This window comes from Mytilus californianus, unplaced genomic scaffold, assembly GCF_021869535.1.
Source record: "Mytilus californianus isolate M0D057914Y unplaced genomic scaffold, xbMytCali1.0.p SCAF_6, whole genome shotgun sequence".
In the NCBI taxonomy this organism is placed as follows: Eukaryota; Metazoa; Mollusca; class Bivalvia; order Mytilida; family Mytilidae; genus Mytilus; species Mytilus californianus.
Window position 1 is genome coordinate 59,379,226 of NW_026262712.1, and position 288,358 is coordinate 59,667,583.

Sequence of the window (288,358 nt, forward strand, 5' to 3'; positions counted from 1 at the left end):
TTCTCTTATTTTTTTTCAAGTCCCCACCTTAAAGAAGGAAAATAAAACCAAGACCCCACCCTTCCAAATACATAAAAATTTCACTACTCCTAAGGGAGCTACCATTTGATTTTTATGAGGGGCTAGGATGAAATTTGAAAAAAATATGCAGGACAGGAGTTTTGAGTAAAAAAAAAAGGCAGGATTAGACACTTGCAAAAAAAAAGTCAGGATGACAATTTAGGTAAAAAAAGGTAAGGATAAACTTTCAATGAAAGGCAGGCCCGAATAGAGTGAAAAATAAAAAGGCAGGACAGAGATTACAACAAAAAAAAATGCAGGACAAAATTTTTCATCTTAGCCCCCAATAAAAAACAAATGGTAGCTCCCTAACACCTCTCAATACTTTAATTCTTTATATCAAAAATAAATGCATACATTTTCTATTTATTTTAATATTATCGTTCAATAGAATATTGCATTAGTAATAGATCGAGAGCTTAAAGTAGGGGAAGTTGTTTGTGACTTCAGGGAACTTCATTTGGATATTATATACTATATAAAAATAAAATTCTCTGTAAGGCGCAACTTTGATACGACCACAGAAGTTAAACCCTGAAAAGCTGGGGTACAACATTCAAGATAAATACAGCTCAGATGCCCAGAACTTGGATTCGTGAATAAGTATTTGACACATTATAGATTTTTAACATATACATAGAATGAATATGGTCTAAGAACTTGCCTATTATGATCCGATATCCGAAACTAAGCAAATCTTTGAAATCAAACAATGTCTAATTTTGATCTCCGATTTGTTCAACTTGAAAATTGGCCCAAAATAAAAAAGAAAAAAAAGGTTTAGATTCAGCATATTAAAAAAACCCCAAGAATTCATTTTTTGTTAAAATAAAACAAAAATTAATTTTGGACCCTTTGGTCTTTAGTGTCGACCAATTTGAAAACGGAGCCAAAATTAAAAAAATCTAAATAAACGGTTAGATTCATCATATCAAATAATCCCCATAATTCAAGTTTTGATTAAATCACACAAAGTTTAATTTTGGACCCTTAAACTTAATCTAAATCTTCCTTTTTTTTTTTTTTTTTGGTATGGAACTTTGTGATACAATTTCATAGAGATCCATAGACCTACTCAAGTTATTGTTCGGAAACCAGAAAATTCTTGTTTTGTGGCTCTTCATTCCTAAACGGTTTGGCCGGTTCTGGAGGAACATGTTGAAACTAACTATTTGAATCTTAACAATTGAGTCGATCGGAGCGAGGCGAAAAACAAAAATTGTATGGGGAAAAAGTGGGTATAGATCGTCAATATTTTTCGATGCCCCCCCCCCCCCCCCTCTTCATATCTGAAGTATTTAGAAATTGGACACCCCTTTCCATGCCCAAAATTTTCGAGGCCTTTCTTATTTTCCTCCCATTCTTTTCAGTTTACAACTGACCAGTCCCTAGTATCATAAAAAAGAAATGATAAGGGGTATCTATCCATGAGACACAATCAGTACATTTAAAGCAAAAACACAGAAAGCGACGGAACACAGCTTTTATAACTATTCTTTATCTCAAAGTCACAGTGAGGCCTTCAACACAGAGCACACAAACTCTCACCTCACTGCAAGTTTGTGACAGCCCCAAGCACCGGGTTCATCTATATATATATTTTTTTTTAAACTGCCGATCACGCCACAACGAGAAATTGAATAACAAAGCCATGAAGTAATAAACTTTACATATCAGATCAGAACTATCTAACTGGATAACTACAAAGAAAGTTTATTGTTTAAATAAACTTTACTTAAATGAAGACTTTTAATAATCGTTTATTAAATAAATAAAATTTATTGTGAAATAAATGAGAACCTTGTAGAACCACCACCTCCCTCCTTTTTCCCCCAAACCCTAATAAAAAACAAAACAAAAGAACAACACACCAGACTAACAAGAAACAAAAACAGAACAACCAAAAATAATGCTAAAAACATAAAAGTAAAAAATGAAAACAACACGTTAAAACTTTTATGCGTCCAAAGCTCCTTTATGGATTTACCTTCATCAGGAACGCTCAAAGCCGAATATTTGAAAGCCAAGGATGTTTGAGGTCTGAAATTGTTGAAGACCTTTAATCTAAAAAGAACCTTAAAAAATAGCCAAATCCATCCAAGGCCAACTTTTCCTGAGAGAGTACAGTACGCAAGAACAAACAAACAACAAACAAAGGGAGAAAGAAAGAAAATAAGGTAAAATTAACAATCAGGTCTATATGAATATGTGTTCAAAAAGATGGCATAATGAAACCAAAACATCACTATTATACACTAGCTTACATTTATTCCTTCCATTGCAGCATAAAAGGAAACAATCTGTTTAAAATGAGTTTGGTTCTATTTGTCTTAGTAGTTGCAGAGATCACGAAATTGTTATTTCTCGTAGGGGGGGACCAGTACGGCATCATTGTCATCAAGAGTGTCGACAAATCAGTTTACAATAATTCACTTCAAGAAAAAAGTAACCCAATGTGCGTCAAAAACAAACAATCATTATGTTTTGTATAAAACTGTGTGCCCCATCCTTCTTTTATAAACATATTGCATTGGAAAGTTGTAAGCACAGTATAAAACTATTTCAATTCTTATAGAAGTACTCAGTATTGGTCATGTTGTAGAGCACAAACTGTGTTTTTTACACCAAAGCTTGCATTCTCGAATCAATATTTCCAAAGTATCAAAGTAAGAATAAGATTCTTATAACAAACACAAAATGAAAACAACACTTTATAAATTGCATTTAAGCCAATGATATTTAAGAGCCGATACAGTTGAAGAGCTATTGAAAAAAAAAGCCCAATTCATCCTATGTCAATTTTATCTGGTGAAGTTGAAACCTTAATTTCTAAAATAAAAAAACAGAGAATGTAAGAAACTTTTGATATAAAGAGTGCTGATTACTGACCTACTGATGTTCTCGATGATTTATTATCCACCTACAGCAGTATCGACCCAGTGCTTAAAAAGTAAAAACAATACTTTATAAATGTCATGTGTCCAAAGCGTATTTCATTTTTGGATTTACCTCCATCTGGAACGCTCAAAGCCGAATATTGGAAAGCCAAAAATGTATAAAAATTGTGTATTGCATGATATATGATTGTCTATGTTTAGATTGATGAAAAGTAATGTCTGTAACAAAACTATGACTCGGAAGCATAGTAGTGACTACACAAGTATGAGGAATATGGCATCTGCCTTGTGGGTAGGAAATTGAAGAAAAAAAACTCATCATTCAAATCTACAAATAACTATCTGCCATTCTTTTAACTGGTAAACATGAGTTATTACTTTTTAATAAGTTAAAAGTTTCTGTAATCGATTGCATTATAATTTCCTTTCTGTCTCCTGTAATGAAAAGGAATAAAATCGATACTTTACTTTTACGCCAATTGGCATTTCATTTGCGCCAGAACTTTTCATTAGCACTAAAATACATCTGTGACATAACTCTTTTGTTCAAACTCTCTATTTTGTTTTAGGAATGGAGAGTTATTTTGTATTGCTCATCTTCGTCATCCGGACATTTTGCAATTTGGAAATTTCCTTGTACACTTTCTTAAAAAGTCTTCTCATATGGAAATAATTCTAAAGGACGTTACACGATATTGAATGAAGTTGACGTAGTTATACATAGTTGAAGAAAGATGTTCCTTAGCTTCTTATAACATTGGGAAACTAGTGTTCACAATACAACAATTTATTCAAAATAACTCAAATCGATGTTACATCCTTATTCTAATATGTCTAAAGAATGACAAAATGACAAGCAATATAAACACGTGCATAACAAAATAAATATTTGTCCACATTCTTATCGTGTAAATCCGAATTCCAAAGTCATGTGTTTCATATCAAAATAGGTTGAAATAGTGATACTAATTTTTATACTTTTGACTAGGTGACTGGTCATATTCTTTCATTGGGGGGGATGGGAGGAATCTGGAAAATTCCCCACCTTAAAGAAGGAACATAAATTCAAGATCCCTCCCTTCCAAAGACATAAAAATTTCACTACTCCTAAGGGAGCTACCATTTGATTTTAAGGAAAAAAAGCAAGGATAAACTTTAAATGAAAGGCAGGCCCGAATAGAGTGAAAAATAAAAAGGCAGGACAGAGATTACAACAAAAAAAACTGCAGGACAAAATTTTTCATCCTAGCCCCCAATAAAAAACAAATGGTAGCTCCCTAACACCTCTCAATACTTTAATTCTTTATATCAAAAATAAATGCATGCATTTTCTATTTATTTTAATATTATCGTTCAATAGAATATTGCATTAGTAATGGATCTAGTGCTTAGAGTAGGGGAAGTTGTTTGTGACTTCAGGGAACTTCATTTGGATATTATATACTATATAAAAATAATATGCTCTGTAGGGCGCAACTTTGATACGACCACAGAAGTTAAACCCTGAAAAGCTGGGGTACAACATTCAAGATTAATACAGCTCAGATGATACAGCTCAGATGCCTAGAACTTGGATTCGTGAATAAGTATTTGACACATTATAGGTTTTTAACATAGAATGAATATGGTCTAAGAACTGCCATTCTTTTAACTGGTAAACATGAGTTATTACTTTTTAATAAGTTAAAAGTTTCTGTAATCGATTGCATTATAATTTCCTTTCTGTCTCCTGTAATGAAAAGGAATAAAATCGATACTTTACTTTTACGCCAATTGGCATTTCATTTGCGCCAGAACTTTTCATTAGCACTAAAATACATCTGTGACATAACTCTTTTGTTCAAACTCTCTATTTTGTTTTAGGAATGGAGAGTTATTTTGTATTGCTCATCTTCGTCATCCGGACATTTTGCAATTTGGAAATTTCCTTGTACACTTTCGTAAAAAGTCTTCTCATGTGGAAATAATTCTAAAGGACGTTACACGATATTGAATGAAGTTGACGTAGTTATGCATAGTTGAATAAAGATGTTCCTTAGCTTCTTATAACATTGGGAAACTAGTGTTCACAATACAACAATTTATTCAAAATAACTCAAATCGATGTTACATCCTTATTCTAATATGTCTTAAGAATGACAAAATGACAAGCAATACAAACACGTGTATAACAAAATAAATATTTGTCCACATTCTTATCGTGTAAATCCGAATTCCAAAGTCATGTGTTTCATATCAAAATAGGTTGAAATAGTGATACTAATTTTTATACTTTTGACTAGGTGACTGGTCATATTCTTTCATTGGGGGGGATGGGAGGAATCTGGAAAATTCCCCACCTTAAAGAAGGAACATAAATTCAAGATCCCTCCCTTCCAAAGACATAAAAATTTCACTACTCCTAAGGGAGCTACCATTTGATTTTAAGGAAAAAAAGCAAGGATAAACTTTAAATGAAAGGCAGGCCCGAATAGAGTGAAAAATAAAAAGGCAGGACAGAGATTACAACAAAAAAAACTGCAGGACAAAATTTTTCATCCTAGCCCCCAATAAAAAACAAATGGTAGCTCCCTAACACCTCTCAATACTTTAATTCTTTATATCAAAAATAAATGCATGCATTTTCTATTTATTTTAATATTATCGTTCAATAGAATATTGCATTAGGAATGGATCTAGTGCTTAGAGTAGGGGAAGTTGTTTGTGACTTCAGGGAACTTCATTTGGATATTATATACTATATAAAAATAATATGCTCTGTAGGGCGCAACTTTGATACGACCACAGAAGTTAAACCCTGAAAAGCTGGGGTACAACATTCAAGATTAATACAGCTCAGATGATACAGCTCAGATGCCCAGAACTTGGATTCGTGAATAAGTATTTGACACATTATAGGTTTTTAACATAGAATGAATATGGTCTAAGAACTTGCCTATTTTGATCCGATATCCGAAACTAAGCAAATCTTTGAAATCAAACAATGTCTAATTTTGATCTCCAATTTGTTCAACTTGAAAATTGGCCCAAAATAAAAATTTAAAAAAAAGTTTAGATTCAGCATATTAAAAAAAAACCCAAGAATTCAATTTTTATTAAAATTAAACAAAAATTAATTTTGGACTCTTTGGTCCTTAGTGTCGACGAATTTGAAAACGGAGCCAAAATTAAAAAAATCTAAATAAACGGTTAGATTTATCATATCAAATAATCCCCATAATTCAAATTTTGATTAAATCACACAAAGTTTAATTTTGGACCCTTAAACTTAATCTAAATCTTCTTTTTTTTTTCTATGTATGGAACTTTGTGATACAATTGCATAGAGATCCATAGACCTACTCAAGTTATTGTTCGGAAACCAGAAAATTCTTGTTTTGTGGCTCTTCATTCCTAAACGGTTTGGCCGGTTCTGGAGGAACATGTTGAAACTAACTATTTGAATCTTAACAATGAGTCGATCGGAGCGAGGCGAAAAACAAAAATGATGTGCCAAATTGTTTATTGTATGGGGAAAAAGTGGGTATAGATCGTCAATATTTTTCGATGCCCCCCCCCCCCCCCCCCCCCCAATTCTTCATATCTGAAGTATTTAGAAATTGGACACCCCTTTCCATGCCCAAAATTTTCGAGGCTTTTCTTATTTTCCTCTCATCCTTTTCAGTTTACAACTGACCAGTCCCTAGTATCATAAATCAGAAATGATAAGGGGTATCTATCTATGAGACACAATCAGTACATTTAAAGCAAAAACACAAAAAGCGACGGAACACAGCTTTTATAACTATTCTTTATCTCAAAGTCACAGTGAGGCCTTCAACACAGAGCACACAAACTCTCACCTCACTGCAAGTTTAAGACAGCCCCAAGCACCGGGTCCATCTATATATTTTTTTTCAAACTGCCGATCACGCCACAACAAGAAATTGAATAACAAAGCCATGAAGTAATAAACTTTACATATCAGATCAGAACCATCTAACTGGATAACTACAAAGAAAGTTTATTGTTTAAATAAACTTTACTTAAATAAAGACTTTTAATAATCGTTTATTAAATAAATAAAATTTATTGTGAAATAAATGAGAACCTTGTAGAACCTTTTTTCCCCAAACCCTAATAAAAAACAAAACAAAACAAAAGAACAACACACCAGACTAACAAGAAACAAAAACAGAACAACCAAAAATAATGCTAAAAACATAAAAGTAAAAAATGAAAACAACACGTTAAAACTTTTATGCGTCCAAAGCTCCTTTATGGATTTACCTTCATCAGGAACGCTCAAAGCCGAATATTTGAAAGCCAAGGATGTTTGAGGTCTGAAATTGTTGAAGACCTATAAACCAAAAAGGACCTAAAAAAATAGCCAAATCCATCTAAGGCCAACTTTTCCTGAGAGAGTACAGTACGCAAGAACAAACAAACAACTAACAAAAGAAGAAAGAAAGAAAATAAGGTAAAATTAACAATCAGGTCTATATGAATATGTGAATTCAAAAAGATGGCATAATGAAACCAAAACATCACTATTATACACTAGCTTACATTTATTCCTTCCATTGCAGCATAAAAGGAAACAATCTGTTTAAAATGAGTTTGGTTCTATTTGTCTTAGTAGTTGCAGAGATCACGAAGTTGTTATTTCTCGTAGGGGGGGACCAGTACGGCATCATTGTCATCAAGAGTGTCGACAAATCAGTTTACAATAATTCACTTCAAGAAAAAAGTAACCCAATGTGCATCAAAAACAAACAATCATTATGTTTTGTATAAAATTGTGTGCTCCATCCTTCTTTTATAAACATATTGCATTGGAAAGTTGTAAGCACAGTATAAAACTATTTCAATTCTTATAGAAGTACTCAGTATTGTTCATGTTTTAGAGCACAAACTGTTTTTTACACCAAAGCTTGCATTCTCGAATCAATATTTCCAAAGTATCAAAGTAAGAATAAGATTCTTATAACAAACATAAAATGAAAACAACACTTTATACATTGCATTTAAGCCAATGATATTTAAGAGCCGATACAGTTGAAGAGCTTTTGAAAAAAAAAGCCCAATTCATCCTACGTCAATTTTATCTGGTGAAGTTGAAACCTTAATTTCTAAAATAAAAAAACAGAGAATGTAAGAAACTTTTGATATAAAGAGTGCTGATTACTGACCTACTGATGTTCTCGATGATTTATTATCCACCTGCAGCAGTATCGACCCAGTGCTTAAAAATTAAAAACAATACTTTATAAATGTCATGTGTCCAAAGCGTATTACATTTTTGGATTTACCTCCATCTGGAACGCTCAAAGCCGAATATTGGGAAGCCAAAAATGTATAAAAATTGTGTATTGCATGATATATGATTGTCTATGTTTAGATTGATGAAAAGTAATGTCTGTAACAAAATTATGACTCGGAAGCATAGTAGTGACACCACAAGTACGAGGAATATGGCATCTGCCTTGTTGGTAGGAAATTGAAAAAAAAAACTCATCATTCAAATCTACAAATAACTATCTGCCATTCTTTTAACTGGTAAACATGAGTTATTACTTTTTAATAAGTTAAAAGTTTCTGTAATTGATTGCATTATAATTTCCTTTCTGTCTCCTGTAATGAAAAGGAATAAAATCGATACTTTACTTTTACGCCAATTGGCATTTCATTTGCGCTAAAAAATATTTCATGCTCGCCAATATTTTTATTCAATTACAAAGTGTATACTAGATATGTATTCATCATATATAGTAGCTGTATTCACGTTTCTATTCAAAACTGAAATCCAACTGTGCTTTTAATTGACTTGTGCAAACAAGTTACACACAGTTAAATAATCATAAGGCTGGTTTTTATTCTAACTACTTTTAAAATCTAATTCTTATAAAAACATATGGAGGCTTTGACAAAATCCAATCAAAATACAGAGAAACTAGAGCAATTGGGAGTTGGGAGACATCCTAGAAATCTATGATTAGAAGTAATTAGTGTTATTTGATATTAACATACGCATTGGAAGCAGGACTTTTCTGATGCGCCACTAATTCATCTTTATATTCCAAAGGGTTATTAAAGTTAAAGAGCGGACGCAATATTTATACATATGCATAGGGATGACTAAGTCTAACTTAGCTTTTGCCACAGACTTGGGATAAACGATTTTCTTCCATGCACCGAAATAATGTTTACCTTAAGCAGTGATGAATTATTGTTCCAAGTTTTATTACGCCATTCTCATTAGGTTGGAAGTGAAAGAGAGGAACGATGTGTGTACATATGCATAGGGGTGACTTTGTTGATCTAAGTTTTTGACCATGATTGTCGATGTACATTTTGCTTGCATGTACGCGACATACTTTATAGTAGTTAATTATCATGACATCTCCAAACTCCAATAGGTTTGAAATTGAACAGTGGAAACTTATTTTAACCATGACTTCCCTTGTATGGCTTTAGTCCTTGTACATTACAAACCGGTAGTAGGGGTGAATAATCATGTAATGTTTCATAAACCAACCCTACGATTTTTAAAAGCTAAAAAAGCAGAAACAATGCTTATGCAATGGAACAATTTGTTACTTTAACCTTCATGACAGGGTTTTTGTCTTTGATTGTGACACACCTTCATAATCGTGGCAAGTGTAATCATCAAATTCTTAGGGTTTTGAAAGTTACAAAGCGGGAACGTGGGACGAACTGACGAACGGACGCAGTTGCCGATAACTATGGGGTTTCCGCCGATCAATCGACCACACCCTTATTATTATCACTGTAATGCTATATTATAAGGCAAAGGAAATCTTTAAAAAAGAGTAAAAATACGTTACATTGAAATATTTCTATTTCAGGTCAACCATAATTACTAGGATATATTGTTCTTAGTTATAAATACAATAAAATAGTTTTACTTTCAGAAATAAGAAATTTGCAAATCATTAACCAATTCACATAATATTATAAATACATTTTTATGGTGCAATTTCTACCGTTAATAATCCTACATTTACATATTTAAAAGAATATAGGATTTTTTACAGCTGTTGTCAGTGTTTATAAATACCCGATTAAAGTTTTATTAAAAACAAAACGTCAAATAAAGATTATTATAAGCCTACGGCATGTGTTGTTATAATATGCATTTTCTTCGTATTTTTATGACCGTGTAGATCTAAGGTATTTATTATTGGTCAACTCGACATATTACATACACTACGAAAAGAATTGAAAAGCTGAAAACTACTTTTTGTCGTTTATCAGGTTTATTGCTTTTGTTATAGTTCATTGCGTTTTTGTAAGCGCCATCGATTGTTACGATAATCAGTGAATTTTAACTTTGAAATCTAAAGTGTTAAATGTCAATCTTTTAGTTTTCTTCTGATAATGTGTAAACAGTTGCATTTATCATCCATAAATTATACATACAAGCAGCATGCACGGCCCTGCTTCTTTATCTTGCTGCAGGAACTAAATTTTGTTTTACACAAATGTTGTTTTCCGATTAGACATTAGAACAAAATCGTGTTTTCCTTGTTTTCAGGTGACAAATCAAACAAAAAAATATTTCAAAAAATCTATTGAATCTTATTGGAAATAACTTGTAAAAAGTCAAATTACAAAAATACCGAAATCCAAAGAAAATTCAAAACGGAAAGTCCATTAAAAAGTGGCAAAATCAAAAGCTCAACAACATTAAACGAATGGAAAGCAACTGTCATATTCCTGACTTGGTTAAGACATTTCCTTATGTAGAAAATGTGTATTAAACCTGGTTTTATAGCTAGCTAAACCTTTCACTTGTATGACAGTCATATAGCATTCTATTATATTGACAACAATGTGGGTACATTTCAACTTTAGTTATCTGTTTGTCCTTAATCATTATGTGTTTGTTTCCATTTAAACATTACATACTGATATGTAGTTTAGTACATACATCCTGAAACACGATTAATTTGTATGTTTAAAATCGACGACAAACGGTATATGTATATTAAATTGAGTTCCGGCGGGAACCACAGACCTTCGGAAGGAAAACCGCCAATTCTTATCACATGATAGACCATTCATATTTGATCTACTGTATTTAAGTATCCTCGCATTTTAATAGTAAGTATAAAAAGATTATCTGCCCTTTATTGGAATCCATTCAGGTTGAATATTTTAATTAAATCTACTTTAATGTATTCATGCAGCAGTATTTAAAATTTGAAATGCTATTACAGTACAAGATCAACCAGATTTGCTGCAAAATATGAGGCCCTGCCTGCGCGGTATAATTTAAAATAAGTGCATGATTTAATTTTTAAATTCAAAAATTTTAGAATATAAGTGTGTCTGATGAGTTTTTTATATATGGTATGTTTTTTGGCAAAAACAGTTATAAATTACAACATCAGCCAAAAGAATCATTATATTGACGGACCGGTTATTCTCTGTCTATGATGTCTGCTATCTTTACGAAACCTGACACTTCCACGGTTGAGAACCTTGGCAGAATCTTCAGTCTGCACTAGTGTTAAAAGTTTTCCTTATATTGAAACATTTTTTTTCATATTTTCTGTACATTTGTTTATGATAAGTTCTTATATTTGTATGAGGTTTCCACCCCGTTTGATTTCCTTTATTATTGTCGAGACTTTTCTGTTGTTTAAAAGAGGGACGAAAGATACCAGAGGGACATTCAAACTCATAGATCGAAAACAAACTGACAACGCCATGGCCAAAAATAAAAAGACAAACAGACAAATAATAGTACAGATGACACAACATAGAAAACTATAGACTAAGCAACACGAACCCCATCAAATACTGGGGGTAATCTCAGGTGCTCCGGAAGGGTAAGGTAAGCAGATCCTGCTCCACATGTGGCACCCGTCGTGTTGCTTATGTTATTACAAATCCGGTAAATAGTCTAATTCGGTAAGTCACGAATAAATGTTACGAATAACACAATACATGTAATACTGATGATTATTGGGAACTTTCTTTGATTTGACCATATTTGGTTTGCTAATGTAGTCTCATTCATGCATCTTAGCTAGGAGTAATTTGTAAGGCACTGCACTTTTGTTGACATTTTCCTTCTTTTTTAATTTCTCAAGGTGTCTGATAATAATAGTGTAACATTGTGCTAGTGGCCTTATACAATAGTAATGGAGTCTGAAAATGACATACGGGACGAAAAGTGAAGCTTGAGCCCCATATTGTATTTACTGACATAATATATATCGTATTAGGTCACTAGCACACTGTGTAACGATCTATTTTACCAACTATCTTGATAGTACAGAACTTTCAATTGCTTACAGTGAGAACGTTAGCGTCACTATGACATTTTGTCTAAAAGCGTGAAAAATTATAATTCCGTATATTAACAATGTATGTTAATTTGAGAAAAACACCTTTCTGTAACACACGTTACCCTACTACTAACCGTGTTTTTTAAAATAAACCACGCCCACTTACCATGTATTTATAATAAAACGCACTCAATGACCTAATATAAGATGTACACTGTTCCCACGTGTTTGCTTTTAACCGATGATATACCTAGAAGAATATTGGAAGTAACAGAAGGTTATTTTTAAGCCTTGTGGGTAATAATGTTTGTCAACTGCACAATCATCTGAACGTCTCCTTCAGGCAGAATATAGGGACTGTTCTTTGAATTTGAAGTCGATTAGATTTTAAAATTTAAGTTTTCAGACAGAGCACATATTTGCTTTATATTATGTGACATCCACTTTCAAATGCATGTGGTAATATTCCAAACAATCAAATCGTCAGTTCTTTTTATTCTCTCGAGAGCAATGAAAACATATTTCTCTTTGTTTCTTTGATTCTGCATAGTAATTGTTTTGTATTGTGATTTTCAGTAACAAACATGTATGATTTCAGTTTATTTTCCTTGTCTTTTGTTAGAATTGATGCACTTTAGGCTGTCTAAAAAACTGCACTGGTGATGCAGGGGATTAAACTAACATTTACTTGATATATATAATTGAGCTGGATGTATCGGAAAAATTCATTCACTTATGTCTTGCATAATATCTATCCTGTCAATGCTAATTTAAGTGGATTTGCATCTATTTTCTTTTGTAATGCTCTCATGAGATTTGAAATTCCGAAGTATAGAAATGACAAGATTTTATAGCTGGCTATTCTTTAAGTTTCTCATATTTCTGAGCTGTGTCACTATAAGCTGTATATACATTAATTAAGTTTAGTTCGAATAATTATAAAAATAGGAATATGTGGTATGATTGCAAGTGAGGCAACTCTGCACCAGAGACTAAACGACATAGAGGTTAACAACTAAAGGTCACTGTAAGATCTTTAACACTGCGTTTAACCCGTATAGTAACAATATAAGACCCTGAAATGGAAAGTTTAAAACAATTTAAATGAGAACACTAACATCCTGATTTATGTACAATACAATAAACGAAAAACGAATATGAAATACAGCATCAACAACAACCATTGAATTGCAGACGCTGAACTTGGGACATGCACATACAGATTGCGACTTGCTTAAACATGGTTGCTTGCGCTAATAGCTCCCTAACAGAGGATGGACAGTATGTACCAATATTGTTTCAAACAAAAATCATATCTCATCTGAGAAAAAGTCAAATAACAAAAATATCGAACTCCATGGAACATTCAAAATGGAAAGTCCCTTATCAAATGACAAAATCAAAAGTTAAAACACTTGAAACGAATGGAAAACAACTGACATATTCCTGACTTGGTACAGCCATTTCCTTATGTAGAAAATGGTAGATTAAACCTGGTGTTATTGCCAGCTAAACCTCTCACTTGTTTGACAGTCGCATTTAATTCCGAATATTGACAATGTATTTACGTTATTTTTCGTTATATAGTTCTTACAATTATTCACTTATTTATATTCACCTGATCCCAAATTAAGGCTATGCTACACATGTACACCTGGGGAATTTCAATTGATATTGAAAAGGATTGTCGCGTCTATCATAAGTTCATGTTTGAAGTCGTCCTGCTTTGCCAATATCCATTAAAAGATCCAAACAACCTTATAGTGTTTTTAATATATTAAGATGTACAAGAAGAATCTTAAAGAAATAGGGGTTAATGAGTTTATTGAAGGCTGTTTTTGTTTTGTTGTATAATTATTGCAAAATAATAAACAAATATGTTGTCGATGAACAAAGTTGTATTCAATCTTTCAGTGTATTTGTTGATAGAATTATATAGTTCTTTACACAGATAATTCGTATACTAACACAAAACTTGTATCTGCAATTATATATATTGAGAAGATTTTCACAAAGTTTTTATTGTTGTTTTCAATGTTATTTATCTTCAATTTTTATTTTACCTCTGTACTTTTTTTATTCTTGCGCCACTTATGATTATAAGCCTGGCATATATAATTAACATTTTTTTGTATTTAATTCAACATAAAACATGTTGTTAATTCATGAGAAATGATAAACAGACTTAGAGAGGATATGTCCACTAATCATAGGAAAACTAACATGTGTGTAAAAAAGAATTTACAAAATACCGAACTTAAAGGTAAATTAAAAAAGGGAAGTTCAAAGAAACTGACAAAAGGCTATCATATGATGCTTTGCAATATTTAAAGCCGTATGATGATTTACGCTTGCTGTTTTGGTTGTCTTTGTTGCTGTCTCATTGACGTGTATCTTTGTGCCGGTGTTGACATTAGCAGCATAATCCTGCTATTTACCTTTCGATATCCAAGTTCTGTCTTCTAGAGTTACTTCACTTACAACGATAGTTTACTGTGATCTCTTTGATAATTTTGATATATATATATATAAGTTATATATATTATGAAGCAGTGTATGTTTTTTTTTTTTAATTCCCTCTGTTTAATTTCTTGTTGCAGTGTCTTCAATGAATTATTATTATAATAATAATAATAAATTAATTGTTGAATTTTTCGAAATACTAAGGATTTCCTACCCTAAGAATAGAATACCCTAGTTGTATTTTGCAAAATGTTTAGGAATTATAGGGCCTCAATGCTCTTCAACTTCGTATTTCATTTGTTTTTTTTTAACTTTTTATTCGTACGTCACTGATGATTCTTTTGTAGACAAAACGAGCTTCTGGCGTACAAAATTTCGATCCTTTTATCTATGATGAGTTTATTCAAATTGAATTACGACGTGTTGGGACTTCCAAAAACAACCAAAAAAAAAACATAAACTGAAGAGTCTTATCGTTCTAGTATCAATTGTGTACTTGTGTAATCAGTTTACTACCTTCAACTTTAAAATATGTTTACCCATTCCTGTACGTGATTATCAAAGTAACGCATATAAACAAAAGCAAACAGTGCTTCAAAAGAAAATATGGTTCAATCTCATTTTATCGAATAATCATTTTTTCAAGTCCTATTTTTAATAGATGATAATTCTTCGGTACAGTTGGACTGCTATGATTGGTAAAAACATGGATAACTGAACTCACAAGCCCCTTATGAGTCTGCAGCATGCTTTAACGCAGCAACTCAACTACAGCACGGAATGCCAGGATGGCATGGTCTATTATGACACCTGCCTCTTTTTACAAGCCTGATACAGAACACTATCTAGAATAAATTCATTCGATGAAAGATCTTTAATCACATATTTTGTTAATTGGTGACTTCAGTGTATATCTGTACATATTACTTGAGGTATGCATCAATATTGCAGAGTTTGGTAGATTAACGCGTAATGTACAAGTAATGATAAACAATGTCTACTCTTTAATTCGAATAACTATAAAAGTTTAAGAGATTACATACTGATGGAGGCGTATATTATTCAGTTGTAAAGACGCCTACATGTACATATGTAATTTGACTTAACTTCTTCAGGAACGCTGAAATCTAACTTTCTGAAAGTATGATTACCAAAATACATAAATAGCTATATGTTGAAAAGTGACCTGACAACAATAGCCGATCTGTTTTACAAATGTATGTCAATTTTGCCGTATTTGGAAGTTTCTTCATAATTTCTAATTCATAAACATTTTAATAATCAAAGTAACCGATGGATACATCTTTAACTTCACATACAATTAACTGTATTTAAACCGAAAAATTGAACCATTAACATACTCTTTCTGACATAAACTCGATTACTCGAAAATTGAAGCATACGACTCAATTGACTCATGAATAAGGCTATTGTCTTCAAGCATTTCTCAATTTGCCATGTTGACTGGAAGTAAAGTATTGTTAATATTAAATACCGTGATTTGGTTCTATATTAAAGGAATAACAGTACTGTATTTGAAGAGTTGTCGCCGTCAATTGGGGATTTTACAGTCACAAATACAGTTTTACTGTTATTCCTATTTTATTGCAATTATCTTTAAATGATTGAAATTAAACATTTCAAATATCCCGTAAACGTCAGGTGCGATAGTGCATTGTTGCTAATGACTCCGACCGTAAACCAAAGAATTGATGGCGGACGTCATCCAATCAAAATGGTCGTTACATGCCAAATTGCATGGTAATTTTCGTTATACACCAAGAAAATGTCGATATTGAATTGACTTCGGCAATGAGAAAAACCTATACCATGTAGTCGGCTATAAATGGCCCAGACATGAAAAATATGAAATAATTCAATTGAGAAAACTAACGGCCTAATTTTATAACTAAACCATTTAAGAAAAACAAATATGACGGACAAGAATCAACGACAAACACTGAACTACAGGCTCCTGACTTGGGACAGACACATGAGGAATGTGGCAGGGTGAATCATGTTTGTGAGCGCTCAACCCTCCCATAACCTGGGACAGTAGTGTAACTGCACAACATACAAACTATAAAAATCAGTTAAAAATAGCTTAACTCGTTAAATCGGTACAACGCAGAAAACATCAAACAAAACAAATACCGGGCGTGACATGTTTATCTTGTTTTTATTTCTGCGTTTGTAACTGTCTCATTTACGAATTACCTATAATCACCTTATTGAATTTTTTGTTTTGTATTGACATCGACGACACTTACAACACTAAAATTGATAAATAGGCATTTCAGAGGAACAAGATGTATTGACCTTTTCATAAACGGTGACAACAAGAAATGACAATATAGAAAAGTAATGCATTAGTTTTCAACGGTTGATAAGGATCTATTCAAGGAGGAATAACACATTAAGTATGAAGCATGGAATTTCGTTTTGCTTAATGATATGCACCGACATTTATTTTGTTATTACTTACATGACTTTAAATTTACAAAATATGCCATTAATTTTACAATCAATATGATTTAAAATATACTTTCATGACAAAATGAAAACTCAGCTGTTTTTCAATTTGTATACACGACTATGACGCAATGAAATTATATATTGCAAACCACAATTTGAAGAATACATTATGTATCTTGCTTTGCGGCTAAAGGTCATTTAATGGGTAATGTCCCAATACACGAGTCATAAATTTTAATGAGTAGAACATGCACGTCTCATTATGTATATCCTGGTTTGATTACAAAATCCAATCTTAACAATCATATGTGTTATGTAACATGTCCAGATACAATTAAAAACTACATAAATAATGAGATTGTCAAAGGTAAAAACGATTTGCAACTGCAAATATTTTGTAAATATTTATCACCGAGACGCAAGATAAAGGTATACACTTAAGAGGGGAAAAAGTATGGACATAGAGGCGATACAAGCATTCTTTGTCTTTTAATTTTAAAAGATAATGTAAGTATACAGCCGGCAAACATTGTATCATTTTATCTCGATATTAAAAATTCCAAATGTGTTTCCACCAGCTGATAGCTGACGTAAAACCCTACTGGATAACTTTATGTATTAGTTACTCATTTTTAGGGAGGTTTATTTAAAATTTTATGACGTCATTTCAGCTGCTGATTTTTTTCTTTTTTAATTTCAGTATATTTAGCACGTGTAACCACAGACCAGATGAACATTACTTGTTCAGATGTACCGAGTTAAAAACAAGGAGCGTCATATGAACGCAAAAGATGTCGATAACCTGGTTCCGTTGAAGATAGTTCATTATAAGCTATTATAGTGAATCTGTTCATATTGAATACGTTTCGCTTGTTGATTTTCAATTATCGAAGATACATGTACATTTCAATGTTCTCTTAAAAGTTTCTTTTGTGTTGTATTTCAGAATGTGAGTTTTTTTTTTTTACTGTAATTTTAAATTCATATTGATTTTATAGTATTATTTTTTATTTATGAGTTCCTTTTCTTAAAAGTGTTGACTTGGCTTCTTAATGGTGTCGTTCAGACACAATATATACACATAATGGCGATGACATAAAACAAAGTATGGTAATTAAAAACGATTAGTAAAAATTCTTTACCTGATCAGCAGTATATATAAATGTATAGAAATAATTTTTGTCAGGAAAAAAGCTACGTTTGTCTTTTAAAGAATAAAACAATGATTTCATTTCAATTATAGCATGTATTTATTATCTTGTTATTCCTATTGTAGAATGTTCGTAAGTGCTTCAGTCCATAGAAAATTTCAGATTCAAGAATTTTAAAATGTACTTGGTTCTTATTTATATTTTAGCATTGATCATGACATTTCACCTTTTTTTAATTCAAAATACAATTTAATCAGTCAGAAGTTGAACAACCGCATATAATAGCTTAACCCAAACGATAGGCCAGAGTCCAAAATAAGTACGATTTCTTCAATGTAACAGATATCGAAATCCTGGGTCCTTTTTTACATGGCAACATGATACGACCAAATTTCTCATTAGGCACGCAAATTGATGATGTTAGATTGGGTAGTTAATGAAGATCATTGGCGTATTGCGTTTTATGTCCATATTTTTTTAATAACGTTTCTTTTGATTAACAAACGTCCTGTCCACGGCAGGTCCAGCAATTAAACAGTCAACTCCGACCGGTTTACTGGTCAGTATACTTAGATCAGATGAATGTTTCATCAGCAATTGACAATACATAATCACATGTAAAAGAGTCACTTAGTAATCGCAAAACTGCAAACTTCAAAATGTAAATTAAGAAAACCGTTAACGTCGGTGCTATGACATAGTTATGAAAATGTAATTTAAGGTTTATGTTTGACTTAAAATACATTTTTTTTTATTGGTTGAGAAGATAACAATCCTGGTTAATCTCCATATATTGTTGATTCATTTTTATTCGTGGTATATCAATTTCCCTGGATTTCGTGGGTATCAGCAAACCACGAATTTAAGAGTTCCACGAAGAATAATCCCGAAACGTGTGTATTGAGTGGGATGTCTATTTCCAGTTATATTGTGTAATTCTAGTATGGTGCTGACTTGCGATGAACATGGTAACATTAAACGTGTTTCTGAAATAAAATATAAAAGTATTTTGATTAAGTGAATAATAAAATCTTTAGAATATTAATGAGAAATTACTTTTTTGAATTGATTAAAATTGTTCATGGGAAATATACGCAAGTTGTTAATTACCGTGTCATAATTTAGTGATTACAAATCAAAAGAATCGGTCATTGCCTGTAGGTAATATTGTTTATGACAGGTCCATCAAATTTCACACCTATGACTTTTAAAAAATTTTTAAAAATAAGGTAGCTCAAGTAGGACACTCATTGCCTTAGAAATAAAATTTTGGATAAATTGCTGTTAAAGCATTTTTGTTTACCTTATTCTTGCAAAACGACATTTTTTCGTAAAATGAGACTGGAGGACAAAAATTGCATTTCAAATGATATTCCGATAAATTGTCTTTTTAAGAAAAACTCTATCTTTTTTCGAAATACAATTTTCTTTAGAAAATGTTGAAACGTGGAGCTTGGAGAAAACAAATCGATTCTCAGATCATAATTCAGTTTACTTTCGTTGAAGTATGTTTGTTTCTTTATCCGGGACAACAACGACATTGGGCTGTAAACATCAAATAGTGTTTCTTACTTCTGATTATTTGCTATTTTCTTCTTATTATATCGTGATTAAGGACACTAACTTTCAATCAGTTGAACATCAAGGAGATTGTGATACCTTTTAAAATTCCGACTAGAAATTATAAATTGTAAAACAAACTGAAATAATAAGCTGCCTTTGTCCACGCTTGTATCGAAGTTATAGATGAACACTTTACTCTAGAATGATGACGAGAGGATTTTGACAGTTTAAAACATTTTCAATGAGTTTCTATCTTTTGTTTTATTATTATTACAACGGCGATCCCCTAATTTTGCGAATCTGAAACATTTATTCTTCATTTTTGAAACAGCTATCCACCAAATAATATATCCTACGAAATGTCTTTTTTTCACAATCCACCAAAATCGATATCCACGAAAATAATTGAATCCACTGTAATTAAAAATAACCCCCGCAAAAAGTTTCTGAAAAGACAAAATTAGCTTTAACAATTAGACCAAAGGTCCTAGACCCATGGTTTGTTTAGCAAGGACACCGGGGACCAATGACCTTGACAAAGTTCATAAGGTCAAAGGTCAATGTCATGTCCTAGAATATGAATTAATGTTTTTGACCATATTTTTAGGGTTGTATGTGTGTTTAATGCTTTTCAATGCATTTGACATCTATTTAAACATATTTTTAACATTACAAAAAGGAAAGACCTCATAATTGTTCACGAACAATTCACATTTTAATTTTTTAAGTAGTTTCAAATTGTATCAGGACATGTTACAAAGCACTTATTTGTTGTTGAAATTAAATTTAGTAAACACTACAAAAGATTGCATTTACTGATCACTAAAATTTCTAAATCGTGTATTGGTCATCAAATATGGCTTTCTTTAGTCGAGTAATGCCTTTCCTCGTCGGCGTTATCTAGGCTTGTAACACAGTTTATGATGTATAGTGGCAAGTAGATGGTACACCTTGCAGGCAAGCTGTTATTTTTTTTCTCTCTGTCATATAGGATGATAATTTTACTTACCATGCCGTCACATCACATTTTTATTTTATTATATACGTCTTATTATACAATTTTACGACAGACGTTCTCCATTAGGATAATCTGTGGTGTTACAGTGCTAACACCATAACGCATATATACTTCGTCTCAGATTAAGCCCAACAATGTTAGATCTGTACATTTGCTAATCACATTTTTGTTCTACACTCAGCGGGGTTCGAACCCCTGCATCCGAAACATCCTGACAACACTTCCGTTTGTCGAGTAATGCCTTTCCCTCAGCTGTATATTTATTATATGCAATACAATATAAAAATAATAAAAGACAAACAAGAGTATACCACATCCAACATAAACTTATCCATTATAAACGGGCTCTCCATCGATAAAAGGTTATGGTGAATTATCTTCAACTGACCCAGGGTGTCGATATTTGATGAATTCACGTGACGTTTCATATATTTAATTCGGTATATAAGTAATGCTCTGGTGGTCTGTAGTTTCACGTTAAAAATATACTGTTATTCGGGAGAGAGACAAAAAAAAACACAAGCTGTAATAACGTCATCAAGGTTAAAATAAACACCAAAATAAAACGTCACTAGTACAAACTTTTTCAAAATTTTCCATAGGCGGTTAAACTCAGCTGGCAGATGCAAATATGCAATTTTAAAATAATAATCCCCTTATGTGCGTTCCACTGGCATGCGTCTCAGTGATACATAGGTACGAAATGCTGTTGTAAACTTGTGTTAACTTTTATTCATGCGATAGCAAAGTAAGTGTTGTAGCTTTTTTTTAGCATAACGAGATTCCGCACTATATGTATTATGTACAATGCCATTAGCATTTAGCATTATTTCTAATTGTAAAATAAATTAACATACCATTTTTTAATAATATTCATGATAACGAGAAATTATCGATGTTTTGGTTATTTTAAAATCAATTCTAAGATGCATTTCAAACCTTAAAGAAAGAGCGATCTGCAAAGACCACTAGAATTTAAAAGTCAAATTTGCTTAGCAGAATTGCAATGACCGTAATTGCTGCCCTAGTAGAAACTGCAATTTATTCACTTATTTAGTGATGAGGCACGTGCTACAAGTACTTATCGAATATTATGCTTTTGAGCTTTGTCCGCCTGCAAAAGTATCGATATTTGACATTATATAGAGTGCTTATGAAATATTAAGGAATTGAATTTCCTATTTGAAATATCTCGCATTGATACACGTCAGCCTTATTTAACCTAATTTTGACTTGACTTACTTTTATCAATGTACGGTATGTTTTAATATAAAATATGTTAAAGCAGCTCGGAAAGAAACCAACTAAAACAGTCAGCTTGATTTCGTAGATTTGATATACAAATGAGATTTACAGTTATTTGCTTTCAAGGAATTCAATTAATGTATATAATGCAAAAAAATTGTAGATTGAAAAATATGGACATTTTAAGACTGATGCAAACTACAAAAATATTATAAAAAAGAAATTAGGACGTACGGTAAACGCGGACAGACGATAAAAAATTAGTCGCGGTACCCTTTCAGAAGCCACAGTTATGACAAAGAAGTAATTAGTTGTATTTATACAAGGGTCTTACAATTACTAATTACACTCGTTTAGCATTGTCATCTTGATTTTAAAAACTCATTACCTTGTTTTCAAATAACAAAATATCAGTGACAACATATCTTAGAAATGTGTATATCTATTGTAGAGAACTGAAAAGAAGAATGAAAGTTTTCCTTTATCTAGTTGTTTGTCTGTTGTTAGTGTCCATGGGAGGTAAGAAAATCAAAACCTTTTTTTAAATTTAACATTTGATTGTAATTTGTAAATGTGTTTTTCTCTCTCGGAAATATCCTTATACACAGTAAAAAAAAACAGATTGAATATAACATATATAAATGGCTGCTGGTGATTTTTTTTAGTATTCCACTGACAGGAATAAAGTTCTGTATTGACATTTTTTTGTCTTCTTTTGTTTTTACATTTGAATTCTATACCGTATGTTTTTTTCTGATATGTATGTCAAAATTTTAATTTGTTATTATTTTTTTTCGTCGATTTCTACAGGAATAATTTTGAATATGAATGAAATATACAATGGGTAATAAGCATATGTAACAGCAATCAAACCAAACAATAGAACAACATCCAGTGATAAATGTGACCATGCTAATGTTTATTCTGTTAAAATCATTCTCAACGTTGTAATTTAAAGCATAATTATTCATTGTATCTTCCTGTATGTACCTTTGCAAGTCCATTGATCGCTAGTACAAGGGGTCGGTTAAAATGAAAACAAAAGTCAAGTTCAACCCCTCCTCTTGGTTTGTCTGTTCCTAGTCACGAACTCACAGTGGTTATCACATCTAATTTTTTTATAAACTGAAGACAATTGAGAGCTTCACAGATTGTGAAGAAATCTATCTACTTTTGGAGATTGTATGCTTAGTTCTAGAGGTCATTATATGCTCTTGTGTCATCGGGATGATGTATTATTGACGCATAGACAACACATTCTTCCACGTATGTCTTTCTTTTGATTTTATTTTTTCAAGTAAAGGGATACGAGGATGAGGGGGTGGGAATGAATGAAACCAATACAAAAGGGGGACTGTTCCCTCTTACCTTCTAACCAAAAATAGAATAAGATAAGACCATTACACTACACATGTTTGTTTAAAAAAAGCTCACGATAGTGAGTTAGCTTTTATAAATTATCTTTTTTTAAGTCAGAAACTTCTAATGGTCTTTTTAACAAAACGCGTAAAATTGATAAAGTAGCAAAACATAATTCTTAAATAAAATAAAAACTATAGGATTATACCAACATGATCAAAAAACAAAAACATACTTTAAACGAACTAGTTTTTTGCGAAAAATTTATTTTCGAGACTCTGGCGAGTAGACAAATAATGCAAACATAAGATGTCGCTAATATGTAAAACTTGGATCTTTCCATCAGGTAAATTTCAAAATCGCTAAACTAAATCGTCGCAATGTGTGTTCGAAAGGGATAAACGCTAAATAAAATGTCCGCGAAAATAAATTGGATTACAGTTTATTGAAAAACTGGTGTACAATTATATAGTTAGGCTTCGCGAGTATATTAAGCTCCGTAGTAAGTGTTTTGGGACTGTCATGATTTATAGCATTCCTTAATCTAATGCATCGTTGATAAATGTATAAACATCTGCTGGAAAAGTTGACCTTTTGAGAACCTGTTTGAACATATAGCTCATCAAGTATTCAAGTGTGTTTATTTAAATATTTATCATTTGTCGGTTTGACCGTTCACTAGTAACTCGAATTTAGCTTGAACGGACAAAAACGCCTTAACGGCATTTTAAAAAGATTAATGAAAATTGAATAAAGATTGACAAAAATTATAAATTATTTTTAATGCATTTCAATCCATATCAAATCATTTTAATACCAGTCAAATAGATTTCCTTGCGGTCATTCAAGTTAATTTGAGATGTGGTTAAACTGCGTCAAACTAATTAGCCACGCCCCCGTTAAACGGAATCAAACTGATGTTAAGTCCTTTTAAACTTTAAAGTGTCCGCCGTTTTGTAAGGTAAATCACTCAAGCGGTACAGCATCCGCGTGTATCTATCGTTTAACCGTTCCGAGCGTTATCGATTTTAGTCAGAAAAGTAAAAATGTACCTCTTACAAATAATCACATTAAAATTAAATAATGACAAATACATATGTAAATAAGTTTTTTATAGTTAATGATGCCAGATTTTTAAAATGCAGCGAAAAGTATAATTAGTTTGTAAACACGCAGCAGCTCTTGAGATAAAAAAAAGTGACTGTGATAAAAAAAAAATATTTGGCTTGAAATAAAACGAGAATACTGGTAGTTATTTAATAGCCAATAAAGGGACCAAAATGAGCATGTTTGATGAATGCCAATGGATATTGTACGCAAACATTAATCTATATGAAGGTATCGTCTGATCAAAAATGTAATTTCGTCGAGAATATGCAATAATATTTGCCACGGTACGTTAAGCAAATTTAATTGAACCAATTCCGTCCCGAACTTTTAAAAATTCACATTAAAACATATCTTTTTTTTTTTGGTCTAATTCGCCTGGAAAATTAAAATTTCGTTTAGCTTAAACAGTTATAAATGCGCCCCGTACTCGTATACCGGATACCAAATATACATGAACACTGTTTGTCTTGAGTCTGATAGTGCTCTGCTAGTCATTACTAAATTCATACGTGTAAAACTATACAATTTTACTCATCTGCCTTCAACACATAGTCTTGGCTAACACCGAACAGCAAGCTATACGGTGCCCCAAAACGACCAGTGTAGAACCATTCAAACGGAAAAACTAATGGACTATATATTCGACTTTTGAAAAACATAATCAAACAACAACCACTAAACAGCAGGTTAGGGCAGATGCAAACAAATGCAGCGGAGTTCAAAAGCCCAAATACACGAATAATTCTCGAGACTTAAGTGACATTGTTTTAATAAGATCAGAACCTTATATGTGTTAATTTTAAAGCAAAAGATATAAGTTTGTAAGAAAAATATTGACGTACCAATTCTAATAGCTAAGAAAATTTCCTTTTGCTAAACGATGATAACATTTTAACATTTTGGAATACCTTATAATTCATAATCTATTTCTGAAACGACTTCTCGCCTTGAACATGGACGTTAAACAACCATTAATCAATCATTCAAATTGTGCTTTAAAAATGAATTAAGCCGCAAGTGTATCCATCAATGAGTGATGTTGTTTGTTTGTCCATTTAACATATACTGAATTCGTTTTTGTTCAGAATTATATTCCTTAGAAGAGTTCAAGTATGTAAATAAATTTATAGGGTATCATGTGCTAGTTGAAATTTTTCAGTGAAATCAGTATTGTGTGTCCAACGTTCTTTCATGCATATCAAATGTTGTATCCACTTTTTGCTGTTCGTAGTCTGTTAGTCCTCGGTCTCCAAACTTTAGCACACACTTATGTAATGACCAATCTCGAAAGGGGGAACATTTTTTTTTATTAAAAAAAAAACTAAAACAATTTCTATATTCTATTATTCAATTAACCGATGTACACCTAAGATTTTCAACTATAGATGTTGAATTAAAAAAAACAATATTAAGTCCCAATGTATTTTTATGGCAAACATATCTAAAGGGTTATTTTCTCATGCAAAATAATTATTTTTTCATTTTTTCAAGATAATAGTGTTACCAGATATGTTCTTTGACACGTGTCTTACGGGTCACCGATTTTCGGCAAAATCAAAGAAAATCAGCAAGTGCCTAAACATTAGTTTTAAGAATGTTGATGCTGTATTAATATATGGAACATGTCTTCATACCAAAATATAGTACTCACATTTAATTTTCTTGTAAATGAAATTGGGAATGAATATGGGGATAATGGACGTCATACTCAACTCCGAAATATATAAAAGAAACTAAACTTAAAAGTATACAAGACTAACAAAGGCCAGAGGCTCCTGAATTGTGACAGGCGCAAAAATGCGGCGAGGTTAAACATATTCATTTTTTTTTTCGAATTGTCTTTTTTTGTGAAATTATTCAGCAACAAATTAATCTATTTATTTTTAATACAATGAAACAAGATTTTTTTTAACGAAATGAAGTATGTTTTCGTCCCTTATATTTAAAGGAAATAAACAATTTGTCAAAAAAAAAAAAAAAAAAAACTCCGCCCATCCTTCTCTTCACCCCCCCCCCCCTCCCTTCACCCCCCCCCCCCCCCCCTCCCCTTAAATCCAGAAAAGAATGAATTGACATTTTATTAACAATAAATGTAAAATCATAGATAAACTGCTATTTTATTCTTATTAAGATCTACATTTTAACAGATTCGGGGACTAATATTTCTCTAAAAGCCCATGCATACACTAATATTTGTGTGTTTTTTGTTTCAAGTTGTTTCAATTATCATTTACATGTATGAGGCTATAAATGGGACCACCATTTATAAGTATATGACTTGGGTTTACAGATTTGAGAATTATGGGGAAACTAAGTTAATAAGAAGCGAGGCAAAAAAACCACTAGATAACAGAATATAGAGGTGGTGTAACCCGAATAATTCAGTCGTTATATTCCGCTGATCTACGATTACTATATAAATTCACAATTTTATGAATGTTGACATTGATAGAAATAGTTTTTATACGCCCGTCAATTTTTGACAGGACGTTTTATGGTATACAAACGTCCGGTGTCCGTCCGTCCGTCCGTCCGTCTGTCTGTCCGGCATATACATGTCGCACCGTAACATCAGAACGACTTATCCAAATTTTATGAAACTTAACATAGTTGTTTCTTATGATGGTCAAACGATCTGTATACTTTTTGGTGAAAATAAGATTAAAACTTTTTGAGTTACGGGACTTAGTAACTTAAACAGGTGTGTGTTTTTTTTTTTTCATATGTCGCGCCGTATCTCAAAACAGTTTATGATTATTGCTTAAAACTTTACACACTTCTTAGTTATATTAATATTAAGATCTGTAGACTTTTTGGTGATGATTCAAAATTTTATTTTTGAGTTATTGAGTATTTTGTAAAAAAAAAAGGGGGAGGGGTTTTTCACATGTCGAGCCGTATCTCATAAACGATTTATGATTATTGCTTAAAATTTTACACACTTCTTAGTTATATTAATCTAAAGATCTGTATACTTTTTGGTTTTGATTCAAAAGTTTATTTTTGAGATATTGATTTATTTTCCTTTTAAAGGGGGGTTTTCACATGTCGCGCCGTATCTCAAAAACGATTTATGATTATTGCTTAAAATTTTACACACTTCTTAGTTATATTAATCTAAAGATCTGTATACTTTTTGGTTTTGATTCAAATGTTTATTTTTGAGATATTGATTTATTTTCCTTTTAAAGGGGGGTTTTCACATGTCGCGCCGTATCTCAAAAACGATTTATGATTATTGCTTAAAATTTTACACACTTCTTAGTTATATTAATCTAAAGATCTGTATACTTTTTGGTTTTGATTCAAAAGTTTATTTTTGAGATATTGATTTATTTTCCTTTTAAGGGGGGTTTTCACATGTCGCGCCGTATCTCAAAAACGATTTATGATTATTGCTTAAAATTTTACACACTTCTTAGTTATATTAATCTATAGATCTGTATACTTTTTGGTTTTGATTCAAAATTTTATTTTAGAGATATTGAGTTTTTTGTAAAAAAAGGGGGTTTTCGCATGTCAGGCCGTATGTCAGAAACTATTTATGATTATTGAATAACAATTCACACACAAGACGACGGGCGTATCATGCGCTCATGGCGTAGCTATTTATTTGAAAATATTTTATCGAACTTTAATATCGTAATCTGTAAAGTTCAACGAGACTTTTTGTACCTTTGTGCATGAACTGTCTCGGATATAACGATAACGCAAATCACGTGTATTAAACATGGTATAGGCCCAGGAGGATATCATTTCATTGTCACTTCCTAATATCCAATCCACAGACACGAGTCACACGACATCCCCGTATCTTCTAATTTTACTAGTATACGAATTACCAACAAATTTGGCAATTACCAGTTGTTGACGCTAGTAAGAAAATGAATAGTTAAGTTCGAATTATTATTATTTCAAATGTCAAAAACACTTTAAGTATTATAACAAATCATCTAAAAATCAAACTAAATAAGAAGTATCACAGCTCAGATCGGCCAATGTCACTCATTAGGACTTATAACTAATTGAAATACTGACACATTGCTTATAGTTTGCCTAACGCTAATTCGAATCGTAAGATATTACTGATTTAAAAACTTGTAGTATCAAAATTGAATTGCATAAATTAAAAAGAAATACATTGTGTATCTAAAGTATTTTCATCAGCTTTCCGGATGACCCTAATAATATTTACCTTTCAAATGATTTTTTTACAGAAGGTTATATATCTTCTCTCTGGTCAGTAAATTGCCCTAAAGCTAAAAGTCACCGTCAGATGTATAGTAGAAGACAAAAAACGCTTAGTTGTTAATTTCTGTGTTATTTGGTCTCTTGACGAGAGATTATACCACATCTCCTTATTTTTTTAGATTTGTTTGTGTTCAATGTGCAAACAATGCGAAAACATATTATATAGTATCTTTAAAATGAAACGGTGTGTAGAAATACCGCAAAGGACTTCTTAGTGCACTAAGGACACAAAAACGGTGTTTAAAGATCTCAAAGAACATGGATATAAGTATATAACTCATAAATATAAAGTTTGGTACATGTATCAATAGATATTGTAATTTTGAAGTAAAATGACTTTTTAATCAGCGCGTGCCACTCGGCACGTGACCAACGGCTTATTGCAAATTCCCAATCATCAAGTTCAATCAACCATATCCAAATAACAATCGTCTTTTGATCGTTACTAATTGATTAATTAATGATAGTTGTTGAATAAACCTAACGGTTTAGGATGTTATAATTTCAAGCTGATGAAAGAAAAATTAAAAACTGAATTTTATGTTTACTTTGCCTTTGTTTTATTTTGTTTTGAAGGAAATTGCTTTAGTAAACTTTTTTTTTTTTTAAAGAAACCTGTTTTGAGATAGAAATTGAGAAAAAAAAATGCTTCTGAGATTTCATTTCCACATTTACAACTCTATAGTTTACATACAATCATTATACCTTGAAAGACATTTGAGAGTAAAACATATTCTTCAAAACCCGATTATAGAAGTGATATAGAAAGACTTCAAGAGGTTAATATTATTTTCAAAAAGAGAATAATCATATTAAATTGTCTTCTATGAAAGTTACCTTTATTACGGATGTCATTGTTTTTTTTTTATTGTCATTCTCCGCCATATGTGTATTTTGTATAATTATAAAATTCAATTATGTTATTAATATAACACTGATGCATTTAAAAAATAATGTAAACCATATATTCTTGCTCCTAAATAAAACTCTTATAATCTTATCCTTAGTAAATCTAGTATGTGTACCCATTAAAAGTATTTCGGTTGAACAAAATTATCGTTCTATAACTAACATTTGGCCCAGTGATTTCAGAGGAGAAGATTTTTTGTAAAAGCTAACGACGACGGACGCAAGATGAGCTAAAAATAAGAGTAGAAAATACGATATTACATAGAAGTAAAAAATATAACAGACAGAAATACAAAAAGCACCATATAACTGCATTTATCATGTTTATAAAATATTTCAGGTCTGCAAAAACATCACTATCAATCAAGCATATAAAAAAACAATTTCTTCTACTTAGAATATTACAGCAGGTCTTGTCAACCACACCAAAAACAGTACTTTTAAAAAGATGTATAAACTTATCATCATCAGATAGAATATTAAAATCACCATTACTTCTTTTAACTTCATAAAATAAATTTTCACGTAAATCTTCATATAAAGAACAGTCTAATATAATATGTTTCTCATCTTCAATTTTACATGTTTAATCAGTATACAAAGTGGATTCTAAACGGTCAAGGTTTTTCGAATTTCGGGATGTCGAGATTTAACATTTTTTAAATTCGGGACTTCGGGATTTCATGTTTTTAAGCCCGGGATTTCGGGATCAGGACCCCTCCAATAATGTATTTTTACAAAGTCTATTTCTATATGCCATGTCCTTTGTGAAAGTTGTATCATTCCATCAGGTCCTTAGTGCACATTTTTCTTCTTAGTGTACGAAGGAGGTCCTTTGCGGTATTTCTACGAATGTGCTGCCTTGGAGCCTTTATATCAGGAGACTGAATTAACGAGAGCTTCTAAACACCACCTAGGCCGCCTTTGTGCACTAAGCTCCTTTAAATGGGCCAAGCCCATGATGGGATAGTTTTATGAATAAAAAAAAAAAACGTACCGTCAAATGTAGTTTTTCCACAAGATATTATATTATCTGATGTTGTTTGTCAAACAAATCAATCAACAAAGAAGCATGGAAATTGAGCACTTGTATAACACTTGTACATAAGTTTAATAATGACAACTATCCATTTTGTTATAAAAAACAAATGCAGATTTTTTAATTTGAGGTTTCATATGACTTTAAGATCAATACCTTTTGATCTCTTCTAATTACGAAAACACAAGAATTATTTTTTTTTAGTTTGAAGTTATTTCTTAAAGGTTTATTGGTTCAATTAACAAGGTGATTAGACATTACACAAGAAGAGCGCGTGCCACATTAAAATAATAACATATTTTTAAATTTTAAATAAGGAATCGTTTTGAAACTAATTTTTTATTAAGTTTTTGAAAAAGGTCATATTAATAGAAATTAGTTAAAAAGTCAAAGTTCAAAGTCATAAAGAAGTGTTCCGTGTAGAAATGTTTTCGAAAGTCTAGTTTGTTCATAATTTCTCTATGTAAAACGGTTTTGTAAACTTCTTTAAATAAATTCGGATCTTCCCTCATCTGATCACCAGCATGGCTGAAGAAATTGTTCCCAGATGTAGTGTGAGGTGACACGTCCAGGTATTCAAGCGATTTCCTGTCGGACTTTAAAACTCTTATTACAAAATTACATAAAGCAAGTTGGTGCATCACTTGACCTCTGAGGGTATTGATCAGTGTACACGGCCGATAACTTGTAACTTTCCATTTTGAAAATATTAGGTGTAATATACATCTTTGTCTTGCGTGTCCGATAGTGATATACTATAGTCATTACTTATACGCTTGTTTATAAATAACGTTTCTGGTGTTAAGAATGATATTTATGAAAATCTTAATAATTCTCCAAAAAAGATCTGATAAAGATAAAAATCTTTTTACATATTTTCCAAGGGTATATACTCTTTGTCAATAGATATGGACATTTGAAACATACACATTATAAATGATTTCACAAAATGTACGCACTTGTCGATCATTGGTTTATACGCCTTGAAAGAATGTTATGGAACTATAATAATAATAGATAGTCTCAATTTAGAATATATACATGTATATACATATTGAATATACGAGAGAAACATTCAAAACCAATCTGATTTAAAAACAGGTCGAAGTATTACTCGCTTTAATTTGGTTCGTCGAAGTTATGGACAAAGTAAAATTACAGGTTTATCTTTCGGTTAGATTATTTCGCAGAGTTTAAGAAATTCGTCATCATCACAATTGTTGGGTATAATCAGAGACATATGTCTAATGTATAATAATGTGAACATGGTTCTAATAGTACCTTATGTCAATTTTCCTGTTCCGACATGCATGTTATATATATGCCACTGGACGTACATTAATGATCCCCAAAAAGAATTTCTGAATAATATGATTTATGATAGTTTGTATGAGTGTAACCATTGTAACCAATGTAACCATTATGTCAATGGGGGTTACAAAACAAGGTAACTCAATTATGGTGCAAATTTTGTGCCTTATATACCTTTTCTGCTCTCTGGTCGGATTGTTGTCGGACACATTTTCTATTTCCATTCTCCATTTTATTCAATTGGTTGCATGCATTTTTGTTTTATCTCTCTCTGATGTTTTCGCAGAATTAATCTAAATATTTTAAAGAAGACATTTAACTCTTTCTTCTAAAACTTTAAGCATTAAAACCTAATTGCATGAAATTGAATTAGTATGTTATTATCAGTTTTATCACTTTTTCGGATGAACTTTATAATATTGACCCAGGAAATGATTTTTGACAGAATTTTATAAATTGTAGAATCGTTCTTTTTATCGACACATTAATTGATTATTTGCTTCCGTAAAATACTATTTTTCGCGACGTCAAACTGTGAAATATCGGGAAAAAATGCATCTTTTCGAGATTTAACCATTAGCTTAAAAACGAGAACATGGACCCCCTCATTTTAAAAATGGCGTTCGGCATGATACTGTATGAAGACAGAGACATATAATACAATTCGGCGTTTTACGTTTCCGCATTTTGGCACTACGTTTCCGCATTAAAATTCTTACGTTTCCGCATTTTTATAGTACTCTTTTCCGCATTGTTTTTACATTGATTTTATTAAAGGTTATTTACGTTTCCGCATTTAAATTTTTAATGTATCCCCCCCACCCCCCCCCCCCCCACCCCCCCCCCCCCCCCCCTTTACTCACCAACTGGGTGGAAGTAGGACTTCGAGCAGGATAAGTCTTTATGACTTAAATTAAACTACAAATGTATCAACTTAAAATGATAAAAATCACACATGGTCATATATCAATTAAAAGTCAATGTTCAGCACTAAAAGTTTATATATATTTTAAGCGTCAGTATACTATTATACAGTACATGTAGCACAGTTTAAAGCGGTAAACTTGTAGCAAACTGACTTTATAAAGTCTAACCTCGCATTCTATTCTCTACCATCCTTGACAAACTGTTCGGATACGAATTCAGCACGTTTGCGATCATTTTTACGAACTGATGCTATTGCTGATAAAGACCGAATTTTGATGTAAGTTGTTGTTTGGATCTTCTGCAAAACGTCCATAAAAATAAATATAATTGTGTGACATGGATAGAACTGGGAGAAACGATTCCGGCCCAGTTGTGGTTCTTTTGGTATCTGTGTCGGGAGGAGATGACCATATTTGATAATAAAGTCTCATACCGATATATCATTATTACCATTTTTTACAGGTGAAATACAGGTAAAAATGCTGAAAAGTGTACTTTCCGAAAATCTATTTATTTCGGAAAAGTAATGCACGAAAATGTGGAAACGTGAACTGGATTTTTGCTAAAAATGCGGAAACGATATACACCCATACAATTACTATATATGTCTCTGATGAAGATTATTCGTTCCAACTTTTATGAAGAAATAACCGACTTTTTTCAACTAGATAAATAAACAACAAAAATGCCGGGTTTTTTTTCTTCTAAAATCAATTTCTTTCTTTAACAAAAAGGATTTTTGATAAGGATTGTTACACAAATGTAGAGCCCAATTTTGTAACGAAGATATTCCTTATCTCTTTACCGAAAGCCGCATATGTTTATCTTTTGAAACAAAATTTAAGGAGACAGAAATGTTTAAGAAACCGAAATTTTTAGTAAATGTCGAAAACTTCAAACCCGCTTATCTTTAAAATTCAACACATGAAGATATAGATATAGTTTTTATTTCATATTCAAGTTGATTTTGTAAAAATTAGCTTGTATGTGAACTTTCATAAAAAAAAACACTGTGTTGTTGGTCGTTTGCCCATAATTGCCCTAAAGCTAAATGTCATCGTCAGATTGTGAGGGTCTGAATCGGGATTCATTATTTCTGTATTCTATCATTTTAGGCAATTTTTTCTATTCGTTATACCTTTTGCCGATCATTCTTTATTCCATGTATTCTAGAACCTCATCATTTTCTTTTCTATGTATTTGTCTGGTTATTTTCTGTTTTCTTTATTCTTTTGTCAATAATTTTCATCCACAACGTCATGTATAATGGAAGACGATAAACATTTTAGTATACATACCACCCGTTGTCAATTCTCCCCTGATATACAAACCACATGTAGTTATTTCTCACTTGGACACAGGACTTATATATATATATATATATATATACAACTCGCCTAAACATCAACCCAACAATGTTAGATCTATAAATTTGCTTTCGCAAATTTTTTGTTCTTCCCTCGCCGGGATTCGAACCCATGCTACTGAGATATCGTGATATATATTTTACGTAATAGTAACGAATGTAATTTTATCGCACTGGCTTGTTAAATATATATTGATCTGACAACAAGAATACATTTGTTTATCATAATTTTTTACTTTATCTAAAATTAAGAATGGAAACGGGGAATATGTAATTGTAAAAGAGACAACAACATGAAAACAGAAGGCCACCAATTATATTTGATCATGTTTTAGTTTCGAAAAAGGCATCAACCATCGTATTTTCAAAAAATCTCTACAAGGATGATCAAAGTTTTAACTACCTTTAATACAGACTGAGCCCTCGCACGGTCGGTCTCTAAAATTTGCCGAATTTAAGAAACTTTATCAAGAGATAGGCTTTACCTAGCTTTAGGCCCCGGGTTTTAAAAAATATCCATTTAGGAACCAAAGTGTGGCTTCTTTATATTTAATGTTGTCGATGAGAACAATTACACAAAGTGCAACATGCGAGAAGAGGTTTCATTTTCGCTTACATTTTTTTTATTGAAGTGACTAATCTTTTGAGGTTACGTCACGGAAATATATTTCAAATGAAAAGGTGCAATTGGATGCATCCCTAAAAAAAAATAAAAAAAATATATATAGAGATAAAATTGCGGCTATTCGTCAATCAGACAGCAATCCTACATAAAAACAAGTAGGTTATCTGACATATAGAATAAAAGGTTAACTTTAAGCATAACCCGCGCTGATATCAACTTTCTAAGTTCTGAGTAAAATTCAACATACATGTAGGACTCTGAAACGTAAAATCTACGAAAGTTGTTTTTTTTTACGTACGATACACGGAGAGTGCCATTCCCTAAATACATACGGGTCCACAAACTATTATAATGTAAGGGTAAATGAGGATCTCATTAGAGGAACAAAGTAAAGATGCATGCTGAAGGAAGAATAATTTCCACACGAAGAACATCAAAAAGGACGATCTCTCAATTAGTATGCAACTGTAACTAATACATCCATATACATTAACACTAGTTAATGCTTTATATACTGACATTGAAACAAATACACTGCTCATATAAAATTTGGCATTACTTTCCCGGGAAAAAGAATACGTTTCCACAATTAAAGTCTACGCTTCCGGAAATAAATACCTTACTTTTCCGAGAAAATAGTACAATTCCGGTATGTTCAGGCAAAAGTAGTAATATCTTTTAAAGTCAAATCCTAAGGAAAGGATGCACACAAGAGCTAACTGTACACATTCTGGTATGTTGTGTGGTTGAGTTGCTGTCTCTTTTACGTCTTTATCACATCTTCTCTTCGTATATGTACGCGACTTTGATATCGTCATGCATGGACACAATACTTCACTACATTTCCATTTTCGTATTTTGACATGATTAATATACAAATAAGAAGATGTGGTATAATTGACAAATTCGAGTATTTATACTACATAACATAGGTGATGTCATGATCACAAAACTTCCAATAATTTTGACATTGATCATTAGTTATATTTTACTATTTTGTAAATTTGAGTTATTGACAAACAATCGCAGGTCTTTATTTGTAGCACGTTCCTTCGTTCACGTTGCCGCAAAAAGAAAAAGAGTTTTCTTCTCGCACTTTAACAGCCCTTTCTCGCAATTATTTTCAAGACAATTTCATATAACACATGATGAAATCCCGACCAATGAAATTTTTTTGAATATTAAACGTGGCCTACGAGAGCACCTAGATTAAACTTGGGAAGTTAGAATAGCCAATTATTTTTTTATCTAGTAATTACCGCTAAAATATGCATTACCGCTAAAATATGCCTTACACAATTATATGACAGAAACATTTTATCCGACGTGCTTTACAATGTTTAAGTTACCTTTTGGTCTTAAAAAAGTTTTTGAATGCCGCAAATATAAAAATAAGGTTTTTTTCAAATTTTCCTTTTGGGCCAGGGCCGACCGTGCGAGGGCTTAATAGCCAGTCCAGTTCGTCAAATGTTCATTTCTTGCAAGAATTATTTTACATACGGACATAACGATAATCCCTTCGTAAACCCACTTCAAATTTCATTTGTCGTTTGCTGCTTTTACACAAATAACACACATTTTTAACCAGTGACCGGTATTACAATTTTACACAGGTTTAAAAGTTCATTGAGCTGTTACTTTAATTACAAGTTTTAGCAAGATGAAACTGTTTACTAAATGAATTCAACAAATGTCAAGCTCATCTAGATTAATTTTATTATTTAACAAAAAAATGTTTTTAATTACAAGCTATTTTAAATGTCAGTATAAATGTTAATGTTTTTTTCTTACCGAAAATATAATATGCATCTATTAAAACTTATTGTCTGTTGATTAAAAAAAACATCTTTCACTTCTAGGTTTGTAATGAGCACAATAACGACCTTCTTATTATCTGGTTTTTATTTTTTCGCAGATATATTTAAAAGACCACACCTTACTTACATGCCTCGAGTTTTCATATTAGTAAGCAATATTGAAAACGAATAATTTGATATAAAGAGCTATTTTATTTTTAACAGATTAACACTTTGTACTTTTTAAATCGTGCATCAATATTTATAAATTTAGTTATATATCTATTGTTCATTTTTTTATCTTAATTGTGAAGCATATTTATATATTCAGATTCAATTTTTTTTATTAAAGTCTCACCACTTGTATAACATTATACATTCCAATATACATATAAAACATTACGTATAACATAAATATTGGAAAACATATATAAAACTAACAACAGTAAAATACCTTAAATCGATAACGCTCGGAGCGGATTAATGATAGATACACGAGGATGCTGTTCTGCTTGAGTGATTTACCTTACAAAAAGGCGGACACTTTAAAGTTTAAAAGGACTTAACATCAGTTTGATTCCGTTTAACGGGGGCGTGGCTAATTAGTTTGACGCAGTTTAACCACATCTCAAATAAACTTGAATGACCGCAAGGGAAACTATTTGACTGGTATTAAAATTATTTGATATGGATTGAAATGCATTAAAAATAATTTTTAATTTTTGTCAATCTTTATTCAATTTTCATTAATCTTTTTTAAATGCCGTTAATGCGTTTTTGTCCGTTCAAGCTAAATTCGAGTTACTAGTGGTTCCTAAGTTATATAGATACAATGGATAAGCGTGGATTCTTGAAAAAGAAACCATGAGCCCGGAGGGCGAATGGTTTGTTTTTCATGAATCTACGCTTATCCATTGTATCTATAACTTAAACTATTGTGTTAATTTCTTTTCAAAATTAAAGCCTTTTCTTAATTAGAAGGTATTGTAAGTGAGTTTAAATAACCATGTTATCATGTCCAACGATGCATTGATAAATCTTAGATCACAATCAATTAGTTAACAAAATACAAATATAACACAACGCTTCTACATTTAAAGATCTTTATATTATTTAGAGTATAGCAAAGTGCTCTCGACCAATGAAAGTGTAGAATTTGGTGTTCGTTAATTGTGAAGAATGAATGTAAATCATGTTCTTAGTAAGGGATTATCCTTTTGTTTAGGCCTATTTACGGTTCAAAACAAAGAATTTGTAAAAATGAGTTACAACTGCCGGAAGCACATTTATTAGGATTATTGATTTAAAGTTGAATTTTGAAACCAACAAAAATTATCAAAATAAGTTTGAAGTTTACTTGTGCAGTACAATTGATACCGTTTGTGTTATCATGTGAATACTTAGAACTTTCAAATAACAAAAAAATAAGCAATATCAAGAAGAAAAAGAAAAAAACTTTTAAAATCAAATATAACCTAAATCTTTAGCTACATGTATTACGCTTATCAAAAGTCAGATAACTGTATTCGCAGTTAGTAAGAATAGTCATTTCCAAAATACCGGTACATACAGGAAATTGAATTTATTTTTAATTTCCTATAAAAAGCAATTCCTTTCAAAATTTAAAATTTAGTTTATTAAGTAGTATTTAATGGAAAGAGCTGGAATAAAATTAGCTGTGGAATACAATTTAGTTGTAACTCTGATTTTGAATTTATCTAATTGAACTGTAGATAAACAAAAAGATAATTCCTCACTAAAATATTACATAATTTACACTCATACTCACAATTAGGAAACTTATACAATTTCTACAATTTCATTGTAACGTTGTGTCATCTAATGTCTAAAACACAATTTATTAAAATTTCCCAAACTAAAAGTAAGTCCTTACATCACTAAGACCAATACATAAATGAAATGCCTAAAGGGAAGTCATCCATTAATTATAAACATTTCACGGACAATGAAACACATTCTGGAATAAAACCAATCAAGAGATCATTTTAGCCTTGAGCACTTTACAATATTCTAAGTTTGTAAGAGAATGATAATCCCTTTCATCATGTTAAGTACTCGCTAACGCTCGTACTTAATCATGAAGAAAGGGATTATCATTCTCTTACATATACCAGGAATCTGAATATTATCTGTTTTTATAAAATAAGACATATCTAATAAAATTGAGGATGGAAATGGGGAATGTGTCAAAGAGACAATAACTCGACCAAAGAGCATATATAAAGTATACATAATGAGTATGTTACCGAAATTTCTAGCAAGAAGCCCTAATTTTAGGCACATCACGATTTTCTCGCATAGGAATTTGCTAACAAACATTTGTAAAATTATATAGTAAAACAGATGAAATCATACTATATTTATAAAACAAAAATGGACAAATAGAATGTAATCATTTTCTTTTCAAATATGTGAAACAGCCAATAAAAGTCCACAAATAAACGGTAAAACTCGCTAGTGTTACAAAAATATCCACAATAACATACAAAACAAGAAGAAAAAAAACAACCGGAAAACTAAAGAATAGGGACAACAAAGAAAATAGAGGGATTCGAACCTAAACCGACAAGTCCCTATCTTTAACTCATTGATCTTAACCATGCTAACCTCGCGGCTACCAACTTACACTATACAATTGCCTATTATTTATATATAAAGGTACAAGCCCTGTGTGTCCGTTGTACCCGATGTGTATGACATGTTCATTTATATATACAAAATAGACATCTAAATTGTAACCCATTGGTAGCCGAGAGGTTTCATCGATATGTTGATGACAGTCAGACATAACAGATTTTAAGGACGCGTTCGATTCCCAGTGTAGGCATATAGAAATTACAAAAATTGAAGGTAAGTTTTTAAATTAATTCCATTAGGGGATAGAAATCAGTAAATTAGCCAATTCAAACTTAATGAAATTAGGCACACAAAGGAAACAATTCAATATAATTTGGTGAGTCCATTTCAGCGACAGATTAAGGAAGCGTTGATTCTAGAAAAACAATCCACGGTAAATGAATAGGCTGACGTCACGACAATGGTTTAACAAATGTTAACCAAGAAAGCGCTTTAGGTGAATCAAAGTTATGAAGTATTATTTTCATTTTAGACTTGGTATATCCTCTGTCTGACAGTTTATTTCGTAACCTTAACATAACGGAGGGATGTCTTTTCATTTTTTGGCGTATGACAAAAAATATATAACCCGGTCACGTTATTTAATATTAACATTACTTTACTTCCAGTCAGCTTGGCAAACGAAGAAATGTAAGTAGAGCCGTTTCGTTTGATTATTCGAGTTAAAGTAGTGTAGGTCTGAAAGACTCGGTTTGTATACAGTAAATGTTATTGCAAACTATTAAAAATCAAAGAACTTGTCCCTTTGAAATATATGCACCGGAATCATAGAAGTAACATGCATATTGTCTTGTTAGATTTATTGTATTATAGAATATAATATCTTTCTTAACATTACAAAAGCGTGATTCATCAATATTCTTAGTTGAACATTTATTTTCAACAAATCAAATCAGGAATGCAACGCTAACATATATTTTAGAAATATTCCTTGCGACGTATAGATAAATAGCAAAATTGCAATAATTAAAATATTCTACAATTTTGCGTTAAACTAAGTATGACAATAAATGTAACAAAGCGACGAACTCGTAAAGCAACATACACCACGATGCTGAAGAAAAGACAAAAATAACAGTCCTTAAGAATTTACACAGGAGCAAAACATTACCCACAAAAACTGGTGATGAACTAATGTGCTTCGGATGGGTAGAATGCTAATAGGTCGCAAGGCACTTATCGTCTTTCTAATTGCAATTTTATTATCAAAAGTCATTTAATAAGTGCATGTAACATATTGCTTTGGTGATTTCGAAAAAAGCAAATGTGCCAATAAGACAGCCACAAACAAACAAAAATCACACAAACAAGACAAGCTCTAAATCGATTGTAGAAAAGTTGTTGCTAAAATCAAATAAGAGGATTAAAGATCTGCTATGCGAATTTAAACTTCAAACAAAAACAAACAAACATCAAAAGATTACACAAAAAGACGATTTTCCTGACCCTTGAAGAGTATTTTTGTTACGGTTTTATTAGTTTCTTTTCAATCGATCACTTGATTTGTTTTCAAGCATTTGAATTTTAGCGTTTCTGAAAAAAGTAAACTACGAAAAAACGCGTCGGACGCATTAGATATATATATAATTGTTTTTATCCAACGCAATCATAGGTTTGAACGTTGTTTTCAATTTAGACTTGTTTATATTTTTTCGTTTGGGCTTGTATTATATTTGCCTTCGGGTTTATATGATCCGTTCATCCTATTTCGACTCTTCAAAATCCAAGAGTCTATCCTAAATTAAGGTAAATTATATGGCCTTCCAAATACCGTTTCGATTCCTAACATCACTGAAGAGAAATTAATTGTCGAAATCCGGATATGGTGTACTAATTTTGGCACCTTTTGTTTGCGGTATACATCCTTTCCGCAAGTTTTTTCTTTTCTGTTTTGTATTAAATTAATAGTTAAGATCCATTTTGTAACATTTTGTGATCCGTTTATTTGGCAATCGCAAATGGAAGTCAGCAGCGTTTAAGAACACCCATTGTTCGACCTGCTAGTCAAATGCGATTTGTTAAAATATACTTTTTCACTTTTTTGGTCTTTTGGAAAATGTTGTTTGTGCTATATTTAGACCCCTCTACCAAGAAATTTGTTTTGCATGCACACGTATAAAAATTGCGGTTTTTATTCAACGCAATCATAGGTTTGAACATTGTTTTCATTTTAGACTTGTTTATATTTTTTCGTTTGGGCTTGTATTATATTTGCCTACGGGTTTATATGATCCGTTCATCCTATTTCGACTCTTCAAAATCCAAGAGTCTATCCTAAATTGAGGTAAATTATATGGCCTTCCAAATACCGTTTCGATTCCTAACATCACTGAAGAGACATTAATTGTTGAAATCCGGATATGGTGTACTAATTTTTGCACCTTTTGTTTGCGGTATACCATCCTTGCCGCAAGTTTATTGTTTTCTGTTTGGTATTACATTAATAATAAGATCCATTTTTTACATCTTGTGATCCGTTTAATTGGCAATCGCCAATGGCAGTCAGCAGGGTTTAAGAACATCCGTTGTTCGACCTGCTAGTCAAATGCGTTTTGTTAAAATATACTTTTTCACTTTTTTGGTCTTTTGTAAAATGTTGTTTGTGCTGTATTTAGACCCCTCTACTAATAAATTTGTTTTGCATGCACACGTATAAAAACTGCGGATTTTATCCAACGCAAACATAGGTTTGAACGTTGTTTTCAATTTAGACTTGTTTATATATATATATATATATATATATATATATATTGCTATTTGTGTAATCAGCAACGATTTCAATCAAGTGTTATTTGTATAAAACTGGATTGAAATCGTTGCTGGTCGACTATACGTCCACGAGGACATCATAAGCTCAGTATTCAGTACTTTTCTACTTGTGTTATTTATAATATACCTTTCTAAAATTCATTTATGCATCCCTCACTTACTTTCACAATTAAATGTTCATAAATCAAAAATCATTACGAAATTTAGTTTCAAACTCCGGCAAAGCAGGTTTCTTTTCAACATTAAGATATTCATGTATTCATACTTTCAGATAGTTTTATATAAGCGTTCCTAAATAAGATAACTCAAGTTACATTTGTCTCTTTTCAACTAAATGATATACATCTCCTTCAGAATGTAGTCTCTAAAATATTGACAGTTATTCAAATCAACTAGTACATATTGCTATTAGTACTATTGCGGTCCTGTAACAAACGATGCAATATGTATGCCAACCTTCAGTAATATGCACAGATATACACTGATGTCACCATATTCAACGTATTTATTCTAGTCATTGTTTTGTTGTAGGCTTGTTAAAAGACAGGGATGTAACAAACCATGCAAGAGTATATATAACCATCAGTGCTGTGAGGGTTGGTATTGCCATCACCGTATATGTGCGCTAATACGTAGCTAGTGAGTTCGGGTATATCCGTTATTTACAGGTCCTAGCAATATTAACAGAACCAATGAAATATCATCTGTTTAAATCTGAGACCTGCAAAATTGAATATCAGACAAACTGTGACCAAAATCTGTAATTTTTTTCTGAAGAACTTTGTTATTGTATTTTATTTTATTTTTTTTTTTTTTTTTTTTTCTTGGAATACAATGATTTCACTTTCAGGAATGGGAGAAGGTATTTTCATGTTGAAAGTATGTAACGGATTACCCATACACACAGTTCATATTATAATAATAAGGTTCTGGGCTGATATGCATAAAACCGCTTAAGTTAAGATATCCAATCGTAGTATTAATCTATCGTACGACATGCAGAAAAATCCGTCCGTTCGCAACAAATCTTCACTTAAGTAGTTTTATGCATATCAGCCCTGCTGCATATGCATTTGTATTTGTTTTAAGCCTTTAAATGAATACCCAGTTAAAGGCTTTTAAAATAAGGAATTGAGAAGAGGGAACTGAAAGTTACTATACACTGCTTTTCACCATCTATAAATGATTAGAAGTTATAAATGAGATCCAAATGAACTGACGTAATAAGCAAAGTAGCTCAAGAAAATAAAACTTTGATATCAATAGGTAGATTGCACAGTTCTGTTTAAACGCTCATGGGAAGGATAGGATATACGGCAAATACATTTATCCTGCTGAACTGACTTTAAATAAAGCTAATACTAACAATAAACACTGTCCTTTCCTAGATCTTGATATCTATATCTTTAACGGGAAAGTTAATACCAAAATTTATGATTAAACAGATCATTTTCCATTACCTATTGTTAATTACCCATTTTTAGATGGTGACATTCCATTGTCACTATCTTATGGTGTTTATATATTTCAACTTGTTCAGTTCGCTCGTGTATGTAACAACGTAATTGATTTTAACGAAAGAAATCTCTATATTACTGAAAAATTTTTACACCAGGGTTTTCGATATCACAAACTAGTCACAACATTTACTAAATTTTATCGTTGATACAAGGACATCATTCGTAAATATAAATCAACATGCAGACGTTCAGGTATTTCACATCCAGTCTTTTATGGTAATATTCTATACAAAGCACAAAAATGTCGGCCCTCACCTCAAAAGCTAACCAAACCTTTAAACAGACTTATTCCGAAGGGATATAGCTACGATACTGTTGTCCGGTCATTAAAGATGGCATATTTTGGTAATAATATTGATTCACTCATAGGGTCTTAGCATCGGAAATAAACACATTTATTTTAAAACCAGTTGTTGGCATGATACGGGTTATGTTCTTCTCATATATTTTATGATGGTATGAAACTAAACCCCTAACGGGAGGGATTTTGCTTGATTTTCATATGATGAAGACATAATCTTTCAATCAGTTTAATGAGGTCTGGAGCTGGCATGTCAGTAACTGCTAGTAGTCCTTTGTTAATGTGTGTACCATTGTCATTTTGATTAGTTTCTTTTGTTACCTTTTTTGACATCGGACTCTGACTTCTTTTAAACTGAGTTTTACTGTGCGTATTGCTGTGTCTAAGTTGTTGATAGCCGAACTCATAATCTCCCACATCTCATGTTAAAGCAGATATAACACGCACAGCAATGACCGTTATGACGGTATGGTCTTCCATTACATCCCTGTCTTTTAGCAAGCCTAAAACAAAATAATAACTTAAAAAAAACGTTCGATTAAAATCTATACTCACATATTTTGTTTATTGGATAGTGCATATTACTCCTGGTAGGAATCTTTATTGCAGTGTGTGTTGCAGTTACGCGTAGTGTACAAGCACGGATAGCAATATCAGTTCTTAATTCGAAAAAAGTATAAAAGTTTATATTCTGATGAAGCTGTTTATATCATCAAGTTGTAAAGTCAACTACATTTACAAATGTAACAGGATCTGCCTTGTTCATGACCGCTCAAATCCAGATATTTAAAAGGTAAAAAAAACGGAGACAAAAACACCACAGGGATATTCAAACTCATATGTCGAAAATAATCTGACAACGCCATGACAAAAAGACAAACACCAAAAGACAAATAACTTTACACAAAACACAACATATATAAAAATGTATAAAGATTAAGCTACACGAACCCCACCTGAACCTCAGGGTGATACCAGGTGCCGCTAAAGGGTAAGCAGATGTGGCACCCGTCGTATTGCTCATGTAAGTACAAAACTGGTGATAAGTCGTCTTCGGTAGGTCGTATTCCAGGAAGAAGACCGCATTGAGGGTATGACAATTGGAACATAATCGTCGTAATCTGAAAAACAGAATTCCAGAACAGCCAATCAGTTCGCAATGGGTCTGTGACATTAGCAAACGGGATGATTCTAATTTCACGACTTGGAACTTTTGATTTAATACCCTCCTTGCGAGCCTCAACCCTCTATCAAGGAAATCATGATAGGAATTACAAGCCCTAGAATATCGTATCAACTTGGAGAAATATACACCATATACGGGCGCAGCTTGAATGTTGCTACATTGAAATTGAAAGTTAACAATTGGGAAGCTGAGAACCTCATTGTCAATTTAAATATGTAAGTCAAGATATTAGGCAGGTTTAACTGTATCAGTTGTATCCTTCATCTCGAGTTCGGTGAGATAGAGGTGTTCAACTTAGTCACCAAATTTTGAATTATTTAATCGGAGAACATATTCTATATATCGGAAAGTGGCGTTAAAGGATAATGTTAACTTATTTTCTTTCTACCTAAGACGTTTCTGTTTGAAGTCAGCCTCATCTGAATAAAGAAACAAGTCAGCCAGAAGAGGTGAACATTTGGTTACAATTAGAATGCTGATTGTTTGTTGAATAACACACCCTTTAAACGTAACAAATATGTTGTCAATCGAAAAATCAAGAATCTTGATGATGTCAATTCAAGATGATTTTTTGTTTGAATCAGAGTGATTATTTACAAAATGATGGCATGGGAATACTTGTGTAAAGTGTGAAAAGGAAACAAGTTTTGTATTTACAATTGCAAAATGAAAGAGTCTTAGATTGTATAAACTCTAAAAGATCTATAGAATCTTTTAGTATCCACATCTGATTCACGCCACCTCTAGAATATGTTGTTTCACAGGACGGTGTGAAAACCAAAATACGTGAATAGCTGTATGACGATAAATAGACCTTAGAGTAATAGCAAAACAAATCTAAGTCTTCTTTGCCAGAGGGGGTTTAATTTTGTTTTGAGAGGATTTGTCATTATGATCAGCAATTTAGATCAAGAGTGGTACATAATCCTACAAGATCGTGGCCTTCTACTGATGGCGTTTTATGGTAAACTGTTATATAGTTTCAAAACAGCAAATATATTAAGTAACGTGCTATATTGTACATTTACAGTTAGCAAATGGGGAATCAGAAAGTAACAAAATTCAACAGACAAGTGTAAGTAATCGAACATGCTGGGATTATAACTTTAAGGGTGCTTATTATCGATAGTTTTTGTTATCATTCCTGTTTGAAATGCAGATTGACACACCCTTTCGCTTTCTGTCCTAAACAAGTAAATACCAAAGAAAATTATCCTCGCTTCCCAAATGCAAACATTGGAACATATCAAAATACAATGAGACGTTTTTCATATTTTGCACTTAGGACTCAATATATTTTCAAAGAACAGATAACTCAACACAAGGATTTTCAACCCGAGGAAGCTTATTCCATGACAAAGAATGGCTGCACCCCAAATATTTAACTATTTCTAAATTTGATATTTTTCCGAATCTTCCATTTATCAGTTGGACGTATCTTGTATAGTATCTTCGTTTCGATAATGTTTTAGAACTCATTTATAGCAAAAATAATACTTCAAGTGAAAGCCGCTGGTCTGCAAATTACAAATATCAGTTTGGGTGGCTATAGATAACCAGATGACAATTATCAAGCTGCCAATGGAGTTGGTTCACTATTTCATAGTTTTGGCCATAAAAATCTAAGAAAAATAAACAGTCATAATGTTGTAAAGATTTGAAATATGTGTTTGAAAGTCAAATTCTTTCTATTAAAGAAGATTTCCATCGATTGCGTCAGTAGTGGTGTACGTTTGATGTCATAAATGTAGGTAAATTTCGTTTAAATCTGAGTTTATGGCATAACTTCTTGGCAAAATGCATTAAAGTTTTCTGAAGGATTAGCGCTATCAATCCATCACAAGCCCATACTTTTTTACTATTCATCCAAACATATCAAGGGGCAAGGGTTGGCTCCACAAATGACCATATGAAAAGAGGACTAAAGAGTGAAAAAATTCCAGAAATATGGGTTGACTGAAATGTATTCCTATTTCAACCTCATATATTCATACTATATGAAGCAGATATTTGATTTTTTATATCATACATTTAACAACACAAACACATTAAATTTACTCAAACAATTGATGTTAAAATTGTTAAGAGTCGTTTTGGGGGTTACTGTCTCTACTCCGTGTATACGTAATATGCATTCTATGCATTAGAAACAATTATAACGTACTAACAATAATGTATTCGATGATGTATGATTTGGATGTTGTTTATGAAGATCTCTGGCATACTGCCTTTAATGATCCATTTTAGTTATTCATATAATTAACTTATTGGTGCAGTTTTTTCGTCAGGAGAACATCATATAAAAAGTACGTTTACTGTTAACTTATCTATATATATTTGAAAACGCTGCACGACTAGGCAGAGGGTATGGTACAGCTGGGAAAATGGGAGTTGGTATTGAGTGAGATTGTCACGTTTATCATAAATCCTTGTTTGATGTCGCCGGCCTTAGCCTATATCAAGTGAAGATCTACAACTTGAGACCGCCTTATAGTATATGTAATATCTTATATTTCAAGGTCGCTACGACACTTTTAAATGCACTTGCTGCAATGTGTGTTTTGGCTGACAGAATTTTACAAAAGATATATCTGCATGTGAAATTAAAAAACTTGGCAAGATTTGTTATATACGTTTGATTCCTTTAGATATGTTTTGTATGATGTTAGTTTAGAATGAGTACAATACAAAAACAAAACACCAGTATTTTGATAATATCCTTTTCGGCGTATTCGATGATGGAATCAAGTATTTCTTTACAATGTTAGATTTTGCGTGAACTAAAACACTTAACTGTATCTACCACTATGTGGAATGAGAAGATGTTATGAATATTTATTTCAACATGAAGAGTATAAATTTATAGTGTAAAGATGTTTAAGAAAAATGATATTATTGCAAACTTGTTATGCTTTTTATTGATATATTTTGGAGTAGATTTATTTAATTTTCGAGAAACCGAATATGATTGGCACCGCCAGTTAAGTATACATCATGACAATATTTTAACTTCAAAATAATGATGTCAATCGTTTACCAATCTGTTTTCACAATAGGCCTATTTAGACTAAGCCAGTGTTTGGACAGTGTTCTGCAGTTTTGTGGTTTTCGATGCTCTTCAGCTTCGTTATTTTATTTGGCCTCCGTACTGTTTTGAATCAAGCATGATGAATCCACATTGATATTATTCACAAGATTGAACAAAAACACTTGTACATCATAGAGTTAAAATTAAAAATGTTCTAAAAATACCTTCATGTTGTTAATATGTAACCGTTGAACTACAACATGTCATGATTTATTTTATTTATTTTTATGCCCAAAACCGAGATCTTTCAGTGACATCTTAAGATTAGTCATATCATATCACGTGGATTTATACAAAAAAGACATTAAAAGGAGACTAGATAGGAGTACTCTAATAGTGCTACCTGATTCCTGTATTGTGAAGATATTTGCTTGATAATTAGTCCTTAGTTGTTTGCACTTATAACTACATTTGTGGTGTACATATGTGGTGATGCAAGTCAGATATGTTATTGCCGTATTAGTTAAATCACGAGGCTATCATATGGTGCTTTGTTAAATTCAATCTCAACTTTGTAATTTTAAGCATAATTGTTCATGTTGAGCTTTGTTGTATCTTTTTATGTACCTCCTCTGCAAGTCCATTGGTCGCTAGTATAAGGAGTCGGTTGAAATGGAAAAAAAAAAGAGTCAAGTTCCACTCTGCCTCTTAATTTGTCTGTCCCTAGGCAGAGGCTACCAAACTTTGTCATATCTAAATGTTTTATTTTTGTTTTTGTTTGTATGTTTTTTTATTTGGAGAATTCCATATTGAACGTAGAACTGTGCTTTTTTCGGTTAGAATCATTCACCACATGTATGAACTGCAGACAATTTACAGCTTCTCAAATTGTGAAGAAATATCTGTAAGGGGACCGTAGAAAAAGCGAAAACTAATTGAATAGTATTTACAATATCTCTTTTGGTTCGAACTTCTTTTTCTGAAATGAGCTTTATTTGTTCATTAAGTATATTACAGACTCAGATTAAACCCAATTGCCACAGCAGTTTTTTAAAAGGCTAAGGACGAAGTTGTAAATAATTGTGTGTCACCGTGCGACATTCAACATGGAGTAAAATGTCCGAATAGACAAAATGTGTGACAATTACAAATCCCTTATAGCTTTCTGTATAATACAACAATAAACGATTAACAACTATGGCAGTCAACAACCGAAGATAACCGTCTTTTGTTCTAGAACAAGCATTAAAGGTATTTAAAACACACACACTATCTCTACAGTGGTGATTTAATTGAAAGTTCGAACAAACACAGTGAGAATCAGTGGGACAGTGAGCTAGAACTATAGAAAATTCAAGAAGTGCAATGCCTGTTTATCTTTTAATTACATTTTTAGTGACCAGGTTTTGGCTATACATTCTATTACGGATACTTGTATTCGTACTTTCACATGTATCCGTCTAACGTAACACACAAACATTAAGGGAATCGCTTGTACTTCAAAAAGAAAGAGTGACCGGATGTATGCGTCCACAAGTTCTGATCTTTAAAATGTCGCCCTCGGAAATAGGACACAACCGATATAATATCATCTAAGGGATACATTTTTATATAATGATCACATCTCAATTTATGTAAAAGTAAAGTGCCATATTTGTTTGTAAAAAGATTTCTAAAGCTATAACAAAATTTTTGAACCAAATTTTTGCTTCAATGAATTAATTTGGTGATGGTGAAATCGCTGATTAGATAATTTTCAATGTATACATAGCATGCATAGATAACATTTATATTCTAATAAGAAACTGCCGCGAGAGTGTATTTACCGCAAAAATTCATAAACAAAACATTTGGATTTTTGGAGAATTTTTGTCAGGGTAATTCAATAACTTAAACATTGTCTTGATAATTTATCAGTAAATAAAGGCAACAGTAGTATACCGCTGTCCAATAGTCATAATTCGATTAAGCAAACCAAATCCGGGTAACAAACTAAAATCGAGAGAAACACATCAACTATAAGAGGAAAACTACGGAACAGCAGAAACACTGAACTAAATCAAAAGCAAACGCCATCATACATAGAAACGGAATGTCTGATAACAACTGCCATATTCCTGACTTGGTACAGGACATTTTGCGATAAATGATGGGTTGAAAATGGTTTTATGGCTAGCCAAACTTTCTGCTTATATGGCAATGTTTAAAAATGACAACACTACGTGACATGAATACAGTACAGACAAACACAAGAACACTCAGCACAGAGAAATACATAAATAAATAATATAATAGTACATTACAACATGTAAACAGCAGAATAACAACGGACACCTCTCATGAATTTACGACAGCACACCAGGACATCACAAACGAAATATAAACTGTGCGTCACATGAATGGATACAACGTCACAAAAAGTTAAGTATTTTTTGTGACGTTTATATTATCACAGGTAAAACATAGATAACGTTCGCTAAAATCTAAAACTCACTACAGACACGATCATTATTTTCTTTATCTTTCTATATATATTGTAATATTCTCCTTTTTAGACACTGTTATTTAAAAATCCTCGACTATGTTTTCAACATTGCTTTGCGATACATACACACACAAATCTTTCAATTTTGCCATAAATATATTTCATCATGATATAAATTGAAGAAATTGTAATGACATTAGTTTTGCAACTGATCTTTTACTGGTTTTTCGATGAATCTATATCAACGGACTTGTCTCCGTTATTTTATTGCTTCATTCAATTGAGATATACTCAAATATTGAAATTAATTTACTTCAAACAAGTGTATATGGCAAAGTGACAGCAAACAAAAGTTAGATAAAATGCACATCAGTCTACGGACTTCAATTATGGAAAAACTGCATCGGAATCTCGTGCTCGTCTTGTGTTCATGGTGTCTTTGGTTCGATCCTCAGAAAAAGATAAGCCAAAGAATTCAACATCGGTATGTGTTTCTTTTGGCTATCTGAGCAAATAATGGACGGCTTTGACATGTTTGAGTAAAAATCCGAACATAGCGACATTTCTGTTTTTTTCAAACGCAACTGTCAGATAGACTTTGTCATCCATAATTAGTAGAAATCTTACGAATAATCTTTGAGTTATGTCCAACATTTTAATTTCAAGACTCGGTAGTTTTTGAACTTTTACACGGTAAACGTGCATTGGTTTTATAAATTATATAGTCTATTTCATATCCATGTATTTGTTGAAGGACTCAGCAGTAGAAATGCATAAAATGAGTCAAAATAATATTTTGTTGTGATGACATTTGTAATAGAGAGAGTATAATGATAAAAAAAGTTGTCATTATTAATATTAATATTTTATATGTTTACAATAATCGTATTCAAGTTTTATCATTATTATTTTATGTATTTGTATGATATGTTTAAGAATACTTTTTAAAATCATTTTCCTTATTTATTTGGATAAATGGCTAAATGTATTTATTTGAATAAAATTACCAATTATTATTATGGTACAACATGTACTGCACCAGGTGCATAATTCGACAATAAATGTATGTTCAACGATCCTCGATGCCTATACGTCAGTATATAGATGACATAACATTGTACCTAGGCTGGAAAATTAAATGTCTTGCATATTTTCATGTAGGTTGAGATCCGTAATGAGTATAATGCTTATATATTTACCTTTTAAATTCGTATATAACAATATTGTCCATCAAATTAAAATGGTTATCGTACAATAAATTCAATCTATTTGATCATCAAAAAATAGTTGTATTGGTATATACGCATGAACCATGTACTTTGACATGTTAAAAGGAAACAATTTAAAATTTCCAATAAGCATTCAGTCACAGTTCCTCACCTACTATAGTCTGAATTCTGTTCAGGAATATTTTTTTTTTCGGAATTTAATAAAAACAATTACATCATGGATACCAGTAAATAGACTTCCTACCTTTTTAAATCTACTATTGTTTGTCTTTTTGTTTTCGTTTCCCTTTATTTTTAAGAGAGTACCCAACACTAAAATAGATTTGTTTCGTTAACTTTCGTAAAATGTTTGACTTTGACCTGTTGACAAAAATGTACAAATTTCAAGAAATTTGAACCATGCAATTTACAGGAATAAATTTGTTGGATACATAAGAATTTGACAAACACTAATTTTGATCACTGGGATTTTTTTTTTCTTTACACATAGTATCTGATTTAAAAGTTTAGTTGATTTTTAAAGATGTGTAGGTGTACTGTACCCCCTTAAGTCATGACATGTGAGTCGTTTTTAAATTCATTAAACTTACCTTATGAAAGCTCCCAACTGTTTATTACAATATGGTTTTCTTAACTTAAACAATATGTATTATTAGAAAGTAAACATAACAGGAAATTTTAGACGAAATAAATACCTTTTAACTTCATAAATAATATGACATTATATCCAATGCTAGAAATGTCAGGAGCTGTAAAATAACTTTTACTTATTTGAGGTAAGTAACAGACGTATAATGAATTTGTCATTGACGATGGAAAATTATTCAATTGTGATTGTCTCCCATTTAACAAAATTTTTTTTTTTTATTGAAATGCATACGTATGTATGGTATGTGAAATGGATCATATACTAAAGTAAAGATTGAAATATCTTGCAATCCGGACTTCTCTAGTGGATTATCAACTGACTATTAAAAACAGAAAGCGAGTTATGATGTTTTTATTCTGGTTATAAGGAAGAAAACTTCGAATTCAATGGAAACAGATTTAGAGAAACAGGTTGTGAAACTGAATTAGTGCGATGGTTATATTGTTGACTGAACTGTCAGCTTAGGTAAATTCCCTTACCTGGAGACATTTTCTAATACAATACTATTTGTTGGTTTCTGATATGTATGTTTACCAGGAAGTTATTTCAATATTTTCATTTTTCTTGTTATTGAGAATAATTTTGATTATCATATGTAAATTGCCACATCCTTACTTTTTTATCATATACTTGCATTCAACATGTTCAAAATAAAAGAAAAGTAGAGCAAGCATTTCCAAGAGATATTGAAAATCAAAAATACTGAAGACATACTATATTCTTTTTACTAATATAACATAATTTGCGTTCCTGAAAAAGGATTTAGTCACTATTATGCTGACTATTTATAGAATGTTAGTGTTTTCTATATCATATACGGTCGTCATACGGATCGTAATCGATAGCATGGGTCCGGAATGTTTGAATCTTTTGTTGGATTCATCATTTTACACGGTAGCTACACTAACAATTAAAAATTAAACAACAAACAATCTCAAATACGTTTGATGTAGTTAAGTCCTCCGGAAGGGATATTTGTTCCTTCACCATTAGTTATCAATTGATACACATTTCTGGGGTTAATTCAATTGTTTTTCTTTTTCTTTTTTTTTTATACTCTGTTATTTGTTATTTTGATAATTTTCTTTTAGTAATAATCAAAATAATAAACATGTATATAAATACCCTATACCTCCATCATATTGACATATTACACATTATAAAAGGATTAAACTGATGTTTTAAATAATAGTTCTACATTTATTCCGTTTGATGAACCACGTTTTAAAATGTCTTAATTAATGTTTCGCGATTACATATCTTTACCCCTACTTGTATAATGGGTGGCTGGGCTTGCGAAATAGTTTATATTTTAGTTAAGTATCTGAGTTATCCTATAAACACAGTGGAATATCTTTTGACAAAGAACTACCGACCTTGCATATACTAACAAATGAAACTCATTAGTATTCGGCACTTTCTTTGTATGGATCATATTCGATTGTCAGTTTGCCAGTTTACATTCTATGAAAAAGTAAAAATGAAACTAGTTAAATAGATGAAAATAACGTTTACTGACTTATCAAGAAATTGTCCCAGCTTCACCGGTTTTCACACTATACATATGATTAATTTTGAATGCTTCTCGTTTAAATCATTTTTTCTTGCAAACTGGAGATATTCCAATTTGAATAATGTTCCTTTTCCAATTACAAATGATTTATACATTTCTGATATGTATTAGGTAGTATTCCAAAAGTTTTGACAGCTAAGTATGTCTATCAAACAAGAGTCGAAAGATACCATATGGATATTCACACTCATAAGTAAAAAACAAACTTATAATGCCACCACGAAAATTCGTTAATTTTGCTTAAGTCCAGTGTAAATGCTATGTTTATAGCTTTTCTTTCAATGAATGTCGGTCTTGAAAATTCAGAGGGCATAAATATATAAATAAGAAGATGTGGTATGACTGCAATTGAGACAGCTTTCCACAAGAGACCAAACGACACAGAAATTAACAACTATAGGTCACCGTACGACCTTCAACAATTAGCAAAACCCATACGCATACTCAGCTACACATGGCCCCGAAATGACAAATGTAAAACAAATTAAACGAGAAAATAAACGGCCTAATTCATGTACAAAATAATGAACGAAAATCAAATATGATACACAGCAACAAATGACAACCACTGAATTACAGGCTCCTGACTTGGGACAGGCACATACAGAATGTGGCGGGGTTAAACTAGTTTGAAGACGCCAACCCTCTGCTAACCATTCTTGCTACGAAGATTTATTTTCAAACAGAAATGTATCATACTTCGAGAAAGTCTGTCATACATTTCGTGATATTACGTATGTACAATGTATATTATATAATGAGACTTTAAGTTACGTAGAAAATGAATAAAACGTGCCACAAAGTGAGAAATTTTTGAATTTCTGAATCAATAATGAAACTAATAGACAGGCTATAAATTTCTGTTGAACCAGGGTTATGTCAAAGAAGTCTCGTCCTTTTTCTAAAAAACGTTAATCAGAAGAAAAAAAGACCTTGTTGCTAAATATTGCGTATCAACTTCATAAATAATACACGATGGTCTTGAAGTATAGATTCTAGTGACTGACGTTGTTTATCATCTTCATTACGTGTTATATTGTTCTTTTATTTGTCATTGTAAATTATTAACCTTTACTGTTTAGTTCATTTTTTGGTAATATCATTTTGGCGTGGTTCGGTACTTTTACATCCCGCCATTGTGTTATTGTGATATGGTATTTTTTTGGTATTCTTGTCTTTAATTTTTGCTTATGTGACATATTTGTATGTTTTTATAGTGAATAAGATTATAACACAACGTTGACTGCTCTTCTCCTATTTTTGAACAGTTTTACCTATTATGTCTGTTTGTTTTGTTCACACATTGTTGTCAATATAATGGAATTTTATGCGACTTTCATACAAGTGAGATGTTTAGCTAGCTATAAAACCAGGTTTAATCCACCATTTTCTACATAAGGAAATGCCTGTACGAAGTCATTAATGTGTTTAAGCTTTAGATTTTGCCGTTTAATAAGGCACTTTCCGTTTTGGATTTTCCTTGGAGTTTGGTATTTTTGTTATATTACTTTTTTCTACCGAATGTAGCATCTCGATTTATCCTCATACAATAAATACTGCTTTTAACTGGCCCTAAGTGGTTTAAGTGAATATAAATTTCGAGGCCTAAGTTCATCTCTGGTTTCCGTAGCTTTCGTGTTGCTAAGTATTTAGTTTTCTATTATATTTTGGAAATTGATTTTTGTCCTCTCATTGTTATTTTGGTTATGATATTGACAATTTTTATAGGACTTTCAAATATTTCATTTGTACTTTGTCTTGTATTACAATAAAAAATAAGACACCTATGTAAATATTCAAATCAGACGACTCTTATGGAAGCTTACTACTTTAGATTGTGATAACATCACTCTTTTGAGTTGAAACAAAGTTATATTGTAACTGTCAGCAATTAGCGAAGGTGACTGTAGAATTATTAAAACTTCGATTTTAGTCGTTCGTCTACATAATCATGTTGTGATAATACTGTTGGCGCCACTTTTGTCAGAAGATCACCCCTGTTAGGAAAATCCGTATGATATTAACATCCACACTCGTAACGTACCTATTGAGATATTTAACGCTATACAAAGGGACAGAGGTTATGCTACAGCTACGAGAGGTGAAGGTGATAATGGAAAGATCGTCATGTTTGTAATAGATTCTTGTATGAAGTTTTCCGTCTCTGAAAATATCAAGATCCAAAAATAGCGAGAATTTCTAGTGTCTGTGAATCTTAAATGACAAAATACCTTCAATATATGCGCGGGGTATGAGAAACAGATCACCAACATTGATCAATTTATCTGCAATTATAATGCAATATTAATTTTCTGGTAACATGTTTGTTTATTCTCAGTTGACCATGTGCACATGGTAATAAAGTCGCGAGTCGTCATATCGTCACATTGAATTGCTAGATTCAAAAAACATCGATTAATACAATATAATCGCATATGAAACAACACATACCTCAATAAATCGTTCTAATGACATATTACCAAATATATTTCGTACAGATAACAGAATGACCTTGAGTTTCAAGGTTTTTATTGTATGACATCATGTAATATCTCATTGTTAGTAATGAATTAAAATGACTAACAGTACTGTAGCTGACGTGTTGCTGCATATTCTTTAAATGATTTGAAACAAAACTAAGCTAAGTTTGTATGAATTATGTTTCATATGCGCACAAAAACAAGGCATTAAGTAGGGGTGTACGATAAGTAATCATTGAAATACAAACTCTTTGTTGATAATTAATTAAACCAGGTTCAACCCACCATTTTTTCTTAAAATATCCTATACCAAGTCAGGATTATGGCAGTTGTTATCAAATAGTTCATTTCTATGTGTGTTGGCGTTTGTTTTTGTTGCACTTCGGTGTTCCTGGTGTTCATTTGTATTTCCTCTTATAGTTGATGTGTTTCCCTCGGTTTTGGTTTGTAGCTTGGATTTGTTTTCTCTCAATCGATTTATGACTTTTGAACACCGGTATACTACTGTTGCCTTCATTGAAATATAGTTCAACAAACCCAACAATAATGTTGTCGATAAAAACAAATCCAACATTTTGATAATATCTTTTTTGCTGTATTTGTTGATTAAATCAGTGTTTACTCTTCTGTTTAATGAGAAAATGCTTCTGATATTCCAATTAAACTATGAGAATAGTAGTGTAAAGCGTTGGGAAAAATTTAATTGTATGATTGCAAAATTATAGTGATTATTGATTTTGATTTAAGATTTTTCAGCAGATCAGTTTTTAGGAATTCAATTGACATCGCTGGTTTAATATACCTTAACAGAATATTCTAGGTTGTATACAATCGTTTTATTCCCCGAGACAGAATTGCTGAAACCAGGTGTGCACAGCGTGTTGGGAGATGTTAGGTTTCAATGCTTTTAAACCTCGTGCAGTATTTGAACTTCATACTATTTTAATTTATGATGCAACGCGCTTAACGTAAAAAGCCACGTATCCTAAATGCTTTCTTGAAACTTTTTTTAACATGAAGCATGGTGTTTGCAGGAAAATGAAAAACAGAAAAGAGAGGAAATATTCATTAATTATATAAAGAGGAACATCAAGAACACTTTGCATGTATGTTGTATGTCAGGAGTTAGTACTAATTACAGTTATTCGTAGGATTAAACAATAAAAGCTTGTTGTTTGAAAATATAAACTCATCAAACTATATCTTCATTTGGATGATATGTAGCCCTTCAAATACTATCTGTCATGATTTACACATTTTGATTTTCAAACAGACGTCAAGTCCATAAGAACACATAAGGGCAATTACATAAAGACTGGATAAGAGTTCTCTAGTAGTGCTCCTAGATCCATGAATTGTTAATATATTGTTTGGTGTAAAAAAAAATGATTTGCTTGTACTTGCAACTGCATCATATGGTGGACATATGTGGCTTGACAATGATTATGCAAATTAAATCTGGTATTGCCGTATCCAGTATCACAACATGTGTAGACGCGGAACAACATGAAAGCTATCACACGGTACTTTTTCATGTTTAAGCCCATTTGGTTATAAAATATGTCTGTTTTGGTTGCCCTATTCTGCTGTCTCACTGACTTTATCTTTGAAAAAGTGTTTATACTGATAGCATTACTGTGCAATCCTAATTTCTATCTTCTGGAGCTACTTCACTTATAAGACAGTTTACTAGCACTTCTTTTTTAATTTGAAATCAGTTAATAGATATCAAAAAGCAGCATATAGAACGTTGAAATAAATTTCTTCTTCTTAGTTAAAAGAAAACACTCACCTGGGTTTAAGTTCGGGGCTTAAGCATAAGTAGAACAGTCTTTTTGTCTTAGTATTATATGTGTGCCTTGGTAATCTGTTAACTACTTTCAACTTGAAAATACTTTCACCCATTACTGTAACGTCACAGTACCCAAATTACACCGAGTACCCAAATTGAACCTAATTAACAATTATAGCTACGTAAATCTTACAAGTTTTCTCTGAGACTAAACAATTTGTAATTTTATGATTTTACATTATACACGTCTTTCAACATAAGTAAATATATTTAAATATACATAAAACGTTCACAGTATATATCAACAAATGAAGCATTCACTGGAAAAAGTAAAATCTACGGAAACGTCGCCATACGACGTTCACAAAAAGTTATCTTTTAAAAATCAGCAAATAAAATATGTTACAAGCATTCATTTCTTACAAAATGAATAGTAAGCATGGACTAATGTGAAATTGTTCTAAGTATTTGAAGAAATAAAACAAAACATATGTTATTCGATTTTTAAGGATGTGAATTTAAGCATGGATGCAATTTGGGTACTCCTCATTACAGAACCATGGATCGTTTGGAGGTCAGTTCAAGCCCATTTTTCTATGATTCACTATGGATTCAAAATTGGTGTAACTATATAGTAAGTACAGATACCTCTACAAAACAAACACAGAATGGAAAATTTTGTCTGGATCATAAAAAAAAAACGTAGGTGTAAAAACTGTCAACATAGGTGCAATTTGGGTACCCTCACGTTAAGTGATTATCATTGTATTGCATGTAAATGCAATTAAAAAAATACAGCAAAGACAAATGACAGATTTTTATTTCAGTTTATGTGGTGTTCCATTTTTACAAGCCCTATATTTAAATATATAATATTTCCATGGATTTGTTAGGATTGCAAGGACCTGTAAATAATGGGCAGTTGAACTAACTATGCGGTAAAAGCTTGCATATCTTGTCGTCAGGACAGTAATAATCCGGACAGTATTCAGGGTGCGTATTGCATGGTCTTATAGGACAGTCATGTCTTTTAAAAAGTTTAAAACAAAACGTTCACGAGAATAAATTCATTCGATAAAGAAATATCAATTCAAATACTTTGTTGTTTTAGATAACAGTGTATCATGTGTATATCTGTGCATACAAACTGTACTACTTGAGGCATGAAACCATTCGTTTTTAAGACTTAATTCCATTAAATGTAAACGTTGTACACTAGTAAACCAATATAGGTCTGAAACGGCCATTTTGATCTTAACAGCTCTCAAAAGACTAAAAAAATAATTGTAAAGTCCTGTTTATATAAAAAAGAAGATGTGGTATGAGTGCCAATGAGACAACTATCCATCCAAGTCACAATGTGTAGAAAGTAAACAATTATAGGTCAAAGTTCGGCCTTCAACACGGGACCTTTGCTCACACCGAACAGCAAGCTATAAAGGGCCATAAAAAGACTAGTGTAAAACAATTCAAACAGGAAAATCAACGGTCTAATCTATATAAAAAAACGATAAACGAGTAACACTTATGAACCACACCAACAAACGACAACCACTGAAAACAGGCTCCTGACTTAGGATATGTGCATAAAACTGAAGCGGTTTTAAACGTTTTAACAGGCGCCAATCATCACCCTAACCTGAAACAGTGGTGTAACATTACAACATAAAAAGACACACAATAACATATCTATCGAAACGGTTTTACTTGATCAAAAAGACAATACACAAAAACAAGTAAATATTTAGTCTTTTAGTCAATTTAAGACTTATCAACTGCGGTAACTTTAACAGTGTTCAGGAAATTCGCTTGCAGTCAACTAAGAAATATTTATTCTATGTTCAGACTGTTCAGTAGTTGCAATTTACTTGTAGACTTCAACGTCATACCCAATTATCTGAATATATACCGAACTGTATCGAATTGATTTAAAGCGAATTCACTGAAAAGTACTGAATTTAACGCAGCAGATACGTCAGAAAATTGACTGAAAGACTGAAAATGATAAATCAACTAATTGTTCAGGCTTTTCAGATGATGTTAAGTTCAACATGATCGCTAACATGGCTAAGGACTAAAATTAATAGTGTTTTATTTTCTGATGGAGGTGAAAATCAGTTAGTTGCAACATTTCGGATAATTTATTTCGTACTTTCACATGTATACGTCTAACGTAACACACAACAATTAAGGGAATCGCATGTACTTCAAAAAGAAAGAGTGACCGGATGTATGCATCCACGTCCGATCTGCAAAATGTCGCCCTCGGAAATAGGACACAATCGATATAAGATATTATTTAAAGATAAATTTTTAAGAAATGTTGCGCCAAAAGTAAATTGCCATATTTGTTTGTAAAAAGATTTCTAAAGTTATAGCAAACGTTTTGAACCAAATGTTTGTACCAATGAATAAATTTGCTGATTGTTTTAAAGTTTTTAATGAAATTGCTGAATAGATTATTTTCCATTTATACAAAGCATGCATAGATAACATTTATATTCTAATAAGAAACTGCAATCAAGAGTGTACATTTGTAGCTCCTTTGACATGGAATAAAAAAAAAAATTCTAAATTAGTTCTAAAACTATGTAATTAAGACCGCCTTAAACAAAAGCATCTTTACGTGATATCAAATTTGGTTTAAGATTTGTATCGCACAACTTCATATTAAACAAAACCTTTGGATTTTTAGAGAATTTTTTTCAGGGTAATTCAGTCACTAATTCATTGTCTTGATATTTTATCAGTAAAACATATATAACCTTCGCTAAAATCTAAAACGTCACTCAAACACGATCATTATTTAATTTATCTTTCCGTATTGTAATATTCTCCTTTTTTAGACATTGTTACTTTTAAATCCTCGACCAGGTAGCGCGTCTGTATAAATTTCTCTTTTTATTCTTGATTTTCAACAATGTCTTGCGATGCAGACACACACAAACCTTTCAAATTTGCCATAAATATATTTCATCATGATATAAATTGTTGAAGTTGTTATGACATAAGATTTGCAATTGATCTTTTACCGGTTTTTCGATGAATCTAGATCAACGGACTTGTCTCCGTTATTTTATTGCTTCGTTCAATTGAGATATACTCAGATGTTGAAATTACTTTACTTCAAGCAAGTTTATACGGCAAAGTGACAGCAAACTAAAGTTAAATAAAATGCACATCAGTCTACGGACTTAAAGTATGGAAAATTGCATCGAAATCTCGTCTCGCCTTGTGTTCATGGTGTCTTAGATGCGATCCTCAGAAAAAGCTAAAACAAAGAATTCAACATGGGTATGTGTTTCTTTCGGATATTTGAGCAAAGAATGAGTGGCTTTGACATGTTTGAGTAAAATAATGCGTCCGAAAATGGCGACATTTCTGCTTTTTAATGGGGTTTGTTTTACTCCATGGAAATTTTTGTTAAAAATGCTGTTTGTCCTTTTCTCTTTTCTTTATCATTGTGGTATACTTCGAGTTTTGGTTTGTATGGTCATTTTCTATCTTCGAGTCATGATATTCGTTTTACTGTAAAAAGGAATATCCCCGCAATACCTTTTGGCTTTGGATTTTTGAATCTATTTGTTTGAAATTTATTTTCGCAGAAAATTATGATTGGTCATGACTTTTGCATTGTTAGGACAGCTATTATAATCTACAACACACTAAATGTGATTATGAAATATGTTGTTACTTTTATTAATACAGGTGCAGCTTTTTTCCATTGTGCATATTCTTTTGATTTCTAATAGTTTGTAATAAATTTGATGTATTCAAACCGACTAGTTCATCCATTAACAGACTGTTTCAGACCTAAACGCGACTCATTCGAACATGTCGAATAATCAAACTATACGAGCCAACTTACTTATGAATAAGGCCTTTGTCTTCAAGCATTTCTGCATGTGCCATGCTGACTGAAAGTAAAATACTGTTTATATTAGATATCGTGACCAGGTTATATATTTTTCTCATGCACCACGAACATGTCGAAATTTAATAGCATTTCCCCGTTAAGAAAAGGTTGCGAAATACACTGTCATGCAATTTGGATTATCCTTCATAAGTAACGATCAAATCGAAACCAAATTAAAGCTAATGATGTAAAAAACCAACAACTTGAATACGTGTTGATCTGTGTAATTAAAAACGGGACCTAAAAGGACTAACCAAATAGTCATTAGGTCAATCTATCCTCCCGATGTTGGCACTTTAGGTTCTTAAAGTTTGAAAATTTATCAACGAGGCAGTAAAGAAATATATTTCATAAATTGCGTCAGTACTAAAGCACTGACTACTGAGTTAATACTACCTGCGGGGACTAGCAGATACTCAGTAGCGGTACCAACCAAGTGTTAGAAAATTGAAGTAGCACTTTATACTTTTGATGAGTCCCGAATTTAAAATCAAATCAGTAGTATTCTCTCCACTCATGCACGCACATACACATACACCTAAACAGTTTTAACAGTAATTCATAATGAACAAAATATATTTCGCTTGTGTGTTCGTTTGTTATATATAATTGTTTGCCAGCTCTCAATGTGAATCAGATGTGGATACTAAAAAAAAATCCAAAGATCTTTTAGAGATCATACAATCTAAGACTCTTTCATCTTGCAAAAGTATTAAAACATTTAACTTTTCTGCACTTTACACATGTATTTCCCATTCCAAACAAAAAGACGTATTGAAATAGTAGGTCCTACTTTGTTTCATAAAAAAGAGTTGCCAAAGTAGATACAAGTATCTTGTCTTAGGGAGGGATAATTCGTACTTTATAAAACATATCACTCTAATTCAAACACAAAACTTTGATTGTCCCTTTGGTATCTTTCTCTTCTCTTTGGATATAACTATTTCTGTACATTGGAATACGTTCTTCTCCATAAAATATGATGAATATAATCCACCTCATATGTTGTTTGAATATTTTTAAGGGAGTCCATACTTTATATTATTGGAATTTATTCGTCGAAATTGGCTGTATTTGATTGTTAAATGATATTAGAATATTTTATTAGAATTTTCTAATGGCGATAAACACCGTTTCAAACACTCACAGGGTTTGATAAAAAAATGTTTTTACATTTAGCCAATCGGAATTCTTTAAATATAGATGTTCTCTGCACATTTCACTTCTCTTGTGCTATGAATTGTGAATTTTTGCTGAATGAACAAAATGAAATGTCAGACTTCGGCACTTGAAGGATTTGTATTTTTCCGTTGTGTTATCTGAATTAAATGAAACGAAAATTTCGTAAAAGTTCAACATGTGACGTACAAGAGTTCAATCAGTCAGAAAGGTCAATCCGTCAGATCAGTCCGATTAGTAAAAAGATTCTCACTGTAAGTCTGACGAATTCGTGAAGTGAGTTTGACATGAACTTGACAGATCGCTGACTGATCACTCAATTAGTAACGCGTACGGTTGCAAGTATTTTATTCCTTTAGAATGTTCTATGGCCTACAACGTTGAGATAAATTTAACATAATTGCTATTAATATACTTACTAATATTAAACACTTCATGTTTATCTGGTCTTATTGTTTGGTTTGGTTGCTGTCTCGTTTATGTATTACAAAGTATCGCATTCATTCTTATTAAAATTGTTTATATTTGAATTGGCAATACTTACAAAAACTCCAAATTTATAAAGTAGCTTACACTTACACAGTTAGAGAAAAACGGTAAAAAATTCAACGGTGACACCAAGACAGGCAAAAACTTGTCAATACAGAAACTGTTTTCCTGTCAGTAGAATAATAAATAAATTTCATCAGCTATCCATATGCAATAAAATTGAGAATGAAAATACAAGCATTTTTTTTGTAACTGAACACAAAGATCATTCCAAGAGGAAAAAGAAAAAAAAACAAATTGGCAAATTATAATCAAACGTTTAATTTTAAAGAGATTCATATGTTTGCTTACCTCCCACGAGCACGAACAACAGGTTGACGACTAAACAAACAGGAATCTTCATTCTTCTTTATAGATCTCTACAACAAATAATAACATTTGTTTCGATGATGTGTCGTTTTATAAAACGAAGGGAATAACTGTTTAAAATGACAATTGGAGACGACTGCAAAACAGCAATTGTAAGACATTCGTATGTGTACAATCAAAATCTCCTTCTTCTTTACTATGATTTCACACAGGTTGTCGGAACTATATATGTTTTGTCCCAAGTTAACGTATGTCTTAATTTCTTCTCTTTTTTTCATTTGAAGTTCAATTTGCATTATTCTTAGAATATCAATATCATCTAATTTACATATTGCTTTGAGTTTATAAATTAACCTAATTCCATGAGAGCAAATTCCTCAAAAGATCATTTCAAATACAAAGAAAAAAAAGTGACTGTTTTAGTTGGATTCATTCCACTGCTTTTAGTCAGGACTGATTTCACCTGTTTTCAATTGAAAGATACATTGAACATTGGTAAAGGTAAGTAAGGTAAGTTGTTAAATATGGCTGATGACTACCAATTAGCGATATTTCAAAAAAGTTAGTTTTGTTTTTATCTATCATTTGCATTTTGTAAAGTGTCAATGTCTTGGAGTTCGGTATTTTTGTTATACTTTTTTCCGATACCTGTGCAAGCGGACCACCTTATAATCAAACAGGTACATGTCATGAGTGCTTCATCATTAAATGTAAATGTACTTTCTGTTACAGCAAGTGTTAAAAATGTATCACATTGTTTCGTGCATCAGACTTTCATATCGTACAGATGTCATTAGTAGAAATTAACAATAACCGTCGGATTCTAAGTACGAGTAGGAATAAGAATAAAAATCATTCAGGTAAGCTATAGGGGCGATCTCGCAATGTGTAAATGTAATGCACAGTCAAAATAATGTGTAAGCAAATTAATTTTACCGTGCCCCATCTTTGCGTTTCTATCGAAAAAAAAACATTTATCAAATAATTGATGGATCCTAATTTATTTTTTTTTTATTATTATTTTGTTCTACAGAAAGAGTAGATAAGAGCCTTTTCGTTTATGCTCGCTAATTGATATTTTCAGAATTTTAACTATACTTTCACAACAACAATTTGTTGCTCCAATTTAACATGTTCAATGTATCTGATTTTGTTTTTTATTCGTTTACATTAAAAAAGAAACTTTTAAGGTTAATTGGCCCTTTCACAACTGACGAATTATTAAAAGGGGATTAGAAAAAAATATGAATAGGTCAGGTTTTTTTAATTTTATTTTTGTTTTGAGTTTATTTTTTCACTGTGTATAGTATTGTCACATTCTTTATGTGCATGTCACAAGTCAGAGCATGAAGTACAGTTGTGGTCGTTGGCTCGTGTCTGTCATATTGTTTTTCGTAAATTATTTTGTTATGAATTAGATCGCTAGTTTTCTAATGTGAATTGATTCACCTTTTCATGTCGATGGCCTTTAATAGACGACTATACGGTAATGGGTTTTTGAATGTTGAATGCCGTACGGTGGCCTATAATTGCTAACTACCCCTTCATTTTTACTCTGATGGATAGTCTCATTGGTAATCATACCACATCTACTCAGTTTTATAGTCTTAAGCTTGGATGATAGGATAAACATGATAAAAAATAACAATATTTTAACTTGTCTTCTTATGATTCGTAGTCAGACTGGTGTCAGAGTCATACACTTATTGTAAATCTCTACTAGAACGGATGTGCCTCTAACATCACAACTGAAAGCAAATCAATGCAAGGTGAAATCAATGAAAACAAATGACAATTTATCATCAAAAAATATGTTAATTCATGTTTATAATAAATAAATTAGGTATGCTAGTTATAGAGAAAGTCCAAATAACTGTCCATTCCTGGGAAATAATGGAGCGGAGTGCCGGAGGGCCGACGCCCATTATTTCACAGGAATGGACAGTTATTTGGACTTTCGCTAACTTAAAATACACCTTAAATATTAAAAACGAATCTTCAAATTATAATATTATAAAGAATTTTATTTAATTTTGTAATGGTTTTCTTTTCATTTTCCCTGTCCTGTACCCAACAATACGCAGGCAAAATTTAAGATCAAGCTGACCATCTACTCACTTAACGAAGTATTTATGAACAGTAGAATAATAACTTTAAAAAGATCTTGAATAAAATTCATTCAGATTTATGTTTAAACTCATTTGATACGCCCATCTTTCTTGTAGTGGGATTTAAAGGATATTTATTTGTGTCTTTAAGTGGTATTTCGGGAGAGTAACAAAATAGTATTTATGCATATATGTTAATGGTTTATGTGTGTTTTTCGTTTGATAAATATCGGATGTAGAATCGTCTGAGAAAAGTGAAATGGTACAACTAGAATGAATTTCCAGGTATGTAACACTCTAGTATAGGTTATTTAACTAATAACGGTGTGCTCGATTTTAAGTCATATCAAAAACAAAATGTTATTCTATATTACAAACCATTTTATTCGATGAAATACAATGAAACAAGAAAACAGTACTTCATGCACAACCCAACATTTTGTCTTTCCTTTTGCTAATTACAACGAACAAAACTCTTATGCATTATATTTTTTTAATAGCAATACAAGTAAACTGAAAGTATTTTTCATTCTTCCCTATTATCAGAAAGGAAACAAAAAAGTTTTAGAAACAAAAATGTTTAAAAGCATTTCTGGATTCCGTTTTGTATGTATTTAACTTAAGTGGACAACTAACTTTTAATTTCATTTAAACATTTATTTCAAGATTAACGCCGTTTATTTGCACTGCCGATATAACTGTTATATTTGCCACTGGACATATAACAGAAGTGAATTTATTCGATCATGTTACGTGTTTCTGTTGAAAATTGAATAAAAAACCCGCCAAATATTTAACACAAGCCTTATTCAAATGTTATCCATACCCTTCAAATTTTAATCATTAGTACTATATTTAAGTTATAACAACGAACAATCAAATAAAATACCCGATTTTTTAAACGTTCAACGGTGACAACAAGAAAATACATAAACGTGTCAATAAGGAATCAATATTCCAATATGTAGAATAATAAACATTTACAAATAACAATATAATGTAAAATTTATACGTCCACTCTTTGTTTCTGTTAGATGTATGTCTACTTTGTATCCATCTGATAAATTAAGCCCTTTTCAACAGATTTTTATAGTTTGTTCTTATGTTGTACTGTTATACCACTGTCCCAGGTTAGGGGAGGGTTGGCGCCTTCAAACTAGTTTAACCCTGCCACATTTTGTATGTGCCTGTCCCAAATCTGCAGGAGCCTGTAATTCAGTGGTTGTCGTTTTTTGCCGAATATGATATTTGTTTTTCGTTCATAATTTTGTACATAAATCAAGCCGTTAGATTTCTCGTTTGAATTGTTTTATATTTGTCATCTAGCGGCCTTTTATAGCTGACTATGCGGTATAGGTTTTACTCATTGTTGAAGGCCGTACGATGACCTATAATTGTTATTTTTCTGTGTCATTTGGTCCTTTGTGGAGAGTTGTCTCATTGGCAATCATAACACATCTTCTTATCTTAATATTTACAAATTACAATATAATGTTAAATTTAAATTGAGATCTTATTTTTATTACCTCCCTCGGAGACCAACAACAATCAAACGATTAAACAAAGACAAACCTTCATTCTTCTGCTTTGTTCTCTACAACAAGTACACACATTTTTAAATATATGTTTTCTTTTGTAATTCGCCATTTGAATCCAAGGAAACTAGATTTTAAAATAAAGATGTCAATTGCAAACGATTGTACATGGAAAAAGCAACACCTTCGTATACGTGCAAATATATACTTCTTTGTCTTGAAAGTGATTTTTAAACGGTGTCATAACTGTTTTTTTGTTTTTTTGTTTTTTTCATTTTCTTTCTTTTTTGTTTTTTTTTTTTTGAAGATAAGTGTGTCTTTCCATGTTCATATATTTTTATCTTAAGATTTCTGGCACGCTTAACATTAACCGAATCCCTTAAAAGAAAATCAATTTCTCCCATCTTGTATAATAGTTCAAAGAAAACAAGTCAATTCCTTTAGTCAATTGTATTACATGATTTTAAGGTGGGGCTGTTACATGTGCTACATATTTTCTTTTGACAGATATCATGCAATGCTCCAAGTAAGTCCAGTTAACTGTACAAAATATTGTGTTCTTAACTTTTAATCAACAGAGAAAAAGCTCCAAATAACAGCTAACATCCAGTTAAAATTTGCTCCTAGAACTTACAGATTCAGTTAAATAGTAAAGCAGTCCCAGTATTGAACATAATAAAATTGAGAATGGAAATGGGGAATGTGTCAAAGAGACAACAACCCGACCATAGAACAGACAACAGCAGAAGGTCACCAACAGGTCTTCAATGTAGCGAGAAATTCTCGCACCCGGAGGCGTCCTTCAGCTGGCCCCTAAACAAGTATATATACTAGTTCAGTGATAATGAACGCCATACTAAACTCCAAATTGTACACAAGAAACTAAAATTAAAAATAATACAAGACTAACAAAGGCTAGAGGCTCCTGACTTTGGACAGGCGCAAAAATGCGGCGGGGTTAAACATGTTTATGAGATCTCAACCCTCCCCCTATACCTCTAGCCAATGTAGAAAAGTAAACGCATAACAATACGCACATTAAAATTCAGTTCAAGAGAAGTCCGAGTCTGATGTCAGAAGATGTAACCAAAGAAAATAAACAAAATGACAATAATACATAAATAACAACAGACTACTAGCAGTTAACTGACATGCCAGCTCCAGACTTCAATTAAACTGATTGAAAGATTATGTCTTCATCATATGAATATCAGGCACAATCCTTCCCGTTAGGGGTTTAGTATCATACCATCATAACATATATAACAATTAAAGATAAATTAAGTTCTGTAAAAATATATATAAATATAATATGTTTGGAATCCCCCAAACTTAATAGTATTCGTGTTCTAACATCATCATATTCAGCCATGAAAACTTTTTAAAACGTTGTTTAACTCAGAACTATGATTTGTTGCCGTTGCAATTCAAAGTTGCTGACAAGTTTTCCTAAAATAATCTTGATTGGTCTTATACCGCAAAACATATCAACTTATTTTGCTAGACAAAACTTGTGTTAGGTGCTAGACAAAACTTGTGGTAGACCCCTGCAGTGCTGTCTTGATAATAAGATGAATATTGTCTCGCGTATCCACAAATATGTTCTGTAATCTTCTTATATGTAGTATGGGACATTATTTTCAGCATAACCAGTTGTTCTTGTCCTTGGATTTCGTGCAAACTTTTGTATGCGCTGTATCAGATATCAGTCGTTTGGAATACATTTAAGATATTAAAAGCCGTTCCAAGCTAGGTTGCGCAAAATGAATCACAAGAATTCCTGTGATTATATATTCTAGTATTCATCATGTTTTTCATTGTACTCATTTACATATGGAATAATTACATTTTGATTTCGCTGAACATGATATCAAAACGTTCGCTATTTTCTAACAGACCATACGGGCATAGTAGTATAACATTAAAGTGGCAGTGTGAAACTAAATTTGAAATTAATCAATTCATTTTCTTTTGTATAAATGATTAGACAAGCAAAACATCATTAGAAAATGAAAATACAAATGTCCAACTGATTGCAAAAGAGTAAAAAAATTAATTAAAGCAAGCCAAATGTTCGTACTCTATCTCTTACTATTTGATATCGACATCTGCACTTCTAAACATATATGCATCCTGCAAAGACATTAAAAGTTAAATGAAAGGAACACACAATGATCTTATCAATAGGACCCACTTCTTATCATATTGATATGCAATCATAACAGCCAAATATAACACAGTTCTACATGTGGTTGTTCCAAATTAATTATCATTATATTCTATCTAAACCATCAGTCTCGTATTAGTACAATTTAAACAGTCAATGACATTTGGTTTCCTGTTAGAAAAATTGCACTTTAAGAATTCAAAGTATTATAATCTAAAATTTGATTTAGTATCATTTACATATTATAAGATGATAAAAAAAAATAGAATGAGTACATTGACTAAGTTAGGCATCATTTAATCAAATATATTCTATTTCATTTTAATTTAACATAATAACTAGGCTTCAAAATTTGAGAAGGCTAACATAGAAAATGAATTATCATTTTAGGAGCTGAAATGTATAAGAATAAGTAAATTGAATGGTTTTCTATTCTCTGCATTATCTGAACGAGATATAGTTGATATTGTCAAACTTTCTCGCAGAACGTGTGCCATTTTCTATTGATTTTTTTGCAAACAAATTTACATTATTACAGATACAATCCAATTCATGTTCGCTTACGATACCCCAGAGAAACCGTAAAAAATTTCCTACAACGGAAAGAATCGATCGTTTTGATTTTCTTAAAAGAGATCGATATTCCTCGAGCATTTCACTTCAGTTATCATAAATTGACTCTGTAAAGAGATACTTGCTGTACTTATTCCAAATTGGTTTCAATTTAGAAATGTCATTAATGTTTTGTTTGTTCCTTTTTCATATTTAAATCTTCATTTTGAAAGGACCCTTTATTTGATACTCATATGTATTGTCGTTTATATCTAGATGTACAGTTTCCTGATTTATTGTACTGGCATCATTTCTGTGGGGAGGCAATGTAGAAAGATCGGCACTATAATTCATCTCCGCTGTATTCTATCTATCTTTTGTAACAAAACATTCCTAAATACCACAATGAGAACAGTTGACCACTTTGTTTGGGATGTTCACAATCTATGTGCATAAGTTTTGCAGCTGCATTGTGTTCTTCAGTTTTTTGTGTTAAACATCAGTATCAGTGTACAAAATGCATGGAAAACAAAGGACAGATTGAGATTTGGATATGCTAGCAAAGGTCAAATTATTCTTTAAGTATTTAAAGGATTTAATACAATCATCCAATCGATTTCTGCATATCATATTCTGTCGTTAAATTCACCAAAGGTTCCGCTATTTTAGAAGCATTTAGAATAATCTTCTTTAGTAACCATGGCAACAACACATACCAATAAACCCTCTGATTTCTTTTACTGTTTTAAATATTGACCTATCGAATACTTGTTGAATTTGAAATAAATCGTCATATAAAGTTTCAGAGAATATAAAAAATGTCTGCAAGCTACGCGACTTTAAATTTGTTCAACCCTGCATAGCAATTGAATTTATTTGACTTAAAATACTAGGTGCATAACAATTCTTAAAAGCACAACATTAAATTAAGCAGACCTTTGTCATCATTGAATGCAGTTGGGTTTTATTTCATTTTCACTTTCCTTCATATGCACCTACTAATAGCTATTTGCAATATCAACGGATGTATAATAATTTGCTTTATCCAATAGTGCTAACAAGTCGTCTTCTAAAGTTAATGGATATGAAATGACTGTCGTTATACGTTGAATTAACAACAATTATTACAAAACTGTTTAGAGCCAACTTTTTTTATCTACTACAACAATAAAAAATAAAAATGGTGATTTAGACCATCGTGTTATATTTGCTTCTAACATTTCATCAATTGCTTTGTCAACTATTGGCATTTTATGTCTGGAATGTCTATATGGTTTTATTTTATCAGTGACTTGCCTGTATCTATTTTTATCATCACTTTGTCACTTTCTGCTTATTCTTGGTCACTATCAGCGAATATGTCCTGATTTGAACTAACAAGAGAACGAATTCCAAAAACTCTGGAGGAATATCAGTTTTCTGATTTGATGAATAGATTAACTTTTCATTTTAACATTGTCTTGTTACACTAGAAACACCCCGTGCACTTACCGTATTGGTCCTACCTACAACACATCCTCTGTTCAAACAAATATTTGTACTTGTATGTTTTAACATCAAGCAGGTATCCCATTAGACATAAATACTTTAGCAACCAAGTTATGTACTAGTAAACCTTCTTTATATAGTAATCCACGGCATTACACTTTGAGGTTTTAAAATTGTCTTGATAGCCACTCTCACTACATATATGGATGTCATTTTCGAGGCTTTCGTAAACTTTTCCACTTCGGATCAAAATACATGCGAAAATCTTGCTGCTGAAGGAATTCTCTCCCTAATATCACATATCCATTCTTGTCGGAAACTACATGAAATACATCATTATTTTTTTGTACCATTAATATTAAATGAGAAGTCGGCACTACCGTCTACTGATAAAGAATCGAGATTTACTGCTTGGAAAAAAAATTACCTTTATATAGTTTCGGATGATTTTTTATTGCTTAAACATTCTTTAATGTAAGAAAGAGCAACTTGCGCCGGAGTCAATTAAAAGCTATATATTTATTCTTTTCAATTTTAATCAGACACAAATTTGGAATATTTGTTAAATTTGTTGAATTTATTTCAAATTTTTTCTTTCATTTACAATTTCTATTTTTGTTATCAAACGTTTTACTTTGATATTTACTCTCTTCCTCGGCTTCATGATGAACGGAATGCCCTAGTTTCACTGTCTTTGAACGGGTGGTATTTTCTGGAGACGATATCTTTGTTAATGTCATTTACCTTTACAGGAATGAGTTAAATCCCCTTGTTTACCAAAATAAGCTTCTTCTACTAAAGCCATTAATCTTTTGTCAAAAACTTGAACTGTCTCACCAGTTTTATGTCTTATGTTATTAAATAAATAAAACAAAGGTTGTGGATCAGTAACTTCCAAAAATCTTGTAATTAACTTTGCCTTACAATCCACCCGTGTAATGTAGCTCTATCATTATTGGACATATATATATTTTTGTTAATAATGACTAACAATGCCCTAACAAGATTAATATGCAATTAATTTCAATCTTTCTTCGCTCGCATTTGTAAGGACGGCATACTTTTTTTCTGCTTTAGTCTATTCTTGGAACTACTTCGGCCGACAGGTGCTACTTGAGTGCTCACTGAACATGCCAAACATTAAAGGTGCTCGATCTGTTGGAAAAGATCCTGTTTTGTTTGCTACTGACTATCAATAGAGGTCGATAGTTGATAATGGTATAGACCGTTGGTTTTTCTGTTTGAATGGTTTTACACTAGTAATTTTTTGGGGCCCTTTATAGCTTGCTGTTCGGTGTGAACCAATGCTCCGTGTTGAAGGCCGTACCTTGACCTATAATGGTTTCCTTTTATAAATTGTAACTTGGATGGAGAGTTGTCTCATTGGCACTCACACCACATCTTCCTATATCTATTTGCCAACGCCTGAAAAACCTACCCTAACGTCTTTGTTAGCCATTTAACCCAAATGAACTATAGCATGGCTTACATACTGTTAGTTCTCACAGTGGACGTCGCTGACAATCCTTTTGACATGTTAACACTAAACAATTCGAAGAATTTTGATTATAGTAAAGTTAGAACTTCGGTTGTAACTAGTTCAGTATAGCTTTTCAGCCGTCTATCTCTGTCTGATCCGATTGAAAATAAATCCGTTTTATATATCAAAACTGTTTGATAACTTCTGCTTCTTACTAATGGTATCATATTACATTGTTATAAAAGTAAAAAAGAAAGTTCTCGTTGTTCGAATAACAGGAAGTTTAAGGCCACCACCTAAGACAGTTAATATCTATAACCGGTATTGTCCATTGACAAATGCTCTGGAACATTGATAATTTACTAAGTAGAGTTGTACAGATATAACATATCACAGAGGTCATATTGACATCTTAATCGTAATCATCAATCTGTTACATAATGACGATAGTAACTTTGTTTAAGAAGTATTCCTTCATTTATTATTTTCTAGTTTGACGTGGAAATGATTTAATTATTCGACTTCGATTACATGAAACAGCCGTACAATTCATACATATAGTGCTCCGTTTAAACTATTATACCATGTATACCTGTACCTTAACTTTCACGATAACACTAATTAACTTAACTTAATGCCATCGTTTTGTCTTGTACTTTACTAATAGCTACGTTAAGGAAGTAATTCTTTACATATTATTTGACATTAACATTTGAAATAGAAATGCTTTATGGTTAACGGCTTTTTTTAAAAACTACGTATCAGTACAAAAAACATTCAGTTTCATGTTAAAACTATTACAATTTGAACGTTCACAATATAATAATCACAAAACAGAAAAACCTTCGATTTTTTTCTGTAATTTGCTTATAACTATATTAAGGAATTATGACTTAAAAGATGTTTTACCTCTACATTTTGATATCACGATCCTCTTCATCGCGTTTGTATTGACAAATGAAATAAAGTGTAATCAAAGATGTTATAATGTTTAACATGAAAATATACCAAGTTGATTTGACCTTTACTTTGCTTTTGAATGTAAATTACATATATTCGTCTGTTACAAATGTATTCTATATCTCCGATACGTATTGTTAAGTATAAAATATGGATGAGTTATACCACGAGTACCTACATCTCTACTGATTATCATAAGTCTGTTTATCAGTTGGATACCACAATTATACCATAACTTTGCTATACTGCCATGTACATACTGTATTTTAATCGTTTTCAGATGTAGTACGGTCTTGGAAATTCAAAACAAATGCGTGATACAATTGAGCAGTACCAAACAGAAACAATATCATAGAAATGCTGTTACATGTTTTGTTGTAACACATACATTTTCTATATATCATGTAAATTGAGGCAGCACATTTTGTAGCAAATGTGTACAAAATGTATCGAAGTGGGAATTGTTTTATTTATCAGTTATTGATTTTTCTATTTAATAAGCAGTGTCACCGTGTATCTTCACACAAGATTCAAAAGATGTGTGGCACTAAATGTTTTGTGCATCTGAAAAGTAATACAAATGTTCTTTGCCATGCGCGTTTTTGACACTTTCAGAACCATTCCTCATATACCCTTGAATCCAGTATTTAAGTTTATTACTGAAATTATTACATAAAAAGATGCGTTTGCAATATCAAGGTGTTTAGTCGACAATCAATGAAATTAGTTACCTAATCGTCATTATTTTATTTCTTATTACTATGAGAACATGGATGATGAAGCCATACTCCAGACGTAACCTAACAGACGGAGAGCGCATATTCAATTACAGGTTAGTAATAACAAAATTATGAATTAACATAACCAATTAAAATTAGTTATAAAACATCATAACCCTAACATATATAAACCGCCACGAAAGTCTCGTGGTAGCGTGTTCGCCTCCAGTGCGAGAGGTCGTTGGTTCAAATTAAAGACTTTAAAATTGGTATTTGCTGCTTCTCCGCTAAACACGCGGCATTAATGACTAAGATTTGTCGGCTCGGAGTCCAAATAATGTGTCCGGGTAAGGTGACATGTCCTCCTGCGAATTGTTACCTTGTGAACTGGTACGTTAAAAATCCTGCTCAGCGTATCGGTCTAGTACATAGTACAAATCAGGGCTTATATTAATATAACAGTAAGATTTTCTCGTACGGAATATGCATATAAGTTTGCCTCTAGACGCTAAGCAGTCATTCATCATCATCACCTTACGTATTTATTTTGCTGTTTAAGGGTATCAATTTTTAATTTTTTCGAAACAATTTTTTATATATGGTTTCCCTTTGAACAACATTTGTATAACACAATCGCATTGTATGTTTTTACTTTCCAGACTTTCTCGTGCAAGGCGAGTGGTGGAAAACGCGTTTGGTATCCTTGCCATGCGGTTTCAATGCCTGCTTGGCTGCTTGAATCAGTCTCCAGAGACCATCGATTCCATCATTCTTGCATGTATTACACTGCACAATCTTCTCAGAATTAGGAATCCTTCTTATTGCACGCCAGACCATCGACCATGAGGATGCATACAATCAACAACAACCTGGTGAATGGCGTCAGGGAAGGCAAATGACAGATGGTGGTCATACCCATGGAAGAAATGCTGTGGCATCCGCTGGGGTCCGTCAAAGAGACTATCTTAAGCACTATTTCAATTCACCAGCAGGTTCAGTTGATTGGCAAGAGAATATGATATAGTTCAGCAGTGTAATTATACAGATACTTGTAGTTTCACCGTAAAACCGCAGATGTATTTGTTCATGTATGAAATCTGTTCTCATTATTTTAAAAATGTAAAAATTGTTTCATAATAAAGGTTTTTTATATATGTTTTGTTTTGTGTAAAGTTGAACTTTAGCTTTGGTATATGAATTGCTTTTTTTCTGCGTTTTACAAAATGTAGTTTCTTGGTTCCACGTTGATAAGGAGATCCTTAGAGTTAATAAAATCTCTAAAATAATGATAATAATAATGATAATTTGAATCGTTTGTATTTACTTATTAATAAAATTTACTGCTCTTATCTTGAAAAAAACACCACCAACTGAGACTTGCTACTGCATTGGTACCTATGTTAAGCAATACGACAAATGCTACGTGTAATGCAGGATCTGCTCACCCATCCGTAGCACATGAGATAACCCTATTTTTTTGTTGAGTTTCAGGTTCCTAAGTTTTTAGTTTTCTATGTTGCGTTGTGTGGATTGCTGTTTGTCTTATCGTGGCTGTGTCGGTTTGTTTTCAACCTATGCATTTGATTGTTTCTTTTGTATCTTTCTCCTCTTTTTATACCTTTAACCCTCATTGAGAAAGTACAGCCACTATTTTCTGCGCAGTAAATCGTTTGTACAGTTTAAAAAAACCCATTGACAATACGTTTTCGCGGAATCAAATGGGCACCAGAAACGTTTGGAAGACCATGTACATGATGTAGATAAACTCAAAGTTGAAACAATGCACCAAAACTTCCAGAAAAGTAGCCAAATCGAACTAAGGATATAACACTATTTTTCCATATACCCGCTGGTTTCTTTTAAAATTAGGATAGTATGATACAAAAAATTAACATCAAATATCAAAAACTTTATAAAACAATGCAAAATACAAATCAAAGTTCACAATTCAAAGATCACATCGAGTTACTGAATGTACTGAGATCGAGATCAGTCAGATTTCATACCTTCTTTTGAGACTTGGAAATGTTTCGGTTATTGATCTTAGACGACAGTTACTGTAATACGTCAAGTGTGTCTTCAAACGACCCCTGACTAAGGTTAACGGGACTGTAAGGTGTGGAGATAACATCCATAGAACAGCAGATGAAAGATGAAGTGTTGGCATCAGAAGAACTGCCAGCTGACTGTTGTAGAAACATAGGCTGGACATTAGGTGGCTGTAGATGGGTTTAAGTATGACACTTGTGGAGTGACATGTGCTGGTGGCGCAGCTTTCAGCTATGTTGTTGGCTACCTGAAAATCCTGCTGAATTTGTTGTTGCCTGGACTGTTGCTGCTGCATTGCTGAACCAGTAGCTGCCGATGGTTGAAACTGTCTTCTATTTGTTGTTGATGTTAATTTAGGAAGGGTAGGCATAGCAAATAATGGAACTACTGTCTGCTTAGCTGCTTGTTGGGCTGCCAGACGTCGCTTTTCTTCTTGGCTCTTATCCACAAGGTCTAGAACAAGCCTTGTGGAACGTGTGACGAATAGGTTCATCACTTGCTAGCCCATTTGGCGCATCAAGTACACCAAAAATTGTCCAGTCTGTGCAGGTGAATCCTGTGCACCTGTGATGGCACCACGCACGGACTCTAACTCGGACGTCAGTGAAGAGAGATCCCGAGCTGCTTTTGGATTATATCCAGGTGCAGTTGCGGTTGAGGATACTGACAAGTCAGAAGAGCGGCATCAATATCATCAGTGTCCTCTGAGGTAAGTTCCTTCCTCTTATCAGCAAACTGTACAAATAAGAGAAGAAATCAAATACAGTAAATTACACAGTTTTCTTGGTTACTTTGAAGTAGTCCAATATGGAAAATTCAAGGACAACTATGTTTGAAATGAAGTTTTGTAATTACTATGGATCATTCTAAGTTATGTTTGAAAATAGAAAATTACAGAAGATTTTTTTTAATTTAAAGCAGTGCAATCTGTAAATTACAAAAATAACTGCTAAATATCAAATTTTGTATTACTTACTTTGGATACTCTTTGGTTGCGCAGCTGCACAAGGTAAGGACGCAGGAAACTAAAGCTATCCATAAGCAACTGCTGCCTTGCTGTGTGTTCTGCTACACCAGACCCTGACTTGCTGAATAACTTCACCAGCTTTGAGAACTGTGTCCTCATATAAGAATACCATATTGATGACAGGTCACCAGCTTTAAGACCCAGCTATTCCTCCTTAGCTGCCCATTATTTGTTCTTCTTCTCCTTTAACTTAAAATCAGCTGAGGATTTATCATAGAGGAATGTGTTCTCTCTAAGCCATACAACCAAATCTTCCTCCTCCTCATTATTGAGTGTACGACATACGGACTTCCTGGGCTTAGAAACAATCTGAAATATGAGAAAGCAACATTCATATATCATATGTAAAACTCAACATTTAAATGTATGCCAAAATAGAAACGTTACATTCCAAAAAAAAATATGTGCATTCATAAAAATATTACATAGACTGCATATAAAATTATAAATCGTTAATAAATCATCATATTTATAAAAGAGATACCTCTTTCTCAAGTTCGTGCTTTCGGAGCCTGGTATGATGGGAAGGAGAATCAATAACGGGCGTAGTAGGTGTAGGAAGTGCTGGTTCCTTATTAATTGTCTTTGTCTTCTTAGCCCTTTACGGGGATGCAGTTGGTGTGGTTGTAGTATCATATTCAATTGATACAACTGGAGGGGTGACCTTCTTTCCTTTTCAAGGCATCCTAGATGTTGGACTAAATAGTAGACAGATAAGATCTCTTCGTGAGTTTAGCTAATGATGAGATTTAATCAGATCTGCACACCTCTTTATGTAATCTCATAGCAGTCATGTGTACTCGTGTATGACCGCGTAGAGATCGAAAAGTGGTCGACTTTGGTCGAGTAGAGAACTGGGTATTGGTCGAGTTGGTCTGGGATAAAAAATAATAGTAGTCGCAGTGATCGGAAAGCGATCGGGAATAGGTCGATTTAATCTGGATCACAGATCAAACAAGACGGCGTTGATCGAGAAACGATCGGGTATAAGTCGAGCAAAGGTCGAAATGATCGAGTACTGATCGGTAAAATATTTGTATTCCGACCAAACTCGATCTCTACACGATCCTTTCTCGATCAATTCGATCGCTACACGACGAATTCCCTATCTCTTCTCGAGTGACTGGCTTCTCGATCCTTACTCGATTTTTTTTGACATGTCAAAAGTTCTCTGATAGAAAGTCAGATCGATGACGAGCAAAGTAGACCACCCCGAACATTCTTGTCGATCGAGTCAAACCAGTTTCCCGATCGCTTAATCTGTCTTGATCGGGATTGATCGAGTTGGTCTGATCGGCAGTGTGAACCTAGCTTAACGTATCTATATGACACCTCACGATTGAGAAGACATAATGGTAGAGCTGGGAAAATGGAAGTTGGTATTGAAAAAAATTATGACGTCTTTCGTAAATCCTTATTTAAAGTCGCCCAGCTAAGCCAATTTCAAGTCAAAATCCACGAATTGAGATCGCCTTATAAAGCAAGGTTCACACAGCCGATCAGATCTACTCGATGATCCCGATTGACCACATTTCCACGACCAAGCGTTACCAAATTCTTGATCGGGTTTGTTTACGACTTCTATCCGACCGTACACGACTCCGACTCGACTATTTACGGCTCCTTTACAACTTCTTCACGACTTCACCCCAACCGCTAATTGAATATCTATTCGATGATCCCGACCAGTTCACAATCTTTACTCGACTAGCTAGACTAAATCAACTATACTCGATCTCAACTTGACCAGATCGACCTGATTGCATAGGGGTCGTAGGAATAGTCGGGAATCAGTCGGATATGTACATTTTCAGTATTAAAACGTCTGATTTGTATGCCCCCGTGTCACATGGACATATTCTCTAATCATTGTCATTATCATTCAATAGACAACAGAATTTCAGAGTAAAATCGTACATTTAAAATATCTACAATGAGATAGAGCAGTTGCATTTGTGGGGAAGATGTTTAGAGCTTCAGAGAGACAGGTTCATAACTGTGACAGAACTTGAATAGAAGCGTGGAAAACGGACAAGAAGGCGTAGACAGCAACGGCGCATATAACTCTAGGTGAGGCAGTGGCTGACACGGTGACCACTGTACAGGCTGTATAAGAGACTGGTGCGGGAGCTCAACAGGAAGAACCCTAATCTCACACAGAATAGAAAAAAACCAGAACACCAATTTTAGGTAAGTTGACATGTTTATGCATTGATAATTTCATCCGAATGAAACACTATGATATCATTGCAGGAATGGCATTTATCAATTTTTCAACTTTTTTTATATTTCAGAGAAGCCTTAGAGCCTGGACTGAAATTGGCTGTCATCCTTCGCCATCTAGCAACTTGCGCTTTTTATGAAGAGCTCATGTAATCATTATGAGTGACTAAAACACAATTTGCTGGTTCGTTCAGGAAGTTTTGGAAGCTGTAATACACGAGTACTCAGAAGAGGTGATGCCAGCCGTCTTCACACCCATACAGTGGCAACAGATTGTGATGACTTTCAAGCCAAGTGGGAATTTTCCTAATGCATGTGGGCCACTGGATAGCACTCACAGGAGGATAAAATGCCCAAAGGACTGTGGTACACTGTACTACAACAACAAAGGATCGTTCTCAATGATACTACTGGGCCTCATCGACGCAGACTACAAGTTCATATGTGTCAGTGTTGTTGCTAATGGAAGTGCGTCCGACGCCCAGCTGTTCAACCAGTCTGAATTAAGGACTTTGATTGAGGAAAATAACCGCGGAATGCCGCGCCGTCACCTGACCCACTGTCCGGCGATGACAAAAACACACCTAAAATTTCCTGATTTGAGATGATACATTCAACTGAGAACCTGGATGATGAAGCCATACTCCAGACGTAACCTTACCGACATAGAGCCCATATTTAGCATGTTTAATGGCAGGTAAGTCTTTAATACCAAAGTTAGGAACTGCCTTTAGCAAAATTAAATCAGTTATAAAATATCATAAACCTTACGTATATCTTTTGCTCTTTGAGGGTATCAATTTTTCTTTCTTTTTTCAAAACAATTGTTCATCATGGTATTTCGTTTTTAGTTTCTACCGGTACTAATGAAATGCATAAGAAAAGGAATTCTGTTGATTAAATATAACAACGGTATATCAATTGTTTTATTGCTATTTTTTGGCGAAATAAACAACAAAGTTATTAATAACGTATGATAAAAGTCTTGCATTTCAATACATTTTGTATATTTACACATTGTTTATTTTTACTTTAGAGACTTTCCCGTGCAAGGAGAGTGGTGTAAAACGCATTTGGTATCCTTGCCATGCGGTTTCAAGGCCTGCTTGGCTGCTTGACTTAGTCTCCTGAGACCATTGCTTCCACCATTCGTGCATGCATTAATCTTCACAGAAATTGGAATCCTTCTATCGTACGCCAGGCCATCGACCAAGATATAAGTGATTGTCATACATCAAGACGAGTCGTTACTGAATAGATATTCCTCCGTTATGTTATTCTTAAGAGAAAAAAAAACACTGTCATGGGGAGGATATATCACATTGCAACAGGGAAATAACAATTTGTAAATTTAGTTCGTCCAAAACGTTTTTTTTTTCTGGATTCTGATTTACATACTCTTACACATCTGTTCAGTTGTTACATTAATTTAAAAAGAAAGAAAATATTATTTCTTTTTTCTGTTCGTTTGTTATATATAGGTGTTTGTCTAATTTACGAAAATTTCATAAACCTAGAATTTTTCTTTGATATCAACATTTACTTTTCACTATGTATCAGAATTGTGGTTTAGCTACTTTATTGATTTAGGTCAAAGGTTTGTAAAAAGGCCGAAAAAAGTTTATGATAACGTAGATACAAGCTAATGTTTAATTATAAAAGCTAATTCACTACCATTATCTATTCTAAAAAAAAACATTATTGTGTGTAATGTGCTTCTTCTCTTATTCTAATTTTGGTTGGAAAGTAAGTAAATGAGAACAGTTTCCCATTCCATTTCTCCACTCATTCCCATCCCCTTAACCCAAAACCCACCATTCAATTAAAAGAAAAACGAGAGTAAATAAATGTATAAATATATATTGACTATACGTCAATAGTACATCCTCCCAATGATATAAGAGCGTGATGACCTCTAGAGACATCAACAGTAGATATATGCTTTTACAATATGTGAAGCTCTAGCTATCTATAAAAGCTGTGCATGAATTTAACGGAAACTACCTTCAACACTGAATTTTCCGTATAACAAAAAAAAACATTTAGATATGAGCTGCGTCGGATAGATATCGACCTTATGCAAGTGCACGTTAACATGTACATTTAAAAGACTTTTATTGATTTTGGAACATTCAAATACTAAATAAGACAAATTTCGGTTTTTTTTTCTTGTAGGGTTCTTATGATAATTCAATTTATAAGTTCCAGACTTTCCATAGAGATTTGTTCAACCCGAAATTAGTTATCAGATAATTGATATTCATTTGCATAAGGTCGATTTCTATTCGATGCAGCTCATATGATAATACCACAAAGCTCCTGACAAGAAACACATACATGGATATTTAGTAATGTTAAACTTGTCTTGTTTAAATCTTAACCACCCCCCTTGCAATCGCTATTAGTGGCCTAGCAAAGGGTACGTAAAATAAGATACAAGAAAAAGTTCTACAAAAACTGTTATGCTTAAAAATTGCGCTGCTTCTTAATGACATTTAGATTACATTTAACATAAAAAAAATAAACATATTGATCACAGCATGTTTATATAGTTCAATTGTTAAGCTTGTTTGCCCTCTCACGTATCACCCATTATCGCAATATTGAAAACAAATATTGTATTGAAATCGACGAAACTAACAACAACTAGACAGTTAACATGTAGGCTTAAATTTCCGAGGAACAGTCGATATTTATTTTTAAAGCGTTCAACGGTGACATCAAAAAACAAATATCAAAGTGTCAAAACAAAAACTGTAGTGGAATAATAAAAGAATTTATCTAATCATTCATATGCAATCATTTGTTATGTTACTGTATACAGGGATCTTCCTTCGGAAGAAAAAGTCATTGACAAATAACATTCAAACGTTTTATTTAACAGAGGATCTTATGGTGTCTTACCTCCATCGGACACTAACAACAGACAGACGACTAAACAAACAGAAACCTGCATTCTTCTTTTTGTTTTCTACAACAAATACACACATTTTTTGTATACTTTTTCTCCATAGTTCACTAGTTTGATCCAAGGGAAGCACATTTTTGTTAATCAAAATAGCAATTGCAAACGACTGTAAATAGAATAAAGCAAATTATTCGTATACGTACACTTAAATACTGTTTTGTCTTTATTGTGGTTTTTTAAACGAAATCGCTGTGGTTCGTCCCTTGTAAACGTGCGTTTTAATTAAACTTTTTTCCATTTTCGTTAAAAAATCAATTAGAATTCTTCTCATCGTGTCCATGTATTTTGGTTTTAAGATGTCTGGTAGTTTTCAAAGAGAGGGGAAAGATACCAAAAGGAGGTCAAACACATAAGTCGAAAACAAACTGACAATGCCAAGGCAAAAAATTTAAAAAAACGACGAAAAGACAAATATCAGTATGCAAAACTCAACATTTAAAATTAAAAAGCAACTCGAACCCCACCAAAAGCTATGGTGATCTCCGGTGCTCCTGAAGGGTAAGCATATCCCTTATCAAATCACACTAAATCTCATTTTGTATACCAGTTCAAAGAAAACAAGCTGACTCTTTTATTCCGATTCATTTCATTGTTTATATGCAAAGCTATTCAAAAATACCGTACATTGGTAAAGGAATGTCAATTAAAAAGTCAAATAAGGTTAACCGGTATAATTAGAAAAAATTTAGATAGGAAAATGTATTCTTTTATTTCGTTAGAATGATGTATAATGTGAAATGTCGATTCCTGTGCAGGTGATCTAAGTTTAAAACCCACAAGTAAATGTCATGAGTGCCTCATCGCTATATCAGTTGTGGTTTCTAGAGCAACTCTCGCAATTCTGTTAAGCCGATCAAACTTTAGTGTTCCATTCAATTTTCTTATGTTTTAGGGATTTAAATGTTTCTGCCAAATTGATTTCATTGATATTAGTATACGGAAACTCTGTATTTTCATTAGTTGGTGCCTAAAATGTGTCATGTAATTTTGCAGCAGACTTTTATATCTTTAGACAATTGTCATTATTTGGGCTCATGTGCCGTCAGTAATACATAGTATCTAAAGGTTCATATAAGCAAGTTGAAATTAATGAAAAAAATGAAATTTTTTTCAATTATTATTAGGAAATTTTATGTTAATTCACGTTTATCATAAACACGATGAACATGAGAATGAATGCATTTGACATTCCACCTTATACATGAAGCACGGAACATCGTCTTGGTTAAACATATGATACGTCACTTCTTTTCTTACAAGTTGAAACATACAAAGAATGCTTTTAATTCTACACTTAATTTGACTGCAATTGTACTTACATGCGACATGCCGTCAGTGTATGAAAGTCTATGAAACACTCTGCTGTGATCCACCTGTTATACACGACTATAACGCAATGAACTTGTACAGCACCAAATAAATTTACTGAAGTATCCTGCTTTGCGGCTACAATTTCATTTATTTGAAAATGCATGTTTCCTTCGGTACATCCTTGTTTGTTAACAAATCTAAATTTTAATAATAAACTAATGTTATGTAACATGTCAAGATACATTCAAAACAACATAAATAATGAGATTTTCTAAGGCAAAACCAATTAATAACTGGTATTATTCTGTAACAATTTATATCACTGAGATTCAGGACAATGGCACGCAAATAAGGAGAAAAGGAAAAAATAACGATATGTCCATAGAGCCGATAAAAAACGATCTTTACCTTTTATTGAAAGCATTAATTTAAGTATACAACCGGCTAGTACTATAATCCTTTATTTATTTATGAACAGTTTCATACGTGCTCCCGATAATGATAATAGGTGCATTCGACTCCAACCTGAGTTGACTATGATTGTCAGTTTTCCTGCTGAAGGTCTATATTTCCCTATGGGCATTCCGTCTTCCTCAACGAATAAAAACTGACCGCCACCAAATCTCCAATAGTGCCGACTGTGGCGTTGAACACTAAATAATCAATCAATCAACTTAACCTCGATGTACACCTTTAGCTTGAGTTTGTACAACTTGAGTATATTCCTCGCGTGCTACCACAGACCAGCTGAGAATTACTTATCATCACCAGTTTTTGTTGGGTTTTGTGTTGCTCAGTCTTTAGTTTTTCTATGTTGTGTTTTGTGTACTATTGTTTGTCTGTTGGTCTTTTTTTTCTTTTTTAGCCACGGCGTTGTCAGTTCATTTTTGACTTATGAGTTTGAATGTCCCTTTGGTATCTTACGCCTCTCTTTTATCCAGATGAACCGAGCAAAAAAATAAGTAGAGTCACATGAATTTATCAGATATCGCTACACTGTGGTCCTTAAAAGATACACCATAAACTGTTATGTTGTGCCGCTTTTATTGAGTAAGTTTAGCTCATTGATGTTTTATTAACGAAAATATATAATCATTTAAGTGTATTTGTTTTTGTTTTTTTTTTTTTTTTTGCTATATCATTCACATTATGTATATATAGTTCTTACAGAAAATCATTTATTTTCTTTTTTCCTGTTTCCATGTTTTGACTTCGAGCACTATGTAATCCTGTAAGTGAGAGACATTATATAGCTATGAACATAAACACGATGACATAAAACAAGTTAAGGTCATAAAAACGATTAGTAAAAGTCTAATACCTGATAAGCTGTCGATAAATGTATAGACATAAAGTTAGTAAGGACACATGTTGTTTTTTTTTCTTGTAATTAAAACAAAAACAAATTGCATAAAATAACAAAAAACGGGTTTGTACTAACATGAGCAACATAACGGATGCCACGTGTGGAGCAGGATATGCTTGTTATTCCGGAGCACCTGAGAACACCTCCGGTTTTTCGGTAGCAGTCGTGTCAAATATGTGTTGCGTTTTTAAAGTCATTCAACATATTTGAAGATATTCATAAGTGCTTCACCATGCATAACATTTTCAATACAGTTTGTGGTTTTGATGTGTATTTTAACATTGATTATGACATTTTACTTTTTCATTCCAAAATAAACCATAATCAGTCCAAAGACTAACAACAGCAGATCATAGGATAAACATATTGGACAGATCAGGGTCCAAATAAGTACAGCACTTAAAAATGTTAAATGTGACAAATATCGGTACCCTGGTTTCGTCGCAAATAATTCACTAAAAACTATAACTGAGAGTACGTTTATATTGAGTAAGTTTAGTTCGTATATTTATAACAATAGGAATATGTGGTATGATTGCAAATGACACAACTATCCAACAGAGACCAAATGACATAGAAGTTAACAACTATAGGTCACCGTACGGTCTTCAACAATGAGTAAAACCCAAACCGCATAGTAATCAATAAAAGGCCCCCGAAATAACAAATGTAAAAAAGATTAAATTATGTACAAAACAATAAACGAAAATCGAATATGACGTAAAGCAACAAAACACGTATCAATATTATTTGAAAAAAGAAATTATATCTCATCTGAGAAAATTGTTTTTGGTTGAATAGTTTTTACAGCTATTCATAATATATCTTTATCTTTTCCCAACTTTAGCTTGTGAGTGTGCATAAATCATATAACTGATAGTCAACTATGTAGTTATAAACAAAATCACAAATAAACTGTCTTAGTCTTATTGAGTGAAATTTGAATTCACCATGTTTTAAAAAGAAATAGTTTTTGATCATGTTGATACACTTTTAGTTTTAAATCCATTTTTGTTGTGTAACTTTGGACAGTTTTTTCCGATCAGTAGTTTATGCACACACCCTCTTTTAACGAGACAATCAAATTTCGACTCAATTGCAGCAACTATAATAATCTGTAAGATGATGACATACCTTGATTGATCATATCGCTTTTATGTTCATAGAAATATATTGTCACTTGGTGACAAGAGACAAGCGCTCAAAGTCAAAAGAAAAAGGAATTATGACTAAATGAATCACTGTAAAAACTACTTAATAAAAATTTGGTAAAACATACCAGTAAACAACTAATTCTTAAATAAAATATTATAGAATCTCTTAACAGAACCTTAATATTTATCTTCGATATGTAAAAATCAACGAGCTAAATTATTCAATATAAATGGACTCACCACAATACTTTATGGTGATTTATCCTCAACAGACCCAAAGTGACGCCACTTATTTTTAACTCAGTACATCTCAATAAGTAATGATCAGCTGTTCTGTGGTTACACGTGATGCATATAATGTAATTAAAATAAAAACACAAGCCGCAATGTCGTCATCATGGTGAAAATAAACATCCAAACTAAACAGTAATTAATACAAAACCTTAGCAGGCGGATGCACAAATGGAAATTGTCAAATATAAATGAATAATTTAATTTTTGCCGATCGTATACTTAGCTTGTCGTTTTAAATTAAAAGAAAAGGGTATTTTTTTATCACCTTTGTGTCTATACCGATGTATTTTGTATCACTTTATGTGCATACCCTTGTCAAGCATCTCGGTGATAAATAGTAACAAAATACAGTTGAAAATATGGTTTTAGCCTTGACCACCTCATTATGTATGTATTTTTAAATTGTATCTAGACAATGTTACAAAACATTAGTTAATTGTTTAGATATGTTAGACTTAATCGTGTAAAGATACAAGGATATATAGATAAAAAAAGTGCATATTCTGAACATTAAAATGCATTAAACGTGTGTAGGGACATTAATCACATAGCCTCAAAGCAGGATACCTCTATAAATTTCTTTTGCCGTTATATGATTTCCTTATGTCATAGTCGTGTATAAAAGCTGGAAAACCTTAAAAAATAATGAAGGTTCTGAAAAGAACACTTGACTATAAATAAGAAGATGTGGTATAAGTGCTAATGAAACACCTCTTCATCAAGGTCACAATGTGTCAAAAGTAACAAAAAAAATTATAGGTCAAAGTACGGCCTTCAACACGGAGTATTGGCTCACACCAAACAGCAAACTATCAATGGTCCCAAAACGACTAGTGTAAAACAATTCAAACAGGAAAACCAACGGTCTAATCTCTATACAAAAATGAGAAACGAGAAACACTTATAAACCACACCAACAAACGACAACCACTGAACAACAGGCTCCTGACTTAGGACATGCATACTTGAAGTTTACTGAAGTAAAAGTCAAATTTGCGTAACGATGTTGCAGTGATTGTAATTGTTGCCGTAGTAGAAATTTATTTAGTGATTGTATTTTGCTACAAGTTCTTGTTGGATAAATTGTTTTAGCCTTATCCGCTTGCACTAGTATCGAAAGTCAACATGATATAATATGCTTATGAAATATTAAGAACATAATTTTCCTATTTAAAATACCTTTCATTTGATACCCGTCAACCTTATATTATTAACATTTGATTTGACTTTTTTTATCAATGTACAGTATTGTTTTTTAGACAAAATGTAAAAGAAGCACTGAAACCAACTTAAACAATCAGCTCGTTTTCTTTGAGTGATTTGCTTTCAAGGAATTCAGTTAAATGATATAATACAAACAATTTGTAGATCGATATTTATGGACATTCTAAGACTAATGCTAATTGAAATTCTACCAAATAGAAAAAAAAGAAATTTAGAAGTATAGTAAACGCAGACGAGAACACATAGTAGCTTTGCCCTTTCGGAGTAGGGACAAAGAAGTATTTAATTGTACTCATACGAAGGTCTTAAAATTACTATTGACAGTCGTTTACAATTTTCATCATGATTTTGAAAAAAATATTACATAGATTTCAAATAACGAATCAGGGACAAATTATTATTGAAGATGTGTATATTTATTCATATTATTGTAGAGAACTGAAAAGAAGAAAAACGTTTTCGTTGTTTATTCGTGTGTCTGTTGTTAATGTCCGTGGTTGGTAAGAAAAATTAAAGCCTCTATTAAATTTATCGCTTGGTTGTAATTTGATAATATGAATGGCTGATGATTTTTTTTTTTTTTTTGTCATTCCACTTACAGTTCTGTATTGACCGGTATTTTGTCTTCTCTTGTTGTTACATTTGAAATATATACCGTATGTTTTTCTGATATTATTGCCCACATTATAATTTTCTTACAATGCAAGGTAACATTGGGACCACGTGATATTATAACAATCCCCCGAAATCATCAGTATGACCTTTGACCCTGAATTTCTTCAGCAACAAAATATTACGTGTTAGTTTAAATCCTTTTTTATCTGGAATATATATATTCATCTTACGTTATTTTTGGATTATTTTTGATAACTGTCTGTTGTGGAATACTTTATTCGTTTTTATATTACCGTTTTTCGACTTCGTTTTTGTGTTATTACGATTTTTGTGATGGCGTCTAGATCAGGAGACGCGGACAATGCGGCCATGTTTGTGGGCTACATCGATGAAGAAGACAGTAACAATGTTGATTCCTGTCAGCAGGAAATTGTTACACTAGAACCACTGGCATCAACTTCTCGTCAGCGAGACGATGCTTTTAAGTGTGTTAACATTCGCATCCACAACCACGACGCAGATCGTGTGGATGATATTTCTAGCCAAGAAGGACTAGGTCAAAAACTTATCAGTAGTATTGACAAAACGCTTGATAAACGTACGGAGTATGTATCAGCAGATACATTTGATGCTTTCATGGAAAAACATGACAATCAGTTGAGTTTAATAACTGCTAGTCTGCAAAGTTTGAGCGAAGGTTTGAGTTATTACGAGGAGGAGTGCGATTATGAAGAAGAGTTCGAGTCTAACGTTACATCGGCGGATGCACTTAAACACTACGCAGATAGACAGGTCAGTCCGGTTTTAGCTTTAAGACACCGCGTATTGATCAGATTGATTCATCTATTACTCGATCCGAGACTGCGCGTGGAAGTACAGTTGAGGCATCACGTGGGTCTGACAGTAACAATTGCGCGATCCCACAATGCAGTACTGATGACGTACCGAATGTAAAAAAAGATGGCAGCGCCCAGCAAACGCCTTTAGTTGGTTTAAATGTTTCCGACAACCTTGGTATGTTTGTTAACTCGTTACTTACAACTCAAATGAATCTTACTAAAAGAAATGAACTTTTCGACAAGTACTTCAGACCAGAGAACTGTCAGTTGAATTTTCCTTCAGGTAACGATGCTATTTATGAACAGACAGTGTATTGGTAGTTTTGGACTTTTTAATGACGTGAAACTACATACAATTCAACGAGTGTTATTGATTTGATTGATTTTTGGTGTTTTAACGCCACTTTTAAACACCGCATTTAGACTATTTCGTGGCGGCCAGTTTTTATTCGCGGAGGAAGCCGGAGTGCCCGGAGAAAACCACCGATCTTCGAAAGGAAAACTGACAATCCTAATCAATTAAGATTGGAGTCGAGTGCACCCGCAAGAGCAGGGTTCGAACTCACAACCTCAGTGTTGACTGGCTAGTGATTACAGTAGTAACTACTTAGACCACTCGGTCACCGAGGCCCCTGGAGTGTTATTGAAGAGCTTAACACCTTTGGTGATTTTAGATAACAAACTAGTAAGTGGTACAGAGGTACCAGACAAGAAAGAATTATCACAAACCATGTTAGACTCTATAGTTTTGCTAGCTTCTAGCAGTTACAGTCTTTCTCAATATCGGCGAACAAACCTTAAACAGTACTTGAAAGATGATTATCAGTCACTTTGTACACCAAAAACTAAATTAACTGACCAGTTGTTTGGTGATGATGTAGTAATTAAATTAAAAGCCTTACAGAAGGAAAAAGATGGCTGTTATGGTAGCACAAAAGCCACAATTTTCCACACGAGGTTTTGGTGGTTTTGGAGGATTAAGAGGTTTTAGCCGTGGTCGTGGAGGCACTTCCAGGAGAGGAGGCAGACGTCTTCGGGGTCAGGTGAAACAGTCCCAGGAGGAAAAAGTAGTCCAGGTTAGTGATAGGACTAATAAGCCAATTGCTGGGAGAACTAAACATTTTCTAAAAAATTGGGAACTTTTGACTCGTGATAATACTGTTAGAAATTATAATTTAGAACTCACAATGCTACCTTTGCAACAAAGTTATAAGCAAACTAGACTTAACATTAGTGATTCTGCTGATTAGACATCGAAATTTCAAAGCTTTTAGAAAAAGCAGTTCTGGAAAAAACCTATCACTCTTATGGAGAATTTATTTCAACTGTGTTTTTACGTCCGAAAAAAGATGGTGGTAAACGAATGATTTTAAATTTAAGTAATTTAAATGAATATATTGAATATAACCATTTTAAAATGGAAAGATTAGAATCTGCCATGAGCTCATGACTCATGATTGTTTTATGGGGTCTATTGACATCCGCGATGCTTATTACTCTTTTAGTGTAGCTCCCGAATCAAGAAAATTTTAACGTTTTATCTGGAGAGATACCTTATATCAGTTTACTGCTTTACCAAACGGATATGCAGCTGCTCCAAGAGTATTTACAAAGTTACTTAGACCTATTTATGCTAAGCTCCGAGCTGAAGGTTTTATTTCGGTTGCTTATATTGAGGATTCTTACTTGCAAGGCTCTACTTTTGAGGAGTGTCTGGATAATATTAATAGTACAAACTAATTTATTTTCTGACTTAGGATTTATTGTACATCCTGATAAATCTGTTTTAATTTCTAAACAACAAATAGTGTTTCTATGATTTTTATTAAACTCTGTGGATATGACAATATCTTTAACGAAAGATAAAATAGCAAAATGTTATAATTCTGTGAAAAAAATTCAATCAGGACATACGTATACTATCAGAAATGTAGCAGAATTGGTTGAATTTGTAAATTCTGTTTGTGTTGCAGCCTACTAAGGAGGTTATTCACTAAACTTATTGCGATAAATAAGGCTTCAGCTTAAAATTTAAATAAAGGGTGATTTTAATGCAGTTATGCGTTTTTCATCTGCAGCTTTAGGGGACATTGATTAATGGTGTGTAAATATAAGTAATATTTCTGCACCTGTACAAAGAGGAACTCCTTCTATTACTTTAACAACAAATTCTTCTTTAGTTGGATGGGGGCAGAATGCCTAGATTTATCTACCGGTGGACAATGGTCAGAGGAGGAGTTAAATTTTAGTAAAAATATTAACTATTTGGAATAACAAGCTGTTTTTTTTGGGAATGAAAAGTGTTTTGAATAACTTGGCCGGACATTATGTGAAAATTTTATCAGACAATTCTACAACTGTAGCTTACATAAATAATATGGGTGGAACTAAATCAGAAATTTGTAATTTTGAAGGAAGGGAAATTTGGTTATTAGCAGATAAGAATAACATCTGGCTATTTTCAGTTCATATTCCCGGTGTTGACAATATTTTTGCAGACAAAGAAAGTAGGCTGAAAAGAGATGAAACTGAATGAATGCTTAATAGAAATACATTTCATAAAATTTTAAAACTAGGATATACTATTGATATAGATCTATTTATGTGCATCAAGACTTAACAATCAGGTTGATACTTTTGTCAGTTGGAAGGCTGACCCTTTAGCTACTCATAAATATGCTTTTTCTTTATCATGAGCCAAATTTCATTTTTATGCTTTTCCACCTTTCAGTATATTAGACAAAGTGTGTCAGAAGTGTTAGCGGACAAAGCAGAGGGAGTAGTTATAGCGCCTCACTGGACCTCACAGAGTTAATTTCCACAGCTCATGAGACTGTGTGTAGTTCCACCGTTATTGATAAAACCTGCAAAAACTCTATTACAATTACCACACAACCTTCAATTACATCATCCATTACAACGATGTCTGTCACTCCTGGTTTGCAGGGTATCCGGAAAGGTTTTGACGACCAAGGGCTTTCCGAAAGAGCCATTTCAATTATTATAAACTCCTGGTGAGATTCTACAGCTAAGCAATATACACCACATATCGTGCGTTGATTTAATTTTGCTAAAGATAAGGATATTGATCCATTTCAACCTACGTTTCCTTATGTTTTGGATTTTTTGGCAGTATATTTTCAAAATGCAGGATATAGTGCTCTTAATGCCGATCGTTCTGCTTTGTCAAGTTTTATATCTGTAAATAATGTTCTTGTAGGAAAACATGCTTTAGTTATTCGTTTTATGAAGAGAGCTTTCAATATGAAGCCTTCTTTACCAAGTTATATTATAACTTTGGATGTAAATATTGTGCTAAAATTTTTGAAAACTTACCTAGTTTAGATACTATTAGTTTAAAGTTTTTGACTTATAAGCTGGTTATGTTAACTGCTTTAGTGACTGGGCAACGCTGCCAAACTCTTAAATTTTTAGATTTGAATTATTATGATGTGGTTGGTGATAACGTTTGTTTTCGAATAATAAATTTGTTGAAACAATCTAGGCCTGGAGTACATCTTATTGCTGTAGATCTAACAAAAATACAGAGATTCAGATTTATGTGTTGTTAGAACTCTTGAAGTCTACATTCACAGAACTGCTCATGTAAGGGGTGATCATACCCAATTATTTATAACTCATTCTAAACCATTCAAACCAGTAGCTTGTGCAACCATTGCAAGATTGATTAAAACAGTTCCCAAGTTAGCTGGTATACATATGGACATGTTTAAAGCGCACAGTACAAGGGCAGCTGCAACTAGTGCAGTTTTCTCGGCTGGTATGCCTATTAATGATATTCTAAAAGCAGCAGGCTGGAGAAATGAAAGTGTGTTTGGGAGATTTTACCAGAAAAAAGATAGCACCTTCCACTTAATTGAGAAATACTATATAACAGTAGATAGAGGTAAACTATGCAATTTTTGTTAATTCTATTTAGTTGCTGAGTTAAGTTAAGTGCTCTGTATTTTACTTCCAACACCTCACGTTGTCCCACTGTCACCATGCATTGTTAGGAAATTGTTAGTTAACGGATACTTACCTGTAAGTTGAAGGTTGACTTAGATTTCCTGAAATGCAAGGTGACATTAAGTGGTACCAAGTGCCCTCCCTACCCTATCTCTTTGGTTTTAAAAATCCATTGCACTCTTTCAGGGGATTGGTTATAATCTCACTTGGTCATACCATAAGCAGCAACCACGTTTTAACACGCGATAAATATACTGTAATTTCAGGAAACACAAGCTGAAATGTCGTCATCAATGTTAAAGAAAATATCCAAAATGAATAGTCTTTGTACAAAGTTTTCCAGAAGGGATTTAACTCAACTAACATCTATCGCCTCTATTTCTATGTCTACTATTGTAAGTTTCGTATCCCCTTAAATGCGTGCCATTGTCATCCTTATAAGTGATAAATAGATACCAAATAACTACAGCTGCAAATTGCATTTGCCTTTGTGTATCTAATTATGTATGAAGTTTTAAATTGTAATTAGATATGTTACAACACTTTAATTTATTGTTAAAATAAAATTTTATAAATACACAAGGATATACATTAAATCATTAGGATTTATGGATCGTGTATATGAACATTTACCATGAATAGACCAAAAGCCACAAAGCAGGATACTTCAGTAAATTATTTTTGCCGTTATATAATTTCAGTGCGTCATAGTCGTATATAAAAGGTAGAAAATAGCCGAATATTTTAAAGCCTTTCGTACACTGGCTGTATTTTGTCATGTAAGTACATTTAAAGTAATATTTAGTGAAGAATTAAATGCATTTTTAAGCGATAGCAAAATAATATTTCGTGATTCATGCATAATGTACAACGTCAACGCAAAAGTATCGAAATTTGACATTATATCAAATGTTTATTGAAGATCAGAACAAAATTTTCCTAATTGTAATGTTTCTCATTGGTACCAGTCAACCTTATTTTACAGTTCATCTTACCTACTTTTGTTAGGTATCATATAATAGAAAATATGTAAAACAAGCCCTGGATTAAAACAACGGAACCAACTAAAACAGTCATATTGCTTTATTTGATCTGGTATACACATTAATATTATGTGTGTGTGTGTGTGTGTGTGTGTGTGTGTGTGTGTGTGTGTGTGTGTGTGTGTGTGTGTGTGTGTGTGTGTGTGTGTGTGTGTGTGTGTGTGTGTGTGTGTGTGTGTGTGTGTGTGTGCGTGCGGGGATGGAACTGCTAATACGATTTTATATAACCAACCAAAATTAAAGAGTGTTTATTTTAATGTTTTAATACTTGGTAAATACCGCTACTGGTGGTCTGATAGTGGGTAGTATCCTCTAAGTAATCAGTGCTTCAGTACTGACATGATATAAAACATATCTTTCTTTAGTCTCATTAGTCAATTTTGAAATTTTAAGTTCATCGAGTTTAAATCATATTGAGTCTCTTAATGGTTGATTTAGTCGGTTTGAATACAGTTTATTTCATTCGAAATAATTGAATATCAAAAGGACATGCACATTGGAAAACATCTGCACCGTTAAAGTAGAAGTAACAAACATAGTTTCTAGTCACATTAATTGTATTGTAGATTATCATATCTTTCTCAACAATCCAAAAGACGTGATCAATAGATAATTTCATGTAAAAATATATTTAAGGCGATAAAATTCAGAAATAAAACGCTGTAATATTGTAGGAATATTATTGCACCGTATAATGAATTTCTTGAATCGAAGATGGCAAGTGACCACACAAACCAAAACTGGAAATACACCACAATGGTAAAGAAAAGACAAACGGAAAAAAAATCTACTTATAGCAAAGTGTTGGATAAAATCAATTAAGGAAATTAAAGATCTGCTAACATCATCAAATTTCACCCGAAAACAAACACTCATAAATGAACTACAACATGTACAAATAAAGATGATTTTCTTGACTCTTGGTGTGTACAGGTGTTCAGTTTTTTAGCAATCTACCACTTTAAAAGCTTTATAGCATGTGGATTTGAGCGATCCTAAAGAATGAAAATCAAGAAAAGCTCTTTTGACGCATTAAATTTTCTAAGTATTATCTTCATTTTTAAAGCACTCGTTCCAATACCGCTGCTGGTTGACTATTAGTTCACGACGATTTCATTAGCTCAGTGGTCCGGGTTTTTTGTACTGACATGATTTAACTTGAAATTGTTCGTGTAAATATATAGAAATTATTTAGAAACTACGGTTCCAACTCTTACCGGTAAAGTATACTTTAGAGTTTTATGTGTCTTTTCATCAGATAGCTATTCATTTATGTTGGTATGCATACCTAATTGGCTTTTAAATTTGAAGCTTTTTAGCAAAAAATTGAAAACATTATAATTGTTCGAATTAAATAGAAAAATATGTAATCAGTTCTTGTACATTACGCATTCCTTTAATAACCAATCCAATATAATTTCATAGATTCTCAAGTGATAAGCACAGTAACAAATGAATACACTGATATCACAAATAGACGAAATATGTGATTGTAGATTGTTTTCTAAAGAAATGAAAATGAAACATTGTATTCTATTTAATGTTTTATTTTAGGCTGGTAAAAAGAAGTTCATGTAGAGGAAGACTATGCGTTAACAAACACAACTGCTGTAATGGTTGGATTTGCCTTCACGGGAAATGCTTACTCTGGGGTGGCTAATGAGTTCGCTTATCCATTATTTACAGGTCCTATCAATCCTAACAGAACCAAGAAATTATTATCTTTTTAACTATAAGACTTGAGAAAAAATTAATATCAGATGAAAAGAAATAAAAATCCGTAATTTTTTTCTGAAGGTGTTTTTAAATTTACTTATATGCGATACACTGAAAATCGCTTTCAGAAATTGGTAAAGGTATTTACAAGTTGAAAGTAGTAAACAAATTACCCAGGCACACGGTTGATATTAGAACGACAAGACTGTTACAGGTTTTATGATTTGCTTTTTTTCGGTTTAGAAACCCCGAAATGTAAAGCCAGTTACTATATATTACTGATTAGAAATTAACAAAAATAGATTGCAGTGAACTGTCGTAATTGGTAAAATAGCTCTAAAAGATAGAACTTGCATATCGAAATTAGATTGCACGATTATGCTATAAATATCAACACTGACTAAAAGATGAACGTCAGTGAGACAGCAGTTAAGACAACAAAAAAAAGTCATCGTTTATCACCATATGACTTAAGACATTGCAAAATTCTATATGATAGTCTCTTAATCGTCCCCATTCTATGTTTTATCAAATGGATTCGGAAATAACATATTTACGTTGCAAGCGAACAACAAAAAATATATTAACTAAACAATAATCAAGAAGCACTATCCAGTCTTCTTACAATGTACTTTATGTATAGATGTAGGTACTATTCTTATGAATAGTCTTAAGGTGTCAATAAATGACCTCAACCTACAATGCACACATCCAGACATATAATAATCCAATGTTTAAAAAGGAACACAATAAAGTTATCATTTGAAGATATCAAGTTTTCATTTCATTAACATGTGCTTCTTGTTAAATCCTATGAATAATCTTAATATGAGTATCACACATACATCCACACATCCGAATACCCCAGCCCCTTCCCACACAAACACACACATTTCTGTCCCAATAACTTTTGGATTTTATCCCATCTTGGTTTGTTTGTCAATTATCATCAATTAGAAACAAGTCTTTATTATATATTCAACAACAAATAATAAACCAGGCTTATACTGTAATATGTCAGACGCGCGTTTCGTCTACATCAGTTTCAAGGTTGGAGCTCGAATCAAAACAGCATGGAGGCCAAATAAAAAGAAGAGAAGATGATCTGAACAACATTGGCAAATGAAACGTTAAGGCTTATATGCATTTGATAAAAAGAGATTGGTTTACGACTGTATTAATTACTTGCATGTTCCAATGATGTGATATGGTAGATAGACTCAAACAGAGATGGCAATCGAATGTGGATTCTAAAAATTCTGAAGAGCGACACCAAAATATTCAATGCAAATGAATACAATTTTTCAAAAATATCCTTTCTTTCAAATATCTGTACGCTCAACACTACTATTCGTCATGTGCAATTGAAATACAAACTACATCGATCTCCTAATTCAGCCATAATTGATAATACAAGAACTATAAAATAGAGTTTTGTCTTAAACAGTCATTATGATCTGAACACCATCTGAAAAGTCTAAACAAGTTACTATTCAGTCATGTTCAGTCTATCAGTCCATTATCAGACTTATCCACTGCGGTAAATTCAGTACTCAGTAGCTTTTTAAACAATGCTGATACATAAGAAAAAAATTAAATGTTTTTTTGACGTAATATTGGTGCACCTTCATATAAACAATTATAATTTTGACTATTTGTTTGCCTAAATATTAATAGTTTTTGTTTAAAACGCCATTGGCCTCATGCAAGACACACCATGATATTCATTGGATGTGTATCTGACCTTTATGCACCATTCTATAACAATTTTATATTGTCCAAGGGTGTGGCCAATGTTTATCAGAAGGAACTGTACCTACGGAATGTATAAAAAAAAACATGCAATTTGGCTAAAAACTTGTAAAATATCATACTTTTGAATCTGTCAACACTGTTAAAATGTACAGTAAAGAATGTATTACAATGTTTAATTTTAAGTTGAAACCTTAGCTTCTATATAATTTCATAATTTATAAAGGGGAAATTTTAGAAAGGTTTCTTATACATGTTATAATTATAAATTTTCAATAATGTCTCATAATAAATACGTCAAAATTGCTAGCTTTGTCAAAATATTATAAACAAAAGTTTACAAATTATTCCATATTGATATTATCTTTGTAAATTTTTTCTATATGAATTGGATTTTGGAAAGAAGAAAAAATCCAGCAAATTTACAATATGAACTAAACAATTTCTATCTTTTGTTTCGGTAAATATGGGGTTATAATGTCTTTTGAAAACTAACATTCCGTTTACAGTCGGGTTCAGTGAATGTCTGTTTACCAAAAGTCACTAAAACCACACATTTACTCGTCTAAAGACAGTACATATATAGTAGTATAAACACGGGAAAAAATATCGTACCACCCCTTTTTTTCTCACACACCAAAATAGTATAACACATAATACTATTTATGGCTCTAAAAGTATTTAATTTATGCAGTTTTGTTATTTACAAGACAAGTGACATTGATACGATAATAAATTAGTAGAAATATTTTATCACACAAATGGGAGGTTTGGGTACTCAAAATTGTAAATGTTTATTCATTGATGCTTTCAGGTGAAAATGTTCATTAGCGCAATTCCCTTTTTGGAAAACGAGAATAAGTTGCAGTGGTAACAATACACGCAACAATTTTCAATACCGAGTGAAACCATCGTTCGCACGAATTGCCGATGCTAACCTTTTACTAATTCCAAGTCCAAAAGATGAATTTGTTGTTGTAGTCTTAGCCATTCCTGCTCGTTGTGGTACGTGTAAGAATACAGCTTTTTCAGAATTATCCCAAGCTTTGCAACAGGAATGGCAAAGGCTACCACAACAATTGTATATATTATAGTTACATTCATATACAAAAACATAAAAAAACAGCAGTGCACAGTTCAACGACAATATTTGTTTATATTTGGGACTGGCGGATGTATTGTTATCTCTAGATTAGAATAGCACATCATCATTGTTATCCTTCTTAAACTTTGGATAACGATTTACCAGGTCTGCATGAATATGTGTCTACTTTTTTCACTATATTTTCTTTATCCACATTTAAGGGCGACGGCAAACATTTTCCATCAAATACCAGGCTGTCTGCCAAATCCAGAATTGTTAATACCTAGTTATTGTTACTTGTGCATATTATGGATCAAGGAGTAGAGAGGCTATGTATAATATTTATAGATAAAATATTCCCTATATATGTTGTTTTTAAGAATGTGTGCTTGATAAATAATTGTTCTGTGTTTTGTTTAACGAGAATGACAGTTTATAATGCTTTATAAGTCCACATACAAAAGAGAATTTCATGCAAAAAATTCTGCATCCTTTACAGTGCATCAACCTTCAGTACTTTATGCATTTATTTTATTGAAAAACAATTAATAATAGGTCACCGAATTTATTTTACTGTTTCAATCATGCATGCAAGAAACGTAGAAATAAAGAAGATAATCAGATGTTGATCCACAATGCAATCAAAACGGCACGCTATTTGTTTTCCCCTTTTCGATATTTATATATCCAATGCAGTGTAAAAAGATTACGATTTGGTGCAACGGTAGAATATAAGTATGAACAAGGTGAAAGACCATAAGCGTTTATTAAATGTGCAGTCTGGTCATGCATATTCAGAACAAGACGATAATTATCAAACCGACGTTGTACTAGATAGACATCTTAATCCAAATTTTTAAAGTTGTAATTTCAGAGGATAACCGTCCGTAAGAGGATATTTCACCCTTACCGGATATATTCCGACTCTGGATCGACCAATCTTTGCTTTTATTCCTACGTATCGACTGTTTGCATCACAATTTTGATTTGAACTGACCAAGGATCGAACCCAAAACCTCTTGCATTTGAGAAAAGCACGCCACAACAATACAACCAAGGCGGTTATAAATATTAAATATTAAAGATACACATACACGTATATGTATATCTAAACATTTGAAACAGGGATATGTGGTCATGTTGTATAATGTCAATTTTTTATTCCTGTGCAGGTAGGCCAAGCTATATTCCAAGAAGTGCATGTCATGAGTGCCTCATCGTTCATTCAATTCATTTAAGCAAATCTAACTTTATTAAATTTGAAATGTTCTGTTCATATTATTCATGTTTTAAGAATTCATTGTTTCTACAAATTGTTAAGTTTTTAATAGAACTGATTGATTTCAATGATATAAGTAGGTAGATGCTCTGCATTTTATGTTATATTGGCTAAAATGTGACATGTGGTTTTGCAACAGACTTTCATATAATTAGACAATTGTCATTATTTGGACACACGTGCCGTCAGTGATACAAAGTAACTAAAGTTTGATGAAATTAATAAAAACAAAAGACCATTTTTCATTATTTTTAGACATTGTATGATTGTTTACGTTTATCATAGATAAAAATGAATGATAGGGAAATTTAATATTTTACATAAAGCACAGTATAGCGTCCTACTTACCTTAAATTGCTCTGTCGCTTCCTTTCTTATCACTTTAAACTCACAAAAATGCGTTTAGTTCTACACTAAATATGACTGCAAATCTACTTATATTTTATAATACCGTCAGTTTATAATGAACGTCTTTGAAACACTCTGAAATTTTCCACCTTTAAAACACGACTGTGACCAAATAAAATTATGTAGCCGTTGGCGGTTGTATGTCCTTTTATGGTTAATGTTCCAATACACGATTCGTAACTTCTATTTCTTAGAATATACACTTTTCCTTCTCCTTCTGTATATCCTTGTTTGTTCACAAAAACAATCTTAATAATAAATGAATTTTATGTAACATGTCCAGATACAATTTAAAACTACATAAGTAATGAGATAATCAAAGGTTAAACAATTTGCAGCTGCAATTATTTTGTACCGATTTATCACGGATATGCATGACAATGGCTTGCACTTAAGGAGAAAAGAAATAAACACCGGTATGGACAAAGAGACGATAATTAGTAATTAAAGATGGTAACTGTTTCTCTACTATTTAAAATAAATATAAAAACTTAGTACAAAAGAGTGCCAATCTCTATTAATCAATATTCAACATAGCAGTAAAAGATAATAGACACGGATTTAAGCATCGAATATAATTGGATACCATTGTTGAATTATTAAAAGTAAAATAACAAAATTACAGAACTCCAAAGAATATAATAAAAGGAAAATCCCTCAACAAATGGCAAAATCAAAAACCCAAACACATCAAACGAAAAGAAAATAACTGTCACAATCCTGACGTGTTACAGGCATTTCCTTATGCAGAAAATGATAAATTAGACCTTGTTTTATAGCTAGCTTAAAAGCTCACGTGTATGACAGTCGCATCAATTCCATTATATTAACATCAATGTATGAGGAAAACATAATTAAATGGTCCATTAATATTATTAAATTAAATCAACTTTTAACTGAGCAGTGTTCGAGTTTTTGTCATTTAAATAGGAAAATAAATGAATTCATAATACTTAGTATTATTATGATAATTTTTATTTAATGTAAAATAAATATTCGTAATAATATCTACGTTTTTAATATCTATCTTTATGTTCGCTTAACAAACATAAGGCCTAAATTGACTATCGACTGCGTGTACTGAAAACTTGTTTTAAACTACATGTACACCTTGGTTGTTATTGATGGTATCGTAATTGAATTTTGTTTAAGTGTTGGGTACGCTTACACAAAAGCAAATGTAGCTCAATGTGATCACGTCTTAAGATCCCTATTGTGTTTATCTGTATTAGCAATGATACATACGTATCTTTTAAATTTTGAAATTCCTGTGATAAATTTAGCGCACACTTAGTGAACCTTCGATACCCTTATTTCAAAGAAAAAAAAAATTGTGTTACATAAAAAAAGTAGAAAAAGAGAGAGAATAAACCGATTTCATTAAGGTTCACAATTAGGAGGAATACCTTGGCTAACAAAGTTTGATCAATGAAAATGCAAACAATATTTCAAAAAACAATAAAACCACCAAAACAACTCAGATGTATCGAAAGGGGAAACACATTTTCTATGGCTGTTTCGGTGTTTCTATAAAAAAAACTGAGTGTATTGAAGTGGCATAAAAAATTAACCAAGTCCGATATTTCAAAGAAAAGTTCATGCATTAAGTGAATAAGACCACTTTTATTATGGAACAGGAGCCAAGGGGGGAACACCTACAACTATTGAAACATATTTTTTTGTAACAGGTCTCCGTACTATGCCTTTCAGTATGTGTGGTTTATTTTGTTTTTTTTTATCAAAAAGTGATTGTTACTGGTTTGCAAAAAGCCCGTGATGTCGTTCACCTATCGATTAAAAAGTTTTAAGTTTAATGTAAACCTTTGAAAAATATTAAATTGTATAATGCTCTTAAGCCCTTGAGTTAGTGGTTCACTTTATGTACTGCCCAGTGTTGTGATTGACAAGTCACTCTCTCGAATGCGATTATGGCATGTTTTTGTAACATATCACGCATTGCAGGATCATATAAGGCAGTATGCCAAAGTCTTCAACTACATCTTCCAAATTATATATCATCATCCTGAGTGCCTTACAAAATCGTTATGTGTATAAATTTGCCATGTATATACCAAAAATACTCAAATATTGACAAACTTTCATATGGGATCTCAATTTAACCCAGAATACTTTCTGAATTTTTGTATGTACATAATTCAGTGACATAAAATTAAAACAATATAAACAGAACAGCAGTGCACTGGGTGAACGACATTAGTTGTTTAAGTGTGGAACGTGTGGATACGTTAATATCTCTAACTGAGAGCAGCACACCGTCATTTTTATCCGTGTTAAAGTTTTGAGGGCGACTAGCCAAGTCTGCAAAAAAGTATGATACGACAAATCAGATATTTGCTTCGTATATTATAAATATATGTGTCTGAAATGGGAAACAATATTGTATAAACAGTAAAAAATATGGTATTTAGAGAAAGTTTAACACAAGCATTTGCTTGTGATGTGTTTGCACCGCTATTTCTCAGAAAAGTGAAAGAAATTTTTCAAAACTATGCAAAAAACTCAGATTTAAACAAAATCGACTTACATTTATGAAGTCAACACACCATCACTATTGATGTAATCGTTAAAAACTTTCTTGAAATTTAAAGGAAACAATTTGACAGTTAAGCGTATGTTTTCATAAAATCTTTACATGATTATCACTTTCAACATTTTTTAGATTTTTAGAGCCAAAACTATGAGTTAGTGAACCACTCTATTGACAGCTGGGTTATTGTCACCTGTTAATTAGATGCAACCCAAACTGATGTTTGTAATTGGCATACCAGCACTTGTCAATTCAATTAATTTCCTCACAGTAAATGATATGTTTGTGTGTTGTGTCGTTGACACAGGGTATGGATATCTGTAACTTTTTACTAACTGTTCTTATTTTGAACACAGGCCTCTCCCTTCCGTAATGCTATGGTCTGCAGGTGTTCGCCTTCCGTCTATTTACATTGTATTTTTGATAAAACAAGGCGAATTGTCATTATTAATGTTGAAATATACATCAGAACAAATACCTAGCATTTAATTCAAAATTGTAAGAGGATGAAGCACTTATGAATATCTTTAGACTTGAATTAAACGATTCGAAAGGCATATTGTGATTGTGTGAAATCATAGGCTTTTCCTTCATAAAACGATATACATAGCATATTTCCTGACCAAAAGAACGTTGCCAGTTGTTTACTTAAATTATGGTTTAAAAAAAAAGACAAAGATAGTTTTTTGTCGCCTCTATGTCCATACAGTTGTATATTTCTTATTCCCTTAAGTGCAAACCATTGTCATGAATCTCAGTGATAAATAGTTACAAAAGAATTGCAGTTGCTAGTTAGTTTTACCGATGATCATCTCATTATTTTTTCTAGTTTGGAATTGTACCTAGACAGGTTACAAAACATTTATTTATTGTTCGAATTAAATTGTGTAAACAAACAAGAATATACATAAGGAAACGTACAGTTACTAATCATTAAAATGTATGAATCGTGTATTGGTACATTAACCATTGACAGACCTATAGCCGCAAAACAGGATAATTCAGTAAAAGTAATGGCCATTATTTAACTTCATTGCGTCTTAATCGTGTATATATGCTGGAAAAAGCAAAGTATTTAAAAGTCGTGTAAACACCGACGATTATAAGTTATAAGTTTTAGAAGCAATACAAACTTAAAAAATGAATTATCTGAAGAGTATACTTTAAATAATGAGAAATTACATTAAATGTACTATACGGAATTGCAACTGTAGCCCTAGAATAATTTTTTTTTGTTTAGTGATTATGCCCTCACTATACGCTTTTCGTAGGGTATAATGCTTGGTTTGCATACGCAAGTTTTGTCATTATACAAAATGCTTATGAAAGATAAGAACATAATTTTCATATTGAAATATGTCACATTGGTACCGTCAACCTTATTTTACAGTTAACATGGCTTTCTATGTATGTTGGCGTTTGTTTTTGTAGCAGTTCAGTGTTTCTGTTGTTCCGTTCTTAACCTCTTCTAGTTGATGTTTTTCCCTCGGTTTTGGTTTGTTACTCGGATTTGTTTTCGCTTAATCGATTTATGACTATTGAACAGCGGTATACTACTATTGCCTTTATTTACTTAAATCAATGTATGCTATCTTACAATAGAAAAAATGTGAAAGCAGCCATGCCTAGAAAAACAATCGTAGGTAACCAACTGAAGCAGTCAGATTGTCTTCTTTTTACTGATATTCCAATGAGATTAAGAGATATTTGCTTTCAAGGAATTCAGTTAATTTTTAAGCCTCCAACAACCAAACAATAGTACTAACTACATGGACATTGTAAGAATATAACGAAACGAAAAACGAATAAGGAAATTAAGACGTACGATAACCGGCCTGGACGAAACAAATAGTCGCGATACCTTTTCAGAAGCCACAGTAAAGACAAAAAGGTAATTTAGTTGTACTCATAGGAATGTCTTACAATTTCTATTTACTGTCGTTTGTCATTGTCATTTTCATTTAAAAAAGCTAAATCCCTTTGATATCCTTTAATGAATTATTATGGAAGATCTATCTAGATATGTGTTTATTTGTTGCAGAAAAGAAAAACAAATAAAGGTTTATGTTTTTTAGGTGTCTGGCTGTTTTTAGTGTCAGTGGGAGGTAAGAAAAACTAACAATGGGATTTAAATATAAAGTTTGACTGTTATATATATGTGTTTGTATTTCTGTCTGAAATATCATTACATCCAGTAGGAGATAAAATGTTTGCATGTAAATGGCTGGTGAACTTTTTGGGTATTCCTCCGACAGGATTAAAGCTCTGTATTGACAGATTTATGTCTATTCTTGTTGTCACCTTTGATGCATGTACCGTTTGTTCTTCAAATATGCAAGCCAACATCATTAATTAGTATTTTTGGTTTTGTCAGAATCATCAAAAATAATTTTGGTTTTAAATGAGATATATAACGGGAAATACGCAAACGAAGTAGTTACCACCAAAAACAATAAAATTCGTTAGGGTTCCACGTGTCTCGCTACTTTTGCTGTTAGTCGCAGGCTCAACAAAAATGGGAAAAATTTATTAAAAATGTTCTTCTAGATATTATCTTTTGATTGTAAGAAACGTCTGTCCAAGTTTGGTAAAAATCCAGAATGGTTTATGAATCTAATAAATGTTTTAAAAACTTTAACTGCAGACTGTATGTAATGTTATATTAACTGTAAGAAAAACTAAGTCCAATTATAAGTAATATACGGAAATACAGGAAATAAATATTTACAAAATTTCCTTCTAGATACTAGCTTTTGGTCATAAACAAGCTTCTGTCCAAGTTTAATACAAATCCAGGATAGTTTAAGAAAGTTATTAGAATTCTAAAAACTGTAATGACAGAGTGATTGTATGGTGTTAACTGTCAGAAAAAGTAAGTCCATTTATAAGTAAAATACGGATAAACAGGGTTTTTTTTTACAAAATTTCCTTCTGGATATTATCTTATGACCATTAACAAGCTTCTGTCCATGCATGGTAGACATCCAGGATATTTTGAGAAAGTTATTAAAATTTCAAAAACTTTAACCACAGAGTGAATATTTGTGGACGCCACCGCCGCCGCCGCCGACGACGACGACGACGGTATGTAAGATCGCTGTGTCTCGCTTTGGCGACAAAAGTAAAAGGCTCGACAAAAACCAGATAAACATGCAGTGAAAAATATATTCATTTTAATGTTTATTCTGTTAACTTGTGTTGTATATTCTATTATTTACCTTTGCAAGTTCTCTGATCGCAAGTTCAAGGGGTGGTTGAAATAAAAAAAAATATCAAGTTTAACCCCGTCATTTTTCCATTTGTCTGTCCTGAGTCATGGAACTGCAGTGATTGTCGTATCTAAATACTTGGTATTTTATTTTGTGTGTGCTTTGCTTAGTTGAAAGTAAGTTTACGGTTGATTCGGTTAAATTCATTCGCACTCTTTATAAATTGTAGACAGATTAGAGTTTCACAAACTGTCACGATAATGTATGGTGACCTTAGAGGTCATTTATAGTATTGTATCATTGGAATGATACAATATTGACATAAAGACAACATCTACGTGTACCTTACTTTTGTTGTAATTGGTTCTTTTTCAAGGAAAGTATTGGTTTCAACCTCGTACATTCTTGGGCCTGTTTAACTATTTGATTCGGGAATAACTAACGAATCGCTTGTACACTAACCGCTCGTCTGGTGTACAATTTTATAATCCTGATATATATATATATGAGTTTATTATTCCTCAGTTATAATTTTCATTTAAAATAATTACACAGTAGTTTGACTATTTTTCAAATTGCATTTGTTGAACTATTTGACCGGTCATAGGTGTTCAACTATTTGGCCTCGATGAAACTATTTGACCGCAAGTTTCATTACATTTTACGGAATTTCAACTGCAGATACGGGATTGGTTTTTTGAAAATGTCGCAGGAGTAACGACGTCACGTGTTACCTTTTTTATCTAGGGTTCACGTCAGTGCAGGACGTAGCCTTAGTATTTTAGAATATTTATGAAGTAAACGTTTATCAGTATGGTTAGGTTTCTGCGTTATATATTACGATAGTTGATTTATCCCCGCCATTTATTGTCTGTTGTCTTTTTCAATATAAATAAACACTTACTGACTGGATATTCTTGGATTAGTAAGTGTATTGACCCCTCAGATACAACTATTGCCGTCGGCTTACTTTATCTGTTTACAAAACTTCTAGTTTTTCGCAATACTAAGGATTTTCTTCCTTCGGAATAGATTATAATTACTCTAGCTGTATTTTGCAGAATCTTTTAGGAACTTTGGGTCCTCAATGCTCTTCAACTTCTTATTTTATTTGTTCTTTTTAACTTTTTTTATTCGAGCGTCACTGGTGCGTCTTTTGTGAACGAAACGCGCGTCCTGTGTACAAAAGATCGGTCCTTGTACCTATGATGAGTTTTTTCAACTGGATTTACGACTTCAATACCAAAATAAAATACAACATTAGAGTCTTATCGTTCTAGTATCAATTGTGTGCCTGTGTAATCCGTTAACTACTTTCAGCTTGAAAATACGTCAATCCATTCTTAAAAGTGATAATCAATGTATCCTCTATAGATAAAAATAAACAGTGCATCAGAAATAAAATACTGGTTTTAATCTCAATTTTTCGGATATTTATTTTTACTAGTCATATATTTAAAAAGATAATAATTCCTCGGTTATCTGAGGATTTCTATGACCTGTATATAACGGATAGCTGAATTCACTAGCCCATGCAAGGCGTATCGCGGCAGTCGATATGAGGCTGACAACACGGATTGTCGCATGGTCTTACAGCACACTTATCTCTTTTAACAAGCATAAAACAAAACATTTATTAGAATGAATACATCATTCGATAAAAGATTTATAATCACAGTTTTCATTTATTGGTGACATCATTGTATATCTGTGCATATTACTGTAATTTACAATGAAATAAATGAAACTAAAACATTACATGTAACTTTTATCATTACGATTTACTGGAATAGTTGACTCGACTGTACTTACTTATGAATGAGGCTATTGGCTTGAAGCATTTTTGTATTCGCCATGTTGACTGGAAATAAATATGTGTTAATATAATAATAATAAAGTTACTGGAAAAATCATATTTAATTTATATAAGGAATAACAGTACTATTATGCATGAACGTGTGCTGCCTTTAAAAAGTTTTGATTAGATTTAACAGATTAACTTTTACAAGTTGATATTCAAATTGATATTGCATATTTATCTTTTTTTTGTTGTTTGATTTGGTTGTTACCTCATTTACCATAGAAAAATAATTTTATTGAAATTGACAAAGATAACAAAAACTAAAAATATGATAATGAGGCTTGCATATTAGAGAAAAAATTATATTTATCTTTTAATTAACGATTAAAATAGGATAAAAAACTAGAAACGTTATTACAGTCAAAAGGAAAAAATAAAAGAATTTCACTAGCAATTTGCTTGCAAGCATTTGTTTTTTTAATGTTTTTATAGAACTATCCAAGAGAGAATTGTAGTTGAAAATAATAATCATTCGTAAAATCTAAAAGAAGTTCTTATATTTTCTTACCTCCAATGGACACTAACAAGAGACATACGAATAAACAAATAGAAACTTTCATTCTTCTTTTTCGTTCTCTATAACATATAAACAAATCTTGTTCATGTATATGTTCATGATAAATCGTTATTTAAATTCAGAAAGACAGTTACAAACGAATGTAAATAGTATTATTAAAGACTTTAGAACATGCATGTATGCGTACAATTAAATACTTCTGTGTCTTCAATGCAGTTTCTGAAACGTAATCGCGACTATACGTCTTTTCTTTTTATTTTTGCAAGAAGTTTATATATATATATATATATGAGTTTATTATTCCTCAGTTATAATTTTCATATAAAATAATTACACAGTAGTTTGACTATTTTTCAAATTGCATTTGTTGAACTATTTGACCGGTCATAAGTGTTCAACTATTTGGCCTCGATGAAACTATTTGACCGCAAGTTTCATTACATTTTACGGAATTTCAACTGCAGATAAGGGATTGGAGGATTTTGAAAATGTCGCAGGAGTAACGACGTGTTACCTTTTTTATCTAGGGTTCACGTCAGTGCAGGACGTAGCCTTAGTATTTTAGAATATTTATGAAGTAAACGTTTATCAGTATGGTTAGGTTTCTGCGTTATATATTACGATAGTTGATTTATCCCCGCCATTTATTGTCTGTTGTCTTTTTCAATATAAATAAACACTTACTGACTGGATATTCTTGGAATAGTAAGTGTATTGTCCCCTCAGATACAACTTTTGCCTTCGGTTTACTTTATCTGTTTACAAAACTTCGAATTTTTCGCAATACTAAGGATTTTCTGCCTTCGGAATAGATTATAATTACTCTGTATTTTGCAGAATCTTTTAGGAATTTTGGGTCCTCAATGCTCTTCAACTTCTTATTCTATTTGTTCTTTTTAACTTTTTTTATTTGAGCGTCACTGATGCGTCTTTTGTGGACGAAAAGCACGTCCTGCGTACAAAAGATCAGTCCTTGTACCTATGATGAGTTTTTTTAACTGGATTTACGACTTCAATACCAAAATAAATACAAAAACATTAGCGTCTTATCGTTCTAGTATCAATTGTGTGCCTGTGTAATCCGTTAACTACCTTCAGCTTGAAAATACGTCAACCCATTTTTAAAAGTGATAATCAATGTATCCTCTATAAATAAAAATAAACAGTGCATCAGAAATAAAATACTGGTTTTAATCGCAATTTTTCGGATATTTATTTTTACAAGTCATATATTTAAAAAGATAACAATTCCTCGGTTATCTGAGGATTTCTATGACCTGTATATAACGGATAGCTGAATTCACTAGCCCATGCAAGGCGTATCGCGGCAGTCGATATGAGGCTGACAACACGGATTGTCGCATGGTCTTACAGCACACTTATCTTTTTTAACAAGCATAAAACAAAACATTAATTAGAATGAATACATCATTCGATAAAAGATTTATAATCACAGTTTTCATTTATTGGTGACATCATTGTATATCTGTGCATATTACTGGAGGCATGACTATATATTGCAAGATTTTTTACAGGAACGTGTGGTGTACAAGTACTGATAACAATGTCTATTACTTAATGTGAATAACTATAAAATATATATATACTGTATATGTAGTATATATATCTCCCAGTTGATACGATGTTCAACAGCTTGCATTTCCTATCATGATTTCCTTAATAGACTGAACTTGAAGTTATCCCGTTGTCATTTTAAGGACGCCATCTAAAATTGGTTAACTTTTTTAGAATATACGTTTCACAAATGACAACACATATGTTCGTAACCACCGAATTTGTACTAACACAAGCAATACGACGTATGACACATCTAGAGCAGGCTCTTCTTTCGACCCCTGAGATCACCCCTGGTTTCTGGTGAGGTTCGTGTTGCTCAATCTTTAGTTTCTATGTTGTGTTTTGTATACTGTTCTTTGTCCCTTAGTCCATTTTACCCCCTATTTTGTTTGTGGTATTTCGAAACTATTTATGAAAAGCAATTCTCTCATTGAATTTTAACCATTTCGATCTAACTTTTAATGTTTCCTCAATAAGGAAAAAACAAGTTTCATCTTTATAACCCAAACAAAATAACTGTGATATCGTTAATTTCAACGTATTCGAACGAAAAAAAAGGTCCGTGACCAACAGTTTTTATTTCGGAATTTCGGTATGACCACTCGCTATCTTCGTCTCTATTTTACATCAACTTTTTTATTTGCAAAATTGCTAGCTGAAATCTAGAAATTTTGGAATTAATTTTACGCTGCAACATATGCAAGAGACTATCCAACAAGTACGTTAGCGTTGCATTTCTGATTGCCACATAGAGAGCAGGGTCTGATTCTAATTAATTTGAAATAATTTTTTAGATTATGATTGATCACTTCTCTTTTATTGTTAATAAAGATGTTGTAATTTACAATGAAATAAATAAAACTAAAACATTACATATGTTACTTTTATCATTACGATTTACTGGAATAGTTGACTCGACTGTACTTACTTATGAATGAGGCTATTGGCTTGAAGCATTTTTGTATTCGCCATGTTGACTGGAAATAAATATGTGTTAATATAATAATAATAAAGTTACTGGAAAAATCATATTCAATTTATATAAGGAATAACAGTACTATTATGCATGAACATGTGCTGCCTTTAAAAAGTTTTGATTAGATTTAACAGATTAACTTTTACAAGATGATATTCAAATTAATATTGCATATTTATCTTTTTCTGTTGTTTGATTTGGTTGTTACCTCATTTACCATAGAAAAATCATTTTATTGAAATTGACAAAGATAACAAAAACTAAAAATATGATAATGAGGCTTGCATATTAGAGAAAAAGTGATGTTTATCTTTTAATTAACGATTAAAATAGGATAAAAAAAAACTAGAAACGTTATTACAGTCAAAAGGAAAATATAAAAGAATTTCACTAGCTTTTTGCTTGCAAGCATTTGTTTTTTTAATGTTTTTATAGAACTATCCAAGAGAGAATTGTAGTTGAAAATAATAATCATTCGTAAAATCTAAAAGAAGTTCTTATATTTTCTTACCTCTAATGGACACTAACAAGAGACATACGAATAAACAAATAGAAACTTTCATTCTTCTTTTTCGTTCTCTATAACAAATAAACAAATCTTGTTCATGTATATGTTCATGATAAATCGTTATTTAAATTCAGAAAGAATTACAAACGAATGTAAATAGTATTATTAAAGACTTTCGAACATGCATGTATGTGTACAATTAAATACTTCTGTGTCTTCAATGCAGTTTCTGAAACGTAATCGCGACTATACGTCTTTTCTTTTTATTTTTGCAAGAAGTTTAATTTGTAGCTACTTCATTTGATGTCCTTAAATTGGGAACTACAGACTTTGGTAGCCTAAAAACTAGCTGAATTCCTTAAAATCAAATCACTCTTAATATCATTTATATACTCGTTCGTGGAAAACCAAACTGTTTCAGTTGGTATCATTCCATTGTTTTTATGCAGCGCTGGTATTAAATATCTTATATTGTAGGATACCAGTACACTACTAATGAAGGACAAAAACTCTTAGATAAAGTTGACGGTATCAATGAGAGACATTTCAAACAGGCAATTTGATGTAATGTCAAATTTCGATACTTTTTAAGGCGAACAATGCCCAAAAAAAGCAATTTGTTCGACAAGAACTTGTAGGGAGTGCCAAATCACCAAGTCAGGTGTAGTTTATACTAAGGCAATACTTGTTATCCGATCAAACACATTCAACTTTTACTCTAGTTAATTTGAAGTGTTCTTTTCAGATACTTTGTTTTTTAGGTTTAAAATGCTTAGGAAAATTGTTTAAAAAAGTTATGAAAACAATGACAATTTCTCATTGTTATTTACAAAATTGTATGTTAAGTTTTGTTTATAATTAAGAAAATGATTAATGGTGGTGACGTTGTTCATTACACATAAGGAGAAAATCTCGTTTTGCTTGATAAATTGCTACAACATTTACTTTGTTATCTCTTAAAATATACAGAAAATGCATTTAATTTTATACTTAATTTGACCTAAAACGTACTTACAGGACAAAATACAGTCAGTGTATGGAAGGCTTTTAAATAACCCGCTGTTGTCCAGATTTTATAAACGACTTTAACGCAATAAAATTATTCAGCGGCAAAAAACAATTCACTGAAGTATCCGGTTTGGCGGTTCTATGTACCTTTATTTTAAATGTCCCATTACACGATTCATGACTTTTATTTTTTAGACTGATACTAGATAACTAATATCATTTTAACATGTCGCGTACTTTTTGGGGAAATGTCGTTAAAGTTTGGCGGAAAGAATAATAATAATAATTAAAATGTCAATTGTTCTTGAACGATTGAGAGGTCTTTCCTTTTCGTAATGTAAAATATATGTTTCAATAGGCCTAGAATGCATTGAAAAACTCTAAAACACACATAAAACCCTGAAAATATGAAAAGAAACACATAATCTGATATTTGGGACATGACCTTGACTTTTGACCTTATGACCTCTGTCAAGGTCATTAGTCCACGATGTCATTACAAAAGACCCCATGGTCTAGGACTTTGGTTCAAGAGTTAAAGCTTGTCTTTTCAGAAACAGTTAACGGGGGTTATGCCCTTACGGATAGGTCAAATCTCTTCGATCAAAATGTAAAAAAAAAGTTGCGTCTTTATGACCCAAACATTTTTCACTATTAACGATTTCTGTACGATTTACCGTTTTTGAGATATCCAATAAAAAGTTGTAAGGTCAAAGGTCAATGTCAACCTTAAAAAGCTTTAAAACACACTAAAATCCTTTAAATAAGGTCAAAAACACATAATTCGCTATCTAGGACATGACCTTGACCTTTGACCTTTTGACCTTTGTCAAGGTCATTAGTCCTCAATGTTTTTGCTGAAGACCCCATGGGTCTAGGACCTTTGGTTATATAGTAAAAGCTGATTTTTGTCTTGTCAGAAACCTAAAACAGGGTTTATGCCCCTAACAGAAACGTCAAATCTCTTCAATCAAAATGTAACAAAGTTGCGCCTTAATGACCCAAACATTTACCACTATTCAAAACTTCTGTAAGTATAATTGTTTCTGAGATTATCCCATAATAATTTGTAAGGTCAAAGGTCAATGTCAACATACAAATTTGACCTTGAGGCTTTTTCAACGTCATATGAATTGATGATCATTGGTGAAGATTCTAGGTGGCTACGACTTACGGTTTCTGAGTTTTAGTGGCCAACCGACATCGGTTAATTTTCAAAGGGGTATAACCCTACCAATGAGTCGTTGAATCTTTTCAATCCAAATGTAATGAAGAACCAGGGTCTGGTCCTGATCAAATTTCACCTTTCGGTTTTTTTCTACTTATTACGGTTACAGTGTTTGAATGATAACAAGGTTTTTAGGATTCGGGCAGATAACTCCGGACCAACAACATTTTACGACTCAGTGTGAGTTCCTGATAGGTATTTGTGACACCGATACAAAGTGTGAACCTGAAAGCGACATGGCTTAGGGTTACGGAGGGAAATTTCGTCAAAGTTTGGCGGAACATAATAAAATAATAATCAGAAGAAATACTGTAAGGTCTTTCCCTTTAGCAAAAGTGCATCCTCGGTCAATATACCTTCAACAGGTCGAAAAAATACATGTCGACCTCATCAACACGCTATAGTTGTGCAGTATAACTTAGAATAACATTGATAAATGAAGAAAAAAAACACGTTATAAGTTCTATGCGTTCGAAGCGCTTTTCAGATTTTACCTTCACCAGGAACTCAACAGGAATGATTTTTTTTGGTTTAAAGCATTTAAACGTATACGCGGTTGTAAGCTTTTAAAAAAAGGATTAAAAAGAGGGAACCACTGAAAATTATTAGACACTGCTTTTCAACATCTATAACTGATTAGAAGTTAACAATGAGCTCCGAGTAAACTGTCGTAATAGGCAAAGTATCTCAAGAAAATAAAACTTGGATATCAACAGGTAGATCAAAATTGAAAATGGAAATGGGGTATATGTCAAAGAGACAACAACCCGACAAAAGAGCAGACAACAGCCGAAGTCCACCAATGGGTCATCAACGCAGCGAGAAAATCCCGCACCCGGAAGTGGTCCTCAGCTGGCCCCTAAATAAAATAGTGTACTAGTTCAGTGAAAATGGACGCCACACTAAACTCAAAAACATATAAATGAACTAAAATTAAAAAACATACAAGACTAACAAAGGTCAGAGGCTCCTGACTTGGGACAGGCGCAAAAATGCGGCGGGGTTAAACATGATTTGTGAGATCTTAACCCTCCCCTATACCTCTAGCCAATGTAGAATAAAGAAACACATAGCAATACGCACAGTAAAACTCAGTTCAAAAGATGTCCGAGTCCGATGTCAGAATAGGTAACAAAAGAAAACTAAGCAAAATGACAATGATACATAAATGAACAAAGGACTACTAGCAGTTACTGACATGCCAGCTCCAGACCTCAATTAAACTGATTGAAAGATTATGTTTCATCATATGAAAATCAAGTACAATCCCTCCCGTAAGGGGTTTAGTATCATACCATCATAAAATATATGAGAAGAACATAACCAGTATCATGCCAATAACTGGTTTTAGAATTAATGTGTTTATTTCCGATGCAAAGACCCTATGATTGAATCAATATTAATACCAAAATATGCAATCATTAATGACTTGACAACAGTATCGTAACTATATCCTTTCCGAATAAGTCTGTTTAAAGATTTGGTTAGCTTTTGAGGTGAAAGCCGACATTTTTGTGCTTTTTAAGGAATAGTACCATAACATATTGGATGTGAAATACCCGAACGTATAAGATGTCTACATGTTGATTTATGATTACGAATGATGTCCTTGTACCGATGATAAAATTTAGTAAATGTTTTGACTCGTTTGTGATATCGAAAACCCTGGTGTAATAATTTTACATTGATACAGAGATTTCTTTCTTTGAAATCAAATACGTTGTTACATACACGAGCGAATCGAACAAGTTGAGATATATAAACACCATAAGATGGTGACAAAGGAACGTCACAATCTAAAAATGGATAATTAATAATAGGAAATGAAAAATCATCTCTTTTATCATAAATTTTGGTATTAAGCTTCCCGTTAAAGATATAGATATTAAGCTCCAGGAAAGGGCAGTGTTCATTGTTAGTATTAGCTTTATTTAAAGTCAGTTCAGCAGGATAAATCTCTTTAGTGAACATACTGAAGTCGGCATTATTGAGAGCCATTATATCATCTTAATATCTAAAAGTATTATTAAATTTTCGAATCAGATGTTGTTTCGATGGGTCTTTGCTGATCTTAGTCATAAATTGTAACTCATACCACTACAGAAACAGGTCCGCATTAAGTGGCGCACAGTTAGTCCCCATGGGAATTCCGATAACCTGACGATATACGGAATCTCCATAGCGAACACAAATGTTACCTAGTAAAAATTCAAGGGCATTTATAGTATCAAAGCAGGTCAAATTGACATAGTTCTTTTGTTTGTTGTTACTAAAGAATGACTAAAAGAGTTTGAACATATATATTCGCATTCCGACTTTTTAAATGCCCATTTAATCAGGTGTGTGAATTTTTTCTTAATAAGATTATGAGGCAAAGTGGTATATAGGGTAGAAAAATCAAAACTTTGAACTGATTCGAAATTACCAATATAAGCATGCAATTTATCAAGTACTTCCAACGAATTTTTGACACTCCAAAAGTAATTAATTCCACTATTTTCAAAGGCCATATTTGAACAATTTATTACCAGGTTTTATATTGTACCAAGTGTACTAGTAAGTATAATAGATAGTTTAGTAGTGGAACGATGGCTTGAAGACGAAATAAATCTATATTTGTAAGGAGTTTTGTGCAGCTTCGGAAGCTAGTACATAGTTGGAACTTTCATTTTATTTGGTTCTGCTTATAAAGAGGTAGCTAAAAGTTTATGTTTGTTACAGATGTCATTTTCCGAAAATGGAGTCAGTTGGAATGTTGGTGAATTCGTGATTTCCCTTTGTAGAACTTCAATGTAAAATTTACGTCAAACAATAATGATATAGTTAGCAGCCTTTTCAGCCGGGACATAAACATATTCCTTGGCGAGTCTTTATCCTTTTATTCTAGATTGCACAGTACTGCTTTAACACTCACCGAAAGGATAGGATACGGGAATTACTAATCTTACTGGTATCCATAACCATTGTTAAGCCACATATGAACGCCACAAATTACAGATCTGAGCGCTAGCAATCCTAATGATTAATTATCAAACAAATATATTCATAATACAGGAATCTAGTTATCTAGTAGCACTATTAGAGTACTTTTCTCCATTCTTTTTTATTGTCTTGTATGCATGGATTTACGTAACCTTCTTTTTGATAGCCGTAATGTGTTCCTAAATGACCTCGGTTTGGACATAAAAATGCATTAATCATGACGTATAGTAGTTCTACGATTAGATATTAATAAAATGAAGGTATTTTTAAACCATATTAAATTCTTATTCTTTGGGGAACAAGTGTTTTATTTTTTGTTTTTTTTTCCAATCCTATAAATAATGTCAATGTGGTATTCATTACACCTGAATCAAAACAGTACATGGGTCGAATACGGAAACGAACAAGAAGGGCATCGAAAACCACAAAATCGCAGATTGGTATACAATTGATATCATAATGTGTATGTTAAAATATTGTGATGATATATACTCAACATGATCAACCAGCGGTGTCAATCGCATTCGCACTCTCCAAAACTCAAAAAAAATCTACTATAAAAATATTGAATCGAAATCATTACAAGTTTCCAATAATATCATTTTTAATTATTTCTGTACACTCTACACTTCTTTTCTTTATGTTCATTTGAAATATTAATAACATCTTTTCATTTAACATAGTAGAAGATACAAGTTTGTTGTTTTAGTTCACGCAAAATACAACTTTGCAAAGAACTACACTGATACAATTATCAAATACCCGCAAAAGATAGTATCAAAATACTGGTGCTTTCTTATCGACAACATTTCTTAAATCTAATGAGTTCTACTAATGCACCCTACTGAATACCTTACTTTTCACTCATGTTGAAATAATTCAAATACGAAACATATTCAAAGGAATAAAAAACGATAAAAAAAACAGCTTGTCTTCTATATTTCTAGATTCACGTACAGTTATAAATTTGGCTGTCTCAATTGGTGGATCATTTCTTGATATTGGCTTAGCTGGATGACTTCAAACAAGGATTTATGATATACGTGACAATCTTTTTTAATATCAACTTCCCTCTTTGCAGCTATACAATACCCTGTTCCCAATTGTGCGTCGCTTATAAATCTATATAGATACGTTAACAGCAGTAAACGGACTTTCTTAACGGTGTTCTCCTGACGTGAAAAAGTGAACCAACATGTTAATAGTACGAACAACTCAAATGGAGACTTCGAAATTGTAGTGGTCACCACCAGGAATAAATCGACCAATACGAGGTGTCTGTGTTTCAACTGACAAGAGGAATGCTGTCAAAGGAGTTCATGTAATTGCATCAACTTTATTTTATCTAGAGTTTGTTTATTGTTAAGCCATTCAGTGCCAGGTTAATGCAATTAATGTTAAGTGTTTCTTATGGCTTTTGACAAGGACAAGGTGTGCTGGTTTTTTCTCTCAGATGACACTTTTAGTGGGATTGCAGACAATTTAAGGGCACCCTAATATAGAGGACTACACTTGCATCGCACATTTATATAAAAGTACTGTTGTTGATAGTGAGTTATTTCATATTAACTGTTACATAAAAAATGTACATTATGTAATCAATTTCATTCTTTCTAGACTTCGATAATATAAAATTGATTGTGCAATCGCCTCCTTTAGATAAATGACTTCAGTTATAAAGTTTAAAAATACTGGATCCCAGGGTATCTAAGGAATGTTTCTGAGAGTGGCAAGACGTGCATGACAAAGACCATATTTATAACTTTTGAAATGCACAAAATAATTAGTGCCAAACACCTTTTGAATCTTGTGTGGAGATACACCGTGACACCGCTTATTTAAGAAATAAAATACTCAATAACTGATAAACAAAACAATTCCCATTTCGAGACATTGTTTACTCTTTTGCTACAAAATTAACTGCCTCAATATATAGAAAACATTTGTGTTACCGCAAAATATGTTACGAAAATCATTAAAATATACCATTTACATTGCAGTATGGCACAGTTAATGTTCAATTGTGGTATCCAATTGATAAAAAGACTTCTTCCTTATTGGTTAAGTGTGTATTTGTCCTTTGATCTTTTTCGTGATAATTTGTCATGCTATTCGACAGTATTTAAGGCCCGTTAGCAACAGTGTATTGTTGTTCATTCGAGAGTATAGATTACAAGATAATGTATGACGGGAGTTCCATAGAAAAACAGCGATAAACAGATTATCAATGGTCTTTAAAACTCGAGAATGTTTCTCGTCTATATCTTATCTCACGGTTGTCGCCCTTGGATGAGATTGTAACTGAGGAACAACCCCGCGGTTGGAAGACCATCGATAATCAATAAACAATATAATACTTAGCAGTTAGTGTCGGAGATGTATAATACATATGCAACAGAAAAAAATAAAATAACAAAAATACCGAAATCAAACGAATAGAAAACAACTGTCATATACCTGACTTGGTAGAGGCATTTCCTTATGTAGAACATGGTGGATAAAAACTGGTTTTATAGCTAGTTAAACCACTCACTTGTATGACAGTCGCAAAAAATTCCATTATATTGACAACAATAATGTGTGAACAAAACAAACAGACATAAAACATGTGTGATAGGTAAACATTTCAAAAATAGGGGTACATCAGACAACATTGTGTTATAATCTTAATTACTATAAAAACAAACAAATCTGTCAACAAAGAAAAACAAAATGGCATATGGACAAAGCAAATAAGAAAAAATGAAAGAAAAGAATACAAAAATGACAACAGCACAAAAAAACATTAGCGAGATGCATAAGTACATAGCCACGCCAAAAGGATATTTACAGAAAAGGACTCAACAGTAACGGTTAACAATTTGCAAAGACAAATAATAGAACACTATAACACGTAATTAAGATGAAGGCAAAGCCATATGATTCAAATGGGTTATCTTCCATTTGCCACAATAAATCTCAATACAAAATTATTCAATTGAGAAATGTCACAAATGAATAATAAACACAGTGGTAAAACAATGAAGCGAGAGCAATACCTTGATTGTGTTGGTTACCATAATAAGAAAAAGTTGTTTTGAAATAATGTTGATTTAGATTTTTTCGATTATCTGTAAAACTTATTGATTGTAACAAACACATACATCAGATCTTTCTGTCATTTTCTAACGTGAAAAGCGCATTGGAAAATGTTTTACATGTTTGCTGCATATTAATGCAAAGGTTGGAAAATATCATGTACAAGTTGGTGGTTCAACTACTTATTAAACCAGGTCTAACCTAGTTTTTTTTTTTTCGGAAAATGCCTGTACCAAGTCAGGAATATGGAAGTTGTTATTCACTTAGTTGTTCCGTTGATTGAAAGCGTTTGATTTTATCAGTTTTTATTTACTTTCCCTATTTGAATTTTCCTTGGAGCTCGATATTTTTTTTTCATACTTCAGTAAAAACACAATGTAAAGCTCTTTCTATAAATTAAATTTTCAGAATGTTCCACACTGTTCGTAGTAACACATTTTTCCCAAAATCTTTCTATTTTCAACAACTACGTATCGAGGATACCAGTCGGCTCATTAACCTGGAAATGTTCAATAAAAATTGTATGCTGTTAACATAAGGTTGAACATTCTGTCAGTCAATGCAATTTTCAATGCAAAAAAACCCATTGACTTAAAAAAAATCGATCGATGAAAATGGAAACAATAGTTCACAAAACACTAAGCAAATAACTTCACAAAAACAACTCAGATGTACTGGGGGGTGGGGGGATCATCCGTCGTATTGTTAATTACAAGTCCCAATTTCTGGACCAGCCCTATTCATGTAAGCAGCAACCCTCGATCATTTGAATTGTGATACGCAGGTTTTTAATGTCGCTTCAAGAAAGAGATACATATTCCATATGCAAGCGCTACTCGAATTATTTCTTGTTCACCATCAATGCCTATTTCTAAATGTAAGTCAAGTAATGAAGTAGAATTAACTGTGTCTGTGGTATGCTTTATATTCAGTCGATGAGATAGATGCTTTTAACATGGTCACCAACCTTAAACTATTACAGCCGAACGTGAAGTTAAACGATATTGCTAGTTTTTTTTCATTCTTTGGTGAAACTCCTGTATGAAGTCTGCCTCATGCGAATAACGATACAAGTTAGAAAGGTGGGGATATATACAAATTTCAATTTTATCTTGTGGTTGGCGAGAAAGTTATTAAAGTCATTGTCTACATGTTTTATGAAGATTTTTGCCAAGTTCACGTTTTGAAAGGAAAGATTATATTTAAAGCAAGTTGAACCAGTTTACATTATAGAACAGGAGTCAAATCAAAACAACTACAAAAATCAAAACATGTATTTGTAACAGGTCTTCGAACTATGCCTTTCAAAATTTTAGTAGTTATGTAAAAAGTTACCATTGTTACTGGTTTTCGGGAAGTTCGTGATCTTGGTCACCTGTCAATTGATATAGTTTACAGTTTGATGTAAACATTTGAATTAACTTGAATTTCAGAATGGTGTTAAGCCTCAGAGATGGCAGTTCACTTTGTTACCTTGATAGATTTTCTAGTGGTGTCATTAACAAGTCATTCTTTTATATGTGGTCACGGCATGTTTTTGTTTTTGTTTTTTTTTTTTCACATATCGCGCATTACAGGATCATAAAAGCAGTATGCAAAGATCTTCATAAACAACTTCAAAATTCCACATCAGCATGCGCAGTGCTTTACCAAATCGTTAGGCGAATGAATTTACCATGAAAATGCTTTGACATTGACATGCAATCATATGCGTACTTAACTATATCCAAGATACATTCTAAAGTTGGTGATGTACATAGTACAGTGACATAAAATAACAATAACAAAAACATAAACAAACAGCACACTGATTAACGACATTAGTTGTTTAAGTTTAGGACTAGCGGATATATTAACATTTCTAGTTTTGAACAGCACATCATCATTGTTATCCTCGTTAAATTTTAGAGAACGACTTTATAGATCTGCATGACTATACGCCTACTTTTTCGTTATATTAGCTTGATCCACATTTAAAACCGACGGCAAACATTTTTGAACAAATAATTGGCCCTCTTGTTTCAAAACGTTTCTTTAATTTACAATTTCTATTTTTGGTACCAAACGATTGACTTTGATATTTACTCTCATCCTTGGTTTCATAATGAAATGAGTGCCCTAGTTTCACTGTCTTTGAAAATATGATACTTTTTGGAGACAATATCATTGGAAATGACATTTGCCTTTATAACAGGAGTATCATATAGCTTCAGACATATTTTTTGTCGAACAGCCTTTATACGATGGGTGTTTAGAGCTTGTCTATGATCGCGATTATTCCTACAATCTTTTGCGTAATGACCATGTTTCCACATTTATAACATGTCTTAGCCGACCGGTAGTGGTCAAACTCAATAGGGCCAACACATATCTGTTCTTCTGTAATAAGCCGTTTTTCGGATTTATTCGCACTTGATCCGAATCTTCTCATCAGGTTTTGCTCAGTCGTTGTGAGATTTATTGCGGCTTCGAGTTTCGTGGGTTATCGCACCTCTTTTTAATTTTTATTGTGTCAGGGATAAGACCATCGACAAAAATTCCTATTATTTGAAGTTCAATGAGTTGAATCCCCTTGTTTGTCTAATATAAGTTTCGTCCACTAGAGCCATTAATCTTAATCTTAATTAAAACTTGAACTTTCATACCAGTTTTTTGCCTTACGTTATTTAATAAACAAAATGGCAGGTAGTGGATCAGTAATCAGCGACAATTTTGTAATTAACTAATTGTCATACAGTCAATCGATGTAATGTAGCTCTATCATAATGAGACATACACATTTATTTTTAAATAATGGCTAACAGTGCCCTTACAAGACTGATATGTAATAATTTCAATCTGTCTTGTTTGCAGATTTTTCTTCTGCCCTAATCCATTCTTGGAACTCTTTCTGCTTCCCCCCGACAGGTGCTATAAATTGAGTGCTCACTGAACATTAACGGTGCTCGATCTAGATCTTTTAAAAGAGATCCTGTTGTGTATGCCCTTGACTAGAAATAGGGGTCGAAACTGTCTAGATGCGTGTGTGTAGCATTTTAAATTTTTCTATTTTAAAATAACATTGCATTTATGGTCGCCTATGTTTTTCCGGATGTTTTGTTTGGGAGAATGTATTTACGTCATCAAAGTTCACGTGACGTTACATACAGTAATCAAAGGGAAACAACTCGTATGAAAGACCCTGACTTTGACTTGAAACCAGCTGATTGTCTAACAACAGAGAAAAGAAAAACTAAATCTGAGAGAAGAAATGAGTGTAAAACAAGTAAAATCATTTGAGGTAAACCATACAAATTCTCAAAAATAAAAAATGGGTTCTTCTGGTATTGATTTCTATGTTCGTTAACAGATTGGAATCTACGGTTTTGAGATAAAACAAAATTGCAGTAATCTTCGGCAGATCTGTAAAAATCGCGACATTCATACAGAAGGACTCATTTGCAGCTTATGACCCATGCCTATTTCTTGTATTCTCTTCTGAAATTTACACAATAAGCACCCGACCCTTTCAAATCCAAGCACTTCAACACAGATATATAAAATGATCAAGCCGATGTGAATGTTTTTTGTTTCTCAAAAAAACGAGAGAAAAAACTACACGTTCTTATAAAATCTCAAACTGGGGGAGATGGAAAGACTGTATACTTATTCCAAAAGGGAACTCTACAATATGAACATTACTATGCGTACTATAATATAATCAATATATAATCAATCCCTCCCCTCTAGAACGATAGTCATATGCAAAACAAATGATGGGAGGAGCTGGTACTAGCGCATTAACTTGGATCTCAGAAGTTGATAAAGCCCTCATGGCTCCTATTAATCGGACAAGCATAAACATAACTTGATAATATAAAACATAACAGATTCACAAAACATCGGTATATCGAGGATGGACCCACAATGTTTTTGATTAAAAATATATTTTTATATATCTATAAATTCCAAAAGCTGGTAATAACAGATAAAAAGGTCCCGCTTGACTTAAAAATCTTATGTAAAGGATACCATGTCCTCTTTTGTCCCTCTTATTCCTAGCGACCTTGCAAAAAAAATGCAACTGATATCAGTATGTTTCATCATTTGATACATTGTATACTTAGTATGTGCCTGCTTAAAAAATGTGTCACTGGACACTAAGCAAAAAAAATAGTTGATTAATTAATCGACCTTTTCAATCAGTTGTAAATTTTAAATTTGCCCCCTAATTTATTTGCAGCTACCCAACAAGCATTTTCTAGAAATGCACACGTAACAAAATAAAATGGTTTTTTGGATTTGTAAACACAAAATCAAACTTATTTGTTTGTAACCGAAATACAAATGCGAACTGAAAATGCAAAGATATACACACATCATCATATTTTTCAACATCTTGTTCACAAGAAGCTGCTTTCATTGGCCAATGAATAACCTTTTTTCCAGGGTCATCGCCAATTTTGCCGCAATTGAAGATCTATGGTGACTAGGAGTTCTACACTACTATATAAGTCCTAGATGGCGTCAAGCAATCTTCTTTTGTTGTCCTTTAGTCCTTGACAATTTACATTGTATTTGTTATTCCATGATTATTCTTAATCCACATTGTTCTTGGTCCATTAGGAGATTAGTATAATTCAAATACATGTGTTTTAACTTAAAGATTGGTCAGTGCATTATTGTTCAATAACCCCTCCTTCCCCAATATTTAAATGAACACCCGGTGAACAGGGAGGGAACTTAACTCTTGACCAAATTGTGAAACTTCCTCTACATGGTATTTGTAGTGAAGAGTTAATATATTGGAACATTTATATACCGATAATTGTCACTGCAATATGCGAAATCCTCGTCTGTGCCAAACCATGCAGTGAATGCACTTACCTTGTTTACACTATAATACGAGACATGTATATACCCATAGCAACATGAGTGGACTCACTCAATACACAGCTGATGATTTATTTGTATTGTATTGTTTTTATGCCTTCATCCCCAGGGTATAAATGTGCATTCCATTAATAAATTAAAAAAAAATAATATTTTGGTCTTTCAAATAAGCACCCCATAAACTGAATATCACCAAAGATCTTTTGTTATTTCATTGTGTAAGGAGGGATGGACGGGGGTAAATTATCATGGGAATAAGGTGGCGAAAGAACAAGTAAAAAAAGGATATTTTGAAAACTTTGACCAATTTTCGTCTGGGAGTATAGGGGGTAGGGAAGTGGGAATCAGGAACCCCATCCTCGATAAGGGAAGGGTTTGGCACAAGCAAACATGTTTAACCAAGCAAAAAAAGTGTGCCTGACAAAAGTTAGTAGTTTGGAGCTGTAATAATTATGTGTTCTTTCTTTTTTTGTACATTATTCAGGAAAATAGTTATCTTGTTCAAAAAATGTGGAGGCTATTTTATAGCTGGTTTTCAGCTTGTTCTTTTCCAATTGTTAAAGGCCGAACAGTGACACACAGGTAATAACTATTACATCATCATTGGCATTCATACTACATGTTTTTATTCTTTTTTATATGACAGACCAATACACAAACAATCTCATCACAAAATGTTGTTAACTTTCAGTGGCGGATCAAGGGGGTGGTGGGGTGGAAAGGGGGGCGAAACCCTCTTTTTTTTTACAATCAATGCTTCGGAATGGGCACATATGGTTGGAACCCCACCCCAGTACCCCCAACCCCACACCCCCAACCCATTCCTCCCGACTTAATTTACTATTATCGGAGAAGACCAAACCACAAAAAACTTAACATTGACCAACGAAACATTAAATATGAATTAAAGATTACGTGAAAACTGCAAAGGCAGACACGTGCACACTCAACAAAAATCCAGACCAAACTTAGTTTACCTTAACTGACTCTGCTATCTGAGTTAAAAAACAAACAATAAAAATACAACATTGACCAATGAACGATAAATATATGAATCCCCCACGAGGACATGAAGACCTTGAGATCATTTAATAAACCAAATGTAGTTTACTTTATACTCGTAATAAGTGAGAAATTCGCATTACAACACACTTTTTTCAAGCACTTGCTCAACCATGAAAATTAGGTCAGAGACAATGGATGTTGACACTTAATTTACTGACACAAGGCATCTGTTGCATCCAGGTCTTATACATTCATTTACATAAATCTTTGTAAAATAAACTGTTGACAATGCTCACAAGAGTGCACACGCTGAAATGTCTCGCCTGCTTTACTGACCATTGATTTTATGTTGATAGTCCTAAATATAAAGATTTACTACAAGTATCACATAAACTTAACATGATCCAAGAAAATGAGTTCAGGGCCTGATAAACCAAACCGGAAATACATTTACACCTTACAATCATTCCATACACCAAATATAGTTGACCTATTGCTTATAGTTTCTTAGAAAGAAAGTTAACCATAATAACTTAACATTGACCTATGAACCATGAAAATGAGGTCAAGGTCAGATGAACCATGCAAGACAGACATGTACAACTTACAATCAATCCATGCATTAAATATAGTTGAACTATTGCTTATACTTATCTAAGAAACAAACTAACCCATGAAAAACTTAACATTGACCAATGAACCATGAAAATGATGTCAAGGTCAGATGATACCTGACAGACAGACATATACACCTTACAATCATTCCATACACCAAATATAGTTGACCTATTGCTTATAGTATCTAAGAAGCAAACTTATTCATGAAAACTAAACATTGACCAATGAACCATGACAATGAGGTCAGGGTCAGATATTACCTGCAAGACAGACATATACACCTTACAACCATTACATACATCTAATATAGTTGACCTATTGATTTTAGTTTAAGAAAAACAGGCCAAAATACAAAAACTTAACACTGAGCAATGAACCGTGAAAATGAGGTCAATGGCAGATAAAACAAGCCAGACTGACATGAACATCATACAATATTTCCATACATCAAATATGGTTGACTTATTGCATATAGTACTAGAAAAAAAGATCAAAAACACAAACACTTAACTTTAACCACTGAACCATGAGAATAAGGTCAAGGTCAGATGGCACCTGCCAGCTGGACATGTACACCTTACAATCATTCCATACACCAAATATAGTAGACTTATTGCTTATAGTATATAATATATGGACTTGACCACGAAAACTTAACCTTGTTCACTGATCCATGAAATGAATTAAAGGTCAAATGAAAATTGTCTAACAGGCATGAGGACCTTGCAAGGTACGCACATACTAAATATAGTTACTCATAATAAGCGAGAATTTTTTTTTCAAGTAGTCACTGAACCATAAAAATGAGGTCAAGGACAATGGTCATATGACAGACGGAAACTTCATAACATAGAGCATTTATATACCAAGTATAAGGCATCTACCTTCTAAAATATAAATCTTTTAATTAGTAAGTTGACGCCGCCGCCGGATCACTATCCCTATGTTGGGCTTTCTGCGACAGAAGTCGCAGGCTCGACAATAAAACTGCACTGTCCTGAACATGCATGAAATATATGCCACTGGACATTCAGCCACCAACAACCAATCAATCATAAAACTACATACCAAATACCATTGACCTATCATTAGTGGTTCACTTTGAACTAATCTAAACACAAACTTTAACTTGTAAACCATGTACAAGATTCAATGTCCATGAACCATGATAAAGGGATGGGCCTTATAATCTCAATGGAAATAAAAATTACAAATACAAATAAAACTGCATACCAAATATCATTGACTTAGCAATATTAGTCGTTCAACTTAATGATCTAATCCAAAACTTTAACATGAAAATAATGCAAAAGTTTCAAAACCAATAGGTCAAGACATGTACACCTTACAATCAATCTATGCATTAAATATAGTTGACATATTGCTTATAGTATCTAAGAAACAAACTTAACCATGAAAACTTAACATTGACCAATGAACCATAAAAAGTGAGGCCAAGGTCAAATGATACATTCCAGACAGACATATACACCTTACAATCATTCCATACACCTAATATAGTTGACCTATTGCTTATAGTTTAAGAAAACAGACCAAACATACAAACTTAACACTGAGCAATGAATTGTGAAAATGAGGTCAAGGTTAAATAAAACCTCCCAGACTGACATGTACTTCGTATTTTTTTTCCATACACCAAATATAGTTGACCTATTGCATATAGTCATAGAAAAAAGGACCAAAACACAAAAACTTAACTTTAACCACTGGACTATGAAAATGAGGTCAAGGTCAGATGACACCTGCCAGTTGGACATGTACACCTTACAATCATTCTATACACCAAATATAGTAGACCAATTGCTTATAGTATCCGAAGTATGGACTTGACAACGAAAACTTAGCCTTGTTCACTGATCTTTGAAGAGAGGTAAAGGTCAGATGAAAACTGTCCGACAAGAAAGTCACTTGCCCTGTGCCAAATATTTATGACGAAAAATCACAAAAACATTGATTGACATTTTTTTATTTGGGATGAATACAAGACAATAAAAAATAACAAAAAAAAAAAATGTTTACCTACAAATTATTCTTGCACCACATATGGCGAACATGTTTTTGTATATAGTTCTTGTATTTGCAGGTTAGGGATCTGAAAACAAAACTTTTACAGTTTTTTGAAAAAGGAAAAAAAATACAATAGGACATGGTACAGGTAAAATCCTGTTAAAAGGCTTGCAACAGTTATTCGAAATAAAACAATTGTTTTAATAGAATCTTCTGATTTTTTTCAAAATAATTAAAATTACAAGGAATTTAAGATAAAAAATTTGCATCTATTCTATACATTGTCATATGGCTTGTATCTAATTATTAAAAGTAGTATTAAATATTATACCTCATTTGAAATAATGCATATTCAATTTACAAGATTATGAAGTAGTGTCAAAATGAACAACCAGTGTATTCACTCATTTATCGGTGCTTTTTTTAAAGCAACCATAAATTTTTAACAGCAAAAGTATTGATTTGGAAATCATTTCTTGTACAGTTTCAAGTATAGACTGGTTTCAGATGTTTATATCACTGAAATACTCTCTCATAATTTGCAGGCTTTAGTGAAAAAACAATTCAGCGTCACACCAGTACCGGAGTCCATGATGATGTTCAGGATGTTGTCCAGTCTCTTCATGAGAGTGCTGTTAAGAAGTAGGTTGTAATTCCGAAGAATCTCGATGATTTCGATGAGAGTGTGGTGAGGAGGACTATCCATGATATATACAAGAAGAAACGGTGTTGACAATGCCTTAACTCCAGCAAGCACTGAAAGAGAAAGATATTGATATCTCTTTATCTACTGTAAAAAGAACAGTTAAACGGCTGTGATTCTGGTAACTATGTTAAGATAAATATTTTGATACTATTTTCATTTTATCTTTTTGTGGGGTGGGATGGAGGAGGGAGTGTACAATCGTTGATGCTGCTGACAAGAATGAATATAATGTCTAAATCTCCCTTCTGAACAAGTTTAATCGGAAACCTACTTTGCTGATTATGATTGAACATTATCCCAGTGGTCTCCTCATACAAACTTAATTTTAATCATTGAAAACGAGACAGTGATTAAGGTACGATGATTCATTCAAGACATTCATGATACCGATGAAACACAACTCGCAGGGACGCAACTAATTTCCATAAAAGCAAATTTCTTGTTTCTGTGCTGTTAAATCAATTGTCATTATTATTCCTTTAATAAATATAAATGAGCAACCTTGTACTGGTGGGTTGCTGTCTTAATACATGCAAGTAAAAGATTAGGGATATATGTTGATTGGTTCATTGATATTCACTCTACTGTTATTACTTATACTTACATATATCAATACCCAACCTCATGTAAACTAATCTTTATACTTTAAATCACACAATAAATCTGCCAAAAAAAAATGTGAATATGAAGACGATATGAACATGAAAGCTTTATTTAAATTCGGTAGAGATATAAATTACAAAACATAAGTTAAAGAGAGCTTTTAACTGAATACATTAAACATATACAAAGGTCTATATATATTTCAGTTTGTTATAACACCATTCAGTGTTATCAAAATTATTTTATTTAAGTCAATCTCTTCTAACACCTTCAATATTCATATATATATATATAAACAAGTCTAAATTGAAAACAACGTTCAAATGATTGCGTTGAATAAAAACCGCAATTTTTATACGTGTGTATGTAAAACAAATTTCTTGGTAGAGGGGTCTAAATACAGCACAAACGACATTTTCCAAAAGACCAAAAAAGTGAAAAAGTGTATTTTAACAAAACGCATTTGACTAACAGGTCGAACAACTGATGTTCTGAAACCCTGCTGACTGCCATTGACGATTGCCAAATAAATTGATCACGAGATGTAACATGGATCTTAATTATTAATTTAATACCAAACAGAAAACAATAAACTTGCGGAGAAGATGGTATACCGCTAACATGAGGTGCAAAATATAAATATATTCGTGATGAAATTGTATGTATTAATTTGATTTTAACATTTTAGGTATTCAAAGAAGGGATGACAGCGTAGATGGATCAAAGAGAGGCAATATATTATGTCTTGGCGACATTCATACCTCCGGAAGGTACGTACGTATAGGCAGGAAGGTCGTAATATTGTATAACTGGACGAGACTTGGCTGAACACAAACCGTGTAGTAAACGGAGACTGGCTAGACCATCCCTGTACGTCTTTGTCAGCTTTTGAACCACCATGTAAAGGTTGCAGTCGTGTGGTCTCAACCGGGAAGGAAACACGCTTAATAATCTTAAATGCTGGTTCTTCTGAACAAGGCCTCATTCCTGGATGTGGCCTTCTTTTTGAGTCAAAGACCAGCAGCTCAGATTATCACGACGAAATGAACAAAGAACACTTTACAGAGTGGTTCAAAGATACACTTCTCCCGAAGCTACCTCCTCAGTCTGTGATAGTGATGGACAATGCTCCTTATCATAGCCACTTAGTTCCAGAGTCTAGGGTACCAAACACTGGTAGCCGAAAGCTTGGAATCATGGCATGGCTTGATAGGAACAATATCGATTACAATAAAAATGCAATCAAGGCTAAGTTACTTGAATTTGTGAAGCAGAACAAGCCACGCCCAAAGTAGGTGATAGACGAGCTTGCAGCAGATCACGGCCATGAAATTTTAAGGCTACCCCCTCGTTATTGTGAGCTCAATCATATTGACATTTTTTGGGCTGATTTAAAAGGTTATGTAGCTAGAAGAAATTCTACTTAAAAAAAGAAAGACATTATTGACCTTTTCAATGAGGCCAAGTCCTGTTTTAATAAGGAGCGCTGGGCTAAATTGAGATCCACGTGTCTAAGGAGGTAGAAGAAAAGTTCTGGTTAGTTGATGGCATCAGAGATGATGAGAATATTCCTTACATTATTGACATAGAGAAGATGACAATGATGACAGTGACATTGATGATGATTTGGATGAGAGGGAGGGCAATGACATGGAAATTGACAATGACTTGGAATATTACCACCTTGGTGGTATTAACAACTCTGATGTCTCCAAACTTTGAGATATTTGTCAGACAGCCACCCCTCTGAAGCAGAAGAAGAGAGACAAGTAGGTCCAATTGTTCCAGTGTGTGTACTGTAAGAGGTGACTGCATGAGAAATGTCGTAAAGGTGCTGCACGGAAGTGGGATATGTGTCCACGCTGTCATTCCATTCTTCGTCACAAGGATCTCAGTACGCAGTTGTTGCTTGAACCGATGGACACAGAAATATGATTTAACTTATAAATGCCATCAACGTACATTGCTATGTACACACTAACTTATCTGAAAAGAAAACCAATATATTCCACAGTATAAAATCTTTCATACTATAACAATGATAGAAGTTCACTTTTCCTATTTTTCTGTATTGAAATAACTTAAATTACCATCACAAATTGGTTGATCTATACAGTGTGTCTGTGTCTAAATTAACTAACAACATTTTTACCACGTCTTAGATTGTGGTTTACCATCTACGTCGTCTGGTTTCTAAGTACCGAACGTGACCTAATCCCGAATATGACTGTTTTGCTGAGTGTACATTTGCATTGCTATTAGACGTGTCTCGGTATTTGTACATCCAACATTCATGTATTTAGTTATGATGTTCCATTTGTAATTCTGGTTGGATATTGTTTTATGTCTTATCGTTTGTGGTTTTATTTCAATTCTTTTTTCTATATGTATGTAAAAGTAAAGATATTAATTACCTAGTTCATTTATATGGTTTTTAGTTTAAAACAACTATATGCACAGGATTTATTTGTTTTTACACAGTTTGATTAAGACGAAAAACCGACATGGTTATAAAATACAAATAATTTCACCCTTACTAACACAATTCTATATTAACATTCTTATAATGGTTAGAAAATACATCAAATAACACCATCACAAATTTAATCCCAATTTCATATTGTATTGTTATAAATTTACCTGTGACGTCACTTTTTGTCGCATTGAATCATTCGTTTGACGCACAGTTCATTATTCTATTGTGCTGTATTTGTGTTCTGTCGTAAATTAATTTTAGGTGTTCGTTGTGATTCTGTGGTTTATATGTTGAAATGGACAGTTATATTATTTATTTATGTATTTTTCTGTCCGGAATGTTCTTGCATTTATTTGTACTGTATTCCTGTCATGTAATGTTGTCATTTTATTTTTAACATTGCCATATAAGCGGGAGGTTTGACTAGCCATAATTTTAGGTTCAAGCCACCATTTTTTCTTAAAATGTCCTGTATCAAGTCAGGAATATGGCAGTTGTTATCACATAGTCCGTTTCTATGTATGTTGGCGTTTGTTTTTGTAGCAGTTTAGTGTTTCTGTTGTTCCGTTTTGTTTCCTCTTATAGCTGATAGGTTTCCCACAGTTTTGGTTTGTGACCGGGATTTGTTTTAGTTAAATCGATTTATGACTATTCTGTCACGTAGTGTTGTCCTTTTAGTGATATGTATTTTTTAACATTGTCATATAAGCGGGAGGTTTGGCTAGACATTAAACCAGGTTCAACACATCATTATTTTCTTAACATGTCCTGTACAAAGTCAGGTATATGGCAGTTGTTATCAAATAGTTCGTTTCTTTGAATGTTGGCGTTTGTTTTTGTTGCACTTCAATGGTCCTGTTGTTCCTTTGTTTTCCTCTTATAGTTGATATGTTTCCCTCGGTTTTAGTTTGTAACCCGGATTTGATTTCTCTCAATCGATTTATGACTTTTAAAAACCGGTATACTACTGTTGCCTTTATTCATAAACGTTTAAATATTCCAAGTAATTGATGGATACATTTTTAAACGGTCAATTTTAAAAAGAGATATGATAAATATTGTCAGAACAAAAGCACTGATACTCAGCTGATGACACCCTTTGGAACTTATAGTCAACCAGCAACGATATCAATGAAGTGTTATAAAAATATCATTTTACATGTCAAATGTGTCATCCCAAATGTGTCATAGAAAATTGGTTTACTATAACAAAATATCTGTTTCACAGATGTTGACGCATATATTTGTAACTACCATTCCGTCTACGTTTTTTCGACCGTAATATTTTCGAAATAGATTTATCAATGGATTTGTACTAGCACGAGAAATACGACGTTTGTCAAATGTAGAGCAGGGTTTCCTATCAACACCTTTCATCACCCCCGGTTTCAGGTGGGGTTTGTGTTGTCTTTAGATTCTTTGTGGTGTTTTGTATACTATTTTTTGTTTTTTACCTTGGCGAAGTAAGCTTGTCATTCCCTTAAGGGTCTGTATATACATCTGATATCCATCAAATTATATTAATTGCAATAAGCCTCAGGATGTGTACCTAGTGAACTATGAACTTCCTATCTTTCAGAAACTATTGATTTAATCTCCAGTTTTAGAGGAGTTCGTTTTCCTCATGAATACATTTTTGGAACTGTTGTTTGTGCTTTTTTCCTTTTCACCATTGTGGTATATGTCTTGCTTAGAGTTGTGGTCTGTATGACCACTTGCTATCTTTTCCTCATTTTTACATCATTTTTTTTTATACGCAAAATTGGTAGACCAAGGGTAATTCTGGCAATTGTGGACTTAATTTTACGCTGCAACATACGAAAGAGATATTCCGATAAGTACGTTAGCGTTGCATTTCTGATTGCTATATTAAGAGCAGGATCTGATTCTAATTAATTTGAAATAATTTTAGATTATAATTGATCACGTCTTTTGTATTGTAAAGAACGATGTTGTAATCTACAATATAATCAATAAAACTAAAACATAACATTTGTTACTTTTATCATTACGATTTAGTCGAATATTTAACTTGACTGAATTTACTTATGAATGAGGCTATTTGCTTGAAGCATTTCTTCATTCCCCATGTTGACTGGAAGTAAATATTTGTTAATATTAGGTAACGTGACCGAGGAATTCATATTCACTTCATATAAGGAATAATAGTATTATTATGCATGAACGTGTGTTGCCTTTTTAAACGTTTAGATTATATTAAGCAGATTAACCTTTACAAATTAATATTCATATTGATATTGCATATTGATCTTTTTCTATTGTTTGTTTTGGTTGCTACCTCGTTTACCATCAAAAAATAGTTTTATTGAATTGACAAAGATAACAGAAACTAAAATTATGATAATGAGGCCTGCATATCAGATGATGTTTACCTTTAAATTAACGGTAAAAATTGAATAAAACAAAACTAGAAACGTTATTACAGTCAGAGGAAAATTTAAAGACTGTCACTAGCTATTTGCTTGCAAGCATGTGATTTACAAACGTTTGTAAAGAACTATCCAAGAGGAAATTCCAGTTGCAAATAAAAACCAGACGTTAAATCTAAAAGAAGTTCTTGTGTTTTCTTACCTCCAACGGACACAAACAACAGACAGACGAATAAACAAATATAAAAACATAGAGCCCATGTAAACATTAATTAAATAATTTGCCAAAGTGTTTGTCTGTAAAAAAACACCACATAACATGTTAAATGTTGTGTGATACTTGCATGTGCTTAATATTTTGTTCTTACAAATACATGTTAAAATACGCTAATGTTGACATTTTTTATAGAAATTTGAAATTTTGTCATATTTTGACTGTAAATTCTCCCCTAATATTCATAATATTGAAAACAATATCAATATGTGTGTAAACTTTTGAAATACTTAACGATCTTTTATTATCCAAAAATGGCCCGTATCGCACCGCACCTTCTGCTTTAACCACTTGATTGCAAATTGAATAACTTTTTATTTCACATGTATCTAATCAGCAAAATCAGTGAAAGACTAGATTTATTAGAGAAATATATGATATGAACAACAACATTTAAACTTTCAAAAAAATAAACCATGTGTTTAAGACAAATACCATTCAGTACAACTCGTTCTGATTTAGAGTACATAAGGTTTCAAGGGACAAGACTCAGTAAACCGATACTAACTGACGCAAAGGTTTTATGCAACCAATAAATAAATCATTTAGTTCCCGACTAAACAAGCAATCAGTACAACTTCCACGAATTCAAATTAAAACGTCATCAATCATATGGACAGGAAGAAGGACTGCAATATTAACAACTAAATAGCATCTATTAAAAAAACTAGTCAAGAATTATCCAAGTACGGCAGGTTTGACAAGATATCACCTTTGTCATGACTTAGATCTAGCCATTAACAATGGGGATCGGTTGAGAACAAAGCTCTACGAAAAAAGTGATGATTTCAACTTCACTATTGTAAACTTTACATTTATATGTAACAACATTCCAGCAGCGCCTGCATATGGAGTATTTATCTCTCGGTTGATACGATATTCCAGGGCTTATATTTCCTATCACGATTTCCTTGATAGAGGATTGCTGCTCTAAAGTTTGAATGTCCCTGTGGTATCTTTTGCTTATCTTTAAAGAAAACAATATTATTCATCTCTCGCATTTTCGTGATGGTTTTCGAATCAAGATAACTGATAACTGAATTTAAGTTAGAAAAATATGTTATGTGTCTTTTATTCAGACATGAAATTGGTCAGTCGTTTTTTGATACTGATTGAAGTACACAAACGATGGATAACGAAGGGATTTTGGTAAAATGACATATCAGCAAATTGAAAATCTATCATATTAAAACATTTCAAAAGAAAGAAAGACAATTCCTTGAAAAAAGGTAAGAACTATAGATTGCACTTATAACTTAAGCTTAAGCTACACCAGTTGGGAATCAGCAGCAACATCGGGTGCTTTGTCTGCTTTTGATTAAAACTATTCGTAATTGTTTTAGTTCGTGAGCTAATAAAACGGTTTTGATATCAATATAAATACAGTTTTTGAACGCCTCAACTAGAACAAGCTGTCTTTTGTTGTCATATGTTTGGTTAATATTGTTAAAACTTCTTCATTTTTACAACAAATATTTTATTTTTGTGGCAAATCCATTATCCACCAAGTTTGAATTTTTACTTTTGACAACTTCTAAAAGCTTAGTTGTATAATTCTAGTATTAATTCATAAGCTTTTAAAATTGCTGTTTCAGCTTATTCATAACTATCTAAACATAAAATCATGAACAAGGAAACTTTGTTAAAATAGAGGTCAAGAGTCCTATGGCCATTGCAAATTGTAAGCAATTCTATCAAAGGAATATTTGTCCACCTTTTGTTCTGTGAACTGAAAGGCAAATTTCGAATTGTTCCTATCATCAAATTTCATTTGGCTTGTTGATGAGTTTAAGATACACCCTTTTCTTGTTCAAGTTCACCTTTTCTAAATTCATTTTTGACTTTTGTATTTCTATAACTTCTGTTCCCTTTATATCCTTTTTAATTTAAACTGATATTTTCTCTTTCATAATTATGAATTCAAATTGTTTATCTCTAATTCTACTGCAATCTTTTTGTATCTATGGTTCTAGTTGGATGGCAACAACTTGAAACAATCAATCTATTTATATTAACTGAGGAAATCCGACATCTTCAATTCTGCAATGTCTTGACCTGTTATTTCTCCATTTTCACCTGAAAATATTCCTAAAATGTAATTTTATTACAATTGAAGACGTACAATGTGAAAGATTCCTGATTTTCTCGGTGTTTATATTTGACACCGGAAGCATGCATATATCCATGACGTAACATTGTTTTGTTGCTAACGACGGTAACATTATTTTCTACAATTTTCATTTTATGAAATTTTACACCGAAATATTGACTGAACTGGACTGAATTGTTTGTCTTCCATTATAAAAGTGATCACTGCATTATATTTTGATATTAGCCGACGTTAAACTAGTCCTATGACTTGCATTTTCAGAATGTGCCACGTTGTTAGTAGAATAACACGTTAAAGAAAAGAGCAATCGTATCTAAAAATTAAAAAAAATATATCAAAATGGCCAGGATGATATTTTAAACCGGAATTGGTTTTGGTTATTAATATCTATACATAGATATAAGAAGATGTGGTATGAGTGCCAATTTATATAAATACGTATACTGTACAAAACTGAAAGCTCTAGAACTCTAAACTTAGAAAATATTTAGACTCTTATTATCACATGTATTATGCTTACATTCTTCATGTTCATCTAAAACATTCTGCAGCTATTCCGTTGTTCAATAAAAAAAAATTGACAACAAAATTTGGTCAAGCGACGGAGCGTGAAAAAATAAACATATCAAATGTAAATCAATTTCAATGAAATAATCATTTAACATATATTTGATCTCATTATACAGACACAGGCATATAACATGATCACAAACTGTTTAAACAGTACAAAATCGAACATTTAATGAACTATGCAGACACCAGTAAAAGCACAACGGATATCAAAACAATTGCTCTCTTTATTGTAAAAACATGAAAGTTGGCATAGTAAAAGATGGAATATAAAAAAAAATATGTTAGATATAAGGACATGAGTCCAAAAATAGCCAACATAAGATACTGGGAATACAACACCATACACTTGATAAAGTCTTTCAAATTGCAAGAGCTCAGTACTTTTTCAGGTATGGTATCAAATGAAAGTCCAGGTCATTAGCCTTCTAAATATCATCATGTTTTCAACTCCGTTGTTTTCTCACAATTGAATTATATATACCCCTACCCCTTGAAAACATTAGCCAAAAAGATAAAACAATTTGGTACAATACTTGAAATTGAATTGATCGCTTGCATAGACATTATGAAGTGTATAGTGTTGAATTATCAGAATCTTATGTCGACCATCTTTAATTTGGTGGCCAAATCGGATTCTTCTTTGTGGCTCTATATCCAAAAATGTTTCTAGGCATCATATCTAAATCTGTGCAAAGTGTTCGTGCTTGTATTATAAATTTATCAAGTACGCCAACACATTAGACTTAGCAGCATGGCTATGAATACTTTTATATACTCATACTGAATAGAGATTTGAATACAGAAGGCTGGTGACAAACGTGTTTTACGCAAAAAAATGTGCGCGTATTGGATAAATGTAGGTATTTGCGTGTTAACACACAAGTGGGAGTGTTTTTGAATAAATAATTTTGTGTGTACTGTATGGCTGCTTAAATAAATTTGTTTTATATATCTTCTAACATTTGTCCAAAAAGATACATGTATGAAAGAATTGCACATATATATGTGGAAAATTCGAAAAAGTTGCAAGATAAGGTTTAAGTCAAAAACATTTCCATTGAACAGTACCTAAACTGATAACCCTTTTAACCTTACATAAGCATAAAGACAATTTTCATATATTTAACACTCTCTTGAAAATGACCACACTAGTGTTATCGAAGAAATTGGTGTTAAAGAAGAAAGATTTTAGAAAAATGTGTTTACTACGGCCAACGTTTTGCATTAATATGTCGCAAAATCAAAACCCATTTTTACTGCCATTAAATGTTGTTATAATCTACTGGTTTTATTATTTATTTGATCTTGACAATTCAAATCAAATGCTTGCTGCAATCGTATTACAGTCTTTTTACAATAGGCCTGCTTATCCTGAGCCAGTTTGTGAACAGTGTTTTGCAGGTTTATGGTTTTCAATATAGTTCATCTTCATTATTTCATTTTGCCTCGGTATCTTTTTTTTATTCAAGTGCGGTCAATTTCCCATTGAAGTTATTCTTAAGTTTAAACAAGAAACACTGGTTCCTCTTAGAATAAAGTTAGCATGAGCTAAAATACTTTATTCTGTTGTTATACACGCTTTGAACTAATATATGTTAATTTATGCATTTGTGTCCAAACCTTAAGATTATATATAAGATTATTTCGTAAAGATTTACTTAAAAACATTAAAATAAGACTGGATAAGTGTACATTATAGTGCTGCTAGATTTCTTTGTTTTGAATATTTTTGTTTGATAATTAGTAGTGAGTGTTGCTTGCACTCGGAACTACAATTGTCTGTGATAAATGAATCAAAGTCTTTCAAATTACCTTTTTTATATCTTTAATAAAAAATAAATTATTATATTTAAATATCAAACGAATTATAAATTTAAATTGTACAATACTATATTATATAAAGATGGTACAAATTAATAGATTGATTACAACATCACATTAACTAGGGAGATTACTACTTTTTAAAACTTATAAGAAAACTACCCCGGTCGTTAAAGTATACATGCACAGTCACTGTGGTTATCAGATCTTTAATCGAAGATAATGTCGACGGACGCAAAAGACTTTATCAATCTGAACAATAAGGGTCTGTGATCTTTACTTCTAAATTTAAAAAGGTTGATCTCAGATGATTAGAATTCATGACCAAGGTCCATTATACGAACATTCAGGACGATAATGTGTTTTGCTTGATCAATTGATTGAAAAACAAATTTCCGCAATTTCACAATTCAAAACGGGATTAGCATTCAATCATTTTGCCATTCGGAGCCTACTCGGTATTAGTTTTGCTTATTTGTGAAAGCTATATGGTGACCTTAACTAGAGCCTGGGTGTGGATGGGGGTTTTCGGAATAGAGAATAGTGGGCAAAAATATAAATAATAGAGACAATGGACCAAGAAATAAAAAAAAATAGAATAATGAGGTGTTAAAATATAAAGAGAACAGAATAATTGGCAAAAAGTATAAAGAAATAAACATGATAAAAAATAGAGAAAAATGGCCTGAAACACTGATTAAAGAATAGAGAAAAATGGAATAGAATATCAAAGAATACAGAAATGAAGAAATACGCACCCAGATCATCATACTAGTTGCCTAAACCAACGTTATTTTGTCTCCGGTAGAATGTTATTGGTTTTCCAAAGTTTTCTTTTTATTTCTATGCCTATCAATTAAGACATGGGCTTCCATAATTTGCCAGCTTTTTACATTATAATAAAAGACTAAGCCGAACATCACTCTGGATTTTTTCTCAAGAAGACATCAGCTACCCACCCTACCACACCATTACCGAAAAGTTAATAAAAGGGAAGCTGGGTAGCTGAGGTCTTCTGGAGAAAAAATCCAGGGTGTAGGATAAAGCAAAACATTGTAATCTACATAGTCAAGTGTGTGGCTGTTGTTTTCAGGGTATGAATGGTTCTTTTCCTCGTTGAAGACCCTTCAGCTACTTCCAAGATGAAGAACAGGAATAAAAGCCCTGTTCATTGATAATTTGTATTTTTTCTATGTATTGTGTGTGATTTTGTCCCATGCACATTTACTCCACATCTCTTTATTTTCTATTTTAAGGACTAAACACGGCTCAATGCAAGTTTAGCCCTTCAATATCAAAGGTCATATGTTACATTATTGTTTCGGATAAGAGTGAATTTGGTACCTATTAAAACGTGTAAACCCGCTGCATTTGTTTGCACCTTTTCTAAGTCAGGAACCTGATGTTCAGTGTTTGCCGTTTGTTGATGTGGTTCATAAGTGTTCTCGTTTCTTCTTCATTATATAGATTATACCGTTGCATAGTTTTCCCGTTTGAATGGTTTTGCACTGGTCATTTTGAGGCCCTTTGTAGCTTGCTGTTTGGTGTGAGCCAAGGCTCCGTGTTGAAGATCGTACTTTGACCTGTAATGGTTTTTCTTTTACAAATTGTGACTTGGATGGAGAAATGTCTCATTGGCACTCATACCACATCTTCTTATATCTATATATTGTCTTTTTAAGTGAATTGGGGGATTGGGGTTTCTAGCTTTAATATCACCCATGTCAGCTTTTTATTTGTATTTACAGAAAAGAGAGCTAGTTTTGTATTCTTTAATATACTGTAACAGTTTAATTTTCCATGGAAAAGGACAGTTTTTTCTATGTCCGGTAGCATCGTATCATATATGGACATCGGCTGTTGTCTGCTCTTTGGTCTCTTTGACATATTCCCCATTTCCATTGTCAATTTTATTATCGGTAGGCATGTAAAATTGCCAAAGTATACACGACCGTTCATTAGTCATCGTAGATCTATTCCAAGTCTTAATAAGTCTACACAAAGCAGAAAAGGAACTTTTACAACAAGGAATATTACACAACTGAAGCCATAGTCATAAAGATCGATTGACTGATTGGTGTTCCTTTAACGTCGCCGCAGAACATAAAAATATTACCTGATCTTCATTCTCAACATCTTCAATCTCTATTGTTCCCAAGGAAGCAACCATTTGATTCTCTTGGGTGGGGCAGGGATTTGTACCCGAAGTCAATATTTTTTTTTTAACTCAGACTTAAAAACATGCTTTTATCCATGGACACACAGACACAATAATATTTTCAAGATTTATTAAAAAAAAATGTTTTTTTTACACTTTTATATTTTTATGATGTTTTGAAATATTAATTTGACTTGAATTTTTACGAGTTTACTAAATATACATGTTTATACCAAGCCAAGTCCGTTTATATCTTGTTTCTCGCCTGACTATACAAAAGGCCAGGAGAGCTTTGGCCATCATTTGTCGTCTTTGATAGATATGGTTGACTGATAAGCTGTCTATATAAAGTAATGGGACAATGGCATGAAGACATCGCCAAATCACCATATACAATACACAAAAAGACACCTAGAGCTTACCATATGGTCTTCAACTACCCACCAACAGGCAGTAAGCTCTGGTTGGCCTTAAACACAAATCCAAGGGCACAGCAAAATGAGAAAATATCCAATTAAAACTGGGTGACCTGGGAGGAAAACTTTGGAACTTTCCTAAGAAATACAAATTTCAACCCTCCCCCCACCCCCACCCTCCCCCTCAACAATTTAATAAGGAGATGTGGTATGATTGCCAATGTGTCAACTATCACCAAAGTTCAAAGGAAGTGGATGTAAGCAATTATATATAGGCAACTGTACCACCTTCAACAATGAGAAAAAAAAACAGTAGGGGATAGTCGGCTATGAAAGGCTCTGATATGAAGTTCAGTTGAGAAAAAACGGCATAATTTATAACACAATAAAACGAAAAACAAATATGACAGACATCAACAAACGACAACCATTGAACTACAGGCTCCTAACTTGGGACAGGCACATACAGTATGTGGCGGGGTTAAACATGCAAGTGAGCGCTCAACCCTCCCGTTAACCTGGGACGAGTTTTGTTCCAGAACAACATAAGAACAAACTATAAAAATCAGTTGAAAAGGGCTTAACATATCAGATCGATACAAAACAGAAAAAAAAACATCTAACAAAAGCACAGACCGGACGTGGCAGGGTATTTATACATCCTTTACAAACCAAAAAGGACACAAAGTACGGATCTGAGAGTAATCGCAGTACTGACAGCTAGTTCAAAGCCAATGACAACTAATACAAAAATCATGTATCTAAGACTAAAATATCAATCAGTACACATCCAATATCCAATAAATGTAAAGACGTCATTAACAGTCAGAGAAAGACATGACCTTGTGCAATGCCAAATCATAGGTATCAACAGATTGTAGTACCTTGATGTGTATAACAATAATATGTAGTATAATTTTAAGTTACTGATAACAAAATTAATATTTATACCAATAAAAGCAATATTCAAAGATCTATTTACAGTGTTCAATTGGTAACCTTTTAAAATAAGTTTATGCATACAATTTCTGTTTATATTATTATTGATAAATACAATAGTGCAGAAGTAGTGGAAATAGATCTATAAGTGAGGGAAGTTGTTTGTGACTTCAGGGAACTTTATTTGGATATGCCTGTTATGGTCTAATTGAGATTTACAAGACCTTATCAAAAACCCCATGAGGAATCATTAAAGATGACATATATTTGTATTAATATTGATTCACTTATAAGGTCTTTGCATCGGAAATAAACTAATTAATTCTAAAACCAGTTGTTGGCATAATACGGGTCATTTTCTTCTCATATAATTTATGAGGGTGTGATACTAAACCCCTCACAGGAGTGATTGTGCTTGATTTTCATGTGATGAAGGCATGATCTTTCAACCGGTGAAATTGGGGTCTGGAGCTGGCATGTCAGTTACTGCTAGTAATCCTTTGTTAATTTATGAATCATTGTCATTTTGCTTAGTTTCTTTTGTTACCTATTCTGACATCGGACTCGGACTTCTTTTAAACTGAGTTTTACTGTGCGTATTGCTGTGTGTTTGTTTATTCTACATTGGCTAGCTATAGTGGTATAGGGGGAGGGTTGAGATCTCACAAAAAATGTTTAACCCCGCCGCATTTTTGCGCATGTCCCAAGTCGGGAGCCTCTGGCCTTTGATAGTCTTGTATGTTTTTTTTTATTCTATTTTTAGTTTTGTGTGACGTCCATTTCTACTGAACTAGTATACATTTTTATTTAGGAGCCAGCTGAAGCCCGCCTCCTGTTGCGGGATTTTCTGGTTGTGTTGAAGACCCATTGGTGGCCTTCAGCTGTTTTCTGCTCTATCACAAACATGTCTTTGGTTGGGTTGTTGTCTCTTTGACACATTCTTCATTTCCATTCTCAATTTCATTGATTGATTGATTGATTAATTGATTGGTTGGGTGGTTGTTTGTTTGTTTGTTTGTTTGTTTGATTGATTGATTGATTGATTGATTGATTGATTGATTGATTGATTGATTGATTGATTGATTGATTGATTGATTGATTGATTGATTGATTGATTGATTGATTGATTGTAAAGGGATTTGCTCATGTTGCTCCAAACAAAAGTCATGACCATTTTTTGCCTTTGTATTAAATTAATTTGTGAACTTCTTGCAACTCTACAATGACCTTCTGATTACAATTAGACCCGCAAGAATGTGAAATATGAAAACTTATTTGGCCTTCAATGCCTCAACCTTTTTTAATATGGGTGTCTACTTTGTTAAGTAAGATTTCGGTTTTGACATTTATTTTGCAAACTACCATAGATTTCCGGTAATTGTTCTGCATAAAACCCCATGAGAAAGCACATTGACATAATTTACTAAATACTAAACGTTTATTGAAACCTGTAATGTGAAGACGTGAATGAAAATGCGGAGTTTGTGAGACCAGGTTCAAGCAAGCAGCCACTTGCTAGCAGCCACTTCGCTACAGAAGCAGCCAGTTTTCAGATGTTTATATAAACCCAAATGTTGCATAAGATTCAAACGTACTTCAAATGTTTTTATTAATATATAACCACTATATTATCAGTTTTTAATATATAATTAAGCAGTCAAAGACACTATTCAATGAATTTCAAAATTTCATTTCTTGTTCATTAATTATACAAATACAATAGAAATCGCTCTCAATACATCACACAGCGTGCTGCACGCTTTACATTTCAAATAGTCTACACTTTTGAGTGTATATAGAATCGTAAATAATTATGAAATTATTTAAATGTTGGCAAAATTGCACTATTGTGTGAAATAGCTTTCCATATTCTCGGCTTCCTGTCAAATAGTTCATGAAAAGTAACAATTGTTATGCATTAGAAGAAAAAAAAGTTGCACTCGTGCTTTAACTTTTTTTTTGCCACACGAAACTGTTTTGACAAAACATTCTACTTCTGAAACAGTGGATTTCGCTTACTTATAATTGGACGAAATGTTTATTTTTTGTACTCAAAGTATGGTGGGCAAGGAAATTATTTATTAGCTTTAAAAAATAATCCGTGCTATACCCAAACTGGGAATTTTGATCAAGTAGGCGCTAGGTCTCTAGCTTACGTTTGCACCTAGTGCGGAAAAAAGTATTGCCATAGAATTTTTGTTTATTAACTTTTCGGTAAGGGTTGGGTAGGGTATCTGACCTCAACTTTGGACCTACTTTAGAAAAAAAAAACTAAGCCGAACAATACCCTGTTTTTTTTCTACTGTAGACCTACAAAGCTTCCCTTTGCAGCTAGTGCGGACAAAAAGTATTGCCTTAGAATTTTTTTTTATTAAATTTTCGGTAAGGGTGGGGTTGGGTGTCCGCGGACCCCAACTTTGGACCCACTTAAAAAAAAAAACTAAGACGAATAACACCCTGGATGTTTTCCTCCAGTAGACGTCAGCTACCAAACTTTCCTTTGCACCTAGTGCAGACAAAAGTATTGCCGTACAATTTTTTTAACTTTTCGGTAATGGTGTGGTAGGGTAGGTAGCTGAGGTCCACTTGAGAAAAAATCCAGAGTGATGTTCGGCTTAGTCTTTTTTTATAATGTAACAGGCTGGCAAATTATGAAAGCTCGTGTCTTAATTGATAGGCATAGAAATAAAAAGAAAACGTATGATAACCAATAACAATCTACCGGAGACAAAATAACGTTGGTTTAGGCAACTAGTATGATGGTCTGGATACGGGGTTCTTCATTTCTGTATTCTTTGATATTCTATGCTGATTTTCGCTATTCTTTAATCAGTGTCTCAGGCCATTTTTCTCTATTCTTTATTTCTTTATACTTTTTGCCAATTATTCTGTTCTCTTTATATTTTAACACCTCATTATTCTATTTTTTTTATTTCTTGGTCCATTGTCTCTATTATTCATATTTTTTGCCCACTATTCTCTATTCCGTAAACCCCTATCCACACCCAGGCTCTAGTTAAGGTCACCATATAGCTTTCACAAATTAGCAAAACTAATACCGAGTAGGCTCCGAATGGCAAAATGATTGAATGCTAATCCCGGTTTGAATTGTGAAATTGCGGAAATTCCTTATTAGTTTTAAATATAGTAACCTCCCTTGTTAATGTGATGTTGTAATCAATCTATCTATTTGTACCATCTTTATATAATATCATATTGTACAATTTAAATTTATGATTCGTTTGATATTTAAATATAATAATTTATTTTAAAGATATAAAAAAGGTAATTTGAAAGGCTTTGATTCATTTATCACCGTAGTTCAATTCATAAGTCTATTTTGTCTACATTTGTTGAAAGAACACCGGAATGTTTACATAGGCATGATTTACTATCAATGACTGTGAAACAAGAAAGGAAAACACTGTACATTGTAAAACGAGAAATAATTAAAATTGAATACAAAATTCTTGTTTAGTTACATCAAAAACGAAGAACGGAAACACTTTTGATTTTCATTTTGGTTTTAGAGAAATCAAAAACAAAAAATGAAAACACTTTTGTTTTTTCCGTTTTGGTTTTAGAGAAATCAAAAACGAAAAATGAAAACACTTTTGTTTTTCGTTTTGGTTTTTGAGAAATCAAAAACGAAAAATGAAAACACTCTCGTTTTTTGTTTTTTTGTTTTTGATATTTCAAAACGATAAACGAATGGACGCAAATATACACGGACCTTAATTTCTCAATATTTTCTATTTTCTAAAAGGGAAATTTCGGAACATGTAGAAAGCTATTTTATAAATGGTGTCCGTATCAAAAGCACTGAATATTGAACTGATGATACCTTCGAGTACTTATAGTGATCCAGCAGCGGTATCGTCCAAGTGCTTTGAAATATTGACAATAATACTTAATAAAGTGAATGCGTACGAAGCGCTTTTCTATAATTTCACTCTTCATGATCTTTCTGATTAAAATGTTTGAAAGCTTTCATGTGGTCGTTTTCTACGTAACTAGTTAAACCCCAACACATGTACAAGTTTAGAGTCATGAAAATCATCTTTATTTGTAACTAATTGATGTTTGCTTGTTTTTTCGAAAACTCTCAATAAATGTTATCCATAACTTTTTTAGACCCGATTTAGAGCTTGTCTTGTTTTTGTGATTTTTTTTTTTGGTGACATTAACAATTCAATATGTTACTTATTAGTGCCTTCATATGGAATATATACCTCCCTGTTGATACGATATTCTAGAATTTGTTTTCCCTATATTGATTTTCTTGAAAGAGAGTTGCTGCGTACAAAGAAGCTATTAAACCAAAAGGTTTCAAGTGATGAAGTTGAAATCATCCTTTCCAAATTTTACAGACGACATCGAAAATTGATTTACTTTAATTTAATATCTGTTTCACAGATGAATACGCATGTGGTCCAATTGTCAAAACTATCATCTTTTTTCATCGAATGAGAAAATCCTCTAACTTGACTTATCACATGATTTGTACTTACATGAGAAATTCGACAAGTGCCACATGTAGAGCAAATTCTGCTAACCTTTCCGGAGCACATGATATCACCCCTGTTTTTTTTTATGGGGTTCGTGTTGCTCTGTCTTTAGTTTTATAATTTGTGTTTTGCATACTTATTTTGTTGTTTGGTCTTTTTCCGTTTCTTGTTTAACCATGCTGTAGTCATTTTGTCATCGACTGACGAGTTTGAGTATTCCTTTGGTATCTATCGCCACTGTTTTATCAAAGATTTTTTTCATTGAACTTAGCCTCACTATGTGTGACTCACGAACTATAAATCTCCATCTAAAGCATTACAGTTAATCTCCATCTTTAGTGGTGTTCGTTTTACTCCTCCATTTTTATGACTGTTGTTTTTGCTTTTGTCTTTTCCATTTTTTTTAGATTTGGTTTGTATAGTCACTTTCTTTTATCTCCACTACTCTTTTGCATTCACAACATTGATATTTTAATTCGTGCAAATTTTGAATACATTTTAGCATGCAACATGTGCGACATATGCATTCTTACAAATACGTTAAGGTTGCATTTTTGATTTGATCATGCCTTTTGTATGATTAAGGACGATATTGTAATCTCCAATACAATTGATGAAGGAAAATCATTATGCATATTATTTTTATCTTAACTGTGCAGATTTTTCAAAAGGGAATGTCCATTTGCTATATAATAACTTTCTATAACATTTACAGTATTCAAACCGACAAGTTCAACCATTTATATACTCTTTCAGCCCTTAACTCGATTTACTAGAATGATCAAACCATGATAATCAACTTACTCATGAATAAGGCCATTGTCTTCAAGCATTTCTTCATTCGCCATGTTGACTGGAAGTAAAGTATTGTTAATATTAAGTAACGTGACTGGGTTATAAAGTTTTCGTTATACACCAAGAAAATGTCAAATATGAATTTATACTTTCATTGTAATGATACGAATACGTATTAACTGGCGTTAGTACAATAAACTAAATTGTCGAAATGTATAATGAAAATAAAGAATGGTGCGTTCAAAGAGCTTTCTGGATTTAACTTCACAAGGAACATTCAAACGAAGCGGGATCTACAATTTATGAATATAACAGCAGGTCAAGTTTGCCGGCGACGTTTGGAACCTTAGTTTCTTTAAAAAAATATCTAAATTTATCAAAAAGTTCTTAACGAAAGGTATGTTATACATTATGGGAGTCGTAGAAAACCAGAATTGGTATCAGCCAAGTTTTATTATGTTAAGATAACACTATGTGAATTGTATTATGTGAATTATTGTAATTGTAATTAATAAAGAGACAACATATTGATTTTTGTTTTTTATAAATAATATATCCGGTCTCTTATTTACGCTGAACCAACATCTCAATTGTTCAAAATTAGTTTTCTCTTTTTTTTTTATTAAAGCTGTTAATTTTCTCCTTGATAATATGTATGCACGTTTAGGCAACAAAGTTTATCGACAGGTTCTAGGTATTCCTATGGGCACTAATTGCGCCCCTTTAATCGCAGACATGTTTTTGTTCTGTTATGAATCACAGTTTATGACCGAACTCAGTAAAGACACGTCTAAAGTGCATTTAATTGATAAATTCAACAACACTTACCGTTATCTTGATGATATTTTTTCGTTAAATAATCAAGAATTTCCTAAATAAACTGCCGAAATTTACCCACAGAAACGTATTCTAAATAAATCAAATGTAAACGGTTATAACTATCCTGTCCTAGATTTAGATATTTCAGTTTTACAAGGGAAACTCCACACCTATATTTACGACAAAAGGGACGATTTTTTGTTCCCTATTGTTTATTTTCCTTTTTTGGATGGTGATGTTCTTTGGCACCATTTTACGGTGTTTACATATCACAACTCGTTCGCTATGCCCGTGTCTGTTGAGACGTTTTGGATTTTAACGAAAGTGATCTATGTAATACTGGTAAATTATTAAGTCAGGGATTTCGTTACCACAAATTACTTAAACACCTTTAGTTAATTCTTCCATAGATATAAAGATTTGGTTTTGAAGTTTGGTTGTACCTGTCGAAAACTTATTTTAAAAGGGATAGCACATCCTCATTTTTACGGAGATGTTGTTTACCGTGCCCGGAATTTAGAAACGATCCTGGTAAACTTATCGACCTTTTAAATTAACTTATTCTAAAAGGTTACCAATTCAAAACTGTAATAAGATCATTAAATATTGTTTTTATTGGTATTAATATTGATTTTGTTATCAGTAAATTAAAAGCAAACTAAATATTATTGTTATATATATACATATGCACATTCGTTGATCTACAATTTGTCGGTACCTGTATCTTGGCATTGCACAAGGTCATGTTTTTCTGTGACTGTTTATGACGTCTTTACACTAAATCCATTGGATGTTGGATGTGTAATGATTGATAATTTAGTCTTAGATGGATGATTTGTTTTATTAGTTATTATTGGCTTTGAACTAGATTCAGTAACTGCGAGTACTCTCAGATCTGTACTTAGTGTCTTTTTGTTTTTGGGATGTACAAGTACACGGCCACGTCCACTCTGTGTTTTTGTTAGATGTTTTTCTATTTGTATCCATCTGATGAGTTAAGCCTTTTTCAACTAATTTTTATAGTTCGTTCTTATGTTGTACCGTTACACCACTGTCCCATGGTAGAGGGAGGGTTGGGATCCCGCTAACATATTTAACCCCGCCACATTCTGTATGTATGTGCCTGTTCCAAGTCAGGAGCCTGTAATTCAGTGGTTGTTGTTGGTTGATGTGTTACATATTTGTTTTTCGCTCATTTTTTGTACATAAGTTAGGGCGTTAGTTTTCTCTTTTGAATTGTTTTATTTTTGTCATTTCGGGGCCTTTTATAGCTGACTATGCTGTATAGGCTTTACTCATTGCTGAAGGCCGTACGTTAATTTCTTTGTCATTTGGTCTCTTGTGAAGAGTTGTCTCATTGGCAATCATACCACAACTTCTTTTTTGTATCTACGTTTTATTTTTTGTTTTCGCTTCTTCATCAATAAACGTCAAATTATGTGTTGAAAAGAAGTTTATTATATTTCAATAACCAAATAACGATGATTTAAGAATCAAATCATTACTGTGGTATATTTCAAAAATTATGTCTGTGTATAGTGTGATGGGTTACTCTCATTCTAATATTGTTTTGAAGATAAGAAAGGAGATTCCCCTCAATCCATTTGCTAACTCATTTCCACACCCATCATCCCCTAACCAACTTTCGTTAAAAAACACCAGAAACAAAAATAAGATATACTTAAGAGATGTTTGTTATACGTAAATAGTAAATGACAAAAGAGCACGAATAACCTTTTGAGGTCAGCATACAGTCTGAAACAGTAGATATATGTCTTTTATATATTATAGATCTAAATTGCCTGTAGTGTATAAAGTAGAGAACACACTGACTTTTCCAAATAACAAAAAGGAAAAAAAACATCAAGATAAGACAACCAATGCAAAATGCATGACAGACAGCGGGGTTAAACCTGCCTTTTGTGGCTTTACTTACCCAACGGATTCGCGATCAGTTGACTTGAAAAGGGAATATAAAAGAGGATTGATAAAAACATTTTATACAAACCCATATGCTTTAAACTTTGCGACTTGCCTTTTATCTCCATTTTTGGAATGATTGTTATTAAAATCGACGAAACTAACAAATACTTGAATTTGATGATTAGGCTTGCATATTAGATGATCACCCGTCAATGGTGACAACAAGGTAAGTCATGCACGTATCAATACAGAAACGTTACTACAGTCAGTGGGGAATAAAAAAAGTTATTAGCTATTTGTTCGTAATCATTTTGTTTTACTATATGTTGCACTTTGTAAATACAGCTGTTTCAGAACCCACGACTCTTTTGGGGAGATATATAATATTCATAGATATTTTTTTTTTTACCTACTAGTTCCAAGATATGATCTGTATGTTTCATATCGTAGAGACTTAACATGTGAATGTTACTAGTATTAATAAACATGACTAGCGGTGGAATTGAATTCTGATAAAGACCCGAAGGGAAGGGAGGGGTAGTACAGAATTTTAGCATACGTTTAAACTCTCAAAAGTTCGGCATATAAATGTTGAAAATATGCAATATGCCTTTGAACAAATAGTAGTGATTATGAACTTTCCATTTTAGGATATAATTTTTTACGAAACTTCATAGCAAAAGTGGTACAGCTTTAGCCGTAAAAATAGTTCCTATGGGAAATTGCGTTGTCTATATTTGCAGAAGTGCAACCTGTAGATAAGGATCTATCTCTAGAGAAAATAAAACACATTTCCAAACAAATATGTGACGTTAGACATGTTATTTATTAGAATCATAAGTTGTCATACCTCCCACAGATACTAACAACAGACAGAGGACTAAACAAACAGAGACCTTCATTCTTCTTTGTTTGCTATCTATAACAAATAAACAAATATGTTGTGCATGTATGCATGATTTTTCATTTCCTATCGTTAATTATCCATTTTTAGATGGTGACGTTCCCTTGTCACCATCTTACGGTGTTTATATATCTCAACTTGTACAATTCGCTCGTGTATGTAACAATGTTTTAGATTTTAACGAGAGAAATTTATGTATTACTGAAAAATTATTACACCAGGGTTTTCGATATCACAAACTAGTCAAAACATTTACTAAATTTTATCATCGGTATAAGGACATCATTCGTAAATATAGCTCAACATGCAGACTTCTTATACGTTCAGGTATTTCACATCCAATTTTTTATGGAAATATTCTTTATAAAGCACACAAATGTCAGTATTCACCTCTGAAGCTAACAAAACCTTTAAATAGACTTATTAAGAAGGGATGTAGTTACGATACTGTTGTCAGGTCATTAAAGATTGCATATTTTGGCGTTAATATTGATTCACTTATAGGGTCTTTGCATCGGCACTAAACACATTTATTTAAAAACCAGTTGTTGGCATGACACGGGTTATGTTCTTCTCATATATGTTATGATGGTATGATACTAAACCCCTAAGGGGAAGGATTGAGCCTGATATTCATATGATGAAGACAAAATCTTTCAATCAGTTTAATTGAAGTCTGGAGCTGGCATGTCAGTTAACTGCTAGTAGTCTGTTGTTATTTATGTATTATTGTCATTTTGTTTATTTTCTTTGGTTACATCTTCTGACATCAGACTCGGACTTCTCTTGAACTGAATTTTAATGTGCGTATTGTTATGCGTTTACTTTTCTACATTGGCTAGAGGTATAGGGGGAGGGTTGAGATCTCATAAACATGTTTAACCCCGCCGCATTTTTGCGCATGTCCCAAGTCAGGAGCCTCTAGCCTTTGTTAGTCTTGTATTATTTTTAATTTTAGTTTCTTGTGTACAATTTGGAGTTTAGTATGGCGTTCATTATCACTGAACTAGTATATATATTTGTTTAGGGGCCAGCTGAAGGACGCCTCCAGGTGCGGGAATTTCTCGCTGCCTTGAAGACCTGTTGGTGACCTTCTGCTGTTGTCTGTTCTATGGTCGGGTTGTTGTCTCTTTGACACATTCCCCATTTCCATTCTCAATTTTATACTTTTAAATGTTTATTTGTCTTCAATGTGGTTTCTGAAATGGCATCGCCACTATTTGTTTGTTCATGAGTACCATACAGTTTTGTTTTTCTATTTTTGTTAGAAGTTTAATTTGCATTATTTTTCAAATGTCATTATATTTAAATCCCAAGATTTTTTTTTTAATTAAGCAAATCACTTGTAATTGCATGTGTATACCAGTTTAAATTATAAACTGACTGATTTTGTTCGTTTCATTCTGTTGTTTATGGACATTGCGTTTTTACATAATTCCTATTGTATAATATTGTACATTGATCAAAATAGGTCAGGTTAACTTAAAAATAAGGTTGACGGGTTCCAATCAGAAACATTTCAATTGGGTAAATTATGGTAAATCCTTCATACGCAATTGACATAATGTCAAATTGCGATACTTTTGTAGGCGGACAAAGGTCAAAAGCAAAATATCCGACAAGTGAAGCGAGTGTATTTTCACGTAATCAAATGAAGTTTCTATAAGGTCAACAATTGATATATCGTTATGCTTAATACGAGAATATGCTATGACAACTAGTTTTCTATCGCTTTAAATTTACAAAATATGCATTTAGTTCTACACTTAAGCTGAAATCATTGGTATATATTCCCTCAGATAACATTTTCCTATACCTTACCAAATAGTAGATTTTATCATGGTTTTTTTTTCAAAACTATGACAAACAGTATGAGTCACCGTGTTATTTATAAAGCTATAAGTTGTGCAAAATTCCATAATTTTTCATACAATACTCATTAAAGATTACAAAATTATAAAAGAAATATGTGTGATAGAATTTTGAAATAAAAATATGAGTTACAAGCAAAAAATGAAAATTTCATTAAAGAAATAAATCACTTTTTTGTCTTTGTTCAAATTAACAGGCATATACATTATTGTCCATCTGTCTTAAAATATGCAGATTTAAGCAGTTATGTTATTAGACAATACAAGATAGCTTCATACATTTAATCTTCGTTAGTATGACATAAACTGTACTTACATGAGAAAATACAATCATTGTATGAAATACTCTGCTGTTTTCCAGCTTTTATACAGGACTATGACGCAATGAAAATATGTAACTGCAAAACATGTTTACTGAAGTATCCTGCATTGCGGTTATAGAACCTTCATTTTCGAATTTAAATGATTACCAGGTGCACTTTCCCTTCTGTTTGTCTTTGTTTGTTTACAAAATAAGATTTTATCAAAAAATAATTGGTATGTAACATGTCCAGATGCACTATTAAACTACATGAATAATGAGATGATCAAAGGCAAAATTACCTTGCAAAAGTATTTTGTACCTATTTATCACAGATGTGCATGACAATTAAACGCAATAAGAAGATTGATATTAACTTTTTACTAATTACAACTCATTCCGATGTTTATTTACACCTTGATGACGATATACATCTTCTTTTTTTTCGAATCATAGTATATTTTTTACACGTGTAACCAATAGACTATCGGAACAGTACTGGTACAGATGTACCGAGTTTAAAATAAGAAGCGTCACATGAATGATATCGACACCCTTGGTCCGTTGAAGATAATTTACCATAAACTATTCTGAAGGTGAGCCCGTTTGTATTGATAAGTCTAATTTTATATGTTGTGTGTCGTATTCTCTTGTTTGTTTTTTGTTTGTTTTTGCATTTTGCCATGGAATTGTCAGTTTGCTTTCGACTGATGACTTTGAATAACCCTTTTGTATCTTTTGCCTCTCATTTATCTCGTTCATGTATGCACTAGTGTTAAACTGATAATCGTAACTATAATTACGACGATCCCAATATAGCAACGGCAGATATAGGTAAAATCTTTTCAGTCATTTTTCTCAAATGTAGCCTGTTGTTGTCAAGAGTTACTCAGCTGCAAGGTTTTTCTATACCATTACATCATATTTAAATCATAACGGTGCACTATAATTGTCTAAGCGCTTAGAAAATTGCCGTAGAAAAATTCAGGGTGATAATCGTAATTCGAAAAAAGGATAATCGTAATTCCGGTAGTAAAACATTAGAAGATAATCGTAACTGGATAGTGTTTGATTGATATTGACACTAAAAACATCTATCTGATAGCATATGACGAAAATATGGTGATGAATTAATCACGAAAACGTTCCAACATCTTATGACATGTTTTTTTGTGCATATATGATTAATAGTTCTAATGTAAACAGCTACATACTAGTATATCATAAAATTGGAAGGGGGAACAAGCTTCAGAAAATTTAGAAATGGGGAAACACGAACTATAGAAAAAAGTTGAATCACAAAAATACTGAACTCCGAGAAAAATTCAAAACGGAAAGTCCTTAATCAAATGTCAAAATCAAAAGCACAAACACATCAAACGAATGGACAACAACTGTCATATTCCTGACTTGGTACAGGCATTTTCTTATGAAGAAAATGGTGGACTGTTCCTGGTTTTATAGCGCTAAACCTCTCACTTGTATGACAGTCTGCACCCGGGAAGCCACTGCTGTATGTTAAAATACAGAAACCTCCAGGAATAGGGAATGTCCAAAAATATGGGTAGAGAGAAGAGGCAACTTTACAGGAAGTTATGAGATATGGCAGTAATTGTCGGGCAAAACGCGCGTGTCACCCCACATCAGATTACTGATTAAGACTGTTGAAAAAAACATTGATTTATCCTGAATAAAAACATAGTAAACATAGTAAATATTGTTTTAATTCATTTATTGCAGGTGGCTATATATGGTATTTCTGCCCCCGGGAAGCCACTGCTGATTCAATTCGTACCCATACCCTATTATGCCATAATGAAGTAGGAAAAACTTTTAGTATTCGTCAGAGACATTTGGACGAGAAATTAGGAACTACAGTTTTCAGGTCCCTTCATTTTCCTTGGTTTATTTCACAACTGAAAAGTTATGAAGAACAAGGGACGACTTTACAAATAAACACAGACGACAAAAAGATTACTTTCAAACGAAAACAGGTTGACCCCAACTCACAAGAATGTAACAAAAGAAGTGGTTAAACTCAAACAAGAATAAATGATGAATCCAGTCAGACAACTTTACTTGATACTGACCTATGCAATTTACTCCAAGGTGCTGCTTCTGTTTTGAAAGAAAGTGGTCGTTACGAAAATTTTTCTCTCTGTTTTGAGGTGTATAGCAGATAAAACTTTGATTGATAACATTGCATTGCATCTTCTTCTTGATGTAGGAATCTTTTATTCCACAAACTACGTTATAGTGAAGAAACTATTACTTTTTGGGTTACAGTAAAAAAGTTGTTTAAAGGGAAAGGAATACACTTTTTCCATGGTTTTAAAGCTCAGGGGTTAGAGAAAGATAAAGAGTGCATCAGTCCAAAAGGGCGTCGAATAAATTTAGCTGTCCCATCAAATTCAACGTTAGTTTCAGAATCCACTACATATACTGTTGGACTAGAAAATCCTGGAATTTTAGATACATTATTAGATGCTTTTGCCGAAAAAAAAATGTGGACAAAGACGTTAAAATCTCAATAGACGGAAAGAAACTTGCTTTAGGCTTTGGTAAAACTGGCGACGAATATGTGGGTGGATTTGAGAATTCTCCTACTCTGAAAGAGGGTCAAGAACAATTGGCAACTGAACAAAAAACAGCAAGACACACAAAAGACCATTTCGAAAAAGAGAATTTAGATAGGGATAAGGCTAAGCAAGGCTTGCTACTGACCATTTCATATATGAGTAAGCGTATATACGAGCTACGGGAATTCAACGTGAAAAGGAAGCGGCATGTCGAAAATCTAATGAAATGCGTAGACGGAAATTGGCAACAAAGTCAGTTCGCGCATGCCATAAGTTACTGGCAAACAAAGCTAGTTCAAGCCAACAACTGTGTATTAGAGTTAATAGATGGTATTGATAAATTAGGATACGCTGTATCTTGCCTGAATTGTACCTCAAACAACTATATTCAAGGAAGTAAATCCACCGTATGGTTAAACAGACAAGAGAACTATAAATGCTTAAAAGACGGAATAGAGTTGAATGAACCGTTGCACTAAGATTCGAATATCATAAAACAAAGAAGTAATGCGTGGAATCAACTGCGAAATGGAAGTAGAGTTACAGGCAGTACAATATTTAGAGCGCTTGGTCTGGACACTTTAAAACAGCAGAATCATTATGATAAAGTTTACAAGGGAGTTGAACAACCAATATCTGATCATTTATCTTCACTCTTCGAGTATGGAACAGCTCAAGAAATTAATGCCTTGGGTTCATTAGTTGGAAAAGTTATGCCGCTGTATTTCCAAAACCTGCTTTACCAAGAGGATGGTTGTATTACTCTTCCCTTCGGAGACACACAAGCGGTAATAAGTGGAGATGGGACTTGTGTCAATACCAACAATGATGTAGTTGCGTTCGAGTTCAAATGTCCAATGCCCGGAAAGAAGTATAAAACCGACGCATTATATGAAATTCCTGTTTATTACACAACCCAGGTGCTAAGCCAAATGGCCGCTAAACATTTACAAGAATTCGCTTTTATTTGTTACACACCAGACAGTATCACATACATCCGTGGACTTTTTGATGCTCAACTTTGGTCAAGAATCTGGACATTTATCGAAAAATGCTATGGAAGTAAGGATGCAACGAGACCAACTAGAAGGGATCCTGAAATTCAAACTTTACTAGCAGATCTGAAAGCATACAGCAAACATTGCGAGTTCATTGCCGAGTTTCCCTCAATTAATGCATCCGATATGTACGGAAATCATGTGAACTGGGAACATTTGTCTGTATTGTCTTTTGACGACGTACCCAGTTTTATCCAAAAATCTATGAAAGCTACTGATACAGCATACACCATCCTTAGAAAGCCTGCAAAAGAAGTGTTGGTCACTGTAATCTCAGATTTAGACAGACAGTCACGCGGAGACGATTCAGTTGTTCACGCTGTTCCGATCTACTATGGACTAAGCGTATTCAGTTTGTCTATGTCGTCTGTAAGAAAACTCCTTCATCAAGTTGTGTGTGCCATCCATGAGAGGAGATTAAACACCAAAGCTAAAGCTTTCGATGGACAGTTCCTGGAAATAGCCATTGCAGATGACGCTGGAAAAGCTTTGACCGTATCAAGATTTACCAAACAGTTCTGGGAAGACGTAAAATCCACCGATAAAAATTTGAAGGGAGAAACATTAATTTAACTTAATGATAAGTCAGACATTAAGAATATGAAAGACTTGTATCGCGTTTTCGAAAGCCTACGTTAAACGAATGGATTTACTATTTCTGTAAAATATTCCGCCAACATCCAAAATGTAGGATCGCCTGAAAATGTTAGTACAATTTTCTAAAAGAAGCAAGAAAAGATCGTAGACGAAGATAAAAACGAAGAATCTGAGCCTTCCCATCAAGACGGTGATATCCTCTAGTATCTACAGACAGAAATTATTTCAGCTTTAGATGGTGAAGCCATGGAAATCATTAAGAGCTTGGGAAATACCGATACCAGTACTTTACAAGAGAATACTGAAGACCACAATCAGGAACCTGAAAACCTTAACCTGCAAGACGAAGACTATGAGAGAGCTCTTATAGCAATGTTAGTTCAAGCTGACGGAAAATCGAAATTTGATGCGTACTCTTTGTAAAAATTCAAAGAATTATTCACATATGCTAAGACCATGAATGCATCATTTACTGCCTCAGAGATGAAGATATTGATGAATTTATTGGACAAAGCAAAGTACAAGAAATCTGCTCTCAAGCCTGAACTAGTCAATATCGTTTCCAAATGGTATGGGAATGGTGACAGCCAGGAGAAATCACTGAAAAGTCCATCAAATTTGAAAAAAATTGGTACAAAACCACATCAAGCGTTGGCCAATAGATGCCATTTATGTGCCATATGCTCAGCTAAAGTTCAGAGAATCATTTGAAGTAATGTGCGACAGTAATCCATTCAATGGATCATGGATTATAAAGACAGACCAATGTACACTGTTTACCATTTAAGGTGGCTCGGCCCTTTAACAGTGCGCATATTTTAACGCATGTATCTAACGACGAGCGCCTTGGAAACGGTCGCTTTGAGGGGTTTTCTCAAAAATAGTTTTGACGTTTGACGACATTGGAACGCGGGCGTGTATGCAAGCACCCTTTCCCGATGTCAACAAACCATGAAAAACGTTCTACAAAACAGAAACACGTACGGTCAGAACTACAGAGTGGTTTGTTCATTTTTCACATAAAAAGGACAGAATTACACATAATATATATTAAAGCACAACATTAAAAAAAAGAAAATATAAATATTGACATGTACGACGGTATCTGACATGCGTTCGTTCCAAAAACACATTCTCACCCTACACGTTCGCCCCTTGGATCCGTTCGCACCCTATTTTCATTTAAATACTGGTTGAATATATTAAAAGATTTCTTTTAGATGTATTAGTATATATATATGAAAATATTTTGCCAATGACGCAACCTTTAACCGTAAACAAAGGATAGCGATGTAAACAGCTGCATGTCACCTTACGGCTTTCAAAAACAAGTAAAACCCATAGTATGCTATTATAGTATAAAGGCATCGGGGTTCATCTGTACGCTATAAATAAGAAATAAATAATAATAAACAAGCTTTTTTTAGAGTCGGCAAAGTATACAAACAGAGTCAACATAAGCTCTAATTAATGAGCTTTTAACCGTTTTATCCGTTTGGCGTATTATAACATTTTGTTATTGTCATAAATCTCTTTTTTACTTGAATTATCTTCATTTCCAAGTATTGGTAGGATCTTATTCCGGAGTATGTGAAATATTTTCCCACTGCAAAATTTTGATAATAGTTACGTATTTTTTATTTGCCAAAATTTTTTCAACATAACAATTCCGGAGTATGTGAAATATTTTAACACTGCAAAATTGTTATAATAGTTAAGTATTTTTTATTTTCCAAAAAAAATTTTGGACAATACAATTTTCAAACAAAGACTAAATACTTGACAGTCACACATAACATTTTTATTTAAAGATTTATATACTTTATCAAATAATGGGCACGAAAATATCTAACAAATTTTCTCGTATCATGATTCTATGATTTTTGGAACTCTATAGTCCTATAACATGAGACCTCGGGGCCAATGTTTTCTATTTATGATATTTTCCCTTTTACTTATTTTGCTATTTGTTAATTTTCTATGTTCTGTTGTATTTATCAATATGCCATCAGAGTTCGCATTAAAAAAAAAGAAAAAGAAAAGAGGAAATATCAACGTAAAAACTAAAATAATTGAATAAGAATGAGTTATTATAATAGTCTAACGGAACTCGAGCAACACATTTTTTGTTTTACGCAGAAAAAAAACCGGACACTTCAATAATTTGCAGTTTTCCACCTTTGATCATGTAGATGAAAATGGGCAAATAGCAACCGGGACCATACTAGTATTCCGACCTTATATATCGGTATATGCTATTATCCCTCAATACCGCATGATTTGCGGAGAAGCGCAAAATATTTGGTTTGACCAAGTCGGGATTTTGCATAGGACACACATCCGCAGTCCACCGGGCAGTTCCAAACACTACCAGTTAAAGCCATTATATATATAAACAAAATCTATACTACTTACTACGTTCAGGAAAAGTTGGGATTGTAATTTTAAAACTCCGTCCAGTAAACAGGGACGCTATATTAGTCGGTGATATTGGCAAACTTTAACTTCTGTCTTACTTTTTGACATGCGTTTTTTTTCAAAAGGGAAGCTAATAAGGAAAGTTTTCGATTTAAAAAAAATTAAAGTGCAGTGTGTCATTGCGGCAAGAAATATGTGTGAAAACTGTTTTAATGATGTGTGAACACTGGTTTGACCCACCTGCTAGCTGCAAAGAAACGTAATTATCGGCCTATGATGATAATATGGAGATGAAATTTTTTTTTAATATTGACTTTTAAATTTGAACTTTGGTGGATAGTTGGCAATCATACCACATCTCCTTATTTTCATATCGTAGGGTATTGAAATATGACTTCCCTAATCTGACAGATAATCCCTTGCTATGACAGGGTGTTAATACAGCTGGATGTATAAATACTTCGGAGGGTGGGGGAGGGGGCACTTCAATACTTAATTGATATAGGGGGTGCCGCTGGGGCCCAATTTTTTCATATAATTTATATTTCAAAAATGTATAACTTTTCATATATTGCGTAGGTAAAAATGTAACCTTTTCCCTATAATGCTTGGGTTTTATGTAGTGTAATGTAAGACTAGAATACCAAAGTGTTGAAAGAGAAAATTTGGTTGATAAAATCACACCCGGGAACACCAAGAAAGATGACAGACGAAGAAGTTATGGAAACTTTATTGACCTTATCATATATTTTTGATAGTTTTGCCGACCTATTCACATATTTTCAAGCTTGAAAAGGTGGCTTATTCCAGCGGCACATCCTATCACCTTGAATATAGGAAACAGTGTTGAAAACTGATTATATGAGTGAATTTTTCAAGTCCAAGGACCATAACTCTGCACAAAATTATTAGACCGAAACAAAAATTTGAACTTGTAACTTGTCATGATAAAACTATATACCAATTATCAATCAATATCTTATAAACAAGATGAAAAAAACATTAGATATGGTTAATAGTTCTCTAAAATTAGATATGATGTAATACAGTGTATATCTATTTTCAAATTATAATCAAATATAATTAATAGTTCCAAATAATTTTTTCTTTCATTTGTCACAAACTAATATAGATTTGTAACTTATCTATAAAATGTCAACAACTTTTAGCTACACAATGTAATGTATTGAAATATATACATTAATAAAAATAGATTATTATCTAATCAAAGGATTTCTCTTCATAATTTTTTTTTATATATATAGCATTCAGAAAATTAGTTCATACTAAACATTATCTAATCAAAGGATTTCTCTTCATAATTTTTTTTATATATATATAGTATTCAGAAAATTAGTTTATACTAAACATGCTAAATAACAAACAAACCTGCTAAAAAATTCTTCAAATAATTTAACAAAGAATGTCTTTTAAAAAATGAGTTATCTCCCTTTGTACAGAAATATGGTTTAACATAGTACTCTAACATTAGATATGGTCCAGAGTTATGGTCTATAACTCTGGACTAAATCATCAGACCGAACAAAATTCGAACTTGATCTATAACTTGTCATGATAAAACTATATACCAAATATCAAATCAATATCTTCAAGAATGAAGAAAAAAAGTGTGGAAAGCTGATTTGCCGGACTGACGGATGGACAGACAGACGGAGTGCAAACCTAAAGTCCCCTTCGACTTCGTCGGTAGGGGACTAATTAATATTATCAATGATCATGAAAATGATCAGATAAACCAAGCCAAGCCAGCCTTACACAGTGGCGGAACCAGAATTTTTCATGAAAGGGGTAAGGGGACTGCCCAAGAGAGGCCTGCTCCAGTCATGCTTCAGTGATTCCCTATATAATCAACCAATGGGCCCTCCCCCTAAATCCACCTCTGTTACAATCACCCCATCAACCAAATATTTTGAAACATATATATATTTTGCCAGTAACAGACGAAACTATGGACATGAGGTTAAGTTCAGATAGACCCTGTAAGACAGGCATTTGTTTTTCATTCATTATTTTGTACATAAATCATGCCGTTACGTTTTCTCATTTGAATTGTTTTAAATTGTTCATTTGTCATTTGGAGGCCTTTTATACCCAACTATGCAGTATAGGTTTTACTCATTGTCGAAGGTCGTATGGTGACATTTAGTTGTTTATTTCTGTGTTATTTGGTCTCTTGTGGAGTGTCTCATTTACAATCATATCACATCTTTTTACTTAATATTTCAATATATACATTTAATAATCATACCATACACCATATATAATAACCTATTGATTACACAATGCAGCATGTTAAAAGAGGACTTACCATTGACCAATGAACCTTGCAAATGTGGTCAATGACAACTGCCAGACAGACATGTACACCTTACATTTGTGAATCATTGCATGCATATAGTTTATCTACTACATGTACTTTTAGTATAAGAAAAAACAGACAAAAACACAAAAACATGACATTGACAAATGACCTATTGCTAACAGTATCTGATAAACACCCTAATCAGGTAACTTTAACCTTGATCACTGATCCATGAAATGAGGTTGAGATCTTTGTAGCAACCTGTATCAATTTGAGTGCATATCTAACTTTACAAAACAATATTAATCTGGATCATTGTGATACTGTAAATTTAGAAATTATTGTGAGGTTTTTATTAATGCAAATAATACCACAGGGTGAATATCGCAATAATAAGAACTTGCATTCTGAAAACTGAATTATAGATCTTTATGCAGATTTTTTTTGTAATCGCAATAATTAAACTCGCAATTTAGTCAATTCGTCAAAAATCGCAATAATAAATGCACGCAATAATTTCTGAATTTACAGTAGGTAAAAATGTTGTCAGTTAATAGTGAGACAAGTTTTCCAAGACAATATATAATTCTTTTGGTTGTTTTGTTTGGTTGCTGTCTCATTGACCAAAACTGTATTTGATTTCTCCTTTTATCCAAAAAATATAACTTTTGAAATAGAAACTGAATAGCATATGGATGGAAAACAAATGCCAAATGATGTAAAATAATTCAAGTGGCCATTTAGGTCAGGGGTTGGTGAGGTAAAAGATGAGGCAAAGGCATGTGCATTTACCATAACTGCCACTTGGTATTATGATTTCCAAAATTTACAAATCTCATAGCTACCTTCTGTATTAAAGACAACTGCATATATTGCAGTTTGCATATCATGAATTGTGTTTGCAGCAAAATTCACTACAGACAGCAAAAAAAAAATTAATTCAGCTCTATCAAAATTCATTTTTTGAAACATTTTTTATTTTTATTCCTCAAATGTCTATGAGATCAAATTTATAAAACATTTAATTAGCATTGTTAATTTCAATATACTAGTAATTGTTGACATGTATACATCATGTACATGTACAATCATTAGCTGATCAGCTCTATATTTTCATTATTTTTACATCAATATTAATCTTCAGTGTTTTTTATAAGACTCAATAGTCTGTATTCAACATTGGGACAGGTAGGTAAAGTAGGTCCTTTTGATCTTGGATTTTTTTTTATGGATTTTGACAGCACTAAAGCATACAGTTCCAAAATGTAGTTGATCTTGGCTTCTTAAGTGGATTCTGACAACACATTGCATATAGACACCAAGTGTAGATGATCTTGGGTTCTCTCATATGGATTCTGACAGTACTTTGATTATACATGTAGTTCCAAGTATTGTTGATCTTGGCTTCTAATGTTGGTTGTTCCTAAGTTTCAGCACTTTACATTTAGTTCCCAATTGCAAGACAAGATGATACTGGCTAATCTCCTGTAAATTCCTTCAGTACTTTGCCAATAGTTTCCAAGTAAAGTTGAACATTCCAGGATCTTTCACAACAAATCACTCCTTCCTTGTACATGTACTTGAAGCCTGAAATTAAACGTCAGAGTAATTCTGTCAGAAAATCAACCATGATTGACATTTAAAAGCACAATCTAATTCATATTTTAAATAAATGGGCAATGTGTCCATCGGACACAGATGATGCCCCCACTTGGATATAAAGTTATAAAGGAACATAACTAAAGAACGGTAAGAGTGACACTACCCAACTTTTTATTTGATCTGAGTTTTGTTGTAATAAGTAATGTGTATAAGTTTCATAACATTTGGATGAGGCAAACTAAAGTTACAGAACGGAAACAAAACAATCAGTAATTTTTCCATTTGTAAAGGGGCATAGTTCTAGAACAGTAAAAGTGACACCACCAAAAAAAATTCAAATTTGATCTGTGTTTGTTGGTAATAAGCATTTTGTATAAGTTTCATATCATTTGGTTGAGGCAAACTGAAGTTAGAGAACAGAAACCAATTTTGGGACGTACGTACAGACAGACAAGGGTAAAACTAAATGCCCCCTCCACTACGGCGTAAAACAATGAAGAACTTGTGGCAACAATAACGAGCAAACAAAATAAATTACATGCACAGCAAGTGTAAATAGTGATTTTGTTTTTATATGTTGAATACAGACTTTTCGGGGCATGCTGTTTCGCTGCCAGGGAAAAGTTATTTCTCTGCCTAAAAATTCTAAAAATGCAGCTGAGCTACATATGTGCTCCTCGTCAACCATTCAAATTATGCTGAGGTGTCTTGTACCTTGTTTAGAATATGGGATACACAAATTTTGTATTTAAAAATACTAAGCACAAAACAACAATGAACTTTTCAACTCAAATGTACATGATGTACTGTGTTATTTGGTAAACAAGATAAGAATGTTAAGAAATTTTTTATACCAAAGAGAGACAGGGGGGGGGGGGGGGGGGGTTAAGTTTAATTGTAAAGAAAGTGTGATCAAGGCGAATCCATCAATAGAATGTTTACAAATAAGGCCATTCATATTCTCAAAAAAACAAACGAAACAATCGAACCCCTTGAGCGGGTGGACAGTGGTAAGGGAACATGGGAATGAGGGATCAGGAAGCGAGAAAAGGGGGTATCATGTGCATGTCTGTTAGTTAGCCTGGTCTAAAGTGAAAATAAAAGTAACTAATTTGGTAGAAGTAAATCTTATGAAGATTATAAATAGAAAAACCCTTTGATCTCGTGTGAGTAACTTTATTTTTAAACAATAAAAATAAACTTAATATATCTTTATTTTATTTTGTTATAGGACTATGCAAACAAAAGCATGATTATGATTAAAGGAAGGGTACAAACAGACGCGGGGTGCGAATGTAAAAGGGATAGACGTGAATTGGAGCAAACATGATTTTGGGTGAAAAGACCAGAATTCGAAAAGAGGGGGGATGAATAATCTGGGAAATATATTTTGCCATTTATTTGTCTGGGAGCAAGCGGGATGGAAGTAGAAGTTAGGGGAGAAAATTTTAGAGTAAAAGGGAAGAGAAATAGAGGTTGGGGATAGGGAGTGGGAATCATTATAGACGTTAACGATAAATATTTTACTCCATCTGACCCTAACGTGGCTACGAAATTAGATTTTACGAATGACGATATAAAATCAAGACTCATTTGACGCTAACGGTAGCGTAGATGCTGAAAATGACCACCCCCTCCACTTTGACTGTTTGACACTAATATTTTTCAAAACAGGCTATACATGTTCAAAACTTGCCAGTTAACAGGTTAAGGGTCAAGTAAACACACAAATAAGATACCAGCCATAACGATTATACATAGAACAGAAATTTAGCCCATGCAAGGTTTCAGCCGCTGTGATTTTCTACAGTAGCGAGTATTTTGAGATAACCCCCCACTTTGTATTTTTCGTGATACTGATAACATTTGGCTGTCTAAGATATTAAAATCTATGTTTTCTTATGTAATAACTCTACCTTCATCGTTGTCTATTCGCCACTATGTCTGTTATTCATGCACATGGTCGTATTTATCAGTGCAGTATGCTGCTCAGCAATGGCGACCCTGAAATTTCTGTTGTCCGATTATGGCGCCAAATTAGAGGGAAGCAACTCGCGCCAGACAAAATTACCGTATTTCACCAAAATAATCAAAACTTCGCTTATTTATAACAAACAGTAAAATGTTAATCACATTTATATTCAGCTATCGTCCATTGATATAATTACAAACATTATTTTATTAAATGACATCAATAAAAATTCACAAGAAAGTAATTAATGGAGTGCATTAAAATATGACCTCATGGGGTAGAGGGGTTAAACAAAAGCTCGTAACTTTTTTTAAAGCCTGGTGACCCCCATTTAATTTTACCTTAAAATGCTCGAAAAGTTCATAGCTTTGACATATTCGTTTTTAAAAAAAATCTACCGGGGAATTTTTATGAAAAATCGATTTAACCAATATTTTTAGCCTTAAACTGAAATTAGAAAATGCCAAATTTAGACATAAATCTGAAAATAAAAGAATTTTTAAGTCTAAAACAACAAAGGGGAACGTTTACATTTCAAATTTAATTGTTTTTTCACATAATAATCATACTGACATGGTTCTAAAAGTCTTTGAATTTGGTGTAGTCGTTATTGTTGAAAGGATGAAAAAGTTTGGAAATAGGGTCAAAATCGCACATTTCGCTTCCATGTGAGGGGAAAACGAGCCTGGTGACCCCCTTTTTTCTTTGTATTTTTGGATTCAGCATAAAAAAATCTACAAAATATGTGAAAATAAAAAAATTCTACCGGGGGTCCTTATTGGGGTGAGCCATCTTAAACATGGTATGCACAACCTGCTCTCGGAAAATGGATACAGCCAATAATCGATCCTCATTAAATTTTTGTAAATAACCGGAGTAGATGTTGCTCGAAGGGAATGTCCGGTATGGGTATTAAACCGAGTTCGTGATGGAAAGTTGCAGAATACTCTGTGAAAAATAAAGCAGGGTTATCAATTGAAGTCGCAAAAGAATTGAGGTACAGACAAAAAAACATTTTTGTTCAAGATACTTTTAGTGAAAGTCATGGAAATCAGCGGTGACGTAAGAGAAGCCAACTGGTGCTCACTCATTCGAAATTGGTACAGTGCAATCGATGATGCTAGTATATCACTAGATACAAGATAACGGAAAATGTTGGATATCAGATCTTATCTGCTTCCCTTCTTAAGAACTGGTCATTTTCCATTGCTGGATTACCCATAGCACAGTTTGAAGGGATTTTGTTTAATGTAGATCGTAGAATTCAGCTTTATTCTCTGACAACGCTTCAGACTTATAACCAGAGAGCCATAACCAGCTTGGATTCCGAGACGTTTTTCTCTGGATTTCAGGTACTACGCAAATTAATATAAAACTGTTCAGTTTTAAGAAATGTTAAAGATAGACTAGTTCAGTAAACCCCATATAAATCTTGATCCTTAACTGTTGTTCGTTTCTGCGTGTTCTTGATGATAGGAAGTGTTTAACGTCCTTGACTACTCCGTAGAGTCTCGCACGGACGGTCTTGCGTGTACTTTTGTCTCTGTCTCCGTCTTTTTGGTGTTCTTGGTTTTGTTCTTTTTCCATGAATGTCTCCTCTTTTTGGCACTTCGGTATGGATACTTTTGCTTACAAAAGGGATAACATCGTACAGATATCGACCATGTAGAATTTCCCCATATAATGTTATTAATTCTGACCGAGGTTCCCCAGACTACCCTTTTACAACACTTTTTACAACTAGACATCCTTTGACTAGCGATTAATTATGCTTCTTCGACTGATTCAAAAATTTACATATTTTTCTTGCCGTGATATGGCCTTGGTCACCGATACGGCAATAAACAACATCAATCAAAAGTTTACTGTCTAAATATCACGGATTCATTTTAGTCATGCGCGTCTTCCGTTTTGTTTTTCATGTTAATCAGGTTAATATTATTTCATCAGCTAAAGTCTAATATTCCCATTGTTTGATTTACTAAGGCCAAAAGAAAATAAATGAGTGTGTTTCCTATTACACCTTGGAAGAAATAGGGTTGGTGTAAGAGGGGAGTTTTTTTTTTTTTACTCTTTTTTTACATTGGCAGAGACATTTTGACTTTAAAAATGCTTATTGACAAATGACCAAAAACATTATTGGATATACTATTTTCAAAGCTGAAAAGGGGGGAAGTATGGGGGAATAAAACATATACACCTTTTTTTTATATGGCCTTTATATGTGCTGCTGTTTATCTGTATAGTCAGAGGCTTGTCTCCAACAGGTAAATATTTCTTTTATATGATTTTTACAAAATTACTGATAGAAAAAAAAAACAGCACCACATATTAGTGAATATAACATGTATAGGATTCTTCTACAATAATAATGTATTTTTTCTCCAAATATCAAGTCCGGGAATAGCCTTACAAATAAGGACTAACTTTACTATTTATCTGGCCTAATACACATAGGAGCCTCTAGTTATTTATTAAAATTGTTACCCCTCGAAAAGACATTGTCAACCTTGGCTTCGCCTCAGTTGACAATGTTTTCACGGGGTAGCAAACTGCTCTATCACCCTCTCAGCTATGTGTTATTTATATATTAATGCATGACAAAATATGTGCTTTACTATAAAATCAGTTTCAGAACGGTAAAAAAAGAGTTAACTTATCAATAATTTTCTATTTTAGAAAATGCGGGTGTTTTGTCTCATTACACTTCTCCTTTTCAATACTCGAGAACTTGTTTTGTCGAATATTGTGATAGTGGATTTACCATCTCAATTTGCTGAATGTACCAACAAGTCATCTACGGCTAGACACCAATGCATTTGGGACGTGTTTGATAACAGAACAGACCGTATGCCTTTAAAGCAAGACGATATGAAGCTGACTTTGCAGCAAGATTGTTATTGGCATCCATTTAAACGAGTACGCCGTGAATGTAGGGCGTTGTCAAAAATGGAACGCAATGAGATTTGGGATGCTATTAATGCTCTTAAAAAAGACACCGTGACGGTAAGTTTTGATTTGCGATAATATGACCGTTTTGAATTCATTGTTTTGAGTTGATGATTAAAAACAAATAAATGAATGTTTTGTAATTGTGACATCGTTACCGACGGAGATGTTTGTCTTACTTGTACCATGACGTTGTCAGTTTATGTTCGACTTATGAGTTTGAATGCCCCTTCGGTATATTTTTGCCTCTCTCTCTTGATGTATAATAAATATTGAAATTGAATACTGCAAATTCAGAAATTATTGCGACGTTTTTATTAATACGAATAATGCGATTGGATGAGAATCGCAATAATAATTACTCGCATTCTGATATCTGATACATACAGCTGTATGCAAATTTTTCAACGCAATACTTAATTTCGCATTTTTGTCCATTCTTGAGAAATCACAATAATAAATGCACGCAATTATTTCTGAATTTACAGTAGTACGTGAACAATTACAATATTCTTTTCACTGCAAGCAATATGACAAAATGATTATTTGAAAATTCAATTGAAAGCCAACTTGTTTTCTTCCACAGAGTAAAGAATCGAATGTCTATGATTGGTTTGCCGACTTCCACACACGACATGCAGTATATTCTGTTCACTATGGCCCGAATTCCTTTGGTTGGCACAGATATTATACCTTGTGGTCAGCATATATGACTATATTCAAACATATATATGCTTCATACCCGATTTTTAGTAGTACTAGTTGTAAAAATAGACAGTAAAAAAGAAATAATATGCTTATTAATTCATAACAATTACCAGGAATTATGTACAAATAGGGTAAATTAGGCATGAGATCTGTTTAACTTTTTCGACAAACAAACTGGCTGAAAGAGAGAAAATGATATACTACGGGTACTAAGGGTGTATAAAAAAGGTAGCCATGTCTGGTCGGAATGAAAACGTTTAATCCTATGTTTAGTGTAAAGGGATTGTCACACTCTCTGCATGTTAAAGAAGCATTGCAAAAACTCTTCGAGTGGTCGTGGGTGCCTTGCTACAGGACGCATTTGCAACATATCCTCTTTTTTTACGGTGACGGTATAATTTTTTTATCTTATCTCTTTCGACCTTCTTTTCAAAATCTTCTTATGTGTTTATTGTTGCCTTGTCCTCTTCCTTACTCTATCCTGTAAACAAACAAGCAATCAACAATCAAGCAATAAGCAATCAAGCTAGCCATCAAGCTATCAACAATCAAGCTATAAACAATCAAGCTATTAACATTCAAGCAATCAACAATAAAGCCATCAATCAACTTATGTCAACATTCATCATCATGATGAGTTGTAAGACAGGTTTCTGCATGTAATTCTAAATGTTTTATTCTTTTGTTTGCATTTCTTGTTATTTCTCTTGCTAGTATTTGATCTTTCATATTAATGTATACTATGTTTTAAAAAATCTTCTACTTTCCAACTACATCTTTCTTTTTCAGGCCCATAAGAAAAATAATTCCTGCAAAAGGCTTCTTAAATTTTGCAAATTTATTTTGCTATTTTTTTTATAGATTTGAAGAGCTGTTTAGAAAAAAGAACCCTAATGTAACTTTGTGTTACTAGATTAGATGACATCATGAATATACCTCCCAACACTGTTATGTTTACAGTAAAGTTTTTAGAAAATCCTTGGGGAAGAGTAAAAAAGGAACCTTTTGCCTATTTGAAAACAATCAGGGGTGTACCGCTTAAAACAGAAATTGGTGCTAAAGGAAGTTTTATCACGCATGAATGGATAAAGAAGATTCTTGCTAAAAAAAAGTCACTTTGCCATTAGTGAGCCGACGGCAGAAGAGGGTTTCGTATTTGAAGAAATTCACAATTCTAGTCACGCAGCAACAGGTGGGCAACTGAACAATTTCAATACCAGTTCTCAGGAACCTGCATTTTAGATTCATCACTCGTTTATAGATTCTGTTTGGGAATTATTTTTTTTTTTCATAAAATGAGAAATAAAGGTAAAGACCCTCAAGATGATTATGTCACATGAACAAGTTAAAATATATGAAAATTAAATTCCTAACGTACTGATCTCAATTGCGTGCTCACTGTATTACGCCCGTTTGTATACCATGTATGAAAAATCATCAACGTTGATTGATGAACAGCAATCATTATATAATTTAAGTTAAATATCCAAGGCAAATTGAAACGGACTTACTCTGATATATTATTGAATGCTCAAGCTTCAAAAGAATATGTGTGATACTCGTATATAATTATGATTTTGATATAACTTTAACTCAGTATGTTTGACTTATCAAGCAGCTGTCCTAGCTTTTCCGGTTTCCACAGTGTATGTATGATTAATTTTGAAAACTTCTCATTTAAATAAAGTTTTCTTGCAAACTGGACATAATCCAATTTGATTCATGTTCCTTCTCCAATTACAGATGCATTACACATTCCTTGCATTTATGGTTAAGTACAAACTATGTAGATGGTATTCCGTAAGTCTCGACATCAGAGTATGTCTACCGAAGAAGAGTCGAAAGATACCACATGGATATTCAAACTCATAAGTCAAAAACAAATTCAAAATGCCATCTCGAAAATTCGTTGTTTTTGCTAAAGTCTAGTGTAAATTTTATGTTTTATGTCTTGTAAATTCAGAGGGCATATATATAAAAAAAAAAGAAGATGGGTATAAATGCCAATGAGACATCTCTCAATAAGAGACCAAATGACACAGAAATTAACAATTATAGGTCACCTTACGGCCTTCAACAATGAGCAAAACCCATACCGCATAGCCAGCAATAAAAGGCCCTGAAATGACAAATGTAAAACAATTCAAACGAGAAAACTAACGGCCTAATTTATGTACAAAATAATGAAAGAAAAACAAATATGATACACAGCAACAAACGACAACCACTAAATTACAGGCTCCTGACTTGGGACAGACGCATACAGAATGTGGCGGGGTTAAACTAGTTTGAAGGCGCCAACCCTCCTCCTACCCCTAACTATGCATGCTACGATGATTTATTTTCAAACAGAAAACGTATCATACTTCGAGAAAGTCTTTCATATGTTTCGTGATATTATTTATGTACAATGTATAATATATAATGAGTTACGTAGAAAACGTAGAATAAAATCTGCCACAAATTGAGAAATTTTCGAATTTCTGAATCATTAATGAAACTAATAGACAGGCTGTAAATTTCTACCGAATGTAGTATCTCGATTTATCATCATACAATAAATGTTGCTTTTAACTGGCCTTTAGGGGATTAAATGTATAAAAGTTCAAGATACAAAAAATACAAATGAGGCAATAATGGCTGCGGTGACAGGATGAGAGTATCCTGTTTTAATAGCTTTTTTGAGCAGGAATTGTTAACCTTTCTGAGACCTAAGTTCATCTCCAGTTTTTGGTAGCTCTCGTGTTACTCAGTATTTAGTTTTCTATTATATTTTGGGAATTGTTCTTTGTCCTCTCTTTGTTATTTTGGTCATGATATTGACAATTTTTATAGGACTTTCAAATATTTCCTTGGTATTTTGTCTTGTTTTACAATAGAAAATAAGACACCTATGTAAACATTCAGATCAGACGACTCTTACGGAATCTTACTACTTTAGATTGTGATAATGTGACTCTTTTGAGTTGAAACAACGTTATATCGTAACTGTCAGCAATTAGCGAAGGTCACTGTAAAATTATTGAAGCTTTGATTTTAGTCGTTCGTCTACATAATACTGTTTGTGCCGCTTTTGCGTCAGTGAACACCCCTGTTAAGAAAGTCCGTATGATATTAACATCTACAATTGTAACGTTCTTATTGAGATATTTAACGTTATTCAAAGGGTAAGAGGTTATGCTACAGCTACGAAAGGTGAAGGTGATAATGGAAAAGATCGTCATGTTTGTAATAGATTCTTGTATGAAGTTTTCCAGCTCTGAAAATAACAAGAAAAAGATCCAAAAATTGCGACAGACATCCTAGTGTCTGTGAATCTTAAATATCAAAATCTTTTTTTGGTAACATTTTTGTTTATTGGCGAAAATATACCGTCAAATTATCAGTTGACCATGTGCACATGGAAACAAAGTCGTGAGTCGTCATATCGTCACATTGAATTGCTAGAATAAAACAATTTCGATAAATACAATATAATCGCATATGAAACAACACAAACCTCAGGGAACCGTCCGAATGACATATTATCAAAAATTAATTGGTACAGATAACAGAATGACCTTTGGTTTCAAGGTTTTTATTGTATGACGTCATGTAATATATCACTGTTAGTAATGAGTTACAATGACTAACAGTACTGTAGCTGGCGTGTTTCTGTATATGCTTTAATTCATTTGAATCAAAACTAGCTAAGTTTGTATGAATTATGTTTCATATGCGCAAAAAAAGAAGGCAATCAGTAGGGGTGTACGATAAGTAATCATTGAAATACCAACTCTTTGTTGAAATATCAGTTCACCAAACCCAACATTAATGTTGTCGATAAAAAAATCCAACATTTTGATAATATCTTTTTCGCTGTATTTGTTAATTAAATCAGTGTTTACTATTCTGTTTAATGAGAAAAGTTGCTGATATTCCAATTAAACTTGGAGAATAGTAGTGTAAAGAGTTGGGAAAAATTCAATTATATGATTGCAAAATTAAAGTGATTATTGATTTTGATTTAAGATTTTTTAGCAGATCAGTTTTTAGAAATTCAATTGACATCTCTGGTTGAATATACCCTAACAGAATATTCTAGGTTGTATACAATCGTTTTATTCCCCGAGACAGAATTGCTGAAACCAGGTGTGCGCAGCTTGTTGAGAGATGTCAGGTTTCAATGATTTCACACCTCGTGTAGTATTTGAACTTCATACTGTTTTAATTTAAGCACCACTGATGCAATGAACGCTTAACGTAAACAGCCACGTATCTTAAATGCTTTCTTAAAACCTATTTCAATATGAAGCATGTTGGTTGAAGGAAAAATGAAAAACTGAAAAAGAGAGGAAAACATCCATTTATTATATAGAGAGGAACATCAAGAACACTTTGCATGTATGTTGTATGTCAAAAGTAAGTGCTAATTACAATTATTCACAATTATAGGACACCTTACGGCCTTCAACAATGAACAAAACCCATACCGCATAGCCAGCTTTAAATAGCCCTGAAATGACAAATGTAAAACAATTCAAACGAGAAAACTAACGGCCTGATATTGACAATTTTTCTAGGACTTTCAAATATTTCCTTGGTATTTTGTCTTGTTTTAAATTAGCAAATAAGACACCTATGTAAATGTTCAGATCAGACGACTTTTATGGAATCTTACTACTTTAAATTGTGATAATGTGACTCTTTTGAGTTGAAAAAAAGTTATATCGTAACTGTAAGCAATTAGCGAAGGTGACTGTAATATTATTGAAGCTATGATTTTAGTCGTTCGTCTACATAATACTGTTCGTGCCGCTTTTGCGTCAGAAGATCACCCCTGTTAAGAAAGTCCGTATGATATTAACATCCACAATTGTAACGTTCTTATTGAGATATTTAACGTTATTCAAAGGTTAAGAGGTTATGCTACAGCTACGAAAGGTGAAGGTGATAATGGAAAAGATCATCATGTTTGTAATAGATTCTTGTATGAAGTTTTCCAGCTCTGAAAATATCAAGAAAAAGATCCACAAATTGCGACAGACATCCTAGTGTCTATGAATCTTAAATATCAAAATCTTTTTTTGGTAACATTTTTGTTTATTGGCGAAAATATACCGTCAAATTATCAGTTGACCATGTGCACATGGTAACAAAGTCGTGAGTCGTCATATCGTCACATTGAATTGCTAGAATAAAACAATTTCGATAAATACAATATAATCGCATATGAAACAACACAAACATCAGGAAAACGTCCGAATGACATATTATCAAAAATTAATTGGTACAGATAACAGAATGACCTTTGATTTCAAGGTTTTTATTGTATGACGTCATGTAATTTATCATTGTTAGTAATGAGTTAAAATGACTAACAGTACTGTAGCTGGCGTGTTTCTGTATATGCTTTAATTCATTTGAATCAAAACTAGCTAAGTTTGTATGAATTATGTTTCATATGCGCAAAAAAAGAAGGCAATCAGTAGGGGTGTACGATAAGTAATCATTGAAATACCAACTCTTTGTTGAAATATCAGTTCACCAAACCCAACAACAATGTTGTCGATAAAAAATCCAACATTTTGATAATATCTTTTTCGCTGTATTTGTTAATTAAATCAGTGTTTACTATTCTGTTTAATGAGAAAAGTTGCTGATATTCCAATTAAACTTGGAGAATAGTAGTGTAAAGAGTTGGGAAAAATTCAATTATATGATTGCAAAATTAAAGTGATTATTGATTTTGATTTAAGATTTTTTAGCAGATCAGTTTTTAGAAATTCAATTGACATCGCTGGTTGAATATACCCTAACAGAATATTCTCGGTTGTATACAATCGTTTTATTCCCTGAGACAGAATTGCTGAAACCAGGTGTGCGCAGCTTGTTGAGAGATGTCAGGTTTCAATGATTTCACATCTCGTGTAGTATTTGAACTTCATACTGTTTTAATTTAAGCACCACTGATGCAACGCAAACTTAACGTAAAAAGCCACGTATCTTAAATGCTTTCTTAAAACCTATTTCAATATGAAGCATGTTGGTTGAAGGAAAAATGAAAAACTGAAAAAGAGAGGAAAACATCCATTTATTATATAGAGAGGAACATCAAGAACACTTTGCATGTATGTTGTATGTCAAAAGTAAGTGCTAATTACAGTTAATCGTAGGATTAAACAATAAAAGCTTGTCATTTGAAGATATAATCTCATCAAACTATAATTTCATTTGGATGATAAGTAGCCCTTCAAATACTATTTGTAATGATTTATACATTTTGATTTTCAAACAGACGTCAAGTCCATAAGAACACATAAGGGCAATTACATAAAGACTGGCATGGATAAGAGTTCAATAGTAGTGCTAATAGACCCATTAAATGTTAAAAACTTAATTTGGTGAAAAATAAATGATTTTCTTGTACATGGAACTGCATCATATGGTGGACATATGTGGTTTGACAATAATTATGCAAATTAAATCTGGTATTGACGTATCCAGTATCACAACATGTGTAGACGCGGAACGACATGAAGTATATTATACGGTACTTTTTCATGTTTAAGACCATTTGGTTATAAAACATGGCTGTTTTTGGTTGTTCTATTCTGCTGTCTCACTATCTTTGAACCAATGTTTATACTGATAGCATTACTGTGCAATCTTAATTTCTATCTTCTGGAGCTACTTCACTTATAACGACAGTTACTAGCACCTCCTTTTTAACTTGAAATCAGTTTATAGATATCAAAAAGCAGTATATAAAACGTTGAAATTTCTTCTTTTTAATTAAAAGAAAACACTCACCTGGGTTTAAGCTTCGGGGTTTAAGCATAAGTAGAACAGTCTTATCGTCTTAGTATTATCTGTGTGCCTAGGTAATCTGTTAACTACTTTCAACTTGAAAATACCTTCACCCATTACTGTAAGGTCACAGTACCCAAATTACACCTAGTACCCAATTTGAACCTAATTAACTGCGGAAATCTTACAAGTTTTCTTTGAGACTAAACAATTTTTAACTTTTATGATTTTACATTATACACGTCTTTCACCATAAGTAAATAAATTTGGACAAACATAAAACGTTCACAGTATATATCAACAAATGATGCATTCACTGGAAAAAGTAAAATCTACGGAAATGTCGCCATGCGACGTTCAGAAAAAAATTGTCTTTTAAAAATTAGCAAATAAAATATGTTGAAAGCATCCATTTCTTAAAAATGAATAGTAAGCATGGACTAATGTGAAACTGTTCTAAATATTTGAAGAAATAAAACACAATATCTGTTATTTGAATTTTAAGGATGTGAATTTAAGCATGGATGCAATTTGGGTACTCCTCATTACAGAACCATTGATCGTTTGGAGGTCGGTTCAAGCCCATTTTTCTACGGGTCACTTTGGATTCAAAATTGGTGTAACTATATAGTAAAACTAATACAGATACCTCTACAAAATAAACACAGAATGGAAACTATTGTCTGGATCATAAAAAAAACGTAGGTGAAAAAACTGTCAAAATAGGTGCAATTTGGGTACCTTCAAGTTATTATCATTGTATTGCATGTAAATGAAATTTAAAACATACTGCAGAAACAACATGACAAATGACAGATTTTCATTTCAGTTTATGTGATGTTCCATTTTAACAAGTCCTATATTTAAATATATAATATTTCCATGGATTTTTCAGGATTGCAAGGACCTGTAAATAATGGGCAGTCGAACTAACTATGCGGTAAAAGCTTGCATATCTTGTCGTCAGAACAGTAATAATCCAGACAGCATACAAAGTGCGTATTGCATCGTATAGGACAGTTATGTCTTTTAACAAGCCTAAAACAAACAATTACGAGAATAAATTCAGTCAATAAAAAAAATCAATTCAAATGCTTTGTTGTTTTAGACAACAGTGTATCATGTGTATATCTGTGCATACAAAATGTACTACTTGAGGCAGGAAACCATTCGTTTTTACGACTCAATTCGAGCAAATGTAAACGTTTTAATAGTTATTAAAGGTACGAGGATTATAATTTAATACGCCAGACGCGCTTTTCGTCTACATAAGACTCATCAGCGACGCTCAGATCCAAATACTTATAAAGCCAAACAGGTACACAGTTGAAGAGCATTGAGGACCCAAAATTCCAAAAAGTTGTGCCAAATACGGCTAAGGTCATCTATTCCTGAAATAAGAAAATCCTTAGTTTTTTCGAAAAATTCAAAGTTTTGTAACAGGAAATTTATAGAAATGACCATATAATTGATATTCATTTCAACACCGAAGTGCTGACTACTGGGCTGGTGATACCCTCGGGGACGAAACGTCCACCAGCAGTGGCATCGACCCAGTAGTGTAAATAGTTATCAAAGGTACCAGGATTATAATTTAATACGCCAGACGCGCGTTTCGTCTACATAAGACTCATCAGTGACGCTCAGATCAAAATACTTATAAAGCCAAACAAGTACAAATTTGAAGAGCATTGAGGACCCAAAATTCCAAAAACTTGTGCCAAATACGGCTAAGGTCATCTATTCATGGGATAAGAAAATCAGTAGTTTTTCGAAAAATTCAAAGTTTTGTAACAGGAAATTTATAAAAATGACCATATAATTGATTTCATGTCAACATCGAAGTGCTGACTACTAGGCTGGTGATACCCTCGAGGACGAAACGTCCACCAGCAGTGGCATCGACCCAGTGGTGTAAATAGTTATCAAATGTACCAGGTTTATAATTTAATACGCCAGACGCGCGTTTCGTCTACATAAGACTCATCAGTGACGCTCATATCAAAATAGTTATAAAGCCAAACAAGTACAAAGTTGAAGAGCATTGAGGACCCAAAATTCCAAAAACTTGTGCCAAATACGGCTAAGGTCATCTTTTCCTGGGATAAGAAAATCCTTAGTTTTTCGAAAAATTCAAAGTTTTGTAACAGAATATTTATAAAAATGACCATATAATTGATATTCATGTTAACACCGAAGTACTGACTCTGACTCCTGGGCTGGTGATACCGTCGGGGACGAAACGTCCACCATCAGTGGCATCGACCCAGTGGTGTAAATAGTTATCAAAGGTACCAGGATTATAATGTAATACGCCAGACGCGTATATAAACTAGTAAACCAATATAGGTCTGAAACGGCTCTTAAAAGACTGAAGAATTAATTGTAAAGTCATGTTTAGTCTTTTGGTCAATTTAAGACTTATCAACTGCGGTAACTTTTATACTGTTCAGGCAATTCGCTTGCAGTCAACTAAGACATATTTATTCTATGTTCAGACTGTTCAGTAGTTGCAATTTACTTGTAGACTTCAACATCATACCCAATTATCTGAATATATACTGAACTGTATCGAATTGATTTAAAGCGAATTCACTGAAAAGTACTGAATTTAACGCAGCAAATACGTCAGAAAATTGACTGAAACACTGAAAATGAAAAATCAACTAATTGTTCAGAGTTTTCAGACGATGTTAAGATCAACATGATCGCTAAGTCTAAAATGAATAGTTTTTTTTTCTGATGGAGGTCTATATCAGTAAGTTGCAATACTAGCACACATTTCGGATACTTTATTTCGTACTTTCACATGTATACGTCTAACGTAACACACACAAATTAAGAGAATCCCATATACTTCAAAAAGAAAGAGTGACCGGATGTATGCGTCCACGAGGTCCGATCTGCAAAATGTGTTTTTTTCTGAATTCAATTTTTTCTGTTTGATTAAAAGTTTTTGCTAAATCGACACATTTATTTAGATTTAAAAAAAAAATATTGCATTTTTTGGGGGATATCAAACCAGGAAAATGGAAGGATTTCGTGTTTACTCGAAGTGGTGTGGCCTAGAAAAACCGCAAACAGAGAGTAGAAAAAAAGTAGTTTTGACTTCAGGGTTTCATAACTTTTTATTCTTCGTGGCATGACCCGCTTTTTTTTTTCCATTACATCACAATTTCACATTACAGCATACATGATATGTGCATGAAACAAATTTTCTATGTAGCATTTTATTTTTAAAAAATTTCAAAGATCACCTGTTTTGCATGTAAGCCTATGGAGTAGTCAATTACAAGACAGCAACCTGCAGTTATAGCAAAAGTTTTGAACCAAATATTTGTATCAATGAATAAATTTGATGATTGTTTTAGGTTTTTAATGAAATTGCTGAATAGATTATTTTCCATTTATACAAAGCATGCATATATTACATCTATATTCTAATAAGAAACTGCAACCAAGAGTGTACATTTGTAGCTCTTTTGACATGGGATAAAAAAAAAAATTTTCTAAATTAGTTCTAAAACTATGTAATTAAGACCGCTTTAAACAAAAGCATCTTCGCGTGACATCATATTTGGTGTAAGATATATGTCGCAAAACTTCATAAACAAAACCTTTGGATTTTTGGAGAATTTTTTTCAGGGTAATTCAGTAACTTAATCATTGTCTTGATATTTTATCAGTAAAACATATATAACATTTGCTAAAATCTAAAACGTCACTACAGACACGATCATTATTTAACTGATGTTTCTATATTGTAATATTCTCCTTTTTTAAACATTGTTATTTCAAAATCCTCGACAAGGTTGCGCGCCTGCATGAATTTCTCTTTTTATTTTTTATTTTCAACATTGTCTTGCGATACAAACACACACAAACCTTTCAATTTATGATTGGTCATGACTTTTGCATTGTTATGACAGATATTATAATCTACAATACACTAAATGCGACTATGACATATGTTGTTACTTTTATTGAAACGGTACAGGTTTTTTTCCATTGTGCATATCATTTTGATATATAATAGTTTGTAATAAATTTGCTGTATTCAAACCGACTAGTTCGTCCATTAACAGACTGTTTCAGACCTAAACGCGACTCACTCGAACACGTCGAATAATCAAACTATACGAGCCAACTTACTTATGAATAAGGTCTTTGTCTTCAAGCATTTCTGCATGTGCCATGTTGACTGAAAGTAAAATACTGTTTATATTAGATATCGTGACCAGGTTATATATTTTTCTCATGCACCACGAACATGTCGAAATTTAATAGCATTTCCCCGTTAAGAAAAGGTTGCGAAATACACTGTCATGCAATTTGGATTATCCTTCATAAGTAATGATCAAATCGAAACCAAATTAAAGATTATGATGTAAAAAAACATCAACTTGAATACGTGTTGATCTGTGTAATTAAAAACGGGACCTAAAAGGACTAACCAAATAGTCATTAGGTCAATCTATCCTCCCGATGTTGGCACTTTAGATTCTTAAAGTTTGAAAATTTATCAACGAGGCAGTAAAGAAATATATTTCATTAATTGCGTCAGTACTAAAGCACTGATTACTGAGTTAATACTGCCCGCGGGGACTAGCAGATACTCAGTAGCGGTACCAACCAAGTGTTAGAAAATTGAAGTAGCACTTTATACTTTTGATGAGTCCCGAATTTAAAATCAAATCAGTAGTATTCTCTCCACTCATGCACGCACATACACATACACCTAAACAGTTTTAACAGTAATTCATAATGAACAAAATATATTTCGCTTGTGTGTTCGTTTGTTATATATAATTGTTTGCCAGCTCTCAATTTCAAACATAACCCCCTTCTCAGTTATTCCATATTTATTGTTAGTCTTTGACATAAGCATAATATAAGTATAACTTATACAGTGTTATATTATGTTTCAGAATAGTATCTTTTCTTCTTTATTAATTTAGGTCAATTTTGTTGTTAAACGGACTAAAGGATGTTTCTGATATTTTTAAAATCCAACTAACTTCATTTTTTAAATCAAAATCTTTAATTGATTGCGCTTTTCTTATTTTGCTTTTAATTGGAAGGTAATTAAGAATCGTCCCCATTCTATTCCTCCACTCATTCTTATACCCCTTAACTTTCAAACTTTCAACGCTACCTTTCCATAAAAAGAAATACAAGTTACAACAAAAGAAGCATGCAAAGAAGGAAATGGTGGTTATCTGTCAATAGTACATCGTTCCAAAAAATGACCTCTAGCATTCAGCATAGTCTTCAACTATAGCCAAATGTCTTCCCAATTTGTGAAACTAATAACCTTCTACAGTTTATAAAAGTTGTTTTTAAATTTAGAGGAAACAATCACAAACCTACCATCAACACTGAATTCTGAACATAACAGAAATTTTTTTTTAGATATGACACCACTGCAATTCCTGCAAGCTCCTGACTATGGACAGACACACGAAAATATGGCGTTGTTAAATCTTTTTTATATCGGAACCGCCTCCTTGTAATTGCGACCAATGAGCTTGCAACGGGTACAGAAGGAAGTTTTTAAAAAAACTGTTAAAGTAGTTAATGTTTGACGTAATCGGTTAATGATTGGTGACACGAACATGACAGGTCCTTGAATGAAAGATGATCGATACCATGAAGGTTATTTGACTTATCAGACCGAATTCTATTTGATTATTACCGTGACAACCGTCTACGATCAGTCAATAACCTGTAAGTAAGGATGGGACGGATACATATAAAATTAAAATTATAACTCTGCAATATCTACATATGATAAACGCAGACCTTTACCCGATAATCAGTATCCAACTTAGTCGCAAGGACAAATGCAAAGCAAATATATAAATTACTCTTAAAGTATTATATAATTATTTCATTGTTGGTACTTTTACTTTTTTGACTAAATAAGATACAAAATTGCAGCATAATGACAGATTGTTTCTACATCACTCAATATCGACAAAATGCTATCATCTGAAATCAGTACCGTCTTACACAATTATACATTGTAATGCCACTAGATGAGTTAGTTTTCGTAAAATGTAAACAATACAAAAATAAAGATACTTTAAGCTTAGTGTTAAATAGGAGTTTAATCACTTCTTCGTTTTAGAGAAAATCCTCTATCGTCATTGGTTTTTTTGGGATACTTTTTAAACTTCAGGATGGGGTGTTTTTCAAAAACCTGATAAAACATAAATCAGAGAAAAAAATTAATAGAAACAAAGCACTGCAGTTAGTCGTTTAGATGCATCCTGACGAGTTTGTGTATGTTCTCTCTTTGGATATAACTATTTCTGTACGTTGGGATACGTTGTTCTCCATAAAATATAATGAATATAATCCATCTTATATGTTGTTTGAATATTTTTAAGGGTGTCCATAATTTATATTTTATATTTTTGGAATTTATTCGTCAAAATTGGCAGTATTTGATTGTTAGATGATATTAGAATATTTTTTATCAGAATTTTCTAATGCGATAAACACCGTTTCAAACTCTCGCAGGGTTTGATAAAACTAAATGCTTTTACATTTAGCCAATCGGAATTCTTTAAGAAGTTTATATTTAGATGTAATCTACACAATTCACCTCTCTTCAATCAAACGTTAAAATATGAATTGTGAATTTTTGCTGAATGAATAAAATGAAATGTCAGACTTCGGCACTTTAACGATTTGTATTTTTCCGTTGCGTTATCTGAAGTAAATGAAACGAAAATTTCGTAAAATTTCAACATGTGACGTAGAAGAATTCAGTCATTCAGAAAGGTCAATCCGTCAGATCAGTCCGATTAGTAAAAGACTGACGGATTCGTGACGTGAGCTTGACATTAACTTGACAGATCGATGACTGACCACTAAATTAGTAACGCGTACGGTTGCAAGTATTTTATTCCTTAAAAATGTTCTACTGCTTGCAAAGTTGAGATAAATTTAACATAATTGCTATTAACATATATACTAATATTAAACACTTCATGTTTATCGTTCTTATTGTTTGGTTTGATTGCTGTCTCGTTTATGTATTACAAATTATCGCATTTATTCTTATCAAAAATGGTTTATATTTGAATTGACGATACTAACAAAACTCAAAATTTGTGAAGTAGTTTACACTCACATATTTGGAGAAAAAAGGCAAAGAGTTTAACGGTGACACCATGACAGGCAAAAACTTGTCAATACAGAAACTGTATTCCTGTCGGTAGAATACTAAATGAATTTCATCAGCCATGAATATGCAATAAAATTGAGAATGGAAATACAAGCATTTTTTTGTTACTGAACACAAAGATCATTCCGAGACGAAAAAGAAAAAAAAACCAAATTGGCAAATTACAATCAAACGTTCAATTTTACAGAGATTCACATTTTTGCTTACCTCTCTCGAACACTAGCAACAGACAGACGACTAAACAAACAGAAACCATTATTCTTCTTTTTGGTTCTCTACAACAAATGATAACATTTGTGAATATTTTTGCCATGATATGTCGTTATATAAAACGAAGGGAATAAGTTTTTAAAATGACAATGGGAGACGACTGTAAACAGCAATTGCAAGACATTCGTATGCGTACAATCCAATTCTCCTTCTTCTTTACTATGGGTTCACACAGGTTGTCGGGACTATATATGTTTTGTCCGCGGTTACCGTTTGTCTTAATTTCTTCTCTTTTTTTTCATCAGAAGTTCAATTTGCATTATTCTTAGAATATCCATATCATCTAGTTTACATATTATTTTGAGTTTATAAATTAACTGAATTCCAAGAGAGCAAATTCCTCAAAAGATTATTTGAATACTAATGCAAAGAAAAAAGTGACTGTTTTAGTCGGATTCATTCTACTGATTTTAGTCAGGACTGGTTTTACATGTTTTCTATTGAAAGATACATTAAACATTGGTAAAGGTAAGTAAGGTAAGTTGTTAAATATGGCTGACGACTACCAATTAGCGATATTTCAAAAAGTTTGTTATGTTCTTATCTATCATTAGCCTTTTGTAAAGTGTCAATGTCTTGGGGTTCGGTATTTTTATTTTACTTTTTTCCGATACCTGTGCAAGCGGACCACCTTATAATCAAACAGGTACATGTCATGAGTGCTTCATCACTAAATGTAAATTTACTTTCTGTTACAGCAAGTGCTAAAAATGTATCACGTTGTTTCGTGCATCAGACTTTCATATCGTACAGATGTCATTAGAAGGGATTAACAATAACCGTCGGATTCTGAGTACGAGTAGGAATAAGACTAAAAGTCATACAGGTAAGCTATAGGGGCGATCTCGCAATGTGGAAATGTAATAATAATGTGTAAGCCAATTGATTTTACCGTGCAACATCTTTGCGTTTTTATCGAGAAAAAAAACATTTATCAAATAATTGATGGGTTTTACTTTTTTTTTTTTGTTCTACAGAAGAGTAGAATAGCCTTATCGTTTACGGTGGCTAATTGATATTTTCAGAATTTTAACAATACTTTCACAACGACAAGGGGATTGGAAAAAAATTTGAATAGGTCAGGTTTTTTTAATTTCATTTTTGTTTTGGGTTTATTTTGTCACTGTGTATAGTATTGTCACATTCTTTATGTGCATGTCACAAGTCAGAGCATGTAGTACAGTGGTTGTCGTTGGCTCGTGTCTGTCATATTGTTTTTCGTAAATTCCTTTGTTATGAATTAGATCGTTAGTTTTCTCATGTGAACTGTGTCACCTTTTCATGTCGATGGCCTTTAAAAAACGACTATACAGTAATTGGTTTTTCAATGTTGAATGCCGTACGGTAGCCTATAGTTGCTTACTACCCCTTCATTTTGACTCTGGTGGATAGACTCATTGGTAATCATACAACATCTACTCAGTTTTATCATGTTTATAGTCTTAAGCTTGGAGGATAGGATAAACATGATAAAAAATAACTTGTCTTGTTATGATTCGTAGTCGGACTGGTGTCAGACTTATTGTAAATCTCTATTAGGACGGATGTGCCTCTAAAATCACAACTGAAAGCATATCAATGCAAGGTGAAATTAATGAAAACAAATGACAATTAAATGCAAAAAATGTATCACGTTGTTTCGTGCATTAGACTGTCATATCGTACTGGTGTCAAAGGCATACACTAATTGTAAATCTCTACTAGGACGGATGTGCCTCTAACATGTCTAACATCACAACTGAAAGCAAATCAATGCAAGGTGAAATTAATGAAAACAAATGACATATTATCATCATATTAAAAAACTGAATGTTAATCCATGTTTATAATAAATAAAATTTTGTATGTTAGTGTCGTTCCACATTTTGCATGAAGCGCGTAATTGTTTCTTACTTTTAAATGCGCTGGATTACATTCTTTCATATCGCTTAAAACTTGCATTCAGTTTTACAATTCATATGACTGCAAAATCTACTTACATAGGAAATTCCGTCTGAAGTCTTTGAATATTAAGCAATTATCCAGCTTTTATACACGACTATGACACAAGGAAAATATAAACGACAACAAATTTAAACTGACGTATCCTGCTTTGCAGCTAAAGGTCTTTTCATTGGTAATGTTCCGTTACATGATTAACTAATTTTAATGATCAGAAAATGCACGTTTTCTTTTATGGATCCTTGTTGGAATACAAAATAAATTTTGACAATTACTAAGTGTTATGTAATATGTCAATATGCAATTTAAAATAGATATAGGAAGAAAAAAGTTCATAATGATGAGAAACTTATTACTGCGATGCATGACAACGACACACATAAAGGAAGAAACTAATGCAATGGTATGTACATCGAGACAATATGTTAATTAAAGTATCCTGTTTTGCAGCTATAGGTCTTTTCATGGTTATTGTTCGATTACATGATTTATAAATTCTAATGATAAAAAAATGCACGTTTAATTCTGTATATCCGTTCGATTACATAATAAATTTTGACAATAAATAAGTGTTATGTAATATGTTTAGATACAATTTAAAATTGCATAATGATGAGTTATTTATCACTGAGATGCATGACAATGGAACATACATAAAGTTAGAAACCAATGCAATGGTATGTACATAGAGGCAATGAAAACGATGTCTGTCTTTAAATTTTAAAAAATTGTATCAAACATTATTTATTTCAGATGCTTATTCAAAACTTGATGAATGCATTTCTGCTTGTTTTTCTTTAAATTTCAGTATAAACATCAACTATTACCACAGAAAAGCTAAGCATCACTTATTCAGGTGTAAAGCGTTTACAAAAAGCAGCGTCACATACACATGATAAATTCATCAGATATAAAAAAAACCTTGGTCAAATGCAGAGAATTTTCTATAACCTATAATGCTTAGTGAGTCCGGTAATATTGAGTATGAATAGCTCGTTGATATTGTTTTAATATCAAAGATACATTTCCAGATTCTTTTGACATTCTTTGATCTTTGACTTTAGACATGCTTTTTTACTGATGTACCACATTTTGATTAGGTATTTTTTACAGTATTTTACATATTTATAATTTCCTTTTCCTACGTTTTTACCTCGAATGCTTTTAATCTTGTCACAGAGAGACAATTAATTGCGATAAACATTAAGGCAACGAAATAAAACAAGATATGTTAAAGTCACATACCTGATAAGAATTATGTAGATACATATATATGTAGACATAAATTTAGTTCGGACAAAGGTTTTTCTTGTAATAAATTGAAAACTAATTGCAATACAATTACAACAACTTACACAATGTTACATGAACAACACTACCGGTGCCACATGTGGAACAGGATCGTCTTTACCTTCCGGAACACCTGCGATTATCTCCGTTTTTGCTAGGGTTCATGTTGCTCAGTCTTTACTTTTCTGTATTATATTTTGTCTTTTCGCAGTTTTTTCTTGTTTTTTTTTTTTTTTTGCCATGGCATTGTCAGTTTGTCTTCGACTTATGAGTTTGAATATTCCCGTGGTATCTGTCACCTCTCTTTTAGAACGTGCAGTAATAATCTTTAAAATCATATATCTTAAAAACGCAATACTAAATTATTATTTATAATTCTCATTTTAAAAACATTACTACATTTTATAAACTTAGCAGTTCGAACGTTGATTTGATTACGTCATGTTCAATGTTCTAATCGTGTGGTATGCACTGAAACTCTGGTTTCCCCCTTATCAATGGACGGGACCATCGAATCAATGGCTGCTTGTATCCAACGCCTAAATTATTGACAGAAAAATTCAACTAATTCTGTTTCGCAGGATCTGAGTTAGGTACATGTATTGTACCTTCTGATTTTGCCGCTTTCCCACTCATTACAGTGTGTTTGGGCCATTATGTTTAAACTTGGAGACTTAAAATGTGTTTCAGAAGTCGATTCTTTGACATTTCAGTATATGGGAAACATTCATAGCTTGATTCTGTATGCTTTAGCATTTGACAACTTGATAAACAGTTGATGTTGCGGACGTGAACATGTCTCGCAAATGACGTTTATTGACGTAGCATTTTCACTGTATATGGATCTGTCATGGGGTTCATCAACAATCCCGTCTGCCTGTACTGTTGTTTTAAGGACATTACGATGAGTTTCTGACGTGAAATTGCCTAACAACAGCACGTTCATGTATTCCTGTCTGCAATATTCTTATGGTCGTATTAATATGTTCATTGCTCAATCTAGGTGATATGGAAATGTAACATGTTTTTACTGATTAAAGTGTTGGCATGAATAGAAAAAAAAGTTTCACGAAGAAAAAAAACCATTAAAAATAACATTTATGAGTTTCAAATATCGCTTTAAGAAAATTGTCTGACGTCATCAATCTACTATGTTCATTATTATCTCTGTTTGTTTTGTTCACACATTGTTGTCAATATAATGGAATTTTATGCGACTGTCATACAAGTGAGAGGTTAAGCTAACTATAAAACCAGGTTTAATCCACCATTTTCTACAGAAGGAAATGCCTGTACCAAGTCAGGAATATGACAGTTGGTTTCCATTCGTTTGATGTATTTGAGCTTTTGATTTTGTCATTTGAAAAGGGACTTACCGTTTTGAATTTTCCTTGGAGTTCGGTCATTTTGTTTTTTTACTTTTTACCTCAAGGAAGTCATGTTTTGAATTTTTTAAACAGAAAGAAGTCTGGTAAGCATGAATGGTACTTACATGCAGATTAATTATGATTTGGTAAAACAAATCTCCAAAATTTATGTTGCGTTTTTTAATTTCGTCAGTATATTTGAAGATATTCATGAGTGTTTCAGACTACAGACAATTTTGAATTTATTATTTAGTTTTGAAAAAGAGAGGCGAAAAGATACCAAAGGGTCGTTCAAACTCATAAGTCGAAACTAATTATGTTTAATTATAGTTCATGTGTTTTTCAAACTTAAATGTGACAAATATCGGTATCCTGCTTTCGTTGAAAATAATGCACTACAAACTGTCATTGGGGGTCCGTTTATATAATAAGTTAGTTTAGTTCGTATAATTATAAAAATAGGAATATGTGGTATGATTGAAAATGAGACAACTCTCCACTAGAGACCAAATGACATAGAGGTCAACAACTATAGGTCACCGTACGATCTTCAACACTGAGTTTAACCCGTATAGTAAGCAATATAAGGCCCTGAAATGACAAATTTAAAATAATTTAAACGGGAACACCAACGTCCTGTTTTATGTACAATACAATAAACGATATACGAATATGATATACAGCATCCACAACAACCTTTAAATTGCAGGCGCCGGATTTGGGACATGCACATACAGACTGCGACTGGCTTAAATATGGTTGCTTGTGCTAATCCTTTCCTAACAGAGGATGGACAACACGTACCAATATTTTTTGAAACAAAAATCATATCTCGTCTGAGAAAAAGTCAAATAACAAAAACATCGAACTCCATGGAAAATTCAAATCGGAAAGTCTCTTATCAAATGATAAAATCAAAAGCTCAAACACTTGAAACGAATGGAAAACAACTGTCATATTCCAGACTTGGTACAGCCATTTCCTTATGTAGAAAATGGTAGATTAAACCTGGTTTTATTGCTAGCTAAACCTCTCACTTGTATGACAGTCGCATAAAATTCCAAATATTGACAATTTAGTTTTAGTTATTTTGGGTTATATAGTTCTTACAATTATTCATTTATATATATTTACCTGTTCCCAACTTAAGGCTAGCTTACAGCTGGCAAATTTTAATTGATATTTAAAATGATTGTCGCGTCTATCATAAGTTCGTTTTTGAAGTCGTCCTGCTTTGCCAATATCCAGTAAAAGATTCAAACAACCTTATGGTATTTTTAATATGTTATGATGTATAAGAAGAACCTCAAAGACATAAGGGTAAATGAGTTTATTGAAGGTTTTTTTTGTTGAACTATCATTACACAAAAATGAACAAATAAAAAAAGTTGTATTCAATCTTTCGGTGTATTTATTGATGGAATTAGTGTAGTTCTTTACAAAGATTATTCGTATACTAACACAATTAAATTGTATCTACGATTGAGTGAAAAGATTTTCAAAAATATTTTTTTTTTTTTTTCAATGTTATTTATCTTCAATTTTTATTTGATAATGATTATAAGCCTGGCATATTTAATAAATATTTTTTGTATTTAATTCAACATAAAACATGCTGTTAATTCATGAGAAATGATAAACAGACTTAGAGGGGATATGTGCACTGATCATAGGGAAATGAATATGTGTGTAAAAAAAGTATTTACAAAATACCGAACTTAAAGGTAAATTAAAAAAGGGAAGTTCAAAGAGACTGACAAAATCGAATGTTGAACTATATTTACCATTGAAACGAATATTGACTTGGTACAGGCATTTTCCGAAGGCAATGGTGGGTAAAACCTGGTTTCATAACTAAACATCCCCTAAACATGTGTTTGTGTGTGTGTGTGTGCGTGTATGGTGGCATGTGTTCTTGCTGGTTATTGTTATCTTCAAAATATTACTTCATTTGTTTATATGCAACCTTTGAACTACTACATGTTATGAGTTAAGCGTTTTTTATCTCCAAAGTGAGCTCATTTTGTAACCCATTAAGACTATCCGTACGTAAACCTTTACACAATGCCATTTTTAGAGTCCTTTAGCAGATTCCTGTAGTGTGAATATTGTTTGATAATTAATCCTTTGGATTGATTGTACTTGATATTTGATACTTGGAACTGCAAAATTTGTTGTACATATAGGTCATCACAATGATAATGCAAATCAGATATGTTGCTGCCGTATCCTTTTAATCACAACAAGTACAGACTCGAGACGATTTGGAGGCTACTGTATGATGCTTTGCAATATTTAAAGCCGTATGATGATTACCGCTTGCTGTTTTGGTTGTCTTTGTTGCTGTCTCATTGACGTTTATCTTTGTGCCAGTGTTCACATTAACAGCATAATCGTGTAATCTACCTTTCGATATCAAAGTTCTATCTTCTAGAGTTACTTCACTTATTACGATAGTTTACTGTGATCTCTTTGATAATTTTAATCAGTTATATATATTAAAAAGTAGTATATGGCAATTTTTTTTAATTCCCTCTGTTTAATTTCTAGTTTCAGTGTCTTCAATGAATTATCATTGATATGATAATGATTATGAACTAACTGTTTACAAAACTTTGAATTTTTTGAAATACTAAGGATTTCCTACCCTAAGAATAGATTACCCTAGCTGTATTTTGCAGAATTTTGAGGAATTTTGGGTCCTCAATGCTCTTCAACTTCGTATTGTGTCACCCTGGCGGAGGTCGGGTAACATATTGTTATTGTTCAATTTTTTTTTTATTTATAATCTTTATTATTCCACACTTTTTTGTCCAGACTATTTCTCGGAATTGTATGGACCAATGATGATGGAACTTTACCATAATGTGAAACCCCATGTGTAGATGTGCAATCGGGGGTTGGCATTTCTAAGATGGCTGCCGTTGTCATGGAAACAGAAAGAATGTGAAAAATCGGAAAGTCTTTCAAATTGAATGAAACTTTGTGGAAATGTTACTTGGCATGTAAAGACATGCAATTCATCGTTAGAACTTTCAAAATGGCCGCCGTTGCCATAGAAACAGTTCAAATGAGAAAATTTTCAAAATGCCTTAAACTTTTTGAAACTTCACAGAATGATGTGCTGTAATGCATATAATATTATTTTCATTCAATGTATCCTTTTTTCAAAATGGCTGCCGTTTAGGGGGAATTGGCAGACCAGGGTGACATCCGCTATTGCTCGCAATGGCAATTCTAGTTTTATTTGTTTTTTTTAACTTTTTTTATTAGAGCGTCACTGATGATTCTTTTGTAGACTAAACGCGCGTCTGGCGTACAAAATTTCGATCCTGGTATCTATGATGAGTTCATTCAAATGATTTATGACGTGTTGGGACTTCAAAACCAAAACAAAAACAGAAACAGAAGAGTCTTATCGTTCTAGTATCAATTGTGTGCTTGTGTAATTAATTAACTAACTTCAACTTCAAAATACGTTTACCCATTCCTGAAAGTCATTATCAGTGTAATATGTGTAACGCATTTAATAAAAGCAAACAGTGCTTCAAAAGAAAATTTAGATTTTAATCTCATTTCATCGGATATTCATTTTTTCAAGTCCTATTTTTAATAGATGATAATTCCTCGGTTCTGTTGGACTGCTATGATTGGTAAATGAAAATGGATGACTAAACTCACTAGCTCCTTATGCGTCTGCAGTGTGCTTTAACGCAGCAACTACAGCTACGGAATTCCAGGATGGCATGGTCTATTATGACACCCACCTCTTTTTACAAGCCTGAAACAAAACAATAACTAGAATTAATACATTCGATGAAAGATCTATAATCACATATTTCGGTTATTGGTGACATCAGTGTATATCTGTGCTTATTACTTGATGTATGCTTCAATATTGCAGTGTTTGGTAGAGTAACGCATAATGTACAAGTAATGATAACAATGTCTACTACTTAATTCGAATAACTATCAACGGTTTAGAGTTAACATACTTATGGAGGCGTATAGTATTTAGTTGTAAAGACACCTACATGTACATATGTAATTTGAGTGAACTTCTTCTGAAATCTAACTATCTGAAATTATGAATACTAAAATACATAAATAGCTATATGTTGAAAAGTGACCTGACAATAATAGAAGATCTGTCTTACAAATGTATGTCTACTTTGCCGGATTTGGAAATTTCTTCATAATTTCTAATTTATAAACATTTTAATAGTCAAAGAAATCGATGGATACATTGTTAAACGGTCATTCTTAAAAAGGTATATTATAAATCTTGTCAGTACAAAAGCACTGACTACTTAGCTGATGACACCCTCAGGAACTTGATGTCAACCAGCAACGATGTCAATGCAGTGTTATAAAAATAACAGTTAACATATCTAATGTGTCATCCCATCGAAAATTTTACGGACGCAATCTAACAAAATATCTGTTTCACAGATGTTTACGCATATATTCGTAACTACCATCCCGTCTGCTTTTTTTCGACCGTGACATCTTTTAATTAGATTGATCATTGGATTTGTACTAACACGAGAAATACGACGTTTGTCACATGTAGAGCAGGGTCTGCTATCCACACTTTTGATCACCCCCGGTTTCTGGTGGGGTTTGTTTTCTCTTTAGTTTCTATGTTGTGTTTTGTACACAATTCTTTTTCGTTTGGTCCAGTTTTGATTTTCTACCTTGGCGTAGTAAGTTTGTCATTCCATTAGGAGTTTGTATATACATTTGATATCTATCACCACTTTTTTTTTTATCAAAGTCATTTAATTGTAATTAGGCTCATGGTGTGTGCCTAGCGAACTACGAAATTCCTACCCAACAGAAACACTTGATTTAATCTCCGGTTTTAGTGGAGTTCGTTTTCCTCATGAATATATTTTTGGAGCTGTTATTTGCGCTTTTGTCCTTTCTTTACCATTGTGATATATATCGTTCTGTGAGTTTTGGTTTGTATGGCAACTTGATATCTTCGTCTCTTTTTTACATTCACCTTTTTCATACGCAAAATTGCTATTTTAGTTCTTGCGATTTTGGAAATAATTTTACGTGAAATATCCCAACCAGTACGTAAGGGTTGCATTTCTTATTCTACCGTCTGAAATGAATTGTCAGATTATAATTGATTACGCATTTTGTATTCTTAAAACATAGATTGTATAATCTACAATACAACCAATGAATCTAAAATATCATGTGTGTTACTATTATCCCAACTGATCACAACTGTGCAGATTTTTTCCAAGCAGCATGTTCTTTTGATATTTAATAACTTCACATAAAATTCACTGTATTCAAACCGACAACTTGAACCATTAACATACTCTTTCAGATCTATACTCGATTACTCGAATAATTAAAGCATATGACTCAACTTACTCATGAATAAGGCCATTGTCTTCCAGCATTTCTTCATTCGCCATGTTGACTGGAAGTAAAGTATTGTTAATATTAAATACCGTGATTTGGTTCTATATTAAAGGAATAACAGTACTGTATTTGAAGAGTTGTCGTCGTCAATTGGGGATTTCACAGTTACAAATACAGTGTTACTGTTATTCCTGTTCTAATGTAATTCTCTTAAAAGGATTGAAATTAAACATTCCAAATATCCCGTAAAGGTCAAGTGCGATAGTGCAACATTGCACAACAAAACCGTGGAATTGATGGCGGACGTCATCCAATCAAAATTGTATTTACATACCAAATTGCATGATAATTTTCGTTATACACCAAGACAATGTCGATATTGAATTGACATATTGACATCCCCCCCTCCCTAATACCCCGTTATGATAAGGTTACGGAAAACTGTCATGGGGAAGATAAACTAAATAGCAAAATTGTAAAATGAAAATAAAAATAGTGAATTTGATGCGTTAATGGCGTTTCTTGATTAAACTTGCCAAGAAATATTCAAACAAAGTGGGATCTAAAACAATCACCAAATCCACCTTAAACACTGAATTCTCTAAATAAATAAAACATTTAGATATGTTTACCAAGTTCCTGACTGGGAGATACACATGTAAATGTGGCGGATTAAACTTGTGTGTTTATATCTTTACCACCCCAACTGTATTCGCGATAAGCGGACTTAAAAATGGTACATAGAAAAAAATACAAGAAAAGAAAGTTTGAAGAGTTTGAATTTAACAGAATTATAATTAGCAGATTTGTATTTGCCATTTGATAAGGGACTTTCTGTTTAGAATTTTCCCTAGAATTTTTCTTTTATTTTACTTTTTATAGTAGTACTCATATATATACTGCATATAAAAATAAAAATGAGGAGATGTGGTATGAGACAACTATCCAACAAAGTTCAAATGAAGTGGATGTAAGCAATTATAGGCAACCGTACGGCCTTCAACAATGAGAAAAACCTATACCATATAGTCGGCTATAAAAGGCCCCGACATGAAAAATATGAAACAATTAAATTGAGAAAAATTAACGGCCTAATTGTATACCAAAACAATTTAAGAAAAACAAATATGACAGACATGTACCTACGACAACCACTGAACTACAGGCTCAAAGCAGAAAAAAAACATCAAACAAAAGCAGAGAACGGGCGTGGAATGTTTATCTTGTTGTAATGTCTGCTTTCGTTGCTGTCTCATTTATGAATTACCCATCATCCCCTTATTGAATTGTGTTAGTATTGAGATCAACGACACTAACAAAACCCAAAAATTGATAAATAGGCTTGCATATCAGAGGGACAAGATGTATTGACCTTTTAATAAACGGTGATAACAAGAAAAGGCAATACAGAAACGTTATGCATTAGGTTTTTTCAACGGTTGATAAGAATCTATTCAAGGAGGAATAAAACACATTAAGTATAAGGCATGGAATCTCGTTTTGCTCAATGATATGCAACGACATTCATTTTGTTATTACTTAAAATTTACAAAATATGCCATTAATTTTACACTTAATATGACTTAAAATAAACTTTCATGACAAAACTCCGCTGTTTTCCAATTTTTATACACGGCTACGACACAATGAAATTATATATTGCAAAACACAATTTGAAGAATATCCTGCTTTGCGGCTATAGGTCCTTTAATGGTTAATGTCCCATTACACGATTCATAAATTTTAATGATTAGAAAATGCACTTTTCCCTCTGTATATCCTGGTTTGATTACAAAATCTAATCTTAACAATTCATTAGTGTTATGTAACATGTCTAGATGAAATTTAAAACTACATAAATAATGAGATGGTCAAAGGTAAAACCGATTCTCAACTACAGTTATTTTGTAACTATTTATCACCGAGACGCAATATAAAGGTGTGCACTTAAAAGGGGGAAAGTACGGACATAGAGGCGACACAAGCATTCTTTCTCTTTTAATTTAAAAAAATGATGTAAGTATACCTCCGGCAAGCATTGTATTATTTTATGACTATATGAAAAGTTCCAAATGTGTTTCCATCAGCTCTTAACTGAAGTAAAACCCTAATGGAAAACGTTATGTATTAATTACTAATTTTAAGGGAGATTTATCTAAAATTTTATGACGATATTTCAGCTTCTGATTTTTTTTATTTTTTTTTTTTTTATTAGAGTATATTTAGCACGTGTAATCGCAGACCATCTGAGCATTACTTGTTCAGATGTACCGAGTTAAAAACAATGAGCGTCATATGAACGCAAAAGATGTCGATAACCTGGTTCCGTTGAAGATAGTTCATTATACGCTATTATAATGAATCTTTTCATATTGAATACGTTTCGCTTGTTGATTTTCAATTATCGAAGATACATGTACATTTCAATGTTCTCTTAAAAGTTTCATTTGTGTTGTATTTCAGAATGTGAAATTTTACTGTAATTTTAAATTCATATTGATTTTATAGTATTTCTTTTATTTATGAGTTCCTTTTCTTAAAAGTTTTGACTTGGCTTTTTAATGGTGTCGTTCAGACACAATATATACACATACTGGCCATGACATAAAACAAGGTATGGTCATTTAAAACGATAAGTAAAAATTCTTTACCTGAGAAGCAGTTTATATATAAATGTATATAAATAAATTTTGTCCGGCAAAAAGCTACGTTTGTCTTTGCATGAATAAAACAATGATTTCATTTTAATTACAGCATGTATTTATAATCTTGTTATTCCTATCTTAGAATGTTCGTAAGTGCTGTAGTCATTAGAAAATTTCAGATTCAAGAATTTTAAAATGTACTTGGTTCTTATTTATATTTTAGCATTGATCATGATATTTCACCTTTTTTTAATTCAAAATACAATTTAATCAGTCGGAAGTGGAACAACCGCATATAATAGCTTAACCCAAACGACAGGCCAGGGTCCAAAATAAGTACAATTTCTTGAATGTAACAGATATCGAAACCATGGGTCCGTTTTTACATGGCAACATGATACGACCAAATTTCTCATTAGGCAGGCAAATTGATGATGTTAGATTGGGTAAATGTTAATGAAGATAATTGGCGTATTGCGTTTTATGTCCATATTTTTTCAATAACGCTTCTTTTGATTACAAAAACGTCATGTCCACGGCAGGTCCAGCAATTAAACAGTCAACTCCGACCGGTTTACTGGTCAGTATACTGTAGATCAGATGGATGTTTCATCAGCAATTGACAAATACATAATCACATGTAAAAGAGTGACTAAGTAATCGCAAAATTGCAAACTTCAAAATGTAAATTAAGGAAACCGTTAACGTCGGTGCTATGACAAAGCTATGAAATTTAAGGTTTATGCTGGACTTAAAATTCATTTTTTTGGTTGGTTGAGAAGATAACAATCCTGGTTAATCTCCAGATACTGTGAATTCATTTTTATTCGTGATATATCAATTTCCGTGGGTTTCGTGGGTATCAGCAAACCACGAATTTAAGAATTCCACGAAGAATAATCCCAAAACGTGTGTATTGAGTGAGATGTCTATTTCCAGTTATATTGTGTAATTCCAGTATGGTGCTGACTTGCGATGAACATGGTAACATTAAACGTGTTTGTGAAATAAAATATAAAAGTATTTTGATTAAATGAATAATAAAATCTTTAGAATATCCATGAGAAATTACTTTTTTGAATTGATTTAAATTGTTCATGGGAAATATATGCAAGTGTTAATTACCGTGTCATAATTTAGTGATTACAAATCAAATGAATCAAGTACGGGGCATTGCCTGTAGGTAATATTGTTTATGACAGGTCTATTAAATTTCACACCTTTGACTTTTAAAATTTTTTTTAAAATAAGGTAGCTCAAGTAGGACACGCGTTGCCTTAGAAATACAATTTTGGATAAATTGCTGTTAAAGCATTATTGTTTACCTAATAATTGACAAAACGACATTTTTTCGTAAAATGAGAATGGAGGACAAAAATTGCATTTCAAATGATATTCCGATTAACTATCTTTTTTCGAAGTACAATTTTCTTTAGAAAATGTTGAAACATGGAGCTGGGAGAAAACAAATCGATTCTCAGATAATAATTCAGTTTACTATCGTTGAAGTTGTTTGTTTCCGGGACAACAACGACATTGGGCTGTAAACATCATAGAGTGTTTCTTACTTTTGATTATTTGCTATTGACTTGTTATTATGTCGTGATTAAGGACACTAACTTTCAATCAGTTGTACATCAAAGAGCTTATGATACCTTTTAAAATTCCGACTAGAAATTATAAATTGTAAAAAATCTTTTGTTTTATTATTATTACAACGACGATTCCCGAATTTACTTATCTGTAACATTTATTTTTCATTTTTGAAACAGCTATCCACCAATTAACATATCCTACGAAATGTCTTTTTTTCTCAATCCACGTAAATCGATATCCACGAAAATAATTGAATCCACAGTAAATAAAAATAACCCCTTTAAACAGTTTCTGAAAAGACAAAATATTAACAATTTAACAATTAGACCAAAGGTCCTAGACCCATGGTTTCTTCAGCAAAGACAACGGGAACCAATGACCTTGACAAAGTTATAAGGTCAAAGGTCGAGGCCATGACCTAGAATATGAATTAATGTTTTTGACCATATTTTTAGGGTTGTATGTGTGTTTAATGCTTTTCAATGCATTTTACATCTATTTAAACATATATTTTACATTACGAAAAGGAAAGACCTCTTAATTGTTTACGAACAATTAACATTTTAATTAATTATGTAGTTTCAAATTGAATCTGGACATGTTACAAAGCACTTATTTGTTGCTGAAATTAAATCTAGTTAACACTAAAGGAGATTGCATTTACTGATGACTAAAATTTCTAAATCGTGTATTGGTCATCAAATATAGCTTTCGTTAGTCGGGTAATGCCTTTCCTTGTCGGCGTTATCTAGGCTTGTAACACAGCTTATGATGTACAGTGGCAAGTAGATGGTACACCTTGCAGACAAGCTGGGTTTTTTCTCTCTGTCATATAGGGTGATAATTTTACTTACCATGCCGTCACATCAATTTTTTGTTTTATTATATACGTCTAATCATACAACTTTTCGACAGACGTTCTCCATCGGATAATCTGTGGTAATACAGGGCTAACACCATAACTCATATATACTTTGTCTCAGATTAAGCCCAACCATGTTAGATCTGTAAATTTGCTAATCACATTTTTCTTCTTCACTCAGCGGGATTCGAACCCCTGCATCCGAAACATCCTGACAACACTGCCGTTTGTCAAGTAATGCCTTTCCCTCAGCTGTATATTTATTATATACAATACAATGTATACAATAACAAAAGACAAACAAGAGTATACCATACACAACATAGAAAACTAAACTTATCCATTATAAACGGGCTCTCCATCGATAAAAGGTTATGGTGAATTATCTTCAACGGACCCAGGGTGTCGATATTTGACGTGTAGTTTCATATATTTAACTCGGTATATAAGTAATGCTCTGATGGTCTGTGGTTTTACGTTAAAAATATACTGTTATTCGGGAGAGAAAACAACACAAGCTGTAATAACGTCATCAAGGTTAAAATAAACATCAAAATAAAATGTCACTAGTACAAAGTTTTCCAAAGTTTTCCATAGGCGGTTAAACTCGGCTGGCAGATGCATATATACAATTTTAAAATATTAATCCCCTTATGTGCGTTCCACTGCCATGCGTCTCAGTGATACATAGGTACGAAATGCTGTTATAAACTTGTTTTAACCTTTGATCATCTCATTATTTACGTAGTTTTAAATTGTATCTGAACATGTTACATGACATTAACTTGTTATTAAAATTTATTTTTGTACAGAAACAAGGATACACAGAAGGAAATAGCGCATTTTCTGAACATAAAAATGCATGAATCGTGTGTTAGGACATTAACCATGACCTATAGCATCCAAACATTTCAAGGGGCAAGGGGTGGCTCCACAAATGTCTGTATGAAAAAAATGACTAAAGAGTGACAGATTTCTAGAAATATGGATTGACCAAAATGTATTCCTGTTTCAAACACATATATTTATACTATATGAAGCAGATATTTGATATTTTTATATCATACATTTAACAATACATACACGAAATATCAGTAACATCCTTTGGTCCTTTTAAGTAACTAAATTGACCTTAATTTATACCGTAGGAAAAGATACTATTATGCTTACGTCAAAGACCAAAAATAGATATGGAATAACTGAGAAGGGGGTTCTGTGTAAAATTGAGAGCTGGCAAACAATTACATATAACAAAAGAACACACAAGCGAAATATATTATGTTCATTATGAATTACTGTTAAAACTGTTTAGGTGTATGTGTATGTGCGTGTATGAGTGGAGAGAGGACTACTAATTTGATTTTAAATTCGGGGACCAATCAAAACTATAAAGTGCTATTTAAAATTTCTATCACTTGGTTGGAACTGCTACTGAGGATCTGCTAGTCCCCGCGGTTAGTATCAATTCAGAACACAGAGTTTAATAAACGATTTATAACATATATTTCTCAAATGCCTCGTTGATAAATTTTCAAACTTTAAGAACCTAAAGCACCAACATCGGCAGGATATATTGACCTAATGACTATTTGGTTAGTCCTTTTAGGTCCCGTTTTTAGTTACACAGCTTTACAAGTATTCAAGTTGTTTTTTTTTTTTTTTACATCGTTAGCATTAATTTGGTTCAGATTTGATCGATAATCCGAATAGCATGACAGTGTATTTCGTAACCTTTTCTTAACGTAAATTCACCAATTGAGGGAGACAACTCGTCAAATACAGTACTGTTTTTCCTTTAATATAGAACCAGTCACGGTATTTAATATTAACAATACTTTACTTCCATTCAACATGGTGAATGAAGAAATGCTTGAGGACAATTGCCTTATTCATGAGTAAGTTGAGTCGTATGCTGTAATTATTCGAGTAATCGAGTTTAAGTCTGAAAAAGTGTGTTAATGGTTCAACATATCGGTTTAAATACAGTGAATTTTATATGAAGTTATTAAATATCATAAGAATATGCTGCTTGGAAAAAATATGCAAAGTTATGATCAGTTGTGATAATAGTAACAAACATGATATTTTAGATTCATTGGTTGTATTGTAGAAGAGAGGCGAAAGATACTAATGGGACATTCAAATTCATAAGTCGAAAATCAGCTGACAACGCCATGGTTGAAAAATAAAAGATCAACAGACAAACAATAGTACACAAAACACAACATAGAAAACTAAATACTGACCAACACGAACCAAACAAAAAACTTGCGGTGATCTCAGGTTCTCAGGAAGGGTAAGCAGATCCTGTTCCACATGGGGCACCCGTCGTGTTAGTCATGTTAGTACGAACCCGGTAATAAGTCTAAATTGGTAGGTAACATTCGAGAAAGGGGACAGGATATTGTTACGACATTTTGAACATATTCCCTATCATCTGTGACACGGATATTCCATAACGGTCAACCAACTCGTAATGGCGTCCGTATACGAAGAGATGATTTCAACTTTACCATTTAGAAATCTTGGTTTAATAGCTTCCTTGTGAGCAGCAACCCTCTTTCAAGGAAATCATGATAGGAAATACAAGCCCCGGAATATCGTATCAGCTGGGAGATATATACTTTGTGAAAAAAAGCAGACGGGATGGTAGCTACGAATATATGCGTCAACATCTGTGAAACAGATATTTTGTTATAGTCAACCAAATTTCGATGACGTCCGTAAAATCTTCAATGGAATGACACATTAGATATGTAAACTGTTATTTTTATAACACTGCATTGACATCGTTGCTGGTTGACTATAAGTTCCCGAAGGTGTCATTTGCTCAATAAACAGTGCTTTTGTGATGACAAGATTTATAATATACCTTTTTTAAAATTGACCGTTTAACAATGTATCCATCAACTACATTGACCATTCACTTGTTTATGAAATAAAGTTATGAAGAAATATCCGAATCCGGCAAAGTAGACATTTGTAAGACAGATCTGCTCTTATTTTCAAGTAACTTTTCAGCATATAGCTGTTTGTGTATTTTGGTATTCATACTTTCAGATGGTTTGATTTCAGCGTTCCTAAAGAAGTTAAATCAAATTACATATGTACATGTAGGTGTCTTTACAACTAAATAATATACGCCTTCATCAGTATGTAGACTCTAAAACTTTTATAGTTATTCGAATTAAGTAGTAGACATTGTTTGTCATTACTTGTACATTACGCGTTAATCTACCAAACACTGCAATATTGATGCATACCTCATTTAATTTGCAAAGATATACACTGATGTCACCAATAAACGAAATATGTGATTAAAGATCTTTTAACAAATGAATTTATTCTAGTTATTGTTTTGTTTCAGCCTTGTAAAAAGAGGCGGATGTCTTAATAGACCATGCCAATCTGAACGTCCGTGCTGTAGTGGTTATTTCTGCTTTATAACAAACTGCAGACGTATACATGGCTAGTGAGTTCAGCTATTCGTTATTCAAAAATCATAGCAGTCCAACAGAACCGAGGAATTATCATGTATTTAAATATACATGTAGGACTTGTAAAAATTAATATCCGATAACATGAGTTTAAAAGCTATAATTTTTTTTTGAATCCCTGTTTGCGTTTATTTATATGCGTTACACTGATAATCACTTTCAGGAATGGGTAAACTTATTTTCAAGTTGAAAGTATTGAACGGACGACACAGGCATACAGCTGATACTAGAACGATAAGACTCCTCTTATTGTGTTTTTCTTGGTTTTAAGGCCCAACACGTCGTAAATCCAGTTAAATAAACTCATCGTAGAAACCAGGATTGAAATGTTGTACGTCAGACGCGCATTTCGTCTACAAAAGACTCTTCAGTGACGCTTTGAATAAAAAAAGTAAAAAATGCCAAATAAAGTACGAAGTGAGAACCCAAAATTCCTAAACGTTTTGCCAAATACAGCCAGGGTAATCTTTTCCTGGGGTCGAAAATCCTTAGTATTTCGAAAAATTCAAATATTTTGTATACAGTTAATTTATTATTATGACCATATCAATGATTCATTTAAGATACTGAAAGAAATAACTCAGCAGAGAAAATTAAAAATTGTTATATACTGCTTTTTAATATATATAAATGATTAAAAATTATCAAAGAGTTCACAGAGAACTGTCGTACTAGATGAAGCAACTTTGAGATAGGACTAAAATATCGAAACGTAGATTGCACCATTATGCTATCAATTTCAACACTATCTCAGAGATGAACGTTAGTGGGACAGCAACAAAGACGACCCGAAACGGAATCGTTTATCCCCATACGGCTTTAAACATTGCAAAGCACCATATGTTAGCCTCCAAAAGCATCCCGAGTCTTTACATGTTGTGATTAAAACAATACGGCGATAACATATCTGATTTGCATTATCATTTTGACGACATATATGTGTAATAGATATTGCAGTTCAAAGTATCAAATTTGATGTACAATCAATCTAGAAGTTTAATCATCAAACAATATTTACAATACAGGAATCTACTAGATGACTTTAATTTAGTCTTCTAAAAATGGCGTTGTGAATTTACATAATATTCTTACGAATAGTCTTAACGTGTCACAAATTGAGCTAAATGTGGACATAAACACGCATTGCCTATGACATTATAAGTAAACGGTTGCATATTAATACATGAATATATATTTTGAAGATGAAAATAAACAACAAGAACACACACCAAAATACACGCACACAAACACACGTTCAGTGGTAGGTTTAGCTAAATATAAAACCATGTTTTCACCACCATTTTATTCGGACATTTATTTATAAAATGTCTGTAGGAAGTCAGGAATATAACAGTTGTATTTTATTCGTTCCAATGTTTGATATAGTTTACAAAATTTGATATTAAATAACTTTATTTGATGAATAACAAGAGATGTCGTGTGTACTACAAATGGACAATGTTTTACTGTGGTTGCTTACATGTTTTGTTGTTTTATATGTGTTAGCAGTAGCAATAAATATTACAACGCCCAATGCCGAGTGAAAACACAAATCACCGATGCTAACCGTCTACTCATTCCATGACGAAAATGTTGCCTTTGCGTTGTGGTAGTCTTTACCATTCCTGCTGTAAAGCGTGGGCTAATTCTGAGTAGCGGCATTCTCAAACGTACCACGACGACCAATTATGTCCCATATTTGCTCGATTAATGATTTATCTACAGTTTTGCACCGGGACTAGCTAAGACTACAACAACAAATTCAACGTTTGGCATTGGAATTAGAAGACGGTAGGCATCGGTGATTCGTGCGAACGGTGGTTTCACTCGGTAATGAACATTGTTGCGTGTATTGTTACCACTGACACTTATCCTCGTTTCCCAAAAAGGGAATTGTGCTAATAAACATTTTCACCTGAAAGCAACTTTGGATAAACATTGACAATTTTTAGTACCTAGACCTCACGTTTGTTTGATCAAATTTGTCTACTACCTTATAATTTTATTAATGTCTGTTGTCTTGTAAATAACAAAATTGCATTAATTATATACTTAAAATGATAATATGTGTTATACTATTTTGGTTTGTGAGAAAAATCTGGGTGGTACGATACTTTTTTTAGGTGTTTACTACTATATGATTATTGTCTTTTTATGCGGTAATTGTGTGGTTATTGACATTTGATAAACGTCATTCACTGAAGCCGACTGTAAAACTAATGTTAGTTTTCCAAAGTCATTATAACCATATATTTACTGAAACAAAAGACAGAAATTGTTTATTCCATTTTCCAAGAGAAAACAATGTATTAGGTGACAATTGTTATCATCAAACATTATATAACAATTATACATGTAAACACAAGCGACGTTAAGCATGGTGAATAACACATTTCTGCATGTGAATTTGCTGAGGTTTTTCTTCTTTCCAAGATACAATTATAGAGAAAATTATATATCAATATAATGCCAATATAGAATAGTTTTTAAAATTTTCTTTATAGCATTTTGAAAAAAAAAGCTAGCAATTTTGACTTAACAACATGAACGTAGTTTATGGAAACAGATTTTGCGTATACTAATAAGATCGTAATCTAAATATTTATTATGAGATAATATTGAAAATTTTTACTTATGAAAAACCTTTCTTAAACTGTCTCTTTAGAAATTTTAAAATTATAAAGAAACTAATGTTTCAACTCCATCAGGCAAAGTTCACCTTAGATGTATTTTGTTATTTTATGAGGTCTTTTTTGTTAATATGGCTCTTCAACTTTTTCGGTTTGTGTACATTTTGCTTTCAAATATTCGGCTTTGAACGTTCCTGATGAAGGAAAATCAAGAAGAACGCTTTGGACGCCAACAAATTGTTTTTTCTTAATTTTTATTTTATGTATTTTCTATAGATCAACTAATTTGTGACACCATCACGAATTGGTTGATCTATACGATGTGTCTGTGTCTAAACTAACTAACGACATGTTTACCACGGCTTAGATAGCGGTTTACCATCTACGTTGTCTGGTCTGCTAAGTACCGAACGTGACCTATTCCCGAATATGACTGTTTTGCCGAGTATGAATTCGCATTTCTATACGACGTGTCTCGGTATTTATGTATCCAACATTCATGTATTTAATTATGATGTTATTAGGTATTTCGTTATGTCTTATGTTCGCTGTTGGAAACGACGTGGTTCGGTAATTATACATTCCGCTTTCGGGCATTTTGAAGTTACTTTCTTATACGTGTTGGTCCGGTGGGTTATTTTGTGATGAGTTGTTGTCTGTTTATTTCGTTTGTGGTTTTAATTCTGTATTTTCGATACATTTCACATATGTCTTATCTGTCAGTATAATCGAGTTACTCGTTGTTCGTCTACAGGGATTTTGTATTATGTTGTTTGTTTTCATGTCTGTTTACTGTTTGGTCTTAAATGATCATGATCTTGCCTCATATTATAGTTATTTTATTTTTATTTTCTATATGTATGTAAAAGTTAAGATAAAAATCAGCTAATTCATTCATATGATTTTATGTTTAAAGCAACTATATGCACATAATTTTTTGACTATACACATTTTGTATTTAAAAGAAAAACCGACATGGTAAGAAAATACAAATAACAATCCCGTTACAAACACAATTTCATTTTTAAATTCTTTCCATGGTTAAAAAATACATAGAATAACACCATTACAAACTCAATTCCAATGTAAAACAAAAACTATTAACATTCAGGCAAACAAATAGTCAAAAATATAATTGTCTGTACATGCTGTATAAGGGTGCAGAATTTGACGTCAAAATGACATCAAAATTATTCTTATGCATCAGCATCGTCTGAAAAGCTATTGAACAGTACTGCAAGACTGCACGCGAATTGTTTGAACAATACTGAATTTAACGCAGTTAATAAGTCTGACAATGGATTGACAGACTGAGAACATGACTGAATAACTGATTGTTTAGACTTTTCAGATGGTGTTCAGATCAAAATGACCGTTTAAGATAAAAGTCCATTTAATAATTCTTGTATTTACAATTATGTCTGAATGAGAAGATCGATGAAGTTTATTTTTTTCAATTGCACATGAAAAATGCATGACAAAAAGTTGTAGAAAGAGTAGACATTAAAAAAAGATATTATTGAAAAATTAGTCATTTAGATTGAATATTTTGGTGTAAACCCTAAGAACTTTTAAGAATCCACACATTACACCAATTACGACAGTTTAATCTGATCTCTTTATTAACTTCTAACCTTTTGGTTAGGTATATCTCATCATAAATATTCTAATATGCAAATAATTAATATAGTTGTAAACGACTCTTTTTTTCCCTACCACATGCATATAATCACTAGCCGGATGTTTGCACATTGTTTTGCAGTTTTTTTTTGGCTTTCAATGCTGTTCAGATCATCTTTCCTTCTTATTTGGCCTCCATACTATTTTGATTTGAGCACCAACCTTGAGTCAAATGCACGTCTGTCATATAAGAGTATAAGCATTTTTTATTTAATACAATATAAAGACTTGTTGCTAATCCATGAGAGTTGTGTGTGTATGTGTGGGAGAGGGCGGGGTTATTCGGATGTTTAGATGTATGTGTGATTCTCACATTAAGATTATTTATAGGATATAACAAGAAGCAAATGTTTATAAAATTTTAATATATTCAAATGCATACTTAATTGTATTGCTATTTAACAATTCAATCAGTATATGTCAGGATTTATGCATTTTATGTCGAGGTCATAAAAGCTATCCATAACAATATTACCTCAATCTATACGTAAAGAAAACTGTAAGAAGACATGATATTGCTACTTGATTCGTGTATAGTTAATATTTTGTTTGGTAATTGTTTGTAAATTCAACTTTTAATTGCCTATATATAGATATAGGAAGATGTGGTATGAGTGCCAATGAGATAACTCTCCATCCAAGTTACAATTTATAAAAGTAAGCCATTATAGGTCAAGGTACGGCCTTCAACACGGAGCATTGGCTCACACCAAACAGCAAGCTATAATGGGCCCCAAAAATTACTAGAGTAAAACCATTCAAACGGAAAAACCAACGGTCTAATCTATATAAAAACAAGAAACGAAAAACACGAGAGAACTACATAAACAGACGACAACTACTGTAATCAGATTCCTGACTTAGGACAGGTGCAAACATTTGCAGCGGGATTAAATTATCCGTTTAACATGTTTAATCACAACATGTATATAATCGGAACGATTTGGAGGCTATCATATGGTGCTTTGCAATGCTTAAAGCCGTATGGTGATAAACGATGAAGTTTTTTGTTGTCTTTGTTGCTGTCTCTCTGACGTTGTTGACATTAGTACCCTAATCGTGCAATCTACCTTCGATATCCAAGTTCTATCTTGTAGAGCTATTACACTAATTACGACAGTTTATTATAATCTCTTTATTAACTTTTAATTAGTAATAGACATTAAAAAGCTGTGTATTGAAAATTTTAATTCCCTGTAATTAAATTTTTGTTTAAAAAAAACCTTCAACTGGATACGACGTTTGGCGAATTTAAAATCGAAAAAAAGCAAAATTATAACACATGTAACAGTCTTATCGTTCTAATATCAACCATTCCCTGGATATTTGTTAATTACTCTCAACTTGTTAATACCTTTACTTATTTCTGAAAGTGATTGTCAGTGTATCACATATAAATATTTGAAAACACCTTCAGAAAAAAATTACAGATTTTTATCTCATTTCATCTGATATTCATTTTTACAAGTCCTTTAGTAAAATAGATAATAATTTCTTGTTCTGTTATGATTGCTAGGACCTGTAAATAATGGAAAGCCGAACTCATTAGCCCCTCCAGTTCTGTTTGCATTTCCTTTTATGGCACTTCCAACCCTTACAGCAATTACAATTTGTATGGCATCGTCTTTCAGAACATGAACTTCTTTTAACAAGCCTAAAACAAAGCATTACATCTGTAGAATAAAAAATCAATAATAACCACATATTTTGTTTATTGGTAATATCAAATTGGTGATATCAGTGTATATCTGTGCATATTACTGGGGAATCTTTGAATCTATATTGCATCATTTGTTACAGGAATGTGTGTGTAATGTACAAGTAATGATTACAATTGTTTCTACTAATTTCGAACAACTATATTTCTTTCAGAGTTTACATTCTTTTAAAGGTGAATATCATTTAGTTGTAAATATACCTGCATGCAAAAACGCGAATCGATTTTCTTTTAAGGAACGTTGAAATCAAATAGTTGCTGAAACTTCTCAAATTTGAAAGCCAAGTAGGTATGCATACCAATATAATTGAAAACTTTATGATGAAAAGACGCACATAACTGTAAAGTCTACTTTACCGGAGGGAGTTGGAACCGTAGTTTCTTAATAATTTCTTTATATTTAAACGAATAATGTCCGAAAGCTGTGTTTCAAATCATATCAGTAAAAAACCTTGACTACTAAGCGGATGAAATCGTCGGGAACTAACCGTCAACCAGCAGGGTATATTGGAACTGGTGCTTCAAAAATGAAAATAGCACTTAGCAAATTTGATGCGTCAAAAACACTTTTTTTCTTGATTTTTCTTCTTTAGCAGCTCAAGTCCAAATGTTATAAAGCTTGATAAGACGTCGATTGCTAAGAAACTATTAAATGGAATCGCAACAACTGTACACGCCAAGAGTCAAGAAAAAAAGTCTTTCTTTGAACTTGTTGTAGTTCATTGATGAGTGTATGTTTTTTGGTGAAATTTGATGCTGTTACCAGATCTTTAATCCCCTCGATTGATTTTATCCAACACTTTGTTTTTTTTAAGAGCTTGTGTTGTTTTTATCTTTTCTTAAATTTTTTGTAGGCTATCTAATTGGCACACATGACTTTTAATTCCAATTAGACACATGACGAGCGCATAGTAAACTATGAACTTCCTACTCACCCGAAGAACATGAGTTCATCTCCGGTTTTAGTGAGGTTCGTTTTCCTCCATGTTGATTTTTTAAGACTGGTGTTTGTCCGTTTGTCTTTTTTTATACCATTGTGGTGTATTTCGAGTTTTGGTTTGTATGGTCACTTGCCATCTTCGAGTCAAGAAAATCATTATACGGTACATGGACTATTCCTTCAATGTTTCAGCGTTGCATTTCTGAATCTTAACGCGCCTTAAATATATATTTTACATACAATTATCTATTGATCACGACTTTTGGATTGTTCAAAAAAGATATTATAATCTACAATACAAATAATATGACTAGAAAATATGTTCGTTACTTCTATTTAAACGGTGCAGATGTTTTCCAATGTACATGTCCTTATGATATTCATTTTTTCCTAGTGAATTAAACTGTGCTCAAACCGACTAAATCAACCATTAAGAGACTTATTCAGATCTTAACTCGATGTACTCGAACACTCCAGCCATACGACTCAACTTACTCGTGAATAAGGCCATTGTCTTCAAGCATTTCTTCCTCCGCCATGTTGACTAGAAGTAAAGTAATGTTTATATCAAATAACGTGACCGAGTTATATATGCGTTGCCATACACCAAGAAATGTCGAAACTGAATAGACCTTCCCCCGTTTAGATAAGATGACGGAAAAAAAGAAAAGAACAAAATAAAAATACCGAGCTCCAAGGAAAGTTTAAAACGGAAAGTCCCTTATCAAAAAGCAAAATCAAAAGCTCAAACACATCAAACGAATGGAAAACATCTGTCACATTCCTGATTTGGTACAGCCATTTCCTTAGGTAGAAAATGGTGGATTAAACCTGATTCTATAGCTAGCTAAACCTCTCACTTGTATGACAGTTGCATAACATTCCATTATATTGACAAGAATATGTGAAAAAAACAAACAGACATAATCATATAATAGGTAAACATGTCAAAATTGGGGTACAGTAGTTAACATTGTGTTATAATCTTAATCAATTTAAAAACAAACAAATATGTCAACAAAGAAAAACCAATACGGTATATAAACAAAGTACATATTAAGCAAAACAGAAAGACAAGAATACAAAAAAATGACCATAGCACAATGACACAATGGCGGGATGTATAAGTTCGGGGCCACGCCAAAATAATATTACCAAAAATGGACTAAAGAGTAAGGATTAATAGTATACAAAGACAGATAAAATAACATTATAACACGTTATTAAGATGATAAACATCGTAAGAACCAATAATTTATACTCCAGCCCCATCATGTATTATTTGTGAAGTTGATACTGAAGGTCAACAAAGTCAGTGGCAGGATATATAACTTTTGAAAATGCCTTCTGGGTCAACCTTCATCAGGAACGGCCAAACCTATACCAAATGTATGCTAACGATGTCAAAAAACATCACGTGAATTAAGGAGCTATGTAACCAAATCAGGATCTATAATCACTAGAAGCAAGATTTCAGTCTGAAACGGTCATTTTGGACTGTTAAAGTCTTAATCGACTAGATTTACTGCTAGCGAAAAACGTCAAGACTTTTTCAGACTTTCAGACGCAGTTCCGAACGATAGCCCAATCAGGTAAATCAGTCCGTTAAGGCATGTCAAGATAAACAAGACTGGATGATCTAGCGAGCGATTAAGATCTGTAAAGACGGTTTCAGATGAAATCAGACCAAACCTAAAAAATAACTTTCAAATTTGTCAGACTGTGTTTAGATCCGTTCAGTATGATAGTATGATACTACGAGTTACGCCCTTATGCTTGATGATACATTTAAAATTGAAAAATAAATGCTAGAATTAAAAGCGTAACTTTCAAATAAATAAACAAAGACAATCGTCTGTTTATTATTTATTTCTGTTGTTGTTTTGTTGAGAAATTAAAAAAAATATTCGTCTATAAATGTTGCTGGTTTTATTTTTTTTAATTAATTATTTACTTATTTATTGTATATCGGCGAATAAAAGTTTAACATCATTTGCTGGAACGGGTATTTCAAGATAAAGAATTTATACATGTATATTTACTAAAGGTTATAAAAGTTACCCTCAGAAGTTATCGTATTAAAACAGATTTGCAATAAAGGGAAATTGCGTGTATTGGAGAAATCTTTTTGTTATGCAATCGTTACTTACAAAACATGTATGTTATACACTTAACCCAAACATGTTGATTACCCGGCAGGTAATAAATGTAGTCGTTATCCCAAATAAAATGTGTACGGTAATTGATTTTCGTCTTTGGAAAAAGTAACTACAAATTTTAAAATTAACAATATAAATTTAAGGAGATGTGGTATGATTGTCAATGAGAGAACTATCCGCCATATTTAAAATGAAGTGGACGTAAACAATTCAATTAACACATATTAAGTATGTTTTATGTCAGGTGCTGTCGATATTTTCCTCGTAAACTATTTACTTTGGAGCATTTTATAAACTTGTTACTTTCGTGCTGGTTACTTTGTAAAACTTGGACAAGTGTCTATTTTCTTATCTTGTATTGTAGAATATATTTCTAAACAATGATTTACATCACACAGTGGTGCATCTAAACGTTACCAAGGCCGCCTAAGTGCATTAAGCTTATTAAACTGCACTTAGCCCGTAATGAGACAGTATTAAAATTATAAATAAAATACCATCGGATAAAACGATAACCCACGAGATTCCAATCCTTCTTACTATATAAATCCTTGGCGTAATTTAGTATCTTCTGTTTTTAAAGATTGAGATCACAGGTACGTGCTAGTAATCAACCGGATCAACAGGTAATAAACCCAATGAACCATAACGCATGAAAGAAGATTGGCAATTTTATGATTATTTTACAATTACACCTGTCATAGTATCATAGCTCAGTATGTGTAGTTTAAGGTTCGAACACTTTCATAATGGCTTCTTTCTGAACACTACATATGACACAGTTTAGCCTAAACCTGAAGATATTGCAAAACCGCAATTCTGAGAAGTCATTAAAAAGGTTGGAGAATAGCTGTAATAAGTAAAAACCAAAAATTCCGGAGGAAGCAGTATATTTTTATATCTTATTTTTCGGGAATACATTATTTCTCTATGTTCATAATTATTTCCTTCGATACAAAATTTTACAAAAACATTTCAGTTCGGAAGTTTTTTCATATGCCTTCAACAGCAATTTGTTGAAATAAATTGAGATTTCCTTAAAATGTGTTTAATTTTATTCATTTATTTATTCATTCATTTATTTATTTATTTATTTATTTATTTATCTATTTCCTTATTTATTTATTTATTTATTCATTATTGATTTACAATGTATTTTTTTTTTATTTGTTTATTTATTTATTTATTTATTTTTATTTATTTATTTATTATTTATTTATTTATTTATTTATTTATTTATTTATTTATTTATTTATTTATTTATTTATTTGTTTATTTATGTATTCATTTATTTAATTATTTATTTATTTATTTATTTATTTATTTATTTAATTATTTATTTATTTATTTATTTATTTATTTATTTATTTTCCATCTTCGCTAGGCAAGAGTTACGATCCAGTTCCCTCCTCTCCACAGGCTGGCGAAGATGGGGGCACTTCAACTCTACCCCATTAGTTTAACTTACTTGTATCACGAATACAACATCGTCACAGCAGGGTACCAATGTGATATATGTGTGAATGTATTGTATTTCAGCTACATATGTGAAAAGCGGAACGTATGAACAAAACTCTGAAAGTCAAGGATTTGTATAGTAATATTTTACTATACAATTCCTTGGTAAAGTCAACAGCATTGCAGTGAACAAGGATTGTATAGTTACTATAAAAATCCTTGTCGTGAAAGATTTGAGATAGATAAATTACAGACATTAAGTACTAATTGAATTTGACTGTCTATAAACGACATGGAAGATTTGAAAAAGAATCATTATTGAAGTCATTAAGCACTAAGTAAATTTGTTTCTAAACGACATGAAATTTTACAACTTATAAATCAATTCTTCTTCTGTAAGGCCTAGACCTATGTCAAATTTAAGTAATAGAAATCGTTTCAATAATGACAAAGGGTGAATGTAAACGTGTCACTCAACCGTGAATGATTATCAAATAACTGTAAAAAACAACATTTAGATTTTTTTTTATGATGGGCGGTTAAATTCTGAAATTAAACAAAAACATTGATATGAACAAATGTCGGTATCTGTAGAATTTATAATTATAAAAGTTCTCATTTTTAGTGTATTTTTAAGGATTTTTGAAATAAACAATTACAAATCCATGTTATATTGAAATGAGCTTTTCGTGTCAAAAAAATGACATATAATAAAAAAATGCAGGTAATTATTTTGGCTAGTAGTCCATACAAGTAATCGCATTAAACATAAAGGTCTCTAAAAGAAGATTGTCAAATCAAATCTAGTCCGCTAGGTACATGTACTGACGTTGTTTATCATCTAAATAAAGTATTATAGTATTTTTTTATTTGTTTTTGTAAATTATTATTTTTACTGTTTAGCTTATTTTTGGCAGTATCCATTTGACGTGGCTCGGTACTTGTACATCCCGTCATTATGTTGTTGTGCTATGGTAATTTTTTGTATTCTTGTTTTTGGTTTTTGCATATGTGACTTTGTCTATATGCCTTTTTGTTTGTCTCTGTTGGAACATTTGTTTGTTTTTGTACTGATTAAGATTATAACACAATGTTAACTGCTGTACCTCTATTTTTTGGCATTTTTACCTATTATGTCTGTCTGATTTGTTCATACATTGTTGTTAATATAATGGAATTGTATGCGACTGTTATACAAGAGAGAGGTTAAGATAGCTATAAAACCAGGCTTAGTCCACCATTTTCTACAAAAGAAAATACCTGTACCAAGTCAGGAATGTGACAGTTGTTATCATTCTCTTGATGTGTTTAATCTTTTGATTTTGCTATTAGCTAAGGGATTTTGCGTTTAGAATTTTCCTTGGAGTTCGGTATTTTTTTTTTATTTTTTTTACCAAGTAGGAATACCTGGAATTACTAAGAATTCAACTTTCTTGTATCTAAATTACTAGGAATTACCAAAATTAATTACATAGAATTAAGGGATTCTTCACATTTAAACGAGTAACTAGCATTTACGACATGTGCTAGTCATTTCAAATGTTTATTATCCATGGTCACTTATTTTGATAAAGAACAGGGTGTAATTAGCGCCTTATTCGGAGGAATTGTTTTATTTAAGTTTAATATTTCAAGATAGGTCCGTTTAAAATTTTAGGTAATGGAAACCTATAAACGAACAGATTTTGTGCCGATGACGTCATAATTAAATTGTAACGTCACGAGGACACTACATATTTTTTTGGAAAAATACATAGATTTTGGACATATTTACATAATATGTGGACCTGGAAATATAGAGCCCATGTAAACATTAATTAAATAATTTGCCTAAGTGTTTGTCTGTAAAAAAAAAACCACATTACATGTTAAATGTTGTGATTTGATTTTGATTTTTGGTGTTTTAACGCCACTTTTAAGCACCGCTTTTGGGCTATTTCGTTGCGGCCAGTTTTTATTGGTGGAGGAAGCCGGAGTGCCCGGAGAAAACCACCGACCTTCGATATAGAAAAACTGACAATCCTAGTCAATTAAGATTGGAGTCGAGTGCACCCGCACGAGCGGGGTTCGAACTCACAACTGGCTTGTGATTACAGTAGTAACTACTTAGACCACTCGGCCCTCTAAAATGTTGTGTGATACTTGCATGTGCTTAATACTTTGTTCTTACAAGTACATGTTAAAATACGCTAATGTTGACATTTTTTTGATAAAAATTTGAAATTTTGCTATATTTTGACTGTAAATTCTCTGATCCCTAATATTAATAATATTGAAAACAAAATCAATATTTGTGTAAATTTTTGAAATACTTAACGATCTTTTATTATCCAAAAATGGCCCGTATCGCACTGCACCTTCTGCTTTAACCACTTGATTGCAAATTGAATAACTTCTTATTTCACATGTATCTAATCAGCAAAATCAGTGAAAGACTAGATTTATCAGGGAAATATTAGATATGAACAACAACATTTAAACTTTCAAACAAAAATAAACCATGTATTGCAGACAAAACGACCATTCAGTGAAACTCCTTCTGATTTAGAGTACATAAGTTTTCAAAGGACAAGACTCAGTAAACCGATACTAACTGACACAAAGGTTTTATGCAACCAATATATAAATCATTGAGTTCCCGACTAAACAAGCAATCAGTACAACTTCCACGAATTCAAATTAAAACGTCATCAATCTTTTGGACAGGAAGAAGGACTACAATATTAACAACTAAATAGCATATATTAAACAAATTAGTCAAAAACTTAATTTAGTTAGAATTTAAATGATTTATTTTTTATTGTAATTTAATCCTTGAAATAAAAATATATCAGATATGCATAGATTCATTCAAAGTGACAATAAGAAATTAATATTATAATATTTTTATAATTTTAGTACTTTTGTATTTGGTTTCTAGAATCTTAGTTTGAAAGTAATATCTAACACTAAGGTAAAATTCGTATCCAAGTAAGGCAGATTTGACAAGATATCACCTTTGTCATGACTTAGATCTAGCCATTAACAATGAGGATCGGTTAAGAACAAAACTCTACGACAAAAGAGATGATTTCAACTTCACTATTGTAAACTTTACATTTATATGTAACAACATTCCAGCAGCGCCTGCATATGGAGTATTTATCTCTCGGTTGATACGATAGTCCAGGGCTTGTATTTCCTATCATGATTTCCGTGATAGAGGGTTGCTGCTTTAAAGTTTGAATGTCCCTGTGGTATCATTTGCTTATCTTAAAAGACACCATATTATTAATCATTGTTGAAGGCAGTACGTTAATTTTTGTGTCATTTTGGTCTTGTGAAGAGTTGTCTCATTGGCAATCATACCACAACTTATTTTTTTATATCTACGTTTTATTTTGGTTCTTTCTTGTTTGCTACTTTATCAATAAACGTCAAATTATGTGTTGAAAAGAAGTTTATTATATTTCAGTAACCAAATAACGATGGTTTAAGAAATCAAATCATTACTGTGGTATATTTCAAAGATTATGTCTGTGTATAGTGTAATGGGTTACTCTTATTCTGATATTGTTTTGAAGATAAGAAAGGAGATTTCCCCTCAAACCATTTGCTACTCATTTCCATCCCCCTCATCCCCCAACCCACACTTTCGTTAAAAACACCAGAAACAAAAATAAGATATACGTAAGAGATGTTGGTTATACGTAAATAGTAAATGACAAAAGAGCACGAATAACCTTCAGAGGTCAGCATACAGTCTGAATCTGTAGATATATGTCTTTTATATATTATAGATCTAAATTGCCTGTAGTGTATAAAGTAGAGAATAATCACCGACATATCGTCAACACTGACTTTTCCAAATTACAAAAAGAAAAAAAAACATCAAGATATGCCAACCAATGCAAAATGCATGACAGACAGCGGGGTTAAACTTGTCTTTCTGTGTCTCTACCTGCAATCAGTTGACTTGAAAAGGGAACATAAAAGAGGATTTATAAAAATATTTTATACAAACCAATATGATTTATATTTTGCGACTTGCCTTTTATCTATATTTTTGGAATGATTGTTACTGAAATCGACGAAACTAACAAATATTTGAATTTGATGATTAGGCTTGCATATCCGGTGATAACCCGTCAATGGTGACAACAAGGTAAGTCATGCACGTGTCAATACAGAAACGTTATTACAGTCAGTGGGGAATAAAAAAAAAGTTATTAGCTATTTGTTTGTAATCATTTTGTTTTACTATAGGTTACACTTTGTAAATATAGCTGTTTCGGAACCCACGCCTCTTTTGTGGAGATATATAATATTCATAGATATTTTGTTTTGTTTACCTACTAGTTCCAAGATATCATCTGTATGTTTCATATCGTAGAGACATAACATGGGAATGTTACTAGTATTAAAAGACATGATTAGCGGTGGAATTAAATTATGAGGAAGACCCAAAGGAAAGAGAGGGGTAGTACATAATTTTAGCATAAGTTTAAACTCTCAGAAGTTCCGGCATATAAATGTTGAAAATATGCAATATACCTTTGATTAGTGATTATGAACTTTCCATTCTAGGATATAATTTTTTACGAAATTAAATAGCAAGAGTGGTACATATTTATTTGTAAAAAGAGTTCCTATGGGAAATTGCATTGTCTATATTTGCTCGATCTTTCTCGAGAGAGAATAAAACACATTTACAAACAAATATTTGACATTAGACATGTTATTCATTTGAATCATAAGTTGTCTTACCTCCCACAGATACTAACAACAGGCAGACGACTAAACAAACAGAGACCTTCATTTTTCTTGGTTTGCTGTCTATAACAAATAAACAAATCTGTTGTGCATGTATGCATACTTTTAAATATTTATTTTTCTTCAATGTGGTTTTTGAAATGGCATCGCCACTATTTGTTTGTTCATAATTACCATTCAGTTTTGTTTTTCCTTTTTTGTTAGAAGTTTAATTTGCATTATTTTTCAAATGTCATTATATTTAAATCCCAATTTTTTTTTTAAATTAGGCAAATCACTCGTAGTTGCATGTGTATACCAGTTCAAATTAAAAACTGACTGATTTTGTTTGTTTCATTCTGTATTGACATGGCGTTTTTACATAATTCCTATTGTATAATACTGTACATTGATTAAAATATGTCAGGTTAACTTAAAAATAAGGTTGACGGGTTCCAATCATGAAAAATTTACAAAATATGCATTTAGTTCTACACTTAAACTGAATCATTGGTAAATATTTCCTCAGATAACAAAATTGCTAATACTTTACCAAATAGTAGATTTTATCATGGTTTTTTTTTCAAAACTATGACAAAAAGTATGAGTCACCGTGTTATTTATAAAGCTATAAGTTGTGCAAAATTGCCTAATTTTTCATACACTACTCATTAAAAATTACACTTTTTTATGAATAAAAGAAATATGTGTGATAGAATTTTGAAATAAAGTAAAAAATGAACATTTCATTAGTATTTCTTTATAAGAAAATATTATTAAAGTTCTCTTCCCTTAAATGGCCTTAAAACTTATAAGCAAAAAAACGGAGACAAACAAAAACATAACATTTAGTATTTGTCAAAACAGTCTTAAAAATGAAATAAATAAATCACTTTTTTATCTTTGTTCAAATTAACAGGCATATATGTTATTGTCGATCTGTCTCAAAATATGCAGATTTAAGCAGTTATGTTATTAGACAATACAAGATAGCTTTATACATGTAATCTTCGTTAGTATGACATAAACTGTACTTACATGAGAAAATAAAATCAGTGTATGAAATACTCTGCTGTTTTCCAGCTTTTATACAGGACTATGACGCAATAAAAATATGTAACTGCAAAACATGTTTACTGAAGTATACTGCATTGCGGTTATATGTCCTTTATTCTCGAATTTCAATGATTACCAGATGCACTTTTCCTTCTGTTTGTCTTTATTTGTTTACAAAAAAAGATTTTAACAATAAGTAATTGTTATGTAACATGTCTAGATGCACTATTACACTACATGAATAATGAGATGATCAAAGGCAAAATTAACTTGCAACAGTAATTTATACCTATTTATCACAGATGTGCATGAAAATGGAACGCAATAAGAGGATTGATATTAGAAAAGTACCATATGTGCATCAACCAGCTGAATTAAAATGCCTCCTGGAAACGTTTTACTAATTACAACTCATTCTGATGTTTATTTACACCTTTACGACGATATACAGCTTCTTTTTTTCGAACTATAGTATATTTAACACGTGTAACAAAAAATCAGAGATACCTTAGACAGTTCTAAAATTACTCTTAAGGACATGCAATCTCTTTTTGGGCTCCTGAATTTTACTTGCAAGGTGGTTGCTCCAGGCCGCACCTTCTGCCGCAGACTCATTAATTCACCAATGGGGGTAATGAAGTCATAATACAAAATTCGAGTAAACAAGCAGATGAAAACAGATTTAGAAGTTTCGTTAGACTTTGAGAACCCAAGTCAGATCATTTGGTAGCTGACTTGGGCTCTCATGTGGCGGTCCAGGGAGACTGGTAGTGATTGGGGGATTATTTCACTCGGCCCTTGCTCTTGGCCTGACAAGTTCTACAATTAGCAGGTTTGGAAAATGTGGTTAGTGGTACCGGTGGTGTCTACAGATGGGTAAATCGGGGACCTCCTCTACCTCATCTTTTAATGGGGAGACCTACACCTGCCAACAGCTGGGGCATTTAAACTTGAGCATTGGTAATACGAGTGTTTTCCCCGGTCATTTCTCATGATAGGTGGTGGTGTAACCGTGTTTAACTGTTTAACCAGGGATTTTATGACAATATGTCAACATAGGTCAGCTGATAGCCATTGTGTATAGGTAATCGGTCACCCTGGCGCCTCAACAAAATATTATAGAATACTCTGTAGCCAAAGTAATGCCACAAAGTAAAAATGTATATTCTAGTCATGAAAATGTAAATACAAGTTGGTGTAATAAAATGTATGATTAATTTGAATGATTGTTTTTTTTTATAAGTGATAAAGGTTAGCAATACATAACAGAGGATGGAACCTGTACACAACTGAGTATAGTATACAGACAGCATGTAGTATTTTAATCTTGGTATCTGTGAATTACAATAACAACAAGCAAAGAGAGACAACTCTATAACAATTTTAATCACTTTGTGATTAAAGAAAAGACTTCAACATAGTTAAGAAAACAACAACAACTCTTGATCGTTGTTCTTCATCTCATTGTTATTCAATCAGTATTATTTTAGGGTCTTTTTCTATGAGTATTGCAATTAAATAAAATAAACTAGTTTTTTTTCTAGTAAAGTTAAAATACATATGGACACCATGCATCACTAAATAAAAGGTCCAGACAACATCTAGATACATGTACAGCAACAAAAGTATTAAACAATAAACTGTCTTAAAAATATGTACCATTTTCTACCTGTGGAAATGACTGAACCAAGTCAGGAATATGACAGTTGTTTTCCATTCGTTTGATATGTGTGAGCTTTTGATTTTGCCTTTTGTTACGGGACTTTCTGTTTTTAATTTTCCTTGGAGTTTATTATTTTTGTTATTTTACTTTTTAGCAATGCAGGATTTGGTATTTTTATAAGGTTTCTCGGACACCCGGAGATCAAGTACTAAAGTTTATAACTGAAGTAATTACTTAAAATGAGGCGATTACATTGTCAATATCATGTGAGCGGAGTCCGGAAGGAGTGACATTATAAGCTAAAAGTGCCCTCATTTTCAGGTCGTAGAAAACACTAAATACATATGTACAACCTGGCACTCTATGGATAAACAATACACAAACTCGGGATAAAAAAAAAACTCGGGGGTATAACATGACCTTCCGTGATAACATGCTTCTGGTAAGTTGAGACACAGTCATCTCGGAACAATGAACCTTGTTTCCTGATGGTGAGCAAAACAATTTCGAAGATTCAATTTTATTTGTTCTTACTATTAGCATATTGGTGCAGTTTTTGCGTCAGGAGAACGCTATATAGATTTGTAAACGCCACACATGTGGGAAGAGAGTATGGTACAGTTGCGAAAATTGAAGTCGATATTGAAAAAAAGATTGTCACGTCTATCATAAAGTCTTGTTTGAAGTCGTCCAACTAACACAATTTAAAGTAAAGATCCACAAATAGGGACCGTCTTATAGTATATCTAATATCTGAAATGTCAAGTTCTTTAGGATATATAAAAATGCACTTACTGCGACGTGGGTTATTGAGTGATAGAACATTATAAATATACATGTACGAGAAATTTAAGAAACTTGGCAAGATATGTTTTTTCCTATCTAATTCATTTGAGTGTGTTTTGTACTAAATAAATTTTGATATGATAACAATTACAAGTCATTCAGTTGGGTGCGCTTTGGTTACTCATTTGAATACCGACTGTTTGTTGAAATGTCTTTATATTTAATTTAACAAATATGTTGTATGTCGGTAACAAAAATACCAGTATTTCAATTATATCCTTTTCGGTAATTTTTTATCATCAAATCAGTGTGGTTCTTTACAAGTTATATTTTGTGTGAAATAGAACAATAAACTTTATCTACTACTATGCTGAATGAGATGATTTGATTGATTGATTGATTTAAGGGTGTTTAACGCCACTTTCATCACTATTGCTCTATTTCATGGCGGTCAGTTTTTACTGGTGTTCAAATACTTTGTTGCCCTAAAATCTTGAAATTTTACACCCGCGAAAATAACCCGCTATACGGTACTTTGTGATATCACATCAATTTTGAATATATAGTGAGGCATTCAATTTGTTAGCTATTCAGTACAAAATCTAACAAAGTGGAAATTGTTTTGTTTATCAATTATCGAGGTTTTTTTATTCTTAAACAAGCAGTGTCACAGTGTATCTCCAAACAAGAATCAAATGGTGTGAAATCTTGACACTTCCATAAACAATTATCGGACACCCGGAGATCAAGTATTAGAGTATTAAAGTTTATAACTGAAATAAGTACTTAAAAGAAGCGGTTACACTGTCAATATCATACGAGTCCGGGAGGAATGACAATATTCACCTGATGTTCATAATTTTGGTTACAGTTATTATGAAAAATGCTATATTTCTATTAAACCTTATTTATAACAGTGCCTTTATAGCTCTGTAAAGGTACCCTTAAATTGTAGTCCTTCACATTTTTGGGTGCTCTTAAAGTGTCTTCAATTGCGCTAGAGGTGCATTCATTTTCAGGTCGTAGGAAATGCTAAACACATATTATATCAACCTGGCACTGCATGGATAAACAATTAACAAATTCGGGATAAAATTAACTCGAGAGTATTACATGACCTCCCGTGATAACATGCTTCTTGTAATTTGAGATACAGTCACCTCGTAACAATAAAGCTTTTTCCTGATGATGATCATAACAAATTCGAAATCTCAATTTTATTTGTTCTTAATATCAGCATATTGGTGCAGTTTTTGCGTCAGGAGAACGATATATAGATTTGTAAACGCCGCACATTTGGGAACAGAGTATGGTACAGTTGCAAAAATTGAAGTCGATATTGAAAAACAAGATAGTCATGTTTATCATAAATCCTGTTTGATGTCGTCCAGCTTACCCAATATCAAGTAAAGATCCATAAATTGAGACCGCCTTATAGTATCTGTAATAGTTTAAATGTCAAGTTCTCTAAGATATGTAAAAATGCACTAACTTCAACATGGTTATTGAGTGACAGAACATCATAAATATACTTGTACTAGAAATTTTAGATACTTGCCAAGATGTTGTTTTATTCTATCTTTATTCCTTTGAGTATGCTTTGTATGAAATTAGTATAACATGAGTACAATTACAAGTCATGCATTCAGTGAAGTGCACTATGCGTGCTCTTTGAATACTGAATGTTTGTTGAAATGTAATTGAATTACATTTAACAGACATGTTGTCGATAAAAAAAAATAATACCAGTATTTTGATAATATTCTTTTCGGTGTATTTGGTGGAATCAGTATGGTTCTTAACAAAGTTAGATTTTGTGTGAACTAAAACAATAAACTTGCATTGACAACTATGTTAAATGATAAAAGGTTATTTATATTTCAATTTAACATGTAGAATAGTAGTGAAGAGTGTACAGAATTAAAAAAAAAAAGATATCACTGCAAACTTGTATTGCTGTTGATTTAAAATACTTAGAATTTTTTAGATTCAAAATAAGATTAACACCGCTGTTTGAGTATACATCATCACAATATTAGCCAGTTTTTAACAATCTTCTGCAGTTTTGTGTTTTCGATGCTCTTCATCTTCGTTCTTTTGATAAGCCTCCCTACCGTTTTGTTTCAAGCTTGATGAATTCCACATTGACATTATTCACAAGATTAAACAAGAAACACGTGTTCATCATTGAATAAAAACTATGTTCTTAAAATATCTTCATTTTGTTGATATGCAACTTTGAACAACTATATGTCATGATTTATCAATATTAATGGCCAAACCGAGATCTTTTAGTGACACCTTAAGACTATCCGTAATACTATTACGTGAATCTAAACATAACAGCGTTAAAACAAAACTGGATAGGAGTTCCACTCATAGTGATACTAGATTCATGTATGGCGATTGATTGATTGATTTGTGTTTTACGCCACTTTTAGCACTATCGTGGTGGTCAGTTTTTATTAGTGGAGGAAGCCGTAGTGCCCAGAAAGAACCACCGACCTTCAGCAGAAAAACTGACAGTCCTAGTTAATTAAGATTGGAGTCGAGCGCACCTGCCACGTGCGGGATTCAAACTCACAACATCAGTGTTGACAGGCTAGTGACTGCTGTATTGTGAATATGTTTGTTTTATTAATTAATTACAGGGGTTGCTTGCACTCGGAACTGCAGTTTTCGGGGTAGATATGTGGCATAAAATTATTATGCAAGTCAGATATGTTGTAGGTGTGTCCGTTAAATCACAACATTTCTAGACTCTTGACGATTTTGAGACTGTCATACGGTATTTATTAATATTTAAAGCCGTATAGGGATAAACAATGGCTGTTTTGTGGCTTTTTTTTGCTATCGCACGAACTATTATTTATGTATATTTGAAGTGAATAGAACTTTTGTATTCCCTCTGTTTATTCCCTCGTTTTAAAAGCCTTCAACTGGGTTTACGTTTTAGGGCTTAACACAAAAACAAATGCATATGCAGATGAGTCTATTGTTCTAATATCAAATGTGTGCTTGGGTAATGCATTATCTACTTTCAACTTGAAAATACCATCTCCCATTCATGAAAGTAATAATCATTGTTATGCAAAACATTACAATAAAAAAGTGCTTCATAAAAAAAATACAAATTCTAATCTCATTTTATTCATTTTTACTAGTCCTTTATTTAAACAGATAATATTTCCTTGATTCTGTTAAGATCGCTAGGACATGTAAATAATGGATAGCCGAATTCAGTGGCGCCTACATCTCCTGTGAGAACAGTACCAACCCTTACAACACTGATTGTTTCTATGGCAATGTCTTCCACATCCCTGTCTTTTTACAAGCCTAAAACCAAACAGCAACTAGAATAAATACATTCGATAAATAACTTATATTTTCATGTTTCATTTATTGGAAACAGCATATATTCGATAAAAAATTTATAATTACATATTTCGTTTATTGGTGACATCAGTGTATATCTACATATTACCTATGTTTCCCATATTAAAAAAGGACAATTTCAGATCATGCAGAATGCTATATTATAAAGCATGTCCGTACCAAAGAGCTGACTACCGATCAGATGATACCCTCGGGCATTAATAGTCAACCAGCAGCGGTATCGACCCAGTGCTTTACAATAATGAAATTATTACTGAATAAAGTTAATACGTACGAAGCGCTTTTCTGTATTTTCTTTCTACGAAATATTTCTAACTAAAATGCTTGAAAGCTTTCAAAGTGGTCGATTGCTAAGAAAATAATAAAACCTTAATGTCTGTACACGTCAATGGTAAATAAAATCGTCTTTATTTGTAATAAATTGATGATTATAAAAAAGAAGATGTGGTATGATTGCCAATGAGACAACTCTCCACAAGAGACTGTTTGTTTTTGTACGAAATTTAAAATCGGAAGTCAGATCTCAATCCTCTTAATTGATTTTATCCACAACTTTTTTGTGTGATTTTTCTGTTATTGACTATCTTGTTGGCACATATGCCTATTTCTGACATCATCTAAGCAATATGTTACTTATCAGCGCCTGCATATGGTATATATATCTTCAAGTTAATACGATATTCGAGAATTTATATTTCGTATTATAATTTTCTTGATGGAGGATTGCTGCGTACAAGAAAGCTATTAAACCAAGGGTTCCATGTGGTGAAGTTTAAGTCATCCCTTTGAACATTTTACGGACGCCATCGAAAATGGTTGACTGTTATGGAATATCTGTTTCTGAGATGACGACGCATATATTCAAATTGTCGTAACTACCATCTCGTCTTCTTTTTTCGAACATCTTTGAAATATATTTATCACCAGGTTTGTACTTACATGATCAACACAACGTGTCTCATATGCATAGCAGGGTCTACTTACCCTTCCGGAGCACCTGAGATCATACCCGGTTTTTTGGTGAGTTCCGTGTTGCTCAGTCTTTAGTTTTTTATACGGTTATTTGTCGTTTCGTTTTACAATGGTGTAGTCAGTTTGTTATCAACTTACGAGTTTGAATATCCATTTGGTATCTACCGCCAAACTTTTATTAACGTCTTTAAATTGCAATTAGCCTCACGATGAGTGCCTAGCGAACTGTGAACTTCCTACTAACCAGAAGCACCTGAATTAATCTCCGGTTTTAATGGGATTTGTCTTACTCATGTGTAGATTTTTAGGACTGTTGTTTGAGCTGTAGTCTTTTCTTTACCATTGTTGAATATGTCGTCATTTTAGTTTTGTTTTGTATGGTACTTACTATTTACGTCTCTTTTTTACCACCACTTCATTCATACGAAATATTGTAGATTATTGTAGTCTTGCAAATTTGGATTTCATTTTTAGATGCAACATGTTCAATGAATATTTATGCAAATACGTTAGCGTTATAGTTCTGATTTTATTCGGCTAAAGTAAAGTTTCAGATTTTAATTGATCACGCCTTTAGTGTTGTTAAGAAAGATGTTGTAATCTACAATACAATTAACAACCAAAAACATTATGCATGTTACTGTTTTGACAACGCTGCAGATTGTTTTTCCAAGAGTCATGTCCTTTTAATATTTAATATCTTCCTATAAAATTTACTGTATTCAAACTAACAAGTTCAACCATTAAGATACTCTTTTAGACATAAATTCGATTTACGACTCAACTTACTTATGAATAAGGCCATTGTCTTCAAGCATTTCATCATTCGCCATGTTGGCTGGAAGTAAAGTATTGTTAATATTAAATTACGTGACCGGGTTCTATATTTTTCGTTATACACCAAGAAAATGTCGAAATTGAATTGACATCCCCTGTTATGATATGGTTCCGATAAAATACTGTCATGGGTAAGATATACTCCATTGTAAAATGAAAATAACACTATATAAAGGTGGGTTCAAAGCGCTTTCTGGATTAACCTTCACAAGGAACATTTAAACCAAGCAGGATCTAAAAGGAATAACCATATCAAACGTAGGTCAACTTTGCCGGCGTCAGTTGGAACTTTTCTTTCTTAAAAAAATCTAAGTATACCAAAGAGTCATTAACGATAGGTAAGTTATACATCATATCAGTTCCAAAGCACTGACTAATGAGCTTACATTACTCTCGGGTTCTAATAGACAATCAGCACCGGTATCAATCAAGTTTCAGAATTTTAAGAAAGTATCGTGTAAAATTTGGTAGGTCCGAAAGTAAATAACATAAGTTCCCTTCCAACTCATACAAATACACACATCTTCACTGTTGTAACAGTAATTTATAAAGACACGTTTGTTATATATATAGTTGTATGTCAGATCTCTAATTTACGCTGAAACAACATCTCAGTTTTTCTAAAGTGTATTTTTGTTCAGTGAAATAAATATAGTTTATTATATTTTTGTTTTGCTACTTTAACAATCAAGGTTGAATTGTTTGTTCAAAAGACATAAAGACATTTCTTATTTTTCAGAAACCAACTAACGATAATTCATTGACTCATTTCCACCCTCATCCCCCAACCCATCATTTCTTTAAAAAAAAAGAAATAAGATTTACAGCAAAAATAAGACATACATAGAAGGAGATGTTCATTATACATTGTATCCCAATGACAAAAGAGCACGAATGACCTCTGGAGGTCAGCATACAGTCTCAAACAGTAGATAGATGTCTTTAAAATATGTACAGATCTAAATTCCCTATAGTGTGTATAGTTATGAATTCATTTAACAAAAACATTCACAATTCAACCTTCGACGCTGAATTTTACAAATAACAAAAAAAAACATTTCGATATGACAGCCAATGCAAAGATCATGACTAGGGACATACATATGGAAATGTGGCGGGGATAAAATCGTTTTCTAACTCTGACAACCAAATGGATTCGCGATCAGTGGACTTGAAAAGAGAACATAAAAGAAGATTAAATAAACATTTCTATATATAGACTCTTCAACGGTGACAACAAGGAAAGACATAAACGTTTGAATACAAAAACGTCATTATAGTCAGTGGAATAATAAAACAAATGTATTTGCTATTCGTTTGCAATTATTTGGTTTTTTACTGTTAATTATCTACCTCAAGAGAGGATAAATCACATTTACAAAAAAATGTCAGACGTTAAATTTAAAAGAGAATCTTTAGTATTCTTACCTCCCACGGACACTAACAACAGACAGACGACTAAACAAACAGAAATTTTCATTCTTCTTTTTTGTTATCTGTAACAACATAAACAAATAAACAAATCTGTTTTTATATAGATATAAGAAGATGTGGTATGAGTGTCAATGAGACAACTCTCCATCCAAGTCAAAATTTATAAAAGTAAACCATTATAGGTCACAGTACGGTCTTTAACACGGAGCCTTGGCTCACACCGAACAGTAAGCTATAAAGGGCCCCAAAAAATTACTAGTGTAAAACCATTCAAACGGGAAAACCAACGGTCTAATCTATATAAAAAACTAGAAACGAGAAACACTTATGAACCACATCAACAAACGACAACTACTGAACATCAGATTCCTGACTTAGGACAGGTGCAAACAAATGCAGCGGGTTTAAACGTTTTAATGGTACCAAACCTTCACCCTTTTTCTGAAACAAAAGTGTTACATCACAACATAGAAAGACACACTATAAAATATCAACTGAAATAGCTTAACTCAATCAAAGGACATATTAACACCATTGAACATACACTGAACAAATAAATTTGACCTATGACACAATGTAAATACAAAATAAATAAACTGAGGGAAGAATAATAAAAGTAACATGTTATATCGGTAAGAAATGTTAAACAATTAAAGAAAAACAATATGCTCGAACGAAAATATCTGCCATTTGCAATAACTTTAAACACAGGTAAATGAAAATAATTTTGTTGTTAGGTATACGTGTACAGTACCAATAGAGAAAGGAAATATTTTTACAAAATAAATAATTTTGATGTTCATAGTACGAAGTGAAAATTTATAGTTATACCAAACACTTATCAAAGCTGGTATATAGACCAGATATAACCCTGAATAACATTAAATAACAAAAAAGCAATACAATTAGTATCAACAGGTCAAATAAACAAGAAAGTACGATTTAAGAGTACTCGCAGTTACTGACAGCTAGTTAAAAGCCAAAACAATTAATAATGAAACATCATGCATCAGAGACTAAAATCAACTAAAACACATCCCAGGGACTTAGTAGTTTTACGTCATGGACAGTCAAGGAAGACATGACTAGTTCAATGCCAAAAATAAATGTATCGACAGACAGTAGGATAGTTAGGAGTTTAACCTCTTTATAGATCTAAACGAACCTGGGTGTGTCTTTATACATCCCGCTTGAAAAAAATACATATTTAGTTATGTTTTAATTTGCTGATGACAAAATCGATATAAGTGCCAATGTAAACTATATTCAAAGATCTAATTACAACATTGGTAAGATAACCTTTACTAATAAGTTTGTTTAAAGGTTCGATGAGTTTAAACGGATCACATAGTGATTTCCGCGCTTTAAGTACAATATTACCGTAAACTTTAGGATGTGAAATACCGTTTATAATCAGTTTTCTACAAGTACAGCCAAATTTACTAATCAAATCTTTGTATCTATGAAAGACCTTAGCAAACGTTTTACGTAATTTATGGTAACGAAATCCTTAATTTAATAATTTACCAGTGATGCATTGATTACGTTCGTTAAAATCTATGACATCACTACACACACGGGCATAACGAACGAGTTGGGATATATAAACACCGTATGATGGAGCCAAAGGAACATCGCCGTCTAAAAAAGGAAAATTAGCAATAGGGAATGAAAATCGTCTCTTTTGTCGTAAATTTTCGTATGGAGTTTTCCTTTAGAGATTAAAATGTCCAAATCCAGAAAAGGACAACTACTGCTGTTTATGTTAGATTTAGTTAAAGTAAGTTCTATTGGGTAAATTTCGGTAGTATATTTAGAGAACTCTGGATTATTTAACGAAAAAATGTCATCTTGATAACGGAAGGTATAGTTGAATGTATCAACCAAATGTAACAATGACGTGTCTTTACTGAGTTTGGTCATAAACTGAGATTCATAGCAATACAGGAATAAATCTGCTATTAAAGGGGCGCAGTTAGTGCCCATAGGAATACCTATACTTGTCGATACACTCTATCGCCAAAACGTACATATATGTTGTCCAGGAGAAAATTTAAAGCTTCAATCATATCTTCACATTTCCAGTAAGTGTATCTAGCATACTTTCCTTTTTCGTTACAGAAAAAGGCTTTAAACGAGTTACAGCAAATAAATTTGAAATGAAATTTTTCAAAAGACCATTCAATTAAATATGAAAACTTTTTCTTGATAAGATTGTGTGGAAGTGTAGTATAGAGAGTAGAAAAATCATAACTGTCAACAGAATTAAAAGAACCATCAAAAGCATGTATTTTATCTAAAACCTCTAAAGAATTTTTAACACTCCAAAAATAATTAATACCATTATTTTCATAAGCTTTATTACAAAAGTTAATAACAAGTTCTTTGATAGTAGTAAGGGAGGTAGTTAGAAGCACTGATAGATTAGTAGTAGAACACTTACTAGATGCGGAGATGAAACGGAATTTAAAATTTTTTTTTGTGCAATTTAGGTAACCAGTACATAGTAGGGACTTTCAAATGTTCGGAAGAGGCTTTAAGCTGGGTAGTGGCAGTGATATGCTTGTTTACAATTTGACTCTCTGTGGAGCGTACGGACCTGAATGTAGATGAATTTGTAATTTCGTTTTGGAGAACTTCAGTGTAGTATATGATCACACCACCACTACATTATTTGCTGCTTTGTCTGCCGGTACGAACACAAACCGCTTTGCGAGTACTTGGAGTTTATTTTTTATTCTGTAAATGGGAATATCATGGACCCTATTACTAATTTCAGAACTGTTTTCAAAATGAGATATACGAATATTAACAGTATTCATAATTTTATTCAAATAACTGTCTAGAGATTTTTTATCAGATTTTTCACGTTTACACCAATTTTTACAGTAGACAGTCTTTAATGATCTGACGACACTGTTTCCAATCTATTTTAGATGGAGGACGATATTTCGGTCCTTTCTAAAGAAAAATTTTGACCTCACGGTCTTCGACGATGTTGAGGTCTCCTGTAGGAACATGACCATAGGGAACATATCTAAAACTAGATGTTTCACAATCTCAAGTGGAAGGAACATTATTTTCTATATTGACGTCTGATGTAACTGACGTATAATTAAAAATCAAACTTCTGCTGGTTTTTTTATAAGAATACGAAATAATAGGTGGTTCTATATTATCAAAATATGGAGGTATTTGGCTTTGGATGGTAGAGTCATTGAATATACTAGATAAATTAATAAAATCAATACCTCTATTTATATATTTTAGTTTAAGAAAATGCCGTTTATGATTTTCAGGTTTATCGATACTAGGAAATAGCCTATGATGACAAAAGGCTGTAATAATACGGGTGTATTCATACATTGGGCTAAAAAAAAGAAATTGTATCACACTCCAGAAAAATAGCATATAATTTACTTATTGGTATCTGACCCAGTTTGCATAATACTTGATGTCTGCCATTATTTTTTATTATAGATAACAGATCAGCAAGTGTATAATTTATACGATGTTTAATACGTTGATTACGGTTTTTGCGTTTGCCATGAGACCTTTTATTTCTAAGTCGTTTATCGACAATATTAATGACATCGATTGAAGTTTTAGTTATGTTCCCCTGTCCTAATATTTTGTCATTAAGACCGAGAGGATAAGCTGTTTGACGTCTTTTTATCCAAATAATTCGCGTACTTCACGTGATTTTTCAAATTGCTTGTGTGATTTTCCTGGTTGTTTCTGAACGGTTTCAAGTGGTTGGAATTTAATAAATTTTAGATTGTGATTATGCTTATCTAAATGTCGATATATCAAACTTTTGATTTTTTTAGGTCTACGAAAGCGGTAAAGGTGTTCTTGATTTCTTTTGTAATACGCTCCTCCCGTCTGTCCCACATATTGAATACCAAGTTACAACATATATAAGGTTTTGAGTTTTTCAGGTAATGTCACAGGAAAAGGAGAGCGAAAAAGCTCTCCCGTTCACTGTTGACCGTACAGTATTTTGTGAAGTTAATCTAAAACAGGTTAGTCACTTTTTGGCATTGCACGGGAAAATATGTGGATATCCACGCGCATTTTTGTTAAACAATCTGGCAGTAGAGGCATTACAAATACGTTTGTTTAAGCACGTGGATATCCTATAAGTTGTGTTGTTAATAATTTTCTTTCCATTGCGTAAAATCATGATAATTAAATAGGGGTATAGGAAAAATAAAAAAGACCGGAGGTTGTAACAATGAATAAGGATCACAATTACGGAATAGGAAATAATAGGCAAAGCAGTAAAAGAAATCTTACAAAAACTGTTTTAAAAGGCCCGACGTAAAGACTTAACTATTACAATACTGACATATAACAAACACAGGGCAAAAACAGAGATTGTAAGAAATCTTAGTAAAACCATAGCAGGGGGCAATGATAAAAATAGCAGGCGTGGATGAGTATTTATACATCCAAACACCATAATATATAATTGACAATTACAATGTAAGAACAAAGATATAAACATGTGAAAGCTCTCTCACAGGCAAACGACCCATAATTAAAAAATATAAGGGCATACACCACAAGCACGGGGACATATTCTACTGCATCCACACAGCACGAGCAACAAACCCTGCAGTAAATAGATATAAGAAGATGTGGTATGAGTGCCAATGAGACAACTCTCCATCCAAGTCAAAATTTATAAAAGTAAACCATTATAGGTCAAAGTACGGTCTTTAACAGGGAGCCTAGGCTCACACCGAGCAGTAAGCTATAAAGGGCCCCAAAAAATTACTAGTGTAAAACCATTCAAACGGGAAAACCAACGGTCTAATCTATATAAAAAACGAGAAACGAGAAACACTTATGAACCTTATCAACAAACGACAACTACTGAACATCAGATTCCTGACTTAGGACAGGTGCAAACAAATGCAGCGGGTTTAAACGTTTTAATGGTACCAAACCTTCACCCTTTTTCTGAAACAATAGTGTAACATCACAACATAGAAAGACACACTATAAAATATCAACTGAAATAGCTTAACTCGATCAAAGGACATATTAACAGCATTGAACATACACTGAACAAATAAATTTGACCTATGACACAATGTAAATACCTATGCATACTATTAAAAATTTCTTTGTCTTCCACTTTTTGTTTGTCCACGATTACCGTTCGTTTGTTTTTTGTTTTTTTTTTTATTAGAAGTTTGATTTGCATTTTTTTTTTAATATCCTTATATTTTGATCCAAAGATTTTGGGAGCTTTAAATATGTTTAGATTAAGCAGACTCCTTGAAAGCAAATCAATCTTAATCGCATTTGTAAACCAGTTCAACATGTTCAAATAAAACAATCTGATTGTTTTAGTTCGTTTCATTCCGTAGTTTTAGGCAGGTTTTTATACATATTTTCTATTGTATGATACAATAAATTGATAAAAGAATGTCGGGTAAACTGTAAAATAAGGTTTATATATTGTCAAATTTCGATACGTTTGCAGGAGGACAAAGTTCAAAAGCACAATATCCGGCAAGTACTTGTAGTGAGTGCATCGTTACTTAATCAATTGCTATTACGTTAAGAAAATCTAACTGTTACTTTAGTTGATCTGAGTTGTTCTTTTAAGATCGTTCATTTTTGTAAAGGTTTGAAATGAATCTCAAAATTGTTTTAAAAATTATGAAAACAATGACAATTTATCATTATTGTAAACCTCTGTAAATTAATTTATGTTTATAATTAAAATAACATTGAAAGTAAGGGACGTTGTACATTATGGATGAAGCGAGTAATCTCGTTTTTCCTTATCATATGCTACGACACTAACTTTGCTATCGCTTAAAAGTTACATATTATGCATTTAATTTTACACTTAATATGATTGCAAATGTACTTACATGACAAAATATCGTCAGTGTATGAAAGGCTTTGAAACACTCTGCTGTATTCCAGCTTTTATACACGACTTTGACGCAATAAAATTATATTACGGCAACCAAAGTTTACAAAAGTATCATACTTTGCGGCTATATGTCCTTTCGTTGTTAATGTCCTGACACACAATTCATGAATTTCAATGATCAGAAAATGCACTTTTCCTTCTGTATATCCTTGTTTATTTACAAAATTAAATTTAAACAATAAATTAATGTTATGTAACATGTCCAGATACAATTCAAAACTACATAGATAATGAGATGATCAAAGGTAAAACCAGTTTGCAACAGTATTTTGTACCTATTTATCACAGAGATGCATGACAATGGAACGCACGTAAGAGGATTTATATTTGAAAAGTTCACTATGTGCATCCGCCAGCTGAGTTAAACCGCCTCTGGAAAACTTTGTAATAACTACTATATAATTTATTTTTGATGTTTATTTTAACCTTGATGACGACATTGCAGCTTGCGTTTTTCCGAATTACAGTATATTTATTACGTGTAACCACAGAACATCGGAGCATTGCGTATTTAGATTTACCGAGCTAGACATAAGAAGCGTCACATGAATGCAACAGATATCGACACCCTAAGACCGTTGAAGATAATTCACCATAGCCTATTATGGATGGTGAGTCCGTTGATATTGAATAAGTTTAGTTTTCTCTGTTGTGTGCACAGGCCATCACTTACCAGACAGGACAGGATCCAAATAAATACGGTCAGATATGTACTGCTATTGAGTGATTGTCTTCCCGTACTTTAATTCGCCGATATTTTTCTCTATGCAGTGACCTTTACTACGTTAACTCTTGTTAGAACTTCGGCCACCGCATAGTGCAAGTGCGAGGAAAACCCGTGATGAAAAAATGTAAACAAATGTTCACTGGAAGGCAAATAGAACAAATTAAGTACACCAAATCATTGAACAACTGTTATGGTAAATTTTGATAAACAAATACATGAAATAGAAACGCATAGAAAATTTAAAAGAAAATTAATATTGCTCCATCAATTCCCTGATTGGTCATGTGCTCAATGATTTTGTGTTGATTGTTTATCAAGGTTACAATCCGGTACATAGAAGATTTGGTTGACTATATATACAGGCATTGGTTCAATAATTTCCATAGCATTATAATTAAAAGAATCCCGTTTCAAAAGACTTTACGCAAATTTAGTTTGTAAGAGTATGGAAGACACGTATCAATATTCTTTGGGAAAAATTTAATATCCTCTTAGAAAGCTATATTTGTTATATAGTTCTTACAGTTATTAATCTATTCAAATTGACTTTTTCCCAACTTAAGTCTGTGAGCGTTCCTAAATTATATGACTGATAGAGTTTATATAGTTACGGACAAAAAGGTCATCACAACAAAACTATCTTTGTTTTATTGAGTGAAAATTAAAATTCATCGTGTTTTACAAAAAAAAGGTATAGGTTTTTATGCATATTTTTTTTTATTCTAGATGTATTTGCGTTGATTAAATAGAGGAGAACATAATGGTTGAATACATTGCTGAACATGAAAACATAACTTGCAACTTAGAGAATTTTTCAAATCAGTAGTTAAAAGCTAGGGCATTATAAAATACGAATTAATCTTAACACTTACATTAAACTTTGAAATATAATAAATGCAAAATCTACTTAACCAGGAACAATCCTTAGGTTGTCACACTTTAACTGCATACATTTTAGTATGGCGTTCATTATCACTGAACTAGTATATATATTTGTTTAGGGGCCAGCTGAAGGACGCCTCCGGGTGCGGGAATTTCTCGCTGCATTGAAGACCTGTTGGTGACCTTCTGCTGTTGTCTGTTCTATGGTCGGGTTGTTGTCTCTTTGACACATTCCCCATTTCCATTCTCAATTTGAAAATCAAAGAGGTATCTTACGCGTCTTCTTTTTACAAAACAAAATGTTTTGATAATAGTATTTGTTTTCTTTAAAAGTTTCATAAAGGAAAGTGGTTCTTTTCGCTCAATTCATTATATTTCCTTTTAATAAAAGACTTGGCAAATGCTTTGACACCACTTAATACAATCCAGTCGCATATAGGATTACCGAAACGGTCATTAAGTATGTATACCATTGATTTAAAGGTTTACTATAATATCAAAATAAGTAGATATATTGATTGCCAATAAGAATACCCTCCACAAGCGACCAAATGACATAGAAGTTTACAACTATAGGTCACCATACGGCCTTCAACAATGAGCACAATATATACAGCATAGTCATCTATAAAAGGCCCCGAAATGATAAATGCAAAACAATTCAAATCAGCAACGAATGACAACAACTCAATTACAGGCTCCTGACTTGGGACAGACACATACAGAATGTGGCGGGATTAAACTATTTTAAAAGCGCCAAACTCTCCCCTAACTTGGGAAAGTGGTGTAACAGTACAACATCAATAACCCTTTTTACTTATCGTAATTGGACACGCATGGCCCATTTCTAATAGTAAGTTAAAAAATGAAGTAAAATAAACTGTATCTGTGACAAGCATTATACTTAGATCAATGAGATAGATTCCTCACTTCGGATTAGTAAGTAAGTTTCAGTCTGTACACAGCGGAATTTACATTCTTAGTGAGAAGTTCCTGTATAAATTTTTGTCTCACACAATCAAGGAACAAGGCTTTGAACTAGCTGTCAGCAACTGTGAGTTCTCTCAGATCTGTATTTAGGGTCTCTTTTGTTTGGGGGATGTATAAATACCCTACCACGTGCGGTTTTTGTTTTTGTTAGATGTTTTTCTGCTTTGTATCGATCTGATGAGTTAAGCCCTTTTGAATTGATTTTGGTAGCTTGTTCTTCTGATAAGAATGTAATTTATCACCACAATGATATATAACAAAACGATTAGACAATCAACCAACGAAAGATTTAGTCGAAATTGGTACTTACTACATGTGTCTATGCAATGACATCACATTCATTAAATGTTGCCGTCTGAAAAGAAAACAAACTTGCTAAAATAAGCTTTGCCGATAACACATAGTTATTTTGTGAATAATATTATTAAAAAAATACATATCATACCACTGTGTAATATTCAAATTAGAAAGTTGAATGCTTTTATAACTTTCTAAACCCATTCATATATTAGTATGCCTGTCTAAACTAAGAAAACTTGTCCGTGGCTGTCAATTCTTGTATTTATTATTATAATCTTTCTTTTCTAAAATGGTGTTGGAGTCAGATTTTAAAATGTCGTTGGAGTTAAACTTTTCTCCATTTTCTGAAGATGGGGCGTTTTTTGGCTTGACCAAATTGCAAGCTGCAAAGACCAAATAAGGTGTATGAAAGGAAGACAATACGATCATCAGACTGATTTCTTATCATTTTTACAATTTATTTAATTTCTTGAAGAGATGAATTCAAATTTTTTAAAACAATATACGTAATATGTACATGAAGAGGGGAAAAATTCACGGACAAGAAAAGCAACTGATGTCATTTGAAAGCATAAATAAATGGACATCAATCATAACAGCAAAATATAAGGAAGTTCTGCTTGTGATTGTTCCAAATCAAATTTGCATCTATTAAAGTTATATTTATAATTTATCAAAGCCATCTGTCACATATCAGTACGATTCAATATTTAGTTTCATGTAAAATGATTAAGACTTTGACCTTTTGCAATAACATATTCTTAAATAAAATTTAGCATCCTGTACACTGTATAAAATGGCATATATGTATATCTTGCACTTTGCTCATTGTAATGCTAAGGAAGTGATTCTTCATTTGTTATTTTACATCTATATTTGACAAATCCATGTTGTATTTCTACAATTTCGATTACATTAAAACATCAGTACATTTCAAACATTTAGTTTTTAGTTGAACTATTATACTATAACCTTAAATTTCACAATTAATATAACTACTCAAAGAATTCAAATATAGAAAAATATTACATATGGTTTGATTTTTCTTGTTTCTCATTGGTTTATTTGATCATGTGTTTCCAATATATATTTTGTAATTTTTCACTATTTTGACATATTGACTCGACGTCCGAACAGGTCAATATATAACGTATTGACCTCGTCAAAAGTGCATAATTGATAAATATTCAACGAGTGACCATAGCGTAGCGCATGAGATAATTATCTGTGTTGATCGATCACAAGTTGAATATTTCCCAATATTTTAATTCTTTGATTAGTTATTCTTTTGATTCCTTTGGCTATGAACTTTTTATGGAAATAAAGCCAAAAAATAAAAGGATCTTTATCTTTGTCTGTGCATTTTCAATTGTACTGAGGCAACGTCATCGAGAACGTCTTGACAACACCTTTGAAGTCTTTCCTTTAGTTTGCTCATAACTATTTCAAGGAAGCAAGACTTCAAATATTTGTCTACTTCTACATTTAGATATCACGATCCTCTTCATCCCTTTTGTATTGACATATAAAAGAAATAGTTTTGTCTGGTAAAGTTTCTTTACATATGAACAACAGAGGAGTAACAAAAATAGCAACACAAGAAAACATAAAAAAACGAAAAACCAGAAACACTTATGAACCACATCAACAAACGACAACCACTGAACAGGTATGACTATATTACTAGTATTATCATTATTTGTAGTAGTAGTAGTAGTAGTAGTAGTAGTAGGGATTAAATTCATTTTTTAGATTGTTTATGAAAACAATGATAAAATCTTGGTTTTTTGACGAATTCAGAGATTAAAAAAAAACATAAAAAAAATCCTAAAAAGATTAGTTTTCACATTTTTCCTAAAAGTTTTTAGCTTATGTTCATTTCGCAGGTTGCTGGGCAGGATGTTCCAGAGGTTTGCAGTCGCTTTGTCAAATTGTCCTTCTCCGTCCGCTGCAGTGCGTATACGAGGTAATTGTGTACGCTTAGCGTTCTATTACCACAGAGATCGTGATGATTTGTAGACTTTGATAGGTTCTTTTATCATGTTTATGTACAAAGGAAACGATTGTGCTTGGCTTTAAATGTGTATATGAAAACTCTAAATTGACAACGATACCTAATAAAATGTGTCAAGTGACCAGTCCAAGCCAGTTTTACCCTGAGTGATGAAAGATGTTAAATGTTTTTGTTTTTCCTAAAAGTTTTTCATGTTTATTTGAGGTTATACTCTTCTTTGATTGTAGATTTAATAACATTTAAGGATAAAGAAAAATACCAAACTTAAATTTGATTATCATTTTCAATCCATTTTGTTGCAAAAATAATCATGCTCTCAACAAAAAAATGTATTTTGTATCTGCGCTTACTCTCACGAAATACAAGCACAAAAAAAACGATTAGAAACTTTATATTATCATGATTTCAACATGGAGAAATTAGACATTTCCATAGACTTATCCTAGCAACATAAACAACCCATTGGTCGCATGTGAGATCGCCTAAGATTTAAGAGCTGATCTCAAGAGAAAACCATGCAAAATTTCAAAAATTGTCTAGAGGCAACTATTGAGATTTTGTTTTTTATGTTGTTCATTGGAAGGTCAAAAAAACAATGACTCCAGGGTCCAATGCAAATCAGTAGATTATTAACTGGACTCAAACCAAAGTACTTATTTCATCGCTTCTTATTATAGAATAGCTACTCAAAGAATTCAAATATAGAAAAATATTACATATGGTTTGATTTTTCTTGTTTCTCATTGGTTTATTTGGTCACGTGTTTCCAATATATATTTTGTAATTTTTCACTATTTTGACATATTGACTCGACGTTACTATTTTTAGAAATGATATTGACTCCATGTACTAAAACAGTAACATCGAGTCAATATCATTTCCAAAAATAGTAACATCGAGTCAATATCATTTCCAAAAATAGTAACATGGAGTCAATATCATTTTCAAACTTACACTTTTTACATATGTTATAAATAAATTAAGGACTTTCACTCAGTCAATACGTTATATATGTACCTGTTAGATTATGTTGAACCTAGCACTTCGTCCTCTGCCAATATAATCCGAACAGGTCAATATATAACGTATTGACCTCGTCAAAAGTCCATAATTGATAAATATTCAACGAGTGACCATAGCGTAGCGCATGAGATAATTATCAGTGTTGATCGATCACAAGTTGAATATTTCCCGGTATTTTAATTCTTTGATTAGTTATTCTTTTGATTCCATTGGCTATGAACTTTTTATGGAAATAAAGCCAAAAAATAAAAGGATCTTTATCTTTGTCTAAGCATTCTCAATTGTATTGAGGCAACGTCATCGAGAACGTCTTGACAACACCTTTGAAGTCTTTCCTTTAGTTTGCTCATAACTATTTTAAGGAAGCAAGACTTCAAATATTTGTTTACCTCTACATTTAGATATCACGATCCTCTTCATCTCTTTTGTATTGACATATAAAAAAAATTGTTTTGTCTGGTAAAGTTTTTTTACATATGAACAACAGAGGAGAAACAAAAATAGCAACACAAGAAAACATAAAAAAAACGAAAAACGAGAAACACTTATGAACCACATCAACAAACGACAACCACTGAACAGGTATGACTATATTATTAGTATTATCATTATTTGTAGTAGTAGTAGGGATTAAATACATTTTTTAAATGAAAACAATGCTAAAATCTTGGTTTTTTGACGAATTCAGAGATTAAAAAAAAACATAAAAAAAATCCTAAAAAGATTAGTTTTCACATTTTTCCTAAAAGTTTTTAGCTTATGTTCATTTCGCAGGGTGCTGGGCAGGATGTTCCAGAGGTTTGCAGTCGCTTTGTCAAATTGTCCTTCTCCGTACGCTGCAGTGCGTATACGAGGTAATTGTGTACGCTTAGCGTTCTCTTACCACAGAGATCGTGATGATTTGTAGACTTTGATAGGTTCTTTTATCATGTTTATGTACAAAGGAAACGATTGTGCTTGGCTTTAAATGTGTACATGAACACTCTAAATTGACAACGATACCTAATAAAATGTTTCAAGTGACCAGTCCAAGTCAGTTTTACCCTGAGTGATGAAAGATGTTAAATGTTTTTGTTTTTCCTAAAAGTTTATCATGTTTATTTGACGTTATACTCTTCTTTGATTGTAGATTTAATAACATTTAAGGATAAAGAAAAATACCAAACTTAAATTTGATTATCATTTTCAATCCATTTTGTTGCAAAAATAATCATGCTCTCAACAAAAAAAATGTATTTTGTATCTGCGCTTACTCTCACGAAATACAAGCACAAAAAAAACGAATAGAAACTTTATATTATCACGATTTCAACATGGAGAAATTAGACATTTCCATAGACTTATCCTAGCAACATAAACAACCCATTGATCGCATGTGAGATCGCCTAAGATTTAAGAGCTGATCTCAAGAGAAAACCATGCAAAATTTCAAAAATTGTCTAGAGGCAACTATTGAGATTTTGATTTTTATGTTGTTCATTGGAAGGTCAAAAAGACAATGACTCCAGGGTCCAATGCAAATCAGTAGATTATTAACTGGAATCACACCAAAGTACTTATTTCATCGCTTCTTTTAATTTCTCCAAGAAAATAATATTTCCTTCTTCATCATTAGGATATTTGATGTAGGAATCATTTTGAACTAGTGCAAGCATTACCAGAGGTAAATCTTTTCGTCGTAAGTGTTCATAAAACACCAAAAACAAAATTTGTTGTCCACTTCTCGCGTAGATACCTTCCATTCTCGCCAAATTAAATCAAACATGCAGTAGTAAGAATCAAGGAAGGACTTGGTAATAATACAAATAACATTTCTACTTTCGTGAATAGAATTCGTTATTTTATGTGTAATTTCAATGCAAAAAATCGCGTTTATGAATGCAAAGTTGTGCAATGCCACCCCCTTTTAATATCGTTATACATTCTTTAATAATAAAATCTTGTTCATCGACGGAATAGGATATGAACGCACCGTATGTGTAATTTCGATCATCATTTTGGGTAAGATTGTCTCGTGTATATTTACTTTTTGTCATATAGTATATATAGCGGAGTCTCCATCGATATCTATATGCAAAATAATTATCATGGACAGGATCGTCATAGAGATGCAAATTAATAGGACAAAATGTGATTCACAGTTCTTTTTCAGTTGCGACAATATACCCTTGAACGTTGTGAGTAAAATCTCAGTTCCATTTGAGAATTTACTTTTCGTTTCATTTTTTTTATAAAAATATTTGCTTTTGTCCAGTAACCATTCAATAAATTGAATAGCATCGCAACTGCATTGCAGGATATTTCCACTTAGGTTAATTCTAAAATCAGGTGAATAAAAAATGGCGTTTAATTTCTCCATTGATATTTGGCAGAATTTTTTAATTATGTTTTTTGATAAATTCAGAATTTTTAGTGATATCAAATGTGATGTGTCGAAATTGATATCGGTTAAAAAGTTGTTGCTTAGATTTAAATTACGAAGGCAGCGATGCCCATTGAAAACAGAAACATTTAGATAGTCAAGGTTATTGAAGGTCAAATTGATATCAGTTAAATTTGTTGGATATGACGGATAATATACATTCCTTTTTAAAAAATCTCTAAGATTGTTTTGTTCCAAATTCAGACTTGATAAGTACGGCATTGATAAACAAAAACTTGTTAACTTGTTGCTAGAAAAGTGCAAATGCTTTAAAGTTGATGGAACTTCAAAACCAGGCTTTTTACAGTCTGAATCATATTCCTGAACATCATTTTCATTTAAAAATAAATTCTGCAAACCCGTATCTGTTAACGAATTAAACACCTGAGATTTACCAAAATACCTGAAAATCTGACAGAGTATCTAATAAAACAAGTGTAAGAACGGAACAAATTCTAAAATCCTGCAAAATATCAAACCAGACAGTAGACAGCGGATGAGTTGAACGGAGATTTAAATACTTCAGTTTTCGACCTCTTAGTGTTCCAACAGCATTCGCTTATATATTACAGTCAGACAGATCTATGGTATCTACTTTAGGTATGTTTAAAAATGCTTTCACATTGCCATTTACCCAACAATAACCTGCTTGGACAGCCGTTAGTTTTGTTAGTGAGAAAAATCCATCTCGGAAAACATGGAAAACGTAATAGGTAGCCGAAGCCAATATATCAATGCCAATGCTTTGTAGATTTGTAAGGTCAGATACTTTGAAAACCAGGAAGTTTTCATCTTTATATAGTCAAATCTTTGAAGGGTCATATCTAAATATGTTAAAGACTCCAATGGTTTAAATAAAGAGTTCGAAAAATGTTCACTGTTGTATGCAAGCCAGTTCTTTCGTAAAATTAAACTCTGCAAGTTTTTTTAACCATGAAGCAGACACTTCTTATCCATTTTGGCAGCACCTGAATTCACCAATTCGAAGTAGATTTATATATTTATCCTGAGTTTTGTTTCTTATGTTTTTTGTGGATTTTTTGTGCCACTGTGTTGTCTTCTCTCGAATAACTTCTGTCAATTATCCTCTGGTTAATTTACATCATAAGTTGGATCATAGCTAAACATTTCTTCAAGCAGAATTTTCTTATACTTTGCCAAAATATAGATTTGACCATGCTTTTTTCAAAACAATAATATTATGTAAGGGTCCCCCTGCTATTTCTAAGGTTACAAGTCGTGATAGTTTATTCACGAAAAACACGAAAACACGTTTTTCTATAATATAGAACTTTAAAATAAAATATGAGTAGATAGGTTTTACTATATATTAATGCAAATAAAAAAAAACAATGATATTGCTACATGTAAACAATGAAAATAAATTACTAAAGAGTTATTTCAATGAAACAAAAACAAACATTTGTTATTTTTTTTTTTTGAAAACAGTCTAAATAATGCAATAGATTACTTTGTTTTATTTTTCTTTATATAGATAAACAGTCTTAAACACCTATTGGCAATCTGTCTCAAAACTTGCAGATTGTAAGCAAAGAACTAGTCCGAAGTATACTGATAATTGACAATCCAAGATGGTGGTAAACAGTTAAATTATAAATTTAAACACTAATATGTTTTTTTCTTTTTTTTCTTATATGTCCTATGGGCAGATTCCTCTGGTTTGTTCCCATTTCAAATTATAAATTCTAGATACTTGTACATTATTCTTTTAGTCAGGTATGTCTAATAGGCAGAATAGAGAAAAGAAATTAATGAAGAAATGCGAATCTTCCATTTTGATAACTAATTTGTGTTTCACGCTTATAAACAGTAAAATATACATATTATATACTACATATGATAACTGGTCAGTCTTCGGGATTTCAAACATAGTATTAGAGTTGTCTTTCGTTCCACAAAAAATATAGATAACAATTATCATGTTTTCGTTGGATTGTTTAAGGGACTGTTGCTTTTCGGTTTGTCGTTTTTCTTGTTGGTCATAGTCAGAAGAGTATGAATCCATTTCCAGAGGAAATGCAATGTTTTTCTACCAACTTAAGTAACTACTTATAGCAATGGTTTGTATTTGAGGAGAACGGGAGCGAGTGATCATCATTAAAAGTAAAACATTGATAAGTTTTAATTATATCCTTATTTCTTGTTTTAAATATGGTTTCCATTAACATGATTAATTCAATCCTATAACATCGCCATATTTTAATTACTTTCGACAATGAAAAAGGAAACATTAAACCAACTGTTTACGATCGGTTGGGTGGTGAATATCAAAACCAATAACGAATCGATATTTGACTTAACACTCATTTCGTCTAGCATAAGAGTTAACGCATTACCCGAAAAAGATATATAGATATAGGAAGATGTGGTATGAGTGCCAATGAGACAACTCTCCATCCAAGTCACAATTTGAAAAAGTAAACCATTATAGGTCATATACTAACATAAGATTTTAAGGAACTATACATCAAAGTAAAGAACACAAACTAAGGAAACTTATGGACTCAAATTAAAGCGTCACCCAGATTCGTTGACAGGGTCAGCGTCTCCATCTATGCATGCATCAACCGCCATGATGATCTTCAGGCAGTCGAAATATTACAATCATAAATAGTATACTATCAGTATAGATTACACAAAAATGGATGGTATCTAAAGATCAAGGAGTGTGACAACATGTCAGCAGTAAGTTGAAACACCGACCCCCATTTGATGGTGACCGTGAAAATTATAGAATGTCAATATGATTCTTCCTCAAAGATAATTTGAGGCAATGTGTGTGCAAAGAGAGTACTTTTGCTATCGGAATCTGTAAAGAATGAACATATATAGGCTTGCTTAACGTATCAATTGATATAGGTAAACGCCATATGATGGAGTAGAGGATATGTTACTGCTGAAAATGGGAACGATGAAATCATCAACATTGTCAACGAATAGACTACGTGTCAATATCGAAATCAAGATACCGGTATGATGCAGACGTTTTTGTCGGTAGTGTTTGTAATTTCGTAAATGCGATAGAATATATGAGATTCAAGCACACACTCAATGTGAGTTATTGAGTTACAGGACATCTGTTATATATCTGAAAGTGAAAAAAAAACACTTTGCAAAAAAGTATTAACAAAAATACTGACATCCAAGGCAGATGTACATAAACCCTGAACAAAATCAAACGCTCGACTATGTCAACCAACGAAATGAATGGTAAACAAATGTTGAATTCTTGACTTAGAACAAGCATTCATCAAAGAAAATGTTCTGATTTGATTTTCTTTTCGTGTTTGACAAGGTTTTGTATAAATTCTGCTTCATATGACTACAAAACAAGTCAACTAGTCAGGGTGCACAATTAGTACCAATTAGAGAACTAACTGTCTATTGAAATATAAGTCCACCAAGCTGAACAAATATGTTGTCGATCCAAACTTCCATCTGTTTTATAACATCATCTTCGGTGTATATTTTATCTTTTTTGGAATCAGTGTGCTCCTTCATTAAGAAAGATTTGACATGACCTAATTATATAAACTAGAAACTAGTTTCTACAAATCTTTTTTTGTTTTTTAGAAAATCTACTGAAACAATCAATTACGATTTCCACTTATTGAATGTTATAAAATAAGATTATAAAATTGTGTATCATTTGATGAAAGTCATGATTTATATGAAGATAATAAGGGCCACGCAAGCAATTCATTTTCGGTAAAAAAAAATATCAAATGTCTTCGTCAATCACAGCATATAAAAAAATTACTAGTAATCGTAGAATGTTTCCGTTAACGTAGTTAAAAATAGGCCTTTACTGTATAATTCACAAAACGCTGCAAATGTCATTTGTGTGTTTGATTGATTGGTTAATTGTTTGTGTGTAACGCCATTTTCAACTCTCCTGTCTATTTTGTGGCGTTCATTTTGTAATGGTAAAGGAAGCCGGAGTGACTGGAGAGAGTACCGACCGTCCACAGAGAAACTGACAATCCAAGTCAATTAAAATTATAGTCGAACGCACCTGCCACATGTCAAAACATCAGACTAGTCATGATCTATTTAGACCACTCAGTCATCGAATCGTCAATGAGGATTGAAGAGGCCTTCATTTTTATATAACATCTGTCGGTTTCGTTTTCGCTTGGTATATATAATTTTGAGATAATTTGTCTTACGTCCTACTACGTTAACATTACAATTATCAGAATATAACAATATTATCTACAGAGATGCATTTATCATGTTTATGTCTTTGCAAAACGTTACATTTTGATAATTCATTGAATTTTACCTTGCATTTATCATAACATTTAGCAGTTTTTTTTTTCTCCGGAACTGTATGATTAAGTTTGTCGACTAATATTGCAATGTAGCAGAAAGCCAACAATTCACATTCGATTATATTATTTATGCTCTTGGCATGTGGATTGATCATTCAAATTGCTTTTATAGCCCACAATAATCTAGTTTGGGTCCGTTATTTGTTTCTCTTTATATATATATATATATCCTCATTTTTAAAAATATTTGTTCGTTATTTTTTTTTTTTTTTTTTTTTTGGCATGTCAATAGTAGTAATACTCCTGAAACCAGAAATACTAGATGATACAGCCAAGCTGTTGACATGGAATTTGTGTGCGTTGATAATATACTTTAAACTTGAGTTGATATTTTATGACAGAACCATCTGTTTCAAATTCTCGTGACCAGATACTGACTTTAGGTATTTTAAAATCCTTGTCAGATACCTTCTTTTTTTGTTTTTGTCATCGACAAAACAGTTTGTAGATCACATGCATGTTTTTTTCTATATCAAAGATGTTGCCTTTTAATATAACTATCTCCTTTTGTTGTACCCATAAAGAATGTACCAAATGACGGATTTTGGTACTCTCCTTCTCACCCGTTCCTTTAAATCAGCTTGTAGTTTGTCAATACGATTATTATTAGTTATACGAGTCATATGAATATCAATCTCAATCTACAGTCGATAACGTCATTAGGTTGTATGGTCGACCATGTCTGATAATCTCAATCTTTTCAGCAATTTTGTCGAGTGTCTGCTCGATCTCATAGAATAATGTTGAATGCATTTGATGTTATTTATGACGATTTTGCTATTTCTTTACATTTGTTATATCTTTCAGTGATGTCGACTTTTCGTGCCCCTATCAACCACTTTTAAAATCTTGAAAGTTTTGATTCTTACAAAAAACGGCCGTTTATTTGAATTGTGTATAGCTATTGGGTGAATATTAAATCGGAAAGTAAACCTTCGAGATTTTACAGCGCAATTGCAGACCGACACAACAGAAAAAGATATAGAAAAACAGACAAAATTCAAAATTTATTGACTATTGTTGCATTGCACGTTTACGGGTGATATTTTCTCTCAATCATTTGAATGGCTTTCGATATATCCATGATTGGTTGTCCAAGTCCATATATTGTAATAAGAAATCCTTAAAAGGACCAAAACCTCATTAAAACATTGATGTCTTTTGGTTTTGTAGTCGTTGTTCTACAGTTTTATGTCTCATAAAAAATAAACAACAAAAGAACCGAACTCCAAGGAAACTTCAAAATGGAAATTCCATTATCAAATGGCAAAATCAAAAGCTCAAACATTTCAAACGAATTGAAAACAACTGTCATGTTCATGACTTGGTTCAGGCATTTTCGTTTATAGCAATTTGTTAATTAAACCTGTTTTATAGCTAGCCAAACATCTCACCTGTATGACAGTCGCATAAGGTTCTTTTATATTCACAACAATGTGTGAGCAAAACAAACAGACATAATAGGAAAAAATGTCCATAATAGTGGTACAGGAGTGAACATTATTAATCTTAATCACTATAAAAACAAACAAATATGTCAGCAAAGAAAATATAATAGCATGTAGACAAAGCACATACACAAAACTGAAAGACAAGAATACAAAAAATGACCATAGCACAAAAACAAAATGGTGGGATGTATAAGTACCGAGTCACGTCAAAAGGATATTACAACAAATGACTAAACAGTAAAGGTTAATAATTTACAAAGACAAATGAAAGAACACTATAACACGTAATTAAGATGATATACAACGTCAGTACCTAGAATCTATATACGTCAAGACCATCATGTATTATTTGTGAAGTTGAAACGGAATAATTATCAACAAGGTCTTTTGGTATCTTCCGATGATTTTTTTTAGAAAAAAGACGAAATTATTTTTGACATTAACCTGGGTCATCAACTTTCTGCTCAGACACTGGTAGCGTTTTATAAAGTTTGAGTACCGCTGCAAACTCTTGAATACCGAATGAGTTCGGAAATGTGTATCCCATATGCAGGTGAATAGATATAAGAAGATGAGGCATGAGTGCCAATGAGACATCTCTCCATCCATTCACACAGTAAAGTTGGTATATTGCTACTAAGAAGGGTGCTACTAAGAAGGGGTAAATTGATAATTTCAAAATTAACATTGTCTCGTTTGTCACAAATTCTCGTACTGAGCTGACCGCGTATGTCAAACTCGAGGTATAAGTCTAAAAATGAGGCGGGGGAAGCTGTGTCTGTTGTTTCTTTAATTTCTAGTTCCGAAGGATATATTAATGGAACCAAATCAGAAAAGATTGGATTGTTAATGGAAAGAACATCATCAATCTAATAAATGATCTGGCTTCTGTGATCGTCTTGTTTTTGACAAGTGTCTGAAGGAACTCCGACTCATATGAAAACAAGAAGAGGTCGGCAAATAGAGGCGCACAGTTTGCTCCCATAGGAATGCCGACAATTTGTTGAAAAAGTCTACCTCCAAATTCAACACATATGTTGTCAGTAAGACACTCCAGCATTCTGATCACTTGTTCTTCTGTGTAGCATGTTTTACCTGTTTGTTCACTATTAACAAAATATGCTGTATGGTATCCCAAAGTAATAAATTGATAGCGTATGCTACCATTTTTTTTATTTAAAAGCATTTTGGATTATTTCTTTTAAGCAGTTTCCATTTCACATGGGCATTGGTGGTACACATGTTTGAAAATCAAAATTTGTAATAGAATTAATTTCAGAGGAAGATCGGGATTTAAATTAGTCCCGCAGTTCTTTAGAGTTTTTTTTAGAATCAACATATGGTTAACACCATTACGGGAGTTAACCGTTTCACAGTATTTCTGAAGACCCGCTTTCACTGCGGTAAGATTTTTTGTCAATATAATGGACAATGCGTTTGTAGAACATGCAGATGAGCCGACAATGTACCGTTATTTGAACTGATTTTGGTGAAGCTCAGGTATTCAATACAAACAAAGTAAGTCCTCAGATTTGCTGTTCAATGTAATGTTCATTGAAGCCATTGAAGTTTTTCTATGTTGTGATGTTACACCAGTATTTCAGGTTAGTTTGAAGGTTGGCACCTGTTAAAACGTTTACACCCGCTGCATTTGTTTCCACCTATCCTAAGTCAGGAACCTGTTGTTCAGTGGTTGTCGTTTGTTGATTTGATACATAAATGTTTCTCGTTTCTCGTTTTTTATATAGATTAGATCGTTGGTTTTCCTGTTTGAATGGTTTTACACTAGTCATTTTAGGCCCTTTATATCTTGCTGTTCGGTGTGAGCCAAGGCTTTGTGTTGAAGGCCGTAATTTGACATGTAATGGTTTACCTTTTATAAATTGTGACTTGGATCGAGAGTTGTCTCATTGGCACTCATACCACATCTTCTTATATTTATGAAGGACTTATGATTCGCCAAAATTTATCTTTGTCAAATGATATGTTTTTGTATGTGGGATAACCTGAGTGCTCATTTATTCCTAATTCTTTTTCAAGACACTCGTAGTTGTACGATTTACATACAAAAGACAATATCATTTAAAAGCTTTGACTGCAGGAACAAAACATATTTATCATTTTACTGTACTCAGGAGTTATGCAATAAAAAGGGGAAAACATTGTAAGGAAAAGGTAGATAAACACATCATACATACCAGGCTTCATATAGAGTACCCACAATTTGTCGCCTTGGTATTATGAGCCTCTTTTGGTGCAGTTATAGTATCGAATCGAGTGGTTTGAAATTTACTTTTCATCTTTGGTTGAAATTCAAGAGGAAATAAAACAGACCTTTATGACCTATACATCATACAATTATTTTAAGATTGTTTGAATGTTTCCTCTTTAGTTAGTGTCATGTAATTATATGCTGTATATTAAAGGGATTTGTCAATACTCATTTCCTTTGTCAAGCAGTTCATGCATTTGATTTTCATGCAAAAAAAGAAACTGGTTTTGGTTTTCTCTGCGGGGAGAACATCATGTTTATCGTCGGGGTGAGAAGAATTTGACTTTGTAAAGTTCTTTAGAAAATTTTAAGAGTCAACCAATGGTTAATTCCACTCTATAGTAAACAGTTTCACACTATTTCTGAAGACCGTCTTTCACTGCGGACAGATTTTTAGTCAATCTAATGGACTATTCCATTGTAGAACATGCAGATGATCTGACAATGCACCGTTGTTTGTATAGTTTTTTGTAAAGCGTAAGTATCCAATGCAAAACATGATTGGTATCAACGACGGAACATCCAGAACTCATTGAGAAAATAATATACAGCCAAGTAGTCAGCTTTTCTGTATTGATATGAATTATTATTGATACCTGTATGATCATATTTATAAACTAATTGCTATATTTATAAACTAATTGTTTGCAAACTTTTCATTATTCACAATTATACTAAATATTTTCACCCCAGGTATAGATAATCCTAGCAGTATTTGGCAAAACCTTGCGAGATTTTGGGTCCTCAATGCTCTTCAATTTTAACTTTATTTAACGTTTTTAACTTTATAGATTCGTCATCCTTATTATTGTAGAATACAACAACAAACGTAAACTGATTATGGCAGACGACACAAAGAGACAACATTTAGATTACCAGCAATGGCTTCAAACTAGGTTTTGAACATAGTGACTCATTAGATCGATACTAGGCACAACAAGACGTACTAAAAAGACAAAAAAAACACAACGTGCCTAATTAATAGTATTTGCAAATGAATTAACCTTAAAAATTGAATTCAATTATTGTATAAACCATGTATCCCTGATTATAATATCGATTTTGTGCAATGCAATCACATAATAGGATGTAGGAACATAATTAATGCCAACTATGTGTGATATTTTAACTTCGGTTTACTTCGAGTTAGTACAGTACTAATTTAAAAGAATTACAGTACTTGTGTGTCTCACTAGATACTACAGATACAGTTAAGTCTGGCTCATATCTTGACTTACATCTAGAAATTGACAATGAGGGTCGGTTGAAAACAAAACTTTACGACAAAAGAGATGATTTCAGGTTCCCAATTGTGAACTTTCCATTTTTATGTAGCAACATTCCAGCAGCGCCTGCATACGTAGTATATATCTCCCAATTGATACGATATTCCCGGGCTTGTATTTCCTATCATGATTTTCTTGATAGAGGATTGCTGCTCACAAGGAAGCTATTAAACCAAGAGTTCCAAATGGTGAAGTTGAAATCATCCCTTCGTAAATTTTACGGACGCCATCACGAGTTGGTTGACCATTATGGAATAGCCGTTTCACAGATGATATCGGATATGTTCCTTATGTCGTAACTACAATACCCTTCCCTTTTCACGAATGTGACTTACCGAATTAGACTATTACCGGATTTGTAATAACATAAGCAACACGACGGGTGCCACATGTGGAGCATGATCTGCTTACCCTTCCGGAGCACCTGAGATCACCCCCAATTTTTGGTGGGGTTCGTGTTGCTTAGACTTTTGTTTTCTATGTTGTGTCATCTGTACTATTATTTGTCTGTTTGTCTTTTTATTTGGCCATGTCGTTGTCAGTTTGTTTTCGATCTATGAGTTTGAATGTCCCTATGGTATCTTTCGTCCCTCTTTTAAGTGTTAACGAGATAATAAAAATAAACACATACGCTATTATTATTCCTAATGGTGTAAAACATGCTTTACAATGTTTAATTGTGTTCACTTAAAACATGTATTATCTTTCGGTCTATAAAAAGATATTAGTTATTCATTACGTCTAAAGAATATTGGGACTCTCCTGAGATCAGAAAAAGTTACACATGTCTCACATTACTTAACCTATAGATGAAGCTGGATTTCTGACAACCCATTTAAAATTCTTCACACAAAAAAACATGTACATATTAATTATGACAAGACATCTTTTAGTTTCTCCCAAAATACAATATTTCCTTGTTCATCGTTGGGATATTCGATGTAAGAATTTTGTTGAACCAGTTCCAGCATTACTAGTGGCAAATCTTGTGGTCGAAGTTGTTCATAGAAGACTAGAAATAAAATGTTCTGACCCCCGCGTGAATAGATACTCTCCATTCTAGCCATATTAAATTCAAACAGACAGTAATATGACTCAATAAATGATCTTGTTATAATACAAATAGTTTTCCTGCTTTCGTGAATAGAGTTTGTAATGTTGTGTGTAATTTCTTCGCCCGGCACAAAGTCACGTTGATGAATGCAAAGTTTTATACCAGTTTTGCCTTCCAAAATAGGAATACAATCTTTAATAATAAATGTTCTTTCGTTATCAGAATAAGATATAAATGCATCGTATTTATAACTTTGTTCATTCACGACCTTATTGTATCGCTTATATTTACTTCTAGTCATATAGTAGATATACCGGAGTCTCCATCGATACCTATATACTAAACCAACCGCCACAACTATAACGGTTGTTATAATTGAAAGAGATATGCCAATTAGAAGTGCAGTATATGAAGAACATCCCTTTTCTAGCAATAATATTGTATTTCTAAATGAAGCTAATGTTAATTCAGTTCCGTTGGAAAATTTGCATATCATTTTTTTCATTCGCCTAAAATATTTTCTTTTGTGAATTATCCACTTAAGAAATGGAAGCGTATCACAACTACATTGCAGAGCGTTTTCTGATATATCTATTTGCATGTCAGATTTATCGAAACATTTGTCCAAACTGTCCATTGTTTTTCTACCAAAGCTTTGAATTCTGTTATTGGACATATCGAGCACTTTGAGCGTATTTAAATTTGACACATTAAATGTGACATCCATTAAAAAATTGTTGCTTAAATTTAATATTTCTAATTTTGCATGTCCATAGAAAACTGTAAACATTAAATAATATAGTTTATTGAAAGATAAGTTTACTTCAGTTAAATTATTGACATCGGAAGCTGAATATCTGTTTGATTTTAGGTATATTCCCAAGTTATTTCTTTCTAGGTTTAGGTATGACAAATTCTGCATAAAATATCTTATCTCTCTTATCTGATTTCCAGAAAAATCTAAATGGTTTAATGTTGAAGGCAGAATATCAGCCCCTGTTGACCCTGTACCGGCTTCAATAACACTATTTTCATTCAGATATATTTCTGTTAACCCGCTTGGACTTAAAGTCACGAAAAATGATGCAGGTAAAAAAGAATATATGTGAAATGTAGCTGTTAATACCAATATATCTATTTTTGCTGTTCCCAGATCTGTAACCATATCCCAATAAAGTTCATTTTTCATCATATAAACAGCATCGAAATTCAAATATTTAAATTTACGTCCACTAAGTGCTCCAACTTCATACGAGGCTAACGTACAGCTTGATAAATCAAATGATTCCAAGTATGGTACATTTTCTAGTGTTCTGTTATTGAAATCCATATAACAAAGCCCTGATTGTACTACACGTAACCGCTTTAATGACAGAAAACCTTTTCCAATTATAAAAGCCCCAGAATTGTCATGAAAAAGGTCAATTATTAACGTTTTTAATGATAAAAGGTCGGACATCACATATTGCGAAAAGCTTGCAAAATTTAATTCTGAAGAATCAACGTTTGTATTTATAATATTCATATATGTCAAAAGTTTCAAAGGTTTGAAGACTCCTTTAGGAAAGGCCTCGAAGTTGAAAGTTAGTTGGTTTGTTCGTAAATTCAATTTTCGCAATTTTGTAAGTCCGATGAATGCGTCCGGTTCTAAAACCTTTATACCACAGAAGTACAAATTCAGTTCTTGTAGATATTGAAGATTACCAAATGATCTATTCTTTATTATTCCTAAAGGATTTAAGCTAAAATCCAGATAGTATGTTTCAGTAGGAAACGTCGGAATTGACCGAATATTTCTAGACGAGCAATTGACATGCAATTTAGAATGTACATCTTTCCAACACAAACAATTATTGTTTAAAACACAGGACTTTCTTCTCAAAACATGTACAACTATCAAGAGAAGTTGAAAGCTTGTGACCTTCATAGTTGACCACAAAACAACAAACCTGTCAAATAATTTGTTTTATATTTTTTTCTCACCTGGAATACTATAAAATTATTTGAATATGTTGATGGCTTTACACGTTGATATGTTGTGTTTAATTTGTATTTACAGACTTTTTTCCAAAATTTTATTGAAAATTGCTGTCATCCTATTGTTTCGCACGTATTCTTTTGAATATACAGTTTTTCGAAATAATGGTTTATTTCAGTTTATTTTCCTCGAATAAGAATATCTTGTATGCAGTGCTGAAAAAATATAAATAGTTATAAATCATAATATTATTACAAAAGATTCATATGGAATCAAAATAGGGTTGACATTTATGCAACATGTTTAAGTTTTAAAGATTTTTATCTTAATCTATTTCCTCCTTATATAATTAACTTATTCTTAATCTTATTTTATCAGGGAATCTGTTAAGAAAGAAAGTCATGTAAGTATTCTCCTTAGTATTAGAGTAATTCGACATTTTATAAACAGAAGATTAAGTAAAACTACCATATCCATGAAATTTGGTGTCAAGTGCTGACTTCTGGGCTTATGATATTCTCGTGGACGAAACACCCATAGAAAGTAGCATCGACCCAGTGGTTAAAAAAAATCATCATAAGTCATTCTTTCTTCCGGTGGTTTCATTTCAAATGCTCGCTAGACTCTCACAAACACTACAAAGTTCAATTAGATTTTATTGTATGATTTCTTGAAACGTGATAGGAGGGTGGTTTTTATATAGTTGCATAACTGGGCGGCAGAGTCTTCAAACAACTGTGACTATCATATCTAGCTATCTGTCATATTGATCACATTGTGACTCTGCTTTCCCAATTAAATGGTACATTTTCTTTAATTCTTTGTAATCCTTCAAGCAGGTTGACTGTGCATGTTTTTTTCATTATCATTGTGGGCGTTACCTTTTCGTCTTATGGTCTATAGCAATTGGGTGGTCGAATGAATAGTGGTTTAACAGAACCACAAGTTGTGCTTGTATAAAGTTTGCCAATCTGGACTGTGTGTTAAGCAGATTTGTTTGATTTTGTTAGCATATGTTTATTGGATAGAAGTTGATTGTTGTTAATTTGTGTGATCTGTTACACTGCCCAATACTTTGTTTATAATTCCTATAATCATTTTATATACTAAAAGAAACAATCTGATGACTAAAGTTATTCTAGTGAAAATACTGATGATCATGTATGATGATTTTATTTTTTTTTGTCGTATATAATTTCCGTAATTTCAGTTTCGAATGCACATTGTCATGTGTTAGCTAAGTGTTTCCCTCCGCCTTTTTGTTACTACTTCCTACTTGGACTTAAATGGAGTTTAAAAAATACCATTCATTACTCTCTGAATAACGACCATTGAAAGATATAAACACGTTCAATAAAAAAGTATGACCATAATACCGAACTTCAATGTCAAAAAGGGGAAGGCAGTCCATAAAAACAGACAAAATCAAACGTTATAAACCAACGGAATAATACCTTTGTAAAAGAGACAAAATTTACAGCCACACCTTCTAATCTTTTTAGTCTGAGGGTATTTTCATAAAGGATCCAATATTTGAAAGTGAATCTATTTACAATTTATATTTGAGATTTGGGATTTGGTCCAAACTATGTTACCGTTATAAATGTTGGTAGTGGGAACCGCAACAATCCTTGAACATTGAAAAAAGTTAAGTTATTTTTTGTAGCATCATCAGGGACGTTGTTTAATTGGAAAAAATCTAAATTGTGGATTATGATTGGCAGCACAAACGTCTAAATGCTTCCTAACATATAATGATTCTACAGCTGCATCGAACTCTAGTGCGATTTTAAACTTCTCCACTCGAGACTCTCCTTTTCAACTTGATAATTATTATTAGTAAAGATGTACCACGCCTTTCGAAGTTATTTGAAGCTTTTCTTTTTTTTTTTCTCCCCCTTTTCGCGCTCTGATCTTTGATTTAAACGAATGTGTCCTATTCCTGATTTTGACATGTCGACAGAGTGTTGATTCAAATGGTAGAATGCATGCATAGTAGGAGACGCTAGTCCTGTCGACGAACCCGGTCTTGCTTGTTTTGGAGTTCGCCATTCGAGTCAACACTCCAATTTTCTTACATACATGTTATGGCGTTTACAATGGGTTGATTAAGGATAGATTGATAATTAAGCCGGTGAATGTGTTTGGCAAAGCAGACAAAGGGAGGCGAATGTCTTCTGCACCGTTGTATTTATTATCATGGAGGTTCGTGTAGCTCTCTTTTGTTTTCTTTTTTCCTCTTATTTTAGAGTTTTTTTCGTGCCATTAATATTCAGGAATGTATCCTCCTCGTGCAAAGCTCTGACTCCTTGTCCGAGCTTGTTTTTTGTTTTTGTTTTTGTTTTACCAACGTCTGTAGAAGGTTTTGAAATTTCCAATATTTTGCCTCAAGCCTCACTGAAGAGATATTTTTTGTCGAAATGTGCATCTGGTGCAATATAATTGGCACCATCAATGGTATTACTACTACTGGATTAATACATCTGCTCTAGTAGACTATTAGGCCACTAGAGTAGGGCCAGCCAAGCTGCCAGTACCTTGGGACTGGCACGACAAAGACGAAAATTGTTTTATCTAAACATGTTAGATTTTATGTTATAAAATTTCGAAATAATGTTGAAATAAGGAATGTATCTCCATTATGCATAGCTCTGATTCCTTGTCCGGGTTTGGGTTTGTTCAGCTTTTAAACGTTATTTTTTGGAATTTCATATATCTTAGCCTAGAACATCACTAAAGAGACATAAGGAGTCGAAATGCGCTTATGGTGCAATAAAATTGGCACCGTAAATATTCAATACTTAAATTTGTGTTTTCTTGGTTGAGGTTTGTTGCGTTTTGATTGTTTTTCAACCTTTTTTATTTTGGCCAATGGCCCCCAAGGGTGACTGGGGTATAGAAGTATGGTCACCATTGGTCTTCCTCCGACCGGCAGTAAAACCCGTGCTAAAGTGGGGCGTCCGTTTGGCTGTGCGGGATGTACAAATTTGCAGCCACGTCCGGTCAGAATGGGGACGTTAAATCCGATGCCTCGTGTAAAAAGAGTGCCACGCTCTTTGCACGTTAAGAACCCTTGCAACAACTCTTTGAGGGGTCCGTAGGTGACCTGTTGCAAGGCTAAATTTCTGTCCCTATCCAATATACCCTCATTTCCCGTGGCAGTCTAAATTTCTCCGACCTTAATCCCTTAATCTATTACAGAACCTACCTATTGTATTTATTGTGAACTTGTTCTCGTCCTGAATATGCATGAAATATTTGCCACTGGACGTTAAGCAACCAACAATCAATCAATCAATCAATCATTTTGGCCAATGTTTTTTATGCTCCTTTGGACTTATGGTTGTTTTTAATCGGTTGTTTTCTTTTCCCCTCTACCTTCTTGTATAGACTAATTTTCATTGTGCGTTATTTACCGTACCGTTTGTGATTCATTTTTTTTCTGATGTGTTATTCGACGTTTGCCTTTCGAACAAAACAATTTGGTCATTTTGGACCCAGTCACTCACCCACTTATATCTTATCGGAGTTGATGAAGAATTTGTTTTGGATATATTTATTCTCGAAATACTGATAATAGTGAACGTAACTCAGAATTTGTATAATTAAATGCTTATTAACAGAAAAAAACTGTTTTTGTAGATTTTGTTTTTAGTGTTATGATGATAGAGCGGTTTATGACATACTGTTAAAATACATGCACCATAGTGTATATGAAATAATTTAATAAATACTTTAAGACTATTGTACTGTCCAGGAGAGCTGATATCCCGAATAGAGGTTGATTTTATTCTATGAATAATTTCTATGTTCGTATGAGTAGACGACCAGACGTATATAATTGAAGAATATTAAACTGTCGGTATTATTTTCATGTGTTGTAATAACGGTAATAACGGTCTTATATTGCAATGAACTCCAAGTCTCCTTTTTTTTGTAGTAGATTGAAATTAATGAATTTACAATACATTTCATTACCTTTTATTTGCAGAAGATCACTTATCTTTTAACTTTTGTTTATTCAAAGCACGAAAGTCGTGAGTGCCAATGTAATATATATAGGTTAAAAGTATGACGTTCTCGATATATTTTTTTAAATAATAATAACGCAATTCCATTTATATACTTACAAACAATAGACTCAGACCATCCGTAACTGATACTAAAAATGTGTGTATATGTATATATATTGCTTTAATATTTTTAAAATGTCGCCGATAAGTTCCGTTATTTCAGTTTTGAAAACAACAATACTATTTGTGAATTGAGTGTTTCCCTTTCCCCTTACTTTTATTTCCTATTTAGATTTAATCGGGTTTTTGAAAATACCATGCAAACTTTATCGCTTGTAACTGCAAAAAAATTAGCAAACAATAAAAATTTTGCTATGTTACCCTCAAATTAACATACATTGTACAACTAATTATTCTGATCTACAGATAAATTGCAAAGGCATATTTTGAAAACATAATATTAAAAAAAATCATTTACCATGCAATCTTCGACGTGTTAACTCATCATAAGTATCGCAAATATCGAATGGATATTAGGACTTCATGACGTCAGAGGAACAGAAGCTACTATCATATTGTTTTCTTTAGAGAAGTGAGCTCTTTGAAAGTAATCAATCGCTTGAAAAAATTAAAAAAATATCGAGGCTGCAGTAACTGTAAATATTCTTTGAAACGGTAATTTTTACATTTTGATTCTTTTCCATTTTTTTTTAATGTTGGTTTTAACAATTTTTGTAATATTAACTTTGCTTTTCCATTGTCTTTATACATGTATGTAATAATCATCCTCCAAAAAAAATGCATCGTGTGAAAACATATAAATTATTTCATATTTACAACATTATTTAAAATACAGACACATGCATCACATTACTCTGAATTTTGGCAAATTGGTTGTTCAGTCTTAAAAATTCATGAAAATGTCAAACTTTATCACAATTCAGTCCATAGTGTCCTTTGCGTTCAGTTGACATCCCTTAAACGTCAATATATGTTTGCCTACCTTTAGCCTGTAACACTGTACGGACCCGTTTGGCATATACTTGATCAATCGACGAATACGGTCTTACCGATTTTTCCCCTATTCTTACTCAATAGCCTGATGCAGTTCTTGCAGAATCTGCGGTGCTGGATGTCGTCTGCGCGCACGATTATAAAGTCATCCAACAAATAATCTATTTGGTTCAAATCTGGTAAAGTGGTCCATGGGCGCGCTTTTCTGATTGGTTAAAAAATCAACAGTAGCACTAGCTGAACAGTAGTTGAATGTTTCTAGAGAAGTTATGGCACCCACATCATTACACTTTTTCCGCCAAATTTGACGTCCTCAATGGCGCAGATCTTTGCGAACCTCTCATTCCAGTGCCGATATTCATTTATACAGTTACATGTGTTTTATACCTTTTATACCCATTATATTCGGTCAAAGATAAGGCATGATTTGCAAGTGCAACTGCTCTAATTAGACCGGTACGCCTACCTCGTTCAGCGTTACATGTGCCATATTGCGTAGTTTGAGTACCTTGCTAATTTGGATTTTGGCCATATTGATTTATCAGGACAACAGCCATTTCAATAGGATTATTCATGCCCCTAACCTAAATAAACAAACATGCCAATGCATAAGTCGCATGAACAATAATATTTATTAGTCGGCACATATTGATGATTTGTACATGTTTTTGCAATTTGTTTGTGTACAAATTGGCTATGTCAACTTACCAAACCTTTATCCTTTTTAGTTTGAAAATCAGACGCTTAATCGTAGTGAAATTGTTATATAAAATAACCTTTATTTGTGAAAGAAAGGCTAGATTTAAAATAAAAATAAATATACAAGAAAGGGTTCATTATTTGGCTGCATACAGGGAAATACGTTGTAGGTTGCCTTTTGCATGGGTTCTTTGAAAAAAAACAAGATAATTTCATCTTTCCTATTTCGTAAATATTCAAATTTGAAACAGTTTTCCTCAGGATTACACAAAATATTTGGAAATATCCGCCAAAGGCACTTTTGGCACGTCAGTTTGATATCTCGGACGAGTAAGACTTGATAATGCACATGTTTTATATGATTTATAATTTTAAATCCTCAACTATTGGAAGTAATTTAATTAAAAGGGCCAGTCACGTGACGCAGATCCAAAGAATAAAGTTCCTAGGATTTTTTTATATGCTAACCCGGATTGATCAAGTGCGCTCACCAACCACTCTCGGGAGATTAAATTAAATTATTTCTAAAGCTATGCCATGTAAAGATTTAATTCAAGACGTAGGTTTGCATTAAAGTTAATGCAAGATTTTTTAATGAATTTACCCCTACTATATTAAAAAAAAGGAAACATAAAATAATCTATAAATATTTCGGATAACAGATATCTTTCATCAGTATGATTATGATGATGGCTAAATGAATTATATCAATCTATTCTCATTTAACCATAACAATCTTGACAGTTATACAATTAAAAACGGAACAACGCTTGTATAATTATAAAATTATAATAAAGACGTAGCTTAAGTATTTACAACAGAGATTCCATGGATATGCTTCTAAAAGAATAGTGATGTGCGACATGAACGGTACAATATTCCATTTTGTAGATGTTTTGAATTTTTTTGTTGGTAAACCCCCAATTTCTTGTATATATATTCCTTCAAAATCAAACCTCTATCTACCAGCTTATTTTTAAGTGTAAAGAGAAGTCAGGTGTTCGTGGTTGGTGTGGTTTGTTGTACTCGCCGATGTGTTGGAGATTTGGTCTATCTGTTTCATTTATTAGTGTACTTATATTCTTCATTTAGGTTATATAGTATTTACTGTTTATCGTTGTAGAGGTAAATTCTTTTAAAAATCTTCCATTGACTTCAATGTTAATCTTGAAATAAATCTATATCTGGTTAGGCTTTGGAAATCAGAAGCTTTTATATATCATTTATTAAAGTACAAATGTAGCCCCATCTGCATTTGCAATGATAAAACAATAGGGTTATGCGGCATTTATTAGCCATTCACATGGCATTGTTTACAAACATTGTAGATTCGCACTAAATTCCTACACAAATCTTATTACTTTTCAACCCTATAGTAAAAACAAAAATTAAATGCATTCAACTTTCATTTTTTTTATTTTTTTAACCCTTGTTTTGATCCATTTATCAAAAAATATGTATTACAAACATTATCCACCAATCAGAAGATCACAGGACTTCAGTGTTATACAGAAAGCTCTCCACCAAATGGGCTGTCCTTCCTTGATAAGTATGTTTTTGATTAGGGGATTTTTTTAAGGGGGGAGGGGAGAGTTCATGTGACAGCATTTATATGCCTTTTTAATATCAATAGGGTTTTATACTACTTCTCAAAGTGTTAAAATATGTCTCTATGTAAAAATATTTTATAACAAAAGTATATTAATAACAGTAACATCTGATTATTGATTTTGAATACTGAAAAAGGACAACACATGTTTATTTATAATTATAGTCGTATCTTAAATAGTTATTATTCAGACTTGTTCATTGTATAAAGACAAGATAATTTATCAGATTTTGAGGCAAATAATTGATTGTAAGTATGATTTCTTCTCAATAACTAATCAAAATTATAATGTGCAATAACTTGAGTGAAACTTCATCATGTTCATATCTATGGTCAGTTTATTCATTATGTTTAAACAAATATTTTGAAATGGCCCCACAATCAAATATAGAAAACATTTATATGCTTCATTTATGATGTTAAAAAGTCCATAATGAAAAGGAAATAACGAAGAAACAAGAATATTCCACAAATCTCAATACATAACACCTATTTGAAATTACTTCTCCAATAATCCCTTGTGACTTTCGAGAATGTTTCGCACTTCCTTCTCCACTATTGACAACGAGTGTGTAACTTTTGTTACAATGCTTTGATGGCTCATAGCAGGGTACTACATGTCATGCAATATCTGATTGGCCGAACTCTAAAACATTACTTAACTCATATTCATCGGTTCTAGCAGCTTTTCTAATCAAAACACTCGACTAAATGCATAAATTTGAAAATAGGACAAAAGAAAAACTAAAAGACCACCAATAAAAAAAATACACATTGAAAAAAACAAACACGAAATAAAACACTTAAAATAACAAGACATCATTCAAAACAAAATTTGGAAGCTCATATGATTCAAATATTCAACTCTTTTAATGATATATTAGGTATGTATTAATTAATCAGCCCAGTTATATGATTTTCTTACTTTGATTCACTTGAATGACTTTTCATAGCGTACTGGAGTTCGCGAGATTGATACCCGGCCGAGTCAAACGAAAGATTTTAAAACAATTTGCTGTTTCTCTGCTAAAGAAGGGGCATTCAGGAGTTGTGCAGACTTAAGACTGGTTGGCTCGGAGTGTGTCCGGGTAGTGTGACATGTCTTCGGACTGTTACCTTATTTCCAGCAGGTTAAAAAACCGGCTGGCCAAATTAGAACTCGAATAAATCAAAGAATATACTGACAACGCAATGGCAAGCGAAAAACGACGAAAAGACGAACAATTCCAAAACAAAATACATAAAAAAAAACTTAACAGTGAGCAACACAAACCCCATTAAAAGTCAGTATTGACCTCATGTACTTTATATGGGTTAGCCGTTCTTGTTCAACATGTGGCACTCTTTGTGTTGGCCATACAAGTACACATCCAGTGATCAGTCTAATTTGGTGATTTCTAAACCGAGGAAAAGATAACAAACTTAAAATTAAGTATTCAAGACACATGATTCGTCTGAAAACGACTCAACAGTGGCCTGAAAATAAAGTTATATACAAAAGTACGCAACGAAGTTAAAGAATAGTAAAAACCAAAATGTCAAAGATACGGCAGCTCTTGCCTCTGAGTTATAGATACCTTTAGAGTTTCAAATGATTTTTACATTGCATTTTAATACAATTAAGACTAGCTGTAAAGCTCATCATAGACATCACGTTTAAAGTTACGCCAGCAATGAATGAAACATATAGGATGCATGATAAACAACATGACCTCAATAAGGCAGTCAGTTTTTATATCTTAATCTGAGGGAGACTAACCTTTTTTAAGTAACAATCAATAATACTTTGAAATGAACATTTTTCCAACGTCTTTCTGCACTGATTAAAATCTAGCGTAAAAAATGTTTCTGGAAAGACATCACCAGATATATATTAACGGAGATGTGGAGAATTCGTCAATAAGACAGCAGAAAAAAGAACGAAAAATCAAAAGACACATCTAGAAGTCAATATTTAACGAAAAGTGGTGAATATTCTACATTATTATGTGATGAAATATTTTTTTTCTATCATCATCATTCCTATTGTAACTGAATTTACGATATAAAACAAAAACATGAATATTCATATTGTTGTTTAAATGAAAAATATGACGAATACCAATGTAAACATATGTATACATAGCATATGTCTGATTTAACTGTATAATCATTGTAAACGAAAAATGTAAAAAGTGCACGTCATCAAACATTTATACTTGTGAAGATAATTTTAAGCAAAAATGAATTATGTTTTTGACTAAAATTCATATTAAGGTAGAAACATACAAACGGATATTTTATATTTATATTGTTCAAATGAATCAGATGACAAATATAAATGTTAATTTATAATTAATTTATGTTTAGCATGTGTCTCTGAATTAACTGTATATGTGTACCGGTAATAGGAAATATGAACACAGGTTTGAACGATACTTAGCTGGATCATCAAGATGTTCAACAAACCAACCTAAAGTGAGCTCAGCAATTTCGTTTATTGTTTGTACATAGATCAGGTCGTTAGTTTTCTCGTTTGAATTGTTTATATTTGTCATTTCAGGGCCTTTTATAGCTTGCTATGCGGTAATGGTTTTGCTCATTGTTGAAGGATGTACGGCGACCTATAGTTGTTAACCTTCTACGTCATTTTTGTCTCTGTTGGAGAGTTGTCTCATTGGCAATCATACCACATCTTTTGATTCTTATATTCTCTATTAAAAAAAGCATTAAAGACAAACCTCATTATTTACCATGTTGAAAAATAACTTTTATTGTTTTTGACAAATGCAAATGTTTATTCTGATTTACCGCCTTGTTTTTCATTGTTTGCATTTCAAATTCTATCATAAGTAGTAATACGTGTAACCCCTAGTTGTATTTACACATGTTGTAGGAGCTACAACACGTAACAAAGGAAATGCACTGCCATTTGAATTTGGAAAAGAAAACATACAAGTTAGTCGGAACAAAAATATCTGGATTTATGTTACCATAATGCCAATACTTTTAATTGTTTGTTTGTTTTTTTGTTTGTTTGTTTTTTTGTTTGTCTGTTTGTGTGTTTGGTTGTTTGTTTGTTTTTCGGTTTCTGAAAAAAATGGTACTTTTTTTTCTACCCAAAAGACTGTTGGTAAATTAATTCATGACAAAACATATGCTTTACTATAATATCAATTCAGATCAGTAAAAAATGATTTACCTTTTTAATAATGTTCTGTTTTTAGAAAATGCTGGTGTTTTGTCTCCTTACACTTCTGCTTTTCAATACTGGAGAGCTCGTTTTGTCGAATATTGTGAATGTGGAATTACCATCTCAGTTTGCTGAATGTACCAACAAGTTATCTACAGCTAGACATCAATGCATTTTGGATGTGTTTGATAACATAACAGATCGGATACCTTTGAAGAAAGAAGCCATGAAGCTAATATTGCAGCAAGATTGTTATTGGCATCCATTTAAACGAGTACGCCGTGAATGTAGAGCGCTGTCACAAATGGAACGCAATGAGCTTTGGGACGCTATAAATGCTCTTAAAAAAGACACGGTAAGTTTTTAGTTGCGATAAGATGATCATTTGATATTGATTGGTTTTGGTTAGGGCAAGAGGATTTAAAAAAAATAAATGAATGTTTTGTAATTGTGACATTGTTACCGACGAAGATGTTTAACTTGTACCATGGCGTGTCAGTTTACTTTCGACTTATGAGTTTGAGTGTCATTTTGGTACCTCTCTTTTGTGATGTCCAGTGAAACCTGTCTAAACCGAATCTTTCAAAGAACAAAAACCTGTCTTAGACATACAAGTTCTTAAGTCCAGAAATATCAAATTGTATGTGTCGTGAACCTGATAAAACCAAACGTCTGCTAAAACCGAACAAAATCTTAAGTCCCGTAGAGGGTTGGTTTTAACAGCTTTCACTCTACAATCAATACTGAACTTGAATAGTAGGTGAACAAATACCACATTCTTTTCACTGCAAGCAATATGACAAAATGATTATTTGAAATATTCAATGGAAAGCCAACTTTTGTTCATCCACAGAGTAAAGAACCGAATGTATATGATTGGTTTGCAGACTTCCACACATTACGAGCAGTGTATTCTGTTCACTATGGCCCAAATTTCTTTGGATGGCACCGATATTATATCTTGCGGTCAGTATTTATGACTATATTCAAACATATGTATTCTTCATACCCGATTTTTCGTACTTTTAAAAATAAAATGGACAGCGAAAAGAAATTATATGTGTACTGATTCATAACATTTAGCAGGAAAAATGTATAAATAGGGCAAATTATTCATGAGGTTTATATAACAATTTCGACAAACAAAGTTGATGAAAGATAGAAAATGAAATGCTACAGGTGTATAAATACGTAGTAATGTCTGGTCGGAATGAAGACATCTAGTGTAGAGGGATGCTCACACTCTTTGCATGTTAAAGACTCTTGCAACAAATCTTCTAGTAATCGTAAATGCCTTCTTACAGGACAAAGCGTAGGCGCCTTTCCAACATATTCACTTTTTACGGTGACAGTCTTGTTTTACCTTTTCATCTCTTTCGACCTTCTTCTACGTATGTATTAATTGTTGCTTAGTTCTTGTCCCGAATCTGTTTGAAACATTTGACTCCGGACAAGCAATCAATATTTAATCAATCAATCACCAAATGTCAGTATTCATCATAGTGTGTTATAAGAAAGTTTTATTCGTGTAAAATTCTAAATGTGTTATTCTTTTATCTACATTTCTTATCATTTTTCTTGCTAGTATTTGATCTTTCATAATTAACAATTTATACAATGTTTTAAAAATATTATTTTGTTTACAACTTACAGCTTTCTTTTTCAATCCCAATAAAGAAAAGAAAGAATGCAAAAGGCTTTTTTAATTTTCCGTAATCAATATTGCTATTTTTTATAGATTTGAAGAACTGTTAAGAAAAAAGAACCCGAATGTAACCTTGTGTTACTGGGATTCTAGATTAGATGACGTCATGAAAATACCTCCACACACTGTTATGTTTACCGACAAGTTCTTAGGAAATCCTTGGGGAATAGTAAAAAAAGGACCTTTTGCCTATTGGAAAACAATCCGGGGTGTACCGCTTAAAAGAGACCTTGGTGCTAAAGGAAGTTTTATCACGCATGAATGGATAAAGAAGATTCTTGCTCAAGAAAGTCACTCTGCCATTAGTGAGCCGACGGCAGAGGAAGGTTTCGTATTTGAAGAAATTCACAATTCTATTCACGCAGCAATAGGTGGGCAAATGAACGATTTCAATACCAGTTCTCAGGAACCTGCATTTTGGATTCACCACTCGTTTACAGATTCTGTATGGGAGAAATTTTGTCAAAATATGAGAAATAAAGGTAAAGACCCTCAAGATGATTATGTCACAAGGTTTGTTAGCAGCATGCAAATGCCAGAAAAGTATATGTATCGTTTGACCCCGCTGAAAAACATTGATGGCTACAGCAATTATTTTACCAAGAACATTTATCGATATGAAGATTATCCTACATGTGACAACAATTGTTTTAATTCGGTATTTGCAAAGTGTCACAAGGATGTTTGCGTCAGTGTCACAAAGCTCGCAGACGTCACGGAAAAAAACGATATCACCCGGAAATACCCGAATTATCTTTCCAGACCACAAAGAGATTCTAAAATTTTGTCACGAAAAGGGAATGTTAAAAAATGGGTATTTGCGCCGATTAAGATAGTTTTCCATGACTCGATCAAAAGGGAATTAATAAATAATTCTATTATAGGTTGCGAAAAAAAATATGCAGATGTAAGTATATGTAAAGATGCTGTTGCTATTGTCAAGTCAAAAGGGATAACATACAGCGGTTTATATACGGACTATATCAAGTGCGATATCACCATTCCAGTATGGACATATGTATTTGTTGCTATCAAAAATCCAGAGTTTGGGCCTAGCCAGACATATGTTAGCGTCACCAACAAACTTGGAAATGTATGTACTACATTATGTCTGAGCAAGGAGGGAGATATTTATGAACCTTGTACTGGTGTAATAGATGCCACAAAAACGGAACCAAAAATATTCGAAGATACGCTTGAGAATGCAGAAAAGAATGGCTACGCCTTTGATCCGTTAGCAGAAGATGTAATCGACAAACGTGTTAAACTGAAGTTTGTTTGCTATTAATTAACACGTGGTGTATCCATGTAAATGTTAACTTTTTGTCAATGTGCCACATAATAGTTCGTTTACTATTAAATAACACGTGGTTTATCCATGCAAATGTTAACTTTTTGTCAACTGGTCCTAATGAATAATTGAAAACTTAGATCTATGATGAATTCAATGACATCAGTTTCCCTTAGTAAACTTCCAATTTAGAGAAAAAAACGTACCATCTGACCAATCCTATGCCGTTTACATGTAACAGATGATTTAGTAAGCCAGGGCATGCTCCCGGTATTGTGGTGTCAGTTTTAAACTACTCAAAATGAGGAACGACGACTTAAAATACATTTTCACAAGTTCTTCTGTCGCCGTCATTGATTTGGTGATCGTTATTATGTATCAGTTCTTATTTCACTAGTGACGTTTTGATTCTGTGAAAGGTATTAGTCGCTTAAACAAGATTTTTAGAAGAAAAACAAATGTGTAGACTAAAATAGTTCCAACTAGTTTTTGTCAGTAAAACAAATAAACCAATAATAAAAACTGCTTGCATTTAATTTATTTTCATAGCACTAACAAATCTATGAATCTTCGGGCACACAAAAAGTATTGTTGTATAAGTTTGGGGTGACATTTTTTTTAAGAGCTTCAAACCCATTAGAATCAAGAATTCAATAAATACAATGGGTATCAATCATATTAGCTATCTCTAGAATAAAGCAAAGTGCTCTCGACCTAGAATTTCAAATTTGACGTTCCTTAATTGTGAAAAATAAATTAAATCATGTTCTTAGTAAGAGCTTAGCTTATCATATTGTTTAAGGCTTACTTACAGTTCAAAACAAAGAATTTCTATAAATGAGTTTCAGCTGCCCCGAAGCACTTTATCAACTTTACAGAATTTACGATTGAAATTGACCAAAAGTTGAATTTTAATTAATAAAAAAAATACGTTTGCAGTTTTCTTGTGCATTTAAATTGGTACCGTAAATGTTATCTAGAATAAAAAATTTCAACCTAATAAAATAAAGTAAAAACAAAAACATAAATATTAGCCAAATCTTTATTAACGAATACGCTTACCAAAAACTCAGATTGCTGTATCTGCAGTTGGTAAGAATAGTAATTTCCAATATTACAATACAATCAAAAAAGGAAATTGAATTAACTTTTAAATTTCATATAAAATGCATTTTATTTGAACATTTAAATTTTAGTCAATTATGAAGTATTAGATGTAAAGAGCTGGAAGAATAAAATACTTGCTGTTGAATAACATTCAGTTGTAACCCAGATTTTGAATTTATTGATTTGAACTGTAATTTGAACTGATAATTCCTGGATAACTTTTTTCATAACAGGCTGATCATGATATTCAGTTGAAATTAGACAAAAAAAAGAACTCTCTATATTGTTTACATCTGTTTATATGGGCTTTAAAAGTTTAATGTAGGTGCATAATCTAGGATTTTTCGCATCTCATATACGTGTTTTTATTAAAATTGTGTTATTGTACTTCGGTATATCTGTCACATTTTAAATTTAAGACATTTTTTTTACAAAACAGTCGATTGTGGTAGGTATAATTACATGTGGCTCTTTTTTGTGCATAAGCATAATTTCTGCCGAAACAAATTCCACAGAAAGATAAAAGAATGATATTTTTAAAGCATTAATTTGCATCTCTGTCCGGTGACATTTTTTTGTGAAAAAAAATCATAAAAATGGGCAATAATCTCATCGAAAACAGAGAGTCTCAGATAATTTTGAAGAAGTAGAATCCTGACTGTAATTTATTATGAAGCTTATAAATTTTCTACTATTGCATCGTAATGTTTTAGCATCTAATGCCGAAAACACGATTTATTAAAAGTTATCCGAAATTATTAGAAAGTCCTTACATTATTTATAAGACTAATCCATAAATGAAATGTTAAAAAATGAAGTCATGCATTAGTTATCAAAAGTGTACTGACAATGAAACGAATTCGTGATTAAAACCAATCAAGAAATGATTTGAGCCTTGAGCACTTAACAATATTCTTAGTTTATAAGAGAATAATCATCCCTTTTTTCATGCTAACGCTCATACTTATTCATGAAGAAAGGGATTATCATTATCTTGCATATGCATATCAAAGCTGCATTATGATTCATTGTTATGATTTGTTTTCATTTTCTAATGAACATAGCAGTATCTGTTTTAAACCATGTTGAATGTGATTTTTACCATTCCATTCCCGTAAGGAATAGTATTTTAATCAGGTATATTGATTAATTTGTTAAAACTATAATTCTTGCAAATCTATTGTTGAAGACTGACAAAAAAGGCAACAGTAGTTCAAAAGTAGTATACCGGTGTTCAAAAATTTATTAAAAGTTTTCCAAAATTATTAAAACGATTGAAGTTGACTAAAACTGTTATTTATATATTCGTAAAAAATACAGTTTTGATTGCAAAATCATATCTCTTCTAAACAAGAACAGATTCAACATATTTATAGACGAGTATATCTAGTGTTTACCTGTGGAAAATCCTTGATACCGGCGATTTTTTTTCAAGTACAAACAAAATATTCTTTTTCGACCCCCAAACTCCTCCAATAATGCTGCCAATTTGTATCATTACAAGTGTAATGAAGTGTATGTAGGCAATTATAGGCAATCGTGTCGCCTTCAACAATGAGAAAAATCCCATACCGTATATTCGTCTATAAAAGACCCAAACATGAAAAGTGCGAAACTATTTCATCTGAGAAAACTAACGACAAAACAATATACGAAAAACAAGTACGACAGACATGAACCAACGACAACATCTGAACTACAGGTTCCCGACCTGGGACAGACACATAAAGGTTGCACTTTGTAAATACAGCTGTTTCACAAACCACGCCTCTTTTGGGGAGATATATAATATTCATAGATATTTTGTTTTGTTTACGTACTGGTTCCCAGATATGATCCCTATGTTTCATCCCATAGAGACATAACTTGGGAATATTACAAGTATAAATACACATGAATAGCGGCGAAATTGAATTCTGAGGAGGACCAAGAGTGAAGGCAGCGGGAGTACATAATTTTAGTATAAGTTTAAACTCTTAGAAGTTCGGGGCACATAAATGTTGAAAATATTCCGCACAGTCCTATATTTTGACCTTTGAAAAAAATTGTAGCACATAATATGAACTTTCCATTCTAGGATATGTTTTTTACGGAACTTCATAAAAAAAGTGGCACAGTTTTAGCCGTAGAAGGAGTTTCTATGGGAAATTGCATTGTCTATATTTTCAGAAGTGCCACCTAAAGAATGTGCCGAGGATAAACATGTGTGTGCGCTCTCAACCTTCCCCTTAACCTGGGACAATGATGTTACAGCACAACATAAAAACAAACAATAACAATCAGTAGCAATGGGCTTAACACAAAATATAGGTACCAGGCACAAAAATAACAAAAATTAAAACAATTGACATTATTAAAATATGTTCAGATATCTCTAGGTTTAATGTGACAATTGTTTCAAATATTTCATATAATGAAATGCATACAGTACTCTTTAAATATTAACTTTCCTGTTTTGTTTTTTTGGGTTTTTTTTTTTTTTTCTTATAACACAGACGTCGTCGTAATCTTCTTTGAATTTGAAACTAATGATGAATTATTGTCAGTTAAATCTATTTTATTTGACCGTTTCCAGCACAAATTAGAAATTCTCCTTCTGAGAGAATTAGCTATAAAGGAACGGTAACGTTTATTACAAATAACGTAGACGACTGGATTCAATAATGGTGCCAAAAATAATAACGACATCGTGATCGAATGATATAAATCATCCTGCGTCTTCACATTTGTTACAATGACGTCATACAGCAATCGAACCTACAATTTCCCATAAAAAAATATATAATCTAAACAAAATAATAGCAAACATATAAACTTATATCACAAAAGCAAATACAAAATCAAGTTATACCATCCTTCATGCTTCGATACGCGTCAATTGATACATTTTCAATGAAAGCCTTAACATTCAGGAAAACAACAGTTAACTCCAGATTTGCGTGAGGTTCGTGTTCTTTAGATTTTTCTATAGTGTTTTGTAGACAGTAGTTTGTCTTTTTGTCTTTTTTCTTTATCCGTGGTTTTGACTAAATCTTTCATCAACTTATTGTTATGCAAGGGGCAAAAGTATGTTTTTCTCCGCCTGCGACCCCATACTTTTTGACAATTTTTTTTCTTGTGACTTTCAAATCCTATTACGCCACTGATGTCATGTTTATGTTAAAGCATGAAATCGATAGCATATACGTTTATATGATAGAAATCTGTAACTGCAGACCGTCATTTTGAATTTACTTGAGTCTCTTCAGAGCTAAATTAAAGACAGTGTATAGTTATGTTCGTGAACATGTAAATGAATACTATGTAAGTGCCTTTTCAGTCTAGCGTGTAGAATTTTCTTTATTACTATGGTGTGTTTATTTCGTCGGAATTGATCTGTAACGGAAATTTAGTGTATTTCTTCCAAAATAAACAAGTGCACTTCCAACTCCCTCAGGCGAAGTTAACCTTAAATGGATTTGGCTATTACTTTTAGGTCACTTTTGCTCATATCGCTCCCAATTTTTTTTCTGTACTTGTCCATCAGGGTTTCAAATGTTTGACTTTGAACGCTCCTGATGATGGTAAATCCGGAAAACTCTCCGGACGTGAACAATTTATAAAGTTATTTTCATTTTCATACTTTGAATACGATTAACATCGGTTTTATATTTATGTTTTACAATTTTCAGACGATTCTGGTTACTATTCATATTTTTGGGCTAAAATAGAGGTTGCATATAGACAAAGATGTTCTTATCCTCGTGTATTGACAACATTTTTATAACCCATTCACGGTTTTGATACATCCTACCTAATAAAAGCTACGTTTATAGTTTATACCTTTCCTTTGCTGTTGGATATTGCGTGTACCTCAAAATCAGACATAATACCCAAAAGTCAGTTATAGAAATTTAAAAAAAAAAATCCCCTGGAGTATGATTACTCTATATTTAGTCCGGTTAACTGCTTGAGTGCGCATTATTTTCATCTGTTGCAGGTTGTCTCGGTCATTTTCGATCAATATAACTGATTTGGTACTCTTTTAGTCTTTACTTGGTACTTACCAAAAAAGGAATATAACAAATACAGAATACTGCAGATACAACCACTGTTACGTTGGCGAACGCAATCTTTGTTTCTGTAAGCGACCGTCTAGTCGAGTTATCGGTATTTGTTGAATCGTTGTGTGAAATGGAATTTTTCTTTCTCATCTGTAAATACATAGAAAAAAAATGAAATATTAGTTAGAATGTATAAGGATATATCTGCAAATATATGTATATATATAATGGTGCTACAGTCGATATACACAGCATGACATTGTAATATTTTGCCTAACAACAAATAAAAACCCAATTCGTTCTTTGAGAGATTAGGAGGGTGGACATATGCGTTGATTGTGCTTTACGAGTTATTTATAGGGATAAATATGTAGGACCAAATTTCCTGTATTTATTCTACTAATTGATTTATTTGTCAAAATGTTCTTGCATTTTTCATAATATCAACAGTATTGAGTCTTCCTGGGTGATAGTATGTCAACCTAGAAGTCTTGGTCTAAACCGACATTATAAAAACAGAACTACAAAACAACTAACACAAATGTTGTAATTATAAACATGTAGTCAAATCAGTAATGCTTATTGAATATCTTAAGCTGTAATTTGGATAAATTATGATCATTTCTATAGTATTTATCTCAGAATAAGTAGAAGGGACATTCGTAACTCCCGAAAAATTGAGTAAAATTTCAATTAAAGCTTTATATTGTTAAGCCTCTAAATCCTTCGGTTGGTGTTTGGGTTACCTCCGATGCATAATATGAAAATTTTCACAATTGTATGCATGATCTGTAAAAATGACATTCAGGTTTTATCAATGTATGTAATATTTTGATAAATTGAGGTATATTATTAACATTCATTCAAATGTGGTTCTGTTCATCAGTAACTTGTTATCCTTATGGAGAGCCTTACACCCCACCCTTATACATCCGGTTGTTTGCAGATTCGGGTTGCTCAATATTTATTTTATTTAAGGTGTTTGGTGTTGATATTTTCTTCTTCTCGGTTTCATTTTGTCTTAATGTTGTCTCTTTTTAATCTTCGACTTGTGGTTTATGATTGGCCCTTTGTTATTTTCTCTCATTTTAAATGATTTTTTTCATTATGGACTCCGTAAGTGATACAGAAAAAATGTAAGACATGTTATTTATAAGGCAACAATTCGATGTGGTCTTACGACCAAAATCATTTCTGTGTTTACACAATTTCTTAAAACTGGTTAGTTGTAAATGTGTTTACAATATTGAAAAATAATATTGGTGAAGTGAAGCAGCTAGATTCATATGACTTTATCTTATTTTACCAGACTGGGTGTTTCATTGCGCAGGTTGTTAACCCTATGGTTAACAGTTAAGATACCTTTGGTGCAGGTTAAAACAGACTTACAAGCGATTCAAAACTATACTTAATTTTACTACATAACACCTAATACAAAAAATGTATAAGTTAATGAGTATTAACTACTAACATATATATGAAGAAGTCCTTAGATGAATTTGGCTATTATACTTATGTCCTTATGTGTTTTTTTGTCATATATCCCTTCAACTGTTTTGGTTCTTATACATCTGTGGCTTTCAAATATTCGGCTTTGAGCGTTCCTGATGAAGGTAAATCCAGAAATGAGCTTCTGATGCATGAAATTTGTAAAGTGTTGTTTTTCTTTTCTTTTTAAACTAGAGGTTAGAGGTTGAGTATTGTAAAAAAAAACTTGGTCTTCCTAACTTAAAAACATCGCACTATTTATAAATTGGGTTTCAACAAAAAAACTTTTTTAATATAGTCGACAAAAATTGTTTATCGCGAGGAAAAAAATACTGACCCCCATTTCCCCTCTCCTTTTCAAGTTGTATGGCGATGCCTTACTGAAATCCGTGCACATGACACATTTTCCGGGTATGAGTGTTCTTGTTATGGTTGGTATTGTAAAATGCTATATAATGTTAATTACACCGGAAACTTATAGTTCTTCCGAAAATAAACCTTATAAAATCAATTAGCGTTAATGAATACGCAAATAAAAAAATGATAATACTTGTAAATGACTGATACTTGAAACTATTTGTTATATTATTTTGAACATCAAGTTATGTTTGTTTTTCCCACATTTGTCACATTTGTACCAGAAATCCCAAGTTACAATCGCATCTAAATCACTCTTCAGATCGTTTTGAAATGTAATCGATGCATTCTTTTAACTTCGATAGGAAAGCGTTTGATAATTTACGAAGTACATTTAAAATGACCGCTAAAAATAGATCGACAGTGATCTGAAATCCCATGAAATGTGTTTTTAAATGAAAAAAATATAATGTAAACAATCTATTCATAGAAATAAAAATTGTGTTAATTCATCCCTAAAAGGTCATGTTATATTCTAATATGTGAAAAGGCAATTAAAATGCTTTGAATATTTCAATAATTTTACGGAGGAATCTCTTGGAAGTTAAAAGGAGTAATACATGTACCACCATTGTTTTTCCCCTATTCGTCTTTGCTAATTTGGCATTTTTTACAAAATTGTGCAGAAGTTATCTTTGTTTCAAATAAAGAAATACTTGGAATGAGTAAAGTTTATTCTGTCTAGTACTACCGTCAAAATTTCACATAAAATTTCATTGCATACATGATAAAAACAATCACTGGAAGTTTCCAAATATTTTATAAAAACACTAAATAAAAAAAGAATAGTGCTTTGAATCATCCAAGATATATGTTTACGACTCAGATCTTTTTTTTAACAATGAAATGCAGAGTTAATTTCCTACAACTGTCCAATTATATTTTTTTCGACCCATTTTCGTATGAAACCGGATGTGACGTACTTCTTTTTTTGGTATTACACATGAAAAGGATCTAAACTAGTATTATATACATTAAACTTATAGTTATGTTTAAAATATAAAGATTTTCTCGACTTTTTAATACGATTTTCCTTTAAAAATAAATCCAGTATTCGACCTGTTACATTCTTCGTTACGCGTACGTAGAAAAATCTTTGTATGAATATGAATATATATATTTCCTAAGCTAACCTTAGAAAATATTTATTTTATATCTGGCCTAGTGGTCTTAAAAGCTGTACATGTGGTGTTTTCGGTTGAAATCTTATGTTCAAATCTCGCTGTCGATCTTGAAATATTTAGCAAGTGTAAAAATTCACTTCTGACATTGTTGCACTGAATTCAAGACAAAATGAATTAAAAGCATATTGACTATATTTGTCAGTGAATCAGTTTTAAAGTGTATTTTCTTGTAACGTTTCAGTGTAACGAAGAGATTATCAAAGTTATGATAAAGCAATCCAATTACATTTTGAAGTAGTCTTCAGAGCGATTTTCTTGATTAATGTGTATATATATCTTAAACATCATTTACAAGTTATACTACGTATTCCTATGTGGGATATTTAAGGCACTAACCACACTACCAACGGTCTCTTCCTTACTCACACACTGACATGATTCAAACTCACTTACTCTCCCTCGCTGTTCTTTTTTTTTCACTCACACTCCTTCACTGTCACTCTTTCTCTCTCCTTCACCCACTGTGTTACTTTCTTTCCCTCGTTCAATTTCTCCTTCGTCTACTCTTGCTGCGTTTCTTCACTCTCTGTGATACTTTCTCTCCTTCACGTTCTCTTATCCCATTATTCACCTACTCTTGCCCCTTCGATCATTGTTATTTACTCGCTTTATAAGAGAAGGACGAAAGATTCCAGAGGGACATTCAAACTCATAGATCGAAAACAAACTGACAATGCCATAGCCAAAATACAAAAGACAAACAGACAAATAATAGTATAGATGACACAACAAAGAAAACTAAAGTCTAAGCAACACGAACCCCACCAAAAACTGGTGGTGATCTCAGGTGCTCCGGAAGGGTAAGCAGATCCTGCTCCGGATGTGGCACTCGTCGTGTTGCTTATGTTATTACAAATCCGGTAAATAGTCTAATTCGGTAGGTCACATTCGTGAAAAGGGAAGGGTTTTGTAGTTATGACATAAGGAACATATCCGATATCATCTGTGAAACGGTTATTCCATAACGGTCAACCAACTCGTGATGGCGTCAGTAAAATTTACGAAGGGATGATTTCAACTTCACCATTTGGAACTCTTGGATTAATAGCTTCCTTGTGAGCAGAAATCCTCTATCAAGGAAATCATAATAAGAAATACAAGCCCGGGAGTATCAATTGGGAGATATATACTCCGTATGCAGGCGCTGCTAGAATGTTGCTACATAGAAATTGAAAGTTCACAATTGGGAAGCTGAAATCATCTCTTTTGTCGTAAAGTTTTGTTTTCAACCGACCCATTATTGTCAATTTCTAGATGTAAGTCAAGATATGAGGCAGACTTAAATGTATCTGTAGTATCCTTTATCTCTAGTTCGATGGGATAGATTCGTTCAACATAGTCACCAAATTTTGTATTATTTAGTGAGAGAACATCATCTATATAGCGGAACGTAAAGTTAAAGGATATTGCTAACTTCTTATCTTCACACTGGCCAGTGTGAAGGGCCAGTGTGAAGGGCCATATCTTGCTTCATATCTTGAAAGCTTCCTCGATAGAGAGGGCGACTTCTATCCTTCACACTGGCCCTTCCACTCATTTCGCCTCTCACTTGAATATTTCACACTTGCTTTTCTATTCACTCTCGCTCATTCACAAACTACTTGTCCAAATATTTCTTACACTCCTTTGCTCACTGTCATTTACTCATTTTGTAAGTTGCTCACATTTTCTCACTCACTATGTCATTCACGCTACTACTTATCTCACTAGCAGTCACTTTTTCACTCACCTTGACTCCTACAGTCACTGTAATTTACTCATTCTGTCCTTCACACTACCTTATTCAACTCATTCACTCACATCTTCACACTCATCCTGTCTCTTTCACTTGCTAATTGTTTTACTATCTATTACACTTTTTTCGCTCAGTCACTCACTCACTAACTCACCTTCTCTCTCACTCATTCGCACGTTCACTAACTCACCCTCACTCTTTTTTTTCATTCCTTTATTCACTATGCTTTTCACTTCTTTATTCATTCATTACTTCACTCACTCACTAGTTCACGTGCAACTTCACATACCCTAAATTATAGTACATTAATGACTCATTCATTCACGTTCGTTCACTCCCCTCTTTGCTTACTCATTGTCTATCTCCCTCGGTCGTTCGTTTCCTTCCTCACACACTCACTCACGCTCTCCACTCGTTCTCACTCTCACTCATTCTGCACTTCGACTATCACTATCCTAACTCGCCCTCATTCACGCCCTCACATTCTCAATCACTTTTTGCTTCATATCTTGAAAGCTCCCTCGATATTGACAGAGAGGGCGACTTCAAAGTAGAGTCTTTGACAGACATGATAATTTCAACTTTTGTCAATTTCCTAGTTCTCAGGAACATACCATCCGACTCGTCATATGGCATTTCCATATCTCAACTGATACGTTAAGCTTGTGCATGCTTACACTATACAGGGGTGTGCCTCTTACACAAAAACTGAGAAGAACGACTGAAATCAACACTTCATAAGTTTTAGGTCACCATCTGGAATTTATTGACCGATACGATATGTCTCAACTTGCTAACACCATGTTGTCGCAGCCTTTGATCTATATAAATATACCAGCTAGAATAGCCGTCTAATGTGTAATTATACCGATTATAATATTTTACTGACTGTGGATTCGCATGGCGAGTGATGCAGGCATTGTAGGAGTCGATAATCCTTTCTACGCATCCGGCCTCTATTCTTTTGGTATTAATGAGATTCTCAATCGATTTATCAGATTTATGCAAATCTTACTCACGTCATTAGGACTTAATTAACAGTCGTCGAATATGTGTGACACAGATGACGATTGGATGATACATTATCATACGTTGAAGACATAATCTTGTCATCCTTTTCTTGTAATAATATGACATTACCTAATGTGAATTGCCCCTGGATATTTGCCTATCATGAACCATACTTTTTTCTTTTGCTCGTGATAAGTGCTGGCGGAACATATATTTTTTACCGATTATGATATTTTATGATGATTTTTTCATGCAAGTGAAATACTTTTTTAAGCAATTATTTGATAATTAAAAGAAACATACGATTTATTATAGAAATTTTCTCTGATAAGTTTTTATTTGCAAACGACGACAAAACAAAATGTCTTCAAAGGTATTGTTGAAAAATTAACGCGATGAAAAATATATATTTAAAATTTCACTTGAAAAAAAACTTATGGAACAGTAAATAACATCGAAGGATAAAAGAAATAACATAAAGGGAAGGATATTCAATTGATTGGTCGTTGGTTGCTTAATGTCTTGTTGTGAAGATATATTATACAAAAGAAGAATATGTTTGTTTCATTTCATTTTTTCTTTACGTAGCATATTAAGGGGAGGTTACTCCAAATTTCTATAATTTTTAAAGGACTCAACAGGATTTTTTTCTATTTCATGCTATATGTTATAGCAGGAAAAAAACGTACGGTGATCCCATTTCTTCTGTTGATATTCTGTTAAAAATTTATAATAGCTATTTTCAATTATTTTATTCTAAAATTCTATCATTTAGTTTACCCTCTTTTTATCTAAAGAATTTTTTTCCTCTGTATAATCCATACAAAATGTGTAATTTTTCCACAACATGTAGCTTGAAAACAAGCCCGGTGGTCTATCATTTTTATTATACTTCTTAAAATAAAAAGTACTACATTTTAGCAAAGTATGAAAAAATTCGATCATTTTTTGTTTATACTCCCATACAGACTAACAAGATATTCAAAACAATACATAGCACCTGATACAAAAAAAAATGTGTAAGATGATGCGTGTTAACTACTTGAGAATATTTAATAAAAAAAAAGAATAACTAGTGATTTTCAACTGGTTATTTTATCTCCACATCAGTGTTAAAAAAATATCGCAATATACATATATATATATTATAAATATTAAAATAGAGAATTAAACATTGGGTTTTCGGAAAAAATATTGCTCCTGCATGTTACTCATAAATAGTATTTGTTTTATTATTTTATTAAAGTCCACAAAAACTGTTCATCGCATGACAAAAATCCTGAACCCCCAGCACCCCTTTTTTTAAAGATGTATGACTATGCCTTCTGAAATCTTGCATTTGACACATTTTCCTTGTATGAGTGTGCTTGTGTTCGTGTTATGGTTGTTATCGTAAAACGCTATAAAATCTTAATTACATCGGAAACGTATAGTTCCTCCGAAAATATACCTAACAGAATCAATGAGCTTTAAGGAATACGCAAATAACAAAAAATGACAATACTTGTTAATGACTGATATTTGAAACTATTTGTTAGATTATTTTGAACATCAACTTATGCTTGTTTTTCACACATTTTTGTACCAGAAACCCCAAGTTACAATCGCAAATGAATTACTGTTCAGATCGTTTGAAATTTAATCGATGCATTATTTTAACTACGATAAGAAAGCATTTAATAAATTATTAAGTACATATAAACTGACCGATAAAAATAACTCGACAGCGTTGTGATATCTCATGAAGTTTGTTTTTAAATGAAAAATTTACAAAGGAAACAATATATTAATAGAAATAAAAAATGTGTTAATTCATTCTTAAAAGGTCGGTCATGTTATCTTTTGATATGTGAAAAGGCAAAAAGGCTTAAAATATATCCATGATTTTATACAGGATCTTGGATGATGAGAAAGGATCGAAACTAGGATGAAATATGTAAGCCTCAAATCTATGTCCTTTCCGCATATCTATGTCCTTTTTAATATGTGTAATTTCATTCCTGAAGACAAACTAATAAAGTAACATGTATGCTCGTTATGCCAATAATTTGTACACTGAATATTGTTATGGTTGTTGAATGTTGATGTCATGGTACACAGTGGATTTTGAAAAATACATAGATTCGAAACTGGAATTGTTTCACCAGAAATAAAAAACTTTTTTTAATAAGATAGTGGCACAAAATGTCGTTGTTGAACACAATAAATTATACCCTAAACATTTTTATGTGGTACTTACACATTAAAACATTGAACAAAACGTTTGCAAATAGGTGTATGTATTTATAGCTTACGATACAGAATATATTTACTTAGTAATTCATTGTTGAAGGCCGTATGTGTATCTTTAGTTGCTTGTATACAGATGTCATTTGATCTGTAAAATTTTTAAGCACACACATGGAGAACACATCCCAACTTAACATTGAATTATGGGAAATGACTTAATAAAACAAAAATCCTTTACTTATTAGATGGGCATAAATTTGCGCATGGCGAATCGAAACAAACTGGAAATAGATTTAAGAAAAGGACACAGATTTGAGGCCGTATCTTTTTTAACGGACATAGATTTGCGAATGACGTCACGATTTAAAACAAATTTGAAAATATGACACAGATTTGAGGCCATATCTTTTTTAACGGACATAGATTAGCGATTGACGTCACGATGGGGCACAGATTTGAGAAACGGACACAGATTTGAGGCCGTACACAGATCTGAGGTTTGCAAATATAAATAATTCAAAGTTTAAAAATGAGTTTAAAATGTATAAATTTCATCGACTTTTGAATATATTTTTCATAAAAAAAAATGCAGTATGCGACTTGTTACATATTTGGGTACGCGAACGTAGAAAAATCTTTGCAAAAATATGAAAATATATATTCCTAGGCTCACCTTGGAAAACATTAATTTCACATTTGGCCTAGTGGTCTTATGAGCTGTACACAGAGCACGTGGTGTTGTCAGTTGAAATCTTAAATTCGAATCCCGCTGTCGATCTTTACATATTTGACATAATTTGACTAAAGAGCTAAGCCATGAGCGCATGATACGGCCGTCGTTTTACCAAAGAACAAAAATTCATAACTCCTCAAAGTCATATCAAAACGTTATAAAAAAACAACTTTAGGGAGGTTATTTTGATAGATATAAACCAGTCACCGAAGTTTCATGAAAACTGCTCAAAGCACTTTTGAGTTGTTGTCTGAAAACTGAAAAATCACCCCTGTTTTAATGAATTAAACCCCATAACTCGGAAACGTAAAATCTAAAATTTATAAAAATCAAAAGACAACTCACGTCAATAGATATAAACAATTCACCAAAGATTCCTGCAAATTGGTTAAAACGTTTTTTGAGTTATTGTCCGATATGTTGACGACGGACGGACAACGGTATACTATAATACGTCCCGTAAACGGGCGTATAAAAATTTACTTCTGACATTGTTGGACTGTATTAAAGACAAAACAAAATGAATCAAAAGCATATTGACTATATTTGTCAATAAATCAGTTTTAAAGTGTATTTTCTTGTATAGTTTCAGTGTAAGCTTGATCTAACGAAAGAGATTATCAAAGTTATAATAAGGCCATCCAATTACATTTTGTAGTAGTCTTCAAAGCGATTTTCTTGATTAATGTGTATGGAGTGTCTTGTGCATCAATGTCTTTTAGATGTTATTTATATCAGTTAATCAAAAATTAGTCGTTTCCACGATAATGATCATAAGGGACGAAAGCATCCTGTTTGAAAGACACAAAAGTCTTATTTAGTGTTATCAGCAGTATAATAAACGTACATATCATCATTTACAAGCTATACGACGTATTCCTATGTGAGTTTTTTCCAGTATATTTAAGGCAACAACCATTCACCACTCACTCACTAGTTCACACGTAATTGTACATACCCTTAATTATAGTACATTAATGACTCCTTCTCTCGATCACTCTCGTTCTTACTCTCACCTCACACGCACAGACTCAGTCTCTCATTCATCATTCTCACACATTCACTCTCAAGCTCGTTCACTTCCTTACTCACTCATTCTCATTCACTCGCTCACTCTCATTCAGTCGGTCACTCACTGTCATTCTCATTCTAATTCACTCTCACTCTCTCATTCACACTTACTCTCACTCACTCACTCTCTCACTTCCTCATTCACTCTCTCACTCATATTCACTCGCTCGCTCACTCGCTCACTTTTTCACTCAATCTCACTTCCTCACCCTCTTTTATATTCATTATTTCACTCGCTCACTCTCATTTAAAATCGCTCGCTCACTCACTCATTCTCATTTACACACTGACTCGCACACGCTCGCTCTTTCTAACACGCCATACGCACACGCTCACGCGAGCAGTGAATCACACAATCTCCGTCGCAAAGTGTTTTGTAATTATAATACATTTGCCACTGAATCGTCAGTATAACAATCGCAGATAAACCTCGACGTATGTTATACCAAAAAATCCAAATTACCTTATCAGTAGATGGGTTCTACTCCTTCAGGGCTGTGACAATCACATTCCAACCGGGGGGGGGGGGGGGGGGGGGGTTCTGCAGTCTACCGTACTCGTCCCTTCAGTTATACCCTTATTAGGTTAGTGTATAGTGAAAGATAAATTTTAATAAAGACATTGTACTGAATAATTAATTACATAATTTGCGGTATTTCAAAATTTTACATTTTTTAATTATATTTATAAAAAAAAGAATCCATTTTATTTTTCGTTTCTTTTACATTTCATTTGTTTATTGGTCTATTGCTTTTCTTGTTCAATTAGCCATTAAATTGCTCTTATTTGTGTATCCTTAAAAAACATTTAACGCGACGAAATAAAGGGTGCTAAATGTGATAATCATTAAAGTTTATACGTCATTGTAATTAAAAACAAATAATGATAAATTAAATGGCTTTTAGCACATATAAATTCAGTTCACTTACAATCAGTGAAGTGTAAAAATATCAACATTATTTCACACTGAAATTGATATAATGAAGATTTTTCTACCGGATTAAAGGATATAATCAGGGGCGTAGCTGCCGTTAGGCACGTGCCTACACACAATTTTTTTCACAAATATTTTTTTTTTTATTTAAAAAAATAATGACAAAGTTATCTGTAGATGCAAGTGAAGTCGTCAAAACTCTTTAATTGTCAAATGTCATCTGTATACTAGTCTATCATCCGTAGTGAATGGAGTGTTACATATTTGTTTTTCGTTCATTTTTTGTACATAAATTAAGCCGTTAGTTTTCTCGTTTGAATTGTTTTACATTGTCATTTCGAAGCCTTTTATAGCTGAATGTGCGGTATGGGCTTTGCTCATTGTTGAAGGCCGTACGGTGACCTATAGTTGTTAATTTCTGTGTCATTTGGTCTCTTGTGGAGAGTTGTCTCATTGGCAATCATACCACATCTCCTTTTTTATTTTGGGTAAAAACTAGAACTTTGGCTCAGATCATTTCACTTCTATCAACAAATACTAAAATGAACCTCAACATGCTCAAAACCCTGACATTTTATTCTTAGATACATGATTTGTTTTACGTAATTGTTGTTGGCTAACAACTAGCTTTCCACTTGGTCTACATCCGACCTACAATAAAACCCTAGCCAAGAATTGAGACGTTAAATCCGATGCCTTGTGTAGAGAGAATGCTACCCTCCGTGCACGTTAAGAACACTTGCAACAACTCTTTGAGTGCTTCGAAGATGGTCTGCTGAAAGGCAAAATTTCTGTCCCTGTCCAATAAACCCTCATTTTCCAATGGCATTTCAAAATTTTCAGACCTTCATCCTGGACACCTATTACAGTTGTATTTATTGCAAATTTGTTTTTGTCCTGAACATCTGAACATGCATGTACTATTTGCGACTGGACGTTTAGCAATCAATCAATCAATCAACTAGCTTTCAGTAACTTCGAGTACTCTCAGATCTACGTGTAATGGCCATAATTATTCAAATTCCTAAGCAGGTAGGGATTTTACAGTACAGGATATCAGAAAATATAAATTTCTTGAATTTTATTAGATATTATGAACAGAATCGAACTTCTGCATTAGACATCGACTGTGTGTGTGTATGTGTTTGTGTGGCCGTGGAAGGGTGAAGGTTTAAGAATCAAAAGATGAATGGTCGATGCCTAGCCCAAAGGATAGTATTATTATATAGTAATCTCAGTTTTTACGTGCCTATTTTTTTAAAAAAGGATCGTCAATATGTAGGTTCAGTTGACATATATATCAATTATCCTCAATCAGAAAGCAATAGAAATGAAAATACTAAACAGGATGTACTGCTTGATTAAAGGGCTACGCTGATCTACGCGGGGCAATGCATATTGAAAATTAAAAAAAAAAGATGTCCGATTGTACTGCGTTAATTCATCAGGCAGATGTTATTGTAAAATTATTTATAATTCTTCGAACTTTTCTTCATGTATATTACCATGATAAAATGACCTGTAAATTTCATGTTTTTGTTACAACTGAAAATGCTGAAACCCGTATTTCCGTCGGAGGGGGGGCTTCGCCAACCATGTACCCTTTACCAGGGCTGTGCCCTGGACCTGCCGTCTTAAGCGGCCTCCAGACCCCCTGTCGCACTTTGTGCCTACAGTTTATTGGGTACCTAGCTACGCCCCTGATAATTTTAAGAAGAAAAAATCTCTCTATTTGTTCACGGTAACTCTTGCCCACAAGACATGATAAATATGTCGTCTCTGTTAATAGATAAAGAAAATGAAATGTGTGCTTATATTTAACATATATCTAAAAAATTAACAAAATATCATCAAAGAGGGACGAAAGATACCAGAGGGACATTCAAACTCATAGATCGAAAACAAACTGACAACGCCGTGGCCAAAAATAAAAAGACAAACAGACAAATAATAGTACAGATGACACAACATAGAAAACTAAAGACTAAGCAACACGAACCCCACCAAAAACTTGGGGTGATCTCAGTTGCTCCGGAAGGGTAAGCAGATCCTGCTCCACATGTGGCACCCGTCGTGTTGCTTGTTATTACAAATCCGGTAAATAGTCTAATTCGGTAAGTCACATTCGTGAAAAGGGAATGGTATTGTAGTTACGACATAAGGAACATATCCGATATCATCTGTGAAACGGTTATTCCATAACGGTCAACCAACTCGTGATGGCGTCCGTAAAATTTACGAAGGGATGATTTCAACTTCACCATTTGG

General features: G+C 32.5%; 1 protein-coding gene and 4 long non-coding RNA genes across 5 annotated transcripts; all 5 read right to left on the bottom strand.

Moving 5' to 3' along the window:
• Positions 1-15,535: 15,535 nt before the first annotated feature.
• LOC127706161 (uncharacterized) lies at positions 15,536-155,529 on the bottom strand. The gene is made up of 4 exons (XR_007984268.1): positions 155,436-155,529; positions 153,195-153,263; positions 149,612-149,660; positions 15,536-15,547 (listed from the first exon to the last, which is right to left on the bottom strand). It is a non-coding gene; the product is annotated as an uncharacterized LOC127706161 (long non-coding RNA).
• Positions 77,391-78,895, bottom strand: LOC127706170 (uncharacterized). Its single transcript, XR_007984278.1, has 2 exons — positions 78,522-78,895; positions 77,391-78,280 (listed from the first exon to the last, which is right to left on the bottom strand). It is a non-coding gene; the product is annotated as an uncharacterized LOC127706170 (long non-coding RNA).
• A 23,819-nt stretch (positions 155,530-179,348) lies between the features above and the next one.
• Positions 179,349-187,924, bottom strand: LOC127706166 (uncharacterized). Its single transcript, XR_007984274.1, has 4 exons — positions 187,860-187,924; positions 185,818-185,885; positions 182,568-182,616; positions 179,349-179,453 (listed from the first exon to the last, which is right to left on the bottom strand). It is a non-coding gene; the product is annotated as an uncharacterized LOC127706166 (long non-coding RNA).
• Positions 187,925-254,471: 66,547 nt separating this feature from the next.
• Positions 254,472-260,808, bottom strand: LOC127705841 (toll-like receptor 4). Its single transcript, XM_052210189.1, has 2 exons — positions 260,766-260,808; positions 254,472-256,850 (listed from the first exon to the last, which is right to left on the bottom strand). The coding sequence occupies exon 2, from the start codon at positions 256,582-256,584 to the stop codon at positions 254,476-254,478; it is 2,109 nt and encodes a 702-aa protein (XP_052066149.1). The 5' UTR covers positions 256,585-256,850; positions 260,766-260,808; the 3' UTR covers positions 254,472-254,475.
• Positions 260,809-273,584: 12,776 nt separating this feature from the next.
• LOC127705918 (uncharacterized) lies at positions 273,585-275,438 on the bottom strand. The gene is made up of 2 exons (XR_007984113.1): positions 275,292-275,438; positions 273,585-274,002 (listed from the first exon to the last, which is right to left on the bottom strand). It is a non-coding gene; the product is annotated as an uncharacterized LOC127705918 (long non-coding RNA).
• Positions 275,439-288,358: the final 12,920 nt, after the last annotated feature.

Excerpts from the sequence above, each read along its gene's own strand:
- LOC127705841 (XM_052210189.1), bottom strand. The coding sequence starts at position 256,584 with ATGAAGGTCACAAGCTTTCAACTTCTCTTGATAGTTGTACATGTTTTG.